This window comes from Malaclemys terrapin, chromosome 9 (genome assembly GCF_027887155.1).
Source record: "Malaclemys terrapin pileata isolate rMalTer1 chromosome 9, rMalTer1.hap1, whole genome shotgun sequence".
NCBI lineage: Eukaryota > Metazoa > Chordata > Testudines > Emydidae > Malaclemys > Malaclemys terrapin.
The window spans coordinates 80,989,880-81,278,237 of record NC_071513.1 but is presented as its reverse complement, the minus strand read 5'-3'; the positions used below and the strand labels follow the sequence as shown (position 1 = coordinate 81,278,237).

At 42.2% G+C, this 288,358-nt stretch overlaps 4 protein-coding genes across 5 annotated transcripts; 3 read left to right on the top strand and 1 right to left on the bottom strand.

Annotated features, from left to right (window-relative positions):
• The first annotated feature begins 24,650 nt into the window (after positions 1-24,650).
• On the top strand, positions 24,651-69,373 carry GPR149 (G protein-coupled receptor 149). The gene is made up of 4 exons (XM_054040612.1): positions 24,651-25,616; positions 26,664-26,856; positions 30,688-31,160; positions 68,441-69,373. The coding sequence occupies exons 1-4, from the start codon at positions 24,651-24,653 to the stop codon at positions 69,011-69,013; spliced, it is 2,205 nt and encodes a 734-aa protein (XP_053896587.1). The 3' UTR covers positions 69,014-69,373.
• A 31,452-nt stretch (positions 69,374-100,825) lies between these two features.
• On the top strand, positions 100,826-133,081 carry DHX36 (DEAH-box helicase 36). Its single transcript, XM_054039585.1, has 25 exons — positions 100,826-101,114; positions 102,793-102,914; positions 105,578-105,770; positions 106,873-106,911; positions 108,246-108,416; positions 109,567-109,646; positions 110,874-110,948; positions 111,135-111,301; positions 111,989-112,070; positions 112,715-112,855; positions 115,044-115,146; positions 117,518-117,605; positions 121,062-121,117; positions 121,561-121,625; positions 122,927-123,070; positions 123,850-123,967; positions 124,834-124,932; positions 126,285-126,458; positions 126,771-126,857; positions 127,715-127,798; positions 127,913-128,012; positions 128,098-128,188; positions 129,711-129,831; positions 131,260-131,412; positions 132,119-133,081. The coding sequence occupies exons 1-25, from the start codon at positions 100,911-100,913 to the stop codon at positions 132,302-132,304; spliced, it is 2,943 nt and encodes a 980-aa protein (XP_053895560.1). The 5' UTR covers positions 100,826-100,910; the 3' UTR covers positions 132,305-133,081.
• A 13,627-nt stretch (positions 133,082-146,708) lies between these two features.
• Positions 146,709-148,991, top strand: LOC128843480 (disintegrin and metalloproteinase domain-containing protein 21-like). Its single transcript, XM_054040346.1, has one exon. The coding sequence runs from the start codon at positions 146,709-146,711 to the stop codon at positions 148,947-148,949; it is 2,241 nt and encodes a 746-aa protein (XP_053896321.1). The 3' UTR covers positions 148,950-148,991.
• Positions 148,992-159,875: 10,884 nt separating this feature from the next.
• ARHGEF26 (Rho guanine nucleotide exchange factor 26) lies at positions 159,876-268,113 on the bottom strand. Of its 2 annotated transcripts, none has more exons than XM_054040036.1 (15): positions 268,031-268,113; positions 266,456-267,590; positions 264,708-264,747; positions 260,948-261,093; positions 250,551-250,607; positions 247,874-248,034; positions 221,359-221,511; positions 220,719-220,848; positions 218,900-218,974; positions 216,484-216,573; positions 198,910-199,064; positions 186,303-186,512; positions 165,586-165,653; positions 164,961-165,065; positions 159,876-163,961 (listed from the first exon to the last, which is right to left on the bottom strand). In XM_054040036.1, exons 1-15 carry the CDS (start codon positions 268,033-268,035, stop codon positions 163,819-163,821), a joined length of 2,673 nt encoding a protein of 890 aa, XP_053896011.1. In that variant the 5' UTR covers positions 268,036-268,113; the 3' UTR covers positions 159,876-163,818. The 2 variants fall into 2 exon arrangements, with proteins under 2 accessions (XP_053896011.1, XP_053896012.1); XM_054040037.1 differs by having other exon boundaries at positions 264,708-264,744.
• Between the last annotated feature and the right edge of the window lie 20,245 nt (positions 268,114-288,358).

Below are 288,358 nucleotides of genomic sequence, written 5' to 3'. Positions count from 1 at the left end.
GACATAGTGCTGTCTACACCTGGAGTTTGGTCTGTATAACTGCATCGCTCAGAGGTATGGAAAATCCACACCCCTGAGCGACGTAGTTATACTCACATAAGTTAGTAGTGTAGACCAGGGGTCAGTCTTCTCTAAAAAGGTTAATTATGACCAGGTATTTGACACAATATTAACAACAAGGGAGAAGCAAAACATGCCACAATATGGAAAGAACAGTTTAAAGAATAAATAGATAAGTTAGATGTGTTGAAGTTAGCCAGGCCTGATTAATTTCATCCTTAAGGAATTACCTGAAGCAATCTTGGAACCATTAGCAATTATCTTTGAGAATTCATGGCAGACAGGGAGGTCCCAGAGGATTGGAGAATGGAAAAAATAGTATCTAGCTTTAGAAAGGGGAACAAAGAAGACCCAGAGAATTATAAACCAGTCAGCCTAACCTGGATAGCTGGAAAGATACAGGAACAAATTATTAAACAATCAATTTGTAAGCATTCTAAAGGATAATAGGGTTATAAAGTAATAGCTAATTTCCTTTTTTGACGGTGTTACAGGCCTAGTATTTAAGTGGGGAGCAGTAGACTTGATATATCGTTATAGGCTTTTGACACAGGCCCACAAAACATTCTCAAAAGCAAACTAGGGAAATATGGTCTAGATAAAATTACTGTAAGGTGGGTGCAAAAGAGGTTGAATGACAGTACTCAAAGAGAAGTTATTAGTGGTTCTCCATCAAACTGGGAGGACATGGGGTCTTTCCTGGATGTAGTATGATTCAGTATTTGACTTCGATAATGGAGTGGAGAGTATGCTTATAAAATTTGCAGATGACACCAAGCTGAGTGGGGTTGCTAGTACTCTGGAAGACAGGATTATAATTCGGAATGACCTTGTCAAATTGGAGAATTGGTCTGAAATCAACCAGGTGAAATTCAATAAAGACAAGTACAAAGTACTAAGGAAAAGTCAAACGCACAACTACAAAATGGGAAATAACTGGCTACGCAGTGATACTCCTGAAAAGGATCGGAGGGTTATAGTGGATCACAAATTGAATATGAGTCGACAACGTGCTGCAGTTGCAAAAAAGGTTTAATATATACGACACTCCTGCTAATGCACTCCAGAGTAAGACACCAAAGGTAAATTTTCCCACTCTCCTCAGCACTAATGAGGCCTCAGATGGAGTATTGGGACCAGTTCTTAAAAAGATGTGGACAAGCTGTGAGAGTGCAAAGGAGAACTACAATAATGATAAATGGTTTAGAAAACCTGACCTATGAGGAAAGGTTTTAAAAAACTGGATAAGTTTAGCCTCGAGAAATGAAGACTGAGGGGGGACCTGATAAGTTTTCCAATTTGTTAAGGGCTGTTATAAAGGAGACAGTGATCAATAGTTCTCCATGTCCACTGAAGGCAGAACAGGAAGTGTAATGGGCATAATCTGCAGCAAGGGAGATTTAAGTTAGATGTTTGGAAAAACTTTATAACTACAAGGATAATTAAGCATTGGAATAGGTTTTCCAGGGAGGTTGTGGAATCTCCATCATTGGAGGTTTTTAAGAAAAGGTTAGATGTGCACCTGGCAAGGATGGTCTAGGTCAGTGATTCTCAAATTGTGGGTCGGGACCCCAAAGTGGGTTACGACCCTGTTTTAATGGGGTCGTTAGGGCTGGTTTAGACTTGCTGCGGCCCAGGGCCAAAGCCCAAGCCCAAACTTCACTGCTCGGGGTCAAAGCCTGAGGGCTTCAGCCCCGGGTGGCAGGGCTCAGGTTACAGGCCCCCTGCCTGGAGCTGGAGCCCTTGAGTTTGGGCTTTGGCCCCCTCGCCCAGGCGATGGGGCCTGGGCTTTGCCCCCCCCCCAACCGGGATGGCGGGGCTCAGGCGGGCTCAGGCTTTGGTCTCCCCTCTTGAGGTTGTGTAGTAATTGTTGTTGTCAGAAGGGAGCCGTGATGCAATGACGTTTGAGAACCCCTGGTCTAGGTTTACTTGGCCCTGCCTCAGCCCAGGGAGCTGGATTAGATGACCCTTCCAGCCCTACATTTCTATAATTTTCAAAAGATGTGCAGTAATTTAAGCTTGCAGTTGTTTGCACAAATATGTTCTCATGAACATGTTTACCATATTGCAGTCAAAGTACCTATTGTATAAGAAAATGAAGGATGTTGTATGCCCAGTTGCATGAGTTTATGAGAACAGCTGCACATGAAAAATATCATTAAGGATATTTTCCTTGTTTTGTTTTATATCAGTTCAAGGAAATAGAGCCTACGCTTGCTTATCTTCTAGTCTCATTGAAGTAACTGAAACTACTTGTGTGACTAAGGTGAAAAGGTTTTAGCCCCAGGAGGTCGCACCGTTTTGTGCTTCAAACTGTACACTGATTAACGCCTTCTAGTTCATTTTCATCCTACAGAAGCTGTACCCTCATCTGCGCTACATAAACAGCCTCTAAGAGGTCTTTTCTGCTTCACAAAAAAAGGAAAGAAGCTAATGAAAGCCCACTTTTACTGAGGCTAAAGAAAATTACATCCAAAAACAATATTGGGCAATGTAACGTTATCTGGCAAATAATGCATTGTAATATATGAAAAAAATGTTCTTTTTAAACTACTGCTTTATTCATATATGCAATATTCTATGCTAATACATAGGATATTAAGATGAACGTTAATTCTGTTCCAGCTTTAAAAATGTCTGAATAATCAGATACCTATTAAACTGGACCTTTTCTTTTAAGCTCTTTGCCGTAGAGATGTCTCTTGTTGTGTAGCACAATAGGGTCCTTATCCTGGTAGCTAGTGTACAACACATTAATAATAAGAAGAACCATGTGTTCTTTTTTCTCCATATACTGAGTTCACTAGAGCTGGATGAAAAATTTTCAATGAACCTTTTTCTGTTTAAAATTAGATGTTTTGTCAAAATTGAAACGTTTTACGGAATTGTCTCAGTTTCAATGAAAATTATGTCAAAAAGGTTTTTTGGTGGGGTGAGAGAAACCTCTAAAGATCCAATAGCCTGGTGATTAGGGAACTCACATGGTATGTAGGAGACCTGAGGTCAAGTTAGGAGCCTATCTTTAGCCCCCCATGGCTTTAAAAATGTTGGGTAGTCACCTGTATTATTTATTAAATATCAGACTCAAGATTTTCTGACTCCAATAATGTACGGTTTGAGTTATTTTGTGACAAATAGTTAAAGTAATCCCATTAATTTCAATGAGGATTTTGTCTGACCCTAGGTGCTTCACTATTTGGGGTTGAGTTTTACATATTTGTGGCAAATTGCTTGGCATTTAGACACAGTGAATAGTTAATAAGGTTAAAGCATAAGAAACTTTCCCAGAGCACAGTGCTGTAGCACTATTAATTAGGAATTTGCCAACATGTTGTGTAGCTAATCCAGATGGAACTGACAAGTCAATATTAAAACCTTATCTTAATGGAAGTACTGTATTGTTAAACATGGTATTCTCCTTAGCTAACTAAAACAATGATTTCCTTCTTTGACAGAGTAACTGATTTGGTGGATAGGGGAAATGCAGTGGATATAATATACCTGGACTTCAGCAAGGCTTTTGACACAGTCCCACATGACTTTCTGATAAGTAAACTGGAGAAATACGGGCTCGGCGGACCTACCATTAAGTGGATACATAATTGGTTAAACAAACGCAAAAAAAGAGTAACTATTAATGGAATATATCGGATTGGAGGGAGGTCTTAAGTGGGGTTCCACAGACATCTGTTCTGGGTTTGGTGTTGTTTAACATCTCTACTAATGACCTGGATGTAGGTATGAGGGCATACTGATCAATTTTGCAGATGACACAAAGCTGGAAGGGGGGTTGCCAATACTTAGGAAGATAGAGCTAAAATTCAGAGGTATCCTGATAAAGTGGAGAACTGGACTTTAGACAACAAAATGAAATTCAACAAAGACAAATGTTAGATGCTACATTTAGGGAAGAAAAAACAAATGCAGAATTACAGTATGGGGGATAACTGGCTTGGTAGCAGCACTGCTGGGAGGGATCTGAGAGTTGTGGTGAATCACATCCTAAACATGAGTCAGCAATGCGATGCTGTTGCAAAAAAAAGCAAATGCAGTTTTAGGTTGCATTAACAGAGGCATAGCATGCAAGTCATGGAAGATGATAGTATGGCTTTATTCAGCGCTGGTTGGGCCTCAGCTGGAGTACTGTGTCCAGTTTTGATCACCAATGTATAGAATGGATATGAAGAAACTGGAAAGGATCCAGAGGCGAGTGACAAAGATGATCAAAGGGATGGAATGCAAGCAATATGAGCAAAAGCTGAAGGAACAGGGTATGTTTAGTTTGAAAAAGAGGAGACTGATCACTTAGTGATCTGAAAGAGTAAGGTATACTTACTAGCAATGAATGCTGCTTAATGAGAAAGCAGTGCCACTGCTTTAATGGGGATGCCTTCAGGTGATGTTTGGACCTTTTATGTGATTCATTCTCATGATCTGTTTGCTCTTCTAACCTATTATATATTCCCTCCCTAACGGATACATACAGAAAGTGTATTAATTGCTTCAGTATTCTTGTACCTGCTCCTTACTGTTAGTTTTACTTATTCCCCATACCATCTACTGTACATATATTGGGCATCCATGGTGAGGCCCCTGACACTAGGCAGACAGCAGACTCAGTCCAGTAATATAATGTCTCTTCAATTCTCCTGAAGAGCAGCATTACTATTTATTAATATTCTATGTATTGTTAATTGGAAAGTTTCATAAGAGGTCTGATGGCCACCCACAGAAGTGACCTGATTAAGAGGATTCTACTGTGTAACTAAAGTCACTTGTGGTTGTTGTCTGTTTGCAAATACAAACCGGCATCAAGTCAAGTGTATAAGTTATGTTGTCTCCTATACATCGATCATGAATACCTTGTTAAATTAGCCTCAAACCTCAATTGAACATACACCTCTACCTCGATATATGCTGTCCTCGGGAACCAAAAAATCTTACCACGTTATAGGTGAAACCGCATTATATTGAACTTGCTTTGATCCACCAGAGTGCGCAGCCCCACTTCTTCCCCCCCCCCCCCCCCGACCCAGAGCACTACTTTACCACGTTATATCTGAATTCGTGTTATATCGGGTCGCGTTATATCGGGGTAGAGGTGTATTTTGAAGTTCATAAAAATTTGGTTAACTTTTTTCCCTCCCCTCTAGACTTCCGTATTCTATTGGAATGAAATATCAGAAGTGCCACAAGGAATGTTATTCTTATGTTGCTCCCAACCTGACATCTCAAAACAAACCCTGTTTTCATAATTCTACCATAATTTTTCAGCCTCAGTATCTAAGTAGAGTTTACTTAAGCTTTATATAAGCACCTGAGCTACCGGCTGACTGTGTGTCCCAATTCTCTGAAAAAGTTTGAGGTTCACCAATCATTGCGTTCAGTGAGCCAAGTCTGCAGGACTCTACTAGGGTCTAATTAATCCTCATTCAAGCAGACTCCTTTTGAAGGCTAACGGAATTTGCTTAAGTATCTCATGATTTGGAGCTATATCTACAAATCAGATATCTGGTCCTTTCCCATCCAGTTACTGGGACTCTAAGCAGTCAAAGGCTGCAAGTCATTATAGACTTTGCAAGGAAGTAACTTTCAGCTGTGATATATTTTTGATCAGAACTTATTAAATGAGAATCTGGACCTACAACTAGAACTGATCCCCTGGTTAGAAAACTCATCTAGAAACTGGATAGTGTGTCACCAAAATAAATGTGCATGAAGAAAACATAATAGATTCATAGATTTTTATGGCCAGAAGAGAATAAAACAGGCCCTAGAATTTCACCAAGTAATTCCTGCATCAACCAATCATTAATGCATTTCATAATAAACTGTAGTGTTGTCTGAGAGAATAAAATAGGGGAATCTCCCAGTCTCAACTACCTCAAAACTTTGTGCTCTAGTACATTTATACCATGCTTTGGAAATACCTTAGAAAGGTATCATTTTAGCTAGATGTGCTTGAGGAAATGTGCAGGAAAACAGGCTGTACAGCAGTACCTGGATCCCTTTTTGTGCTTACTTTGTCAGATTTTCTGGCTGAAGAGTTAATAGATTACAGTACTGACAATTTTCACAATTCTTTTTAATTTTCAGTGTGAGAGACAATTCTGTGCTGGTATATAGCTATATAGTCTTGAAAAATGAGGTCATGTTTTGGCTCACATAATGTGCCTACAGAGAATAACTACTTTTCCAATTAAGACCATGAATCTTTTTAATAAGAAAGAGGAATTCTTTCTTCTTACATTAAACAAACTATAGCTCTTATTAAACCTGGCTGTAATAGTGACTGTAATAAAACTCATAGACCAAGGTTGGCTGGGAACAAGTGTCAGGAAAAATATGTTGTTGTTAAATGATTTTTTTTTCCATTTTGCATTAAGATTAAATGTCTCTGAATTCAGGCCTCATTGCCTGAACAAACAGTTTTCTGTCTTCTCTGAGATCTCAAAATCTACTATCATTGAACAAAGTATTATGGTTGCCCTGTGTTTATTCAGATTTATCACTTGTATTTGTATCATTTCATAAAACTGCTCTACTCAGATTTACGGGGGATTACTTTTTCTGATCTGAAACGTAATAATTTTCTTATGATTAAACTCTGCATTCAGAACTTTTTATTTTTGAAAGATGTAACTTTATTCGGAGTTACCAGATGATTCTATTACAGATAGGCTTACAAATTCTGTTTAACTGACTGTAAAGGAAGTTAGTTCTTGGGAAAATGCTTATTGTTAGTTGTGGTGAATTTGCTTTAGAAGCTGCATATGTCACCAGTAACAGTGTGTTGTGTGTGTCCATCCTACTTTACTAGGTTCTTAAATGACATTTATAACCATTATAGCTGAGTCCCTGAATCTCTTTGACTGAAATAATTTCTTAAGTGCAGAGTTACTGCTTACAGGTTATGCAAGTAAACAAATAAATGGAGTTGTACCAAAACATCGTAGGAGGTATGCTGCTTTTCTTAAAAAGTACAAAGCCATCATATTTTTCTATATTTATACTGAATTTCTGACTGGCTTTCTCTTTGTTTTAGAAAACCTACATTGTTTTGTTAATTTCCATTCTGTGCTTCAAAGTAGTACACATTTTATGTTGATTTTCCAATTGTTTTATTTTGGAAAGAGTTACTTTCAAGGTACATCTAATATTTCCTGTTCTTTGTCCTTTATTATGTTCCTTGTCCAAGCTATATAGATCAATCTAATTTGAATCAAGGGTACTGAGTGGGTGCATGTTGGTGTAAAATTGTTCTTTGTGTTACTGACATTGTTATTCTTGATGGAAACAGAAATGTATTCTTTCTCTTCTACATGTTTGGAAGGATATACAAGAAACTCAAGATATAAAACCATTCTAGGAAAATCAAGTGTTATCTAACCAAAACAAGTGGCTTGATTTTTAAAAGTGCAGGGTATCCAACTGCTACTACTGAAATCAACACTGCTAATAAACTCATTAATTAGAATATTCACAGGAGGTGAATACAATTGCTATTAAACTAGCAAAGGGAATTCCATTTTTTATTTGAGCAAATGTTTATAGAAATGTTTTTTTGTTAGCTGCCCAGCTCTGGTTGATGCTACTGTGTACTCACTTAGACTACATATTATTATTACTATTTAGTATTACTACTATTGTATTACCATGCCACTTAGGAGCACTAGACATGGGCCAGGATCCCACTGTGCTAGGGACTGTATAAACAGAACCAAAAACATAGTCCCTAATTATCTCTGTCCTCTTTAAGGCATCAATTCAGCAAAGCACTCAAGGGTCTTAAGGATGAGCTTAACTTTAGACAGGTGCTTAAGTTCCATTCAAGTCAATTAAGTCCTTTACTGAATAGAGATGGGCTGCTGAATCCACGCCTCACAGTGCTGCTCTCATTGTATATCATCATCATCACTCCCATAACCTCATTGGCCGTTGGGGCACCATCGCTGATGAGCAATCAACTAATTGTCTCCACCCCTGACAATTGTGTGTCAGTGCTTGAGTCTCTGCGAAGTCCATTCCTGTCCACTCTTTTATGTTGTCAATCCATCTCTTCTTCTGTCTACCTCTTCTTCTCTTCCCCTGTACTGTCCCTTGGATGATGATCTTGGATAGGCAAGATGATCTTGATACATGGCCGTACCACTTCAGCTTGCACTTCTTCATGGTCATCAGGAGGTCTTCATATGACCCAGCGCATTGGGTGATGATGTTGCGGACCTCTTCATTAGTGACGTGGTCGAAGTAGGAGATGCCCATGATTTTATGGAAGTATCTCATCTCTACTACCAGTATTTTCCGTTCAAGTTCTGCCATAAGGGTCCATGTCTCGCACGCATACAGAAAAATGGAGATGACCAATGCGTGCAGCAGTTTCAGTTTGGATTCCAGGGAGATGTTCTTATTTCTCCACATTTGCTTTAGCTTTGCCACTGCTGCTGCTATTTGCACAGTTCTTGCCTGAATTTCTGCCTTGGATCCTTCATCAATGATGATTGCCCCCAAATACTTGAACTGTTTCACTGTCTCCAGATCTTGACCATTGACAGTGATATGTGAGCTGATCCCATCACGTTTGTTTGTCATCAGCTTGGTTTTCTCTGCACTGATTTCCATGCCATATTTTGCAGAGGTTTCATCCAATCATTTCACCAGGTCGGCAAGTTCATCTTCGCTGCCTGCCAGGCCGTCAATGTCATCCGCAAACTGAATATTTGAGATTGTTCACCCCCCAATGCTGACTGTGCATATGTGATCTTCTAGGGCATCAGTCATTATGTGCGCCAAGTAGATGTTAAACAGTGTGGGCAAAAGAAGGCCGCCTTGCCGGACTCCAACAGTGGTGCGAAACCACTCTCCTATTGTGCCATTGATGAGAACTGCACTGCTGGCCTTGGCATACAGTTGTTTAAGGTAAGAATAAGCTTACGACCAACATTGTACTTCTTCATGGTTGCCCAGAGAGCTTCATGCCATACTCTGTTAAACGCCTTCTTGAAGTCAATAAATATATGGTAGATGTCCTGCTGGCATTGCAAGTACTTCTCACATAGAACACGAAGGTTGAAAATCTGTTCTGTGACACTTCTTCCAGCATGAAAGCCAGCCTGTTCTTCAGCAATGATATTCTTTGCTTGTGGTTTCAATCTGTTCAATATGACTTTCAGCATCACTTTGCTGGGATGGCTAATTAAGCGTACGGTCCAGTAATTTTGACACAATTGCAGGTTGCCTTTCTTTGGCAGAGTGGTGATTAGTGACTGTGTTCACGTAGAGGGCCACTCACCGGTCTGCCAGATCTTGTTGCAGATCTTGGTGAGCACATCTATTACAATTTCTCCTCCGAATGTCATCAGTTCGGCTGGGATGTTGTCAATACCTGTAGCCTTTCCGTTCTTGAGTGATTTCACAGCTGTCTCCACTTCTTCACGTAGTATTGCAAAGTCATTCTCCTCTGTTGAATCTAAGACACTAGGATCTCCATTTGTCTGGTGGTTGTATAGATCAGAGCAGTAGTGTGTCCATCTATTGATGATGTCCTTTCTTCGGTAAGACTGTTCCCTTCTTTGTCTTGATTGCATTAGCTTTAGTCCATCTTTCCTTTGTCAGATCTCTTACAACCTGGAAGGCTCGTTTGCTATTTTTATTATTGATACACTCTTCAATTTTAGAGCATTGTTTTTCAATCCATATCTCCTTGGCCACCTTCATTCCTTTCTTGATCTTTCTGCCAATTGCTCTGTATTTATAGCTCCCTCAGTGCTGTTCTTGTCTCTCTTAAGTTCTCTTCTGATGTCACACATTTGTAGTATTTCATTTATGACCCATGGTTTTGTCTTCTTATGATGTTTCCCAAGGATGTCTATTGCTGCCTCATTCATTACAGCGTTGCAATTGTTGGTCATTGGTTCTACGTCTTCCTCTAGAGCAAGCAGTGGGACAAATTTTCCATCGATCATTGCTTTGAATGACTCTGCAATGTTTTGGTCTCTGAGTCTTTCTAAGTCAAACTTGGTTCTGGTGAACTTTGGCCTGATGATTTTCTGTAGCCGCAGCCAAAAATTTAGCATCACAAGGTCGTGATCACTTCCAATATCAGCACCAGGGAAGCTCCTTGTTTTAGCTCTGTTAATCCCAGAACGAAATTGGTTTTGCACCATGATGTAGTCGATCTGGCTGTGATGTAGACCATTAGGTGCATGCCATGTTGATTGTCTGGATGCTTTATGTGCTCCTAATGTGTTTGCAAGAACCAGATTGTTACAGTTGGCAAACTCCAAAAGTCTCAATCCTCTCTCATTGGTTACCACATTATAGAAAGGGCCACAATAATCTCACCGATCTGCCTATGTGTCAGTTCCCCCACTTTAGCATTCCAATCTCATTCCAATCATTGTATATACTGAGATGAAATAGCTGCCTTTCTTGTCCTGCTCTATATCAGCATACTGTATTTATTTCAAAAAATGAAATAAAAAGCCACAAATAATCCAGAGTAGATATTATTACATCAAAAATAAACTACATTAAAATAATGTTATTTAGATGGCAAAGTCAAGCAATTGTAAGTTAGGAAATATCAGATGTATGGTTTCTTATGCAGTCTTAATTCTACCCTTTTGTGTGTCCGAGCTGTGCACTGAATGAGGCAGGAGTCCTGTGGAAAGAATAATATGTGATCATGTAATTAGGGACTGTATCATAATACATACACTACACACAAAGGGACAGAATTAAAGTTGCACGGCCAACCATAAACCTCACATTTCCTATCTTTTGAGTGCTTAACTTTGCCCCCTAAATGTTTAATTTTTTATGTAATTTTCTAGGATTTTTAATAAAGGAGAAAGGTGTAAAAAATGTTGCTCTTTGCAAGTGTCACAGTGCACGTATTGTGTATCAGCAGCAGGAGTGGGATCCTGAGTCTGCAGCCCAGCTTGTTACCACTTCAGCTACAGAACTAACTGGTAGTAGAAAAAGGCTGTTTCCCAGATGGGGAATGGACCACTAGGGATGGGTTAGGGTAGGGAGACCTGAGCCCAGCCAGCCTCCTCACTCTTTCCCTATTCCCTGGGAATTGAGGATCTCCAGCTGGATGTGGTGCCCCGAGGGGTGAAGGGGATTTATGGTGGGGAGTTCAGCCTGACTGTCTCCCGTGCACCCAGTAGATGTGGAGGGTGTGGAGAGGGGTGTTCTGCCCAGTGTGATGCCCCCAAAGCAAGGCATGGGCCACTGGAACTGTATGCTGGGTTCAGGGTTGTTGGGGAGCTCAGCCTGGCTGTCTTCTCCCACCCCACCCCGCCTCTACAGCTGCTTGGCTGTAGGGAGGGAGGGCTAGCTCAGTGGTTTGAGCATTGGCCTGCTAAACCCAGGATTGTGAGTTCAGTTCTGGAGGGGGCCATTTAGGGATCTGTGGCAAAATCAGTACATGGTCCTGCTAATGAAGGTAGGGGGCTGGACTCAATGACCTTTCAGGGTCCCTTCCAGTTCTATGAGATAGGTATACCTCCATATATTATTGGGGGGAGGGATAGCTCAGTGATTTGAGCATTGGCTTGCTAAACTAAGTTCTATGAGATAGGTATATCTCCATCTCCATATATATATATATATATAGCTCCCCGGCATTCCCAATACAGTTGTGTTACTGCTGATGCTTTGGGGTAGCATCAGCTCAGCCTTAGAACGTACACGTTCAGCTATTATTTTGGCAGGCTGAGGAATGAAGGAGAGAGGGTGGTTTTAACAATTTATATCCCTGAAAAAGCTGGATGGAATTTCATGAGGCAAAGAAAAGACAGTTCTGTAGTCTGAGGATATTCCCTCTGCTGAATAGCAAAGACCTGTTGCAAACAAAGGATAATGTGAGAGCTTCTCAAAGAAAAAGTTTGAAGACTCTTTTATAATGGAAAGCATTAGGCATTCTAAATATTGGGGTGGCCACTGGCTCCCACTATCTCAAATGTTTGTTTTGCACCCAAACATAACTGTAGAATGGAGTCTCGCATTCATTTCAGTCTGAATACAACAGAAGGGCCTGTCTGCTGCCCACTGCAGAAAAAGACTCGAGTAATAAGGGCCTGATTCTGAGAGATGCTAAGGACCACTGAAGTCAATGGAACTCAGGATGCTCTGCGCTTTGATGGATGTACTCGATGCCTTGAAGGAGGATGTTTGCAAATATTATAAAAAAAAATGTATTGCAAACCTTGAGCAAGTGAGAGCCACTTAGAAAAATGTACAACTGAAAAGTACCATACCAAAAGAGAGTTTTCTCTCACGTGCACACACACGCCGCCTAGTGAGAGATAATAGGGAAGCACACCTGGCTTTTTTGCCAGTTTCAGTGCCACTTCCTTCCAGTGCTTCAGATTTCATGAATACACTTTCCTTTTGACGAAACACATACTTTTAATTAAATCTTTAGACTCATTGCTCTTTTTTTCTTTTTATTCTGCAAGTGGAAAAATTTCATTTACTGTCAGCTACTCTTTTGCTGCCTTTCTAGTTCCAGCCTAGGCATGCTTTACATCAGCAGAGTTAATAGACCCTTTTCCTGTCAATCAAAATTAATTAGTAGCCTTTTCCTTATCAAATATGTTCCATGGACTCTGAAAAATACTTTTCTAAGGCATGCACAAAGGTTCTTTCAGGAAGGTGTTGAGGGATTCTGTTATGTTAGGATGCACAATTTTTAGGGATTTAGAACACAGCTATAAAGATAACCAGCTGGCATACACTTTTTCAGCCCAAAATAATTTTTAACACCCTTTCAAATTAATTTAGGCTAGGGAAGCAAAAATAGAGCTTAAAGAAATTCATTGGGTTTTCTTTTAACTTTAGATTGTCCATTACAGAATCTGTAAAATAAAATCAACCTAACTTTCCATGTCTCCTATTTTATTTTCTGGGTTTATTTTGTTCGTTTCCATTTTTACCTTTTGTTGTTGGCTCTCTCTAATTTTATTTTAAAACTAAAACTGAGCTTATCAGAGTTAGTAAATTTCAGGGGGAAATTTCCGCACACAATTTTGATTTACCCCCCCTTTTTTTCAATGACCTCTACTAAGGATTGATTCTTTTAAACAGTACAAATTGAGTTAGTTTTCAAAATATCAGTGAATCCAGCTAGTGTTGTGTGCAGAATCAGAGGGGCTAAAAGTGCTCACTGGGTGAACTCTCCAATAGATAGTCACAGCAAAGCCAAGAGTCATTTATGCAAGTTGTCCCAAAGAAGTGCCAATAAAATTTTATACCCCTGACCCCCGGTCAGGCCCTGATGCTCTTTCTTTCCCTGAGAAAAATTGTCTTTAATTAGGAGTCAGAGTGATGGAGCCATGCTGCTAGGGATTCCATCACCAAGTCCCTGCCCCTGGAACTCCCACTTAGAATTAATCTGTGCTGGCCTGTTCCACAGGTTGGGAGGGAACAATGGTATGGAAAGTCTCTGTGCCTCTATCCCAGTTTGTCCCCTCCACGTCCACTGAGCCCATATCCAGAGGGCCTGCCATATGTTTGCAGGGAAGAGACAAGTTGCTTCAGAGTTAGCAGTCATCTTCTGCCCTCCATGAATCTTGGTCCAGATCTGCAGGTTTGTGCTATTTTCTGCTCACATGTAGGTGAAATTTTGGCCTTTAACACCAAGGTAATCCCCCACTTTTATGAATGGTATATTAAGTGGTCTTTTATACAAGTAGAACAGGCAGGACCTCATTTTTTAAGATCTTATTGTAGATGCCATGTGCAGTAAGCCTTATAACATACACTTTATCCACCATGAAAGGCCAAATCACCCCGAAGGGATTTAATTTTATGGTCTCTGGAAAAGTAGGTATTCCAAACATGGTACTTAAACCACAAAGTACCCTTCCCCAGGCTTCGCTGCAAATGTATTTATAGTGAATACCAGTTTTCCCTCAGGAAATAGGTCATACCTAGAGGAGGATACTCTAAAATGGGGGTGACCTCATATGAGACTGACATGAGAGTGAAGAGCTCACCTATCATAGCAAAGATACACACATTCCAAACTCTGTGTACACAGAATTTGGTTCCCAGAGTTTTACATCTTTCAAAGTGTCCCTTGATTTTAAATCCACTCGTCGTAGCTGTTGTAAATCCCAGTGTTTAATTCCCATCTGTATTGCTTCAGCCTTCCTTGATAGTTAACAGGAGAAAAGAATGTGAGGGGAAGAAAGTAAAAGAGAAATTAAGTGCCAAAAAAAGGCAGAGGACATTGCAGGGCTATCTGACAGTCAATGAAATCAGCAAAGAGGGTTATATACATAGTTATTTTTAATTTTATTACTAGCAAAGACAGTGCTGCCTTAAAGTTGGTTTTCCTGCTGTTTTCAAACGGGGTCACAGCTAGGTCATTCCAAGGCAGATGACTTTTTCAGTTTTGTTTCCTCACAAAAGAAGTGATTGTTCCTTTCAAATTGTTTGGGTCATTCAGATACCCTCTCACTGCTGCATTCCACTTCATTTTCTATGCTCTGTCAGAATGCAGCACGGTACCTGTGAAGTGCTGATGTCCAGACAAGCCTCCTAGATTGCTCAGCAACTGACGTGATTTTTGTCCTGTACACTGCGCATTTTAAAAAGTCTAATACTCTACGTACTTTTATATTATTATTTGTATTAGCAAAGCAGCTAGGAATCCTAGAGGATCCTATTGTGCTAGGTGCTGAACAAACAGGATAAAAATGGTTCGTGCCCCAAAGATCTTACAATTTAATCATAAGACAAGAAACAAAGATGGATACAAACAAACAAAGGAGGTCAAGGAAACAATGAGACAACCCCATAGACCAAAATAGCTCTGGCCTGTGCTTAGATATGATCTTACCAATCGAGCTGTATAAAATGTTTTGCAGCAAAATTTAAAACATTCATGAGATGCTGCTCCTTGAGTTGGAGGGATTTTTTTTTTTTTTAAAGAGTAGGTAATGTGGCCAGGAGGGCCAGCAGAAGCCATTTGGACTCTGGTTCTTTGAAGCAAAGGTTTTAGTTAAATTGCTCTCTGTGAACTATAAAAATACATTTTTTTGAAAAGAGTCCAGGCTCTGATCCAAGTAATACCAGTGTAGATGGGAGTGAAGCCCATGCAGTTAATTTGATTTACACTGCTATTATGGATATCAGAATAAAGCTCCTTGTCTCAGTGCAGTTTTCCCAATGTTTCCCTCCCAACGCACCAAATTTCTAATTTATTAAACCTTAGCCTGGAGAACCAAGAAATGGGGGATAAGGCAGAGGTGTAGGCTGTCCACAGAGGCCATATTGATGATGCCACATTTTGAGAGCAGGATTTCTTCCATGTGTCAATTCTTGGGAAATGGATGAGTATGCTGCATCCCCCAGGACCCAGGAGTAATAATGAGAAGAAGGATCAGAAAGGTACTGAGGCGTTAATGACCATGAGATAGTTATAATGGGGAGGTGGATATTACATTGTAGGACACAGTTTAGGAATGTAACCAATATAACGGAGTGGAAAGCATTTCATCTGAGTGTGATATGTCAGGACAAAGGCCCCAGCTACCAGGAAGGCAGAGCATTTGCTGTAGCAGCACCATGTGTGCAAGACTGCTACTGCCACAGCCTTTTCTTGATTCCTGTTATCTCCGTGTCATCCCTGTGTGACGCCAGGAGCAGCAGCAAGGGGAGGAATGCATGTGATGGTGTGCGTGCAGGGCCCAGGGTAGAATGATAAGAAGGGCTGGTTGCTTCTCCATAATTACAGCTGCAGCCAACTTGCATTAGAAGCAATCGCTGTGAGGAGGTGCGTGGAGGCACAACCTCTCCAAAGGTTGCCCAGGCCTCCCTTGTCAGCTCTCTGAGCTAGTAGGTGCTCAGCAGCATTGCCCTGACTGCTTAGCCATTCCACCCCGACAACCTCTCGAACCTCCTATCCCTTCCTACTGCCTAGCGTTCTGGCTAATCCCCCGCCCTGAGCCACCAGCTCTGCTCTCATCCCTTTCATGTCACTTATTGGAGGACACACCTCCCTAAACCCAAATGACTTTTTCTCCCCCTACTGCCCACCCAGATTCGATTCCCTCTCCTCCCCTTTCGCAATGGCCGCCCCCAGAATCACCCACATCTCTGCTGCCTCTGCCTGTCATCCCTTCTGTTTATCCTGCTACTGCTGATGTTTCTTGAGGAACACTACTGACCTCTGTGCTTACCTAGCCTAAATTGAATCATACCCATCTCACAGCCATCTTGTTTGACGCCAAGTTGACAAAAGTGCTGGCACTTCCTTTACAGACATTCTCTTTTGCTGATTTGTGAAAGTGCCTGGAAAAGAAAATTCACCGCACAACTGTACTCACAATCACAACACACAGGTGGGCTATTTGTCAAACCAGTGACATTATGGGCCTGGTTCTGACCTCAAGTCAGTTGCAAATAGAAGTATCTATCTATGGGTGAGGTTATGACACTTTTACTCTCAGTGAGTAGAACATTACTCCACAAATGATCCCATTTACTTCAGCAGGACCATGTGTGAAGTTAGCTACTATTCAATGTAAATTAAAGATCCTGCAATCTAACCCAATGTGAGTAAAGGGTTGCTGAATTAAGCTCAATTCTTTAATTTAAACATTTACTCCTGATTTATACTGCTTTAATTACTCTTGATCAGTAGCCACCCTTTATCTAGCAGTCACCTCTTTCTTATGCAATAATACCATGCAAACCACAGAGGGAAAATAATTAAATTGAATAGAACCTGCCTTTGTATTAGAAGTCACCCTTGATTTAAATCTTCAGGGGCAAGTAATTGGATTAAACAGAAGCTGCAGCTTCTAAACATTTTATATATTCTATAGGGATGTCTGTTCCCAACAGACCAAGTATGATAGATATTTTTTTAAAGAAAGCTTAAATACGTACATTTTTAAACCTATTAAACCAATAGCTAGGACCGGTAAGAAATTGCCTATCTCATATTAGTTTGCAAACTAGATTGCAAAGATGTTTATACATAACATGTAACTATAGCCATAGAGAATATATCACCTCTTAAAGTGAAATGCTTTCAATTTTCATAGCATAATGACCCTATTCGTCTTGAGTGACAAAGAGAAACAAAACCGTAAGTCAGTGACAGGACCACTGTAATGACTGAAAAGAAGATGTGTAACTCACCCTAAAAAGTGATGCATTTTTAATAACTTATCTGTTGACTATGTTTTATGAATGACTGGTGAACATTTGATTTTCTTTACATGTGTTCTTGAATTGCTAGATGCTCTGTGCCTGGTAGAAATCCTACGGAGTGTCAAGTGCTGCTGATTCTTTCTTTAAATAGAGGCATTGCTTTGCAGCACTGTTTGAAATCCGGCCATAGATGAGATTTCCATGTTTAATATATTGCCTCTCTGAGACCATTTGTTAACTACAAGAGTTTACACTATTAAAAAAGAGTGTGTATAAATAATGCAGAGAGCACAGACTCCCTAACCTTGGGGGTCTTGTACGTGCTAAACTAGGCATTATCGTTCATATTCTGAGTGAAGATGTAATGCTTTTATATTCCAGGTACGTGTTTATAAATATGAGTTATTGCATATTTTATAATTGGATTAAGCACAATAAGGCTGAAAGCACTGAAAGACAGATGCATGCTGTGTTATCTGTGTTATTCTTTCTATCTTTATATTTGTGTAATTCAGTGGTTCAGCGAACATGAGAAAACAATTTTAAACTGGCCTGCTGATATTCTGCAGTCTAGTCATTGGTTCTGCATATATATGATACTTTATAGGTCTGCACAATATTGCAGTATCTGTTACCAATGAGTACAGAGGACTTGATTCCTGGCGGAGCTCTGATTTTATTACAGTAGTGAGCATCCATTGCTGGAAAGTAGAGTGACCCTCACACCCAAGTTGTTATGCTCCAGGGATTTGTGGCCTTGGTGCATATGATCCTTTTGTTAATTCCAAACCAGCACCTAGTGCTTCCTTCAATAACCAACATCTATCCAACACAGGGCAGCTGCAACATAAGTAACACTTAATAGGCAGATTGGAATTTATAAACTACCAAGTAAAAACAACGAGGAGTCCTTGTGGCACTTTAGAGACTAACAAATGTATTTGGGCATAAGCTTTTGTGGGCTAAAACCCACTTCATCAGATGCATGGAATGGAACATACAGTAGGAAGGTATAGTTTATGAAAAGATGGGAGTTGCCTTACCAAGTGTGTGTGGGGGTCAGTGCTAACAAGCTAATTCAATGTAAGTTGGAAGTAGGCAATTCTCAACAGTTGACAAGAACTTCCAACTTGCATTGAATTGGCTTGTAAGCACTGACCCCGCACTTGGTAAGGCAGCTCCCATCTTTTCATCTGCTGTGTATTTATACCTCCCTACTCTGTGTTCCACTCCATGCATCTGATGAAGTGGGTTCTAGCCCATGGAAAGCTTATGCCCAAATAAATTTGTTAGTCTCTAAAGTGCCACAAGGACTCCTCGTTGTTTTTGCTGATACAGACTAACATGGCTACCACTCTGAAAACTACCAAGTAATATCCCACAAGGTGGCACATGTAGAGGGTAAGTGATAAAGAACTTGCAATTTGGGAGGTTAAGTAATGCATGCTATAAATTAAATAGTAAATGTCTTAAGCAACCTACAGAAACAGCCCTTGCCTGAACGTAGTCTGAATCCACAGCACACCCAGTGACGGCTTAGCAGCGGGTGAATTTGCCTTCTTGCTACTGTGTTTTTGCAACCCAGGAAGATCTTCAGCTAGGGCTTCTCTTTGCCATACTGTGGAACAGAATGTCAGCAGACCCTTCAGAGGTGAGCGAGGACTGGTTGTGCCAGTGCAAGCATAGTGTGACTTCTCTGTCCAGCTTTTTCTTTTGGTGTCTACCATCTAGAAGCTTGTCCTAAAATGGATGCCAAAGAACCATCTTATTGAGCCTGCTTCACACTACTAGGAGCTCTCTAAGCATATGATGCAGTTCCCAAGGGACCTGCACTCTGATACACACAGATGCCACTTGGAAGTTAAGAAAGAGATGTGGGTGGTATGAAGATGTGTACTGTTTGTTTAAAACCATAGAAGGAAGCCAGGAGGTGGAGCAGAAGCTCTACAATGAAGCAGAGAGAGCAAGAGCGCAGTTTTAAGAATAATACTGTTTTTCTTTTTTCAACAAAGTTCCTTCTTCGGTTTTACAAAAAAGTTATTCTTCCTGGGAGTCTTTACCATTGTACCGTTGTTCCACTTTGACATAGTGTCAAAGGTTGACTCATTTTGAACTAACATAAATAAGAGGAAAAGAAAATCCTTCCATACGACTTTCAGTTTGATAAAGCCATGGAATGACCTGAGTGGAAGAAGTGCTTGACTATATTTCAAATTGCAATAAAGCTTACCCCAGAGTGGCGAGGTGCATATCAGCTCATTTAATTTACTGAGAGGTCAGTGAGGCTGAAACAATTTATAAATTGTTTTCTCTTTGCTGAGGAAGGGGATTAAAAAATACCTTCTTAAAGAGTCTAATGAGCGTTTCATTCCAAACAGGAATGGAATACATGAATGGGAGTGCTTTTACCAAAGGGTCCAGATGGCCGGCGATAGTGTGAAGGCCCTCTTTGAACAAACAAGACCGTGTGACTTTGCATTCAGTAAAGAAATCCACATATGAGAGTGTTTGGTAGGTGAGATTTTAAACAAGGAACTCCAAGAAATGGAAGTTGATAGCTGACCAGCTCTGGAACAGCTATCACACCTACTGTAAATGCACATAGTAGAAGAATGATGCAAGAAGTAGCAAAGAAAAATTTCCCAAGAGAAAAAAGGGAAGTGCCATCAAGAAAGCCTCTTAAGAACACTGAGTTCCCTTAGCAGAAATGTGACAAGAGAGAACAGTGCAGATGAAGGATACCCAGCCAGCGGGAGCATGTGCGGAGAATGTAAGTGTAACCCCCATTTCTTTTTATTATTTCATGGTGGTCAGCCAAAAACACTTACTGCTGTAATTACAGCTGCTGGTTCTACTTGCTCTCAGACAAGGTGGCAGTAAAGAGCCTTGAATGGCTGCGAAGTAGTTGCTATTTCAGCACGCTACAGGGAGTGCGGGAAATTGTTAACCATGCTCAGTAGTTGTTTTGAAGCTGGTGTAGAAGCTTCATTAAGGGCAGACTTTCCTGCATGTACACACGTACCCCCAGAAAGAAGCTGGAAGCTCCTGGCCAATCAGTAGTGAGTTATGTCAGGGATACAAAACTGGCAGTCTTGGTGAGCACTGGTCAGATCCAGCCCAGCCCTGCAGGGATAAGCTAGAGCTGCCAGGGGTAACCCAGACTGAATCTGTGGGTTGGATCTCAATGCAGTTGCCTGTAATTTTAAAGAAGTCAGTGAGATTGACACTGGGACTGCACCATAAAGGAGCGATCACAGACTGGATGCCAAATGTCTTCAGCAGCTGCACTACATCATTAAACCAAAGACCGTGTGTGAGCCTAACAGCTACAGTCGGTGTCAATTTTTCTTTCCTTCTTATTTGAAGTGTTGTTTGTGCCCAATATTGGGGATGCTGAAACAACTGGTTATATAGTACAAGCAAATGTTTTATTTAATTGTCAGTGTAATACCCTGGGTGAGCCTACATTAAAGCAGAAGTCAGAAGCCCCATTGTCAGAAATCCCTGTATTTATTTAGTGCCTAGGCCTGGTGTTATATTCTTCATTTTAAAGGAAAATAAATTTCTAGTTAGGGTACATTGTAACTGCTGTGCTGTAACGGAGGTGTATTTTTTTAGTGTTATTCATAAAAAGGAATTTGAAATGATCAACTGTGTGCGCGCATAACTGTCTTGTGATTAAGGCTACGATTTCATTAGAGGTATTTTTAGTAAAAGTCATGGACAGGGTCAGGGGCAATAAAAAAAGAAGTCCTGACCCCTGACCTGTCCATGACTTTTACTAAAAATACCCCTAACTAAATCTTAGGGGCTTGGGGGGGAGGATGCTCCTTCAGATGATGCTGCTCCTGGGGAGGACTCCAGGGCCCCACCGCTGCTGCCGCTCCGGGCCAGGGGACAGCACCCTAGGCCCCTGCCACTGTGGCTCCGGGTTGGGGGGGGGGCAGAGCACTGGGGCACTGCTGCAGCTTTGGGTGGGGGGTAGCACCCTGGCCCCTGCTGCAGCTTTGGGGGGGGGGTAGCACCCTGGCCCCTGCTGCAGCTTTGGGTGGGGGGGGTAGCACCCTGGCCCCTGCTGCAGCTTTGGGGGGGGGGTAGCACCCTGGCCCCTGCTGCAGCTTTGGGGGGGGGGGGCGGCGCACTGGGGCATGGCTGCTGCTGCTGCCCTGCTGCTGCCGCCACCCCCACCACCGCCGCTGCTGCCGCCCCTGCCACTCCTGCCCCTGTTCCTGCCCCGCCGCCGCTGCTCCTCCACCACCCCCGCTGCTGCTCCTCCTGCCGCTCCAGGCGGGGAGGGCGACCAGGGGTCCCGCCGCTGCTGCTCCCAGACCGCTGCTCTGGGGAAGCCTGGGACCAACTGCCTGGGGTCACCTGAGCAGCAGCCGGTGCCCAGCTGCTCAGCTGGCCCTGGGGTCAGCCGCACAGGCCGCTGCAGAAGTCACGGAGGTACCAAAAAGTCATGGAATCCATTACCTCCGTGAAAGACTTGCAGCCTTATTCATGATAAAGACTGGTACTGGATTCCTAAGGAGAGAATGAAAGTGAATCTTGTTATAATTTTCACTTTTAGTATTTGGAGGCTTTCTATAGAAAATCTAGCAGTGGATCCCAGCTGTAGTCTCTTGCAAGGATAGGAATCATGTTCTATGCAAAGACTTTGTCAGCTAGAAGAGTCCTGTAGCACAGAATTGATCAGTAAATTGACCGGTCTGCCCTCTACATAAGTTACAGAAGTATGAAGGATATTGAGAGTGTATCAGCTGAAATAAAAATGATGGCCCATACAAGGGTGGGTGGTGCCTATTTCTCCTCCTGTCTCTTGACAGTAATCCCAGACAGGCTTGGCCTGTTAATCTCAAGGTTTAGAGAGCTGTGGTTGACTTAAAGTAAATTCAGGGTAGAGGCAATTGTGATTTGTAAATACACTTTTAAGGAAATGAGCCCTAGATTTTAGTAGGAGCAGCCCATGTAGGACAGATAAGTTGCAATCCTGTACTATGACAAAAGCAAGGTGTATGGGGCAGATCTAGAGCTGTGCCTGACACAACTTGAAGGCTGTAGAGTGTGGTGTCTTTTAGCCCCTTTTTGCAGCTTTCTGATCCTTGGGGTGCCAGTTCAGTCCTGAGGAGCAGCTTAGGGTATGTCTACATTCCTTATGGTGGCATGTCAAGTACATTCACTGCACTCACCCGCTGGCATGGGTATTAATAGCAGTGTAGATGGAGAGGCACTATTTAGGCAAGTAAAGCCATGCCAGCACCTTACAGTATGTCCCCTACATGTCTCTCTACATGCCCAAGCAGTGCCTCCCACCTATTTTTAGCAGTGTAGTGTCCCGCTCTTCACTGTAGTGCATAGCTGGGGGGAGGGATAGCTCAGTGGTTTGAGCATTGGCCTGCTAAACCCAGGGTTGTGAGTTCCCTCCTTGAGGGGGCCACTTAGGGATCTGGGGCAAAATCAGTACTTGGTCCTGCTAGTGAAGGCAGGGGGCTGGACTCGATGACCTTTCAGGGTCCCTTCCAGTTCTAGGAGATGGGATATCTCCATTAAGGAAAAAAAAAATAGCTACATGTAACCTACATGCCGCTGCTAGTGTGGACAAGGCATTAAAGTAGTCTCAAGGTTGTTCTGAGTTGTTGTAGCCCTCAAGGGGCTGTTCAGTATCTGGGGAATCACTGGACAGCAGTATACCCCTTTCTCCCAGCCATGCCCTCCTATGATGAGCAGATCATCAACTGGCCAGTCAAGTTGTCTTTTCATCTGTTTTGCACTGCTAGAGCAATACAAAGCCTGTAAAACAGGGGCCAGGATCAGGTCCTTGCTGGCATACGTCACAAGTGAAATGAATGTGGAAGTGTCAATCACATTTTAGTGCCAGTCTACAGCAGTCTTAGCCTTAAACAATAATACAATTAAACAAAGACTGTCTGTCGTGCTATGGATACACCCAAAGCCAGTATTTGCAGCACTGTTCCTAATCAGAGTGGAGAGGCAGAGCTCTGCAAAAAGGTTGCATTCCACCTGCCTGCCTGCATAATGCCAGGCTCTTGCCAATACTGTCAATTTATCAGTTTGACCAGCATCACATTTACTACATGTAAAATATCTCATAGACTCATAGACTTTAAGGTCAGAAGGGGCCATTATGATCTTCTAGTCTGACCTCCTGCACAACGCAGGCCACAGAATCTCACCCACCCACTCCTGTAACAAACCCCTAACCTATGTCTGAGCTATTGAAGTCCTCAGCTTGTGATTTAAAGACTTCAAGGTGCAGAGAATCTGTACATATCCAAAGCCACACTATGTGCTGGTTTGCCTGTATTTAATCAAAAGACAGTATTCATTCAGTACTTGATGCTCTTTGTATTTGAATCTTCTTCAATGCAATAAAAGTTTATGTACTCCCCAGACTGATGCTAATCCATAACAAAGCTAGCACACAACTTGCCAATTTGTGCTGCTGATTGCTATCTGTCTGTAACAACCTTTTGTCAATGTTGTCAATGTAGAAATATATATATATATATATATATATATTATAGTTAAACACACATACATACAGTTGGAGTAAGAATAAAAAGGGAAAACAGGATGCACCGTCTGGTTCATCTTTTATAAAAGGCTTTTGCAGCTTTCCCCATCTCCGTGCTCAGAGTACAGAAAATATAGTAAGAATAAAAGCAGCTCTCCAGCTTGTGATGCACAGCTGTGGAGCAGCCCTGGGCTTTCAGGGATGACATTTATGGCTGACATCAGGTCTGAGTATTTGCATTGGATTTTAGTGTCAGCATTGGAGGTGGGGCTTAGCAAGGACTCTGTTTTGTGTTTCTGATCTAGCTAAGAGCCAGCTCTGCCTGGAAAGATACTAATTTCCCCCCTTTCTGCTATCCTGCTTGGATCTGACTCCTCCCTCCTGCAGCTCTGAACAGCGCAGGCTGAATCAAAGAGCCTCTCATTCTCTACTATGTTTCTCCCTGAACCAGTAGGGCTTGAGCATACCTGACATTCTGCCTTCATTTCAACTGAACTCTCGAGTAAGACACATTGTCTGCTATCTGTTAAAAGTGAATGGTATTTTATTCCTGCAAGAGCCCAATTTAATCATCCTCTTGTACTTGGAAGGATTATAAAGAACCAGCTCAAACCCCAAAGTCTGTTTTAAGGAGGAATTGCTTTTTTGTCTGCATCGTGCGCTCTTTGGTACGTGTTAATGTTTCCTTTGACGGAGCCTGCTTTTTGTGTGTGAGTTATCCTGGGTGTAGAGGACACACACACCTGAATGTGTCCTGATCAAGTGTCAAAAAGGAGAGTCTATGAAAACAAAGAAGAAACTTCTGATGTGGAGCAGTTCCGATTCATCTGACGAAAACTTGCGGAGTCAGTGAGAAGGCAAAATAAAATCCCTAACAACCATGTCGGTAACACCTAGTAATTTCCCATTGAATGGGACAAGCCTCTTTACTGAAAATCTTGGCATTATGGATATAACCAATGGACAGAGAACTTTGAATATCTTTCTTTTTTGCTTGACGTTTATAATTACGCTCACTACCCTGCTGGGCAGCATTTATTCACTAGTTTCCTTACTGAAAATTCAAAACAAAACCACACTTTCAATGATTGTGACTTCCTTGTCTGTGGATGATTTGATAAGCGTGGTGCCAGTGACTATCTTTATGCTCATGCAGTGGTCAAGCGAGGCGCTCCCCCAGACTCTGTGCACCACATCAGCGCTGCTTTATTTATTTCAGGGCATTTCTAGCAATCTGAAAGGTACTCTTATAGTTTCTTACAACTTCTACACAATCAACAAAACTGTGATGTGGAGTCAGCGGACCTCCAAACAGCCAGTGAGCATGATATGGGCCATTCTCACTATCTGGATTGTCAGCTTGCTGGTGTGCATTTTGCCTCTCTGTGGTTGGGGCACCTATGTCCCCACCTCTTGGGGTTGCCTCACAGACTGCACCAGTTCCTATGTCCTGTTTTTATTCATTGTCTACTCGCTGTGCTTCTGCCTCCTCACCGTGCTTTCTGTCCCTCTAACTTACCAACTGTTGTGCTCAGATGAGCAACAGCGTCTTTATGTCGATTACCAGGAAATCACCCGAGGCTATTTCACCACTGGGACGCCCCCAGTCTGTAGCACCGCCCTATCCCTTTCTCCGGAGGACCCTGTGGATAAAACCCTGAAGCATTTCCGAAACGCCTGCCCCAGCTCGGAGATAGTATTCAGGCAAAGCCCAGCTGAGAGCTGTGGGCTGGACTCCCATTGCCCAAACAGTGTGCAGAGCAGGAGCTACACTGTGGAGTTTGCTCAGAAACGATTCTCGCTGATTCTTGCGTTGACAAAAGTCATTCTCTGGCTTCCAACAATGGTAAAAAGTCAGACTTCTTTGCATATTTGTAATGATTTATTTACACAGGGTCTGAGTTTATGTGATATTAATTGAAACAGTCATCCAGCAATTATGAGCAGCATAAATCATATCCATAGAAGTCATTTCAAACAGAGCTGTGTTTGTGTATGTATTTATCTGGCTTCCTTCAGGATTGATACAGTCATACAAAACCAGTGCATTTTAAAAATGAAAAGCCAGATTCATCATTGTTTTTCCAGTTTTATATCAGTGTAACTCCACTGAACCCAGCATAGAGCTAGGCTAATGGTAGGGGTGAATCAGGTTTTGTGTTTCAAGCAGTCTGGCAGGCATTAGGCTGACTCTGAGATCTGTGAGTTTTACTAAGGCAGATTTTTTTCCCTCCGTCCTCACAGTCTGAGTCACGCCCTTTGCCAGTCATCTCTGGGTAAGAAACTGAAGCTTGTCTGAGAAGTGATAAAGAATGTTTGTATCTTTGTAATTATTGAAGCATTACTACATTTTGATGCAATGTATGGGAAGGATAAATATAACAAAGGATACCTACAAGTGAGTCCTTTGCTGGGCATGTGAACATGTTGGGAATTGTTCAGTGTCATCCTTGTTTTATGGATGTGTATGGAGTCAGCTTCTTTCCATAAAGAATGAGAATTCTAATGCGCGTGAAGCCCAATCCTGCCTGGCACTGAGTGCCCTCAAACCCCATTGACTTCGGGAGTGGAGGATGCTCAGCACCTCACCGGATTGGCTCAGTTATCCCTAAGAATTGCTTGGAATCTGAGCTGCTTCTTTGGCAGACCTCAGGCATCAATATTTATCATTTCATTTGCAGCATAAGGCATTCTGAGAAATAGAGAGAGAGGGAGAGGGAGTGTATAAGGACATTTGTCTTCTAGCATCTGTCAAAGTCACAAAGCCTAGCGGGAAATCAATGAAAATCTGTGACCTCTATTTTTGTCACATTAACAATGTGATGTTTTTGTTATTCCTGGAAATACAGTATGTGACTGAAGTGATTTAATTTCTTAATGTTCTGCCTTTCAGATACAGATGGCTGTCCAGCACATAGTTGGTTTTCAAAGCCTTTCCTTTGAGACATTCAGTTTTCTGCTGACTTTACTAGCTGCCACGGTCACCCCTGTGTTTGTTTTGTCAGAACGCTGGATCCACCTGCCCTGTGGCTGCATCATTAACTGCAGGAGGAATGCATATGCCATTTCTTCCAAAGAAAGGAAAAGTAAGTGCGGGAGGTTGAAGGATGGGATATTGTCTCACGTGATGTTCCATATGGCAACAGACTGTTAGAGTAAATTTTATAGTAGATTGCATAGAAGGTTGTCTGCAACAGTAACAATAAACTGCACTCCTGTAGCATATTTCATATGAGGATCTGAAAGGTTTTCATGGACATTAATTAAATAAGCCTAACAACATACCTATAAGGTGGCTAGAGAGTATTATTATCCCATTTTACAGTCAGGGAAATTGAGGCACAGAGAAGTTAAGTAACTTGTCCAAGACCACACAGCAAGTCATTGTCAAACCTTTTAACAGAAACTATGGGTTCAAACTCTCTCCTCCTCTAGCCTCTGGACAATACTCCCTCCCTAGAAAAGCACATCTGCCACAATATGACATGTATTAAGAAAATACATTGACTGTGCTAAACACATTTTAAAGCCAGGCAAAAACACCTCTGAATTCTGAGTGACCTCATGCCCCTGAATAACAGGAATTTTGTCAATGAGAGAAAAGGCCCTTCGGATCCTACTGCTCACACATCCATCATGCAGCCACTGAGAGGCCTTCGGTGTTGACAGGACTTCACAGCCACAGCAATGTGGTGCAATTACTTTCACATATAATAATTATAATCGTTTTCTGTATTAGCCATTCAGCAGTGATCCATAGAAAATTTAAATCAGTAGAAAAATTCTCATTGACATCAATTGGTTTTGGATTAAACTCTTGTTACCTATTTATACCGGTGTAACTCCACTGACTTCAGTGGGTTTACTCCTGATTCTCATGGGAGTAAATGAGAGGAGAACAAGGTTTATGATCTTCAGAAAAGCACCTTTTGGCTCAAATCATTTGTTCTCTCTGAATTGGATTCTTCTTTCAAATCCAGACCATGAACTTTTAACCACTATCCCAAAGAGAGTGACTGCAGTTTGTCAAGAAAACTATTCATTCCAGATACAGCTTTGCTCTGAATCTAATCTAATACTTACAGAGGTAAACTTATGATGATGGTAAAGAAACAATTGTATGATGATGTAAATAGTAGGGCTGTCAAGCAATTAAAAAAATAATTGTGATTAATTGCACTGTTAAACAATAATAGAATACTATTTAAATATTTTTGGATGTTTTCTACATTTTCAAATATATTGATTTCAATTACAACACGGAATACAAAGTGTACAGTTATCACTTTTTATTTATTTTTTATTACAAGTATTTGCACTGTAAAAAATCTGAAAGAAATAGTATTTTTCAATTCACCTAATACAAGTACTATAGTGCAATCATTTTATCATGAAAGTTGAACTTACAAATATAGAATTATTACAAAAAAAACTGCATTTAAAAATAAAACAATGTAAAATTTTACAGCCTGCACATGCATTCAGTCCTACTTCTTGCTCAGCCAATCACTCAGACAAACAAGTTTCTTTACATTTGCAGGAGATAATGATGCCTGCTTCTTGTTTATAACGGCACCTGAAAGTGAGAACAGGCACTCGCATGGCACTGTTGTAGCTGGCGTCACAGGATATTTACGTGCCAGATGCACTAAAGATACATATGTCCCTTCATGCTTCAACCACCATTCCAAGAGACATGCATCCATGCTGATGACGGGTTCTGCTTGATAATAAATCAAAGCAGTGTGGACCGACGCATGTTCATTTTCATTATCTGAGTCAGATGCCACCAGCAGAAGGTTGATTTTCTTTTTTGGTGGTTCGGGTTCTGTAGTTTCCGCATCGGAGCATTGCTCTTTTAAGACTTCTGAAAGCATGCTCCACACCTCGTCCCTCTCAGATTTTGGAAGGCACTTCAGATTCTTAAATCTAAATCTCACATTGGTACCTTCTTTGTGTTTTGTCAAATCTGCAGTGAAAGTGTTCTTAAAATGAACAACATGTGCTGGGTCATCATTTGAGACTGCTATATCATGAAATATATGGCAGAATGTGGGTAAAACAGAGCTGGGGACATACAATTCTCGCCCAAGAAGTTCAGTCACAAATTTAATTAACATTTTTTTTTAACGAGCGTCATCAGCATGAAAGCATGTCTTCTGGAATGGTGGCCGAAGCATGAAGGGGCATACAAATGTTTAGCATATCTGGCATGTAAATACTTTGCAATGCTGGCTACAAAAGTGCCATGCAAATGCTTGTTCTCACTTTCTGGTGACATTGTAAATAAGAAGAGGGCAGCATTATCTCCTGTAAATGTAAATGTTTTAGCAATTGGCTGAACAAGAAGTAGGACTGAGTGGACTCGTAGGCTCTGAAGTTTTACATTGTTTTGTTTTTGTGTGCAGTTATCTAAAAATATCTACATTTGTAAGTTGAACTTTCACAACAAAGAGATTGCACGACAGTACTTATATGAGGTGAATTGAAAAATACTATTTCTTTTGTTTATCATTTTTACAGTGTAAATATATGCAATCAAAAATAATATACACTTCGATTTCAATTACAACACAGAATACAGTATATATGAAAATGTAGAAAAACATCCAAAATATTTAATAAATTTCAATTGGTATTCTATTAACAGTGTGATTAATTGCGATTAATTTTTTTAATCGCGATTAATTTTTTTGAATTAATCATGTGAGTTAACTGCGATTAATTGACAGCCCTAGTAAATAGAAATGCTTTGTTTTTAGGATGTTCATGCTAAAGGCTATTCTGGATTTTTAATAGAATAATTGTTGAGTTTGTGATTTCACACTTAATACTATCTTTTGAGAAACAGAATCTGTATGCTGAATAAAGACACTATTTTATAAATGGTCTCTGTACTTTGTGTCTTAAAATGTTCTTAGGTAGATTTGATAGGAAGATGCTTTCATGATTTGATAAGAGACATACCTTTAATTACTGTATCTAGTAATATGAAAATGGGAATGCAGGGTGAAGAAATGGAGGGAATTTATGGTAGAGGAGAGAAGTAATTAAGGGGATGTGTGGCGGTAGAGCACTCTTACCTTAATTCCTGAACAACTATATCATCTAAAATAATTAGCCAGAGTACTGATGTTGGAATATAATTTTACATGTGGAGTATATATATTGTCTCTGTATGAAGGTAAGTTGATTATGGAATTAGTTCATCTACATGATTGTTTTCTAACGTAGAAATGTATTTTTCTTATTTGCCTCTTGGCACTGAAGTACAGTTCTGATTGATTCTCAGAAGTAGAACGTAGGGAGGCTGTGGAATCACTGGAGGTTTTTAAGAACAGGTTATACAAACACCTGTCAGGGATTGTCTAGATAATACTTAGTCCTGTCTCAGTGTGGGGGACCAGACTAGAAAACCTATTGCGGTCCCTTTCAGTCCTACATTTCTATTATTCTAAGTGTATTTTTCTGAAAGCATGCTATGTTATCTTTTTGGGGTTTGGGGAATTTCTCATTAGCTGAAACTGAGATATACTGCAAAATGAGCCATAATTTGCTTCTAGTATAACTTTTATAAGGCTTTGCAAATCCTGTTCTTTAAAAAATGATGGGTGAAACTATTCCTATTTTCTGGCAAACAACCACCTTCAAAACATAGAAATTCTACCATGTTTTGACAAAGGAATAAATAAGCTAATTACCTGTATGTATATAATGCTATGGTGAGTATTTAATTTTTCATAATAAGTCATACATTATGGATACCAAAAAGTCTGTTGTTAAAAGTAACCAACTTGTATTTTAGTTTTAAATTTACAGATAAAATTAGGCGTTTTCTAAAATATATTTTCTAATTGTGTTTCTTGTACGTAACTTTTTTATATTTTAATTATAGAAGCTTTTCTCTTTCTGTTTAGCAAAAAGGAGGGGTTTTGAATTCAACCTATCATTCCAACAAGGTTATGGAATCTACAAGATATCCCACGAAAACCACCACCATGATGACGATGGTGATGATAACTCTATATCATATCACAACCTGATGAACTATGACTGTGAAAACACACAAGAATCTCAGAAAGATAGCAACAAAATCCTTAAATCTGCCAAAATTGAGTTCAGCACCATACCCATAGAGGATAGCTCCATGTTTAAAGATTTCAACCAGGGCAAAAGTATGGAGACTAAACAAGAACTTGGCAAGGACAAAAGCATGGACTGTCTTCTTTCTGACAAACTAGGAGCCTTTAAAAGAGAGGAGGTCAGAAACTTTGACAAATCAACATTTTTTGAAGCGCAGGAAAGAAGGCTGTCTCACGAGGAGAGCCGTAAACCAGAACTCTCAGATTGGGAGTGGTGCAGGAGCAAATCTGAAAGGACTCCTCGTCAGGTAGAGCATGGTTTTGTTCTTCATTCTTTTTTTCTTCTTTTGAAGAGTTTTAAAGAGTTCTTGTATAAAAGCATCTTAAAATACATTTCTGATTTTGTTGAAAAATTCCCTCCACCTCAATTATTTGTAATAAAAATACTAAACAGGTTCTAATTCCAAACATTTAAAACCGTATATATTTTGGCAACCTCTACTCACTTTCCATCTATTTTCTAATTCTGCTCTTGGAATTGTGTCCCATTTGAACCAGTAGTCATGGATTTTCCTTATGTAAAGTGCTACATGTGTCGAGGTGGTACACTATAATAAAAAGTTCATGTGAAGGGTTTTAAATGATTTTAAGTTTACATTGTGACACAATGCTCCTATTAAACAAAAGATCACATTTTCAAAAGCAGTTTTTAAATGTGTGCCAACACTTTTTCATGCCTAAATTTTGGATGGGCAAAAATGTGTAAGCATGAAAAAATGAATATGTAGAAATACTGGAGTGAAGAACATGTGTGCAGAAATGGGTGTGCCTAATTTTAGAAGTTCAAAATACAGTAACTCCTCACTTAGTCATCCCAGTTAACATTGTTTCGTTGTTACGTTGCTGATCAATTAGGGAACATGCTCTTTTAAAGTTGTGCAATGCTCCTTTCTAACGTTGTTTGGCAGCCACCTGCTTTGTCCACTGCTTGCAGGAAGAGCAGCCCATTGCAGCTAGCTGGTGAAGGCTTGGAACCAGGTGGACCGGCAGCCCCCTATCAGTCCCCCTGTCAGCTCCCCGCTCCCCTAAGTTCCCTGTGCAGCAGCTGTCCAGCAGGCTTTCAGTTGCCAGCAGTTCAGCTGTCCCTCCCCCTACTGCCATGTGCTGCTCCTGCCCTCTGCCTTAGAGCTGCTCCCCAAGACTCCTGCTTGCTGTGCGGGGGGAAAGACGGGGGCTAAAGTCAGGGTGTCCCCCTCCCCCTGCTCTTGCACCCCACTTACCCCATCTTCCATAGAGCGGGGGGGGCAGACAGGGCTTAGGATGGAGGGAGCTGGCAGCAGTTGCAGTCTCAGCAAACTGATCTAATTAACAAGGCAGTGTACTTAAGAGTAGAGTCAGCGTACTTAAAGGGGAAATGCGCATCTCTCTCTCACACACATACATGGTGTTTGTCTCTGTCTCTGTCTGCGATGCTGTCTCCCCTCCCTCCATTCCTGCTGCCTTGTAGAGTGTTAGAGTTAACCCTTGAGGGCTCAGCCGAATGCTAGTTCATCATTTAGCAGTGAGGCATTCCCTGGAAAATATCCCACCCTCTGACTCCTCTACCTCAACCAGGCTTCACAATCATCATCGCTGTGTACCAGTATTAAATTGTTTGTTTAAAACTTATACTGTGTGTGTGTATGTTAGGGGGTTAGGTTCCAGGGAAATTTTTTTCACCAGACAATAGACTATATTAATATATAATATATATTATAGTCTTTTGTCTGGTGAAAAAAATTTCCCTGGAACCTAACCCCCTCATTTACATTCATTCTTATGGGGAAATTGGATGTTAAGCGTAACATCATTTCGCTTAAAGTCGCATTTTTCAGGAACATAACTACAACGTTAAGTGAGGAGTTACTGTAGCTATAATATATAGTAGTGATCTTAGTTGATTCACCTCTGATGTGTTAGTTCTCTAGAAAGGGAAACAAAACAAAACATATTTGAAATCTCTAAAATGAGCATTAATACATTCTGCAATTCATAATTAAACAATATATAGATGCTTTAATGTTTTTTACAATGCTTTTGCATGTGTAGCTTTTCCTATGAGACTCTTCTGTGTGTAAAAATGGATGCATTAACCACACAGGGCAAGATTATGGCCCTTGCTGTATGCTTGTACAGGAGAGTAAAGGACATAAAGAACCCTCTTCTTCTCCTGCCCTTGCTACCAGGGCCGGTTCAGGCTTTTTTGCTGCCCCAAGCGGGGAAGGAGGGAGGAAAAAAAAAAAAGCCGCGATTGGCGGCACTTCGGCGGCAGCTTAACTTCGTTCCTCGGCGGCAATTCAGAGGCGGGTCCTTCAGTCCGAGAGGGACTGAGGGACCCACCGCCAAAGACCCGGACATGCCTCCCCTTCCCACTGGCCGCCCCAAGCACCTGCCTCGTTTGCTGGTGCCTGGAGCCAGCCCTGCTTGCTACCCTTATTGAGGAGAACAGCTGCCGTCAGTCTCCTCCCACTCAGGTGGGCAGGAAGTGCGTGGAGCCTTGGATTTCCCTCCCCTAACATGCCAGCCAGTGCATCTGAGCTGGCACAGAGGGGGAAGTAAGCTGTCCCAGGAAAAGGGCTGGCACTTTACTTCCCTCATGGAGCAAGAGAGGAAAGGGACTGAACTGTGACTCTGACACTAGTTCTTATTCAGTGCAGACTGTCAGATGGGAATCTACCTCGTGGTAGGTGTTTTAGCAGAAAACCCAAATGAAATGTGACATCCTTTGGATGACATGCCAGGTATTTATTCATACAACTGAGTGAAATGCAGTTGACTGTGGATTTCAATATGAGTATCAAGATCACCGTTCTTTTTGACCCAGAACATTGCAAGTCTTAGTATGATTATCCCTTTGTTTGCTTTATAACTTGGATAGTTACTAACAATAAGCAGTGCTCAGGAACTGGTTAGTCTTCTAAAGCACTGTGGAATAACTGGTTCAAGATAAACTCCTTATATATGTCATTTTAGTTTAATGATCTACTTATGTGTCCATAAACTGGTCTCTTATTGTCCTATAGATATAGGGCCTGATTCTGCTCTCACATTCAATTTACAATGGTTTAATTTCATTGACTTTAATGCAGTTAATTATGGCTTAGACTAGAGTAACAGGAGCATCAAGGGCATAGGATGTATGTCATGTAAAACTGGGCTGGTCCTGATCCTGCAATCTGGACTGACTCATATGCCTGCAGAGAGTCCCACTGAAGTCATTCTAGTTTCTGCATGGTGGCTGGGATCTGCCCATGTGGATCTGTTTGCATGATTGGGGCCTAGATGCTCCCTCTTCCACATGCCCCAGCACTCATTCGTGTATTCTCCACCAAGCTGATGACATATCAAGAACTGTTGTGACATAAAATGAATACTGATCTCCTTAACCTGGTGACATTTTGCTCTGAGAGCTCCATTCCTAATGCCATTGCACATTCTTGGGTGTTGGGGACATGGGAGTTTTTGCATTGATTTCTGACTATAATTGAGTTCAGTACCTAAAAGAATTACTGTTACTGATGATTACAAAACTGTCATTTGTAACAGTGACTCTGATCATTTGAAATAAGATCCAAAAAAATAAGCACGGGTATAGAACAAACCTACGCCGCATTAATGTCTTGTATATTGTATCAAGGACACAGCAGAACTCAAACAGAAATGGGTACGACTATTTGATTTTCCATAATTAATGTGTTTGTTTTAGGGGGGTGGAAAGGCCTAATAAGAAGTGATGCTGAAGAAAATCATGTTGTGTCTAACAGAAAGGAGAAAATATTGTTAGCTGAGCTCATCTGTTTTGAATGCAAAGATTGTTGGTAATGCAGTCAATGAGCACTTGGATTTTCTGTCTCCTAAAAGTTAATGATTATGAACTGAAGGCCAAATACTGACTTCAGGATACATGCAACCCTCACCAGCTGTATCTATAATGGAACCTGTAGTGAGCAAGAGTCATGCCTCAATCCTGTCTCCCCCATGACTGTTGAGTTTACAGTCCAGAGACTCTTTACATGTTGAGCTGTGGAAAACATTCCAGGACTGGTTTGAGGAGTGATAAAGGGTAATGTGTGTGTTATTGCACAGCCCTATGATCTGCCCATAGCTTAGAATATAGAATATCAGGGTTGGAAGGGACCTCAGGAGATCATCTAGTCCAACCTGCTGCTCAAAGTAGGAGAAATCCCCAGACAGAGTTGGTTTTTTACCCCAGTCCCCTAAATGGCTCCCTCAAGGATTGAACTTACAACCCTGGGTTTAGCAGGCCAATGCTCAAACCACTGAGTTATCCCTCCCCCCATGTTTACATATGCCTTCTCTAGCTCAGAGTGTTCATGCTTCTGCACAGCGATTTTTGGCCTGCCTTAAATAATGCCAATAATGATATTTTAATATGGATGAATGTGTGCCCATTTTCAAGTTAAACCCCAGGGAGGCTCTCTGAGGGGAGCATTGCCTACCCTGTTCTATGTCTGATTATCTAATTACTGCTGTAAATTGGTTCTGAGATGCTTTTAAATATCAGTTTTGCCTACTCACTTTCAGATGTCACCAGGCTCCTTTGGTTAAATCCTGAAGGATGTGATCTGAAGATGAGATGTCCAAAAACAAACAGGGGCACACAGGCAAAAGAATGTAATGCAAACGCTAATACAGAGCTTTCTTCATTATTGAATTACTGGTCAATTTGATCCTTCATTTTATTTGATTGAAACCTCAGGAATCAGGTCACTTGTTTTGTAAATAACAAAATTTCTGACCTTTATTCTGATTGCATTTGACACCAAGGAATGCTTAATTAGTTCATTGGCCATAGGAGAAGCGCCATTTAATCAATAAGGTAGTCTCTTACTGGCTTTTATACAGGATTGTAACACTGAAGAAAAACAAGAATCTCTCTCCTTAAATGATCAAGAAAAATATTACACATAAAAGAGAAGACTAGAATTCTCAAGAAAGATGGTTAAAATTTAAAAAGCTGTGTTACTGCATCAGTGACATTTTAGGACACTACTGGGCTGTGTGAATTATTATAGGTCCACTGCCCTCCAGTGGTCACACATATAAAACAATCAGTTGCCTATCCAAGTGATAGGAAAAAGTGGAAGACTCTGTAAAGTCCTGGAACACATTTCCAGGGGAGGTGATAGGGTTTAATCATCCCACTGCCAGAAAGCAGGAAAAGGAAAAAAGGGTTAATAAGCTTCCTGGGAAGAGAGGAAAAGTACCTGCCACACCCCGCAGGGAATATCTAAACTGCCTAGGTATGGAGGGAGGAGATGACAGCTGGGTCTGATTAAGAAAGTAGGCTTTTGAAAAAGGCAGGATTAGGTCATGGGTGTGGTCATACCTCCCAGGGAGGAATTTGCCTTTCTTATGAGAACCCTGCCTATAGGGGCCAGTGCTCAAGAGTATGGTGGGTGAGACATTGATCTTGGACAGTTTGGGATTCCTGGTCCTATTTGTGTAGCATTCCCTGCAGAATGGGGAATGTGGTGCGAGTTAATTTTTCAAAAGGGTCGGGGTGTAACTGAGAGCCACATTGGGGTCAGGAAGGAATTTCCCCTCAGATCAGATTGGCAGAGACCCTGGGGGTTTTCACCTTCCTCTGCAGTGTGGGGCACGGGTCACTTGCTGGTTTGAACTAGAGTAAATGGTGGATTCTCTGTAACAAGAAGTTTTTAAACCAAGATTTGAGGACTTCGGTAACTCAGCCAGACGTTATGGGTGTATTACAGGAGTATGTGGGTGAAGTTCTGTGGCCTGCGATGTGCAAGAGGTCAGACTAGATAATCATGATAGTCCCTTCTGGCCTTAAAGTCTATGGGTCTGAAAGGCTTTCGTTAGGACCTACAAGTGGATGGGTGTGCCATTGTTTGTTTGAACCCTGAAGTCACTTGAAACCCTGCTGGAGCTGCCACAGTGAGCTCAAGTTAAATCAATAGGGGCAGATATTTGGGGCTGGATGGCTCCTACCTGTTCATAAAATAAAGAGACCAATTGAATATGTTGGATTTAATCTCCCTTTTTTTAAAATGCAAGTGTTTGGTCACTTATAGCCTGCAGTGATGAACAGTTGTGCTCTTAGCAAAAAGTAAATGACTGTTCAGCAGTTTTAATGTATTGGCCTTTGCTCACGTATCCTGTATAATCTAGTTGACAAAGTCAGATTATACTGTAGTAGGTTTATCACTAACTGTGACTGTCCTTGCGGTAGCCTTCAGTCACTTTTTCAACAAGAACTCCTCTACCATGTTCTTTGGCTGTCCTTTCAAATTGCTAGTCTTGTTGTGACTTCTGCTTATAGCTAATGCCATCATCTCTCTGTGAAGCAGCTAGCAGTGACTGCATGTGGCTGGCTTCCTTTGCCCTGAAGACTGTGTTTGTCACTTCTTAGACAGACTACTTCACGACTTGCCATTGCCCAGAATCCCAATTGGTGCTTTACTGACATTTTCCAAATTCTAATACAGTGTGTGGTTGTCAGGCTATCCTGCTTCGAAGGTCAAAAGTTCAAGATGCTAGTTACAGGATCTCTTTGTTTCTGACATTCAACTCTAACTTGCAGATCTCCACAATGCTGACATTTGCCCCATTGGTGAGAAGGGCAAGACACAGACATTCCCACCAGGATTAAAAGTAGAATTAAACTGCTGGGCTCTTGGGCTGACTTGGTAGATGAATTCAACAGCAGAAAGGATTGTACGTGATTATTAATACATGTAGGTTAATTAATGTTTGCAAAGTGCTTTGAAAAAGCAAGGTACAGTATAAGTGCTAAGCAATATTGGGCCAGGTGCTCAGCTAGTATAAATCTGCATAACTTCATTGACTTCAGTGGGGTGGGATCAGCGCTCAGATCTGTAAAGAGGAATTTTAATAACTTAGTACAAAGGACATAAGGTTAAAAGTGAATTTTAAATATTGTTGCAACCAACTAAGTGAACATACATTTTTTTATGTGTTGAATACCCAAATAGCAAAGGATTTAAAAACTAGTTTTAGGCTAACTTTTCAAAAACTAAATATTCGGTATTCTGCGGGTTATATTCGTTGGAGCAATGGACCTGAACCATAAGGATGTGGGCAAGTGTTATCTAGTTGTAAAGGTTTTTTTCAATAGTTGTTTCCAAAGGTTCTGAAAAACAACATTACATGATTTTGAAAGTTCTACAATTATTATTTGGCGAAGGGAAGGGAAACAACTTATTTGAGCATCTGCTGACTGGCTCTGTCGTACCAATTAGTTCCTAGTAAAGTGATGTCTGAGTAATGGTTTTTTGGAGCATTCTAGTGATAAGGTATGGACAGAAAATCCATGGATGTGGTTGGCTTTATTTTCCTCTTACAGAAGGGTAGTTGCAAATTTAAAATTAGAGCGAACAAACTACTAGGAAATGTACTGAAGGGAACCAATCATTTCATATAAATGCTATGTTTGTATATTATATACAATGTTTTAATAATTTGGAGATGTAAATACAGTACATTGTGATTAGGGTGACCAGATCAGAGGAAGAAAATATCGGGACAGGGGGGCGGGGGTAGCCGAGTGCTCCCGGCAGAGAAAAAAAAAAAAAAAAAAAAAAGCCGAGTGCTGACGTGACACAAACAGCTAAAAATCGGGACCCTAATTGTGATCAGCAGAGATCAACACTCATTTAGCTTTATACTGGCTATCTTACATTCAGGAGGTGCATTGCAACTGGTCTTGATGCTTTTGTGCTAGGGAGGAGCATGGTTTGCCATATTGCTTCCTGTATGAGTGTGGAAGGCATCACATTTCCACCATTTAAGTGCACGTTATCAGACAAGACTGCTATCAGTTCTGTCATATAGTTTTCCTTATGGCAGGTCAATGCTGTCAACCAGTTTCAAGGTCTGGATACAAGATGAGTGAAAAGCAACATGGGGGAGAGAGGGAAAGGGGAATACGCTCAGTCACATACCCATGTTACTTAGAGCAAAATAGCTGTAAGTCCACCTTGTTAAATGGCAACTGTCAGGAGCCATTAAAAAAGCACTATTTAAATGCAGCATAGAAATCAAGAATGCACTTCTCTAACCCAACTAACCTCCTTTTTCTGATCTACCTTTTAGGGAGACCATTAACTAATTTACCACCCTCGTTCTCCTTCACCCAACTAGTTCTAGTGATTACATAACTGCTCTTTAACAGCACAGATATAAATGATTACTACAAGGGGCAGGGTATGAAATGTTCTGTTTTCATACCCAGAAACGGGGCCATATGTACAGAATATCCTTCCCCTTTATTTTAAAAAAACAATGGTTTCCTATAATAAAGGTTCAAAACCCTGTGGTCACTCTATTGTAACCTCTAATGTTTTGAGCTATCCCTGCTGATTATGTATTGAAGTACCCTTTATATGAGCTCCCATCAAAATGAACATGGAGTAGATTTGACTGGCTCCCTACACAGACTATTGTCTCACTCTATCTTTGAGAGTTGACCCACATGCTACTGTACCAGTTTGGGGTCTAATACAGGTGTGGGCAAATTCTTTGGCCCGAGGGCCACATCTGGGTGGGAAATTGTATGCAGGGCAATGAATGTAGGGCTGGGGTAGGGGAGAGGGGGTTGGAGTGTGGGAGGGGATGTGGTGTGCAGGAAGGGGCTCAGGGCAAAGGGTTGGGGTGCAGGAGGGGTGCAGCAGGGGGCTCAAGGCAGGGGTTACGGGGATCAGGGCAGGGGGATGGGGTGCGGGATGCAGCAGGGGTTCAGCGAGCAGGCTCTGGCCCGGCACTGCTTACCTTGAGTGGCTCCAGGGTGGCAGCAGCGCAGAGCAGGGCTAAGGCAGGCTCCCTGCCTGCCCTGCCCCCATTCCACTCACGGAAGTGGCCAGCATGTCCGTCAGTAGCTCCTGGGGGTGGGGTGGGGCAGGTGGCTTCGCCGTGCGCTTCGCCGTGCGCTGCCCTCACCTGAGGGTACCACCCCCGAAGCTCCCATTGGCTGCTGTTCCCTGTTCCTGGCCAATGCGAGCTGCGGGGGCAGTGCCTGCAGGCAAGGGCAGTGCATGGAGCCCTCTGCCCCCAAAAGCCATAGTTTGCCCTCCCCTGTTCTAATATATAGTATTCTAGTCAGAGCCTAGTCCAGCTGTTAGACCAAACTCCTCTCTGGTATAACTCATTTTCTCTTCAGTGCAATTACCTCAGGGATTAATTTGATGGGTCCATTTCACCAGTGCATTGCAACAGCTTTATATTGCTGTAACTCCACTTACTTCTCTTTGTCACAGCTATGTTTGCTGCATACATTTTCTATGCCATTTTGTGTAAGGATTATTCTTCTTTGAGCAACATTCACAGAATTATAGAATCAACATAATGCCACTAGAACTATGGGTTGAGCTTCAAGAATTCTCTTTATTGCATGTGTAGGCTATTAGCTTTTTGGGCCCTAACCTGTGATATTTTTTACGAGCAGTTATGACACAAATAGTCCTAGTGAAGTCAAGTAGTCAGTGCTAGTATTTGTGTAAGATTGCAGGTGTGGGCCCCTTACTACTTGCTGGGTGCAAGGAAGCAAGTCTGAGAGAGCAGGGAATGAAAATGTCTGACAACACGAAAAGCTTCTTCTTCCACTTCTAAGCCTTTCAGAACAGATAGTTTCAGCTAGAAGTAAACTCATCATTGTTTTTTTTATAAAAAATATAATATGCTCCCATTTTCCAGTCAAAGCCACTCTTCCTCTTTATGGGGAAGTTCAGGTATATTGGGAATTAGATTTGCAGGCTGCCTGAATTATTGTGAATTTTTGTTACTTTAAATCTAATCATGAAGGTTGAGATTTCAAAGCTATCCATGGGATGTAGATGCACAGTTCCTATTGAAACAGATGGGAGTTGGCCACCTAAATCCGTGGGCAGCTTTGAAAATCTCAGTGGGATTGTGTTTTCTCTGATAGATAGTTCTTTAAAAACAATATGTACAAATGTTCCCCATAGTGTTATTTTGATCATGTCCGTGTTTGTTTGTGCAAACGTTCGGGGAACGGCTGTTTTCCTTCCAAATACTTGGATACAAATGTGACAAGGCTATTCACTATTTGTTACTCATCACTCATTATTTTCTTGCTTTGAAAGTTTCCCTTGACCAATCAGGGAGCAGAACAATATCATATTAAAAGAGCCTATATTGTCTGTAACTTAGTCACGATTAAGAAGCAGACCAGGTCTAGCTCTGTATTGGAATTTATAAATGCAATAAATCACAATGGTTACTTTAAAAATAAAATTTGGAAATTAAGGTAGGAAGCAGTAGTGTTCCTATTTACTTGCCATTTTGTTTAGTAACTGCTTGATAAAGTTTGTGAAACCATGAAATGTCAGAGTCATTGGGAGGCAGAATACAAAGTCCGGCAAACACGAGGTCAGCTCCTCAGCTGGTGTAAATGGAGCTATTAACAAGACTTCCCCACTCAGTGTGGCAGCCTTGATAGCTATAGGCTGAGAATGAAGTAGTCAGTTATGCTTCTGCCAGGCAAAATACAGGTGTTGGAAAGTTAAGGATCTCCAGCTTTACAAAAATGTAAGATATAGGACACAAACATTTAGAGTTGGAGATCCAGATCCAAGTAGCTGTGATGGGAATGGAGAAAGAGCTTTAGCCTCAGCCTGGAGGTGGGGATTTCTGAAGCTGTAGTGGCTATAATGTGCCCTCTCGCAAAGGGAGGCTGAGAGGAGCTATGTAATGGCAGATACTTTGGAACCTCTGCATTGCCATAATCCCAGTCTCACCCATATCCTGCATGTTGGCAATTAGGGAGCCACCACGGTTCTCAGTTCCATACTGCACAGGAGATGTGAGCCTACTGCATTTCCTTGCCCCCGACTTGCATATCAGAACTGAACCACTTTTGGAGCTATGGAGGAGGAGCAGCAGAATTTGTCCCTAAGATGCACATCATCAAAATAATCTTAAAATACCTTCATATTTTCAATAAATTAGGGTAAAATAGACTTAGGGCAGCAAGCTTCTCCTGCTGTGGAGCACCTAAACCCTGCAGGAATGCAGTCTTTTAGGAGCTATAGACAGCATCTGCTCCTATCCTTTTACTGTATTGTGTCTGTTTAGCATGTGGACATCTGCAACAGGATAGTCTCATCTGTTTGTAAAGGATCCAGCACCCTGTTGGTCTCATATAAATAACAGTAATAGAATATTCACTTGCTCCTTTTTGGTCAAATCAGCGCCAGGTGGCATAGCTGGTCCCCTGAGAGGCAAGCAGAGGAGGACTCAAAATTAAATCTACTGCTGGCTCAGGCTCAGAGACCTGTGGACATTCTACTCACAGATTTCCCTGTCAGGAAATTTAACCACAAATTACCTTTTTAAAAATTAATTTTCTATTCAGTCACAATAGAGAAAAATAGAACAATTTCCTTGGCCATTCTTCTGGTTTCTTTAAACGCCATATTTATACAGAAGTCCATTTCTGGAACCACCCTACTCTGAGTGGCCTATTGACCTCAGTGGGACTACTGTGGAGCAAGGAACTATACAGGATGAGTGAGGGGATCCGAATGTGGCTCACTGTGGTTCAGAAATGAGTGGACGTTATCAGCATGGTAAACTAAATGCTGAACTGATTAATGAGAACATGCATATCTTGTAACACTAGTTCATATTTTATCTATCTTTAGATTGGCATGTGCTCCTATTTGTCACTTCTCATCTATTTATATACTCCAACACCTCTCTATCCTCTTCTCCCTTCCTCCTCAAGTTCCTTCCTTGCTCCGTCACTTTCTAATAGATTTGCCTGACTATCTTGTTGCCCCAAGAGCTATGTTTCTGCCTCTATTTTAACTGTGGTAAAATATTAACACAAAAATAAAGCTTCTGTAATTTTTTTTCTGCAGAGCAAGCAAAGTCTCTGCTGAAAAGATGTGGGTAGAGTCAGAATTAACAGATGCAGTGTTTTGTACTAAATCACAGTGTAGATGAATCAAAGCTATCGAGGGATATCTTGCTTCTCCCATTAATGTTAATGGAAGTCAAGTGGCTAAATCCACACACAGTACATTGAAAATGTACCCCTTTCTGTCTTCTAAAACTGTCTAGTACATTTTCTTCCAGGTCTGTTCCAACACAATGTGTGTTCAAAGCTCATGCTGGTGGTTATATGCAGTATTCGCTAAGTCACCAGGTAACTCCAGTCTCATACATTCTAAAATCCTCCTTTTGGACAGGAAAATAATTCATTTTATGAGACACAGTGTACCTTTCCCTCATCATCAAACTTACAGATGTTGAGAAAGGTGTTCTGCACTGCCAGATTTTCTGTCTAAAAACCCTGTAGGGAAAGGGCACTGAGATGGGAGCCAAGAGTTCTGATCTCACCTCAGTTCACTTCAGGCACAGCTGGGATTAGCACCTGGGTCTCTGATGTGACAGAACCGAGTTTTAACCATTCAGCTACACTGCATCTCAGAATGAATGTGCAAAATCTATGGCCTTGGATATCCTGTCTGTAGTCATTGTGCTACTCATTAGACACACTCCCTCTCAAAGACAGACGTAAAACCTGGGATTCCTGATCTTCAGTAGACTATTATTGTCTAGCAAATCGTTTTGTAATCCACTAGTCAAGTTTGTGTTGAGTCCCTCTCTACAGAGTGGTCCACCTAGGGGATAACAATTGCTCCTTTAGCTTAGCTAGTAAAGGTCTGTGCTGGAGATCTCAGAATATGGAGTTCAAACTCAGCTGATAACCCATGTGAGGGAATTCTTATATCTGCACCTGATGAAATTTGTCTTTCTAGTTTTTTTAAAAAGCTAATTCAAACAGTGAGAAGGCATCCTTAAAATGGATTTTATAGTTGCACACCATTATCTATCATTGCGTATGGTACAGATGTTAAGGACATTTCAGTCCTTTTGTCACATTTTGTGTCATACAGGTTTGAAGGCTGAGAGTTAGACTGTCTGACCTTGTTCTAAAAACACTGGGGGAAAGAAGAGAGGGGAAGCAAAACTTAAAAATAAATAGTGCTAAAAAGTAAAACTGGCTCAAGGGAACAAATGCATTAATCCAGTAGCTGAGGATATGTACCGTACTTTGGGGTAGTGGCAAGGGTATGAAGGTCAGAGATTTCCAGGGATGTTGGAACAATTTGCATAATGGGGTACTGAGAGCCACTGAATCAAACTGTAAACCCTGTATATGATGGACACCACTTCAAGGCAGGGAGTGCGGCAGCACCCCTAGTTCCAGCACCTATGGAGATTTCTGATCTGCTTAGGTACTCTGAACAACGCAAACTTTTTCAAAATTAGAAAAACTATTTTACTGAAGTTGGTGAATAATGATAGCCTGCCAAAAATCAACTAAGGACCAAATTTTGCAGTTCTTGGCTAGGCAAAACTCCCATGTTATGTAATAGTAATTTTGTCTCAGTAAAGGATTTGTCCTAAAGCTTTTACAATTAGAACTGTCATTGCTTACTTTATGCTTGGTCAGAGTTTGGGAAAAATTCTAGTACTACTTCATGTGGACATAACTTGTAAAGAGACTGAACATTCTTCAGGGTACTCTACTGCTCCCCAAGGTAGATAATTCAGGAAGAGGAGTGGGGTAGGGTCTCAGACTGTGTGGAATACTCACTTACCTGAAGTAATTCAAGAAAATAGGAAAGGCATGAATAATCCTCTTTTACAGCTGCCTCCTCACCTTGCTTTCTGACTCACTCTTCATTATCCAGCGATGCGCGTGTAAGGATGCCCATTTTAATTTGTATCTTAGAAAGCAGCATTGTCCTTTTTTTGTTGTTTTAAGACCCTTAAAGAAAAACAATTTAAAGGGCACCAATCATTTTCATTTAATATTTTCAAGAAATAGGTTTCAAGAGACTGTATGTTGGACCCCTAGACAGCATGTTGGAGCCTTGGATATGTAGGAGTCTGTTGCCTGATTGTCTTCTCACTTTTTAATGTAATGAATCAAAAATAACTCCACTGATGTCAATGAGAGGTACTCCACTAGAAAACTGGTGTCATAGGGTAATGAGGCCCTCTGTCTTATATACCCACACACTAGCTCCTGTAGATGGGTATTGGAAAAGAGAAGCGCTCAAAACAAAAAAGGCTTAGGGCTTGTCTATACTTACGCGCTGGTTCGGCGGCAGGCAATCGAACTTCTGGGTTTGATTTATCGCGTCTAATCTGGACGCGATAAATCGAACTCAGAAGTGCTCCCCGTCGACTCCGGTAATCCTGCTCGCCGCGAGGAGTACGCGGAGTCGACGGGGGAGCCTGCCTGCCGGGTGTGGACCGCGGTAAGTTCGAACTAAGGTACATCGACTTCAGCTACGTTATTCACGTAGCTGAAGTTGCGTACCTTAGTTCGATTTGGGGGTTTAGTGTAGACCAAGCCTTAGAAAAATTATATTTGTCACTTGCTAACTTCTCAGCTGCAATTAGAAGAAATATCTTTAACATTTTATGAAACCTTGTAGTTTATTTTTTCTCTTAGAAAGCATGGTGGGTTGAACAGTTGGTGCCTATGTGATAATGTATCACTTTTGCCTCCAGCTAGGTGCCTTTAGTCGGCAGAAATCTGTCAGAACCCCTGAGAATCTAATATATTACTTTATAGGCTTTACTGATTTTTCTCTTGACTTGATATCTCATGTACTGGCTGCCTGAAGCAAACTCTTTCAAGAGGCTCTTACATATATAGGTCTCATTTATGTGCACTGCAAATAGAAGGAATGAAAGGATTTGTAGTTTCTTTTGGTTAGCTAGACTGAATGTTATATCGGCTCACCTGTTTACAGTCGAAGATGTTTTACACTGACTCATGGTGATAAATACAGAATTAGATAGTGATCTATGCATAGAATCGCACAGAGGTACTGGAACAATTTTTATAGTGGGGGTGCTGAGAGCCATTGAACCAAACTGTAAATCTTGTGTATAATGGAAACTACTTCAAGCCAGGGGGTGCAGCAGCACCTCTAGTTCCAGCATCTATGGAATCATAGGACTGGAAGGGACCTCTAGAGGTCATCTAATCCAGTCCCCTGCACTCATGGCAGGTCTAGGTATTATCTAGACCCAGTGGCGTAGCCAGGTTCTGAGAGCAGGGGGAGCAAACATTAAAAAGGCGCCCCCGCTTGGCTCCTCTGGCCACGCCCGCTTGGCTCCTCCTCCGGCCGCGCCATGCCCCCTCCCCCCCATGGCTCCTCCAGCCACACCGCCCCCCATGGCTCCTCCAGCTGCGCTGCGGGCTGCCATGCTGCGCCCACCCCCTTGCTCCTCCGGCCACGCCGCAACACCCCCACGGCCCTCCTCCCCATGGCTCCTCCGGCCGTGCTGTGGGCTGCCATGCTGCGTCCCCCCTCGCTCCTCCGGCCATGCCGCCCCCCCCATAGCTCCTCCAGCCGTGCCGTGCCGCCCCCGCGGGCCCCCCCCATGGCTCCTCCGGCCGTGCTGGCCCCCCCTTGCCTGCAGAGCCCAGTGCTGGTAGAACGAGACACAAACAGCTCCTGCTCCCAATTCCCTACTTTGGGTGATTTCGGGTGAGCATGCTCTCTCTGCCAGCCCAACAGGCCAAGCTTCAGAGCAGAGCGTGGGCCCTGCCCCCTGGCGCCATGGTAACCCTTAACTAAGGCACCGCTTTTGTAAAATGTGCTGAGGGGAAGCGGCTGCTTCCTCTGCACCCCCCTAGCTACGCTACTGTCTAGACCATCTCCGACGGGTGTTTGTCTAACCTGCTCTTAAAAATCTACAGCGGTGGAGATTCCACAACCGCCCTAGGCAATTTATTCCAGTGCTTAACTACCATGACACTTAGGAAGTTTTTCCTAATGTCCAACCTAAACTGCCCTTGCTGCAATTTAAGCCTATTGCTTCTTGTCCTATCCTCAGAGGTTAAAGAGAACAATTTTTCTCCCTCCTTCTTGTAACAGCCTGTTGTTATGTCCCCCCTCAGTCTTCTCTTCTCCAAACTAAACAAACCCAATTTTTTTCAATCTTCTCTCATAGGTCATGTTTTCTAGACCTTTAATTATTTTTGTTGCTCTTCTCTGGACTTTCTCCAGTTTGTCCACATCTTTCCTGAAATGTGGCACCTAGAACTGGACACAATACTCCAGCTGCGGTCTCGTGTATCTCTCATCCTGTCACATGCACATCTCATTAGATTGTCAATAAGGGTGCGACAAATGTGAATCCCTGCAGAGAAGCCAGAGATGTGAATGGACATGGAGACAGAGCTAGCGTATTCCTAGGCAATATTTACATTAGACTCTCTCTATTTCCCCCCTCAGGCTTCTCAGTGTTGCTACTGCCAGTGCAATTCAAATGGTGGGCGCCCCAGTGTAGACTGCACGTCAGTGTCATAACTGCCCTGTCCTAAGTCTGCTCTGAATATGGTCATTAAATCACCAACAGCCACTGGTAGTTTTTTTACAGGAAAGTTCCCTTCATTGATAGAATCCATGGAATTGCACTAGTGGTAGTAACAGTGAAAAATGTGAGTGGGCTGGGAAATGGAGTGTAGCCAAAGCTCTAGAGAAACTATCCAGGTCAGGGCTCAGTCACATTGGCACAATAGTGTGAGGAAGCCTGCCTTGCATTGTGGCTGCTTATTCTGTAGTTCTTTGGTGAGTAAATAAGTGTTCAGAGCTGTCACTCAAGAAGCATCTTTTTATGAACACTAAACTCCCACAAAAAAGCACAGAAAAGCATAAGAATACCAAGATATCATCAAAATCAAGATAGGCATTTCATCCTTCCGCAGCTGTATTTGAAGAAGTATATTTGTATACATGAGAGCGAATCTTGCTCCAAGCCACTACTGGTATCAGAGAGCCTGTTCTGGGTAAACAGACAATACCATGAACAAGATCGATATCACTCTGATGAAATGACCTAGGCTCCTCCTACACTATGGGTATGTCTATACTTCGAGCCGGGGGTGTGATTCCCAGCTCAAGGAGACATACTCAGGCTAGATCTCATCTAGCTAACGCACTAAAAACTAGAGAATAGCTGTGGCAACAGGAGCGCTGGGAGAGGCTACCCGCTCCAAGTACTTACCTATGATCTCAGATGGGTACACTCAGAGCAGTCTCACACTAATGATTTTACACACTCTTTATCTGGGTGTGATAAATGGTTTATTATATGATTTACCATAAATACATAACAGCATTATGAAAGCAGATGCCCAAAAGAAGTGAAAAATGATCAAATTCTCAATTGCTCACCTGAAAAAAATTATGCATGTAGATCAAAATGAGCAGTCCTGTGTTCCCAGTTATTTTCCACCATAACTGTAGCATGTAAAACAGGTGTTCAAACTGAAAGTAAATGTCTGGCAGAAACAGACCTTACACAAAGTCCTGCTGGGCGAGTCTGTTTCTTTACTAACTGGGTTCTATGCTGATGTCATGCACATGATTTTGCATCCTGAACCATCAGGGTGTTCAGCCAGCAGAAGACCTATTTAAATGTAATCTATGTGAGCTACAAAGATCCTTTTTTGTAGCACCATATTGATCGTTTATAATAATGTTAGCATAAGCAGTGTGTAGTGATAGAGCAGAGCATCTTGTATTCTGCAGGACATCAGCAGTTCTAAAATGTAAAGAAACTGAGGCCCAGGATGAATGGCTCTCCTAAAATTTCACAGCAGGAAAAAAACATGTAGCCATTTGAATAATATGAAGATGGGCAAGTAATGGTATCTTGCTTAGTTGAAGAGAATGAAAGAACACTGTTACTGAGTGATGTTTCTTTATCTTCAGTTAAAACTTTCTGTATACAAAATATATCTAAATATAAGACTGAATAAACATGGTCTTGTATTTTATATAAATCTTTAATTAAAGTGTAGACATGAAGAATGCTGTTGATGAATTGCAAGAGTCATCTGAAAATACTAGGCCTGATTCACTAATATCTATTTAGCACATAGCTGCTTTAGACCTGGTTTAACTGGACCCTGGAGAACTCCCTCTGTGTATAGGGATCCAGTTGTGCAGCATCTATGCTGTACTTCCACGTGGTTGGTGGTTTAGGGAGTATGGCTAGGGCATTCCTGAGCTTGACTGCTCCAGGGGTGCTGTAGTAGCTGTTGGCAGCTAGTGTACATTACAGCAGTGGCTCTCAACCTTTTCAGACTACTGTACCCCTTTCAGGAGTCTGATTTGTCTTGTGTACCCATTTCATCTCACTTAAAAACTACTTGTGTATAAAATCAGACATAAAAATACAAAAGTGTCACAGCACATTACTGAACAATTGCTGACTTTCTCATTTTTACCATATAATTATAAAATAAATCAACTGGAATAGAAATATTGTATTTCCATTTCAGAGTATAGTATCTAGAGCAGTATGAACAAGTCATTGTCTGTATGAAATTTTAGTTTGTACTGACTTCGCTAGTGCTTTTTATGTAGCCTGTTGTAAAACAAGGCAAATATCTAGATGAGTTGATGGACTCCCTGGGAAGACCTTTGCATACCCCCAGGGGTACACATACCATGGTTGAGAGCCACTGCATTACAGTACCCTTTGTCTTATTCTGGTTTCTACTAGGGAGCAGGCAGGAATCCAGATAATGTCAGGGTTAGGAGAGAGACAAAGGCTCTGAAATGTATTTTGCACTTCCCAGGTATGCTTCCCCAACGCAGGGCATGGCTAAATACCCCCACGTAGCGCTATCTAATTGCTGACTATTAAGGAGCGCTGGCTGCTGAGCTCATTCCCTTCTCTTGCAGACAACAGACTACAAAAAGCACAAACTTACATTTGTATAGCTCTTATTTTGAACAAAAACAAGGAGTCCTTGTGGCACCTTAGAGACTAACCAATGTATTTGGGCATAAGCTTTCATGGGCAAGAACCCACTTCATCAGATGCATGAAGTGAAAAATACAGGAGCAGGTATAAATACAAGAAAGGATGGGGGGTGCTTTTTCAAGTCTGAGGTCAGTCTATTAAGATAAATCAGTTAATAACAGGATACCAAGGGAGGAAAAATAACTATTGAAGTGGTAAGAGAGTGGCCCATTATAGACAGTTGACAAGAAGATGTGAGTAACAGCAAGGAGAAATTAGTATTGGGGAAATTAGGTTTAGGTTTTGTAATGACCCAACCACTCCCAGTCTTTATTCAGGCCTAATCTGATGGTATCCAGTTTGCAAATTAATTCCAGTTCTGCAGCTTCACGTTGGACTTTGTTTTTGAAGTTTTTTGTTGAAGAATTGCCACTTTTAGGTCTGTTATTGAGTGACCAGAGAGACTGAAGTGTTCTCCTACTGGTTTTTGCTGATACAGACTAACACGGCTACCACTCTGAAACCTGTCACCATGCAAGGCACTTATTTTGAACAGTGTCTGTTGTCCTTTTTATATGAATTTGCTTCCAAGTACAGATCTGGACAGATTGCCATTGTCCTACCCAATTATTGGTTTCCAAGTCACTTGGGGTGACCTCATCTCTTCCTTTAACTACCAGCCTCTAAATTTACTGCAGTCAGCCTTCCAAAGGCCAAATTACTGCAGTAATAAATGTTACTGCAGTTAATTTTTATTTTAGGGGATTTGAAGACTGTCTATTTTAAAGTAAACAGAAAAACCATTGTCCATGAAAAGCAACAATGAAGGCATCAGTGGAAACATTCTAAAAATATAGTTCAGCTATAGTCTGCATTCCTTTAAAGTTATTAGGCACACAAACCACTTCGAGCAGAGGTGGGCAAACTATGGCCCACAGGCCACATCTGGCCCGTGGGACCCTCCTGCCTAGCTCCTGGCCCAGGAGGCTAGCCCCCGGCCCCTCCCTTGCTGTTCCCCCTTCCCCGCAGCCTCAGCTCACTGCACCTCTGGCGCAATGCTCTGGGCGGCGGGGCTGCGAGCTCCTGGGGCAGCGTAGCTGCAGAGCCCGGCCTGATCCGGTCTCTGTGCTGTGTGGTGGCGTGGCTGGCTCCAGACAGGCGGCGTGGCTGTAGCGCCACCAGCCACTGGTGCTCCAGGCAGCGTGGTAAGGGGGTAGGGTGGATAGAGGGCAGGGGAGTTCAGGGGTGGTGGTCAGGGGACGGGGGTGTGGATAGGGGTCAGGGCAGGGAACAGGAGGGTTGAATGGGGGTAGGGGTCCCGTGGGAGCAGTCAGGAAGGAGGGGGTTGGATGGGGCGGCAGGGGGGCAGTCAGGGGCGGGGTTTCTGGGGGTAGTCAGGGGACAGGGAACGGGGGAGGTTATGGATGGGGCAGGAGTCCCGGGGGGGCCATCAAGGGGCGAGAAGCAGGGGGGATTGGATAGGGGGCGGGGGCCACACTTCGCCTGGCTGTTTGGGGAGGCACAGCCTCCCCTTACCGGCCCTCCATACAACTTCAGAAACCTGATGCAGCCCTCAGGCCAAAAAGTTTGCCCGCCCCTGTCTTAGAGGTTTATTCAGTTTTAATGTTATTTTGCCACTAGGGGAAGCAGACAGGGCACTGGCCTAGGGGATCAGGGTTCTATTGCTGGCTTTGCTGCTGGGTGACCTTGGGTGTGTCGCTTCGCCTTTGTGTGCCTCCGTTTTTCCATCTGTAAAATGGGAATAAGACTGATCTCCTTTATAAAGTATTCTGACATCTAGGAAGGAAAAGCACTACATAGCTTTTATTATTAAGGAGTATACTCTTTGGGTTTTGCTATGGACTTCAATGGGGCAAGGATTTCACCCTCTGTGTTTGTTTATAACTAGCTTTTTGTTGCAAACCTCTTTTTAGCCCTCTGACAGGGTACAGTACAGGGGTTAGCAACCTGCAGCACACGTGCCAAAGACGGCACCTGAGCCAATTTTTGATGGCACACTGTTGCCTGCCGGGGTCCCAGCCCCCCCACCCACCGATTTCTCCTGCAGGAGCAGGAGGCAGAAGCTTGGTCATGCCGGCAGCCAAGCTCCCCCCTCCGCCGCTTCTTCCCCCAGCATGGTGCATTCCTACCCCTCCCCCTTCCCCTCCCTCTCCCTGCTGCTGATCAGCTGATCGCCCTTGCAAGGGGGAGGGGGAGCAGAGCCGAGCCGAGCCACAGCGTGCTTGCTGCTCTGGGGAGGAAGCAGAAAAGAGGTGGGGATGGGGTCCTGGGGAAAGGGGTGGGAACGGGGCATATCCCCTCCAGCCCCCTGCCGTGAGCACCCCTATGAGCCGAGCACCCCAGCCCTCTGCCCTGACCCCTGAACCCCCCACACACATGCGCCCTGACCCCTGCACCCCTTCACACACCTCCAGCCCTCTGCCCTGACCCCTGCACCCCCTCACACACCTCCAGCCCCCGTTCTGACTCCTGCACCCCCACACATACCCAACCCCCCCACACCCCATGCCCTGACTCTTGCACCCCCCCACACATTCCCACCCCCACCCTGAGCACCAAACGGGAACTCCTGCACACACCCCCCATTCTCACCTGCACCCCCGGTCTGGGGTCCCTGCCCTAACCCCTGCACGCCCCCCCACACACAGCCCTCTGCCCTGAACCCCCCCCCCACACACACAGCCCTCTGCCCTGACCTCTGCACACACACACACACACACATCTAGCCCTCTGCCTTGACCCCTGCACCCCCTCACACACCTCCAGCCCCCATTCTGACTCCTGCACACACACCCCACACCCAGTCTCCCCCCACACCCCATGCCCTGACTCTTGCACCCCCCCACATCCCCACCCCCACTCTGAGCACCAAACGGGAGCTCCTGCACCCACCCCCCACATTCCCACCTGCACCTCCGTTCTGGGGTCCCGGCTGCCGGCCCTTTGCCAGCCGGGGTCCCGCAGGCCCCGCGCAGCCCGCTGCCAAACTAGGTGAATGGAACCCCAGGCTGGCAGAGGGCTGAGTGGGCCGGCAGCATAAGATCAGCATTTTAATTTAATTTTAAATTAAGCTTCTTAAACATTTTGAAAACCTTGTTTACTTTACATACAACAATAGTTTAGTTATATAATATAGACTTATAGAGAGAGACCTTTTAAAAAACATTAAAATGTATTACCGGCACACAAAACCTTAAGTTAAAGTGAATAAGTGAAGACTCGGCACACCACTTCTGAAAGGTTGACCCCTGGGATAGTACCTGTCTAGGTCCCAAGAGGGGCAAGGGTGACAGGGTCAGAAAGCCCTGGCGCTCCAGACCAACAAAGCAAGGGTTAACCAGCAGAACTAGGAAACAACTGTATACAAGGAGGTACAAGTCAACAACAGCTGTTGAAAGTGAGGAAGCAATTTAGGATGACAGGCCAAGCCGAGCTCTATTTCTCACAAGGTTACTGCTTCTATGGACTTGTCTACACAGGGTTACTCAGAAAATTAATCCGAATAAATTAAGGGTGTGAATTTAAAGTGGATTACTTAAATTGCATTAAGTGTCTGTGTGGTTGTTCTTATTCGGAATTAAAGTGGCATTAAATTCAATTAAGCCTAATTTACTTCCACAGTTAAAAGATGTTGAGTTTCTTGTAGCATGCCTCAGATCTTTTCTTGAAGGAGAAGGAACACCAAAGAAGTGTTCCTAACAAGTGTGCTTCCAAGTCTGGCTTTATTTTTTGTTTTGAGGAATAAAGGCTCTCTACAAGGCTGTTTTCTAGCATCTTGCTATTCCCAAGTTACTTAATGCTGGTCATAGGTGAAAATCTTCTTACGTTATTTTGACTGTGGCTGTCTGCAGGCTAGCTACAAACTTTACTCTGTTCGTGTGGCTTTGAAGAGGGAGAGGAAGTGGTCTTGTAGGAAACAAACCCCAGAGGCTATTTAGATATGAGACTAGGGGTATGTCTTCACTACCCGCCGTAATGGCGGGTAGCAATCGATTTATCCGGGATCGATATATCGCGTCTCGTTAAGACGCGATATATCGATCCCCGAACGCGCTCACCGTCAATTCCGGAACTCCACCAGAGCGAGCGGCGGTAGCGCAGTCGACGGGGGAGCCGCGGTCATCAATCCCGCGCCGTCTGGACCCCAGGTAATTCGATCCAAGATACTTCGACTTCAGCTACGCTATTCGCGTAGCTGAAGTTGCGTATCTTGGATCGATTTCCCCCCCCCCTGTGTAGACCAGCCCTAGGATGTCAAAGAACAGGGTAGATCACAAGAAATGGCTCATATGTGGCCTTCTCCAGAGGAGAATGTTGGTTTGTAATGTGATAAAGTATTGATGAGAAACCATTCTAATTTAGCTAAAGTTGGTGGAGTTACTGTAGATTTACATTTGTGTGACTGAGATCTTAGTCTAGTTCTACATGGAACCTGATGAAGCCTCTTCTAAAGAGTCCCTGTTTAGTATCGTCCTAGTCTCATTGCATGATTCTCTAGTCAGAAACAGGTATTCACACTCACGCTGATAAGTAGGCACAGCTATGGTACAGAGCACTCCCACCTCTACAGGTTGAGAATCTTCATACTTGCAGTGCTCCTGCTTTCTGCAGAAATCAGAAACACTGGACTGACAAACTGTGATGTGATCTCTGATCCAGTGTGAAGCAATGTCCCTGGTTCCCCAGTGTTTGCAGTTGTGTGAATAAATATTTATGGTAGCCAGGCCTTATCCCCTCCTATTGTGCGTAGATGTGCAAAGGTCCTCAGAATGAGGATGATGAATACAGACCATAGATGCACAGTACGTAATGAGGATAAAACAATTTCATTCTTAATGCTGAATAATTTTTGCCTTTAATATTTTTAATGTCTTCTTCTGTTTTTAAAGAAATTGCAGTTTCTTGCCCTTATGGTTGTCGAGAAAAAGCTTGAAAACATGAACCTAAAGAATCCAGAATGTATTTTTCTTAATCTCAGATTCTTATGCAAACATCATGATTTGGGGGGAGGGAATAATTCATGATTTTTGGAATGCTTGGGGATGGCAATATAGCTTAGGGTTACCATATTTCAACACTGAAAAAAGAGGACACTCCACGGGGGCCTGGCCCTGCCCCAACTCCGCCCCTTCCCCACCCCTGGCCCTGCCCCTTCCCCAAAGCCCCTGCCCCAACTCTGCCCCCTCCTCTGAGCACCCTGCATTCCCCCTCCTCCCTCCCGCTCTGATCTTGGTTGGGGGTTGCTAAGTGCTTCCCTGCTCCCCACTCACCCTGCAGCCCCTGCACCTCCCGCCCCTTCAGCCTCTATGCCCCCGTCTGCCTGCTCCCCCGCTCACCTGGCAGCCTCTGCCTGCTGGGGGCTTCAGACGCTCGGCAGCGCGGGTCCCTGCAGCCCCGGCCGCAGCTTCCTTCCTGCCGCCGAGCACGTTCCCCGGCCTGTCTGTCCCCACCAGAAACAGCTCCCCCGGTGCCAGGTTCCAAGCTGCGCGGAGCAACGGGGCCACAGGAAGGGTCCCCCAGTGGCCGGGGGGTCCCCGCCCGCGAGGGAAGCCCGAGCCCCCCCCGTTCCCCGCCTGAGCATTGTAGCTGGGGCAGCTGGGCTGCGCTGCAGATCCGGCGGATCGTGCTGGGCGGACCCTGGCTTATGCCTCCCTATTTCCCTGGACATGTCCGGCTCTTTGGAAATTCCCCCTGGACGGGGATTTGAGCACCAAAAAGCCGGACATGTCCGGGGAAATCCGGACGTATGGAACTCTAATATAGCTGCAGTCATTTTTGTCTCACTATTTCACTGTGTCGGAAATTACTTGAACTATCGTTCAACCTCTGTTTTGTTGCAAAGCACTTTTTCTCCGCTTTTAGCACAAGGCAGATGCTAACACAAGTATTGTCTGGCTGAAGACATACTCTTGGAGCAGATCTGACTTTATTCTCTGGATAGAGTGTAATAATAATCAGTAAGGACATTCAGAGAATGGAGCTGGATTTTTCCTTTGCCAGTATGTAGTTCCTGCTAACAAATCTTTCCTAAAATGCTTCTTAGTAGGAGTTAAGCATGTGCTTAAATGACTGCACAGGGTACAAGGCAGTGGAGACTCATATCCACTGAGTTCAGGTTCCTCATGTGTGAATAGAATGAGGTCAGTTGTGTTCATACAAAATGTCAAATATGCATAGAAAAGTTTCCCTGATGAAATTAAGGTATACTAATAAATCATCCTCAAACCATGCTTTTTGCCTCATTTTCTAGGCTCCCTCTAGCGAAATAAATACTTCATCTCCTCCCAACCCACATTTCTAAACAAAAATATTTTGCACATGAAGTATAATTCCCACAAGATGCAAAATACATAATTGATTATAGTGAGATCTAGCTGAGGAACACATTAATTGCTTCACTATGAGGTTGCTCAGCAACACCTATTGAAAGCAATGGGAGTTAAAGGCATATGGTACCTTTTGACACTTTGCAGGAGCAAGCCCTATTTCAGCAGGTGGGGATGTTACGACTTCCCTTAACTATGTATTTGCAAGTTACAATCACTTTATTACTCTTTCATGGGTGCATAACCAACATTTCTTGCAAAACTGGATCGAGTCGTTTTTTGCCAGTTTGCAAAGGGAAATGCAGAAGAAGATTCTAAACCTTTTTTTTCCCCACAGAACGCCTTTATTACGGGTCAGATCCATCAGTTTCTACTCAGGCAACATTTCTAGTGAGTTCGGACTGCAGAGAGACTACCGGAGTAGGCTCCATAAATAGAGCTTGATTATAACAAGAATTGCAGTTTACGTGTCTGGATGCATTCAAACAATTTGAGACTCTGGGGTTTATATTGCAGCCCTTTCTCTTGTGAGTAGTGCCATTGCTTTCAGTGACGTTACTCATGCGTCAGGCAGCAGAACTTGCCATTTTACTTTAGCTTCACTGCAAACAAGCTATACGCTGCACATAACCAGCATTCTTTCTATCTTGGCTTCCTTTGGATATGAAATCTTATGGATAAGACACGGCCCTGGACTGTTTCCTGCACTGTGATCTGCTCAGCACAGGAGCAAGAGGAAGCCATCAGAGAGCGAGCTGTGCTTCTGTATTTCTTATGGTGAATCTGAAGCAGTCCTAGACTATTGGTGTTACAGCAGCTCTAACTTACACCAACAGCTTGGCCATGTGCCAGCTGACTATATTGGTAGACCACAGCTGCCCCCCTTTTTCACTCTCTCTGCCATGGCTCCTTGGCCAGGTGGGTGTAGGAGCTGGCTATGCCTCTCTGCACCAGCTGAGAGCTCCACAACATGGGGGAATTCTTAGCTGGCGAGCGAGGCTGATTCAGCCTAAGCAGCACAAAGTAGCCAGAAGAGGAGGGAGACTCTAGCTCACTCTGTATGTGTGAGTGGGGGGAGGGTCATACCTGCCTCATACAGGGAGGAATATTTTCAATTCTTCACAAACATAATAGGCTACAGTGTGAGACTTACATTAACAAAAAAGATTTGCTGCAGTGATTCTGCAGAGATTCCTTTGCTCGGAATGACTGCCACTGAGGTATGAATGATGTATGTGAGGTATGAATACATCTGTTATTTATTCCACTGTAACTTTTTGTTTCTTCTTGTTAAAAAATGAATGTACTGGTATATGTAGTCCTCCAGTGAAAACGATGTCCTAGATTCCAACAGACAAGCTTGCCTACAGCTATCCAGACAGGAATTCATACAGATGAAAAGTCCTGTGGTGAGACGTGATGGAAATGCACACTGTTCACACAGTAAAAATAGAAAATAAAGCGCTTGATTCCACATACACACTGTGTGCAAGGAACTCCTAGGGAAGTTAGTGCAACTTGTGCACATGGAATTGGGTCCCAAATCTTTACTTTTTACTAAATCGCATGTTTCTGGCATGGCATCACAGATGCAGAAATAATATATTTAAACATCCTTTAAAATATTAACAATTTTTTACAGATTGAAGCACTTACATTTTAGTGGAAAACAAACTGGACTGATGTAAGGTGCACTGTACATACTGCTAGTTAAATTGTTCTTTGTGAAGCAAGGACCAGATCCTAGGCCCCATTCTACAGCTCTCGTGAGACACTACGCTGTATGTGTCTGATCCTCAAAGGCCTGAGCATCCTTTGCTCCCATCAGTTACAGTGGGAGTTGAAGGTGATAAGAAGCTCTTGAAAGAGCTACTCATTACCACACAGGACTAGGTCTTCTAAAATGAATTCAAGTGTCCATTTGGCCTGAAGAGTTACAATAAAAAAAGACTGGTAATGGCAGCATTTTGTTAAGAACACATGCAGATCAGAATTCTGTGGCCTACCTCCATGAAACTATAACAACTCATGGTAGAACCAACACAATGTTAGACTTAAAGAATTTGTAAGCAATATTCTAAATCTTACTCTAGCAGATTATGCTACTTTAATGTGTGAATCTAATATGCAGCTAGACTGCCCATATATCATGGATACTAAAAAGCATTTTCACTAGAAAAAGGGAGCTTTTTTTATTTCTAATAGCTGTTCACCGCTATGCAAATGCATAATTCCCTGCTGCATTCAAATGGATGATGCATTAAGTCAAGACATCTTCAAAATTCTGGCTCTCTGAAGATGATCAAGAGAATCAGACTATCAGTAGGCTTCCTGTTCCTTAGTTAAAGAACCTTTATAATTATGCTTTTAAAAGAGGAGATGTAGTATATACTGTGTGGGAGGAGTCTGAATTTTAAATTTATTTTAGAAATCATACTTTTTTTTAAGTGTACTATTGCAATGTAAGGCACAGGAAGGAAGGAATGTTGAAAGAGACAAAGAGATGGAGTCTTCCTCCAAAAACATTTTGGGCTTGTAAAGAGTGCCGTTGTAGATTATTCAAAAAGAGAACAGCGGATCGCTTTCTAATTTAATTGTATTAAGAAAGAATCATATCCCTGCTACAACTGCAGATACCATTGTTTCACTTAGATAACACAGTGAGGGTGGTACATGAACCTGACTAGAATAAATGGGAGTCCATCACTGAATTACTCAGACAGCTTCCTGCTTTTAATGTTTTTAAATTAAAATTGCATTAAAAGATTTATAATCAAAACATAAAATTAGGTTTACAAAGAAATAGAAGGCAAAATTCTGCCTCACAGAATGTACCAGAATCAGGCTTGTTTTGGGACAGAAGTCATACTCCAAATGCTATACTTAATATTGGATTACTTAGAGGTGCTGAAGTAGAAATAGTAGACCCATAATGGACATCTTTAGATAAATAAAATGAACAGCCAGCTCTGAAACGCCACCACTATGTAGACATACAATGACAGGACACACTATTTAATGTTACATACTTGTAGGCAAACAATACCTTATTTTATAAAGATAATCAAGGTTAATAGACTCTAAGGTCACACTTTGTTCTTATTCATACCAGTTTACATCCAAAGTAACTCCACAGAAGTCAATGGAGTTACTCCAAGTTTACATGGGTGTAGACAAGACCTGTATCTGGTCTTCTCTCTTGCAGAATTAACAAAGTTCTTCCTGTTCCAAATCTAATCTCCCTTATATTAAATATAATATGTGAGATACAGTTCCTACTTAAGCTATATCTTTCATGCATGAAATTTGCAACACAAGCAAACCAGCCTAGGTAAGAGATATGAATCCACAATAGACTTTAATCTTTGGCTCACATTGTTCAGTTCATTTTCAGTTACTAACAAGTCTACATGAATGAGTGTCAGATCTTGTTTGCATTACTGAGACCTTAATAGAGAACTAATCATGATGGATTTGATTTAAATCAAATTGATTTAAATCACTAGTCAGAAAGACTCAATTTAATCATGGATTTCTACATAAAAGTGCATTCTTGTTGGTTGCTAAATCCTTAATACATATTCTTCACAACTCAGAGATAGATCTAGGTTTCACATTTAGAAGGTACACACTATACATTTTAAGTGATTTATTTTGAAAACTTTTCAGATTAGTTTTACAGCTATATCAGAAAATGAATGATTGGTTATTTCATTTACCAAAGATAATTGAAGCAGATATTTATGAAGTCATTGGGAGGTAAAATATCTCCAATTCAACAGGTTAATCATTTATATTTGGAGGATTTTCTTGCCATTGTGTATTAGGAGGAGAACATCACCAGACAGACATTTAAATTGTTTTATTTAACTAAAACAACAATGTTATGTATTCTGGATTTTTTTCTTCAACAGCAAACATAGAATATTTTAACAAAACAAGCATAATGAATGAATTTCTGAATTTAGTTAAACATTCAATTTTTTTAAAATCAGGTTTGTTTTTGTTAAAATTGTTTTACTAAAATAGTTAAATGAAATATTAAAAAAAAATTAAATTGACTATGTCAGCCAGGTCAACATGAGAAACTTAAAATATTGGCTTCTGCAGCTAACTTAGTCGTCTTCACCTGCATTTTTCAGTTTGTTCATAATCTGGATAAGAAAAACAAGCTTTCCTGCTTTTTCAGGTCCCAAATGATTTCTCAATTTGGAATGAATTAGTCCAATGGAAGAAAATATTCTTTCTACAGCAGCAGAAGAAGCTACTACTGTTAAAAGTGAGATTATCACTTCAACAGTCTCTGAATCCAAGTGCTTAAGTAACTTCCACCAGTTAACTGGTGTGACTTTCTTTAAAACATCATCAGCAAACATATTTCTTGAATGATTCACCTTTAGCTCTGAAGTTTATTATAGTTGGCATTATGGAGGGAGTGGTAGCAGATGACAGAACAAGAAGTAATGGTCTCAAGTTGCAGTGGGGGAGGTTTAGGTTGGATATTAGGAAAACTTTTTCACTAGGAGGGTGGTGAAGCACTGGAATGGGTTACCTAGGTGGAATCTCCTTCCTTAGAGGTTTTTAAGGTCAGGCTTGACAAAGCCCTGGCTGGGATGATTTAGTTGTGGATTGGTCCTGCTTTGAGCAGGGGGTTGGACTAGATGACCTCCTGAGGTCCCTTCCAACCCTAATAATCTATGATTCTATGATTCTAGATATCCATGTCATAGTCAATTCCTCTTCTTCAGCTGTTAAGGTTTGACCCTGGTACCGAGATTGAGAATATTTGCAAGAAAATGAGCTGGAGATTCCTTTTTTTAATGCTTGTAATTTAACTGTCATTGCATATTTCTCTTTTTAAGATCTCACTCAGTTCCTTCCAAATTTCAACAGCATCAGCAATAAAACTATTTCTCTGCATTTTGTTCAAGGCTACAGACATAGGCTTTATGGTACTCAGCATATGTACAACATTTCTCTTAAGCCCAATATTGAGAACCTTGGCTGTGACAGTGCCATCTATTTTTTCATGATTTTGTTCACAAACTGTCATCAGATTAGGCCAGTTCTTGATATAGTCCTCAAAACAGTCCACTACTGAGTTCCATCGCACGTCTTGTGGGAGAGTTAGCTTGGTTCCTCTCACTTTTTTTCAGAGCAGCTGCTGCAAAGTGGTTGTTATGGAAGTATTTTGCAATTTCAACAACATTAGCCTTTATTTCTGGAACACTGACATCTTTGGCTAGGAGGTGCATCAAATGAGCACTGCAACCGTATGTTACTAGCTTGGCACTCTCTTCTAAATTTCTTCTCATCTTGGATACATTTGCAGCATTGTCTGTGACCAAGCTGCGTACTAGACATTTGAATTCCCCCCCTCCCCCAGTTTGTTATAGCTTTTACTGCTACTTCTTGTAAGTATTCTGCTGTGTGTGCATTTCCTGATGTATCAATTGTTTCTGTAAGGAAGATATTCCCTTCTTCTGTTGTCACACAAGCACATACAATAGGATCATTGTGGACACTGCTCAACCCATCAAGACTCAGCTTAACAATTTCACCCTCTAGATCTTTTGCACACTGCTCAATTTCTCTTTCATACACTTTATCCAGCAATTTGCCTGTGACATCTGTTCTGTTGGGTGGACTGTATCCTGGTCTTAATGATTGAACCATGTTAATGAAGTGTGGGTTCTCAATCATATGGAAAGGAGAGTTTGTTGCATAAACAAACAGAGCAATTTTTTTCATTAATGACCTCTTTTTGTAATCTGCTGGTTCTTATCACAAACTTATCAATGGTTGTTTCTGGATGGTGGAGATTTTTTTTTCTTTTTGCTACAGGTGATATACTGTGACTATGTGACATACATGATGTGACTGAAACACTATCATTGGCAGATAACTCTGAAACTATAGAAAATGATGGTGATCTTGAAGGTGGATAATCTTCAGAATCCAGTATGTTGAGAATGGATTCTCCTAAACAAAATAAGTCAATGCAGTTATTTAATTATTATTACCATACTGCTCATTTAGTATTACTCATTGCATTCACTGACACTCAGTACTACTTTAAAGGTGAAGTTGTAAAAGGAAAATTTATCTATTTCAGCTATTTATTTTTTATCACTAGTGCATCTAAAATGATAGTACCATAAAGTAACAACTATATTTTTTGCTCAAACATGAGAATTGAAAAATTGTCCAGAAGGAAGATAGGCAGTCCTTAAGAAAGAAGTATGAAATAAAAAAGTTTACCAACCTGCAGGCCCGGTGCAAGGAAGTTTCGCGCCCTAGGCGAAACTTCCACCTTATGCCCCCCCCCCAGCCCTGCGGCAGCTCCCCACCCCAGCTCACCTCTGCTCCGCCTCCTCCCGAGCACGCCGCCCCCGCTCTAATTCTCCTCCCCTCCCAGGCTTGCGGCACCAAACAGCTGATTGGCCCTGCAAGCCTGGGAGGCGGGAGAAGTGGAGCGGCAACCGCGCACTCGGTGAAGGGGCGTGGGAACGCTGTAAAAAAAATTGAGGGCACCGCTTTTTGGCACCCCCAAATCTTGGCACCCTAGGCAACCGCCTAGTTTGCCTAAATGGTAGCACTGGCCCTGCCAACCTGAAGATCCTGCATGTTCAGACATGTTCCTTTCATCATTGTCAGTGCAGCTTCCTCCTGAGAAGGAACACTTCTCATGATGTTGTTTCATGTGGGCAACCAGGCCTTGCATTTCTTTGTTGCACTGTTTGCATTTTGCACGCATGCCTGTCTTACCCACAGGTAGAGGAACTTCATTAAAATATTCCCAAACTGAGTGTCTTTTACGGCCTGCTGCCATTATAGGTTTTCCCTTCTACTGAGAGAATGCTATGGTAGGTCTCAAATCAATGAAGGCTACACTCAGAAAGACCTCAAGACTTCTGGAATATGCTGCTCAAACAGTTTCACTCCCTTCTCACATTTCTCTCCAGACTTCTCCTTGCCCAGATCTATTCCGCCACCAACAATCTTCTATTCATTAAATTTTTTGAAATTTTGCACTTTTAGAGAGAGGTAAGGGATTGACTCTGTGTACACAAATTTGCAGAGGGACAATAGGGTTGAGGTCTCTTATTTCTCACCTCTATATATGATTTATTTATTTATTTAAAACATTTTTGCTGTTAACAAGTATGTTATCTCTGGAGACACATATCCACAGTTTGAGAACTGCAAAACTAAGCATCTCTGATGGTATCTTCTAGACTGAACACTGAGTCCCATTGGGTAGATAGAAAGATTAACCTAAATAATCTATACAGAAACCCCTAGAACTCCATAAGATTGGGTCCCTAATCCATGAACTGTTGGAACTCATTTACAAAACTTTTCTTAAACATGACTATATTGTCTCATACTATAGAATTAGAATCCCTATTCCATGGTGAGATATCTTTGAGCTATAATATATCTTAATTAAAACTGTATTTAGATAGGTTTTTTTCCTCAAAGCATTTTATCAAAATCTGATTTAAATTAAAAAAATCCAATCTTTAAAAAAAAAAAATGTTAAATAATTGATTTTTATCCACGCTGGGACTAATGGCCTTGTGCTAACTCAGTAGGTTAATAGGGTACTAGATTCCGCAAGTGTTCAAAGAAGGTCAGTTGCTTAGAGAGCTTTCATCATCTCTGGCTAGTCAGGAGGCTGCAACCACTCCAGGGGACCACTCAGTTCTCCTTCATGGCCCTGTCACTTCCAGGCAAGACTACAGTAATACATTCTAATTAAAGCTACACTTGCTGACTGAGTTTCACTAGTGTAGAGTGCAGAAGCACTACTCTTTAATGTGCTCAGCCAGTATGAACATGGAATATCAATACCCAAATCTCTGTCCTGGCTCTCATTTCATCTCCTAGTGCAATAACAGGTGTTGCTTTTATATGTATATATAGAGGGGGAGAGAGAGCCCAGAATGCTCTGGGATGCAGTTAGTAACCAGAGCTGGTTGAGGATTTTTCTATGTTCTGTTGAAAAAAATGACAATTTGTCAAAACTGAAACTTCATGAGAAAGAGTCAGTTTTGAAAAAATTGTGAAAAAAGTTTTGAAACTGTCAAAACATCCCACTTCAACATTTCAAAATAAACTCTGGATTTTGGTTCACAGTGGCTTTTCATTTTGAAATTTGAGTGAATTAGAGAGTGAATTAAAGTCAACATCAAAATTAAACATTTCAAAATTATCAAAATGAAATATTTTCAATTGACCAAAACCCAATTTATTTTAAAGTTTTTTTTCACTTCACAATATTTTTTGAGATTTCAATATTTCATCCCAATTTGGGAAAGGGAAAAGAGTTTGAAATCTCAAAAATGTTCCTGGGACAGGAGAATCATTTTCTCCCCATCTCTTTTAGCAAACACCATGGGACAATATAAGGCCTATTAACTTTATTTAGTATTAGGCTGATCTGGGTTTCTGTCATAATATTTTGCATTTTTTAACATGTTTGTTTAATTAACATTTCCTCTGTTAAGGCATGCAGGGGATAGATTACTGGCCATTTAAGTGGCAATTTGTGAGTTTATGCTTTAAATTCTGTGTCTGCTACAGTTATAATGGCTCCGAAGATTAATCATGTTTATTGGCCATTAATACACAGCTAAATTATGATGTAACTATTGAAATTATATAGTTCACTGAACACTGGGAAAAGTATAAATTTGGCATGAACATATGGATGTTGATCTCTTACTCAAAAATAAACTATGCAGAAAGAGCAGCGAGAACTATGGCAGCAGCAACTACTCATTCTGTTCAAGAAAGAATTCACCCTGATGGCCTCGGATATACTCTGTCTTTTAGACATCCAATTTTACAAATCTGTAATATCTTAAACAAGAATCTAACCTTGCAATTAATAGGTGCTAGAATGTTCAGTCCTTATTGATCTTGTTTTTTCATACACTCCAGATGTCCTTCACAACCTGAGTGTGTTTTTTAGAAAGTACTCCAGACTCTGAACCAGATTAGCTGCCAGAAATGCAGACACTAATGGACCCTTGAATAGAGAACTTCAAATGGTGCAGACTAGGCGCCTGCACAGCACAAAGAAAGCAGCTAGAGCCAGGGCTGAGAATTGAGTCCTAGGTCTTATCACTTATTTGGAAATGAATTTCTGAACTACTTCACTCTCTGGCCCACTATCCTCCAGTGCTGCAAGGCACACCATTCCTGCCCTCCGTCTGAATTCCCTTTTACCCTGTGAATTGAATCGGGCTTTCACACATTTATACACAGAACTAAAAGTTGGACCCAGACACAGAACATCAGCTGCGTTAATGTAAACTGGGGCGATTCTTGACAAATTCTTTCTCTGACAAATCTGTAAAGAAGGCAAATGTTGTTTTTATTTCCTTCCAGCAGGGCAGGCCGATTTCTGGCAGGGCAAATCAACTTCTTTTCAGGCTAGTTGCTTTATCCAAGCACCGGAATAGGCCTGAGTCTAATAAGAGTCTCTTGCACAATAGGATCCCATTTTTCTTTGCAAGTGCAGCCTTTTTGTATCTGTGTTAAGGATTCATACAACTTGATTAGCAGCATGGCAGCCCAGTAAAACTCCTGACTTATTCTACCAGGTTCCATCACAAGATCTTTTCCTTAATAACCCGCAAATAATTGCTTTCCTTGCCCTCTCAAGAGCAAATTTACCTTTCATATCAGTGGGCTAAACTGCTTTGATACTAAAGATTTGCTCAGCTTGACTGTGAAAGGAGATGAAAATCATGGCCAGTCAAAATGGAGGAATCCTCTTTCAGTTCCCAAGTAATCCCAATACACATCCCTGCTTCCAGTTATTTTACCTGGTTCCCTTCTAGTAGTTAGTTAGCCATTAGAGAGAATATGGCCCCTCTACTAGCATGAGCTGAGAGAGTGTCCCTTTGACTCAAGCAGTGAAGGCCTGTGTTTTTTGGAACTGAGGAACTAGGGTTCTACTCTGAGCTCTCCAAAGTGTAGGATTTATCCAATATTAATGTCTGCCAGCTGTATGTGGCTTCATCACAAATCAGGGGGAAATTTTGCTGACCTTAGATACTTTCCATCCCGCCCCTTTTTAAAGCCCTCCCTTGGGAAGGGTTAGAGGGCAAATAGGTGCTGCTCCCACTCTGCCTGCCTTATAAACTTGTACCATGTCTTCACAAATTTGCTGATGTCTCTCCTTTTCTGTCCATTTTTTTGTCCATTTTTTCTCTCCAATCCTGGTTTTCTGTGGATTTTTCCCTCCTTGTCATCCTTTTTCTTTCTGTTTATTGCCAGACCCCTTTTGGCTGATTCTTCTCCTCTCCCTTCCTCCTCTGGTTACTTCATTCTCCAGTTTACCAGAAAGCTAAGACTACTGCGTTGGAGCAGCAGATGGGGAAGGGGTCCAGAGAAGAGTAACTGGGGCTGGTGGTTGTTCCCTGAACCTTCAGCCCTGTATACAGCAGCTAGGGGGACCAGATGTCCCAATATTATAGGAACAGTCCCAATATTTGGGGCTTTTTCTTATATAGGCACCTATTACCTCCAACCCCCTGTCCCGAGTTTTCACACTTGCTGTCTGGTACCCTAACAGCAACTGTTCCCGTAGCCAGCTATGTTGGGCCCATAACATGAGCAGGGAGGAAATCTGGGTGACTCTCAAAGAGCTACCTGAGGCCTTACCTGCAGAGGTGGCAGACACTTAAGGTCTGTCTGCAATGCAACTGGAAGGTGTAATTTCCAGCACAAGTAGAAATACCTGTACTGGTTCTGACTGAGCTAGCATGCTAAAAATAGAAGGCATAGCCATTATAGCGAGAGGGACTAGCCTCCCCGAGTACGATCCCATCCTGGACCTGAGGTACATACTCAAGGTGACTAGTTCCTCCCACTGCTCGCGCCACCAGGGTTATACTTCTGTTTTTAGGGTGCTAGCTCAATCAAAGCTGAGGCAGGTACATCTGCTTGGGCTGGAAATTATACCTTCCCGCTCCAATGTAGTTGTACTAAGTGTCTGGAGGTGTGGATTTGGGCGCTGCAGCTTTCCAGAGTCACCGTGATTTTCTCCTCTGCCCTGCATTCCTCCTCTTAACTATTCTGGCATCTCCTCCCAGGGTGGCCCACTGCAAAATTGGCAAGTATTCGTCTGCCTTGGGCAAAGCTCCTCCTGCCTTGGAATAATGCTAATTAGAGATGCTGACCACTGCCCCTCTAGGGACCAAGGCCCAAACTGTAGCAGATCTGCTGGGGAGCAGGAGGTAGAGAAGCCCTGCAGGGGCAACTCTCCAATCCCTGTGTGCCAGGTAGCTCAGCCATTTGTAGTTTTGCGAGGACTGCAGTTACTATTGTAACAGCTGCCAGCATAGCCAATGCCAGGGATTGAACTGGAGACCTCCAGAGTTAAAAGACTGAGTCTTCACAGTTTGAGCTAAAGACCCAAGCTCTGTAGCAAGGGGCTGTAATCGATAATCCTCCTCTGTGGATCAGGCACTGAGGGGGGACACAACATATTCAGACTAACCGCAGGGGGTTATGCTACTACAGTCCATATAGAAGTGCTCAATTTCTTCTGGTCCTTTTCACGCAGATTCTTTCAATGACTCTCTTTGTAATGCCTGTACCTTTACTAACATGTTTTTTGGGAGGAATGTAACTTTTGGAGAGACTTTTCTCCGTATAAACTCAAATGCAAATGCTAAGAATTCCTAGCTGCAGCATTACACAAGGTAGTTCAGGACTGCAATGGAGTTCACTTTCCAATGGTTTTAACATCGTGACTGTTCCTCTGTTGCGGGGGGGATTGCAACCCTTTAAAATCCTGACTTGCTCTGGGAGCAGAACAATGCTTGCTACTGTATAACCACGTTGAAGCATGGTAGTTGCTAGCAGGGTTGTAACACCATTTCTCTGTAACCAAGTTAGTTCTGTAATAAATCTGTGCCATAGAGTGCCAGTTGGCCTAGTTTATCTAGCACCCTTCTCACCATTCCCTCTCCTTCCCGTCCTGCCAACTGTGCTCAAATATGTTCATAGCACAGTCCTGATCCCCATGTGGACCAGGCTTTGATTACATTTAAATCCTATAGAAATCTTGTAATGAAGTCCCTTTGTGTCCATGCCTATAACTGAGTCATAGTCACTCTTATTATAATAACCTTGCCTTTTATATTAAAATGCATCATAAAGAGCCTTGCTCACTGAAAACAATAGGTGCTTTAAACCCTTTTAAAAAAATAATACTGTTGATTTAAATACCAGGCTTCTAATGTTCCTAGAGAAAATGTACAGTAATGAAAGCAAGCTAATAAACTAGGCATAATTGGCTTGTTTATAATGGATTCTGACTTCGGAAATGAACATTAAATAATGGCAATTCTGTTTCTTTCCAGCGCTCAGGTGGGGCCTTAGCTATTCCTTTATGTGCATTTCAAGGGACTGTATCTCTCCATGCACCCACGGGAAAAACACTCTCTTTATCTACCTACGAGGTAAGCACTGAAGGGCAAAAAATAACACCCACATCAAAGAAAATTGAAGTGTATCGATCAAAGAGTGTTGGTCATGAGCCAAACCCTGAGGATTCTCCGACTACATTTGCAGACACAAATGTTAAAATTCATTTAGAAGTTCTTGAAATTTGCGACAATGAAGAGGCCATGGATACTGTATCAATCATCAGTAATATCAGCCAGTCCTCTACCCAGGTCAGATCCCCGTCCTTGCGTTATTCACGGAAAGAAAACAGGTTTGTTTCATGCGATTTAGGAGAAACTGCTTCCTACTCTCTCTTTATACCATCAAACAATCCTGACAGCGATATTAACATATCAATTCCAGATACTGTAGAAGCTCATAGGCGGAATAGTAAAAAGCAGCATATGGAGAGAGATGGTTATCAGGAAGAAATACAATTGTTAAATAAAGCATACAGAAAAAGGGAAGAAGATGGCAAAAGCAATTAAAAGACACTTAGAGTAGAAAATCTGATTTGACTGACACTCCTCCTCTGATTCAATTGATCTATCAAACACAATGACTTTTCTCTTCTGTAACATGTAGTTTTATTTTGTTTGGCTATACCAGTGGTTCTCAACATGCGATCCATGGGCCGCTTGCAGCCAAATCAACACACAGTTGCGGCACATGTGACATCCTCAGGGCCATACAGGTGCATTGTGTGGATGCGGCCCACATAACGAGGAGCTGCGTACATGGCCCACAATGGTAATTAGGTTGAGAACCATTGGACTATACCAATAAGAGGATTTTTAAAAATGTATGGATGGGAAAACATCAAATAGTTAATTGCTTTTATAATATTGATTAGAGAATTGCAACACTGGTGGTGGTTGTGTTTTAGCTTTTGTTTTTTGTTACTATAATTTCTAAAATCTTTTCTGAATAGAAGCTTAGAAGCTGCTTTGGTTGCTTGTTGGCACTGGGCAATCTACCCATGGAAACCTGTGAAAACTGAATGATCAAACCATTCCCATCCAAGGAAAGATTAACTTATTTTGGCCTTCTGTCACAATTCTGCTATGACTGATGTCTTGTGCCTGAAGTATTTATCAGAAAAAAATAGCTAAAGCCAGAAGATGAATACAGGATTTGGTTAAATACAGGATAAAAGAGGCTTAAGTGCTTTAAGTTTCCACTGTTATGTACACAATTCCTATGTACCACATAAGTAACTAACCATTATAATATCAACTTTGAATCTGGGTAGCTGAAATGTAAGCATGCACATTCTGTAAATATGGTAACATGTATTTCAACAAAGTTCTAATTGCTCAACATTCCTTTGTACATGTGTATCAATGTTCAGTTTACTTATCCCGTGGAATCTAAGGAACCCGCTTCCTGCTCCCACCTTCTCTTCCCAGGTAAGGAAAAGAAGCTTTCCAACCTTACAGGATGTCCATACTTGATCCACAAAAGGGTCATGTTGGCAACATGCCAGGAACAACACCATCATGCTTAATTTGCATAAAATGCAGCTGCTTTCATCTTTAAAGGTTATCAAGGCCAGAGTCATCCTCATGCAAGCAGTAGCATAGAAAGTGTAGGTGAGGTGCACTCCACCTCTTCAGAGGCTGCCAGGGATGGTGCAACCCAAGGTACAACCCTGAGAGTGACCCTAACTTTATTGCAATAGCCTATACATGCCATTGCAGTGTCTCACTATGGCTGAGGTGCAGGTCTGTCCCAGCCACACATCCTCCTTCAAGGGATCTGTTATCTCTCTCTTCCACCGCCTGCCTGAGAATACCCCCAGGGCTATGGGAGGAAGGAGCCTGCTGCCGAGAGCCAGAAGGGAGGGATTACACTTGTTCTTTGACCCCTTTGTATCAGTCTAGCAAAAGGACTGTAGCAAAATGATGCATCGAGCCCTTTTCTTCCAACTATTTGTCAGGCATTTGAGTTAAATAGGGATGAACAAAATTAAGAGTTTTAAACAAAAATCCATTCCTTCTCAATCAGCTTTCATTTTCATGGTATATGTGATGCCCTAATCCCTTGTAGAGCTATAATGATCCCACGTTTTCCAGGAGAGAAGTCTAGAAAAGGCCTGAATTTCTAAAGGATGGGGAGAAATAAGCAGAAACCCTTTCAGACCTTCTTTAGAGACCACAAAGAAGCAAAACAAAACACGGGCTGACTTTATTTTTCTTTGCAGTTGATCCTCAATATGGAGGTGTGAACACAAATTACCTGGTTCCCCTCTCAATTCCATCGAAATCACTGGGGTTACACTGGTGTAAATCTGAGGAGAATGAGGCCCAAAGACTGGAGGTTGCTAAGATGGAGATGGATCATGCTGTGCTAGGAGTTGTGGTTTCATGTGCCACCCTTCTACACTGAAATTGAGGGTGGTAACACTATAGCTGCTTCTGCATTTCAGATTTAATTAGAAACTATATCATTAAGAAAAATCTATTCTAAGATCTATTCCATAAAAAGATATTTAACTATATTTTTTCAACATATCGTAAATAGGCCCCCTGCTATTTCTGAAGTTACTGCTTTCTGCTGTCTTCTACAGAAAGCAGGTAGAAGGCAGTGTAGGAGCAAAGCTTGATCTGATAAGCCCTTCTCAGTTGAATTCCAGTCTAAAGCACCAGATCAAAGGATTGTAAACATCTTGCTAGATACAAGTCTTTTGGCCCAGCAAGAAGACTTGGCACTCTTTAAAACTGGAAAGCTTGGCTCAAAAATGAGGTGGCAACTTTTCTCACAGCCGTGTTCAGCGCAGGAAAAAAATCCCAACTAAGTTTAAGCAAGTGCTTTCCTCAGAGCAGCGATATATTAATCTATGGGCCACATTACCCCAAACCCAGGACAACAGGAAATGAAGGGTGAAATCTAGTAGCCAAGATTGAAAAGCAATACACAGATGGAGTCCTCTTAAAGTGGCTCCACTTTCCTTTTGCTTTGACTTGTTGGTATGTTTTGCTATTGCCCACTGGATGCCATCTGATTTACATGTTCCTGGATATATTTTAAAGTTTTGTTTATTTGCTAAATTCAGCACCGATACCCTAGGTAGCACCCCGATTGAGGCAACATACCTATGGGGGAGTGGGCTAGAGGGGTAACATTTTTCCCCGAGGGCATCAAAAAGGATTAATCCATCATTGCCTTGGAGTCTTCTTTGTTGATTGGTTGGTTTTCACCACCTCCTCCACCCCTCCCCAAGAGAGATTAGTATTGTGTGTAGGAAGAATATTAACTGATGGTGTGTTAACATCTGATTGTATTTAGGAGGGATTAAAATGCAATCTAGATGCAGCCCTCAACTTGACCTAACTGTAAAGTACTGTCTTACTGGTCTATAATAAATATGTTTTCTTTAATGATGATTCTGTAAAATAATCTGCTAATGTATTAAATGTCTATTTTATGTTTTGTTTTAAAACAGTTGCTACAATTAAACATTTGAAACAGTGTGAACACCCATGTCTTAATTATTCAACAGATACGAGCCATTTGCAAAGTGCTCCAGAAAACGTGCTTCATTTTCTCCTGGTTCATCTATTAGGACCGGTCTACACTACAAAGTTAGGTTGCTGTAAGCGGCCTTGCATAGATCTCGTTGTGCATGTGTCTACACTTAATTTGTCTGCCACTGATATAGGTTCCCTGTTACAGTGACACAGTAACATCACCTCCCTGAGCAGCACTGAGCCATGGTTGATGTAGTGAGGTTGACACAGTATAAGTGCAGACACTGTGTTACTTATGTCGACCCTAAAAGTCTCCAGCAGCTGCCCTACGATGCCCAACACTGACCGCTCTGGTCACAGTTGTGAACTCCACTGCTCAGAAGGTCACAGACACGGAAAGTTCCTCCCTCTCCTTTAAAGCCCTGTGAATTTTTGAAATGCCTTTTCTGATTCTCCAGCCTGGCAAGCACACATAGCCGATCTCCATTGTTCTGTGCAACTGTCCAGCTGACCACATGCTCCAAATGCTCTCTGGGCTCTGGCTTGGAGCAGACAGGAGCTATTGGATCTTCTGGGCCTGTGGAGAGAAGCAGCTGTGCAGGCACAGCGACAGACTAGCTGTAGAAATGTGGACATCTATGAGCAGATGGCACAGGGGGGGCAGGAGAAGGGGTACGACTAGGACCAGCAGCAGTGCCGCATGAAAGCAAAGGAACTGCAACAAGCATAGCAGAAGCCAAGGAAGTGAACAGTTAATCCAGTGGCAAGCTGCAGACCTGCCGCTTTTTACAAAGAGCTGCATGCCAGACTTGGCATAGGCCCCACCACCACCCCACAGACCACCATGGATATCTCTGAGAAGCCCAAGTCACAGGCCCCTGGCATGAGCAGTGAGGATGAGGTGGAGGAGTAAGAGGAGGAGGATAGAAGACATATGACTGGGAGGTCCCGCTATGCTGTGAACCAGGACCTGTTTGAGACTTTACTGCAGTCTAGTCAGTCCTGACAGTCAAGCATGGGTGAGCCTGATGCAGGAGAAGGAACCTCAGGTAATTGTGTAATGGTGTTTCCCATTACAATGATGTATGTACTGATGGTACCCCATCTCTCCCAACTCAACAGGACACAGCTGACTTTTCATTAATTTACTCATATTAGAAAAGGTAGCAGTACAATGAGAGGTGGAGTTATCTACTTTTCATGCCTCTGTAGAGTTAGGCAGGGGAGGTCATGTAGAGCATTTTGTTTATGTGCACAGAATTGTCCCTGGAATCCTCCTGAGAGATCGCAATGAGCCTTTCATTACTCTGCAATCCTCTCCCTCGGGTTTTTAGGGATGGCAACCAAATTTCTTCCTCTGTGGTAGGACACTTTCCCATGCCAGTCAGCGATAACTTCAGGTGACATCATTGCAATAAATGGGCTAACAGCACATGGGTCCGGATGGCTTTGGAATGTGAGCAGCAGCTGTGCTCTCTGTTCTTTTGTTACCCTCTGGAGTGAGAGATCAGCTAAAATCACCACCGCCTGTGGAAAACAGTGCCAGGATTCAGTGCCATTTCATGCAACTGAGCAATTCCCTTGTCATTACCCCAGCTGGAACACTCACCGTGGCTGGTTCTGTGTGTGGCGCTGTGCACAAGCACTCTGAAGCAGAAGTGTCAATAGGCATGTCTTGTTTATGCTTTAGGGGAGCAAGGGAAGAGAGTTCTGAATCTTAACTTTTGCTTTCCATTGGGTCTATACCATCAGTGGTACCTCTGTGTTTTATCTGCAGCCGCTTCCATTGCAGCCTGGGGTGGTACCCCTCTACACTGCGGAATGCCTGAGCTGAGGGGAAGGAGGGAGGAAAGAGAAAGAAGAAGACTGGGGGTGACATGTTCAATGACACTGTGCAAGCCAGTGCTGCATCAGACTGTGAGAAATGGGTCTGGAGGGTGAACACTGCAGACAGCCTGGAGAGGGAAAGAGGGGACAGGAGAGAGCCCCAGGAGTCCCAGGAGAAAAAGGGGAGGGAGATGCACCAGGGCATAAGGGGGCTTCTCCGGCAGCAAATATAGATGCCGCAGATACTTGTGGACCTGCAGATTCTACAATCATGGACTCGCCTCCCTTGGCAATCCATAGAGAACTCCAGCATAGCATCTCCCTACATCCCACCCAACATTCCACATGGCATCAGGGGCCGCATCCCTTCCCCTGCCACATCACAGGGGACATTAAGGACAACCACAGCTTCACATACACTGACCTGGGAAAGCCACAGTTACAGTATGAGTAGGTAAAAATGTTCTTTCTCCTTGTAAATTTCTGTTTCATTAATTTATTAAATTTTTAATGTATTTGCTTTTAAATTACAGTGCTTTTTCTTTGCACTGGTTTTATTATGAATAAAATTCTATTATTTGGAAAATAATTCATCTTTAGTAGTTTACAACATATGCTGCAGAGTGCTTAGCAGTTGTGAAAACACCCGCTTGTTATTGTACAATGTGACAACTCATAGGATCAGTGAACAAAGAGTGTAGTAATCATAAATGTACAGCAAGCATACAAAATTAATAGATGCATTGACAGTATTATATTCATAGATGTACATCAAGCACCAAGTTCCTAACTGGCCCCAAAACAACAGGGTCAGGTAGAGCACAGACCACAACGATGCAGTACTGTCGCTCACTGTCAAAATGCTCTTTCAAAGTCTCCCTGAGCTCCAAGTTGAGCTCTTCTAATAGCACTTGTGTCTGGCTGTTCAATCTCAGACAGCCATTCCCACTCCACCCCAGCAGCAACTTTTCCCCATTTGCTTCAAATATATTACGCAGGACACAGCAGTCAGCTATAACCATTAGAATGGAGTTTTTTTCAGTGAGATTCAATCTTGTGAGTAAACCATGATAGCGTCCCTTCTATCAACCAAAAGCACATTCAACTGTCATTCTGCACCTGCTGAACCAGTAGCTGAATCTTTCCTTGGGGATGTCAAGGTGGTCGGTGTACAGGTCCATGAGCAGGGAAGCAAGGAGTAGGCAAGTATTAGAGGGGTAGCTGTGTTAGTCTGGATCTGATGTAGATATGTGGGCAGAGTTGGCATTGAGGTTTGTTGCATGGATTGGTTCCTGAGTTAGAGTTACTATGGTGCAGTGTGTGGTTGCTGGTGACCCTGACTTGGTTCCCCATATGTCCCACAGCAATCTGTCCTCCAAGAAATGATCACATTACTCACTGAGTCAGTTCTTCTTATGGCTCTGCAAATACCAGAGGATCATGCAATCTGTGCTTGCAATGCTTATTACAATAGTAGAGAGCGCTGCAGGCACCATGCTTCTGTCAGGGATGGCGGACAGCGAAGAGGGCTTCTCAGGTTCATGGGATTTTGAAAAAAAGCATGAAAATTATGGGATATAGATGACATAATAGGATAGAAACCGTTGGATGCTGGGAAGTTGACCACCTTGCTCCCAGTCACTCCAGTATGACTCATTTCTGCCTCACCACGTAGTACCAAAACTTCCCAAAAGACAGTGTGCTGGACGGTGCTGCGTTTCACAATGGGATATCTACCATGGTGGACCACACTTGTGCATTGACACAAGCACTCCTAGGAAGTATGCACAGCACTGATGTCAGGAGCCAAATATACATTCACCCAAGGTATATATACTAACTGTGGTGGCTTTCTGCCGATGTCACGTGAATCGACCAAAGATTATAGCATAGACATGGCCTAGTAAACACTGTAAACTGGGCTCACTTATCACTTCTAAAAACCTATTTGGATTTAATTTTTTAAAAACCTCTTGTAATAACTAGTAAAAAATATATTCATATCCCTTTCCCCTTTGAATTTTTTTTTCCGGCTGACCTTTCGTGCTTGTTTCAACAACAGCTTGACATTTGTGGGCAGAGGGATGGTTGTCAAAGTGACCTTTTGAAGGTGACTTCAAAGAGAAGAGCTCCGTCTCTGTACAGAAGCCCAATAAGTTGAAACAGAAAAAAAAATCCCATGGAAAATATGACGTGTGTCTAGCACCTGAGCATCTGTTTGTAACTTTAACTATTGAATAATGCAAAGCACATTGCATTGGAAGCTGAGGAAAGAATATGCAGGCAATTTCTGATAAACAGTATAGCTATTGGGCCAGGTTCTTCTCCAACAACACCAGCCTAAAACGGAAGTAGCTGTAAGTTAACAGCAAAGGTAAAGTTGATGCATGTAAGACCAGAACCAGGTCCTGTAAGACCTAGCTCAGAGGAATATGTTTGGGTTTTTTAAAGCTATCAATCATAATGATGTAAGGTATTTTTACAATTTCACATTAATTTCCTGTAAATTGGTAATGAAATGATAACTGCAAATATTTTATGTTTATAGGTTTTGGGTTAATGGGTGACTTCTAGAACTGGAGTACATTAGAACTTCCCAATATTTATCAATATAATGAAATCAAAGATGAGGGTACATGTTTATGTATTGTTTCACTGCCATAATGTATTTTATGGCATTAGACAACTTTCGCAGGAAGACTAAATTTTGCTTTCTCAGATTGAAACGAAAGCTTTTCATATGAATTACAGCACCTATGTATAACTCTTGTAGATTTTGAGAAAATCTAATAAGGATTTCAAATCCTTATAGGGATAATCCTTATACACATAATCTTTATTCACAGAAGTAGTCCCACTGACTACTTGCATTGCTACTTGAATTAGTAAGGATTACTCATTGTAATTGTACAGTTAGGCCGTTTATTGTCATACCTCCTCATTTTCAATAGCATCTGCGCTAGCATCTTCATTGTACTATAGTACAACCTCAGAGTTACTAACACCAGAGTTCCAAACTGACCAGTGAACCACACACCTCATTTAGAACTGGAAGTACACCATCAGGCAGCAGCAGAGATTAAAAAAAGCAAACACAGTACAGTACTGTGTTAAACATAAAGTACTAAAAAAAGGGGAAATTAAAAAAAAAAGATTTGACAAGGCAAGGAAACTGTTTCTGTGCTTGTCTCATTTAAATTAAGATGATTAAAAGCAGCATTTTCTTCTGCATAGTAAAGTTTCAAAGCTGTATTAAGTCAATGTTCAGTTGTAAACTTTTGAAAGAACAACTATAACATTTTGTTCAGAGTTATTAATATTTCAAAGTTACAAACAACCTCCATTCCTAAGATGTTCATAACTCTGAGGTTCTACTATACAGACTTGTATGTAAAATTATGTCTTTTCACATTATAATGGTTAAGTATTTTTTCATTACAAATGCCACTTTATTTGATGGGGCTCTTCCTCTCACTTTCAACTACTGAAAGGAATGTATTATCTTTCATCTTTTTAGAATATGCTACTGTGCAAGAATCCATCCAGTAATGGTTCATTATTTTACATCAAGATAATGTGCTATTGAATTGAACACAAAATTAATATGAACAGCAACCAAAAAAAGGGGCTGGAAAAAGCATGGCAATTTTTCAACTCACTAAGGTTATACTAAGAAATGTCTAATTTTATTCAGATTATAAATGCCACTTATGTGTATGTGTTATAATAATTGTAACCACACTGAAAATCTTTGCATTTTTATTTCATTACTTTTTTAAAAAATGTGCATTATCCTACTTTTTAAAAAACCTGATTGAAATGTAGCAATTTTCTGTATGAAGCCTTCAGTCTTGCATAATTTCCAGTATGGGCTTAATTCCCATTGATTTCAAGCATGCACTTAGATGCTTTGCTGAAGTGGGGCCTATATTCATCTAAAATGTCAGCTAATAATAAAAAATATCTGCCATTCATGTAATAGAAGAATTCAGTGGAGAATCTAGGCCAGTGAATCTGTGGCAGACCAAAGAATATAAACTAGGATTCCTAGGGTTACCATACGTCCAGATTTTCCCGGACATGTCCGGCTTTTTGGGCCTCAAATCCCCGTCCGGGAGGAAATCCCCAAAAGCCGGACATGTCCGGGAAAATAGGGAGGGAGGGGCCGGCGGTGCTCGGCTGGGGGCTGGAGCCGCTGGGGTCGGTGGTGCTCGGCCGGGGGCCGGGGCAGGGTCAGCGGTGCTGGGCTGGGGGCCGGCGCCCCAGGGCCCGAGCTGAGCCGGGCGGGAGACGCCGGGGCCGGAGCCTCTTGGCCTGGGCAGGCCGGCCACCGGACGGAGCCACTCGGCCGGGGGGGCCAGACTGGGCCACGCCCCCCCGCCCCAGCCCCAGCCCCAGCCCCAGCTTGCCTGCTGCCTGCCTGCTTCAGGCTTCCCACAAATCAAATGTTCGCAGGAAGCAGGGCACGGGGAGGGGCGGGGGGGCGAAGCATTCAGGGCAGGGGGTGGGGCGGGGCCTGGAAGGGGCGGGGCGGGGCTGGGGTGGGGTTGGGGCAGGGCCAGGGCCCCGTGGAGTGTCCTCTTTTTGGACACTTAAAATATGGTAACCCTAGGATTCCCAAATCCACTCCCCTAACCACTAGACCTCACCCTTCCTGGCAGTGGTGGATTAATAATTTTGCCGCCCCTAGGCCGGGAAATAATTGCCGCCCTGGCCCCGCCCCAACTCCGCCCTTTTCCTGCCCCCATTCCAACCCCCTCCCCAAAGTCCCCGCCCAAACTCCGCCCCCTCCCTTCCCCTATTGGATCCCTTCCCCAAATCCCCGCCCCCGGCCCCACCTCTTCCCCCTGTGCATGGCGTTCCCCCTCCTCGCCCCTCCCTCCCTGCCCCCAAGTGCTGGGAGGGGAGAGAAACAGGACGCTGTGGCGCACTTACAGAGGAGGCGGAGGTGAGCTGGAGCAGGGGGGCAGGGCGCGGAGGGGAGCTTCCGCCCCTGAAAATTTGCCGCAATAATACAGCGCTGCCTCCTGGGTAGTTCATGCTTTGGTAACTTTAGGGTATGTCTACAACGCAAATGAAGATGGGATTGTAGCACTAGTAGGCATGCCCATGCTAGCTTTAAACTAGCTAGCACAGGTAATAGTAGTGCTGTAGATGCAGCAGCACAAAATTCAGAGTGAGCTAGCCACTCCAGAGAAGCCCACTAGGGAGCCTGGGTAAATACTGAGATTGCTAGCTCATGCTGAAGTCTGTGCTGCCACGTACACACTGCTATTATTACCTGCCTTAGTTAAATTAAAGTTAGTGCAGGTATGCCTACCCGTGCTATGATCACACCTTCGCTGGCAGTGTAAACTTACCCTTAGATACATACAAATTATCACTGAAACACGTTTGATTAATTGAAATTACAAAAGCTACAAAGGACCTTAAGTGGTAGAGAATTTTCTGGTCTTAAGTACTGTCTGTGGAGGTGGAATAAATTAGCGCAAAATAAGAGCTAAGTGGTCTAGGAGCATAAAGGCTGAATAGCAGTACCATGCTGATGGAGTGGTATTACAAGTGATCTTATTATAACCAGGACTGGGATATTGCCACTGCAACGCTCAGAAATGCCCACGTTCTCTTAGTGCATGTTGAAACAGACATGAAACCACTAGACAGATTTTTGTGCTAACAATACTGATTGATTCCAAATGACCCAGGGTATAATCATGTAGAGATACTGGACCAAAGGGAGCAACTCCAGTGAAGTTGCATGACCATTCTTCCTGCAAGGTGGTGATGAAATCTGAAAAATTGGATTTTTTAAAATTATTTGCTGTGACTCTTCCCTCGCATCTGCTTACATGGAGAGGTTGAGTATCATATTTGCCTGGCTTGTAAATATAAATCTATGTGGTATTTATTCATATAAATGAATTCAGCTACTAATCAATATTTTCTGTGTTTTGAGCATAATGAAGTTTGGTTCTATTTTGTGGACATCCTGATTTGTCATTGTGGTATCTATTTTAGAAACAGATGGGGAGATAAGGTAAGTCCGTCTAACCTGGTGGTGTACCCATTCAGCTCCATACAGTCAACATATTCATTGTAAAGAGTCAAAAAATCACCCTTTCATGGATTTAGTTGTATTAATGAAAAGTAAATTCAAACTAAGATGACATAAACCCCAACCTTGACCTCCTATCCTGGCCTGGCTACACCTAGGTTTCCTCCCTTTAGACCCTGTTTGTCCCAGCTCTTCACCTCTTTCCAAGAGGGTTAGGTTGTCCTCTCTTAGGGCATGTCTATGCTACAACGGCACTGCTATGAGTCTGCAGCTGTGCTGCTGTAGTGCTGTGGTGTAGACACTTTCCACGTTGACAGAAAGGGTTTTCCCATTAATGTAGTTAATTCTTCTCTCCGAGAAGTGGTGGCTAGGTCGATGGAAGAATTATTCTGTCACCCTAGCCCTATCTACACCAGACGTCAAACTACAGCACTCAGGGTGCAAAATTTTTCACAGCCCCAAGCTTGAAGCTAGGTTAATCTAATTTTTAAGTATAGACCAGGCCTTATATTCACTGAGAAGTCTAATGAGTCTTTGAGCCAGCAGTAATTAATTGCGCCTTGGAGGTTGCCAACAATTGTTGAAAAACATCGGAGAAATAGAAGACTCCCCTTATTCAAGCCTTATTTATAGGGTTATGATTAAAAAAAATTGGCATCAGTACCTGAGAACATCTCTGGCTGACATCATAACAGGCCAGATGAATACTTGCATGTGAAAAACAATCTAGTTTTGTTTGCCTCCCATAAACAGAATTATTTTTTTCTTAAAAATCAAAGGTGGTTTCTCTGTTCCTTTTCCTTCAAAAACTGGAACCCGTGACTTCTGATTTAAGCAGGTCCTGAGGACCTTTCCTTGAATGATGTGAAAGAAATATAAAAACAAAAACAAATAGGTTTCCAAAGGCTTAAACATGCACATAGAAGTTAATGCAAGATGTGGCTATAATTCAAGCAGCATTTGAGAAACATATTGTTGCCCTTTTTCAACTTGAGCAACTAGTCAAGGTTTGGGGCCTTGAGGATGTTCCAGTTAGAAGTAGAAATTGGTGATAGTCAGGTATTTCCTTGATGCAGTTTTGTTTATTTACAAAGAATGTACCAAGTCCTGTGTCTCTGAATGCAGCAGGACCCAAGAACAAAAGAAGCAATTTCTTCACTTACAGTCGAAAGTCTCTTCAGCCAAGAGGCCCAAATAGGGCTGCCAACTTTCAAATTTCTTAAAACCAGACACTACAGCCCCCAACCCCTGGGCTGCTCACTCCCCCCTGCGCCCCGTCGCTTGCCCGCTGCCCCTCCCCCCGTTGCTTGATTGCTCCCCTCGCCCCCGGGACTCACCTGCCGCCTGCAGAGCTGGGAGCTAACATGGAGCCTGCCTGCCCACGAGATGCAGGTAGGAGGTGGACTCCGACTGAGAAGGGGATGGCATGGGTTGATGACACCCACCCCCAGGCAGGGGGCAGGCTGGCAATGGCATTTCCAGGCAGCGACCCCCGTTTCAGCACCCCTGCAGGCAGTAACCGGACTTTTGGTGTCCAGTCAGTTCTGACCAGACACCCTTCAGATCCCCTTTTGACAGAACTGTCCAGTCAAAAACCGGGCACCTGGCAAACCCAAAAGCTTTTCCCAGGGTCACACTGTGCTTACAGGCTCCAGCTTGGCTTTTTCTTGTCTCTTTTCTTCTGCCTCTCTCTGTTCTTGTCTGTGACCTCAATATCTGCTTGTTTTCTCACACTCCGACACACAGTTACCCAACTTAATACTCAGCCCAAAAGCTCCTGGGCAGGTACACATACACCTTTTTGTCTTAAGTGAGGCTCATATTTACGGTTAAGTTAACTGGAGGGTGAGTTCACACCTATTGACCTCAATGGGGTTTTAACCCAACCCATAACCCAACCTCAGCTCTTACTAGTATACTGAACTGAACATTGCTACAGGGACAAACAATTTAAGCACTGAACGGTGGTAAGTGCTACAAATGTCCATCGAATTATGATAAATCATTTCCTTTTAGCCCCTCACTGGTTTCAGACTGTTGTAGGGCACTTCTCCTGCAGGCTATGTCAATTGATTTAAATCACTGGCTTCTAAATTAGAGATACACTAATTGTTTTGGTTTATAGTCATCAAAAGGCTTAAATCCAGACCAAAAAAATCACTTTCACGTCCATCAGCTTACATTAGTTTTAAGAGGATGAGGGTTGGGAAGCAAGGTCAATATTAAAAGGGCATGAAAATTCCTACTTGATACTGTAGCTACCCGAGGGTATCTCCACTGCCTAAGGTCTCAGATTAGCTAAATAGCTGTTGAAAGGTCAGAGTCGCACTGTATTAGAAGAAGCAAGAGAACTTCCTCTTTGTCATAGGGTTGGTACTGCAAACTGTCCCACTGCACAAACAAGCTGGAGAAGATGGGGTACACAGATCCTTTTCTCTTTCTCATCCCTTCTTTCTCTTCCTCTTAGGGGAATGCAGCTGTGGAATTCTCTCTCACTCAACACATAACCATGTTGGTGGCGTGTTTCACAAATAAGCCCTAAACTTTTTAAAATTCCTTTTAAGAATTCTCAGTGTTTATTTTGTGTGATTTTGTTTGGCTATTTTCTGCATGTCTATTTAGTGTGACTTTTTTTTTTTAATTGGCAATCTATCTTTATTCCCTCCAGAATCTGTGGCCAGTTGGGGATTGTGGTGGGGCGATTACCCCACACCTAGAGAGACTGGGCTGCGGCAGGCCTAGGCGCCTGCGTAGACGCGCGGCCAATCAGGAGAGGGCTTACTGGGAGCCAATAAGAAGGCAGATTGGAGCCAGCCAATCAGGGCCCGGCTTAGCCATATAAAAGGCTGCCCAGAGCAGGAGCAGTCAGTCTGTCCCAGGCCTTCAGAGGGGAAGGTCTGTCTCCAGAGCTGGGAGGCCAGCACCACGGACAGCGCAGTGCAGGCCAGCCTGAGAGAGTGGGAGAAGGCCCTACTCCATAGCCTGCTAGGCGGCAGGCCTGGGAGGAGGAGGCCGAGCGTAGTGAAGGGCTGTTGGGGAAGCGGTCCAGAGGGATAGTCAGAGGAGGAAGGAAAAGGAGGACAGTGAGACTGTCACACGAGGGCCTCTGGACCGGGACTCAGAGTAGTGGGTGGGCCTGAGTCCCCCCCCCCCTTTTTCCCCCTTTGTTTGCTGTGCTACCCCACGCACAGCCACGGGCCGCAGGGAGCGGCCGGTCAGAACCACACCAGATCCTAGACGGTGAGGATCGGACTTGAAGGTGTGGGGCTGTTGTTTACCCCCCACCCCGGAAGGGGGTGTGATTGGACAAAGGAACACTGTCGGAGGGCAGTGCTCCGGAAGAGGACGCCGACGTCGGGAGCAACGCCAGTCCGTGCACCCCACAGAGGCGAGACGACAGGCGGAACGCCACCCAAAGAGGGCGCTCTACTGACGCAAAACTAATTCCCCGAAGCGGCCAGGAGGAGGCGCCACAGCGGTGAGCTACCGACCCTGTCACACGTGGTGGAGAATGCGGGCATAGCGGTCCGCCCCTGATACGAGGGGCCAGCGCCAAGACTGTGGACTATTGCCCAGAGCAGTGTCTTGCGCAGACAGACGGTCGACCCAGATTGTGGGTACAGACCCGGACCCACCAAAGGGGTCCAGAGTGAGGGGATTGAACCGGGAGTAACCCGCTGAACCCCAACATGGAGGCTGAGAAGTTATTAAAATGGCTGCTAGAGAAGCAGCAGGAGCAGTCGGCCCAGCAGCAGATGCAAATGCTGCAGCAAATGACCACTCAGCAGCAGCTGCTGATGACTCAGCACCAAGAGAATCAGCAGCAGCTCCTCCGAGAGTTGGCCACCCAGCAGCGGGTGCAGCAGGAACATTTGGTGCAACAGATGGCCGCACTGTTACGGCCGGCAGGAGGCACCCCTGCCGCCCCCATGGGAACCGGACTGGGGGATACCCCAGGGGCCCTACCAATACGCCTCACCAAGATGGGGCCCGAGGATGACCCGGAGGCCTATCTGGTCACATTTGAACGGGTGGCGACTGCTGCCCGGTGGCCCTCAGAACATTGGGCCACGTTACTAGCCCCTTATTTGACGGGGCAGGCTCAGGCCGCATATCGGAGCCTCGACCCCCGGGAAGCACTCGAGTACGCCCGAGTCAAGGCGGCCATCCTAGACCATACCGGCATTAGCCCAGAGACCTACCGACAGCGTCTCCATAAAGAACAATATCCTCCGGGGGCCCGACCCCGCGCCGTGGCCCAACGCATCCGGGACCACTGCTGGAGATGGTTGGACCCAGAGGGCCTGACGGGACCCCAGGTGGCGGAGCTGGTAGCCTTAGAGCAGTTCACCCAGATCCTACCCCCGGGAGGGAGGGCCTGGGTGCGACGGCATCGACCGGCCACCCTCTCCGCAGCAGTGGCCTTAATGGAGGACTACTTATCCGCCGAGGGGGCAGAGGCACCACCCCGAGCAGCCGAGAGCCTTGGTCGCAAGGGCGGCGCAGAGAAGGGGAACCCTCGTGGGACGGGAGCCTCTGGACCACTGGCAGGCAACAGCCATCGGCACCCGAGACCTCCCAACCCTGAACCCCGACCCAAGTTATTGCAGGTGGCGACTCGAAAGGAGCAACAGCCCCCGGAGCGAACAGGCCCCCCCGGAGGAGGCCCAAGCCCGGCCGAAACCCGAGAGAGGTGCTGGGGCTGCGGTCAAGAGGGACATTTCCGGCGAGATTGCCCTTTTATGCACTGCAGCTACGGGCAGGCCTGGATGGCCGGACAACGGGCACGGCAGAAAGGGGTAAGAAAATTGATAGTCCCGGTCCAGGTTGAAGGGAACCCCACCAATGCCCTTGTAGATTCGGGGTGTAGTCAGACCCTCATACGAGAGGGGCTGGTCCCGAACCTCAATCTTTCGGGGCCCCCGATCTACCTGCAGTGTGTGCATGGAGACATCCGCCAGTATCCCACAACCTGGGTCAAGATGGGAGTAGGCGGCCGAGAGGAGGGTCTCCGAGTAGGAGTGGCCCCTAGGCTGGCCTACCCGGTGGTGTTGGGACGAGATTGGCCCGGCTTCGGAGAGGTCCTCCTAAGATATCAGCCACCCAAGCCCCGACCAGACAGGACTATAGCACCGGGAACGGGGCTGCTTGGGAGCAGGCTAAGGGATGACCCCGGCGAGGGGACCTCCTCGACGGCGGAGACCCCTGCGAGTTGTCCGGGAGACAGACCCCGTTCGGTGGAGGACGCCCGGGTAGAGTTAGAGCGCGACGGGGACTTCTTACGTGAGCAACGGGAAGACCCAACCCTAAGCCGAGCCTGGGAACAAGCCACCAACCCTGCTGTTGAGGGGGACGGGACAGTACGGACTCCGCAGGGCCCCCGCTTTGAGGTATGGCAGGACCGCCTGTACCGAATAGCGCAGGAACCCCAGACCCGAGAGACGTTCCGCCAGCTGTTGGTCCCCCGGAGACTGCGAGCCGGCCTCCTCCACTTAGCCCACGCAAACCCTTGGGCCGGACACCTGGGACGTGAGAAGACCCTACAGAGGGTGGCCCGCCGGTTTTTCTGGCCAGGCATCCACCGGGAAGTGGCAGACTTTTGCACCTTGTGCCCAGAATGCCAGCGAGCCGGACCGAAAGGGGTAGCTCCTGCACCCCTGGTACCCATGCCAGTCGTGGGGGTACCCTTTGAACGGATCGGGATGGACCTCGTCGGCCCCCTTGAGCGAAGCAAGACAGGGAACCGCTTTATACTAGTAGTTGTGGACTACGCAACACGCTACCCCGAAGCCGTTCCCCTAAAGACAGCGACAGCACCGACCATTGCGGGTGAACTGGTAAAGATTTTCGCCCAGGTGGGGATACCCGGTGAAATATTGACGGACCAGGGCACCAATGTGTCCTCCAAGTTAATAGCCGAGCTATGTCGCCTCCTCCATATCCGGACCCTCCGGACCTCGGTGTACCACCCGCAGACCGATGGCTTGGTAGAGCGGTTCAATGGTACACTAAAAGCCATGTTGCAGAAGTTTGTGGAGGAGGACCCCTCACATTGGGACACCTTGTTGCCGGCCCTGTTGTTTGCAATAAGAGAGGTACCACAGGCCTCGACGGGGTTCTCGCCCTTCGAGCTCCTATACGGCAGGCAGCCCAGAGGAATACTGGACCTCCTGAAAGAGGAGTGGGAAACACAGGAAACACGGGTCCTTGGGACCACACAATACGTGCTACAGCTCCGGGAGCGACTCCAAACGTTAGGGGCCTCGCCCGTGAAAAACTGGAACGGGCCCAGGCAGGTCAGGAGCGCCTCTATAATCGAAGGGCTAGAGGGAGGAAGTTCGCCCCAGGCAATAGGGTGTTGCTGTTGCTGCCCTCTTCCGAGTCGAAGCTCCTGGACAAATGGCAGGGTCCCTACGAAGTGATCCGACGAGTGGGACCAGTCGATTACGAGGTCAGACTACCTGGTCGACGCAAAGAGACCCGTATTTACCATATTAATCTCCTAAAGGCCTGGAAGACCCGGGAAGCCATGTTCATCGGCCCGTCCACCCCAGAGTCGGAACTTGGACCCCTAGCAGGAGATCTTCCCGACCCCGGACCGGCTGTGGTGGGGTCAGGCCTCGACCCCAGACAGAGAGGACAACTGCAACAGATGGTGGAGAAGTTCTCAGATGTATTATCGGCCCGCCCAGGCCAGACGACCCTAATGAGTCATCATATTGCCACAGACCCTGGGAAGAGAGTGACGGACAACCATCGACCGTTACCCAAGAAAATGTGGGACACCGTCCGGCGGGAGGTGGAGACGATGTTGGAGATGGGAGTGGTAGAAGAATCGACGAGCGAGTGGCGAAGCCCTATCGTCTTAGTACCGAAACCAGATGGGGCGACCCGGTTTTGCATCGACTTCAGAAAGGTCAACGCTATCTCTCGTTTTGATGCCTATCCAATGCCGAGAGTGGATGAACTGTTAGAGCGCCTCGGAGGAGCCAAGTACCTGTCAACTTTAGATTTGACTAAAGGATATTGGCAGATCCCACTGATGCCAAACTCCCGAGCAAAGACGGCCTTCCCTACGCCTTTCGGCTTCTTCCAGTTTGTAACCATGCCGTTCGGCTTGCACAGAGCAGCAGCCACGTTTCAACGCCTGATGAACAAGGTCCTCCAGCCCCACGACCAATACGCGGCAGCGTACATAGATGATATCGTGGTTTATAGCCTTGACTGGGAGAGCCATTTACACCACCTGGCAGCAGTGCTACAAGCCCTCAGAGCGGCCGGCCTAACAGCTAACCCGGCGAAATGTCACTTAGGCCAAGAAGAAGTGACCTACCTGGGATACACGGTAGGAGGGGGGAAACTAACACCCCTGATTAGCAAGTTACAAGCCCTCAGAGATGTACCCACCCCCACGACGAAGAAACAAGTGCGCCAGTTCTTGGGATTAGCTGGGTACTATCGTCGTTTTGTACCAGACTTCGCATCCATAGCCGCCCCCTGTCAGACCTAACGAAGAACTCCCAGCCTCGACAGGTACAGTGGACTACACAATGCGAGCGAGCCTTTAACACACTCAAGGAACGGCTCACTCAAGAACCAGTACTACGACACCCCGACTTCACAAAAGAGTTTATACTCCAAACAGATGCTTCGGAAGTCGGCCTGGGCGCAGTACTCTCCCAGGAAGTAGACGGGGAGGAACATCCTGTACTGTATTTAAGTCGGAAGCTGTTCCCCCGAGAAAGACACTTCTCAACAATAGAGAAAGAGGCCTTGGCGGTACGGTGGGCTATCGACGCCCTCCGTTACTATCTGCTAGGGAATAGTTTTAAATTAATCACAGATCACGCCCCTTTGCGATGGATCCACAGCATGAAAGACACGAATGCTAGAATTATGCGGTGGTACCTTGCCCTCCAGCCTTACGACTTCCAGGTGCTACACCGACCGGGTAAGGCTCATACTAACGCCGATTTCTTCTCCAGGCTAGGGGAGGAGGGCGAAGAATCGGGTCAAGGAGGGGGATCCTTAGCGCAGGGGGTGGTCTGCAAGGGGGCAGTTAAGCTCCCATCCAACTGCCGAGGCCCTGAACAGTTAGCCCTGACGGCAGAGGATCCGTCACGCTTGTACGGGGTGTGTCTCAAATGCACAGAGGGTGCGAGAGGAGGGAACATACCCCAGCCTAGGCAGACGGCCGTGGGAGGAGAACCCTTGCGGGAAGCCCTGGTGGAGGACCAGCCCACACTCCTGGAACCGCCGAGGACTGCGACTTCTCCAGGTCGAGAGGGAGCCTCACTGTGGGAGGGACCAGCCGAGGTGGTGAACCACGAGACCCGTGGAGAATCAGGAGACCCGTGGGACACTCCAGCAGCGGAACAGATAGGAGGCAGCTTAAGGGAAGAGACGGACTGGTACGTCGGACCCGGTAAGCCTCAGCGTGTTTCGGTGGGACCCCCCCGCTGAGACGGTGGATAAGCCGGGTTGCCCGTTGGCAAAGACTAATTTCCGGGACTTTGGGGCCAGTAGGCCATAAGGCCCAGTGACAAGGGCTAAGTTTCTAGACTTTGAGCCGGTAAGCCGAGCCACTGCGGGACAAAGGTTGCTTTCCGTGCTCTAGGCCATTAGGCCGGTTAGGATACACCCCCCCCCCCCGGGAGGGTTCTTAAGGGGGAGGGTGTGTGGTGGGGCGATTACCCCACACCTAGAGAGACTGGGCTGCGGCAGGCCTAGGCGCCTGCGTAGACGTGCGGCCAATCAGGAGAGGGCTTACTGGGAGCCAATAAGAAGGCAGATTGGAGCCAGCCAATCAGGGCCCGGCTTAGCCATATAAAAGGCTGCCCAGAGCAGGCGCAGTCAGTCTGTCCCAGGCCTTCAGAGGGGAAGGTCTGTCTCCAGAGCTGGGAGGCCAGCACCACGGACAGCGCAGTGCAGGCCAGCCTGAGAGAGTGGGAGAAGGCCCTACTCCATAGCCTGCTAGGTGGCAGGCCTGGGAGGAGGAGGCCGAGCGTAGTGAAGGGCTGTTGGGGAAGCGGTCCAGAGGGATAGTCAGAGGAGGAAGGAGAAGGAGGACAGTGAGACTGTCACACGAGGGCCTCTGGACCGGGACTCAGAGTAGTGGGCGGGCCTGAGTCTCCCCCCCACCTTTTCCCCCCTTTGTTTGCTGTGCTACCCCACGCACAGCCACGGGCCGCAGGGAGCGGCCGGTCAGAACCACACCAGATCCTAGACGGTGAGGATCGGACTTGAAGGTGTGGGGCTGTTGTTTACCCCCCCCCCCCCCCCGGAAGGGGGTGTGATTGGACAAAGGGACACTGTCGGAGGGCAGTGCTCCGGAAGAGGACGCCGACGTCGGGAGCAACGCCAGTCCGTGCACCCCACAGAGGCGAGACGACAGGCGGAACGCCACCCAAAGAGGGCGCTCTACTGACGCAAAACTAATTCCCCGAAGCGGCCAGGAGGAGGCGCCACAGCGGTGAGCTACCGACCCTGTCACAGGGATTCTTTCAGAAATTCGGTGTATTCATCATAAATTTCCTGTAAGGTGATATGTGCCTCCTAAATAATGCTGAGCCCCCTTGGCTCCCATTGATTTCAGTGGGAATAGAGGACATTTAACACTCACAGGCTTAATAGATTGAATTTGTATTGAAACACACAAAAGCCTCACACATGGGCACTTAACAACTATTACATATTCATGCTATAGAACATATTTGCATTTGGCAAACTCATTTGTCCCTCTCAGAACGGGAGATAGGGACACCGTCTCATCCCCCTGATAATGATGAACTTGCTCCCTTGTAAAAAGTTGCCAAATTACCAGCAATCTCAGTATCTCCAAAGAATGATTTGATACTACACTGATTTTTGTGTATCTAGGTGAAAAAACAAAATGGCCAATAGGTAAGTGGGAAATTACTTAGTACAATTTGCAAAGCATGATGATACTCCACATTATGGACATCACAGTGCTATATTATTTTTGGCACAGTTTCAGCTTTGGGAAAAATTCTATTAGTGCTTGATTGTGTTTGAATATGCTTCCTTCTAGGCACCACTTAGAAAATTTCCCTCCCATTAATTATAAGCAAAAAGCTTTGTTGTTTTTAGAGCCAATCTTATGATCCTACATTGGAAGAACATGTACAGATTTAAAACCAATCTTTTTTCTAATTTCCTCCTCTTATTAAATCTCCAAATGTAGTGTTCATGAGAGACACCAGATTGGCAGTGCTGGAAACTAGAGTCCAGTGTCTATCAACTGAACAGGTACAGTATGGACTAGACCTGTGTAATCTATGCCAAGATGGACCTAAACTGTATAGCATGTCCCCTGTTTCCATAGCACCTCAGTTCTGAATTCTACAGAAAACTGGACCTTCTGTCTCAGATTCTTTAGTCTGGGCACTGTACATGTGATGCAGCACCAGAGTGTGGAAAGTTGGGAAAGGGGCTTTGTGTATCTTTGCATTCCCACCAGGGAAAGCACGGCAGTCAGGCTGGTCACGCAGATTCGGCGGCATGCCTGCGGGAGGTCCGCCGGTGCCGCGCCTTCAGCGTCCTTGCTGCCGAATTGCTGCCGAAACCGCGGGACCGGTGGACCTCCCGCAGGCATGCCACCGAAGGCAGCCTGACTGCTGCCCTCACAGCGACCGGCAGGCTGCCCCCCGTGGCTTGCTGCCTCAGGCATATGCTTGCTGCACTGGTGCCTGGAACCGCCCGATTCCTACAGTCTTGAGGAAAGACTGCTCCAATTAGTTGGACTTTTAAATAATGTGCTCTCACTTCCATTCCTTCATAATTATCATCTTTCTTCTATCTGTAAAGAACACCTCCGTGTTCCACTATTTTAAAAATTAAGAGCACTTTCTCAAACACAGGCAGGTAATGATGTACACTGACAAAGGAAATAGAGAGAAGAAAAGCAGGAGGCTGACATTCAAATATGCATTAAAACAGGATGTGATCAATTTTAATCCAACATTGCTCACAAGAGATAGAGCTATACTGTATTGCTAATGTTACTGCTACTCATTTACATGAGCCGAATGTTTGTAAAATAAAAATGCCCTAGAAAGAATAATGTCTGGATGTGAATCCAGGGCATATGAAGTGTGCTATGCTAAAATATTTTAAATTATTTAACACAGAGAAAACACAGCACACTGAATTAGGTCATGATTCATTTTTATGGAGCTTCAACAACCACCTGCTGCGTTATTTGGTTTCTTCTGCCATCTTTAATTTTATAAAGTTACAGCCAGATGACTTACTAAAAAAGCAGTATGAAGCTAAAAATTGATGACTGTGCCAAATTTAAACAAAGGTAAATGAAGCATCTTCACAGTGGTTTGTAGCAAAATTTAATATTTATTTACTTATTTTGATCTCTCAAACAAAAATGTCCAAAGTTCTAGGCACCCTGCAAGCTCCTAAAATGACATTTTACAAAAAAATCATACAGTAATGCACCTCACTCAGCTTTGGCACTTAACAAAATCCAGCTGTACTAAAACAACCATTCTATCTCAGCTCCTACCCTGTTCTCTATATCCATGAGCCTCTCTCAAGCCCCAGAAAACAAAGGAATCTTGCAACATGCTGTGACATCTTGCTTGGGGTACCCAGAACTGTGAGCCACTGTGTTACCACCCACCCCACCCCCAGTCTCACCAGATGAGAGGTTTGCTGCTGCTAAGCTATGTGTCAGCTCCCCGACACACTAGCTCATCTGATTTGCCAGAAAACTCTTCAGGATTCTGCCAGTCCAAACCTTGCCTTCCAGGTAACAATCATAGACTCATAGACTTTAAGGACCACCTCGATCATCCAATCCGACCTCCCGCACAACGCAGGCCATAGAATCTCGCCCACCCACTCCCGTAACAAACCCCTAACCTATGCCTGAGTTATTGAAGTCCTCAAATCGTGGTTTAAAGACCTCAAGGTGCAGAGAATCCCAATTCCTGAGTTCTCCAGAGATGTCTGCCTGCAGTGTCCAGTCCCTTCAACTGGACACTTGCAGATGTTATTAAGTTTGTTGCCTTTAAAGAGACAGAGCACACACCAGCCTGTTAGGTTAGCTGAAGACTCTCCCATTTCACTGTAATACACAGCCCTGTGATGGTTTTGTAAAGAAACAAGAATAAGTTTATTAACAAAGAAGAGAGGTTTAAGTGATAATAAGGAAGAATAAAAGAAACTGGTGTGGTTACAAGTAAAACAAAACAAAATATGCTTTCTAGTGACTAAAACTTAATTTCAGCAAGTTTTTATTTTTGTCTTAGCAGGTTTCTCACATATATGCAGTTTCCAGCTACTCTTGCCTCCCAGGCCAAGATGATCCAACTTTCAGAGAGCACTGAACCCTAAGTTTGGGACCAGCGTGTTACCAGTTTGCATACGATCCCTTATAAGACATCTTTAAGATACACATTATGACAATAGTGTGTTGGGGAAATGAGTGCGTCAGACCAGATATGAGTAACAGTATGGTGTGCCCTCTGCCAGTTGGTACTGAGTGGCTCCTAGAGAGACATGTGCCCCAACAGTCAACATATCTGAGCTTTTTCAGACCAAGACGGGGAGTGAATTCCAAAGCTGAGGACCCCTGCCTGCAGATGCCTCCTGTGACGGGTTGGATAACAGAAACCCCCTTGGGAGCTGCCACCCAATGTGCAAAGACTACCCCTGCTCCTGTTTTCCCTGCCAGCTCAGGACTCCAGCACCCTGTCTTGCTGAGCCAGACACTCCTGTTTGGCTCCAGACACAGATCCAGGGTCTGAATCACTTGTCCCAAAGCTGCAAGTTTACCTGAAAACAGCTCACAGTAGTGTGCTTGTCTTTAGCACTCAGATGCCCAACTCCCAATGGGGTCTAAACCCAGATAAATCCATTTTACCCTGCATAAAGCTTATGCAGGGCAAACTCATAAATTGTTCGCCCTCTATAACACTGATAGAGAGATATGCACAGTTGTTTGCCCCCCCAGGTATTAATACATACTCTGAGTGAATTACTAAATAGAAAGTGATTTTATTAAATACAGACAGTAGGATTTAAGTGATTCAAAGTAGTAACAGACAGAACAAAGTAAGTCACCAAGCAAAATAAAATAAAATGCGCAAATCTATGCCTAATCAAACTAAATACAGATAATCTCACCCTCCGAGATGCATCAGTAAGTTTTTCTCAGACTGGACATCTTCCAGACCTGGGCACAATTCTTTCCCCTGGTACAGCTCTTGTTGCAGCTCAGGTGGTAGCTAGGGGATTCTTCATGATGGCTCCTCTCCCTCTCTGTTCTCTTCCCCCCTTTATATATCTTTTGCATAAGGCGGGAACTCTGTCTCTCTGGGTTTCCACCCCCCCTCACTGGAAAAGCACCAGGTTAAAGATGGATTCCAGTTCAGGTGACATGATCACATGTCACTGCAAGACTTCATTACTCACTTGCCAGCACACACATATACAGGAAGACTTTCAGGTAAATACAGCCATCTGCAGACAATGGGAGTCATCAAGATTCCAAACCATCATTAATGGTCCACACTTTACACAATTACAATAGGCCCTCAGAGTTACATTTTATATTTCTAGTTTTAGATACAAGAGTGGTACATTTATACAAATCAGATGATCATACTCAGTAGATTATAAGCTTTGTAATGATACCTTACAAGAGACCTTTTGCATGAAGCATATCCCAGTTACGTTACATTTACTTATTACCGTATTTTCTCTAAAACTATCTCAGTTACATTATATTGACTTATTATCAAGTTTTTATAAAACCATATAGACTGCACAACGTCACACCTCCCTTATATACTAAGGGATCCAGTTTGAGCATATTGCTTGAAGTCAGCTCTCACAGGATAGCATGGGAAACGGAAAGTGATTTCTCATATAGACATGTCTCAGGCCATTTTGGGCTCTGTATTTTGTACAGTTCCCAGCACAATAGGGTCCTGGTCCATTTCTACGTCTCCTGGGTGCTATGGTAATACAAATGATAACACCTTACTTTCTACTTGGAAACCAGAGAACTCATGACAGGTATTTATGGCATCAAGAACTCCCAGTAGGACACTCCACTTACCAAGTGAGCTTCTGAATAGTCTTACGATGTAGCTAGTGACCAGACAGCAAGTGTGAAAAATTGGGACACGGAGTGGGGAGTAATAGGAGGCTATATAAGAAAAAGACCCCAAAATCGGGACTGTCTCTATAAAATCAGGACATCTGGTCACCCTAGATGTAGCTCCATGGGGAGCTCATAGCAGTAATTTAATCTTCAAGTGACAGAAATATGGATGATGGTAGCAAGAGCAGCATCTGGCAGAAGAAGAAAAAAGAAAAGAAGGGTGGAGGAGCCTGAAATCTTCTGGCTAAGTACAGATGAAAGAAAATCTGTCCTGGCCACAGATGCTACTTGGTCATCTAAAAGCATCTGCTGGTCTAACCTGACCCCCAACCTCTGACTACTGGATGGCTTAAAAAGGATGAATATCAGATGTCCAGATATGAATGAATATATTCAGCTACTATGCATGCTCCCAGGTTTTCAGTCCTTACATGCCCCCTGTTGCTGTACAAAAACAAACAAAAAATCCTGCTTGACACTGTCCTAATGGGTAGACTTCACCCTGTACCCCACTTCTTAGCTTATGGTGGATTTTGAGAGGTGAGAAGTATAGGCTTGAAGTTGTACATCCTCTCCTGTATGATGTCTTTTAGGGTGACTGGCTGGTCCCTCCCCAAATACAGTCTTCAGAGGCAGGGTCAGCAAAGACACCCTTCTCCCTACTCCTACAAATCTGTGTTAAAATCTGAGGGAGCTGGCTGCCTCCAGTTCTGTAGTAGGGCAGGAAAAGCTATTGCTACTATTGCCCACATGCCTAGGACTCCACAGAAAGCAATTGCATGCAGTAACTAGGGAAACCTCATGAACTGTACTAAGCCTGCATGGTCTACAGTGATGATTTTGAGCACTCCCACTGCCCTTGTAAAGACTCCCTTTTATTTAATGAAGGGCTATATGAATATAAGAACTCTGGATATAGAGATCTCAAACCCAGTGCTCCAATAGTTCTTAAACCGTGAGTTGAGCAGCACTTATAGATTGTGTCCAGAGTTGTTTCCATCACAATGTAAAAAGAGAGTGAGAGAGATGGATTCCATTATGCATTCCTCTGTCTCAAACAAAGGGCTGTGGGTGGGTTAATCATGTAGTCAAGCAGCTACCCCCATTATGTATGTGTGTTTATTTTCATCTTGTCTCAAGAGTACTGTTTTACTATTATTTTATGTAACCAAGTGCTGGAATTGTAAGATTAGGTCGGGGTAAACCATAGCATTGGGGCTTGGGAGGGAAATTAGTCCACGAGAACAGATCTGTTTTAAGAGGTGGTTGTTAACATGAAACAAATTTGAGAACTAGTGCACTGGATAGTTGGTATTTTGGAGAATCAGACTTCAAAGCATATGCTGTGAAGAGTGGTAGATTGACAACAAAGCAGATAAGGCAAAGAATGCTGTAGAGCAGGGGTCTCAAAGTCCCGGCCCGCAGGCAATCTGCAGCCCAAGAACCTCCCCAATGTGGCCCGCGGGGCTCCAGCAATTTTGGGGCCGGGTCTCTCCCTTGGCCCCGCCTGCTGCCCCCAGACACTCCCCCCACACACACACATCTCCCGGGAGATTTAAAATGGCCCGGGGCCCCGCCCAGCACTGGCAGCACAGCAGAGCTGAGTGACTTCATGTGCGCTCGCTCCACATGGCTACTGGCCCTTCCCTATGGCCCCGGGGAGGCGATGTGCCTCTATGTGCTGCCCCGCCCCGAGTGCCCCTGTGGCCAATGGGAAGCTGCAGGGGCGGTGCCTGGGGGCAGCAGCTCACGGAGGCCCCCTGACCCACCCCACCTTGGAGCCCCAGGAAAGCACCGCACCCTCCCTCCTCCCTCCCAGAGCCTGCACGCCCTCCCCACACACTCCCTCCTGTCCCAAAACTCCCTCCCAGAGCCTGCACCCTCTCCCCACACACCCCAGCCCCCAAACTCCCTTCCAGAATCTGCACCCCTCCCCCTCCTCCATCCCAGAGCCTGCAACCCCACCCCCTCCCCCTGTGCCCCAGCCCAGACCCCCTCCCCCACTCAAACTCCCTCCCAGAGCCCAACCTCTCACCCCTTCTGCACCCAAACTCCCTTCCAGAGCCTGCACTCCCATCCCCTACCCCAGACCTCCTCCCCCACCCAAACTCCCTCCCAGAGCCTTAGGCAGGTGGACGGCAGAGTTTGGGGGGGCGGAGTGTGGGGGGGCAGGTTCTGGACGGCATGAGTGACATTATTGGCCCGCTGGGAGGATTTGAGGACTGGCACTAGCCCTAAGGTAAACTGAGTTTGAGACCCCTGCTGCAGAGAAATGAGAGTCAAGAGCCATTTATAGCATCACAATGTTACTCAAGGCAACAAAAGGAGCATTAATTAACAGTGAAAGACTAATAACCTAAAAGGATGAATTTAACCCTTCAAAGAGCTTGGACAAAATTTACTACATAAGGCAGCAATCAACACAGAACATCCAGAAGTAGTACTAGTTTAAACGTAGATAGAATATAAAAATCCCAATAATGGAAACAGGGAATCACATTGGATACTGCTGCTTCCCCCTAGTCATAATATCTACAGCCTCAAGAAGGGAAGCATAAATAAAATCTTCAGTTGAAACTACAGGGCACATTTTTAAGTTGATACCAATGTGAGTAGTTACATTCTATTTAGAGATGACACTGAGGTTAATACCCATACTCTCGTAAAAAATAATACTGAATCTTTTCAGACCATGGAACATGGATTGTCTTTCACGAAAGTTGGCACCTCTGACAGCACAGCACCCTTTAGGACTATTCTGGGACATTGGTTGTGTCTGGTCTTAGAAGGAAGTGTGTCACCTACAATGAACAAAAACCACTTGACAGGAATGGGTGGGTGTTTTTAAATGTTTGGAAATCTTTAAGTTGACTTCAGCTGTTAGAACAGAACATTTCTAAAACACAGACTGCCAGAAATTCATATGAAAAGTAAAAGGCAAATACCTCATCCAGAGCTGTAAGCCTGGATTTCAGCCGAGTTGGCCAAGTTGTTTGACTAAAACTGTCTGAATAAATCCCTCAGATAACCATTCTGCTTCCATCAGCCTAGTTCATTTAACAGCAAGGCTAACCAGCCAGAATTTCTGCTTTTGCTGTTTTCCCTGACAATTTTCTCCTTGCCTAATTAAAGCATTTTCTCAATTTCCTTCTGCTTTAGGGATTAGGATGCTTATTCTCCCTACCAACAATTGCTAAATAGTGTATGGTGGCTCCCAGTGCAATAGAGGATCAGTTATGATAACCCAATGAACTAGAATAGATGTATATTGTTTTCTGCCCAGATAAATCTCTCAAGCCACTGTACTAAATCTATTAGGGCTGTCCTACATTTTCAGGACATTACAACAGCCCTGAAACCTATCTGGGGATGATGCAAATGATGATGCAACATTACAACATATACATCACAATAGTGTAATGTGATAACTTTGTCTTAGTGGACAATCCCCAAGAATAGTGGCAATACTTGATCTAGCTTCCAGTACATAATCCCCACCAATCTGTTGTGCTCCTGGAGTTAGTGCAGGGATTCTCAAACTAGGGGTCGGGACCCCTCAGGGTGTTGTGAGGTTATTACCTGGGGGGTCGCGAGCTGTCAGCCTCCACCCCAAACCCCGCTTTGTCTCCAGCATTTATAATGGTGTTAAATATATTTAAAAGTGTTTTTAATTTATTACAGGGACGCACTCAGAGGCTTGCTATGTGACTTTGTGCAGACTTTGACTCCCTCAGGGAACAATGGGCAGGATCCCCTGGGAGAATAACATGAAGGGCTAAGGGGTCCAGGAGAGCTGGCTGTATTTTAAAGAATCCTTATTGCGGTTGCAGGAACAAACCATCCCAATGTGTAGAAAGAATAGTAAATATGGCAGGCGACCAGCTTGGCTAAATAGTGAAATCCTTGCTGATCTTAAACGCAAAAAAGAAGCTTACAAGAAGTGGAAGATTGGACAAATGACCAGGGAAGAGTATAAAAATATTGCTCAGGCATGCAGGAGTGAAATCAGGAAGGCCAAATCACACTTAGAATTGCAGCTAGCAAGAGATGTTAAGAGTAACAAGAAGGGTTTCTTCAGGTATGTTAGCAACAAGAAGAAAGTCAAGGAAAGTGTGGGCCCCTTACTGAATTAGGGAGGCAACCTAGTGACAGAGGATGTGGAAAAAGCTAATGTACTCAATGATTTTTTTGCCTCTGTCTTCACGAACAAGGTCAGCTCCCAGACTGCTGCACTGGGCAGCACAGTATGGGGAGGAGGTGACCAGCCCTCTGTGGAGAAAGAAGTGGTTTGGGACCATTTAGAAAAACTGGACGTGCACAAGTCCATGGGGCCGGATGCGCTGCATCCGAGGGTGATAAAGGAGTTGGCGGATGAGACTGCAGAGCCATTGGCCATTATTTTTGAAACCTCATGGCAATCGGGGGAGGTCCCGGATGACTGGAAAAAGGCTAATGTAGTGCCCATCTTTAAAAAAGAGAAGAAGGAGGATCCGGGGAACTACAGGCCAGTCAGCCTCACCTCAGTCCCTGGAAAAATCATGGAGCAGGTCCTCAAGGAATCAATTATGAAACACTTAGAGGAGAGGAAAGTGATCAGGAACAGTCAGCATGGATTCACCAAGGGGAAGTCATGCCTGACTAACCTAATTGCCTTCTATGATGAGATAACTGGCTCTGTGGATGAGGGGAAAGCAGTGGATGTGTTATTCCTTGACTTTAGCAAAGCTTTTGATATGGTCTCCCACAGTATTCTTGCCGCCAAGTTAAAGAAGTATGGGCTGGATGAATAGACTGTAAGGTGGATAGAAAGCTGGCTAGCTCGACAGGCTCAACGGGTAGTGATCAATGGCTCCATGTCTAGTTGGCAGCCGGTTTCAAGCGGAGTGCCCCAAGGGTCGGTCCTGGGGCCGGTTTTGTTTAATATCTTTATTAATGATCTGGAGGATGGTGTGGACTGCACTCTCAGTAAGTTTGCAGATGACACTAAACTGAGAGGCGTGGTAGATACACTGGAGGGTAGGCATTGGATACAGAGGGACGTAGACAAATTAGAGGATTGGGCCAAAAAAACCTGATGAGGTTCAACAAGGACAAGTGCAGAGTCCTGCACTTAGGACAGAAGAATCCTATGCACTGCTACAGATTAAGGACCGAATGGCTAGATAGCAGTTCTGCAGAAAAGGACCTAGGGGGGTCACAGTGGACGAGAAGCTGGATATGAGTCAACAGTGTGCCCTTGTTGCCAAGAAGGCTAACGGCATTTTGGGCTGTATAAGTAGGGGCATTGCCAGCAGATCGAGGAACGTGATCGTTCCCCTTTATTCGACATTGGTGAGGCCTCATCTGGAGTACTGGGTCCAGTTTTGGGCCCCACACTACAAGGATGTGGAAAAATTGGAAAGAGTCCAGCAGAGGGCAACAAAAATTATTAGGGGTCTGGAGCACATGACTTATGAGGAGAGGCTGAGAGAACTGGGATTGTTTAGTCTCCAGAAGAGAAGAATGAGGGGGGATTTGATAGCTGCTTTCAACTACCTGAAAGGGGGTTCCAAAGAGGATGGAGCTCGGCTGTTCTCAGTGGTGGCAGATGACAGAACAGGGAGCAATAGTCTCAAGTTGCAGTGGGGAAGGTCTAAGTTGGATATTAGGAAATACTATTTCACTAGGAGGGTGGTGAAGCGCTGGAATGCATTACCTAGGGAGGTGGTGGAATTTCCTTCTTTGGAGGTTTTTAAGGCCTGGCTTGACAAAGCCCTGGCTGGGATGATTTAGTTGGGAATTGGTCCTGCTTTGAGCAGGGGGTTCGACTAGATGACCTCCTGAGGTCCCTTCCAACCCTGATATTCTATGATTCCATGAAAGGGGTCACCAGTACAAAAGCTTGAGAACTACTGATAGTGGCTCCTTAACTCAAGGCACTTACTTGACAGCGCAGCACATGGCTTCTACTCTGTAGCAAGGTGCCCTGGGTGCTGCAGGACTGTAGTGAAAATTTTTCAGTGTCTATGTAACATGAACAGACCCAGGTTGGTGGCAGGCGGGGTCAAACCTGGGGCCTGTGAGGCTTAATGCATGAGCCAAAAGCCACATGGCTGTTAGCTAGGGCTGTAGCAGACTCATTAATCTTTCAGTGGTCTTGGTGACATTAGAGGGGACAGAACACCACACCCAGGAGGTGTGTGCGTTACATCTACAGGTATGTTTTTACATGGAGCTTTTATTTAAGTGTGACATAACTAGTAAAAGGAGTGTAGTAACCGGGAAACGTCCCAGCGCCGGGACGTTTTACACTGCATTTTACACTGTTCCCATATTTCTGGCTGGTAAGGTTGGACACTGTTGTTGTCTGTAGGTTTCCAGTTAACAGAGCGGGTTGACATGGATTCTAGGCTTCCTTTCTCAAAGGGAGAAAAGTTCTGAGTCAGGGGTTGGGTCCTGCCGCTTTACTAGCCCTGTACAGAGCCAGCCCAGCCTAGGAAAAGGGCCTGTGAGCTCACAGTGAGACAGCCACGACGCTTCACAGGCAGGAGGGAGGGAAAGGGTGAGTTAGCAAAGCCCCCCGCGCGCAGGCGGGGTTACGAGGCCGCTGCTCTAACCCCTGGGACACGCTGGCCCAGCTCAGGGCCCCGAACTCGCGACCGCACCCGCCGCAGCGCTGCCCGCTAGGCTTGAACAAGCAGCGCGCGCCGCCCACTCCCGCGTGGGGGGAGCGCGACGATGCCTGTCAGAGCGAAACGCCGGCGCCCTAGGAGGCGTTGGGAGGCGGAACGGAAGTGAGGAAGGGGAAAGAGCCGGTCGACTTCCGGTTCCGCTAGGCGCTGCTGCCGGCTTCTTGCAGGTGCTCCGCTGCCTGTCCAGCCCCCGTGCGACGACCTGAGCGGAGGAGGATGAGCTTCGAGCACCGCAGGGACTGGAGCCGCGGCGGGGGAGGGGGCCCCCGGCCTTCCTCCTCCTCCGCGGGGGGACACGAAGGCCGAGGGGGCAGCGGAGGGGGCCGGGGGCGGCACCCGAGTCACCTCAAGGGCCGCGACATCGGGCTGTGGTACGCGCGGAAGCAGAGCCAGAAAAGCAAAGAGCCCGACAGGCAGCAGGTAACGGCCGCGGCGCGCATCGGGCGCCTCTTGCCCCCCCACCCCGCCCCCAAGTCCTGCTCGCTCCTTTCCTCCTCCTGGGCCCGGCGCTCAGCCGCCGCTGCTCCCCGGCTCTTCTCCCTCTGCCCCGCGTCCTTCCCCGCTTGACGGGCCGCCAGCCCCTGGCGCGGTCCCCCGGCGCTGGGACGTTTCCCGGGCAGCGAGTGGGTGCAGCCCGGGTTCTGCTGCGCTGGACCTTGGGCCCATTGTCAGCTACCGTTGTGTGGTCTGTCGCTCTCTCCATGCACGTACACACCCCCAACTTATTTGTGACCCCCCCCCCCGGGGGGAGGGGGCACATGATGGTCTCAGCCACGGAGCCGCATAAATACTGCAGTCAAACCCGCCCCCAGTACCAGACTACATCCATAAAGAAAGCACTTGATCTTTGCGCTATCTAGGGTGCAGGACAGTAGACAGCTAGTAGGCTGTGCCGCTTGAGCCGGGGTCAGGCCTGGGAATTTCAGCCAAGTTTGCGAGAAACAAAACTTTGCTCTGAAGACAAGTGTCATGAAATGTTGGGGCACACAGAGCAGACAAGTTAGTTTTTAAGGTTTTGCTCCCCCCCCCCAAAAAAAAACCACCCCACCCAACCTGCCGTACTACAGTAATCTGTAGAGAACATAACCTACTTTAAAGATGATATTCTGTATTGAGTTTGCTGAGTATTGAAACTGGCTCCAGGCTGTGTCTTATCCCTCTTTCAGCTATCCTCCCCCAGATAATTATGCAAAACTCCAGAAAACTGTAAAGGAATTACCCCTGTGTCTGAAAAGCTAAATGGTTAAAAACAGGTAGCATGGAAGAACACTATTCATGCTTGTGTGCTTTACTCATCCCTGTTTCTAAAACTCCCCTATGGAAAAGGTTGCTCTTGCACTTTTTGCTTCTCTAGCAGCAACATAAAGAGCTGTAGTGGGAAAACTGAGGATTCTCAGGGGTTGTTTTTTTTCTGCTATGGGAAGTAGTATATGCAACAGCACAGGTATTTCGAATAACACTTCTCTGTAGTATATGTACACATCCAGAGGTGCAGAAAAGATAGGAGGCAGGGAATGTAGAGGAAGAGATTGTCTTTAAAAAACAATGAAAAATTTATTATTCTGGTTTTGTAATTAATAGCTAAACATTGAAAAGACCTAAATACATCAAAACTTGTCTTAACCTGCTAAAATGGTCTGAGAGAGTCTCGTTGGTGGCTGTTAACAGGTTACACTGTAAGTAGGGGGGGTTAGGATGTCAAAGTGACTAAAAAGATTAGCATTCTAGAGGTGAGCATGATATATCTCAGTTTCTTAAAGTTGGGTTCTCCTTATATCTGTAATGCAAAGAATATTACCACTTAAAAATCCTCCTTACAAATAATAATTTGTGCATGACTTTGACTGTAAGTATATAGATAAGTCAAAATCTGTGTGGTTGCTAAAATGTCTTGTGTGGCATGATGGAAAAGACCCACTCACCTCTACATTGTGGATAAACAAGTTTAATTTAGTAGTCCCATACATTGTACTACTGTTACGATTGCAGGAAAATGAAAAACATTTTTGTAGTTGAACCAAGCATGCAACTAAATGTTGAACATGACTATATGCTCTTAAACACTGGTGGAAAAGCTGTTTTTCTTTCCTCAAATTAGAGAGCTGTGGTACGTATGGATGAACACAGGGAAGAACAGATTGTACAGTTGCTGAATACTGTCCAGACTAGAAATGAAAAAGAACAAGAATCTGTGTCATGGTGGTCCGGTGAGGAAGAAGGGTAAAAAATCAATTACTTATGCTATCTGTTTCTCTCTTGGAAAATGGTGGCAAAAGATTTCAGTAGAAACTGCTAAAGTTAAAAGTGGTGTCATTGTCATATGGATTAGATTAAATAAATAAAATGTTATAAATGCTGATTTTTTTTATGTAGTAACTCGTAGAGAAAATAATTAGTATGACCATTGCTTTCAAACAATTTTCTAGGTTATGCTTGAGTTCTGGGTTTGAAATTTTTACCCACAATGAAGACTAAATGTGCTAACCATAAGTCAATAGGCAAGAACCTTCATTTTTGGTTTTTATTTTGTTTACCTGGGCATTTATAAGTGTTTTTTTACAAAAATTAAATGGTTGAAAATTGGTACAAAAAATCAAATCAGTTTTCTCAATAAATATCGGGGTTAGTATTGGGGAGGGATAGGATGACAGGAAGAAGCAACTAATAGTGGAGAAGATAAGAATATTGAAAGTAAAAGCAGTGTAATGCTGTGGATTATTTAATGAACTGAACATCAAAAGGATGTACACCCATGTCTCTGTGTGTATCTTCCAACAACGGCCTTACTTAGTCTCACATTTACACGTGGACTAATTTACTATAATATAAATACATCTACCTAATGTAATGGATTGGATTTTCTTAATGTAACCAGTATTTTCATGTACTTGCAAATTCAGGTGAAAATCAATAAAAAACTGAATAATAGCTTTTGTAAAATGTGGGGAAATTTTGGTTAAAAAAAGAAAATCTAAGAGCCATACTAATATTGGGGGTAGGAGGTGGAGGAAGAGGGGGGTATCTTCACCCAGTGAGTTCCACAGATTTACCTCTTTTCATTCCCAGCTGCTGGGAGGGAGGGGGCAGGATGCTGGACTTCCAAGGATGCTTGTGAACTCCATTTTTTGATACAGTTTCTCTCTGTTCTTATGCTAGCAAACTTTATAGTTGTAATTCACCATCAGTGGCAACAACTGTAGAAGCTATAGTGATATTTATTCCTACTCAGTTTAGATGTAGTAAGAATTTCTGACTCTTTACACTGCAGCTTGGATCTTTTAAGAGTGCATAATTAAGTCCCTGAAGCCAGATTTTTAAGTGTGTTTATGTGCTAAAGCTACTTTTGAAATCAATGAGTTAGGTATCTAACTACCTTTGGCCTGGCATACTCTTAAAACATCAAAATTAATCTTGAGTATCAGACTCTGGCTAGTAAGTATCTGATAAATGTTGAAGCTCCCCTTGCTGTTGGTAGGAAAGAGTGCTCTCTTTCCCACCCCAAAGACTGTTGGGGGAATGGCTTTGGTGCTGAAACTCTGCCTCTGGCATTTGGAGTGAAGAGTACTATCCTACTCTATTCTTCCCTGGCCTCCATTTTTGGTGTGTGTGTGGGGAGGGAGGTTCTCCTTGTGAATAGGTTCAACCTCAGTTAATGTTTTCCAAGCCGAAGTGAAATAGGCACACTTCTTGACAATTTCATTTCTACCCACAATAGCGGTAATGCAACTAACCACCAGAATCTTGTTAATTTCACTCTGCCGCAAGAAAAAAGTTATGGTCCTAATCTTCCAGTCATATCCAATTATGAGATGGGATAATGAGAATAGCAAAGGCAGTAGTTCTGTCTGCAGACTCAGACACCATTACATTGGTTTACAGTCCGTATTCTCTGCTACATAAGTAGGAGAAACCTCTTTTTAGATACAGGCTTAAAGAGACACAATGTAATAATCCTATGTTGTAAACAAAAAGTCTTATACTTTTATTGGGATAAAATAGACACCATCTGCTTAGCAATAACTCTTCTATCTGAATTTTTTACCTGCTACTGTGATAAATTTCATGTATTTTACAGCAATTTGTATCTAGTTTTCCACAGCTTGTATGGATCTTTCACATAGCAATGGGGATAAATATTTTTAAAAGCAGGAAAAAGTAATTTGTAAAGCTATAAAAATTGTCAGAGTGCTGGCAAGCTTAGTACCTGAAATGAATTTTAAATAACTTAAAAAAAAAAGACTATCTCGCAAATTGACAGTCTTCTTAACACCAAATATTATTAAAATTGAGAGCTTTAAAAACTCCTATTTACTTGTCACTATACTCCTATACCTTTTTGCATTTTTCTCAGCTTGAATAACGAAACTCAAAAAAACTTTGTTTAGTCAGTTTCACTTGTAGATGGCTTGTATGGCAGTGATTGGGTTTCAAACACTGTAGTGGAATAGTTTGTTAAACTGTTTGAAAAAATATATAATTTTAATTATGGTAATACTGTATTTCTATTGGTACATGTAAAAACAACTTTACTAAATTATAGTCTAGGACAAATTTAATTTACATGTATCTTAAATTTTGCAGAAATTGATAACATCCCCATGCTCACCTCTGCTGAGTGGACTTTTTCAAACTATGCCTGAGTTGATATGTTCAAGTATATTTTTGGTGAAAAGTGCAAGACAGTTAAGACACATTGCCTTCCCCCACAAAGGCCAACTAAGCTTGTAGCCTTCTTTTTTTCAAAAAGAGATGGACTAGGAATCTATCAAAGGGAGCCCTGTTTTGTTCTTGTTTCAATAGCCAAGCATATATTGCATTATCTCCTCTTAGAAAAATTTTAATGTGGAAATTGCATTATAACCAAATCTTTGTTTCTGATATAGTCAAGAGGTACCTGTAGAGAAACCAACCTTGGCGAAGACTTCTGTAAAGCGCAGACCAATTTTGGAGAAAACATTCCTAGATCGAGATTCAGAATATCTCTTTCAAGAAAATGAGCCGGATATTGATTTGAATGAGAAATTTAGAGAAGAGTTAAGAAAGAAGAAATTTGATCCTAGATACATTGAAATGCAGGTACTAGATAATGGTTAACTAGAAGACACAACTGATGCTAATGTTTTTATTTATAATAGTTTTTTATTTTTGTAAGCAAAAACTAGTTACTTTTGATACCCTCGTTAATGGAAAAGTGTCATTATGAAAATCTGGTGTTACTTATTTGAAAATACTTTTTTTTGACAGTGTCATGATGTTATTTTATGCAATTTATCAGCTGTCCATCATTTCAATAAACATTTGTACATGGCAATTAGCAATAGTAAAACATTTGGAAAATATTAAAAATCCTGTGAATACTTCTGAACATAAACATGAACACCTCTACCTCGATATAACGCGACCCGATATAACACAGATTCGGATATAACGCGGTAAAGCAGTACTCGGGGGGGAGGGGAGGGCTGCGCACTCCGGTGGATCAAAGCAAGTTCAATATAATGCGGTTTCACCTATAACCCGGTAAGATTTTTTTTTGGCTCCCGAGGACAGCATTATATTGGGGTAGAGGTGTATTTTGTGTAATAATTTTCATGTAAATTTCATCCTAAAATGCTAAAATTTAAATGCAAGGTAGTGGACAGCATATGATATGATTATTTTTAAGTGAATGAATTAGATAATTCATCCATAAAACCAGTAATCCACCTTTAGACCAGTTTATGGTGTAGAAATCCTGCTGGTTGCTCTGGTGGTGGTAAAAGGACAAGGCAATGTTGATATGGACGTATTAGTTGTTTTTGTCACAGTTTATCATAAGGTGGTGCTGTTCTGCTTTCAAGGTCTTATGTAGGAGGATGGACTCATATAAGCTGATTTCAATTATTCCTCTCTAGCCAAATCCAGAAGTTCATAATATGACTCTAAGTCTCCAATCTTGCAAACGCTTACACACACACGTAAATATGTGAATAGTCTCACTGGTCTACATATGAACTTAGAGTTAATCATGCACGTAAGTGTTTGCAGGACCTAGGTCTAAGCATGTACAACTTGTTATATTAGTAAGTTATCTTTTTTCAGGTTAAATTTTTGTTGATCATAGACAAAACTGATTGTATTTTTACCTCCAAAGCATAAGTGTATTTTAAAAATGAATATAACTTTGTTTTTTCCCCAGAGATTCCGAGAGAAACTTCCTTCATATGGGATAAGAAGGGTAAATGTATTTATTTTTACTTTGAAATCCAGTGCACCTCTGCTATTTTGCTATAAACATAGGAAAATAAGGGTTTGTAATTCAGACTAAAAATATAATTTTTGGACCCAGATATATAACAGAAGGTCTCTGTTTTGAAATATCTTTAAAGGAAATGTTATAAAGAATCTTACCACCTTCTAAAGACGTCAGAACGTGGGAGGCTTCATAATTACAGCTAATTTCTTTCTAGAAAAGATTTCGGGCACATAGACATGCAATGTAGGGAAGCTCACTCTGCTTATGTTGAACCATGCAGTTTTACAGCTAGACAGCAGTCTCCATGGAAACCAGACATGAGCACCAAGTATATTTAAAATACTATATAGCTTTTTTCATCCTTCACTTTGCAGATTTAACTTTTAAAATGTTGCATGCTATTTGAAACATTTTATTTACTGTATTATATCTTAAATTGCCAGATGTGGCTGTTTTTATTGCTGGTCATGATATGTTTGTATAAGTTATGATTGAACATTGATTAAATTTGTCTTTATTCCGTTTTAGTCTCTAAATCACACTCTTGTGGCTGCATGCTGTTTTATGCTACCTATGCACAATCAGTGAATTAACGACCAGTTTAGCCAAAGGGGGTTATTTTCATCTTAGTTTAAATAACGTGTATATTACATATCAGGGTGAAAGTACTCCATAAGCTTTGGTTTGTAGGTTTGTTAGTTGTCTCTTTAAAAAAAGGACAAAAACCTAAAACAAATAGTTTCATTGCTCTTCAAATTCCAGTAACCTTTTTGTGGGATTTTAAACATTCCCTTGCTGTGATTGCAGCACAAACACTGAAACATTGTGCTAAAATATGTGAGATGGAAAGTGCTGCTGAATACAAACAAGAAACAGACCAGTTTCTCTTCAGTGACTGAGCTGACCGAAATGCAAAAGCCAAACAAACCGAAAAAATGAGAAGTTAAGCTTTAATTTTCAATTATTTAGGGCTAGCTATATTTTCAAAGGGGTTTCAAACTCTGTTTGTTCATAAACCAAAGTGTTTGTGCAGGATTGTTAATTATGCAACCCTATTTTCATAAATGATAGTATTCATTCTGTCCACACAAGTAATTTGTGCATGGCCTTAGTCATATATTTAAAGTGCATTGCACACTTTGAGACTCTGGCCCTAAACTGTTAATAAAATGGGTATTTAAGTGTGTCCCTTTAAAGTACTGTGGCTTGTTCTTTTAAACTGAATTCAAAAGAATAGGGAATTATAGAAGGCCTTCTACAGTTTAAAAAGACTATTTGTCAACATAACATTACATTTTCTTTTCCTTTTAAAATAGGAACTAGTAACTGTGATAAATAATAATCAGGTGACTGTGATCAGTGGTGAGACTGGTTGTGGAAAGACTACACAAGTTACTCAATTCATTCTGGATGACTATATAGAGAGAGGGAAAGGATCTGCTTGCAGGATTGTATGTACCCAACCTAGGAGGATCAGTGCTATCTCAGTAAGTGCAGTGCTGAAAAACTGAATTGTTTCTTTGAATGTTAATTTTCCTTTTGCAATAGAGAAATTGTGGGACAAATTATTTACTACTTGTATTGCACTACTGCCCAAAGTTCCTAATCAGAACCAGGCCTCATTTTGTTAGGCTCTGTACAAGCATATAGGATGTGTCATTCCCCCAAAGAGTTTACAATTTTTAATTCCCAATTCTGTGAACACTTGCACCCATCATTAATGTATTTGAGTAGTTGTATTGAAGCCTATGGGCTAGCAAGTATGTGTCTGCAGGATTGGAGTTCAGTGTTGCTCTTTTGAAGTAAACAGCATTGAAGCTGAACTCTTTGGCAGGTCTGTGCAACCTGCAAGGGTAGTGTAAGCTCTGGGTGAATTTCCCTATAGACCTTTGTGGGTCTTATTAGTTGGGTTTCCTGCTCAGCACTCTTACCTAATATGGGCATAGTAAGGGTAAAGGAAAACATGAAAGGGTCTGTACTTGGGCTCTGGCTTTTTGGATACCTTATGTCTTGCTGTTCTTGAGCTGCCCAGAAAGTGTTTTCCCATCACTTTACTGGGTAAAGCAGCACAGCTTCAAAAACTAGTTTCTTCTACGCTTTCAGCCTCATTTCTCAATACTGTGTGATAGTCACAGAATAATAATAATAGTCACAGAATAATGGTTGAACTTTAATGTTACTTAACAATTGCTAAACAATTCGATCTAAGACTATTGATAAAGAAAATTAGAGGTGAGCATTTCTCAGCTTGGTTGATCTCGTGAAGTTTGACCGCTAGAATGTACAAAATACATAGTTTCTATTAAGTAGAAATATGAGGTGCAGGGTTGTAAGGAGTTCCACTACCCAGGAAGAGTTGCATGTCATGCTGTTAAGTTATAATAGGGAGGACTGAAATACCTTTAGTTCCATCGTATATAAAACTGCTCCACTGTCTTTTGAAATATATTTTGGGTTCTACACCAGTTCCTGGATTGTGGCAAAAGAGTGCTATATCCATCAGCGGAGGGTATTAAAGGTAGTTTTAGTGTTGTTATAAACTGACATGTAACCTCTTCATGGTTGATAATTCCTACTGAAGATAAGCTGCCTTTTGTTTTTTTTAATAAACATGATGCTATTTGGTTTGATTTTAAGGTGGCAGAGAGAGTTGCAGCTGAAAGGGCAGAAGTGTGTGGTAATGGCAAGAGTACAGGATACCAGATTCGTCTCCAGAGGTAATTGATAGGTTTTTTTGGTGTTTGTATGCTGACTTGAATATACACTGACAAATAGGAAAATTTGAAATACTATTTTAAACATAGAGGGAACATACTTAACTGCTTTCACCCAGAGGAGATTCCTGAGTAATTTTCCAGTACATGGTTGGGAGGAAAACTAAGTACGTACTTGAAAGCTTGACTACAATGGTTGAATTTTAATGTTACTTAAATTGGTGAGAAGCCAATTTTTGTAGTATATTCTACTTTCCTGTCATGGTGAGCAAGTTTACATCTGTAATTCTGTTAATTTAAAGGGGATAAACAAAATGAACACCATGTGGTGGAAGAATTACAAATAGCACAGGATAAACAGGTTATCAATTCGCACATTTTAAACTAAACTGTTAAAAGTTGAGATAAGAGGTGCCGGTTGAGGCAGAGAAAGAACAAAACAATGTTATGGTTCAAAGACTTAAAAATATCTTGTGTACTAATCCCGGTTACACTGGAAACCATTTGAATGGTCAAATTGCAAATCACAGTTTGTGCAGTTTCCAATCTGGAAACAGCCTTATTACAACAGACATATAGAAGGGAGTGTTAAAAGTTAAAAATGTCAGTAGCTTTAGGACCTGATCCTGTAAACACTTATGCATGTGCTTAACTTAACATCATGTAAGGTTAAGCATGTTGCGTCTGTGTTTGCAGGCTTAGGGTTTTAGTGTAGGTACTGATGTATCTGGAATAATCCTTAAATGAAAAACTGATCTAAAAAGCTAAAAATAGAGAATATGGCCCTAGTGTTAATCTGATATTCCAGTTTTGTTTTTGTGCACAGGTGTTTTTATTCAGGATGTAAAATTATTCATGGAGTGAAATTATATTCTCATGTATAAACACTGTTTAACAGAGAACAATATTTTGCCTTGTTTTTAGTCTAACGACATTTTGGGATGAGTAGAGAAAAGCTAATCCTGAAACGGTGACAAATAATGGCTGTAAAGCCTGGTACTGTCAGATTGCAAATGATCCATTCCTCCTCATAGGCATACTATGGCCTAGCCCTGACTTAATCCCCTCTTGCACTAATTTAGTTCTAAATGAACAGGCCTAGAGAATACGGTGAATGATGTAGATTGTCATTATAGACACTTGAAAGTGCATTCTGCTTTGGAGCTTTTAAAGTACTTTGTAAAATATTAGAAAAGAGAATTCAGAAATTCTTAATGCATCTCTTTTCAGTCGGTTACCAAGGAAACAAGGTTCCATTTTGTACTGTACAACAGGAATCGTCCTACAGTGGCTCCAGTCAGACAAGTAAGTAGTTGTATTCACTAGTTTCTTTTTAAATATAAATATCAGAGTTTTAGTGAGCTAGCTTTTTAATGGTTCTTTGTTTTGTTTCCATTCTTTAGCACTTGTCTTTTTTTTTTTTTTTTTTTTTTTTAATGCCTTGCTTCTGCTAAACATAAATGTTATCAACTTTGCATTCTTTTATTTTAGGCAATTGTCCAGTGTTAGTCATGTTATTCTTGATGAAATCCATGAAAGAAATCTTCAATCAGATGTCTTAATGACTGTTATTAAAGATCTTCTAAATGTTCGACCAGACCTGAAAGTAATACTGATGAGTGCTACTTTGAATGCTGAGAAATTTTCAGAATATTTTGGTGGGTGATATGCTTGTATCGTAATATTGATAAGATATGTAACATACTTAATATTTGCTATATGTATTTTGGACATGTACTGTTTAATAATGCAGTTTTAAAAAAGAAAAGTGTGGGTTTGACTTAAATCAAAAATAATGATTATTTCAGTGTTAGCTGTAGCTGTCACCTGTTAAGAGGTCTCAAAGTAGGGTGCAATCTTCAAGGTTCCTTGATTTATCCTATCATGGTTATATGTTGCTGCTTTTGTTTTCCTCCATGAGATGTCTTTCAGAACAGTAGAGGTTAATACACACTATAAGTTGCCAAACAGAGGTTGACATTATCTTTAATTTTTAAAACTCTCATTTAGCACCCTTGAGACCGTGAGTGAGTGGATTGGCAGTGCAGATCTTCCTATGATATGCCAGCCAGTGTACAAGTGGTTCATCTGCCTTGGGTTTCAGTCACATTGATTAGAACATAGGGAAGCATGCATTGCTGTTGCCTGTGCTGGTCTATTTAGTGAATTTCTGGGGGTGTTAACTTGATACTTTTCACAAGCATTAAGTGTACATGAAAATCAAACTTAATAGGTATGCAGTTAAGTAGAAAGGAATTGTTTTGACATTTTTTCTAACTATTTTTGATATAGAATAGTGTTTATTTGTTTTCTAAGAATTAATAAGTTACACTCTTCCTCAATAGACAATTGTCCCATGATCCATATACCTGGATTCACTTTCCCTGTTGTGGAATATCTTTTGGAAGACGTAATTGAAAAGTTAAGGTCAGTCTATTTCTGAAAGTAAAGATCCACGTAACTGTATTGGATGCTACTAGGCACATACATAGAATGATCATTTTTGCTCAGCCTAGCAGGCTGGATTTTCCACAGTAGCAAGTCACATCTCACCATGAACAAACTGATGTGTATTTCAGTCTTGTTTCAAATGATAACTGACATTTCTGAACTGATGGCAGACATATTGTTTAAAAAAAGCTTTTTCTGTGTTTTCACAGATGGCATCATATTTTTAGCAAGATGCTATCAGTAGTCAAAATAAAATTCTCAACTTTAAGTCCTTTGTTTTTTTTTTTTTCCCCCTCCTGAACTAGGTCAGTTATTCATGTTAAAATGCTTGATTATCTTTGCATTTTCAGGTAGCTAGATTGAGCTAAATAACTTACAAGAAAATTCAATAATTCTTTCTCCCTATTTTTATGCTTTGTAGAAATGGAGCCCACTTTGTAGATAAGGCTTCTTCAGCTATTTTTCTTTAAAGCATAATATTACAAGTTACAACTAAAATCTTGCATGTTATTGTCAGTGGGTTGAATCACCAATGTATTTGTTAACCTTTAAGAAGTTTTTTTTTTAATTTTTAAATTAAAATAAAATATTAAATGACCATAATAAATGTGTACTTTTAGATATACTCCAGAAGATACAGATTACAGACCACGGCGGAAGAAGGGCTTTATGCAAGGACAGATAAGCAGACCAGAAAAGGAAGAGAAGGAAGAAATCTATAGAGAACGATGGCCAGATTATCTAAGGCAGCTGCGAGGAAGGTAGGTCTTATTTGTTCACTTCTATGCTGTCAGGTATTACCCATTATCAATGTACTTCTACAGCTGAGAACTATGAGATTATAATATGCAATTAATTAATTTTTAGAACATGATTACCAGTTACATAGAGATGGCTATAACATTGTGAGTAGTGCAGTTCAATGCTAAGTGTAAGTGTGTCATGATGACATACTAGCACAGTATCACACATGCTTGGTTAAACTAAAAGTTGCAAACTCCAAGTCTGACGTAGGGGAAGAAGTCGCAATCAGCCATTTGCTATTGGCATGCACATGTATAGTCCACAATTCTTTCTATTCATCAAACTGTTTATACTCTGATTCCTAATTCTTTCCCTGATGGCTTTCGTACTTGCTCTGTCTTTCCCTTTGTAGTAGATATTGCTAGTAGTCTGGCCTCATAATCAACAAAACAGAAGAGTAAACATTCCACAACTTTTTTAAAAAATATTTTTGACCTCCTTTTCTTCCGACCTCTAAACAAATAAATTGGATTAAAAATAACATAAACCAAACCTTTGTTATACTTACCATTTTAACTGTTATTCTTTGATTTTCAGTCCTTTCCCTTTGGTTGCTTACACTGCTTTGCTCTCCTGGACATTACAGTGGTTATTTCAAGAGGCATGAATAATCCATCCTAGAAGTCCCTTTTTTATGAATGGATAACCCAGCCAATCCTTCTCCCAGGACTGCACGAATTACATCTTTCTCTCTTCCCTACCTCACTAACCATTTAGTCCATTCTGAGGCCATACTCCAAAACTGAATTATAGATATGTGGCTCAATGGTTTGCCTACACTTGAACACACAACTACAAAGATTCTACTCATAAATGACCACTTGGAAGCCTAAATTCCATTTACAAGCTTTGCAAATGGACCTCTTTTTGAAAACATGCCCCTCTATAGGAGATTTTGTTTGAGCAAAATGCATTGGTCAGCTATGGTAAGAAAACCAAACTGTAGCAGCATTAATATCCCAGGCAGTTAAGCCTTCTTACCCACAGGCTTTTGAGGAGTAGTTTCCTGCAGGAGGGGGAAGGGAAATAGGGTGACTGGGGAGAAAGTTATCTTAACCCCTTCAGGTCTCACCTATTTTTCCTTCAATAAGGGTCATGACAGGGATAAGGAAGGAAGATCTCCCTTTCAGGAACCCAGTAAACACCTTTTTTGCCCCACTTCTCAGAGCTTTACAGCATTCAAGCAGTGGATAAATTATTTTAAAGAAAGTTGTGCAACATGAAGGGCGGCTCTAGCTTTTTTGCCACCCCGAACACGGCAGGCAGGCTCCCTTCGGCAGCATGTCTGCAGGAGGTCTGCCAGTCCCGCAGATTCGGCGCCATGCCTGCGGGAGGTCCGCCGGTCCCACAGCTTCGGCGTACCTGCCGCTGAATCTGTGGGACCGGCGGACCTCCCACAGGCATGCCACTGAAGGCTGCCTGATTGCCATCCTCGCAGGGACCGGCAGGGCGCCGCCCGCAGCTTGCTGCCCCAGGCACGCGCTTGGAGCGCTGGTGCCTGGAGCCACCGCTGGCAATATGTTCCTCACCACTTTCTCCTCTCAGGCTTCTCTTCCTTCCCCTCTTTGCTGGAACTTCAATGATTTTTAATGATGACACATTTATAATGCATTCCAAGGTATTCACTGATTGGATAACTGCTGGCTTGAAGAGTTAAGTCCCTGAGGCAGTTAATTAGTTTGAATGGCGAAGCATGAAATATTCAGCTGCAGCAATTTTGTTTAAGCTAAATTAATTATTTGGTTTATTTGGACATGTTATATTCAGAAACTTGACACTTCACCTTACTTATCAATGGAACTCAAAACATTTTGTATATGTTAAGTACTTGGGCTAAATATTATGTAGTCTTACTTTGCACTAATTTGATGTATGCCATAGTGTGACCTAACTGTCTCAAATTATTTAGAGCAAAGTATCATTGTCCTAAAGCTCTCACATTATTCCAGACTCTAAATCTAGGGAAAATGTGGTATAGATCTATGCAAGTCTAGTGTATAAACAAGACTTACTATATCATACAAGAATACTGCATTTTCTTTGCTGTCAAATTGCAATAGCCTTGTAATAGAAACACTTGAAATGAGTGAATGTTTGTTTGTTTTTTCTTAAAGACTTGTCATTATGTACACACATTATCTATAGGTATTCAGCAGGTACTATAGATGCATTAGAAATGATGGATGATGACAAGATTGATCTTGACCTTATAGCAGCACTTATCAGATACATTGTCCTAGAAGAAGAGGTGAGTTTCTGTATGATTTGCATAACGTATTTAAATAAGTTAATTTTCTTTCTAGCTAAATCACTTGACTCATGCTGTCTAACAGTTTTCACAAAGCTTGATTGTAATTATAGATTTGAATTATTATGCTGAAACCAAAAATCTGCCACTAACAATCAATCCTATAAATGTTCTCAGGTCATATTGAGTAGCAAACTGTTTTTCCTCCCACTAGGAGCTACGTATCTAAAGAACAAAAGCCTTATATGGGCTTGTACATGTTCCCATTGGATTTATATTCTTTACAAAATCACTCACTCAAATAAAATATTTAAGTTAAGATTCTTCTCTGCTAACAGTAGTGTTACAATAGAAATATTAGGTGTGATCTATTTTAACAGCCATGGGAAAAGGATACAATGTTAGAACATGACACCACATTTCAGGAAATTCTGCATTGTGGTCAGCAGTCACTAAAAATGTCAAAACATAGATGGAAATTATTTGGGATTACATCACTAAATTGAGGCTGAGATTTTTCAAAACCACCTGTAGGCTTTAGGTGCATAATTTTCATTTAAGGCCCTGATTCAGGAATGCACTTAAGCACATGCCTTGTTGAATCAACAAGATTTAAGCATGTGCTTAAAGTAAGCATGTGCATAAGTGCCTTTGAATAGGGGCCATTGACAAGAGTTTGCATTTAAATCTTCATAGCAGCTTTGAAAATCTTACCCTAAAAATTCATGCTTCTCTTAGTGATAACTACTGAACCATATTACGTAGCTCTTATTACCTAGACAGGGAGCATTGTTTAGTGAATAAAGCACAGAGCTCTCCTACTAGTTCTGACACTGACGCAACTTGTTTTTTCTCATCTGTTAAGTGGGGGTAATAGTTTAATTGGATATTAAGGCTTAATAAATGATTTGTGAAGTGTTTTGCAGTCTTTTGATGGAAGGTAGCATAAAATTTAAATGAATTTATTGCCAGTTGGTATCTTTAAATTCATTGTTGCACTCAGTGTATGTCAAAATCAACATCAGTAGTGTAGTAATCAAAGAATGTAGTGAAGAATTTAATTGTGCAAAAATCACTTTAAAAACACTGCCTGGAAACTTCATGAACATAAAAGTAAATCACCAGCCTTCCACCTTCTTGCTTTTTGTTGACAAATGGGTAGAAAAATTAACTGTACTGTTTTGAGTTGTAATTTACTTCTTTACAGTATCATGTGCTGGGCAGATAGACTTTAAATTATTTCAGCTGGGTAAACAGATACATTAAAAAATGTTGATGCAGTGAAGCCTGTGAATTATTATAACTTAATGGTGTCATAATAGTTCAGATGTTTACTACACATACAACTAGGAGGCTCTTGTCCCGGCTGTTTTAAGGCTGTTAACTTGTAAACTATAAACTTAGTATTAATATTTAATACAGCATTTGTATTTTTTTAGTTCGTCCTGGATTTACATTAGCCCATTACACCTCTGTATGTGCCTAATTACACATCTAACACAATCAGTTATATTTTGTTTGCTTAAAAATTAATGGACTTAAATTCTTACTATTGCTTACCTCCTCAGCATCATGCTTTTGCTGCTGCTAGAGGCAGTATACCAGACTAGATTGCCATTGGGTCTGATTGAGTGTGGTAATCCTTGTTTTTTCTTTAATTAATCATATTTAGAATTCAAGTTTAATTCTCCTGGTTTTTATTTGAGAAAGTATGTCATGGAATATGCAGGCATACATTAGAGATTAAAATCCCTAATGAAATTCTGAGAAAAAGATATTTCAATTACTTATATACATTGTCAAAAAGGTTCTACACTTGAGACAGTGTAACAAATATCAAGCACTGTAATGTGAGTTAATTATCGGAAGAAATAAGTGGACCATGGAATAATTCTGCCTTCTTTGGACAAGCAGCACATTTGTTGACTGTTACCTGACAATCCCTTTAAAATAAGGTATCAAACAAATATTTATAAATATCAGATTTCATATGTTACAAATAATTAAAACCTGAGAGTAAAACCTTTTTGCTGTTTGTGCTGCTTGCTTTGCATTCTTTTGTTTGGAAAATTAAAATAAACTTGTTTATAGTTCTCTTATTTAGTTGCACTGTCAGTTTCTCAAACTAGTGCAAAGCTACAATATTTTGGATTGCAAACACTACAGAAGAACGTTTTTAAATCAGATTTCCATTGGAATCTTTTTAAAATCCAGATAAAATTTATACAGTCACTCCTGTTTAAAAACAAGTTCATAAAATTTTGTGGAATATTTGATTCAGTAGTGTCTCAAGTTAAATGTCATCCATCCAAGATACTACTCAACATTTGTATGTTTGTGTAATTTAATCTTTTTTTCCATTCATATATAGGATGGTGCAATACTGGTGTTTCTCCCAGGCTGGGACAATATTAGCACTTTACATGACCTCTTGATGTCACAAGTCATGTTTAAGTCAGGTAAAAAATAATTATGAGAACAGTATTTTATTCTTCGTGACCATTTCCTTAGCAACTTCTCTGGTTCATCAGCTTCCCCCACCTTTGTTGGCATCCCTCTATTCTTTTCCTAGCTCCCTCCTCTCTGTGCTTATCATTATATATACGATATCTTTGCACTTTTGTATTGTCGTTCATCCAAAGATCTTGCCAGTGACACTTATTCCCATGGTTGAGTTTCCATCTCCACGTTGATGACTCTAAACCCACATCTCCCTCCTTCTGTCCATTCTCATACACAGAACTCTCCTGGATGGTCCATCTCTATCCAAATATGAACTTTCCTTTCTTCCTTCCCCTTTGCTGTTGACAACTCCTTTAAAACTTGTTTCTCCTAGGAAGCTTTATTATATTCCCATCCCCAGTGATGCCTTTATTTCCCTCCTGACACTGAACTGTTTGCCCTGTGCTTTAGATACCAATGGTTTGGGAAGTGTTGCTTCTTCAAATCGTTCTTCTGTCTATGATACAAGATGAATTGTTGAAGGAAACTGACAGTATGTTTATACTGCAGTTAAAAACCTGTGGCTGACTTGTGTCAGCTGACTTGGACTAAGGGGCTGTTTAGTTGCGGTATAGATGTTCAGATGGGAGCCTGGGCTCTGGGACCTTCCCATCTCACAGAGACCAAGCTCTAGGACCCTGTGAGATGAGTGTTCCAGAGCCCGGACTCCAACCCAAGTTGGAAGGTCTATACCTCAGTTAAACAGCCCCTTAGCCCGAGTCAGCTGACACAAGCCAGCCAGCATGGGCCAGCCATGGTTTTTTAATTGCAGTGTAGACATAGCCTAAGTATTGAAGTGGACTGGTATATTAATAGGCTTAGAAGGATGAGATTTTATCTATACTTTATCTATAAACATTGATTTCATGTTGTCAAGTATCAGGGGGTAGCCGTGTTAGTCTGTATCTACAAAAACAACAAAGAGTCTGGTGGCACCTTAAAGACTAACAGATTTATTTGGGCATAAGCTTTCGTGAGTAAAAACCTCACTTCTTCGGATGCATAGCTATGCATCCGAAGAAGTGAGGTTTTTACTCACGAAAGCTTATGCCCAAATAAATCTGTTAGTCTTTAAGGTGCCACCAGACTCTGCTATGCATCCGAAGAAGTGAGGTTTTTACTCACGAAAGCTTATGCCCAAATAAATCTGTTAGTCTTTAAGGTGCCACCAGACTCTTTGTTGTTGTTGTTATTGATTTCATGGTACATCCACAAACCAACTAAAAAATATTTTCATCGATGACAAATGAAATTGACAAATAGGCAAAGTAAGAAAAATGCTGCTTGAGGACTTATTAGAGTTTGATTTAAGGATATTTAATTTGTATATTTTGATGTGATGTTGACAATTTGATTTTTAATAGTTATAAAGCTTTAACTTTTTTGAGTCTCATCTACTCATTAAATAGTTGTCTGAACCCCTATTGTTTGCCCCCCAATAATTCCTGCATCTGTGAAAAATTTCAATTTCTAGAAATTGAAAATATACTTTAAAACATTGATATTATCCATTGAAATTAAAAAAAAAATTAAAATTGAATTTAGCCATGCCTATATATAAAGTATTCACTTCTGGACTTGTAAGTTATCACAAGAGTATGGGTGTACAAACTACCATTATATAAAAACACACATATGGAGTATATCTGTTTCTGCTGCTTATTCCTACCTCAAGTGATAATACCAAAGATGGTAATTTCCACAGCAACAAATTGTTGCTACATCTGATACTAGATATAGATAAAACAATAAAGATAGATGATCTCTTAAACACCACTCTTGGTATATTGCAAATGCTTTCAATCAAGTATCTGCAGAATTGATGCTAAATGATTTTTTGTTTTTTGCATATTTAGAAGCTCTCAAGTTGTGCTAACCAGTCTCGAATATAATACAGCAAGTTCTGTTCCACAGATCTTACCAGTTTCCTTTTTATTCAAAATCTTAAAATTACCCTAAAGATACAGATGTTACAGCACAGATATGCTTAGAGAGCCACAATAAATAGATGCTATGATTTTTAGAATTAAACCAAAGACAATGGTTTAAAATTTTTTCCTATGGCTGACTCCCGCCGTTCTCTTCTTTTTGCTGACTTTGCTGTTGACTAACCAGAAGGCCATTGGCTCATATATTCAATGCTGACAATCAGTCAGCTTCCTGCTAAGCACTTCATCTGTCATTAACCAGCCAGTACTGCATTGCCAGCAGAAGCCACCTATGTTCTCTGTAGTATTGCTTATATGTTAATGTGGAACCTGAACAAAGCATGTGATAGAATATGGATTGAAGATGCAACTGATCACATAATTCAGCTCATTAGAAATGTGTGTTAAATTCTAAAAACTCCATGGAAACTGGTAATTTTTCCATAAGGTATCAGTTAAATTAAACTGCAGTATTTCATATGACTTTTTTAATCCCCAAATCAAATGGCCTAACACAAAGGTACAATTTTGTCACAATTGCAAAAGCCTGCAGCACTTAAGAAAAAGATCTTAAAATGAAAGTGTTACATCTGTATCTCAACAGAATGCTCTGTATTCAAGGTTAACACTTGAGCAGAATTTTTAAGGCTGCTGCCCTTAATGTAGTGTATATAGAACAGGCTTCCCCCTCCTGTTTTCAGAATCTTAGTCCCTTCACAGTAACTGAGTGGTCATTTAATCATAGAAATGTAGAACTGGAAGGGACTTCGAAAGGTCATCAAGTCCAGTCCTCTGCCTTCACAGCAGGACCAAGTACTGTCCCTCACAGATTATTTTGTCCCAGATCCCTAAATGGCCCCCTCAAGGATTGAACTCTCAACCCTGGGTTTAGCAGGCCAATGCTCAAACCACGGAGCTATCCCTCCCTCCATTTGAATCAAAATGTTTCTTGAACTGATGGTACATGAATCTGACTTGTACTACATCCAAAATGGAAAACTGTTCATAGAAAGAAGTGAATTCTTTATCAAGAGAAACTGCATGATTGCCATGTAGTTATGCTTGTCAAAAACCTCAGCATTATTTTAGCTAAACCTTATTTTAATATGCTGCTGTTTGGCCCACGAACGTGTGTGGTTTTTTTCCCTTTAATTGTAGATGCTCATATCCTGAACAACCTAACACAGATATGACTTGTTCAGACAGGGACAGAATTCTGTATTTAGTAAGTTTTTCATACTCTTTCTCCAATGAAAATTTAGACTAATGCAGTTTAGCTGGATGTGGTGTGGTCAAAAGAAGTGTTAGGTATATTGATGATGTATTACCAAAGTACTGGAAAGTGCATTTATGCCAGCTTGAAGAAAGGTGACTAGGAATGAGAAACACCTCCTTTTTTATCCTTTGTGTCCAGATGATTTAGTTTTGTTGTACAGCATTGAATTTTCCATGGCATACCATTATGTTCACTGTTTTAACTTTCAGATAGGTTCATTATTATACCTCTGCATTCACTGATGCCTACTGTTAACCAGACGCAGGTATGTTTAATTACTTACAATATTCTTAACTTTTATTGTGTGTTAAACTATAGTAAACATTGGTAAATTATAATAAATGTCTCTTGTTTTAAGAGAAATCTTCTAAACACCTAGATTTTGCGGATAAAATTGGTTTGGGTTTTTTTTTTTTTTCTCAAATATAGCCTGTGCATAATTTGAAATAAAGCTAAGTGAATGTTAAATTTCTCTTTGGCTTGTAGTAAATAGTCCATTTGTATTTTTATAGTGCTTATCTATCCAGATGGCACTGCTGCAGGTACCTTCGAACATGGTGTTGATTATGGCATTATTTAGCACATACACTTGTCCTCATATCTGTTTTGTAACTGTTCAGACCTGCAAAACACTCAAAATGATGTTGTGCTTTGATTGGTTTTGATAAATAGTCTGTTTTACTTCTGTTAATTATGTATCTTTTTCAGGTTTTCAAAAAGACCCCACCTGGAGTACGGAAAATTGTAATTGCTACCAACATTGCAGAGACTAGGTAAAACATATTTTTGTTTCTATGTAGGTAGCCACATTTTCGTCAAACACAATTTTTGCAAAATAAATGCTAAATCATAACATTAAAGTAAAATTGAAAACTGTTATATATTTCTAATAAAATGCATTTGGTTATTCATAAATAGGTGGTACAGTAAATTAGGAATTTTTCTTTATAAATATTCTAGACTAGATTGATTAAATCTTCAGACCTTTTTATTGGAAGCTGATTGGTCTGTGGAATGGTCATAAAGTGACTCAGTGAACAGATCTGTTGTATTATTAATCTGAGCTACTTACTATTCCTGACAAGCTTTTTACCCCTTTATTTAAATCCTGTTACCACTGCAGGGCCTGGTTAGGCTCTTTTTCGCATTGCTTATCAACATGACGGTCGACTACATTCCACTACAGAACATTGATAGTCCATGATTAAGAAAATACACAACTTGACTGTAAGATCCCATGTTGAGTTTGCAGAGCTGACAGTTAAACCACCTTTTCACTTGTAAACTGAGAAAATATAGAAGTTAGACAATAAACATGAGCTTCCATGATGCCATCATTAGACGCTTGAAGCTTTTTAAGTATTGGTCAAACTTTTCATATAAATTAAGCTAATGTACAGTAGCCCCTTTTTTACCATGCTTACATTTTCTAAAGTTCTGTCCATTGCCTTCTATAGTTATTTAAAACTAGAGGACCCTTCTGTAAATCTTCCATACTTTCTTATAACATGTAATGTAAACTATGCCAGATAGTTCCAGCTATGAGTCCTGCTGAAGCATGGAGATCATCTACAGGGGCTCATGTAAGTGCCAATTTCAGTTCATGGCAAAGCTTTAGAAATTCTTTTAGCATATGGCATGGTTTTGGAGAATTAAACTTACTGTTTTTGGTATATGAAATGTGTTTTTAAAAAAACACTCAAATCTTCCACTTATCTGCCCCTTTTAGAATGATTCTGTGGTAATGTGACCTCTACTAGTGAGTGATACCAAGTATTATCACAATATTACACTTGCTGGTGTGCTTCAGCAGAGCGGGAGGTGGTTAGCCTTACTTCAGAGAAATGTGAAATGAATGTTTATAAAATGTGTGCAGCATTGTCCCTCTCTTTTTTTGATGTGCAGCAAGTAAGTTTCATTTGTTGTATTTGCAGAGCACTTAAAATTACACCAATGAAGTTTGTAAATATAATGCATCATCTAATACTGCAAGTAGATAAAGTATATCCTGCACTCTGTAGACTAACTTTTCTATGCATACTGTAAAGATAAGAAAACCACTTCTTTTTGACAGCATTACCATCGATGATGTGGTATACGTTATAGATGGAGGAAAAATAAAAGAAACTCACTTTGATACGCAGAACAACATTAGCACAATGGCAGCAGAGTGGGTCAGTAAAGCTAATGCCAAACAAAGGAAAGGTCGAGCAGGAAGGTAAGAGAAATGACTATCGATATTAGAAAATTTCTATGGCAATAAACTCTAAAAGGGAAACAAATTTGTTCACCTTGGAAGTTGAGAACTTTTAATGTCTAATAAATTACAGTAGTGTATCTTAAGACACTTTCTATTCTGTTTTTCAGTTTCCATTATAAAGCATAAGCCTATGACTCTCTCATTCTTTTACTGATGGAATGACTTTGGCATAGTTCTGGGAATGACTTCTTATTTAACTTGATTGGCTTTTAAAAAATTCAGTACTCCTACTAGAAATATTCAAACTCCATGGTGTTAGTAGTCTTATGTTACCTCTTCATCTTTACACTTTGGGAGAATATTGAAGCAAAAATTTGTCTGTAAACTTAAAAACTGCTTTCCTTGTCGAACACTACATGGAGCACTTGTTGTCTAGCTTATAGACCTTGTCTGTGCTCTCCCTCCAACCTTTTCACTGCTCCTTCATAAAATGTTGCCGCTGTTGGTTTGTTGTTCTCTAGTTCTCCTGCTGTCTGAAACATTCCTCTTGTATCCTTCTGTCTTACTGGCTCTTCATTGTATTTCAAAACTCTGAAATTGCTTTTTTTGAATACACGCTTTAACTTGTATACCTTTATTTTAAGACCTTGAAGTGTTTTGGGATATACTATGAATTTTGGAAATTTTTGATTTTGGGGGGGAATATACTATTAATTTTGAGTGTTTGGGAGAAGCTGTCAATGTAGTTGTAAGTATTGTTGAAAGACAAAATATTTCTTACACATTTTGAATATTAGAGTCCAGCCGGGTCACTGTTATCATCTATATAATGGTCTACGTGCCAGCCTATTGGATGATTATCAATTACCGGAAATCCTAAGGACACCTTTGGAAGAACTTTGTTTACAAATCAAGGTAATTATCTAATTAGGGTTAGTTGTTCTAATATATTAGAAACTTTCCATGCTGATAAGAGAGTGAAGGGTTTGGCATTAGGTACTATGCTCAAAAACTTACTCTGAGCCTGAGGTTGTTCCTAAGCATAACATGATGTAACAGATTACAACTGATGTTTCGACAAACTATTTGACAGACCGCACTTTTAAGTATATTTGTACTAAAGTCTCCTAAATACCTGGTTTAATATTAAATAAAAGACAAACTCTATTAAAGTAAATCTGAATTATGCAGTTTCCCTGAATTCATATGCCCACAAGCCAGAGAATTTTTTTCTTCCTATTCACCAGCAGGTCATAAGACATGGCACCCTAAAGATGGGTGTCACCTAACTTACTAAAAACAATTAAAACGGACTGAGTTCACTGGCTTGCCGCTTTGTGTCATTACTTTTATTGAGTTTGTTTCTTTAGTAGTTTTGACACGGCAATTCTCAGGGAAATTGGCTGAACTATTTGCTATCACTCACACATCCTCAAATGTAAAGTCATGGAGATAATTTAAGCAAAAATGATGAAGTTCGTGACTTGTAACAATTGTTGCCACAAGTGCTGGTCGTGTACCTCAGATGAGGAGTGTATCCTTAAACAAAACTTGTGACTGCAATAATACCTTTTCATTTTTATCTGATTGTAGGAAAATAAAAGAACACTTGATAAATCTGAGTACTAACCTAGTGAAATTCAAACTTAAAAAGTTCTGATGTATCAGTAACTTTGCAAATTAGGGAGTAGCTTCTCAGAGGTCTGCAAATGTGTACTGAATTAATGGTAACACAAAACTCAGAATTATATCTGTCAGAACTTGCATCTCTTTTATTTCAGATTCTAAGGCTTGGTGGAATTGCTTATTTTCTGAGTAGGCTAATGGATCCACCATCTCGTGAAGCTGTGATGTTGTCCATAAATCATCTAATGGAACTGGTAAACTAATACTTAAACATATGCTAGAACATGTTATGTTCAGGTTCAGTGTGTTGACTTATCGAACTACAGAAGTCACTCTAAGATCAGTACTGAGTAATGTTGCTGAGTTACCTTATTATAAGATAATTTAGACATTGCTCATTATATGCATTTTTGCTATTGGAGCCTCTCAGCTTCTAGTGGGTCTCTATGCATCCAAGCTATACTTTACTGCACTGGAGCCACTATACTTTCTCTCATGCCTTAAGAGGTATGCAGTGTCTGGTACTAACCAGTGTCCTGCCTTCCAGGGTGCTGTGTGACTGAGGAACAAAGGGGAAATAATTTTAATTTTATTTTAAATATTGAAAATGTTTACTGTGCCAGATTTAAGTCACTCTTCAGGAACTTGACTTTCTAAATTATTCACATTTATGCAATCTTTTCTTGAGGTTTCCCAGCTGAGCTTTAATTCCCCTGTCTCTACTGCTTGAAAAGTGTGCCCATCTGCTTATGACTGTGTCTACCTAAGACTTCCCAGACTAGCCAGATCAATGAAGTGTTTGAGATTTTTCCATGGAAAATAAAAGTAATTCGAAAGAAGAATCTAATTGTGAACAGCCACTTGAATGGCAATAGGATCACAGGCATAAGTGGGGACTGAGGCCAATAAGCAAAGTAAGATTGACACGTCAAAGTGACTTTTCTATCCGTTGTCAAGTGTAGCTTTGCTTTTCAGATGATGGGGTTTAGTGACACACTTGTGCTGATGATTTTTCAGTTGGTACTTTCTGTTACCTGCAAATATCAATTGAAGCAGCCTGTTCAGTTGCAGTGCAGCAGCATTGGGAAGGATCCACAACCTTATTCGCAGGTTGGAGGGATTCTGAACAAGTTTAAGTAGAAGGAAAAACTCGGCAGCATAGCTGGTAGTGCCGTGGGAAGAGAAAATTAGTAGCAAAAGGAGGGGTGAACAGAAAGGGGAAAAGATGTAGGAATGGTAACATGGAGTAAAAAAAAAAAAAAACAGGAGGGCACTGAGAAAAGAGCACTTTAAAGTGTCTTCAAATCTGTTGTTGACTCTTTTCCATCTAGGGTAGTGCCTTCAATACATTCAAGAAGTACTTTGTCCAATAAACTTTTCAAAGCCTAAATAAAAGGATGATTGTTGTTAAAGTAGCATTCTTAAAGACATTCTAGCACTCCATGTTCTGTATTGAATAATACATAAATTAAACTAAAAAAAATTCAAGATTGATTGCTTCTTCGGCTGTCATGTTTTCCCCTTCTCCACTAGGCACATTGCCCGTCTTCAAAAAATTCTTCTTCTACCCCCAAATTCAAGAAGTGTGTGTTTCTTTTTCTAACAGAATGCTTTGGATAGACAAGAAGAACTGACTCCATTGGGTGTCCACTTGGCACGATTGCCAGTTGAGCCACATATTGGAAAAATGATCCTCTTTGGAGCTTTATTCTGTTGCTTAGATCCGGTACTCACAATTGCAGCCAGCCTCAGCTTCAAGGACCCCTTTGTGATTCCACTGGTAAAGTATCTAAAAAGAGAATTGCAAATAAAATGAACAAATTCTTTATATTTTAAAACTTGGCAGGATATTAGTAAGAGGCAGCATAAATACTTTAGCTTAAAAACTTCAATCTAAATTTAAGTTTTCCATAAGTGTGGCCCACCAATCTGTCACAATAGAGTGCTGCTGTTAGCTATTGGAGGTCGCTTTAATTTGCATGCATAGAGTACCGCTATGTTTATCCTTACTTTAAAAAAAGGAAATTGGGAGAATAATAGCTTGCCAGAGTCATGGATGTGTGGTATGCTCTAATTTATTTTTTATTTAAAGGGCAAAGAGAAAGTAGCAGATGCAAGAAGAAAAGAATTATCAAAGAATACTAAAAGTGACCATCTAACTATTGTGAATGCTTTTGCAGTAAGTCTGTTTTAAGTTCAGTTGGCTTAGCCTTTGAAGTTGTGCTTTCAGTTTAACTGAAGAACTCTTGAAACAAAACACTTGATTCAAAATCAAATCTCATCCCCGTACACTCACAAAGCATTTCTATATGGTCTCTTCACACAATCGTGTTTGCCCTGCTTGTGTTTCAGAACCTTGTTTCTGAGATGATAGTAGTACTAATAACCTAATTCCCTGTTGGTAGCATTAGGGAGGGGTGGGGAGAAAGGGTAACTTCATAGATATGTTGCAGATGTCTAAATATCTATTAAATATAAAATGCTTTGTATTGAATATATGGATATCAAACCTTTTCTTTTTAGTTTTAATTACTTCCACTCATCCTCCCTTAAAAATCAGCGAAGTCCATAATTTTTCTCTCGGGAGACTGACTGCACCAGTCTTGAGGAGATTCTTTCTTTAGCTTTTCCCATGTGTCAATGAGAACTAAGGAAATACTTCACTTAAAAGTCCTGCTGCACTATTAGCTCCAGGCTTCTGCTATTATCATCAAGAACTGTTGTTAGCAGTGAGTGGAGTTCTAAAGCAAAGGTTAGAGCTCAGTCCTAATTTTTAACGAATAAATATCCAATGCACAACTAGACTGATAAAACAAAAAATGAATCAAAATGTCATTTTACTTTTTCTATATACTATCTATTACCTTCACCTGGCAGATTATTTGCATTACATGAAAATCAAACATAAAAGGGTGCACTTCTGATCCCTTGGGGAAAAGTATAGCTATACATTTTGCCCTTTTCAGTTTTTTACATATAGATATTAGTAAATATGTGCCCTTTTGAACTGTAGTTGAAAGTAGTTTCTATTTTCAGGGCTGGGAAGAGGTCCGGCGACGTGGTTTCAGAAGTGAAAAGGATTATTGCTGGGAGTATTTTCTCTCTTCAAATACACTTCAGGTAATTATCTTAGTAGTGTGGTGTGGCAGGAAATGTTTACTTGTGGGGAAAAAAATGTTTGACAGAGCATCATTCTCAAGAAGAGTTATGTTGTACCGTGATATTGTACCCTAGATGCTGCTTAACATGAAAGGACAGTTTGCTGAACATCTCCTTGCGGCTGGGTTTGTGAGTAGTAAAAACCCCCGAGATCCCAAATCTAATACCAACTCAGGTAAACAGTGGAAAAAGACAGAGGATATTTGATAGACTAATTCATGGTTTGTAGAATGCATTATTTACTTTGTTGTCTTCTACAGATAATGAGAAGTTACTCAAAGCAGTTATCTGTGCTGGTTTATATCCAAAAGTTGCGAAGATCCGTAAAAGCTTTAGTAAAAAGAGAAAAATGTAAGGCTTTAATCTCATGTTTGTATTAAAATTCTTTGCTGCATAGGTAGTTTTTAGGTGTTAACCAGTATCTTTGAAGTACTTGGATGCAATCTTCTGTGTAACTAATCATAGATGTGGATTCATTTATGTGAACTATGCAGTTAATTAAATCAGCAATACTTACAGTTGGAGACCTGCAAATACATCATTGAAATGATGACCTGACAATGTTGCATAAACATGTAATGTCACAAATATGGAAACAGCATGACTCAGTTTTTTCTCTGCAATTACACTTGAGACATTACATCCTCTCCCTTCCTCTTCAGTGGTTGGAAAGAAAGAGACCCCAGCAGTACTAGTCCACTTGCTTACCTCTTCCTACTATCTACATTTTTCTCATATTAATAGCATGGGTAGTGCACCTTTGACCAACATTCCAGGTGCTGAAGACCCAGTTCTTGTTGACACTCAGCCTGAACAGTACCTAGTCTGCTTGATCAAGTGCTGGAGATCAGCTTTAGTAACTGAGTCCCCCACCTTACCATTTTTCAAAGTCAGAACTAAAGGTAAACCAATCCTAAGATCGTTTTCTGGAGCTTCCTCATTCAACTCACTAGAATGGTGCAGCACTGCATTTCTGCCACCAGGTTAAGCTAGTGTAAATGAGCAGCACTGGCCCAGTTGCAGGATTCTACTGCTGCCTGAAACAGTTGTTTTGTTCTACAGACCACTTTACAAGAGGTTCTCCTATTGACTGCCTCTTTCCAACACCCCAGTGCCCACTTTGTAAAACACTCCCTTCTGTGGGCCAGTAGCAAGCAAGGCTTTATGAACCACATTTGGAGAATCACTGCCCTGAAGTAAGTGTACTCAATTCTGGAACTCTACGATAATGAGTTCCAGAAGGAAGAAAATAACTATGCAATGTGCATATTGAAGTTGTTTTTTCCTCCTCTTGTTCCCTTGGGGGCTCAGTTAATTTCAGAAAGAGGATTTGATTTCCTATAGGCTATCCATGCAGTACCCTTTTACTTGATTATTGGGCTAATTATTGCTGTAAATATTTTGTTCTATATTCCTACATTTTCTGAATCCCCCTACTTGTTATAGAGAGAGCTTACATAGGCCGGTGACTTGCATGTTTTCCAATAAATTTTTGGCAATTTGCATTGTACGCCAACCTTTCTAAGTAAACTCATAAGTGCTCCCTTTAGAGAGAAGGTGACAATGTCATGAATGTTTCCCTTTTTGAAAGAAATAAAGGTTAGATATAAATGCCTAAAAACTGGGTGCCATATTCTGGCTTCACTAACAAGGGACAGCTTAACCTCTAATGTGCATTTTTAACGAGGTACAGCTTTATGGGAAAAGGTAAAAACTGTTTTTGAATGTTACTTATTTTCAGAAGTTTAGAACAATGTAGTGCAGAATTTGATGAAAAGACTATCAATTTTTTGATAAAATACTGATGTACCTTTTCAGAATCTGTGAATATCTATTTACTTCTAACTGGTGAAAAATCTTTTTTTTTATAAAGGGTGAAAGTTTGCACCAAGACAGATGGAACAGTTAACATTCATCCTAAATCTGTTAACGTGGAAGAGACAGAATTCCATTATAACTGGCTTGTGTATCACTTGAAGATGAGAACTAGCAGTGTAAGTGAACACTTTTACTACTTTCTGAATCTGTATGTTAATATATTTTTGAAACTAAAATAAGTAAACTTTTTAAAACATAAAGCGGCATTTTGCATTTGGTACAACTTAATATTTGACATAATAAAGTGGACAGGTAACTTTTGTTAAAATCAAGCCAATATTGCCTTTCATAAATGTATATAACTAGCTCATTAATTGCAACTACTTAGTATCTTGACTATGAAAACATTCTTAAAAAAATAGTATCTTATGTTTTCAAGCAGAAGTGCGTTACCCTCTGCTGTGATGCCAACTCTTAAATCTTTTCATATTGAAACACTATCTTAAATATTTTAATCGGCACTCCAGAAAGCCTTATTAGCTGCAATTACTACCTGTCATGTACTTGCACAAGTAAACCCCCTGAATCTTCAGGAAGCTTGGTAGCTAACGTGAATCCATAGGTGGCGGTTGGCTTGACTGCTGGAAACCTCATACTGCTGACCATCTCTGCTCTTAGTACTTTCCTCTGTGCCCATCTGTCTCCTCTCAATGCCTCCAAAACTCAGCTCCCGAGATGCCTTTTCCTGCTGGTGTGACAAATCACCTCCTGCTCTTTAGCTTCCCTCCAATTTCTAACTTTCCAACCCCTACTACACCTTTCCCACAACTCCTTCTGCACTCCTTCATGTTCCCTTTACTCTGCCCATATTTCTGTTTTTGACAGCCCCCTTGGCTCTCTTTCCCCACATTAGAATTTTTGCCTCTGATGCCATCCCATTCTTCTGGAACAGTCTTAAACTTAATATTTGTCAATCTCTCTCCGTTTGCTTCTTGAGGATTGAGAGAAATTTCGAAGGGCCTGCCTTTGCCAATGTAGAATTCTGCCTGTAATATGCCAACTTTTATTTTATTTTTTTTTTGTACTCTTCTGAACTTACATGCCTGCAGATTGTCAGTTCCCTGGGGTAGAGACCTGGGTTCAGCACTTTGCATCTGTAATGTAGTGCATTGTGTACTGATACCTTTGGATAAGTCTAATGGTAAAACAGCTGCTTCTAATAAGATTGTTCTTTCACTTGATACCATTAAGTGCATCTGGAAAGGAAAGTTTTTTTGCTCTAATTGGGACTCCCGTGCAACTACCTTAACTAAGAGGATAAGTAATTTGTTTGACTTCAACAAAACTTTGTGCTAAGGGAAATTTGTTAGCATTCATGAACACGTTCATTCTTCACATTAATCAAAAAATATGATTATATAATAACAGTGTTTGAACTACTCATTCACTACAGGATTGAAATTAAGTTGATTTATTGATTCTGAAATAACTTTAAACAAATCATTTTAGGTAATGTTTTTTATTTTTATTAAGCATCTAGTAATGTCATTTTGGATGTATTAATATGCTTTTTAGTGTTATTGAATACTTTTGACTTGTTACAGATTTACCTGTATGATTGTACAGAGGTCTCTCCATACTGTCTTTTGTTCTTTGGAGGAGATATTTCCATCCAGAAGGATAAAGATCAGGATACCATTGCAGTGGATGAATGGATTGTCTTTGAGTCTCCAGCAAGGATAGGAAATCTAGTTAAGGTGAATTGTTTTTACTCAGTATTTCAGTCCTAATGTTGGAGATTACTTGTAACTATAGAAAAAGAAAAATCACAATTTATTAAGTTGATTGAATTCTTAACCTTGAAAATAGTGGGAATTAATGGAAATATTTGCCTTTTACTGGCCAGTAGAACAAGATACTCAGAGATGCACATATATTTATACTACTTTAAAGAGGACATAGCTCAGAAACATCACCTTGTAGTCAATTATGAAGAACAAACCTGCCAATTACTTACAATTGTTCTATGCAGTTTTGTTGTAGCCATGTGGGTCCCAGGATATTAGAGGGAGAGAAGGTGGGTAAGGTAATATTTTTCATTGGACCAGCTTCTGTTGATGAAAGAGAGACAAGCTTTTGAGCTTACACAGAGCTCTTCTTTAGGTCAATTCTTCCCGAAGAAGAACCTGAACATATCGACAGAAGTTGATCCAATAAAAGATATTATCTCACTCACCTTGTCTCTTTGCTTACTTTAAAAGCAGCTTTTGATCTTTTAAGTGACAGTGTTGAAATTAGTTGGATATTATGGCTGTCATGAGGGGTATGATGGCTATTTATAGCAGGATGAAAGATACTTGTACACCTAGGGTCCACATGATTTTTAATAACTTGCATAGTAGTGTTAAACTATAATTTTCTAGCTTGTGTCTATTTTTATTCCAACAAATTTTCTTATTACAGGATTTAAGAGGAGAATTGGATGATCTTCTACAAGAAAAAATTGAAAACCCACACCCTGTGGACTGGAATGACACTAAATCCAGGGACACTGCAGTGCTGACAGCCATTATAGACCTAATCACAACACAAGAGAATGAAAGTCCCAGAAACTATGCCTCTCGATTTCAGAATGAACGTTACAGTTGACACTATTATGTTGGTGTTTGAGAAGATGACACTTTCACTTGTTTCCTTTTATTTTATAGCTTTTTGTCTAACTAGATAAAAGACTTTTTAGGGCAACTCAGTAATTCCACTCATACTGAAGAGCAGTTAATTTCAGTAGTTTATAATGGCTGTAGGTGCATGGCATCCAATGTTGAATGTAGCTTTTTAAATATGACAGTGCAATGCTGTCGGTGTCCATTAGTGTATGTGGTTTATTTTGTCCTGTCTATACTTGGCTTCTTTATAACTGTAACTCTTTCAAGGAAAAGGTGTGTAAAATTCAAAATATTGTGTTATATTGTACTAATTCGTCAGATGTTCCTGCTGTCCATGGAAAATATCACATTAAGGTTTTTTGGGGGAAAGTAATCAGGTCTAGTTGAAAGGGGTTCAAACCAAGCAGCATCTTTCTTTCAAAACTTTCAACTGAAAGTAACTATTTCATATTTAAATATAAACTACCTCCAATTTCTAGACAAAGCAGCTGTTAAAGTGTACAGTGGTAAGAATCAAAATAATCTTCAGAACACTTTTCTCCCTCCTTCATCCCAATTATTCCATCACTCTTGCTTTTCCCTTTGTACCCAGTGATCAGTATTGACTGAAATGTCAGAATAAGGCAGTGACTTATGGTAGATAAAAATCATGGCAGGAATAAACTGTGCCAGATTAGTTACGTTCTAAATTTTCCTTTAGAAAATGGAGTAAATGTAAGGCATACATAATGTTGCATTAAATGCTTTTTTGCTAAAGCTACACTTGTTATATTACTAGTTCTGTTTCATGTTTGAATGCAATATGCTATTTGGAATTCCTTTTGTGAATCCTCCCTTAAGTGATGACACACTTGCCTTCTTTAGGATTTAGCGCGTCCTCACATGTTGGGTTAGGGAATTCCCAGCCTTACCTTGAAGAAAATTGACCTAAAACAGTGTATCAGTCTTTAGTCTCAGTTCATTTTTAAAAAATGCAAATCCTACACAACATATCCTTACCTAGTGGGATGTAAGGATTTGCATTAACTCTAACATGACAGATAAACATGTCTAGCTTTTTGTATTGTTGCCATCATGAAACAAATCTAACTTATTGGAAACTGTACTCTTTCCACTTACACTATATACAAAAATTGCTCATATTAAACTTTGGGTGCCCTGACATCCATATAAAAATATGCATTACAACAACTAGCTCGCCATAGTAGATACACAAGGAAGACTTTAAAAAGGCGGGAAGAGGGGGCAAGAGTGTCCGCACTCACTACTCAATCTCACAAATCACCCCTCTGGAGTACTCCCTGAAGGTTGATAAACTGGGCCTACAGACCAGTGGAAGGAGGGAACTGCAGAGAATGCCCTGCCAGCTTCCCTCCTCTCATATCACTGGTGCTCAACCTCAAGTGCCTCTCCCTGCAGGCTTGTGCTGATGATTAAAATTTCAAGGAGAGATGAGGGAGTTTGACGTTCTGTACTTACTGATCCATTAGAAAAATGCAACACTAGGAAAATAAGTTACAGATCCAGATAAAACAAGTATATATGTTCCCAGCCCACGTATCCACTAAATCCTACTTTTAAGAGTATCAAGAGCTGCTCTGCTTTGGGAAACACATGGAATACATGGTGGATTCTTCTGGCCACTGGTTTTATTTCATCCCACATGCACAGTGGCATTTGGTTTCCAGGTCAGTGGTCCTTACATTTAGAAAAAAATTCTTTAGCTCCTGGCCAGCTGGAAACTTATTTGAAAGCTAGTGCATTCATTGCGAGATTCAAAGAACAGCATGGTATTCTTCGGATTGTATTCCTGGACTATAAATAGAGGAAGAGCGTCAGTCTCCAGCCCCATGAACTGTACAATGTGTAAATTCAGTGTTTATGAACAAAATGCACAAAACCTATTTTCCCCGCATTTACTACTTTCTCTGTATTCTACTCAAGTTGCATCCAATGTCACTTGCTGAATGTCACATTCTGCAAGTACTCCTAGGCTGGTCCACTAGTATTGCTAAGAATGTAAGATGAAACTGTTTCAAAACTCAAGTCTGAGTTTTGCTTTTTGTTTAAAAAAAACAAACAAAATCCCTACTTTGAAGGTTTGCTTGTAGCACTATTCTTATATCTGAATGACTGTTTTCCCATGCATTTGATTTACGTTAAAATTGCCTTTTCATTTACTTGGTCAGATGTACATTTTAATGTATGGTACAGTGAATCAGCTATTCACTGAGAGAGTACACACTAATATATACCACAAACACTTTAAAATCCTGAAGTTGCTTGATGAATTTCTGAATCTAACTCTTTCCCACATTGTTTGGGGGCATGAACAAATCTCAGCCATCCCTACCTACCCTGAGTTGTGTTTTGCTAGGACTAGCTGGAAAACACAAATTCTGTTTCACAAAAAAATTCAAGGTTTGTTGGAAACGTTGTTTTCTTTCTCTTGGAACAAAAATGAGAACTTTAAAAAAAAAAAAATTGTGAAAATCACAAGAGACCCCAGTAACTAGGGCACTCGCCTAAGCTGTGAGAGACATAGGCAGAACATGGATTTGAACCTAACTCAGAGGAGGGATATGAAGCTGGGTGTTTCACATCTCACATGAGTATCCTACCCACTCAGCTATGGGCTATTCTGCAGCCTCTCTCTCTGGTTTTCACCAGAATTTCCACCCTAGACCTGAGAATTTTCTCTGATGTGAGTTCTTCCAAAACTGACACTTTTCCACAAAATTTCTGTTTTGACTAATCAGTGTTTTTTGACTTTTTTTTGGTCAAAATTTCCAACCAGTGCTACACTTTGCATGTCCTCTATGTTGTTAAGTCTCATATGGTTTCCCTTGAAGTACTGTTCAGTGGAGGGATTCTTTCAACTGGACCCATTCACATGTTCCACCAGCTGCCCAATGCTATGGCAGACCTCTGGTTTTATTCTTAACACATGCTAGATATTTCTGTCTTTTCTAGATAACTTTGGAGATCAGTTATTGAACTTTCTGGTGAATCTCAGCATTTGTTATAAATTCATTCCTTTTCATATTTACTATCTTCTTCAAGGAATTAAACATCTGTCCATGCCTTTGGTGTATTTCCAGTTTTCACATCCATATGTTAAAGTAGAAATAAAATTTGAGTTGATTTGTACTTTTGTCTTTAAATTGGAGATTTTTGATGACCTAATCTTGTGAATTCAGCTGCCATCTAGCCAAGTTGTGACATTCTTTTCTTCTGGATATCCCCATGGACTTGCATGTTACTGCCAAGGTGTACGAATTGCTTTCCTTTGCCTTCTAACTTACTGTTTGAGTTGACAGTTACTGAAATTCTCATTAATTTTCTTTTTCATAATTTCATATTTCGCAATACTGGAGAGTGTTTTGGTATTTGCTTGTATGTTGGTTGACCTGTCACTTAGAGCTATGTTGTCACCAAAATCCAAATCTCCTAGTCTACTGTTAAGTTATGTGATGCCTATGTTGTATCTGTCTATTCTATTTCTGATAATAAAGTCAATGGTAATACCAAACAGGACAGTGCATCCTTGATTGACACCAGTGTGTATGTTAAACCATGTGCTTAAGTCTGCATTTGCTTTAACTGCAAGCTGCATCTGGATTTTTTAAAAAAGCCTTAATGATGAGTCTTTTTATTGGCATACCATAACACTTCAAGATGTTGCAAAGTGAATCACAATGGAGGCTGTAAAATGTTTTCTTAAACTGTACGATGAATGGGTTTTGCCACTCGATGTGCTCTTCAGTGATTATTCTTAAAATGAAAATCTGGTCAGCCCATGACCTTCCAGGTCAAAATCTAGCTTGCTCTTCCCTCAGCTATCCCTCAACTGCTTTCTTTATCCTATTTAAGATGATGCGGAAGACTTTGCCGATCACTAAAAATGAATGTAATACCTCACCAGTTATTGCAGTTACTTAAGTCACCTTTCTTTGGTATTCTGACTTTAAAGCTATTTTTCAATTGTTCTGGAAGCTTTTTCCAGTTGTATACTGTGAAAAGTTCAATGATTTTTATCCGTAGTCTCATCACAAGCTTTCACTTCCTTGGTGATTTGGTCTTCACCTGCAGCTGTTGTCCCAGGTTTTAACTTTTATTGCATCTTCCATTTGTTTGTGATGTGAGATGTTACAGTGTCTGGTTCTAGGTGTTAACATTCTTTCAGTCAACAGTTTCTTACAGTGTTCTGTTTAGCACCTCTGAAAAGTGCACTGCCCATCATTCTTTGTTCTTTTTCTGTTCAGGTCTTTCCTTGTTTATCCCTAACCAGGTCCTCCAGCTGGTAGAAACTTATTGGTTGATAAACTGTTCTTCTGCCACCTCATTCAGCAACTGCTTCAGCTTCTTTGGCAATATTAGCCACATACTTCCTTTTATCTCTTCTCAGACTTCTTTGCCCTTTGTTTTTATACAGCTTTTGCTGCTGATTTTGTGAGGAGATGATAAAAGAGCTAATGGAAGGGCTAGAACTTTTTAAAATTGAAACAAGACTCCTTTTGTCTGTTTAGGTTGTTCACCCGGAGAGCAGGGACAGGGCTGAAACTATGCTGTAAGAACTTGCACCAGGTATGAAAAATCATCCAGTCATACGTAGAAACTACTCATTTGAAACCCCAAATATGTAGGTAGATCAGGAAATGTCTAGGAAGATGTGATTAGGTTTATCTTTTATTTCTGTAAGGCTTGTGGACTCCTCTGTGCTAACCCCCAAATGCTTTTGTTTTTCTTGTAACCATTAACCTCAAGAAAACCATTCTTAATGTTAATTTATTATATTTGCTGTTTTAAAATCTAGCAATAGCCTAAATTCCAGAGACCGGCAAAGTGCTTGGAAGTGGAACTAAAGCGCTTAGAGCTGTAAAAGGCTAAGCTGCATCAATCAGGTAGCCCTAACAGTCCTTCTCCAAGTACAGCTCCCCATTCCAAGAAATTCCCCACATACAAGGTAGGCGATGATAGAGGCCTTCTTAGAAAATTTTGAAAGGCCCTGCCTTGGGTACAACATCCCTACAAACCAGGATATGGTGGAGCTGAGGCCACAACTCAGTGGACCCTTAGCAGAGGTGGCAGCTGAAATGCCTAAAAAACACATGAACCAGAACACATTTTTTAAACAAAAAAACAGAATTGGGCATGCTCAAGTATTAGCCCCATCCTATCAGCAGTTCAGAGCCCTAAGGTGGAAACCAGATGTGGCATTTTCCAGACATGCCTACCACACTGTAAAAAATTGGGATGCCTGGATATCTGGAGCAAATGTTAAGTGGCTGAAAGATCTGTCTCTCCTAATACAAATGGAGCAGTTCTTAGAGGGTGTTCCTGAGGAAATAGAAAGGTACTTCCTAGATAGGAAGCCCAAAACTGTAATCAAAGTGGGGAAGATTAGAGCCAAATGGGTGGAGGTGGCGGAGAAGAAAGCCAGTAGCAGTTGGTGTGGATACCAGAAGGGGCAACCTGAGATGACACCCCACCATTAGAGTCAACCCAAGGCCCCATCTCGCAAGGAGGAGCCCTCCACACAGCCAGGGAAACCCCAGATGCCCTCTCATCTCCCCACCCCACTCTCCAACCACCCACCTTGCCCCAGCCCACAGTCAGCTGGCCGATGCTTCAAATGTAAGGAGTTGGGGCATGTGAAGGCGAACTGCCCCAAGACCACCAGCAGACTGCAACTCATCACCCCAGAGTCCCACCAAGAGCCTTCTGGCCCAGATGCCTTGCAAATACCCTGAGAGTGAAGGGAATCTGAGTGTGGGCGGGAGGAAGATTACTGTGTGGAGAGACACTGGAGCACAGGTGTCAGCTATCCACCAATCCCTGGTGGACCCCAAATTCACTGACCCAGAGGCCCAAGTGACAATGGAACCTTTTAACTTGCCTACAGCCAAGTTGCCTGTCCAGTACAAGGGCTGGTCAGGAATATGGACTTTTGCAGTCTACGACGATTATCCTATTCCCATGCTGCTGGAAGAAGACTTAGCCAACCATGTGAGGCTAACAAAAAGGGTGGGGATGGTCACCTGCAGCCAGGCTAAACAGGCCTCCACACCTAATTCCATTCCTGAGCCTCCTACAGGGACCCAGCCAGAGGTGGTGGAACCAAACCCCAGACCAAAGTCTATGGCAGCAGTTGTAGATCAAGTTCCTGGGATCCAGCCAGAACCAGCCCAAGGATTGGAACTGGCAGAGCAGTCAGCACCAGAGCCCGTGCTTGCAACCCCACCAGAGTCAGCGGAGCCATCACCAAAGGGCACCACAGAGCCTGCACCTGCAACAGCAGCTAAACCGGCGCGAGAAGCTCAACTGGAGCCTGAAATACAACCTAGTGCACCAGCGGAAAGTGGTTCGTAATCGATGGAGACAACCCCATCACCTGCATCGGATCAAGCCCAAGTCCACAACCCAGTGAGGAACTAATGTCTGCAGCATCAAGTGAGCAGTTCCAGGCAGAGCAGGAAGTGGATGAAAGCATCAAGGGAGCTTGGATGGTGGCATGGAGCAACCCACCGCCTCTCAACTCTTCCAATATGTCCAAGTTTGTTGTAGAAGGAGGACTCTTATACAAGGAAACCCTTTCTGGTGGGCACAACGAGGACTGGCATCCTCAGAGACAGTTGGTAGTTCCAACTAAGTATAGGGAAAAGCTCTTGAGCTTAGCCCATGATCACCCTAGTGGCTATGCTGGGGTAAACAGGACCAAAGACCATTTGGGGAAGTCATTTCACTGGGAAGGAATGGGCAAGGACGTTTCTACCTATGTCTGGTTTTGTGAGGTGTGCCAGAGAGTGGGAAAGCTCCAAAACCAGGTCAAAGCCCCTCTCCAGCCACTCTTCATAATTGAGGTTCCATTTCAGCATGTAGCTGTGGATATTCTGGGTCCTTTCCCTAAAAAGACACCCACAGGAAAGCAGTACATACTGACCTTCATGGATTTTGCCACCCGATGGCCTGAAACAGTAGCCGGAAACAATAGCTCTAAGCAACACCAGGGCTAAAAGCGTGAGTCAGGCATTGGCAGACATTTTTGCCAGGGTAGGTTGGCCCGCCGACATCCTTACGGATTCGGGAACTAACTTTCTGGCAGGGACCATGAAACATCTTTGGGAAGCTCATGGGGTGAACCACTTGGTTGCCACCCCTTACCACCATCAAACAAATGGCCTAGTGGAGAAGTTTAATGGGACTTTGGGGGCCATGACACGTAAATTAATGAATGAGGACTCCATTGATTGGAACCTAGTGTTGCAGCAGTTGCTCTTTGCCTACAGGGCTGTACCACGTCCTAGTTTGGGGTTTTCACCCTTTGAACTTGTTTATGGCCACAAAGTTAATTCTCTAAAGCCCATTTATTCCCAAAAAATCAAGGTTCTCCAGTTTACAGCCCAGGAGAGAGATGACGCTGAGTGGCCTGAAGGAGTCTACTATGAAGGAAAAAGCAACAGTGGTGTAGAAGAGGTGAGCCTTTCCATAACTCTTGGGCATAAGCAGTGACAGCAAATCCAGGAGCTATGCACCAGCTTCGCGCCAATGTTTTCAGCCACCCCAGGATGGACACCCTACCAGATGGCTCCTCAAGCCAAAACCGCAATAGAAAGGGAGATCAAGGACATGTTACAGATGGGTGTAATCCGCCCCTCTGAGAGGGCATGGGCCTTTTCAGTGGTTCTGGTTCCTAAACCCAATGGGGAAATCCGCTTTTGCATGGACTACCGTAAGCTAAATGCTGTAACTCACCCAGAAAACTATCCAATGCCATGCACAGATGAGCTATTGGAGAAACTGAGACGTGCCCAGTTCATCTCCACCTTAGACTTAACTAAGGGGTACTGGCAAATGCTGCTAGGTGACCCAGCCAAGGAAAGGTCAGCCTTCATCACATAAAGCTGTATGAATTTAATGTGCTCCCTTTCAGACTGTGAAATGTACCCGCCACCTTCCAGAGACTGGTAGACAACCTTCTGGCTGGATTTGGGGAATTTGCAGTTGCCTACCTTGATGATGTGGCTATATTCTCAGATTCATGGGCAGAACACCTGAAAAACCTCCAAGCTGTCTTCCAGTGCATAAGGGAGGCAGGATTAACCGTTAAGGCCAAAAAATATCAAATAGGCCTAAACAGGGTAACGTATCTTGGATACCAGGTGGGTCAAGAAACTATCAACCCCCTACAGGCTAAAAAGTAAATGCTATCCAAAATTGGCCTGTCCTTAAGTCAAAAAAGCAAGTCCAATTCTTGGGCTTGGCCAGGTATTACCGACAATTTGTACCACACTACAGCCAAATTGCCACCCCACTGACAGACCTAACCAGGAAAAAAACAGCCAAATGCAGTTCAGGGGTCTGAGAAGTGTCAAAAAGCCTTTAACCAGCTTAAGGCAGCCCTTACGTCTGACCCTGTACTAAGGGCCCCAGACTTCGACCAACCGTTCGTCGTAACCACAGATGCGTCCGAGCATGGTGTACAAGCAATTTTAATGCAGGAAGGACCAAATCAACAATTCCATGCTGTCGTGTTTCTCAGCAAAAAATTTTCTGAGAGGGAAAGCCACTGGGTCAGTCTCAGAAAAAGAATGTTACGCCATTGTGTATGATCTGGAGAAGCTACGCCCATACATTTGGGGACGGCATTTCCACCTGCAAACTGACCATGCTGCACTGAAGTGGACTTCTTTGGTGGACTTCTTCAAGACTTTGATTTTGAAATACAACACATTTCAAGACTTTGGTTTTGAAATACAACTCTAACAAAGTGGTTGATGCACTCTTCTGGGAAGGTTTCCAAGAATCAGCCGGGTAAAAATGTCCCTGTATTCTAAGTCATTGTAGTCATTGAAATGTGAAAAATACTGTTTAGTTCTTCATGTAATTAGTAGTAAAATTAGAGGTGCATGTATCTTATTAACTCTGTTTCCTAAATCTCCAGGAAGAAATCAGCACCATCTGTGATTTGGGGGGGCGTGTGATAAATGAAAGGGGTGGGGAGAGCTCCCTTTTATGGACACCCAGCCAGTTAGTTAGCTATAAAATCCCTTTTAGTAGCTGTTCTCTACTTGCTTTACCTGTAAAGGGTTAAAAAGTCCATAGGTAAAAGGAAGGGAGTGAGCACCTGACCAAAAGAGACAACGGAAGGACTAGAACTTTTTTAAAATGGAAACAAGACTCCTTTTATCTGTTTGGGTTGTTCACCCGGAGAGCAGGGACAGGGCTGAAACTATGCTGTAAGAACTTGCGCCAGGTATGAAAAATCATCCAGTCATACGTAGAAACTACTTATTTGAAACCCCAAATATGTAAGTAGATCAGGAAATGTCTAGGAAGACGTGATTAGGTTTATCTCTTTTATTTCTGTAAGGCTTGTGGACTCCTCTGTGCTAACCCCCAAATGCTTTTGTTTTGCTTGTAACCATTAACCTCAAGAAAACCATTCTTGATGCTTAATTTATTATATTTGCTCTCTTAAAATCTAGCAATAGCCTAAATTCCAGATGTATTTTTTCTTTTTGTTTTTAATAAAATTTACCTCTTTTGTGTGTCCTAAGAGGTTTGTGTACATGTTGTTGAATTAGCTGGTGGTAACAGCTGATTTCCTTTGTTTTTCTTTCTCAGCCCTTCCCTGGGAGGGGGAGGAGGGTGAAAGGGCTTGAGGGTACTCCATAGGAAGGAATTCCCAAGTGTGCCTTCCTGAGTCCCCAAAAGGTGTTTTTTTGCACTTGGGTGGTGGCAGCATCGACCCATCCAAAGTCAGAGAAAAGCTGTAACCTTGAGAGTTTAATACCAGCCTGGAGTGGCCAGTATTAATTTTTTAGAATCCTTGCAGGCCCCCACCTTCTGCACTCAAAGTGCCAGAATGGGGAATCAGCCTTGACACCAGTCTTTAACTTTTCTTATTTTGGGAACCAAGGCCAGTCTTGCCCATTCCTTTTTCTCTGTTATCCCCAACCTTGGCACTGAAGTTCCCCAATACTAAGCAGATGTCATGATTGAGAATATTGCCAGAGTTCATAGGCAAATGCAGAATGGATCTCAACGTTGTTTTCATCATTGGTGTGTAACATTGTAGAATTGTGATTTTCATACATTGTGTTTGAAACCTAGCTTGGAGCAGTTGGCTCTGAGTCTATAAGCAATTTGTCTGGTTTGGAAGTCATTTAGTGCTAGACTCTTTGAGTGGTAGTCATCTTGCCTCCCCAAATATATTATGGCTTTATTTTAATTTTTGAATTGCTTTTTCTCAGGTCTTGGCCATTGACATTCACTTGCTCATAGGATTTTAAGATTATATATGTCTTATTTCTTTCTTCAGCTGCACGTCTTTTCTTGTGATAGCCATTGTTCTAATATTCCAGAAACCTACTTCCATAGATTTTTACCTTTACTAATGAACTTCTTAATCTGGGCTTCCTGATGACTTTCACTAAGGCTTGTCATTCCTGCGGAGCCAGACTTCATTATTTTGGCATGCTGTTTGATGAATGGCTACCTTGTTGAGTTTCATTAACTTAAACATATTTATTACTATGTATTAGCTCACACATGGTAACACCACACCTTAAAATCTAAAGGCCACACTACAGACCTACTGAGTAAAAAGGTGCAATTTTCACCATCACTTATCAGAGTAGTTCCACTTTAAAGCATTTGAAACATTTTCAGAATATCTCTGTAGCTAAGCTGCGCTAAGTCTGTTTTTATTTGCTAGATTCATGGTTTCATTCAGTAGGAGGCTCATTATATGAGTACAATGTAAGAACATGGAAAATAACCTAAACAAAAAGTACTGTATAAGAGTGAGCCATTATAATTGTTATAAACTGCTAGACTCTAACTGCTAGACTACACAATTCATGGTCCTGAATCAGTTTAAAAATTGTTTTTGATGGTATTTTTTAAAAATACCTCAGTGACTAATCCCATGCTTCTGAAGATAGCAGACACTAGTGATGGAGGAAGGCGATGCAGACTTTTCCTTCCTGCAATGCCTTTCAGGGTTCTTTACCATTGAGCTCAACCTACAATTCTTCCTATGTGTTATCTAACTCCATTTTATCCTTGCTACTTCTGTGTGTGACGTTGCACTCCATATGATTTTACGAAAATATGCTGATGAGTGTAAATATAATGTAACTGGAATATGCTTCATGCAAATGGTCTCTTGTAAGTTTTCATTACAAAGCTTATAATCTACTGAATGTGGTCATCCTATTTGTATAAATGTATCATTCTTGTATCACCTGGTACTGGAATCCATCTTAAACCTGGTGCTTTTCCATTTAGACGGAGGGGTGGGGACCCAGAGAGACAAAAGATTCCTGCCTTGTGCCAAAACTATATAAGGGGGTGGAACAGAACAAAGGAAGTTCCAGTCATGAGAAATTTCCCTACTTACCACCTGAGCTGGAGCTAACAGGAACCGTACCAGGGGAAGGGATTGGGCCCAGACTAGGAAGGAGTCTAGTCTGTGAAAGAAGCTTATTGGAACATCTCTGAGAGTAAGATTTTATCTGTAAGCAGTTTTTTATGTATTAGGCTTATGTATGTTTTGTTTTATTTTGCTTGGTAACTTACTTTGGTCTGTCTGTTATTACTTGGAACCACTTAAATCCTACTTGTTATACTTAATAAAATCACTTTTTTTTATTAATTAACCCTGAGTGAGTAATACCGGATAGAGCAAACAGCTGAGCACTTCTCTCTATCAGTGTTATAGAAGACGGACAATTTATGAGTTTACCCTGTATAAGCTTAATACAGAGTAAAACGGATTCATTTGGGGTTTGGATCCCATTAGGAGCTGGGCGTCTGGGTACTAAAGACAAAAGCACTTGCTAAGCCATTTTCAGTTAAGTCGGCAGCTTTGGGGATATGGTTCAGACCTGTGTCTGTGTTTGCAGCAGGCTAGCGTGTCTGGCTCAACAAGGCAGGATTCTGAAGTCTCAAGTTGCCAGGGAAAACGGGCTCAGACGTAGTCTTAGCACATCAGGTGACAGTCCCAAGGGGTCTCTGTGACTGAACCCATCACACTGTTTTGTTGTTGTTGTTGTTTTTTACTTGCTCCCATTCTCAGCAATGTGTTTTCCTTGACGATGCCCTATGTTCTTGGAACAGACTCATTTCCTATCTGCCAACATTCCTCCTTCAAATCCTTCCTTAAAACACTTTTTTCACTGTGCCCAGCTCAACTGTGTCCCGCTCAATGGAGCCGTCCACCACGGGAACCGAGACAAGCATTGCAGGAAGTGCGGCTACTCCAACGAGACCCTGGCACACGTCCTATGCAGCTGCAAACCCCACTCCAGAGCCTGGCAGCTGCGCCACAATGCCATCCAGAACCGCCTGGTGAAAGCCATCGCGCCACACCTGGGGGAGATCTCCGTGAACTGCACCATCCCCGGTACTGACAGCTACGACCTGACATGGTCGTCACCGACGAGGCCCAGAAAAAGATCATCCTCGTTGACGTCACTGTCTCCTTTGGGAACAGGACCCCAGCATTTCGCGAAGCCCGAGCTCATAAGATGGAAAAGTACGCCCCCTGGCTGACACCCTGAGAGCGAAGGGCTACGAGGTGCAGATGGACGCCCTAACTGTCAGAGCCCTGGGCGTCTGGGACCCCTGCAACGAGCATGTGCTGCGGACCTGCGGGCTCAGTCGACGCTACGCACGGCTCATGAGGCGCCTCATGGTCTCAGACGCCATCCGATGGTCCAGGGACATCTACATCGAGCATATCACCGGACACCGACAGTACCAGGAGGCGTGAGCCAGAGTGACTTCGTTCTCCCACTACGAGAAAGGGACCAAGTGACCTTCTCCGTTGTATCGTATGAACTGGAACCATAAACTCCCTGAACATTAAATCTCACCAAATGAGGGTCAATCCATCCTCCTCATCATATCCACTCATTATACTCCACACCTGAATATAGCCACTCTATGACGTTCATACCCTCATATCTCAATGCCTGTACTTTGACCCATCAACCTTTTATCCCCAAGTGGGGATATTGCAGATTATGTATTCCTTATGCCACTTTATCTTAAACCAAACTTTGCACCCTCGATAATCTGTACGTTATTCCCTGATAACCAGAAATTTCTATGCTCAAATTCTGTTAACTTTTTTTAACATCTTCTTAATAAAATTTTTAAATCTTTGTGGTCATCCCTGGTCCTGTTTTGATCCATGTTCCCTGTACTCTGAGTTTGATATTCACCTTCACAGAGTTTACAGTCTCAGGTTTTTAGGTGTTTTTCAAAGTGCTATGGACCCCTAAATCACTTGGTCAGTAACCCACATCCTATGCAAGGTGAACGTATGACAGATTTTTCTGTGAACATGAAAGCGATAAATTTATCCATGAGTGTGAGTGAAAAACCATAAGTAATCTATGTGCAACATATAGTAACTTGCAATAGCACTGTACATATCAGCCAATGTGAGTGCAAACAAAACTCCAGTGATTGTGAAAACGTCTTGTGTGATGTGATGGACGAGACATGCTCACCTCTAGTGTGTATGTCAAACCTCCACATTACAATACTACCACCCCTGTAGTACTGTCTATGATTTGTAAGCTTAAATACTCTGGCTTTGCACAAAAGACTCCTAGAGGCTATAACAGTGAGAGAGCGTTAGTTCTAGGAAACAAGGTGTATGTTGCAGTTGACAATCTCACACTGACTGTACCATGAAACAGGGATACTCATCTTCAGCTGCATGAAGGCGGGTCTGTCAGCACAATGGGAGGCAGTTCAGGACCTTCCATCTCCAGGAGCTGGGCTTTAGGGGCTCAATCCGCTGCGAGACCGGCGCGAGAGAGAGGCTGGAAGAGGGTCAGTAAAAAAAAAAAATCCGAACAGCCCTAAGGCAGCTCCAGAGGGCGCGAGCTGCGTTGTTTTACCGCCTTCGCCCTGGCCGTTCTGAATGCCCCGCACGCGGCGCACCTAAACCCCAGCTGGCCTGAGCGCCCGCGGGAGCCCAACTGGCTCCCGCCACGGGGCGAGGAAACGGGCGTTACGCTGCGTGCCCCGCACACACACTCCCGCGGCAGCCCAGGGGAAAGGCGCTGGGGCGGGCGGGATTAACAACGGGCGCTCGGTGACCGTTACGGCCCCTTCCCCTTCCCGCAGCCAGGACGGGGCAGCTCTGGCCTGAGCGGGGCGCGGGCTGGCTGCGGTGGGAGGCCGAGAGCCCCCCGCTCCCCGCGGCGCCTGGAGCCGGCTGGAGGGGCGGGGGTAGCGGTGCCCTACGCCCCGGTGCTGGGAACCAGCAGCCGCCGCCCGCGCTCGCAGGAGCTTCGGGAGGAAGCGGTTGAAGGAGCCGCCCTCGCTTCTTTCCCGCCTCTTTCCCCGCGTGGGGCCGGGTCATGGCGGCAGCAGGGCCGCTGTGGGCGGGCTTTTCCATGCCGCTGCTGCTGGGGTCCCTCCTGCCCAGCGCGGGCCGTGGTGGGACCACAGGGCTTCCCCGCTACCAGGTGACGGTGCCTCGGCGGCTGGCGCCTCCTGCGGGCCGGGAGGCCGAAGGGCAGGTGTCCTACCAGCTGCAGGTGGGTGGGAGGCTTCTGGTTGCTCACCTGCAGCAGAAGGGCCTGTTCCTGGCCGGCCACCTCCCTGTGTTTACCTACGAGCGGGGTGAGCTGGTGACCAGCCAGCCCTTCATCCCAAGCCACTGCTACTATGAGGGCTACGTGGAGGGTGCCCCAGAGTCACTGGTGGTGCTCAGCACCTGCTCTGGGGGGCTGCGGGGACTGCTGCGCCTCGAGGGGACGAGCTACGGGATCGAGCCCATCAAGGCCTCCCCCACCTGCCAGCACCTCCTCTATCGGCTGGGAGAAGTGGGGGGCACGCCTGCCTCATGTGGGGTGACCACTGAGGAGCTGCAACACCAAGGAACCAAGATCCAGGACGCGGGGCCCACTGTGGCAGCCAGACATCACGGATGGACACATGCCACATATATTGAGTTCTGTGTGGTGGTGGAGAAAGAGCAGTTCATCCTTTATAGAAGGAATGAAAGCCTCCTGACTAACCAGGTCCTCGAAGTGATCAATATGGTGGACTCCTTTTATCGTGCTCTGGGGGCTCATGTCATCCTGGTTGGACTAGAGATCTGGACAGAAAACAACCTCATCACATTACCCGATACTATAGGCAATGCTCTTACTGAATTTAACCGTTGGAGGAATGATGTGCTCTATCGTCGCCTGCAGCATGATGCTGGACAGCTATTTATGGCTAAAATATACAGAGGGCGTGCTGGGAGGGCATATGTAGGAGGCATCTGCCTTGTGACCGATGCAGCATCCATTGTCACGTGGCGTTTTGCTTCTGTGCCATTTTTTTCAGTCACTGTTGCACATGAGTTGGGTCATAATCTTGGCATGTATCATGACCATGATAAATGTCATTGTAACAGAACTGTTGGCTGCATCATGGCTGCTGTGCATGTAACTACCGATCAATTCAGTGACTGCAGTCGTGAAGTATATTTTAATCTCCTCCGTGATGGCGCTGGATTCTGCCTATATAACATCCCAGCGCCCAGCAGAATATTTAGGAGGAAGCACTGTGGTAACAAGGTTGTGGAAGGGGAAGAGGAATGTGATTGTGGCTCAGAACTGGAATGCAAAAAAGACTTGTGTTGTCAGTCCACATGCAAACTGAAACCAGGTATGGTTTGTGCTTTTGGAAAGTGCTGTAAAAAGTGTCAAATTCTTGCTGAAGGAAAACTATGCAGACCAGCTGTTGATGAGTGTGACCTTCCTGAGTATTGCAATGGGACTTCAAAGTGGTGCCATGATGATGTGTATGTACAAGATGGAACTCCATGCAGTGACAGGGGCTACTGTTATCGGGGAAGCTGCCATAACCACAATAAACAATGTGCAGATATCTTTGGAATAGGGGCACAAAAAGCCCCTCTAAGTTGCTTCAGTAACCTGAACACGCGAGGTGACCGGTTTGGCAATTGTGGTGGTGGTGAAACTGGAGCAAATTACAAAAAATGTAAAATCAGTGATGTCTTGTGTGGAAGGATTCAGTGTAAAAATGTAAAAAAAATACCTCCTTTGAAGGAACATAGTACTGTTGTACAAACGCCCATGGGTCATATCTGGTGTTGGGGTACAGACCATCATGCTGGGACTGATGTAATTGATACTGGGGCAGTGAAAGATGGCACGATTTGTGGTAATGGAAAAATTTGCCTTAGTAGGACATGTACAAGTGTGTTGCATTTGAATTTAGATTGTGACGCTAAGAAAAAATGCAACAGTAGGGGAGTATGCACCAATACTAAAAATTGCCACTGTAACTATGGGTGGGCCCCTCCAGACTGTAAATTCCGAGGATATGGAGGAAGCATTGACAGTGGACCTGTTCCAGTGTCTAAGCCTATGGTAAGTATGTGGAGCAGCAGTTTGGGTAATGTTATCTGGATAATAATTGGCATCAGTTTTGTTCCTGTCATTGTTGCAGTACTTAGAAAAACTGTATGGATGAAAGCGTTTAGAAGGCTAAATGTCACACAGAGAAAACAAACTGCTGCTGCTTCTGCTGCTGATAGGCAGAGCCACTATAAGAATGGCAGCATTAGTTCAAAAAAGTAAGACACAACATTTTTTCTAGAAGGGCAACAGATGTTTTGCAGGTCAAAGGATCAGAGTTTGTTACCAAAGCAGTCATTGAAAGAATCTGCATCTGAGTCTATGCTGAGGTAGTGATGGATTGGCATTGCCTGATCCCAAATATAATGTAACAATGTACTATGGTTAAATAATCAAAAATGTAGCATTTTGGGTGTGAGAGAGTGTCTCTCTTTTTTTAAAAAACATGTAAATAAAAATTGGTTTTTATTTTTTTTTAAATAGGAAAGTAATGGAAAACATTTTGCATTCCTCAGAAAGAGATCTTGTGAGTGATGATATTTCCCCAAATGCCCAGCCATTTGGTCACTGTATAAGTTGATGCTGTAGTAATATTCTACAATGTAGTGTTTTATAGAGCTACAGTGAAGACATATTAGAGCTGCACACAGAAAATGGGCAGTTTCTCTTCCGGCCAGCTTCCTAGTTGTCTTGTGCACCTAGTGGAGTTTGGGTCATCCTTCATCTCGGAGATGCTGATGTAATTTGGGGGTCTCTGAGATTTTGTAGAGCCATAGATTCCATTGTAAATCATTAATTCTCTTTGGAAAGTTGTAGAATGTACTGGTGCCTAAAAGAGAAAACAGGATTCCTTTAAGAAGGGGGAATAGAGCTGTTGAAAACCAACTAATGAAGAAAGAAGAGCACCCCTATGAAAATACCTCCGTGCCAATTATCAGCAATCAAGCTTGCCTTCTTTCACCCTGATCGCACTCTATGACGTGCCCCAAAACTAGCAGCATACCCTTCCTCTACTCTGGTGACTTGTAACTTCCAGTTGTTGTGAATAATTTAAAATTACAATATTTTCAATAAATAGTTTAAATAAGCTTTTTCTTGTACTCACATTGGTGCATAGACATTTAAAATCTGGTTTTAATATGACAAATTACTCAAAAAATTGTATCTGCATTAGGGCTGTCGATTAATCGCAGTTAACTCACGTGATTAACTCAAAAAAATAAACTGTGATGAAAAAAAATTAATCACGCTGTTAAACAATAGAATTCCAATTGAAAATTATTAAATATTTTTGCATGTTTTTCTACATTTTCAAATATATTGATTTCTATTAGCACAGAATACAAAGTATACAGTGCTCACTTTATATTATTTTTGATAAACAAAAGAAAGAGTATTTTTCCATTCACCTCATACAAGTACTGTAGTGCAATCTCTATCGTAAAAGTGTAACTGACAAATGTAGATTTTTTCTGTTACATAATTGCACTCAAAAACAAAACAATGTAAAACTTTAGAGCCTACAAGTCCACTCAGTCCTACTTCTTGTTCAACCAATCGCTAAGACAAACAAGTTTGTTTACATTTAAGGGAGCTACTGTTGTCTGCTTCTTATTTACAATGTCACCTGAAAGTGAGAAAGTGCATGGCACTTTTGTAGCTGACTTTGCAAGGTATTTACATGCCAGATATGCTAAACAGTCGTATGCCCCTTCCTGCTTCAACCACCATTCTGGAGGATATGCTTCCATGCTGATGATGCTCATTAAAAAAATAATGCATTAATTAAGTTCGTGACTGAACTCCTTGGGGGAGAATTTTATGTCGCCTGTTCTGTTTTACCCGCATTCTGCCATATACTTCATGTTATAGCAGTCTCGGATGATGACCCAGCACATGTTCGTTTTAAGAACACTTTCACAGCAGATTTGACAAAACGCAAAGAAGGTATCAAGTGAGATTTCTAAACATAGCTACAGCACTTGACTCAAGGTTTAAGAATCTGAAGTGCCTTCCAAAATCTGAGAGGGATGCGGTGCGGAGCGTGCTTTCAGAAATCTTAAAAGAGCAACAGTCCGACGCGGAAACTACAGAATCCGAACCAGCAAAAAAGAAAATCAACTTTCTGCTGATGGCATCTGACTCTCTTGATGAAAATGAACATGTGTCGGTCCGCTCTGCTTTGGATCGTTATCGAGCAGAACCCATCAGCATGGACATACATCCTCTGGAGTGGCGATTGAACCATGAAGAGGCATATGAATCTTTAGTGCATCTGGCATGTAAATATCTTGCAATGCTGGTTACAACAGTGCCATGCAAACGCCTGTTCTCACTTTCAGGTGACATTGTAAACAAAAAGCGGGCAGCATTACCTCCTGCAAATGTAACCAAACTTGTTTGTCTGAGCGATTGGCTGAAGAAGAAGTAGGACTGAGTGGACCTGTAGACGCTAAAGTTTTACATTGTTTTATTTTTGAATGCAGTTATTTTTTTGCACATAAGTCTACATTTGTAAGTTCAACTTTCATGATAAAGAGATTGCACTACAGTACTTGTATTAGGTGAATTAAAATATACTATTTCTTTTGTTTTTTTAAAGTGCAAATATTTGTAATAAAAATAAATATAAAGTGAATACTGTACACTTGGTATTCTGTGTTGTAATTGAAAGCAATATATTTGAAAATGTAGAAAACCAAAATATTTAAATAAATGGTATACTATTATTGTTTAACAGTGAGATTAATCATGATTAATTTTTTTAATTGCACAATCGTGATTAATATGTTTATATTTGCATGGCCGCCCACAGCTCCCACTGAAATTATGAAAGATAACTTGTTTACCTACGTTTTACTCAAAAATGCCTTCTACCTCTTATTCTATAGAAAATGTGCCCTGTCTGCTTGGGGAACTAGTAGGTGTTTACAGCCTTTAAATACTTGTAGATGGTTATTATGTCACCCAGAGTTGTCATTTAGCCACAATATACATACGCAGTTCGTTTAGTTTCATCTTCCTCTTCTAACTCAAACTTTCCAAGGACTAGAACTGTCCAAGGACCTTAGAAGTAGATCTGGAAGTGAGTATCTTAAAGTGCTGCAAATCTTGTTTAAATGCACAGTATTAACTATATGGAAAATATTTGAAGGAGTACTGCTAAATAGCTGTAGGTGAGCAATAGGAATGGGCTTCAGCATCTTGCCATGTTTCCCAGTGGATGTAGCATATGATCTCATGTTGACCAGTGTGTATCACTGTTTGACTAACTGCCATCTTCTGGCTAAAAGGCACAGGCTTCACCTAGCTCTGTCTGTTGTGTGAGGCTGCAGTCTGCGCATTGAAAAATTAAAGGCTCTCTCATTACAGAGGCCAGGGGTGAAATTGTGTGCTGTGCCTCTTGGCCTATGGCTACACTTAAGCACGTCAGCATAGCCACTCTCTGCAGCAATGGGAGGGATTCTCCTGTCACTGTAGTTAATCCAAAGAGGCAGGAGCTAGGTTGCTGGAAGAACATAGCACTGTCTACACTGAAGGTTAGGTCAAATTAACTACATTGCTCAGGAGTGTGGATTTTTCATATCCCCTATGCAACCTAGCTAGGTTGACTTGGCCTTAGAAGCAAAGCACAGAATTCACAAGTGTAGGGGGACAGGTGCCTAAAATCTATCTTTGTATCCCTCCAATGTTGAGCTGCTCCTGCTCCTAGCCCTGGAAGTCAGTCTAAGGCCTGGTCTACCCTGAGTGGGGGATCGACGTAAGGTACGAAATTTCAGCTACGAGCATAGCATAGCTGAAGTCGACGTATCTTAGTTCATAGATTCTAGGACTGGAAGGGACCTTGAGAGGACATTGAATCCAGTCCCCTGCCCTCATGGCAGGACCAAATACTGTCTAGACCATCCCTGATAGACATTTATCTAACCTACTTTTAAATATCAGTTTGACTTACCTCGCATCCTCCTGGCATGGGTTCAATTGCTGCGGCTCCCCCGTCGACTTTGCTTCCGCCTCTCGCCGTGCTGGAGTTCAGCAGTGGACAGGAGAGCGATCAGGGATCGATTTATCACGGCTACACTACATGTGATAAGTCCATCCCCGATAGATTGATTGCTACCCGCCGGGTAGTGTAGACATACCCTAAGTTACAGCAGCCAGTCAAATAGCCTCCACAGTGCCATAGCCCTGCTCATTGCACAGCCTTGTAGCCCTTGCAGGAGGGTCCTCAGAGGACAGCCTTCTGGCTGTTGTTTGCAGTGCCAGCATCAGTGAAATCTTTTCTCAACTGGCTCCAGGTTTCATGCTGCTCCAGCCCTTTTATGCAGCATATAGGAGCTGGAGCAGGGGTGAAAAATCTCATCCCTCCTGAAGATCAAAATATAATGTCTCAATTGTAAATTTTTAATAATATGTTCAAATAATATTGCTGTTTCTCATGAGTGGGCTGTAAATGCTCCTATATGTGGCTCATTTCCATGTAGGTCTCCATTCTATTTTTACAAACATAAAGCCTATTCATTCTTCATTAATAATGTCTGTCTAAATTAGCTCAATAGAAGCAAAGCAAGAAATTCGAAAAGCTAGACTCCTGAATAGACATGGTCGAATTCCCATCTTTTTTATTTATTTATTTAAAAGAGCAACAAAAATGATTAGTGATCTGGGTAAATTTATTATGAGGAGTGACTGGAAAGGCTAGAACTATTTAGCTTAGCTAGGAGACACATAAAAAGGGATATGATAGACGCAAATAATAAATGGCACTGAGCGTAAGTCAGGCACTCCTATTTATTCGCTCGTAAAACAAGACCAAGGCAACATTTTAATAAAATTAGGAGGCATCCACATTGTAAAATGAACTACAGGAAAATCACCCCACCTCACTCTCACTTTTGCCCTCTCCCCTTTCTTTTTTTTTTTTTTTTTTTGGGTCACAACACATTCTGTAAATACCAAACTCATTGCCACAAGCTATAATTGGATTTAGTGGGATTCTAAAATGCTGAGGCATTTCAATTGATAATTATATCTACAATTATATAATACTGTAATATCCTCTAGGGTGATAAACCTTCAGCATGTGAAACAAACATTAATCGTCTGGGAATCAAGGAAAAAACTTCCCCTATGGGCCGAGTCATCCATAAAGGACAGTTACCTGTTCCGTAACTGGTGTTCTTCGAGATGTATTGCTCATGTCTATTCCACAGTAGGTGTGCGTGCTCGCCACATGCATCGGTGCTGGAAGTTTTTCCCCTAGCAGTACCTGTAGGGGGAGTGCCGCTGCAACCCCCTGGAGTGGCACCTCTATAGCATGCTCCCCCACCCTCAGTTCCTTCTTGCCAGACCAACTCCGACAGAGGGGAAGGAGGGCGGGATGTGGAATAGACATGAGCAACACATCTTGAAGAATGCCAGTTAGGGAACACGTAACTGTCCTTTCTTCTTCAAGTGCTTGCGCATGTGTATTCCACAGTAGATGATTGCAAGCTATGTCTGATGGAGGTGGGTAGGAGTTCACAGATTCCCTGGCTGAAGCACAGCTCTACTGAAACCAGCGTCAGCCCTGGCATGTGAGACAATCACATAGTGCGAGGTGAACGTGTGCACTGAGGACCAGGTAGCGGTTCTACAAATGTCCTGGGAGGGACATGGGCCACAAAGGCAGCCGACGAGGCCTGAGCCCTAGTCGAGTGCGCCTTCACAATAGGTGGTGTGGGAACCCTTGCCAGGTCGTAGCATGTGTGGATGCACAATGTAATCCACCGGGAAAGTCTCTGGGTGGAGATAGCGCTCGTCTGAAGCAACAAATAGTTGCAAAGACCTGCGGAACGGCTTAGGCCGATCCAGATAAAAAGCCAGTGCCCTGCACACATTGAACATATGGAGGTGGCATTCCTCGCTAGATGCATGAGGTTTGGGGCAGAGGACAGGTAGGAAGATGTCCTGGCCCATGTGAAAGGCGGAGACCACCTTAGGAAGGAATGCAGGGTGTGGGCGGAGCTGTACCTTGTCCTTGTGGAAGACTGTGGGGGTTGGGGGTGTCGCAGGTCAAGGCCCTGAGCACCGAAACCCGCCGCGCTGACGTGATAGCCATGAGGAAGGCTACCTTCCATGAAAGGTGAGACCATGAACATGTGGCTAGGGGCTCAAATGGGGGCCCCAGGAGGCGGGGGATAATACCAAATTTAGATCCCACTGAGGAACGGGGCGGGTCTAGCGTATGGAAAGGAATGGTCTAGCCCTTTGAGGAAAAGCCCGGTCATGGTATGGGAGAAAATCGAGCAGCCCTGGACCGGCAGATGGAACGCTGATATAGCCACCAGGTGCACCCTGATAGAGGAGTGCGTCAGGTCCTGAGTCCTAAGGTGAAGGAGGTCCTCAAGGATAAGCTGGAGCGGGGCAGACATTGGGGAAGTATCCCGCTCACCTGCCCACCTGGAGAACCTGGACCGCTTCGCCAGGTAGGCTCGGTGGGTGGATGGCTTCCTACTTTCTAGGAGGATACGTCTGAACACCTTCTCTCCTCTGCATCTAGCCATTGAGCAGCCACGCTGTCAAGTGGAGGGTGTGCAGGTTGGGGTGGAGGAGGCAGCCCCGGCCCTGGGATAGTGTGTGTGGGGGGGCTGTCTGGGGCTCCGCTCCAGGCTTCCACAGGAGGGAGGGGTTGGTCCCAGGCCTCCAGAGGGAATGGGGGGGGGAGGGGAGCTGGCCACTTCCTGTGGGAAGTGGAGTGACCTGGACCCAGCCTGCTCCACTCCCCTGGCTCCCAGCCACGCTGCCGGCGCGTGCAGGGGGACGGTTCCCCCCTGCCCTCAAGCCTGGGAGCCAGGGGAGCGGAGCAGACTGGGGCCGGGTCACTCTACTTCCCACAGAAAGTAGCCAGCCCCCCGTTCCCCCAAGGAAGCCTGGGGCCGGCCCCCCGTTTGCCCCCCAAGGGGCCTGGGCCCCAGCCTGTTCTGTTCCCCTGGCTCCCAAGCTTGGGGGGAGGAGGGAGAGGAGAGGAGAGGGGGGAACTGCTCCCCCAGCACTTGCCAGCGGTGCGGCTGAGAGCCAGGGGAACGGACCAGGCTGCGACCGAGTTGCTCCACTTACCATGCGGTGAGTGCAGGGTTGCGCCTGGCTACAGTCTTCAGGGGAGGGCCCCCCCCTGCAGCAGCCCGCCCCCCCCTCCTCCACCCGGGAGCCCCCCCTTGTGGCAGCTCCCAGCCCTGCAGCAGCTCCATGCCCCCCCCTCCGCCTGGGGAGCCCCCCCGCGGCTGCTCCCAGCCCTGCGGCAGCTCCCCGCCCCCCTCCACCCGGGAAGCCCCCCCTGTGGCAGCTCCCGCCCCGCAGCACCCCCCTGCGGCAGCTCCCCGCCCCAGCTCACCTCCGCTCCACCTTCTCCCCTGAGCACGCTGGCGCCGCTCCACTTCTCCCGCCTCCCAGGCTTGCTGCGCCAATCAGCTGTTTGGCGCGGCAAGCCTGGGAGGGGAGGAGAATTAGAGCGGGGCGGCGTGCTCAGGGGAGAAGGTGGAGCGGAGGTGAGCTGGGGCGGGGAGTGGTTCCCCTGCATGCCCCCCCCCCGTTATTTGCTGCGGGCAGCCCTCCCCATGCCCCCCTGCCCCAGCTCACCTCCACTCCCCTGCTTCCCCTGAGCGCGCTTTTTGGCGCCCCCAACCACTTGGCGCCCTAGGCAGCCGTCTAGTTCGCCTAGTGGTTGCACTGGCCCTGCCGATGTGAGTCTAGCCTCTCTCCCTGCTTTCTCTTGGTGCCGCTGAGGATGGAGACTTTCTCTGTTTCTTAGACGGAGAGCGGTGCCAGGCACGGGAAGGTGCCGGGGGATCACTGCGCACCGAAGACGAGGTGCCCGGTGCCAAATCCGCTTGGTGCACCGGGGTTGGGGCCAGTGCCAACTCCATGAGAAGAGCCCAAAGTCTAATGTCTCTTTCTTTTTTAGTTCTAGGTTTAAAGGACCTGCAGATCTTACAGTGGTCACTAATATGGGATTCACCCAAGCAGCGGAGACAGTCAGCGTGCGGGTCACTTCTGGGCATCGAACGCCTGCAAGAGTTGCATAATTTAAACCTGGGGCCCAGGGCGTGCCCCGGCCTAAATGCTAACTATCTGAACTGAAACTTGTTGAACTAACGGGTACCACTAACAACGAATGACAAGTTCTGGGACGAGCTGCAGCAAAGCTGGAGCAGTAGTTGCGACAAACCCTCACTGGTGGCAAGAAGGAACTGAGGGTGGGGGGAGCACGCAGCTCCCCTTATAGCGCTATAGAGGCGCCACTCCAGGGGTTGTAGTGGCGCTCCCCCTACGGGTACTGCTAGGGGAAAAATTTCCGGCCTGGGTGCACCTGGCAAGCATGCACACCTCCTGTGGCATACACATGAGCAAGCGCTCAAAGAAAAACTGTCTAGTGTAGGGTTTCTTCCTATGAAGCAGCTGCTACTGGCCCCTGTCAGAGACCTGGTACTGGACTAGATGGGCCACTGATGTCTTCTGCTATGGCAACAGTTATGTTTCTAAATGAACCCTCAAATTAGCTTGCATTAAGAGAATGTTTTTTCAAAAATCTGTTAATAGTATGCTAATGGCAGTGGATAGGGAATAAAGAGGTGATACTCAGGGTGTCAAGAAAGGAGTGAATGGAGGGAGTGAGTGTGTGTGTGTGGTCAATGAGACTGCGTATCAGGGCAGTGGGGTCACAGATGACTATTTTGGCAGCGGGGGGGCGTTAAGTGAATGTCTGAAGGTAGTGGAGGCATGCAGGGGGTCAATGATGTTGAATATCAAGGCAGTGGGGATAACATTGGAAAGTAAGCCTGGAAAGTAGTAGGGGGTAACCACTGCTAATTTTGGAAGTAGTCAGGGTCTTGGAGGGGTTCAGAAAAGATTGTCTGCAGGTAGTGGGTTAATGAGGCGGATTACCCAGTTAGTGGAGTCACATGTGGGAGCTACACTGGGGGAAGTCAGGGTCATGCAGAAGTCGCTGCTGATCAGTTTGGATGCAGATGGGGTCACCGAGAGGTCAATAAGGGTGTATTTCTAGGTAGTGGGGTCATACAGCCATCAATGAGACTGAAGGGCAATAAATATATGCCATGCTCTTTAGGCACCAAGAACTCGGCTGAAGCATTAGCGGGCTTTGGTCAGTGTGTAGATGGAGTCAAGACATCCTGAAGAAAGAGTATTTCTCCCATTCTCCTATCATTGGTGGGTGAGGATTGTCTCATGGTCACTGTAACTATTCAGCTTTCTTGCTGTCCTCTTAAAGGTATTTGGCTTGGCTATCCGTAACAATTTTGGCTTAGTTCCTCTTAAATTGGAGAATGAACGTCACCGAGGGCAAAGAGGCCAACAACTGTAGGAGGTCAAGGGTTGTAGTTTTGCTCAGGAAAGGCTACGAAACAGATTAATTGGTCCCAATTTTTACTACCCTTTACTTTTTCCCTCCTGTTGCACAACCTTATTGTTTGGGGATTTGCCCTTCTTCTCTTACAGAGAGGTGGTACTCTGCTGTGAAGATTTGTTTACTGAAGTTGTCTATGGGGGGAGAAAGGATGTTTTTAGGGGGCTGTAGGAAGGTTTGCAGGACATGACATTTGTTATGTAATTCCCAATGGTTGGTATTTAATATTGTGCACATCACCGCAGCATCCACAACAATGCTGAGGTCTGGTACTTCTTGTATCATTATTTCTAGCTCCCCTTGTTCGGCTTGTTGGTCACCATCTTGAGTCTTCCCAGAACTGGCGCCTTATTTCTTTGCAGCAGCACATTTGGTTGCTTCTTCTTTCTGGAATTCAGGCAAGTATCTATGTTTATTCCTCAGTAGGGGTATTTGCTTTTACAATCTGTGAACCTTCAGGACAATGACCAAAATCTCCAAGGTAACATCTAACTGGCATAATTTGAAATTATTCTCCCCTGCTGAGAATATCTATTATGAGACTTACTTGGCCCTAGGTCAAGGTATAGGCAACAAAGGTAGAAGGTTATCTGCACATTTCTTGTTTTCTGGCAGTTATTGGATAGAGTCTTTGTTATATTTTCACCTGTGGCAAACGAGTATTGTGCACGTTCAGAAGATTGTGAAAATGTGAGGCCCTCATCCTACGATAGGATCCACATGAATACCATTTGAGGCCTAAATCTGTATCATGTGACCGGATAACTGATGACATCCTATCCCAACAAACTGCTGCAGGAATGCTCTCACTGCATTTACAAATGACAGCTATGGCAAGTCCCGATCTCTTGAAATAATTTCACAAAAGTTGAATGTAGGCAATTGTGCCAACGCATGCATTAACTTATTCCCCAGTTCTACTTATTAGGGATCTTAGACACTGGTCTCCTGAATTTCCCATATCTCTGCTTCCATAAATTTTCATTTCACAGGGAAGTTTTAAATATCTATTTTTGGAAAAAAATTAATCCGTTCTTTTAAGAAAATTAGCTGTAAAATTTTACAGAGCAAAAATAGTTAATTTTCTATTTAAGTAATAAAGATTGTACTTAAGGGCTTTATTCTGCTCTTGCTTGCACACCAAAAAAAGTGGGTAAGGGAGAGAAATCAGGCCTTTCATTTATCATACAGTTGTGCATCTGGCATATTAGCACTGGGAGTAGGGTGACCAGATGCTAACTTTAAAATATCGGGACCACCGCAAGGGGGGTGCCTTTTTAATTGTTACATTCATCCATCTGGGTCTTTGGTGGCAATTCGGCGGAGGGTCCTTCAGTCGCTGACAGTCTTCGGCGGCATTTCGGCAGAGGGTAATAAGTCTTGCCGCCAAAGACAGAAGCACCCACCACCGAAATGCCGCCAAAGACTGTCAGCGACTGAGGGACCCACCGGATGGGTGAGTGTAACAAACAAACAAAAATAAAAAACCGCCAGAAAAAATATCAGGACAAATGGTGTCTTGACAGTACTTTGGTCGGGACGCGGGACAAACTGCTCAAAATCGGAACATCTGGTCACCCTAACTGGGAGAGAGAAGTATCAGGACTTCCATCGACATTCCAAGAAACTTTCTACTTCTATAACTCTCACAACCATTCAAAAAAAATCCCATGAGACATTTAAAAGTAATTAGCTTTGTTATCATGCTTTATAGCTTCAAAGCATTAGAAAAAACATGGAGGAGGGTCACCACGCCACAATTAACCTTCTATAGGCAGGTATGTGCAAGACTCATCAAATCTACAGATGTCCCAAGAGCTACAGGGAAATTCGATGGTTCTTGGGACATCCAAGCAGGCAAAGGTACCTCTGAACAGTACCCAGCCTCTTCCAATGCTATCCAGTGCAATCACCTGCAGACACAATGCTGTGGTTTGTAGAAGCATGATCCTACAGAGAGTAGTTATCCCCTGGCCCTCCCACCATGACATGCCTCTCCCTTAAGTTCAGGGAGTCCAAATCCCATGGATCTGGGGTAGAGGGAGAAGTATGCCATGGAGCTATTGCTCTCCGCTATTTATGGCTCCTAGACTTTCATCCATCTTAGCAGCGAGGTGCATGAGGTCCAATTAAATTATGGCTCTGTCTTAAACAAGAAAGACAAAGGTTAAAAAGATCAGAACTAATTTCAGCAAAAAGCTTTTTTTAGTAAAGTTTTTAAAAAGCATTTTATTGATTGTTGTCCTATAAAGTCACTGATGTCTAATTCCTGCAGAATTGTATCTGATAAAAGGAGAAATGGAAACATTTATAAAATGTTTATAAAAACATTTGGAAAAACTAGATGTGAAAAATATATACAATGTATTAAAAACCTGAATAAAATTAATATCTGGATTTATACATTCAGTTACTGTGTTAAACATCTGGCTGTATACAGTAGGTTTTTTTAAATTATTTGTTAAAAAATTAGCAGTACTTTTGCCTATGTTAAATAACATTTTGTTCAATTTACAAAATTACAATATGCTCATTACTGTTTCATCTGTCCACTTATAAATTAATTCACAAGGGTACATAACCACGTGTCAAATTTCCAAGGTTGGGCATCTTCAAATTACTTTATACAAAACTATTGCTTTTCTAATATATTTTTAAGTGTAGTTGTTTCAGGGATACCTTAAGAACATTACATTCATTTACAAATCTTCAACATATTACAGTATATTACAGCATGCAGCCCCTCCAAAAAATGGAGTGAAAATATTACAAGCAGAAAGCCTTTCTACTATAAGTTTTTACCTCATTTTTTGTGCTAACGTTTATTCAACCCTGCCGAGTGATCAGCTGTGTCTTAAAAAGGATTAACATATTTATAATACATACAGTGTGCAAACCACAACACCTAGTTTCAGAAAAGATGTTTTGAAAATTATTTCCTGTTTACAAGTGCATTTTGGTCAAACAACATTAAATGGTTGTTTCTCCTATGAAATTCCGAGGCTAAGCTGAAGATGCAAAATTTGGCAGTGATGCTTGGAGTACAATCATGACAGGTACTCTCTAAGGCAAAGGAGAACGTGTTCAGCAACACCAATGTGAGCTTCTACTAGTCCCTCTCCCACCATCATGTGCACAACAGGTCAGGTCACAACTGGGAATGGGAGGGCAAAGTTGACAAAACATCATATTACTCTATATTCCCTGCAAATCCTCCCTCCTCATCTTCTCCAGTATGAACTGTATGACCAAGAGTTTAAGTCAATACTAGTGCTGCTCTTTTATACATTTTTCCCTTCCTGTATCTGTAGTAATTAACATGTAACAAGGTCTGAAGGTGAAGGTATCCTGGAGTTCTGGTTCATATACCTCTTTCCCGCTCCTTCCTCAACAAAAAACAGGAAATGAATTTTACCACCTCTGCTACAGAAGTGGAAAAATGTTAAAAAGCACTCCACTCTCCCTGCAAAACCTTGAACTGAAGCAACAACACATCTTGAGATCCTAGTTAAAAGATATAGGCAAAACTGGAATTGAAATGAAATGATTAATAGAATATTTTCCCGAGATCAACATTCTCATGCATTTTCAAAATAAACCAAGAATTCAGCATTATAATCCTTACCCTGTGGGAGTGGAGGTTAAGACACAAACTGGTAAAATTCAGATCTTAAAATACCTCTGCAAAAGTGTTCAAATGCAACTGTGTAACTGAGCATTTTTTTGTAGCCACAACTTACAGCATAAGTTTTAAAAATGTGTCTGTAAATGTATAAAAGTGCAAACTGCTCAAAAAGATACTGTAATGCTACCATAATGGACAATAGTGGGAGCCAAATCCTATGTCTCAGCTTGTGTTTAGCTTCCACAGACACCAAATGAGCATGTGCATGTATGTGCTCCAGAGCACAGAAAATTAGTTTATTCTGTGCATAACAGGGCTCAGGGAAGGCAAGAGAAACGGCACAAGAGAAGGTGTCGGAATCAGCTGGCATGGGGCTCCAGTGAAATACTGTGTGGAATTGGATAAGCTTGAAGAGAATTCTAACACTGTAAGTCAGGCAATCTGATTTTCTAGCAGGGACACAGAGGAGCAGAGCAGAGCACAGAGCTGCTTATACTTATGGAGAATATTTTTTTTACAAAGAACAAGTTGAAACAAGCTAAGGTATCTGACGGGCAGGTACTCAGGATGGCTAGCCCGTCCTGTTGCTCATGCTACCAGGGCTATGTTCTGATTTTACTGTTCTAACTCAATGGCAATAGCCTGAGTAAGTCTCCTTGAGCTGGGAATTACATCCCCAGCTAAAAGGGTAGACATACCGTAAGGTTGGTCTGTTCTGGGAATGGAGGCTGGAGCCTCGGAGCCCAAGCTTACTTTCCCACACTACAAAAGTTGACTGCATACTTCTTGATTTGAAAACCCTTCCCGGCACTCTGAACACTGAAGCAACACTGGAAGGAAACAAAATCTGAGCTGCTTGAATAGATGAAACATCATCATCATCATCATCGAAAAAGACCAACAGAAAACCATTCTGGATTTCCCCTCTCAGTCCCTGGAGAACACATTAGCTTTGCTAGCTGGGACAGAGTTACTTTAATCACTGCTTTTCAAATGACAGCATTTAAAAAAAAAATAATGTGTGTGAAATAAGAAGCCATCATTGGGGAGGAGAAAGCCCAAGGAGCTAAGGTTTTAAAGGATGAACACAAGAGGTAATCTAACGTTATGAAAACCCTTAATTAAACAGACATATAGATAGATGTAGACAGAGAGCCACAAGGAGAAAGATGAGAAGACCCAACAGAATAACTTAGAGAATTTTTCACTTGACCAGAGCTCAAAGAGCCTCTTATATTACAAAAGTAGAAAGCTGTGCACTCTTAACTTAATGGAACATCTTTTTACTTGGTATATGTCTTCTCTGGTCTTACTGGGGAGGGACCACCTTATACAGTGCGTGCTCACGGGTTCCATTTTAGGCCATATGAGGGGCTAGAGAGCTGCTATTTATCCCCACACATATCACCATCTTGTGCTAGCAATACAGCACTGAAACTTTCCCTTGAGGAGTGGGAAATCCCCAAATATTAGTTTGTTGTTGCTGCTGCTTGCTTGCAGGGCAACATGTTTGTGGGTGGCTGGTGGTCGGCCTTGCCAGAGGAAGCTAAGGTGTTTTTAAATGACTGAAAAAACAAACAAGAAAAAAAAAGTGTGTTTGTGTGGTTGGACGGGTGTGGGTGAGGAAACAGCACATAAAGGTAAAGGGAGTGGCGCAGCTAAAGACAAAGGGAGGTGAAGTCAAAGATACGTGGAGCTGCTCTCCAAAGCCTACCACTCAATCCCAGTTAGGATTCAGTGCAGATAAGACCTTGATTCAGTTAGCTCTCTCACACTGTAAAACAAGGAAGAGGGGACTATCTAAAGATGTCACCTGCATTTTGTTATGGGAACTTTAGAATTGTAATTTACTTTTTAGGGGCTTTTAACTTAAAGTAGCCTGGATACACAGTGAGTGGCTGACTCCCTCCCCCCCCGCCTTTCCTCGTATCACTGATTTTACAAATCTCTGATTCACAGCTCCCACGCTACAGCTATAGTGGGACAATAAGCACAAAATCAAGCCACCACTGAGGGCCCTTAGTGCAAATCCTGAAGCAAAGAAAAAATAGATTTTAGGGACTCTATACATTTGTTTCAAGTCCAAGCAAACGTCCCATCCGTTCCATGTTCTTGTCAATTGTGGCTTGACATGTGATTTCCTTGGCACACTCCATTGGAAACCAGCCTCTCTCACCATCCCGCAATCGTTCACCTTCATACCAACCTGCAAGGGAGAATGGGGAGTCAAAAATAAATACATGTGTAAGATACTGTGTGTGGCATGTTTATAGAGAGACTCCTGTACACACAGTTTGTCATTGCATCTGTAATATGGCTATGTTTACAATGAGTAAAATATCAGGTATAGACAGACCATGTTATTTGGAAACATTGTGCATGCAGATTAGGAATAATAAAAATAAAGCAGTAAAGATACAGTATATTTGAAAACCACAGACCGTCTTTGGATCTCAGGAATATAAACTAACAAGTCAGCAGGAGGTTTTTCCTTTGTTTTTTACTCTTTGTAAGTGAGAGTAAACAACTGGGTTAGAGCTAAGGGTTGCCTTCTGCAAGGTGCTGAGCACTCTCAAGTCCCACTGAAGCTATTGTGAGTTGACTGTACTCAGCAACTTTGCAGAACATGCTCAGCATTGTTATTAACATTTTTATTGTGGTAGCAATAACCAGGTTGGGCCCCAACGTGACTGACATTTACATAACAAATGACAGTCCCTGCCTCACATGCTGCAAGACTACCCCTTAGAGAGTAACAATGTTCTGAAGCACAGCACAAGATGTAAATACCTAGAATGTGTGGAGTATTCAGACAAATCAACAAGTACATTGCTCACAAAGCAATGATGACTCTTGAAAGCCAGATTTTTAAAGAGGCCTTAACCTAGTTTCTTATTGATGGGCACATGGCTCCTGGAAAAAAAAAAATCATACCCACATTGCTGCACCTGCAATTAATTATCTATGCAAATCCTCTAAGTTGGATGGAAATTTACTTGAATGTGGCCACAATGCCTGCATAAAGAGTGGCTGTCCTTCAAGAACCTGGGCCTAATCCTATGGCTTTCTGTAGCGTTTCTTCCAGGCTGACACCCCATTTCATTGTGGAGCTGATACTAGATGGAAACTTGAATTCTCTAGGACTCTGTTTCCCAGCTTGACTAATCTATCTTGGTGGTAGCTAACCGCAAAACTGTTTACTCACCATCATTCACTTTTTGATAAACCAGAACCACATCAGCAACCTGAAGGGATAGTTCATCTGACTGCTTTGCAGAATAAGTTCTGACAATCTCTACCTGTGTCAATGCTAAGGAAGAAATAGGATATATTGAATCACATGATGTGTATAAGCAACTGAATACCTTTATATTTTAGCAACATACACAAAAAAGTCATTTTAACATCCCATTTTAGAATGTGCCAAAACAAAACAACCCAAGTAAGCTCAGTAATGGAGCACATTAAACATGCTGGCTTCCCCCTGGGGAGCTACACACAAACATGAATTTGGGTCAGACATAAAATCAGCTTGCATTCTCAACCTAGTCACTAATAGGCTGATACAACTGGCCAAACCAGTTTTAATGAATGCAAGTAAAATAACTCCTTGTACCACAAAAACCCTGAAAAAACTTCCTCAGAAAAGCTCTTGATAAACAGCATCCACAGAAGGTCAACAACATCGCAAAGGAAATCTGGATAATTTGTTTTTTGGAAGGAAACACATTTATTCTTACAGTCTACATTTATTCAAGCTATCCACTGAGGGGCAGTAGATTTCTGTTTTCACGTTAAGTCTCTGAAAAGTCTTCTTGTCTCTCACTTACTTGTCCTGTCTGCATTCCGTCTGTCACTGTTCTGTCCAAGTGCAGTAATCCAGCGAGCTCTTTCACTCCTGCAAACAATAGAGACAAATTCAGTTTCCAAGACACCTGGCCCTTAGAGTGCTAGAGATCACACCTTTTTCAGGACCCTAGATTTAAAACTTTCCTCTTTCTCCTGGGAAGAAACCATTTTACTTTTTTTTTTTTTTTTGGTCAAGAGCTTTCTTAAACATAGCAAGATATGTTTTCCTGTAAACACTTCATGATTCAAGTAAAGTGAAACATATTAAGTGACCAACAATAATGGATTGCTTAGCAGAGGTGGTATTCCAATAAAGGAGGAATAGAATAGTATTCTATACATTTGGGAATTGTCTTAAGAAGGTTGCCTAAAAAGTGTGGTCTCTTGTGCATATTTTCATTGTTTTAATTAAGCATCATTAAAATAAGCTTTGTCCTAGTATCTGCAACGAATGGCCTTAATATTAATTACTAGTCTAACACAGACCACTGAAATTTAAATAAAAATAACATTTTAAATGTGTATTTATTAGCAGCCTTCTCTACAAAAAATATGCAGATTATCTGGCAGATTTAATGGGCACAGCACACCATTCATATGTAATGTAAGCAGACAAAAATCTTCTGTTTCCCTGTAACTAATAATTGGCTGGATGTATATTTGGAAAGGAAAGCAAGTCCCTTACAAAAATCAAACTGTGCTCTGAAAGGGCCAAGTTCTGTCACTGATGTGTTCACTTGGGGAGTCAGAGATGTGTCACAAACATCCATGAGCAGAACTGTGCCGTAAAAGAATCATTTGAACTTAACCTTGAATAACTAGATAATCAGGTAAATAATTGATTTCAGCTGGAATATCTCAATATTTGTGAAGAGACGGGCAGAGGAATAATTAGATTCTAAGTATCACACAGTTCTCCCAAAGGAATAAATTGCTGACAGAACAATTTTTGAGGGGACTTACGGGGGGTGGGGGGTGGGATGGGGGTAAAAGAGAGATAAGGAGATGAAGGAAAATGGTAAGAGATTATGTAAATCAACAGCTGAGCCATAATAATTAAATCCAAATGGATTTGGGTTTTGACAAATTAAGATCTGAATTTGACGCATCATGCCTTGGTACAATACAAAAATGTGAGCATTTCAGTTAAACTAATTCTTTTGTCTTGTTAAAGGGATTCTCACACACTCAGATGGTTTAGGCAGCAGGAGAAATGCCACTCACCTGCCTCAATGGGTGGGGGAACTTGATGGGGCCAGTAGTGAAAGGGGAGTCCCAGCAGCTAGCAAGGGAGACCCTTGCTGAGGAACACCAGGTAGCTCCTCCCGCCACGAGTCTCTGGCAGTCATTGGCCAGCTGCGGGGGGAAGGAGTCTCTGGCAGTCACTGGGCCAGCATTCCCTAGCTCCCAGGATGGGGGCCATGTGGAGCCTCTTTTGGCTCTGTTCCAGCAGGCCATCCTACCCATCTGACAGAATCCAGCCTGACAGAAGCTGCAGGTATAGCGGATCACCTGTTTGGGGGTCAGTAAGGAATTTTTTCTCCCATAGGCCAATTGGCAGAGGACCAGGAAGGTTTTTTAGCCTTATTCACAGCACCTCCTAGCCAGGAACATGCATGGAACGTAACTGAGGTACTTGGGAGTTGAGTTGTTATGTGTTGCAACTTGCAGCCAGTTACCAGTGTGGTTAAGAGAATAAAATGAACGGTTCGTAAAAGACATGGGATTTTGGTGATGGGCCTTGGGCTCACAGGATAGGGGGAGACCTTGTGGCCTTTGCAGGCCAAGGTCCTCACCCTACAGCACCCTCTGTTCTCCTCATGTGGGTTGGGGAGGAGGAGATGCTAGTACTCAGAGAGAGCGGAGTCCAAGGGTGTATTCTGAGGAGAGCCTACCCCAAGTTACGGGTTATATGGTAAAGAGCCATGTAACTTCCACACTGGAACCAATTAAATGTCTGGTATACGAGAGTATGGGTGATGGCAGGTAGCGCCCCTCTCCTGTGCTAAAGTTTAATAAAAGTTGCAGCCGGTTATTTCATTCTACGTATGTGTCTGTCCTCATTTTGCCACTGTGCCTGCATCAATGAATTTCAGTAAAAGGTTAGAGTGCTTTTAAAATCTGAAATCAAAATTACTTTAAAAAAACAGTTACTGTACATGTAAAAGATCAAAAGCTTTTATATCCCATGTTTCAGATGAACAATATATGTGCATGAAATTGGCAACATGCTTAGAGGTTTATCAACTAATACAATATTTCAGTGTATCAAAAACTGTTTTCACTGGAATAGGAAATCAAGAGAACTGAAAAACAGAAGCGTTAGGGCAGTTTGAAAAGGTCACCAGAAAAGAGAATGTCATCTTGAAATTTTCCCTCGCTCCCCTCCAGTCTTTTGAAATGCTGCTGCTAAAAACATCATCTGCCATTTTGACCATGTCACCTCCCTCTTTGAAACCCTTTCCCTGGCATCCCCTCAACCTCCCATGTCAAATTCAGAGTAGAGATGGCAATGAACCATAACCCTGGATGTGAACTTTGAGGTGTTTGGAACCTAAGCCTTACAGTTGGTTCTCCTTTCTATTGTAAGTAAAAATCCTTTAAGCAAACCAAACTGTGGGGTTTAAAAATCCCAAATATGAACCAGAGCCCCAAGACTCAGTTCTGATTTGGGCTCCCATCTCCTTCAAAGCTCTGTACAACTCTGTCACTGCCTCCATTTTGGCTATCATGTGCTCAAGATCCCCATCTTGCTGCCTGTACTCCTCCCAAACTTCTCATTTGAGCTGCCCAATCTATCATGCCATATTCTAGGCTTGGCTCTTCCCTCCACATGTGCAAATTCCTCCTTAGAATACATTTGTCCCACAAGTCCTTTCCATTGTACCCTCCTAACAGGATGCTGGCTTGACAATAAAAGTCTAATGATATTGTGCTCTCTCTCTTATAAAGCATTGGTTATACTGCCTTTGGGGCACAGTGTTGTTTAGGTTACCTTACTTGAAGAAAACTATGATTAAATTAAGGACACAACAGGGTAAGGCAACAAAGAGGTTAATTGGAATAAGGAGTTGTACTTAGATTGATAAAATTAGGATTATTTAGTTTTGAGAGAGGATGCTTCAAGGGTGACATGATTTAGCTGAAGGTTATTACCTCCTGATTATTAATTAATCCTGATTATTGGTGGTTGCTGAGCACACCAGAACTAGGGGATAAAGGTTTAAATTGAGCGAGGGAACATATGTTGAAATAATTTGAGGTATTAATTTACAGAATGATAAATAGTTGGAATGGACTTCCAACTTAATATACATGACCAAAAATTAGATATTATATGAATAATATTTTAATACTGTAATAAAATAAAATACTGTTTAATACTGTAACTTTAATAAAAAAAACATTAAATTCAGCAAGTTAATGGGATATTAGTAGGGCTGGTTGAACATTTTCTGATGAAATATTGGATTTTTGCCTAAATATTTAGTGAAAAGTGTCAGCTGAAAACTAAACAATTTCAGTTAGGAAATGCTTCCATGGTGCCTTGTAGGAATTATAGTTTCTGTATCTCATTCTCCTCTATGGGCTAGGTTCCATGGCCAAACTCCACCTCTCATGATGCACCATGGAAATGGAACTCCCATGAGGCACAACAATGGCTCGACAAGAGGGGAGGAGGTACCTCAAGGGAGATGGAGACTGTTCCATACAGAATAGGAGTTTGAGGCACCTGAACTACAACTCCCATGCGGCACGGTGGCAGCATTTCAGATCCAAGTTTTTAGTTTTCAGATGAAAGTTTGGGGGCTTGATTTCCCCCCCCCCCCCAAAAGTAGAAATTTTCCATGCCCCCCCTGCTCCCTGCCACCCCAGTTTTCCAGCCAACTCTAGATAGTTATTTTGTGTTTAGAAAAATGCACTTGTTGGCTGGAAGGAAATTTTCATGGATCTTTCTTTTCCCACATAGGCTTCGGGCCATTTTGCATGGGAACGTTTTTATTGTCCTCTGGACTATAGAAAGTAAAAACACAATTTTAACATTTTAAAAAGTTATTGCATTACAAATACTCCTCCCTTTCCCACTGAACATTTCCATACATGAGTGGCCCACAGCTTGCTTACATCCTCCATAGACAAGGTAATCATCAAGTGCTGATCACATAGTGATGACTAAAGCAAAAATGAGAGAAAGATCCACTAGCTTCAAGAAGATTAGCACTCTGTCTGTATCTATGAATACTGTGTTTCATCGTTTGTAATTCTGTACTCTAGGCCTGGTTCCCCACTAACTTGCGTAGTCATTTACAGCTGTGCAGAGGAGTGTAAAACTCTATCATTCTGATTTGGTAGCATTTTACACCCACTTTGCAAAGGTGTGAACAACAATACAAGGTATAGGACATTGGAAAAAATAAGTTTTCTCTATCTCAGGCTCTGTGTAAACACTAAAGGTATGATTTAAAATCAGTTTAGTTAAATTGATGCAAAAAGCTTTGTGGACACTCTTACATCAACATAATTCTAGAGTATGTTGATACAGCTTAAATTAATTAGAAGCAAGTTTATGCTAAATTGAAATACACCACTCTAAAATTAATAAAAGTTATTAAGTTATTAAGTAAGTATTCAGTGTACTTTGAACTGGTTTAATTTAAATCTGGTTTTAAAAAATGAAAAACATACTGTTTACAGATTCATATTTTCCATTTTTATAACTGTGTTGTAGACATTTTTAATAGGAAAACAATTATCTTCATGGCACCATCTATCATTTCTCTCCGGCAGGTCAGAGAAATAACAGACGGTAATTGACTGTGCTCTAATTTAAAGGTTAGCTTCTTTCTAATCTCTCAGTTCATTGCATTGTACACAGAAAGAACAAAACATACAATGATTGGTGCATATATCATCTAGACAAGAAAATGTTTATAAACTTATTCCAACTATAAAAACAAAGAGTAAATATGATTTTGAACAATGTGCAAAAGCTGAAATGCATTCTCTTCTGGAACTTTCAAATAAGGTGTCATGAGTCAGATTAGTCTTGTGTGGAAGCCAGTGTGGTGACCAGGTGAGATGCCAGTGCCACTGATGTTTTTTCTAATTCTAAGTGACAATTTAATTTAAATAATTGTAGTCTGTGGCAGGAGCCTTACAGCTATCCCAAGAAGAATGTGTAAGAGATTAACTTAAATAATGCACATTAAAAAGCACATTAAGATTTTTTGACAAATGGCTCTTTATAGATATTGTTTCCCTTTTTTGACCCAAGTGGCTAGTCACAGTTTGGGGCCCTCTGGATGTTCCAGTTGGGAGGAGAAATTGGTGATAGTCAGCTATGCCTTTGATGCAGTTTTATTTATTTACAAAGAATGTGCAAAGCTCTGTCTCTCTGAACACAGAAGGACTCAAATAGCAGGAAACAGCTTCTTTCTCTCACAGCACCAAGCACACTCTTTTCAGCTTTCTTACAGGGACCTGTTTTCAGGCGCTCTCTCTCTCTATATTTCTGTCTCTTTTGCTTTCCTACACTCAGACCCTCACCCAAAATAATACTCAGCAAAAGCTCCTGGTCAGTTCACACACTATTTTTGTTTTAGGTGAAGGCTTATGCTTAGAGCTGTTTTAACTGAAAGGTAAGTTCACACCTACCAATCTCAATGGGGTTTTAACTCAACCCATAACAAGTTTTCATCCAGCTCATAACAGCAGTTGCCCCACCACCTCAGCTTCACCCACAGTCCCAATGTGGCCTAAAATGATGATACCCAACAACCAATCCCAAACAGAATGAAAAGAAATAATTTAACATATTAAAAATGATACTAGGTTAACTATTTGCATATGTACAGAGTTTTTCTGTCAAGATGTTTTTACATTAGTAATCCCCAAAAATGTTATGTGCACCCAAATTTCTCTCCCTAGATTTCTTTTAATAAGCAGCTGAAAAATGCCTATTGTTTCCATGAAATTTGCTGGCTATGGTAGGCCCAGATAATTTTGTTAGAATGGGGAATCCACCTCTAACAACTTTCCCAGCTACATTCTCAGATTCAGGGGGCAGCCAAGCTCAAATTCTGTCCCCCTGATATCTTCTCAAGTGGTCCTTATGGATAATTTGGGGTTTAGTCCTGGGACCTAACTGTGTCCTAAACCCTCACAAGACATGGAGTATGCTGGCCCCAGGCCATTTGGTGCAGTTCTTCCAATGTAGCCAGTTTAACTCCCATAGTCCTACTGAACCTTTCCACCATCACGTCAGATATGGGTGCGCTGCGCAGGTGCAAGTTTTGTGGATGCCTAGACTCTCACAAGCCTGCTGAAACACTTGGATTCAAAATTTCTCCCTTGATCTGTTTCAGAGTAGCAGCCGTGTTAGTCTGTATCCGCAAAAAGAACAGGAGTACTTGTGGCACCTTAGAGACTAACAAATTTATTAGAGCATAAGCTTTTGTGGGCTACAGCCCACTTCTATGCATCCGAAGAAGTGGGCTGTAGCCCACGAAAGCTTATGCTCTAATAAATTTGTTAGTCTCTAAGGTGCCACAAGTACTCCTGTTCCCTTGATCTGTGTATAACTCACCTGGGATCCCAAATCTGGTGATGAATTCATTCACTAGGACCCCTGCTACTGTCACAGCCCCTTGATTTCCTATTGGATAAGCCTCGGGCTATTTTGTGAAGCAGCCATAGCTACCAGCAAGTACTGATTGCCGGCCTCTCTCTCAGACAAGGGCCCAAGAACAACAGTGGCAATGTGTTCCATTGATGCCCCCACAAAATATTGCTGTAAAGGGGCTCTCCCAGTTTTAGGGGACCCCTTTTTTTGCAATGCAAGCATCACATTTCTTGCACCAATTTCTACATCCTGCCCACATTTTACCCAATACCAATTCTCCCTTCCCCTGACTAAGGTTTTTTGCACCCTCAAAATATCCAGCAGTTTTAAGATCATGACAATCTCAGAATCTCCTTTTTCAAAGTGTCCGGTACAACTAGCTGGTACCTGTATCCCTCACCTGGTGATTTCTCCCATCTCCTATACCAGGTGTAGCCAAACCATGGTTTGTGAGCCACATGTGGCTCTTTTAAAGTGCAGCTTGCAGAACCCCAAGCCTCCCCCAATTCTCCACCTACCAGACTGGGGAGGAGGAGCTCGGGACCTCTGCCTTGCAGTGAGGTGGTGGGGGAGGGGCTTCTGCCCAGCAGGAAGGGGGGTCTTGGGGCTTCAGCAGGAACAGGGCTGAAGCCCCAAGCAAAATGGCCAGACATAATCAAACTGTGGCTAAGAAATTAAGTGCATCCTCGAATTAACAACAATGCATTCCATTTAGAAACGCAGCGCTCTCTACACCTATAAGCATCTCTAACCCATTCAGTTTGGCCTGCTTAGTGCAGATATTGTCCTTCTTTGCTTTCTCCACTTTTAGCATCCAGTCTTAAAAGAGAGTGTAGACTGCTATCAAATTCCTGTCTGGATTCTTCTTCTCACCAAACTTTGTGGGATTGGTATTTGTTTTTTTACTAGTTCCATATAACAAAGTAATTCTGTAATTGTCAAGAACACAAATTAGTAAAATAGTAAAGTTTTACTACCCCTCCCACCCCCAAACAACTAAAAAAAAAAAAGCACACATTTTTCCCCACGAAGCATGTCATTCCAGAACAAGTTTGACTCATCCTCTGATTACGTAATGAGGTCTTTAAAGAATCATTAATGATCTATAGCTTCTTTCAGGGTTATTCTAAACTTTGAAAGCAAATCTAAAAGAGTAAAACTTTCCGAGCACAAATATGCCCAGAGCATTGTGTGGTTAATGTTTTAATGTGTTCCCTCCCATCTTTACTGTCCACTGAGACAGATAAAATCTTTCACTTTTGTGGAGGGCAGCTTGGATGCTAAAGGCATCTCAGAGATGGCCTCTCACAGGGATTTGTACCAGAGAGAACAAGACACTACTTGTTGCTGTTGTCTAAAGCAGAACATTCCCTGAAACAGCTCCAATAGAACAAGGACCACCTCTATCACTGCTTCCCCACGGCTATGCAAAGTTCTTCCAACACAGCAACTACTGTTTAACAGAATGCTGTATCCTACTTCCGTATCTTCCAAGTGTTGTGGTAAATAATACTCTACAAATCAGTCACAAGAGAACAAGAATTACATCCTATCATTTTTTTGTTATTCCTAATCTGTTACATTTTAAATTAGGACTGTGATTTGCCACAGCTGCGGATTGTACTATAGTCTGTGTCTAGACCTAATTTTATAAAATGCTAAGATGCTAAAATATTAACCAAGTCAAGACTGATATTCTACTACAATAATGAGGGAAAAGGTTCAGAAGGAATTAAGGATGCAGAGGAATTGTTTATGTCACTGTGGTCAGTGTTATTTACAATTTCGGGACTCATTTTGAAAGGGGGCCTTTAATTGCAACCTTTATAAAACCAGAAATTTTTCCTGCTTTTCTGCTCATTTTTGGTTGCTTGATTACCCAACATGCACAGGCAAATATGAAATTTCACAAACAGGTGTGCCTGCAGTATTTATGAATGCAGTTAGGGAGCGTATGAAAATGTGGCCCTTGACATTTAATTTGCCTTTGAAAAATTATTTCCTTAGAGATTTTAAAACATGAATTGGTTATCTCAGAGACTGGAGCTATTAGTGCTCCAACCTATTTGGATGAATAGACATTCATGCTTTCAAATAAATGCATATTATTTACCCTTCCAGTATACTATATGCTCTTATTCTCTGGACATATGCTAGGAATTATAGCCACCACCACTTTATGCTATTCTTCATCAGAGAATGTAAAAGCACTTTACAAATATTAAGCTGCACAAGGCAGGAAATATCATACCAGTTCTTCAGATGGGTAAACTTAAGCAAGAAGATGTTAAGTCAGCAAGCCAGGAATAGAATCCAGGTCTCTGGAGTCCCAGTCCTCAGTGTCAACACTTAAACCAGTGTTGTCAAGTGGATGGGAATCAGAGTAGTCCACATTACCTCTCAGTTTGAAAAACAAACAAAAAGCAATAAAACTTAGTGTCTGGTCATGTGCTTTAGTCACTTCAGAAAGAGACCAGGTAGGTGAGCTAATTACCTCACCACCTTGTGTCTCTAATATCCTGTGACTGACACAGCTACAATTACAGTCACTTTCTGAAATGCAATACCCCAGCTCTTTTATTAGTTTCCTTTAGAATATCTGAAACAATTAGACCATGGTACTGACATAACACTTAAAAATTTTGGTAGCATTTCCGTGCATTTAAACTCAAAACTGTATTTAATGTGCTATGAAAATGGCCAAAATGACCTAAGGTTTTTTTTTTTTTTTTTTTTTGGGGGGTGGGGGAGGGGAGGGCATCCTCCCAAATGGAGATTTAAGTTGCAGCTCTGACTGAATTGTTAAGGCCATCTTTCAAGGAACAAGAGACTTCACAAAAGAAGTCACTTCTTCCCACTATCAATATGTGCACAGGAGGGTGAAAGTGCAGTGACAGGAGTAGAGGCCTGGATTGGTGGGATACACAGTGAACCCTACACTTCCCTCCTCATTCTCAGACATTTTTAGACCTAATTTTTCTGACCTAAATCCCCTCCCTACAGTGCTTACTTGTTTTCTTCTTCTTTCATGATTGAAAGAGCTTTGGTTATCCAAATTATTACTGCATGAGCTGTGAAAAGCCATGAACTGGCCTTGTGTAGAAGTATTAGCATACAACCCTTTTTCTTTTTTAAATCTGCACAAAATCAAATTGTTAAAAATACCCAGTGCCACTAGGCTAATTCAATTTAAAGAGACAGTGAAACAAACCAAGGTTTTATATTTTTGATTAGAAAACTCAATTTACATTTTTGGCACAACTGGACACTGGAAAATGCCTATGTTCCTAGCATGCAATAAGCCATAAGTGGTAGAATGGAGTATGGGGCCATAGCCCTTCCCCGCAACTTGTATATGTATTTCTCTCTGTCCTGTACTTTGGAGAAGACATGCTTTGGGAACATCCCTAATAATTGTGTTCTGCTGCCAATGTAAACAGTCAACTCTTTTAGTGCTCCAGATGTCTCCTTGCTTTGTCTACATGGTAGAGCCAGCCCTGCGGGATACAAACCTAATGGCTTAAAGGCAAATATCCTTGTAATTTTGATGCCTTTATAAGGTCTAAATCAAATAAAAATTATAACAAAGAACATAAATGGGGAAATATAGCAGGGATGGGAAGATTCAACAGTGCACACCACTTAGAAACACAGTACATAGAAACAAGTAAATAATCAGCATAGCACAAGTTGATAATCATTTGCTCTGCCTCTTCTTAAAACACATTAGTCCTATCAATCTAATTAATCTTTTAAACCTAACAGTCAGTAGCTGCAAATTATAACTCACAACTACTTCTTTTAGTATCTGCAATACAGTTCCCAAATGTGACAATGCTGCCCGTGGAAGCCAGCTGAGGTCACTCAATTAGGGTGAACTGCACACAAAATGGGGCAGACAAAACCCCAAATGCTGGTGGATATTCCAATACTTAGTTTACCAAGCCAGCACACAACAGCTTCTATAGTATCTCACTTGTTACTCAGAAGTCCAAACAACACAGTTCCCTTAAAGTACCCAGCCTCAGGCCTCTGTCCAGACACACACGTCAGATATGATGATGATTACTGAAAATCTTATCTCATCATATAAAAGAAAAGGTTCCAATCCCAAAGGATCAGCCACACACCTAGGTCCAATTATAACTTAGATCTTATCCCAAATACACGCTTATAGCCAATTCTTATTAACTAAGCTAAAATTTATTAAAAAAAGAAAAGAGAGTGAGTGTTGGTTAAAAGATTAATATACATACAGATTTGAATTCAATTCTTGAGGTTCAGATACATAGCAGAGCTTGTAGTTGCCAAAAGTCCTTTTTAGATATAGTTCATAGGTTATAGTCCAATGTCCATATTCAGGGTGACTCCAGTCAGTGACTGGGGATCTCAATTCTTATGGCTTAAGGTTTCCCCCTCTTGAAACCCAAAGCAGATCTGAGATGGAGGATTGTGTCCCAGGGGGTTTTATACATTTCCAGCAGCCTTTTGGCCTGAGAAAACAATAGGCTTAACTCTCCTTCTCCCAAACATCCTTGCAATTAGCACAGGGTAATTTATCCATTAAACAGTTCAGATACAGGTTATCACAACCTTCAAAGAGACATATAGACAATAATACTATCTCACTCGAGTGTCTTCCTAAATGTAATATTCCTTTTTTGATCTTTGAATCAAAGCTATAATAATAGACAAGACTTGTTTGCTTACCTCACAAGACCTGAGCAAACATCTACCCTTCTACCTCTAACAATGCAGACTTGCATTTCAAAGCTCTATTCATTTACATATCTTCCTAACCAGTCTCTAAAGTTTGGCTATAGGTCAGGTCAGTCTGTGAGTTAACTAACTCTTTCTGGCCCTGTCATCTTTCAATGAGATATTATATTACACTCATAACGTCACACCAAATTAGACTGATTATATGGCTTTTTCCTCAAATTGTGTGAAGATAAATCAGTATGGGTGAATGGCAATTAATATGATTGTGTCCTTCCCTGCAGCCTTCCCCCACAGATTTTTGCTTTGAATTTTCTCATTGATATAAGGAATTACCCTAATAAAAAGACTGTCAATTTACTTCCTGATGTTGATTAAATCATTAACAACAGGCAGGAAAGGAGGCAGAAAAGTTAAAGAAAAAATGTGTTCATCAAATTGTCTCAAGGATTGGTTACTTGGATGGCTTATTACTGATTGCATTCACCATGCCTCCCTTTGTTGTTAGAGGAAACGTTCTATAAGGATTTTCAATTACTACTGGGGGTGGGGGGGAATCACCTTTTCTTCCTAGACAAATCACAAAATTAAAACTAAATAATTTACTGCATGTTGATCAAGAATGCTGATAATTCTTGAGACACACAAGGTGGATGAGGTAATATTTTTTATTGGACCAGCTTCTGCTGGTGAAAGAGACAAGCCTTCGAGCTCCACAGAGCTCTTCTTCAGTGCTGTGTGTGGAGCTTGAAGAGTTGTGTCGTTCACCAACAGAAGTTGGTTCAATAAAAGATATTCCCTCACCTACCTGGTCTCTGTCATATCCTGGTAGGGCCAGGGTTAGGCCGATTCTCCCGACTCCCCGGAATCGGGCCCCACGGGTAAGAGGGCCCCGCGCCTTAGGCTCATCCGGTGGCAGTCCGCTCTGGCGGCATTTTGGCGGCGGCCAGGGTGTGTGTGTGTCCACTCCGGGGTCTTTGGCGGCATTTCGGTGGCTGGGGTCCTTCAGTGCCGCGGAAGACACAGAGCGGACCCCCAGCCGTCGAAGTGCCGCCGAAGACCCGGACCGCGGAATCGGGCCCCACAGGTCCTAAAGCTGGCCCTGTATTCTGGGACCAACATGGCCACAACAATGCAAACAACTAATAATTCTTAGCATTCAGCAGACTTATCCCAGTTGAAAAATAGCTCAGATTCACTTGTCTACTTTGAAGAATATATTGTGTTGTAATTTCTGTTGTCAACGTCAGCTGCAAGCATTCGTGTTTCATCTTGATGAATACACACAAAAGGGTTGTTCAGGTGGGTTTTTTGGCTTGCATATTCCTCTTGGAGAGAGTAGACCTAGACTGCCTTTGACTTCAATGGGCTTTGGATCAGGCCTCTAATCCAGGCACATTTGTGCCCTGTACTGCAACCTGCAATACGTACAGCTAATAACTGGGAGGAATTGTATTAATTGTAACTTTCCAAAATGCATGTAAAACTACATGAAGTGCTTTTACATTTACAATTTTAATCAATTTTGTTATGTCATAACAAAAAATAAAACATTCACAAGATAACAAAGCTTGACAGTCATTTTATATTTAAGTATCAACTTTAATCTATGAGCACCCCAAACTGGGTTGAAAACTTTACTAGATACATGTACAAATGACTTTGCCTACCACTGTATTACAGTGACACAGGTGAAACAAAGCATTTGTGAAAGAGAGCAATCACTTAACAGCAATCATCAATAGTAGATAATGCCAAGGACAGGAAGTGAGAATAGAATATATTCCAATGAAAGGTGATTTTAAGTAGAAAAATTACTCAAGGTGGAATTTGACCAGGGTTAATACACTTACTGCTGCAAAAAGTGCTAGGATATTTTTAATGACCACAAGTGGCCAGGGCAGATACTGCAGACAGATAGATGGATATGACAACTGAGTATATATGAACTTTGAAATTTCTCTCCCCCGTGAACACAATCTGAACAAAAACAGAAAATCTGGATTTTCCCTATTGTATTATATGCTGAAAAGCATCTGTTTACATTTCTTACTGAAGAAGTCACAAGTAATTAGCCAATAAATTAAGATGAATAAATATTTGCAGTTTGCAATGGATTGCTGGATGGATTCTGTAAGTACTCAAACATTATGTAAGTTGTGTAAATCGGCATGCCTCCATAGGTTTCAATGGAGTTACACTGACTTACATAAGCTAAGGATCTGGCCCTCTGACTGGAAATTCCCTTGTGTCTGGGAAATACCAAATGAGTTTTCCATTTATAAATGCCCTACTCCAATGTTTCTCAAGAGCCGGTCCCTGAGATCTCCCTGACACAGTTTAGGAAGGCAGCAAGCCTGTCCCTAGTATCAAAAAGGTTGAGAAACACTTCTAGTCAATCCCTCAGAGTCTCCTGGCAGGAAAAGCACAATACAAAGACCTGCATAAGCCACCCCTCCCCCACAGTGATTCTTCTCCATTTTAGAAGCAAGCACAGCTGCTGCCAAACTGTTCAATCACCTCAGGCAATTGTTTTAGGCCTTGAGGCATGATAACCAGTGTATTCCTGGAGTTACTGCACACCTCGGCTTCCCATCGCACTCCTTAAACCACCCAAGACAAACAGGCTTTGTCCCTACACTGGGATTGGGAGCAAGCTTCCCAGCTAGGGTAGACAGACTCATGCTAGCTCCAGCCCCAACTGCAACATCCACATGGCTATTATTAGTATGCTAACTTGAGCCCTGCTAGCACGAGTCTGTCTACCAGGACTGGCTCACTCCCAGCTGCCGGCAAGACATACCCATATTGTACCTCACCCTTCTCTCCACCACAAGACGTACTGCCTGGCATATTTTTTTGTTGCTTATAGAACACAGACTGCAAAGTCATATTTAAATATTCAGTGGGGGCTCTTGATATGGGTATAAAATTACTGACATCAAATCAGAATGCTCCATTTGTGACCAGGTTCTATTTCAGAACATACTAGTTTGATATGCAAATGTGTTTTGATTATGGCATTTTTTCCTCCTCTTCTAACTCTATTCCTGCTCTCTTACTGCATCAGAGTCTGAAGTAACTTCTGCTAGTAACGGTATTGAGTACCTGTCTTCATAACTAGAGCTATGCCATTGTTTCAGTGACTGGGGAGTTGATAATCTTCGTGGCACAGCCATTTTGATTTCTTGGCACCAAGATCTCATACAAACACTGTGGTACCTCACAACAGATGCTCCAGTTTTTTCAGTACCCAGGATTCTACCTCATTCACTCCCTTGTCCCCCTAGCACACAAGATCAATGAAGAAGGAGTTAAGAGCAAGTAACCACTGCATCACTGATGGTGGTACATCCCTGCAGTGGCGGGTTAGCCACTGGGCCAACGGGGCCCATGTCAACTAGGGCACCCCCCCTCCTGCCGGGGATCGGGACCGGAGCATGGGGGCTTGCCCTGCTCCACCTGGCACTCCTGCCAGGGCATGTGGTCAGGGAGCAGGGCTTGCCACCCAGCATTCCTGCCCCGCGTCCCGACCCCATTTCCCCGGCAGGAGTGGGGGTGGGAAGGGGCCTCCACTTGCTCTGACCCAAAGCCCCACAAACCCCTAATCCACCTCTGCATCCCTGACTCTTAGGACTGAATGTGTTTTCCCAGCACTAGGTAAAGTTTTAGTCTGGGCTGGAAATCAGCTACAAAATATTACTACTATTTGTCATATATTTATTCTCTTAAAAACTATATCCATGAACTACAGGCTGTTAAAAAAGCTCTATTTATTCTGAGTTTATGGCTCGTGATCTAACACAGCTCCTTCCTGAAACACCTCCTCATGTGAGACATCAGAACACCTACATGAACTGTTGGGGGACTCAGGCTTGGCTTCAAGGACTTAGCACACCTCTAACATATTTCAGAATCAACACAACAAATATGATCACATGCATTATTAAGGCTGTTCACGAAACTGAAGTATAATTAGTGAATAAACATCCACAAAGGAGTTTGTTTACACTGACTCAGTGAAATGAGTATGCTGTATGGTTTAGTCATAAAATGCAGGGATATACAATTACTCAATCCTTTCATGACAGGACTATATAAGACAAAAGCTGCCTACTTTGGATATATGGTTTTTAAAAGTCTTTCTCTATAAAAATGAGTTAATGATAGTAGATTAACCTATAGCAAACAGGAGTGGAAGTTTTTGACAATGCAAAAAAATATTTCATATACATAAGTGTTTTACAGAACATATAAGAAAATTGTTTTAAGTGGTGTGATTCACCCACATCTCACTATGAAAACTGACTCCTATCAGCTGGGTTTAGCACCTTGGACTGTGCCCCTGAAGTCCATAACGTAACTCACTCATATCCACTGCGATAATTAAACACCACCATTACCACCTCACCATTATATGGCAGTTTTCACCCACCTAAAAGTAGACACATCTCGAAGTGTCTTACTAAGGTGGGAAAGGGTTATATGCACTTCACAGATGGTAAACTCTGACACAAAGGGGCAACTGACCCAAGATCACATTACAAAGTCAGAAGCAGAGCAAAAAACAAAACTCGGGTCTCGTGACTGCCAATCTTGGGTTCTATCCTGTGGACCATGGTGCCTCCATGAATCTATGACCACACTAAGGATTTTGGAGAAGGCCAGCAAGATGGTTCTTTGGGTCTCCTCTAACTCAAACTTAACTCATTTCTTAAAGTAGGGGAATGATTTATGAGCAACCACTGCCCTTCTCTGCTGCAGGATAAATGGAGCCCAGCTCCATCTATATAGCTGCCAACACGTAACCATTTTTCAAGGGATAAATCTGAAAATAAAACAGGGATTTGATGGCTGGTAGGCCCTGCCCCCATTAGCCAGAAGGCTGTGCATAAATTCAAGTGAATTCTGTTTTCATCTCCAACCCAATTTTTAATCCAGAATGGGCAGTAATATCCATATTAACATAAGTGCACAAAATATCCATCACATATCTTTCCCCAAAGCATGGAGATTGATGTCTGCCAATGAAGTATAATTTTATTTATGCTTCTTTCTTGAATACACTAACTTCCCCATTTGTGTGTCATTTGACACTTATCTTCTTCTCCCTTTCGCCTCACTCACTCCATCCATCTCCATATTTTATTTTTTCCTCTTTTTAATATCCCCTTTTCTCTAATTTAATTCTATTTCATATTCATCCACCTTCTGTCTTTAAACTGTCCAGGAAACCCTGAAGACCTGTGACAAAACATCATTCATGAACAATATTCAGATTGTGCCTAGATTTTACCTAAAGGCTTGTATACATTTAGTTCACAGCAGGCTGGGGTGCAACTCTACCCCATACTAGCTTGCCTCATACTAACTTTCTACGTGGAGCTTACTTTAATTTTCTCCCACTGCAAAGTGGGGTTGATCAAAGCACACTAACAAATTGTTAGTGCACATTCGTAGGGTCCACATGGACAGTTAGTGCATGGCAGACTAGTGCAGAGTAGATTCACACCTCAGCTTGTGGCAAAAAATGTTCATGTACACAAGCCCTTAGATCAGTGGTTCTCAAACTTTTGTATTGGTGACCCCTTTCACACAGTAAGCCTGTCAGTGTGACCCCCCCTTATAAATTAAAAACATTTGTTTATATTTAACACTTTTATAAATGCTGGAGGTAAAGCGGGGGCTTGGAGGTGGAGGCTGAGAGCTCGCAACCCCCACGTAATAACCTCACAACCCTCTGAGGGGTCGCAACCCCCAGTTTGAGAGCCCCTGCTTTAGATAGATGAAATATTTAACAGCCAACATTTGTATCCTCAGAATGACTTTACTGCTAAGATATGTACGTCTTTTTTTATTTGCTAAATTCACTGACTGACAGAGGCCAACTCACCACAGTCTACATCAGCAACAGTGTGGTGGGTTTGAGGTATGCTAGTTTAAAATTAATTTCACTGTTAGATCCTGTTTTGTGGCCAGAGAGGTTTGGCAAAAATCACTTATAACTTTTGAACAATGAGTTTGACATAAAGTAACCTCCTATACTTAACTGCTGGGCTGTCATCACTAGAAGAATGCATGACCCATGGTTTAAAACATAGTGGTATTTTTTGTTTCAATATTTATTTGACTCTTTCATGCTTCTGAAAGAAGAGACAGTGAGGTGTTGCATTTATCCAGAGGAAGACAGAGCTATTACCCCTCATTAGCGTTTTCCCTTAATGTTCAAATCTTAGCCCTCCCCTAAGAGCAGGAGTAACAAACCATTCTGTCCTCAATCGCTCTTGAGCAAGTCTGATCGATGTGCTCAGCTGGAGAAATGGCAACTGTTCAAAGACTGATAAGATCAGGTAAATCGGGGTTGTGATATTGAGGAAGAGACAGTAAAAATTAGTTTTAAGAGGCCAAACACCCTGCATAAAATTGTTTGCATGTACAATGGCCACCATCACCTAGCTAGATTTAGTTAATCTCCATTTAATACAGTATATACGTTTTGGCATCATTTAAAAGGACATAAAGCTGCAGTCAGTGGAAAATTACCTGGGTAAGTTTGATGTTGAAAGTTGCAGGACTGAAAATAAGGAAAATACTTCTCCCTTTGAACTGTCATGAAAACTTTTTGTAAGTGATATTTCACCTGAGCCTTCGATGACCATTCTGAAAGATTCTGCTTTGGTAAAGCAGCCAGATGCAGTGACTTATATACACAGGGCCTTACACACTCTACAATTCCTTGTTCACTGAATTTAACACCTGCAGAATTCCATGTTCTGGCCATGAAATCTATCCTTTGGATGCAGCCAGGTACCTGACATTTTGTTCTTTTTGCCCTGCTGGGATCTGTCTGCAGCTTCCTCTTTCTGTGCTGCTCTCACCACAAGGGGAAGTGCATAAGTTGCACATTCTCCTGCCCTGGGCCCACAGAAGGAGACAGAAAGCAGGACAACAATTCTCCTGGCTTGTCAGAACTGCCCTTGCCTATTTTTAAAAGGGTGCGCTCTGGTGCGGGTGACAGTCTTGGGCTGAGCTGTGGGTGCTGAGCAGAGCTCACTCCCACCAGAGATGCGAAACATGTGACTGGGAGATCTGAACAGGGCTGCAGGGAGAGTGGAGATAGTCAGGGACCAGCTGTGAAGCATGTAAGGCTGATTAAGGCAATCTGGGGCCCTTGGCACACTATGATAAAGGGCCCCCCCTGTGGCTTCACTCTCAAGACCCTGCTCCCTCATTTGAAGTGACAATGGCAAGAAGCCTGCTCTCAGAGAGCTTTAACCAGCTTACACATGTGGATACTGTCTCCACAGGGACCCTAGGCATCTAGCCTTATTGGGAAAACCTCTCCCTCTTTTACAGGGGTTCCATAGATGTTATTGCACTTCCAAATAGGACTCAACAATGTATGGGGGGGGGGGGGAGGGAGGGAAATCAACACATTAAGCTCAATTAACTTTCCTGTGGAACTGAAGAGTGCTTGCCATAGAATTTGGATCCAGTGCACCACAGAGTACATTGAGGCCCAGCTGATATACCCACAGCCAGATTTTCATATATAGCCTCCTGAGCTGCAAGTACAGAACAGCAGTTGCAGTCCTGGGCTTCAGTGCAGTACCCAATAGTTGGCCAATTGAACCGAGTGTGTATAATAGCACACTGGGGTGTTGAGAGCTGGGACACTCTTCTGGATTAGAAAGATTTGGTGCAATTTAGAGGGAATTTGGCTATCAGAATGATCCACTGATATTGAGCAGAGAATCAGCTGGGCTTATTGAGTATATTGAAGGCTGCAGCTGGTTTGTGTGTAGACGCTGGGGAAAAAGTCTGTGGCGAAGAAGAAGGAAAGAGGGCAATGGAAAGGAGTGTGCATTGTCCAAAGAAAGGTCCTGCCATAAGTCAGTTCCCTTTTCCCAGTTACCAAACCCTTCAAACATACACATACCAGAGGCAAACAGCCCTAATCACACACCTTTCCAGCTGCTAAACCATACCACCGAAAGTAGTCATCCTATACTCTAGTCGGAGATCTCCACAGAATCTAACAGCCTGCAATTAATTATGCTAGTGCAAAACTGCAGATAGCTACATATTACCATTATCTCAAGTATGGAGACGTTTGCAACAAAGTTCTCTTATGCTGGTGCAGAAATTGTCTCTAATGCACTCCACAGATTTTTGTAATGTACAGATGTCACGTAATATCCCAGGCTAACATTCGTATTGCTCTTTAAATATGGGCTCTATCTTGAGATGGGTTAACATTATATAATTAGTAAATTTGCATACACATTCAGCGCACAGGAGCATCTATATAATTTCTTTGTCTTGTTTTAGTTTACCCTGGCTCCAGTCAAGTTACTGATCTGACTAGTGAGACATAATTATGTGAGCTTAATCAGTTCAAAGAACAGATATTCTGATTGGAAAAAGATTAAAAAAAAAAACTACCTGTACAGAACCTGGCGTGGAATTCATTTGATACATATGAGAGAAATATACAAATTTCCCCAGGAAGCAAATTCAAGTGCCACTATAACAGCTCCCTTAACTGTTATGGGTAGAATTTTGCGTATTCTTTGTTTCTATGCCATTTTGCTCCAACCCATTATAAAATTATAATAAATAGTGAATCCAACACTTAAAAACCATAAGCAAATCACATACTGTACATACTTTTAAAATCTTATATGAGTCAATAATATGCAGCTTACTTCTACTGTAAGATGAACAAGTTAAGTTATTATATTTGACCAGTACATTGTCTAGTAGAGTGGGTCTGGAATTGAAAATGCTGTTTCACTGAAACCAAAATTTTTGGTGGGAAAGGGTCAGTTTCATCAGAGTCAGAAAGCAACAGCTGAATCCTGTAATAGTTGATAGCCCAGTGGTTAGGGCACTCAGCTAGGATGTGGTAAAAGCAGGTTCAAGTTCCTGATTCAGACTATTGGCTATTCTGGTGTGGGTCTCTTTCAGTCTGTTTTGCTTTTTTTTTTTTTTCCTCCACAAAAAAACCTCAATGTAGAATGGGAAATTTTTTGAAATCACAAAATTTGTCACAGGATGGGAAAACAGCTTCTGGCCCAGCCCTACTGCCCAGTGCAGGAAGTGTAACGGCTTACAGTGTCCTGAGATATCTGGGTTTGACAGCAGTTCCATTTTGTTTTGTTACTTTGACCACTCCAGTTGAGGCCTGTTATCAAGATGCTGTATGGGGACTCTATTATGTTTTTTTAGACTTGCTGAACAAACAACAGAGTAGAATGAAAGGACTCTATGCTCCAGCACCCTAGCTAAAAGAAAAATGCCTCGAATGGGAGGAGAGGGAAGGAGAGTTGGAGAAGTTTTTAGTTATCTACTTACTGAGTCTCAGTCCCCAGTAGCATCTCCACCTTCTCTCCTGCGTGGTTGCTAAGGACAGTTAATCTGAAGAGGTGACTTGTAGAGCTCTGCCGAGAGTACAGCATAGTGGAACTGTTCTTTACGGGTGAGGAATTCAGCTCCTCACTGTCACATTGTTCAACCAACAGCTGGTCCCTCAAGGAATAATCTGTGACATTGTAGCTCTCCTCACTGCAAAACAAGGAAAAAAAACCTAACACTTTTGCTCAGAGTAAACATGTCCAGAAGCAAATTCAGGAGTAGCACCCATTTCCCAGGCTTTTCCACGGCACATAATTATTTTGACACTTTCAGCCCTTTAGCAACATTTCCCCCCCCCCCCCCCAAATTTACAAAGCATCTGCTTGTCAAAGATGCAAAAGAAATTAATCTTTGCGCTTTAAGGCACTTCAGTGAGCAGCACAGTTTACACGGCTTTGACACTCCGTGGGTGATGTAAGCTTAACTTACTCCATAGCAAATGGAAAATAATGTCTTCTGGTTTATTTTCTGTAACTCTTAAGCAATACCTGACATCCAAAAGCAACTCTTTGTTTTAGAATATGCTTTACTAGAAGTTGCACACTTTGTTGCTTCTGTAGGCTAAGCACACTACACACACCAGGGGCTCTTTGCATACCCCCCTCCCCAAGCTCTCTGTATGACACCCTACCATCTACTTCTATTTCAGGGACCCCTTGCAACCTCCACCCTCATGCCAAGGACCCTGTGCACCTCCCCTTCCCCCACACCAGGGGTCTCTGTCCCCCTCATCGCCCATACAATTGTCCCTGATGCTTCCCCCCACTGCAGATCTCTGGGTGCCCCTTCATAGCCCTCTTTCCCGCCACACCAGGGTCCCCCATTGTTCCATCACCAGGGGTTCTGTATGCCACACCCAGTCCCCACTCAGTATGCACCCCAGGTCCCCGACAGCAGGGCTCTCCATTCTCTCCCACTGTCACAAGTTTTGTTTCTGTGTTCACCCCCCATTTCTCCCATGGCTGCGTCCTCCATTCTCCCCTAACCATGCCAGGGGCTCTCTGAGCGTTCCCATTCCCTTCTCCCCCCATTGTTTTTTCTCTCTCCCCTTTTCTGGCTCAGAAAGAAGTCCTTCAGTGTGTCAATTTTTTTTTTTAACTGTATTAGGAGGCTGAGTAAAACTAAGCGGAGCTGGAGGGTATTATGCTGGAAGATGTTAATTGTTGCCATCTTTGATCTACAGACAATTACAAAGGTGGCTGAAGCTCTGTGTGTGCTAACCAGATACCTGGGGCACTGTATGCCCCTCATTAGGGTTGTTTTTCTCTTCTTCATATTTTCACTAAAATAGGGTTCTGCTCAATGATTCCTAGGGCATTCCCTGAAATTTTGGACTTGATCAGATGCAGCATTCAAAAGTTATCACATTACAAAAACAAATAGAGAAATGCCACTGAACCCATTAAACAGAATATACTTTCCCCACTTCCATTTTCCAGTTTCCAAAAGTACAAACTCCTACATTTATAATGGATTGTGCAATATAAATAAACCTGTATTTAAAAAGGAGATGGCGGAAATGCTTTCTAGCTAAGCTTCTTGTTAATCTGCATTGTGATACAGAATGGCCTGGGAGCAGTGGTAGAGTGCTAGAGGGGAAATATATAAGCCCAAGGCTAATTAAGGCAGGGTTCCCTGGAGACTAGGGAGAGTGGCTATAGGTTAATTGGAGCACCTGCAATCAATTAAGGCCCTGTCAGGAACCTAATAAAACCCCCTGCTTCAGGTAGTCAGGGAGAAGGAGAGAGGACTGGGGCTTGGAGATGTGTTGTGAGACCTGAAAGATCAGAGAACTGAAATAAAGGAGACCCTGCCCCAGCAGGGGAGGGAGACTCCTGCCCCCAGAATCTAAGGATCGAAGGTACCCACCCAAGGGGAAAGAGGGTAAAAACCCACAGGGGTTGAGAGGGGCTAGGGCTCAGAGTGAGGAGCAAACTCAGACCCCTCCCCTGCTTCCCTTCTTTACCACCTCCCCGGGCCACTAGTGGGGCCCTTGGTGCCCCAAGAGCAGGGGCAAGGGGTAGCATCCTAGCCCTGCCAAGAAAAGCGCAGGACCCACCATACTAACATTGGCCATCTTGTTACAGCATGTACAGGAGCTGGACCACAATCTATTTTTACAATGTTTCAAAACTTGCTATATGACCATAATGCCATTATGGCTTCAAGCAAATGGCTGATGACTGCTATCACCTATTCTTCTCACCTCGTACTGGCCTTGCTGAAATATAGTATAGTAATGTATATCTTTTAGACACGATCTTTTTTCCAATATGAGATAAATAAAAACATACTATTTATTCTAGTGAATACAAAAAACAAGACCAGTGGGTGTACTCGATAACTGCACTAAAAGTATTCAAAGACACACTGACAAGAGGTAGAGCTCAAAAGCTCCACTTTACCTTACAATGCTTATTATGAGGTGGCTTTGGGGAAGAAGGTGGGCAAGGATGTGTCATCTGAATTCTATAAATATATATATTTTAAGATACCACTTTTCTATTTTTTTAAGTGATACTTAAATACAATGTGTGTACCTCCCTGCAGGTTCTGAAAAAAGCTGCTAACTGACAAACACTCTTTACACCGCTAAGCACATTCCTGACAAAAATAATCAGAGGATTCTGGGCAAAAGAACTAATAAGCTATGGCTGCCTACAAATAAATACACCACAGCTGTCCGCTAACCACACACATTGGGCAATAGACATTTGGAAACAGAAGAACTCAGGACCTCTTTTCAGTCAGGTAAGGATAGGTTGCACTAGTTCAGACAGTGGTGGTGGGGGGAGGTATAGAGGGGAAAACACACACGAGAAGATGCGGTATTCCATATAGTAGTGCGTGGTGGAGCATGTGCGTGCACACACATGCAAGCTGTTCATTACAAACCAAGGAAGAAAACAAAATGAAGCACCGTTAGCATCTGAAGTACACTCTGAATGATATTCCAGAATTAATTGGACATGCAATAGCACTTCTATATATAATTTCTCAATTACTTTTGTTTAGGGTTACTAAAATGGGAAAAAATGGATACCATGAAGAAATACAATTTTAAAAAATCTGTTACCCAAGCACCAAGACTTTTAAAAACTTACACTCTTTCTCCCTAAACAACTTAGTCATTCATCTTCCTAAATCTGAACTACCCTAGCTAATCAAGAATCTCTCTTTGCCGTGTCTTCAGCTGTTGGGTAAGAGAATGCCTGGTCAGGTCATCTTGTTACTTGACGTTTCTGTGTGCTGTCAGTAAACAGTTACTTCAACCCCTCCCAGGCTCCCATCCATTAACATTTATCTGACAACAGGTGCCTGAACTGTGGAGTCTCCAGCCATCTTCAGAAACATGCCTAAGCACTCCACACTGTGAATCCAAGCAGGTTTCTTTTATATTTGTTGTTTTAGCCAACTTATTCATATCCAATTAGTGTAAAGAAATGCTAGAAAAGCCTTTCAAGGAGAAGTTCATCTTAATTACATTTCCAGTTCTTTAAATTGTTTACCTGCGTTCAGCTACCAAAACATGATTCAAGGAGCATTCGAAAGAATTTGCACTACTTACTTTGGAAACGGAATTGCTCAGCTAAAAAAAAAAAAAAAAAAAAAAACACAAATTGAAAGCCTTTTTGCCTTGCAGTGGATATTTCCCACAATGGTCTTACAAATGATTGTAAATTCACCAGCTGTTCATCAAGATGAGTTACTTTTAAAAGGCAGCTGATAATTACCTATCAGTTTCAGTAAGCCTACTCTGGATTGTAAACTGTGACAAGACCCCCACTACTAAAACCAGGCAGGGTCATTTCTCAGATTTATTGTCCCTCAAGGGCTTGATCAAACTAAGAAAAATCCAAAATCTGGTAATCTTCTGTACAGCAGCACAGAAAAAAAATGATCCCATGGTCAACATATTTCTCAATTGTTTCTGGTTGTGCAGTAAGAAATTCTCCTTTTAGTTCAAACCAGTAGTATTGATAGTTATACTCAGGGCCGACGAGGAGGGGGGAAGCCGGTACAATTACCGGGGCCCGGCTTCTCTTCCCCCCCCCCCCCCGTCGCCTTACCGGGGCCCAGCTTCCCCCCCTCGTCAGCCCCGTTTAGCCGGTCCGCCCTTGCTGGGGGGCCCGAAAACTTTTTTTCACCAGGGCCCAAACCCGCTCTCGGCGGCCCTGGTTATACTAACTATGCTGGTATGGACGACTAATCCATGAATTAACCAGTCACCAATATGTGAACCAATTAGATACTAACCATCTAGCCATGAGATGTGAATAGCAGACAATAATAATTCTAGGTTTCACAGTAACTGTTCTGTTTAATTTCAGAATATTTGCTTTATTCAACTCTCCTTAAACAGATAATCCAACTGAACCATCACTCTTTCAGAGACTCTCTCTCTCTCTCTCTCCAGTAAATCAAAATCCACACTACAGCTTAGTCAAGTCATGACTTCACTTATGGCCTATAGGGTACAATATGAGTTGCACGGCTCCACTGAGGTACAGTCTATTTTGTAGATCTTTCCTTATTGTCTGCAGTAGAGAGATACCACTATCCACTTCTGTTAATAGCTGACGTCTGTAAAACAAACTGACTCAGGATAATAGGTGGAAATATACACCACTCTCTGAACTCCAAACACTGATTTTATAACTTTGTGAAAGCAAATTTCTAAGAGATTTAGGGATTGAACAAAGGTCTGTTTGCATTATGTTCTGGTGCCTCCGAATAGTGTGTTTTGCCCCTATTCATGTTGGCAGATATACATCAATTCACAAGCATGTGCACTGTCCAATAGAAGATGGCAGACCGAAGTCATTCATTGCCTGAAAATACTGAATACAAGCCCTGACAAAAGCCACATAACTATTTAGCACTAAAAAGATTAAACAGCAACTCAATCAACATCCCATTTCAGATTATCTAATATCTATGTTAATCTTTTTGAGAAGACAGTAACGTTGATCTGCTTATTTCCAAGTAGTTCTTTCAAGCTTTCTTCTCTAAGCAGTAAATCACACAAAACAGACAAAGTACAGCCCCAAGCTATAAGATTTTACATCGCACACTATTAATCATTATTGTACAACCATGAAAGATAAAATCAGCACCCAGTCAAACCAGAACATATGGCATATGCTTCTTCACTACACAACTAGAGATCCCCCCCCTTTTCTGATTATTATTATTATTAAAGTAACTTCTGTGCTCAGCAGAATAAAAATTGCAGAGAAGTAGTTTAAGATTAATTTCAACTTCTGGAAAGCCACTTGTAATATGTCATTGACTAACAGCTCTGCTTTCCTTCTTTCTGCTTTTTGAATTCGACCAAAACATCCAATTTAGACACTGGCAAGGTTCAGAAGGTGTCAAACTGCACAAAATCTCACTGCAAACTCGAAATGTTTAAAAATACTTATTCCCTGTCCAAACAAAGTTTCAGTGAATTAAGTGAGTGTTTTGTTGTAGGACTATGCCAATTATTTTAATATAATTAAATAAAAAAACTGATATCTTCTAGATAAGGTTCCTCTAAGCAGTGGCAGGACACCGTGCCCTAAATCATACATTACCACTGTACAAATCAAAGTAAGCAGTACTATATAATAGAGGTAGGCAAGCCAACAAAGGCATCAACCTGGTTCTGGCTTATCTCTGTGTCCATGGAATACTATAAGCCAAAGAAATGCCAACCCAGGGAGTATGTTCTTGCAAGGATAAGGGCCTTATATAGCACTCCATGTGTTTTCTTATGAATAATTGTTTTGGACAGATTCCATCACTTGGCATGGGCTTTAACTTGTAGAAATATGTGAGACTCGGAGCTGCAGCACATTCATTTGTTGTAACTAGCCAGATCTATAATCTGAACCAGCAGTTCTCAAACTGTGGGTCGGGACCCCAAAGTGGGTCTCAACCCCATTTTAATGGGGTTGCCATGGCTGGTGTTAGACTTGCTGGGGCCTGGGGCTGAAGCCGTAGCCTGAGCCCCACTGCCCGGGGCTGAAGCCCAAGGGAAATGGTTGCTGGTGAGTGCTAAGCACCCACTAATTTTTTTTCCTGTGGTGCCTAGGCGATAAATATGTCCCAAGACCTCCCAGAAGTCTCCAGTAAAATCATGGGGGATTGGGAGGTGAGACTTGACAATCCTGGTAGTTCTAAGGTAAAAGTAGTTGTTGTTGTGGCATTGAGTGCACTGGGTAAGGTACACTACATGTTGGGATAGGCAAGTGTGGGATCCAGGGATCTTGAAAGGTATGTTGTGTGGACTATTGATCCTTGTTGCAGTGGAGATATATCTGCAGGTTTTGCATCTGCTGTTCTGGCAGGGTCTGGTGCTGCTTTGAGAGTTGGTGTGTCCTGGTCAGCGGGGAGCTTGCTTATGATGATGAGCTTGGAGAGATTGTGGGGGGAAGGGGTTATTTGAAGGTCAGAAGTGGGGGTTCAGAAAAGAACTTTCCTGAATTAAATGCCCCAACAACTATGGTGCTGACCAGAGCCGCCGTGACTCAGTGCTTTACATTCCGTGATCCAGTACTGGGTACCCACAGTTTGAAAACCACTGGAATAAAAGACATTACTTCACCCTCCTGGCCTCTCCAGTATCCTGAGACCAACACTGCTACAAATACACAAGTGAAAAAAGCTAGAAAATTTACAGTAAATAAACCCAAATTATTCTTTCACGCTTTCAAATGGGTCTTTTTAAACCAATAAAATGCAAGTACAAATGAATCCGTTATTTTAGCTTATTACCATTAAGAATACCTGCCAGTTCCACACTGAAATCTTAAGTATTTCATTACAAAAGTTGCTTCCTTTTGTTTGTGTTGAGGTATCTACTTGCCTCTTTAATTAGGAAACTGAGGTTTTTCCTTTTTTTGGCATCTGGTGCACAAACCCAGTTTTGCAAGCAGCTGTGAACAGGTAACATTCCAAAGTATTATTTAACCTTTGGGTGGTTTCCAATTTATGAAGTCCAGCTGCATTCCATTGCTAAGATCATCTCAGGAGTTGACAAGCCATGCAGCCATTAAACAGACATGATTTTAGTGGTATCTTTAGGGGATGACAGAAAGTGAGCTGAAAACATTTAATAACTCTATATCCTCACTAAAATAGAGGTCTCCTTGCAGTTTGAGAGAAACCTTTTAATAATCTTCAATATTGCCGTTTGAGGGGTCTTTTTTGAATGGGTGAATAAAGAACGTCTGCTTCAACTATAGTTAAACATGGCATGAACTCCCTACTTCCTGAGTAGAAAGGGAGGACTATAGCACGCCAGCTCAAATGCAGCCACTCCACATTGAAAGCTGGAATCCCTAACCAGACCTTCTTGACCCCTGGACTGTATGCATAGGAGCTAAGTGATCCAGGTAGGTTCAAGAGGGAGCTCTGTTCTACCCTTAGCAGAATGCTGCTAGCGCCTACACTTCCAGGCTTTAGTGAGAAGTTATAAGGATGCTCCTGCAGACGGTTCATTTTCTGAGCTCTCTGACTGGTTGAGAAAATGTAGGTTATAGAAACACTGTGATAAATGGCAACATATGAATAGTTCTCGAAACCTAGCAATTCCGTAACAGTGCCTCAGGTCAAGTTCAGAATGGGTATGTTTTATACACACAATTGTAGCAGGGGGAGAGGGGATGGCCCTGAAGTTCAACCTGGGAGGAACACATAAAAGAAAGATTAATGTTACCTAGCAAAAATATTTAGATTTCTATTGAGGTACCTTTATTTTAAAGCAGCACTGTCTATATCTCAGGTGTCACATGTACATCTTTTTATAGGTAGATTTAGCCTGCTTGAGGTATTTATGTGAAACCACATAAAATATTTGGTTTCTGTAGAATTGAATCTAATTTAAAAAAAACTGCTTGCTCTCATAGTTGTGAAGAAAACCTTCAAGATGTGACCCAAGTACAGCCAATAAAGTGCTGTCTACCTGATACAAAAAGCCTGAAATAATGACTCAAGAGACAAAGGGTGTGAATTCCTCTGCCCCCTAGGATGCTTAAATTTGAAGGGTCATTACTGGACTTTAATGTCAATGTGAACCATTTCATTAGCAATCATGTTAGTAGATGGAATGGGGATGAGCGTGAAGTACAGGGGACTAGAATTTGGTGTTGCTACAGGAAGGAAAACGCAGAGGAAGAACAAGAAAATTCAGGGGTCAGCAAACTTGGCTCCTGAGCCATCAGGATAAGCCGCTGGTGGGCCGAGATGGTTTGTTTACCTCGAGTGTCTGCAGGCACGGAGGTAAACCTAAGTAAACAAAAAGTGTCCTGGCGTGCCAGCTGGGCCGGGACAGCAACTGGTGGGGAGAAGCTGGGAGTCAGGGGAGTAACCCCTGTGACCACCCCTATGACCCCACCCCTAACCTGGGACCCCCACACTCTCCCCATCCCATCCCTTCCCACCTTATCTGTGGAGGGCCAGGGGAGGATGTCTCTGGCCGGGCTGTAGCTGCTCTGACAGGCTGGGCAGCATGGCTGCAGCCTGCTCCAGCAGGCCAGACCGGGCGGCGCGGCCACAGCATGTTCCAGCGAGCTGGGCCTGGTGGCTCGGCTGCAGCGTGCTCCAGCGGGCTGGGCCTGGTGGCAAGGCCGCACCGAGCTCCGGCGGGCTGGGTGGCATGGCCACAGTCTGCTCTGGAGGGCGGGGCCGAGCGGCACAGCTGCAGCCTGCCAGCCCCGGAGCTGCAGCTGCTTTGGAGGCTGGGGGGAGAGCAGCGTGGCCAGAAGCAGAGAGACTTTGGCCCTGCCTCTTCCCTTCTGGCTCTGCTGCCTCTCCTTGCTCCCTCTGTTGGGGGGAGGGGCTGTGTCCCACCTCTCCTCCTTCCCCGTTCATAAGCCAACCCCATTCTCTGGTGCTTCTCTTTTTTACTAAAAAAATTTGCCTTATGAACAAGTATATACAGTAAGTTGCCAACTGTCAATTCCCCCCAGGCCGGAGAGATGCGGAAGATAATGACTCAGTTGAGGTACAAACAGTGGAGCTCAGGCCTCACACACTTTTGGTTGAAGGAATAGTGAAGAGTGGAGCAGTGGAAGAGCCACTCAAGCAGGTTCCCTCACCGAGCTTGTGGATTTATCATTAGAAATCCATTTGGTGTTAATGCTCTATGGCCCAACGGAACCATGCTGCCGTCAAGCCAGCTGCACAAAAGCACAGCATCTCACTGGGTGTCTCCTGTGATCTGCTAGCTTCAAGGGCCAGAGCCCCAGGCTGTTCTGCAGCAGACACTGCAGTGCCCTAACCCCTCACACAACAAGCATGCTGAAGCAACTCTGAGTTTCCTGCTTCTTTGTGATACACAGAAGAGTAAATGGGGCCCTAAGCAATCCTCAAAAGTGCATTTAATATACTTATGCATGATTGGGGTGCACAGCAGCATGATGTTTAAAGCATAAGCCTCTAAAATATTTCAGAGTTGCATGGGATTTGGCCATATGATGCCCAATAAAGTGAGGGGAATTGGGTTGCTAAATCCCATTCAGCTATTTGAGAACATAAAGGCTGTTAAGTCTTGCCATTACAAATGCAGGATGAACCCAAACTAGGGGCTGTGGAGGGATCTGACTAGGAAAGCACTGCAGGAATGAAAGCATAAAACCCTATGTGGAGCATGCCTAAGTGTTCAGTTTCTTGACCTTTATCTTATAGCTAAATCTCACTGAACAAATGCTTTTCTGGGGTGCTTGCTTACTGTAATACACAAAGGCAGTTCTTTTAATGATGCTTCTGGTATGTAAAACATTTGTAACTTGAAGTCTTTGTATCAAGATTTGAGGACTTCAGTAACTCAGCCAGAGGTTAGGAGTCTATTACAGGAGAGGGTGGGTAAGAGTCTGGGGCCTGCGCTGTGCAGGTCAGACTAGATGATCATGATGGCCCCTTTTGGCCTTAAAGTCTGAGTCTAAGTGCAAGTACTGCTCTACATGCAGAACATTGTTGGACCAACACTGCTTGTCAGTTATCTGTGGGACCACTTTGACATATACCATCAATCCCGGCCTTTAAAGAATTTGGACGTAATCACTCCTCATTGTGCTAACTGAGCTCTACAAATATGGTTAACGACTTGGCCAGGGCAAGTGAAAACAAGCTTCAGGATACAGAGCGAAAACTCATTTTGCACAATTTCAAGCAGCTGAATGATTAGGACTTATAATGCAGGGGTGAGCAGAGTGATTTTTATGGCAGCTGTGAAAAATGCATGTGAAACCCAAATGTGCAAATATAAATACATAGTGTTTTAAACCTGAATATCACCTTCAAAATATCCATAGTTACATCTTAAACTAGAGGACGTGTACCAATGGTGTTAGTACAGTCATTAAATTATTTAATGTTCTAACTTGTGTAGAAGCCAGTTCAAGTTTAACTTTGAAAAACTGCATGGAATGGATTTTTTTTGCACAGCTAAGGGGCAATGGATCATATAAAATGTAATTAGTAAGTTTGTCTGCATTTGTGCAGCACATATTTTGTGATCAGAATGACTGTGGTAGGATCACAGGAATCAATACTTTTCAACTTTATATGTTTACTTAGAAAGATCTTGGTACAGTGAATATATAAACTCCATCATTAAGATCAAGTTTTATTTACTGTAACTCATAGGGTCCACTGGGATATCACAGACTCCAACAGCTGGAAGATGTTATAAATCAAAAGCACCAGTGTTTGGAGAGAATACATTATTACAAAAAATTATCTGGGAAGCTGGGCAACCAAGCTATCGCACAGGAAACCAATAAACAATGTAACAACAGAGATAATACACTTTTTCATTGTTTTCTAACTCAGAAGTTTACTTAGCTACCAGCACAATAAAATATTAACGCTAGTCCCCTGAGAACAGAAAGAAACATGATGTTTAAAGATGCGTGGTACAAATCTGTGATGTGCTGCCAATGTTTCAAAAAGGGTTTCCATAAAAATGTTCCCGGTAGCCCAGAAGTGGGCAAACTTTTTGGCCCGAGGGCCATATCTGGGTGGGGAAATTGCATTCAGGGCCATGAATGTAGGGCTGGGGCAGGGGGTTGGGGTGCGGGAGGGAGTGTAGGGGGGCTTGAGGGGGTGTAGTGTGCAGGAAGGGGCTCAAGGCAAGGGGTTGGAGCAGAGGAGGGGTATGGAGTGCAGCAGGGAGCTCAGGACAGGGGGTTGGGGTGCAGCAGAGGGTTGGGGGGCAGGGTGCAGGAGGGGGCCGGGCTCTGGTGCCGCTTACCTGGAGCGGCTCTGGGGTGGCAGCGGTGCATACCAGAGCCAGGAAGCAGCCGGCACCATGACCCTGAGGCCCCTGGAGGAGCGGGGGGCGCGGCCCTCGCCTGTGGGTACCTCCCCCAAAGCTCCCATTGGCCATGGTTTCCTGCCCTCTGCCCCTGCCAGGGGCCACAGGGACATGGTACCAGCTCCTTCCAGGAGTAGCACGTGGCACCACGGGGGTGGCAATTCCGCGGGCCGGATCTGGCCCATGGGACGTAGTTTGCCCACCCCTGCTGTAGCCTGTGATAAACCTTGTGTCCCAGTGGCGTGTGTACCGCAGTGAACAGGCTAGGGAGAAATCTATTCGCTTGAACATAACCAAGAACTAAGGCAGCAAACAAATCATGCTGCACTTTGCTGGAAGTGTTATGCATTTTTCAGAAACAAAATGTGAAACTACAACAGAACTATAGTATAGTGCTCAATTGTACTGTTTGAAGCACAGAAATCTTTTTTAAAATACCTGATATTTGGTGTAACTGGTCAACCCGAAAGCAAAACATTTGCTCTTCAAAACTATTTTTTAGTAACCACAGAGCAAATAATCTCTGTCAGGAATGATACAGCAGCATCTGCAGAGGGCATGAACTCCATCAAAAGCAGAGGAATGACCGTAACGTTCCCTTCAATTTGGTGGTGGAATTTTAACGGGGTGCTCCCAGCAGCCTCCTCTATCACATCACTGATACAGATTCTCCATGAAAGAATAGTATGGAGAGACATTCCTGCTCCACATATTTATTTATCTTGCTAAAATGTATACCTTTGCTGAGTCACTATGATTGGATTGGATTTTCATTTCTGTTTGACCCCCAACCAATGCAATTCTGAGTATGGTCTGATGGAGAAATAGAAGAGACTCAAAAATTCCTCCTTAATTCATTCATTCATTCTTTGTACAGGCACAGCATACCAAAATGTATGATCACAAAACTGTTGATGTTTTGGCAGCACTTAACGCATTTTTAGTCAACATTTCCACTTACACGAGGTTTTGTTTTTGTACTGCAAGCATATTATGCATAACCACTTCTTCTCATATCTTCCTCAAACATGAAAACGGTTGCTAAAGGAATAATCTAAAAATGCCTTGGGAACAATAAATTATACTTGAGGTAAATATTGAATAAACTTAGCCGTTGTGAAGCCAGGAAGTTTACATTCTCATTTCCCAAGGGTGACTCATGCAACATTCGAGACAATTGTGGCTTGTGTGTGATTCAAGGAATTAGACACACATGCAGTTTTATTGTATTGAAGCTCTTACCTCTTCTTCTTTGTGATAATGAGGACATCATTGAAGAGGAAGAAGTATACTTGCTGCTTACTGGTCCTTTTAGAGAAGAGTCCAGTGTCTTCCACATATGCTGTTAATTCACCCCTTTTCACTAACCACCGGGAAGAGGAGACCAGTGGAAATGGCTACAAAATAAGAAAACATTTTAATCATAAGTCACAAGCCTTCTGTGAGACAAAGGAGTATCAGGATCACTTGAAAAAATGCATGACTAAACTCAAAACAAAGAAATGAGTATAGGTGTCAAATAGAGACTTCAAGATTCAAAGTAATGTACAATACAGGAGATGCTTGCTAATAGTGGATGCTTTAGAAGTACTGGCTACCTTCACACTGTATCTGCTAAAATCAATTGAAGAATAAACAGAATGTGGAATTGAGCACGCTGTGAAATGGGAGCTAACAACATATTTCTACCTAATGCAGAACTAAGTGAATCTCTTAAGAAGAGCAGAAATAAAATGGTGTTTAAATATTCCCAGACCACAGTCTCTCAAAGCAGAATTAAAGTTACAAACAGAAAATTTACCAGATTAGCAGTTACTAAAATACAAGAGGTCTGAAAGTCAGTAAAGTCAGAGCAAAGGTTAAAACAAAAGCAAATGCTGTATCTGAAAGTCAGCAAAACCCGTAGCTATCAACACCTAAACATCAGAAAAAGAACAGTTACTTTCCCTGCTACAGGTTTCAGAGTGGCAGCCGTGTTAGTCTGTATCTGCAAAAAGAACAAGAGTACTTGTGGCACCTTAGAGACTAACAAATTTGAGCATAAGCTTTCGTGGGCTACAGCCCACTTCATCAGATGCATAGAATGAAACATATAGTAAGAAGATATACATACATACAGAGAACATGAAAAAGTGGAAGTAGCCATACCAACTGTAAGAGGCTAATTAATTAAGATGAGCTATTATCAGCAGGAGGAAAAAACACTTTTGTAGTGATAATCAAGATGGCCCATTTTAGACAGTTGACAAGAAGGTTACTACAGTAATTGTGGCTCTTGGAGATGATGTCAGGTATAGATCTTACAGTAGTGCACATGTACTCCATGGTGCACGAGATCTTTTGAACAGCAGTCCACTGGAGACGCATATGCATCCTGTGCCTCCTCATGCTCCTCCATGAGAGCAAAAAGGGCGGAGCAGCTATGAATTTCCCTTAGTTCCCCCACGGTTGCTGAGGACTCTGAAAAGCAGGGATGGAGGGTGGGCCGTGGGATCCAAACTGACTGTATCTTATAGCTATTGTAGAGTAAGTAACCCTTCTTTCTTCTCAAATGTGTGTCCGTATGGATCCCTTTGTAGTTGACAGGCAAACAGCATCCTCTAAATGGTGGGGATGAGGTGTTTCAGCAACATTAGTGAAATAACGATTGCAGCACCGCTCCCATGAACTTGGCATCTGACCTGGCTGCCATTTCAAGAATGTAATCTTTAATGAAGGTAAGTGAGTTGCTCCATGTTGCTGCCTTGCAGATCTCAAATATCAGCATGTTTCTGAAGCTGGATCAAGACACTGCCCGTGCCCTGGTGGAGTGCACCTTGATATTTGGAGGCACAGGACCATCGGCTATCTGATAGCAGGCAGAAATAACTGGGAGGATGACATTGAGGTGCCAGGTGGGGTTGGGTCTCTAACGGGAGGGTAGTATGCAGAAGGGCTTTGAAGAAAATGGACACTGTTTGATATGAGAAGACTGAGCACAACTGTACCAGAATGTGACATGCCAATGTTAATACAAGGTGGACCTTGAGAGTTAAATGCTAAGCCAGACTGAAGCTCAGCATGTAGTCTAGGACTCTCTATCTCAGGGTCTATACTCACTTAGATTGCATCAGGTTGCCCATATGGAAAATCTTTTCCATTTAGAGGAGTAGGATTTCCTAGTAATGACTTCCTGCTCTGTATGAGAATTTCCTGAATTTATATAGAGTAGTGTCTGTCTGTAGCCAACACCCAAACCATCAAGTGCAATGATTGTGGGTTGGGGTGCAATACCTAACCATGATTCTGAGATATGACTGAACAGGCTGGGAGATATATGGGAGGCCCACTTCAAATATCCAGCTGGTCTGACAGACAGAACTGCCTTGGCCAGGGAGAAAGCTGTCTAGACAAACATGGGAGTCTGATAAATTTCAGCCTTGGACACTGGAAAGCATGTTTTATTATTTTGTGTGTTACCATACCGGTCTCTTTTTCTCTTGCTTAGTATCACTTAAATCTATTTTCTTTACTATAAACCATCTCAGTGGTGTTATACTGAAGTATAGCTGAGGACTCGCACTTAACTAACAGGCTAGTGTGTGCACGGTCTCTGTGGAGGCAGCAACTTAAAAATTTCTGGGAGTGTCCAGTGACAGGGACTGGACACTGCAGAGACACATCTCTGGAGAACTCTGGAACTGAGGTCCACTGACTGCTACCTGCAAGGCAACGTTAAGTCTAGCAGAGTCTCAAGAAGTTAGCTGATGAGGCAGGGAGCTGACAGATTAAAGCTCCAGCAAAGCTCTTTCTTGTGAGGCAAGCAGGTAACACAGTGGCTTACAGTTCTGGGTGCCCTGAGGAGAGCGTCACACCAGGTTGTTGCTGGTTCCTGGCATATGCCAAGGTAACAGGATTACCCCCTAAGGATGACACCATGCCCACAGCCTGATGGCTTCTTGGCAGAAAGGGGATAAATGAATGCCTGTTTATAACAGTGTACTGAGGAGGGGTTGTTTGTGAAGGTCTCCCCTGGGGAGAACAGACAGAAATCCTACACAGGCTAATCTTGTGGCCCTGAGCTCCAGGATGTTTACAGAGTTTCAAATCATCCTGGGACCAGGTTCCCTGCATCTGCAGATGGTTCAACCTGTCCCGGAGGTGTCTGTGAGGAGTGTCATGTCAAGGCAGGGTCACAGCATTCTTGGGCTGCAGCCATGAATTTAGCTACCACAGGACCTGAGGTGGACCTGTGGCTCTTGTTCAAGTGGTACCTAGATAGTGAGTGCTCTGCCATAGAATTAGGGACTGCAGATGAAGCCTGGCAATTGGAATCACATATGTGCATGCTGACAAGTGGCCTACTAGTCCTAAGCAAGCATGCACCATTGTCATCAGATCAGATTTTATAGAATCTGTCACTGAAGAGACCAGAACCTGTCCTCTGGTTGGTAGGCTCTTGCCAACTGAAAGTCTTTCATAGCCCCTAGGAACTCTATCATCTGTGAATTTCTCACAGTTCACTAGGAGGCCTAGCTGAGGAAACATGAAGAGGCCATACCCTAGGGCTGTTGCAGTCTCCTGCTGAGACCTGCCTCTGACCAGCCAGTCTTCTAGGTAATGATACATGTGAATGCCCTGTCTTAAAAACATGCTGCTGCCACTGCCAGGCATTTTGTGAACACTCTTGATGGCATGGAGAGTCCAAAGGGCAATACCCTGTACTGGTAATGGTTGGACCCTATTATGAATCTTAGGTATGTCCTGTGGGCTGCCTGGATAGCTATATGGAAGTACACAACCTGCAAGTCAAGAAACATAAAACCATTCTTGAGCCTGAAGAGATGGGAAGATGGAAGCAAGTGTAACCATCCTGAACCTGAGGCTGCGCATGTATATGTTGAGTCTGTGTGGGTCTAAGATGGGATGAAGATCCCCTTTCTTTTTGGGGCCAGGAAATGCCATGAGTAGAAAGAAGCCTCTTCCCCCCCTCTGGCTCTGTTGTAGTTCCTGAAAGCCCTATTAAATTTGCTAACAAGCCACAGGAGCAGGGTACATCACTGAGGAGGAGGAGGAGGAAGATGGTGTTTCCTGCTTCATCTGGGCTTCTCTTTGGGAAGCTAATCGGGCTGTTTAGCACAGCATAGTGGCTTCCTCTGTCTCATCGGGGTCTGGTAACTGTATGGTTTGCAATAAGGGGCTGGGGTATAGATCCCTATGGGGTGCAAGGTGGCCTCTGTGTCCTTTAAGGAACGTAGTGTGTTATTTGTGTGCTCACTGAATAACTCCATCTCTTCAAAGGGCAGGTTTATTGTAACTTGCACTTCCCTGGGAATGCCAATGCTTGAAACCATGAATCTCACCACATTGTCACTACTGTGGCGATGGAGCTAGCCAGTGTTTGAAACATCCATTGCAACTTGGAGGGCGTTTTAGCCACTTACTGGCCCTCATTGACGATATCCTTGAATACACTTCCCTGCTCTCAGGTGGGAGCTTGGATAGAAAGGCTGTTACTTCATCCCAATTCAGGAAATTATTATTTGGCCAGAAGGATCTGATAATTTGCACCTGTAGCTGAAAGGAGGCAGAGGAGTAGGATTTCTTCCCAAACAGGTTGAACTTTGTTGAGTCCTTGTCCTTTGGGATGCTTTTGCCAGATGTGGATTTCTCTTGCACTACTGAGATGACAAAGGGGTGGGTGTACAAGTACTCAAACTTTTTTTTTTTTTTTTTAAAGGGATTGAATACCATTTTCCCACCCTTTCTGCAGCAGATGGTATAATGGCAGGTGTTTGCCACAAGGCCTCTTGAGGGTCAAGAAGTGCCCCATTTGTTGGAAGGGTGATCCTGGGTGGGCCTGACGTTGCTAGTACATCAGGTATCAGGTTTATCAGACCCATAAGGAATGATTAAGAGGGCCAACAGCGGAGTGAGAAAATATTTTTCAAGCATGTGAAAGGTTTTCCAGAAAGCACAAGGAGGCACAGGATGCATACATGGCCCCAGTGGCCACAGCTGTTCAAAAGACTCCAACCTTGCTCGCATGAGGCGCACATGCACCTACACTGGGATCTGTACTGACATCATCTCAAAGACTAACATGGAAATACTTGGGCTAAGTCCCAACATCTATATTAAAGAGGTTTCTGGCTAGGATTTTTTTTCCCCTTTGATAATGAAAATGTCTGATGTATATTTCTATTTCTCCTATACATGACTTAAAAGTATTCATTTTCTTGGTTCCCTACCCGCCCCCGCCAAGAATAGTTATGAAAATTGTTATAATTCTAGTTACTTGCGTATATGCTTGTAAACTGTGCATAAAAACAAAATATATGCATACAGTTTAATGACCCTTATATGAACCAACAGGGATTCTAGGACTATAATGTACTCTATAGATGGTTGCAGCAGGAAATCAGCCCCCACCAATTCAACACCCAGCCAGGAGAATATGAGACCACCTTCTGGGACAAGGGGAATATGGAGAGCGTCACTGCTGCAGAGTTTATACACTGTATAAACAAAAAGAAGAACAGGAGTACTTGTGGCACCTTAGAGACTAACAAATTTATTAGAGCATAAGCTTTCGTGGACTACAGCCCACTTCTTCGGATGCAGTGGCTGTAGTCCACGAAAGCTTATGTTCTAATAAATTTGTTAGTCTCTAAGGTGCCACAAGTACTCCTGTTCTTCTTTTTGCGGATACAGACTAACACGGCTGTTACTCTGAAACTGTATAAACAGTGTATGGAGGGCCGGTTAGGAGAGGCTGTACCAAACAGCCAGGCATGGCCAGCCCCCTGCCCCACCCACCCCTGCTTCTCGCCCCCTGACGGCCCCCCCGGGACTCCTGCCCCATCCAACCCCCCCATTCCGTCCCCTGACAGCCCCTGCCCCATCCACCCCTCCCTGTCCCCTGACCGCCCCCAGACCTCCAGCCACTGACTGTCCCCCGCTGCCCCATCCAACCACCCCTCTCCTTCCTGACTGCTCCCCCAGGACCCCTGCTCCCATTAAACCCCTTTTCCCAGCCCTCTGACCGCCCTGACCCCATCTACACCCCCGCTCCCTGACCACCACCCCAAACTCCCCTTCCCTCTACCCAACCTCCCCTCCCTCTGCTCCCTGTTCCTTTACCACTCTGCCTGGAGCACCAGTGGCTAGCGGTGCTACAGCCGCGCCACCCAGAGCACCAGAACAGGCAGCCGTGCTGCCCGGCTGGAGCCAGCCCCGCCACCGCACAGCACAGAGCACTGGGTCAGGCTGCAGCTCTGCAGCTGCGCTGCCCGGCAAGAGTTTGCAGCCCCAGCACCCAGAGCATTGCACCGGCGGTGCAGTGAGCTGAGACTGCGGGGGAGGCAAGACAGCGGGGGAAGGGCCGGGGGCTAGCCTCCTGGGCCAGGAGCTCAGGGGCCAGGCAGGAGGGTCCCACAGGCCAGATGTGGCCCGTGGGCCGTAGTCTGCCCACCTCTGGTCTAAACTCTCATTGACTTCAACAGGGCCAGGATTTCACTCCGTGTCTTCTGGAGCTTATAAAAATCAGTGAGCACACCAGCCTCAGCTGCTCTTTATGAGACACAGATAATCTCTGAAGACCTAGTGAGAGATACTGGGGCTGGGACCAGGGAAACCCACTGGTTCAGGGCAGACTGTGGCACTTATCAATCCTGCCTGTTCATGGTCTCTCTCTCTCTAGTCCTAGATGCCAAAGAGTGCCTGAGCATGGTGAATGTGTCTGCTCCTGCATAACTTTAAAGCCCCATGTGAGTCACAGCTAAGTATCCTGAGGTGAGTGCTCATGCAGTCGACCAGAGACCCTGGGAGACTGGTTAAATTCTGGTAAAGTTACAGGTGGGTTGAGGGGATGTCAAAACTGAGTTTATAATGGAAAGCCAATCAAATTTTAACCACAAGGGAATACACTCTTTCACGAATATCCTTGTGTTTGATGATCACATGAACCAGAACAGGAGGAAAGGAAATCTGAGATATCTTTAAACCCCCATTACTGTGGCAGAATCCTAATACTGCTAACCATTTCCCATAGTCAATTATGAAATTTTGACTCTCACTGTCACTGTTCCATCACCACCAGTGACTGATTTTTCAGCTACTGAATTTCTCTGCACCTGAATTTAAACTTTCTTTGTTGCTGCTGAAACCCATTACCTGGCTTGTCATGTTTGACTAATGAAGACAACTGCTTTCTTTCGTCTCTAGAACATCCTTTTACATGCTCGTAAAATATTTCTCCATGCAGCTGTCAGCCCTCGTAATCATTCCTTATAGGTCTTATTTTTCTGGCTTTTAAGTATTTTAGCTACCCTTTCCTGAACTGTCTCCAGTTTGTCAGTATTTGTACTGTAATATGTCCAAAAGGAAACACAGTATTTCAGCTGTGATCTCACTGGTGCAAGAATTAAAGGGTGAGAATAAATACATCCATAGTTTTAGAGGCAACAGCTTTCTTCTTGCATACAAAATATATTACTGCATATGCCTTTTTAATGACAGTAAAATAATAAAATTGTTTACAAAGTGCCCTTCCTGCCTATGTGATACAACATATAAAAGCCAATATAAAATACAGTAGATGTTGGGCCAGAATCTTGCTCCCCTCCCATGCCAGCTGCTTTTCACTTACCAAAACTTGCAAGTTCTTGTTCATGAGAACTTACCTTTTAAGTGTCCACAATTTTCTATTATCCATTAATTTAATCTCTTTTCTACTATTTTTTCCAAGTCATAAATATACTAAATATTGTTATGCCCTCCTTTAATCTATATATGACACCACACAGATGCTACTGTCCAAGCAGATAATGAACCAAACCCCAATTGTTCTCAGTGGACCAGAGCATGCAGACAAACTGGTTTCAGAGCACTGTAATTTCATTTATTTAAATTGAGATTATTCCAATTTACACCCATGCAACAGAACAGAAATAGGTACTGTGTTTGGTTTTCTAACCAGATTTGTAACCAATTTACAATAATTCTAACAAACCTGCATTTCTCAATTTTTCCTATAAAAATATCATATAATTCCCTTTATCAGTAGCTAGCTCACCTTGTCACTGTCACCTCATTGTCACCTTCTTCAAACTCACATCCTATGCAAGGTCTAATTCAGCAGTTCTAAAACTTTTGTACCGGTGACCTCTTTCAGACAGCAAGCTTCTGAGTGTGACCCCCAACTCCATTAATTAAAAACACTTTTTTATATTTAACACTATTATAAATGCTGGCGGCAAAGCGGGGTTTGGGGTGGAGGCTGACAGTTCGCGACCCCCCCATGTAATAACCTCAACTCTCTGAGGGGTCATGACCCCCAGTTTGAGAACCCCTGGTCTAATTAGTTCTCCTAAGAAATGCCTCAGCACTGCAGGAAGTATTGAGTTTCATTATTATGAAATCAAAGTAATAAGTTTCCACACAGTTTCATAGCAATATTTGGCTTGAAATTTTGGTTCCGTTTGAACCAGAAACTCAACCCACTCAGCCAAAACTCAGGGATCACGAAATCATGTGAATCAAACCTAATATTACTAAGACAAATACCTCTTCCCATCTTTCTCCACCAAGTTACCAAGACTCCAATTTCTGTTGGAAGTTGGTCCAATTAAATATATTAACTCACCCATTTTCTCTCTTTAATATCCTGGGACTGACACAGATACAACTAGATTAATATGCCAATATCATGTTTTCATAACCATGCAAACACAGCGCTTGAGTTTCAACAACTGTCTTTGACAGCAGCAGTCACAAAATGCGTGCTGGTCCAAATAATTAAATTCTTATTTCTGTTTGCAGGAAAAAAGCTTCTCACTTCCCCAATACGGTACACGAAATCTCAAACTGAATGACATTGAATAAATATCCTCTAATCTCAACTAAAAATTAAATCTTCTGGACAGGCAAACAGCTGAATAAGTACATAAAAAGGGAAGAGGAGGTTACTCACCCTGTGCAGTAACTGACGTTCTTCGAGATGAGTGTCCCTGTGGGTGCTCCACTGTAGGTGCTGGTGCGTCCCTGCGCCTTCGCCCGGAGATTTTTACAGCAGTACTCATAGCGGCCACGCATGCTCAGAAGCTGCCCCCCCGGTGTGCCTCTAGGTTAATAGTACGCATGCGTGGCCGGTCTCCTCAGTTCCTTCTCTACCACGGAGGCCCCCAACTCCGAAGTAGAGGGGAGGAGGGTGGGTAGTGGAGCACCCACAGGGACACTCATCTCGAAGAACGTCAGTTACTGCACAGGGTGAGTAACCTCCTCTTCTTCTTCGAGAGATGTCCCTGTGGGTGCTCCACTGTAGGTGACTTAAAAGCTGTGTATCTTAAGGAGGTAGGGACTTCGGATCTGGCAGGAACGCCGTTGAAAGTACCGCTCTGCCCAAGCGTATGTCAGAGAGAGGGCCTTGAGTAAGGGCATAATGTTTAACAAAAGTGTGGTCCGAGGACCAGGTGGCTGCTTTACAAATGTCAGCCAAGGGAACTTTGCGTAAGAACGCGACTGAGGCAGCCAGAGATCTAGTGGAGTGTGTTCTAATGCCGTCTGGAGGTGTAATCTCTTTCAAGTGATAGCACAGTCGGATACACTGGGAGATCCAGTTCGAGAGTCTCTGGGTGGAAATAGGCGTGCCTTTAGAGCGGTCAGCGATAGAGACAAAAAGTCTGGAGGAAGCTCTAAAAGGTTTGGTTCTATCCAAATAAAATGACAAGGCTCTGCGTACATCTAGTGTATGCATGGAGGTTTCAAAGGAGTTCGCATGTGGTTTCGGAAAAAAAGTCGGTAGGTGTATGGGTTCATTAATATGGAATGACGAGTGGACCTTCGGAAGAAATTTGGGATGTAATCTGAGGGTAACCTTGTCTTTAAAAAATATCGTATACGGTGGGTGTGCCATGAGAGCTGCTATTTCTCCTGCCCGTCTAGCAGAAGTAATTGCCACCAGAAACGCTGTTTTCATCGAGAGGTGTAAGAGGGAGCACGTGGCTAGGGGTTCAAAAGGTTGTTGAGTTAGGGCAGATAGTACCAGATGAAGGTCCCACGGGGTGGTCGGTGGTTTAATGTCTGGATATAAGGTTTGTAGACCCTTGAGGAAACGCTTCGTAGTAGCGTGAGCAAAGACAGACGTATCATCAATTCTGTCGTGGAAAGTCGTAATAGCAGCTAAATGGACCCTGATGGAGCTGAAGGAAAGGCCAGATTGCTTAAGGCCCAAGAGATAGTCCAATATAAATGAAAGAGGTACCGAGGTAGGACAAAGATGTTGAGCAGAACACCAATGTGTGAACCGTTTCCACTTTTGAAGATAGGTCTTGCGAGTAGATAGCGTTCTACTATGTAGGAGTACCTCCTGAACTTGTTTGGAGCAATCTAATTCGCGTTGGGAGAACCACGTAGGAACCAGGCCTTGAGGTGAAGGATGGGCAGGTTGGGGTGGAGAAAACGGCCGTGCTGTTGAGATAGAAGGTTCGGAATAAGCGGCAGGGAGATTGGTGGTTGGATTGACATTCTGGTGAGGAAGGGAAACCATGGTTGTCTGGGCCACGATGGGGCAATGAGGATCACCTTGGCTCGATCCGTTCGGATTTTTATCAGGACCCTGTTGAGAACTGGTATCGGGGGAAACGCATAAAATAGGTTTTGGTGCCATGAGATCATGAATGCGTCCCCCAGGGAATGTTTGCCCAGTCCTGCTCTGGAGCAGAAATTGAGACATTTCTTGTTTTTTGCAGTTGCAAACAAGTCTACGGTTGGGTAACCCCAGGTGTTGAATACATCGTGAATGGTTTTCTCGTCTATCTCCCACTCGTGGTCCCATGGGAAGCGTCTGCTCAGTTCGTCTGCTGTGGTGTTCATGATTCCGGGAAGATAGGCTGCTGATACCCGGATGTTGTTCGCAATACACCAATTCCAGAGCTTCATAGCCTCTGTGCACAGCGAATGGGAACGAGCTCCGCCCTGCCTGTTCACGTAAAACATGCATGCAATGTTGTCCGTCATTATGCGTACGTGATGATGTTTGATTAGTGGCAGGAAGTGACGGCACGCGTTGCGAATGGCTCGAAGTTCTAGAATATTTATGTGCAGGGAGGTCTCGGTTGGTGACCATAGTCCCTGCACTGTGTGATGAGACATATGTGCACTCCACCCTGTCATAGATGCATCGGTGGTCAGAATGCGTGATGGAGCCTGTTGAAGAAACGGGACTCCAGAACAGAGGTTGGAGTGGACGGTCCACCAATGTAGCGAATCTTTGACTGGAGTAGGCAGGGAGAGAGTCTTGTTTAAAGAATGCATATTCGGTTTGTAAACCGTTGCCAGCCACGCTTGGAAGCACCTCATGTGTAGGCGTGCATTCTGGACGACAAAAGTGCACGAGGCCATGTGACCTAGTAGTTGCAGGCAGTCTCAGGCAGTTACCTGAGGGCTGTTGCGAATAATTGTGGCCAGTTGGTGTATGGAATTGAAGCGATCGGGTGGGAGCGATGCTAGCCCCGTCCGAGAGTCGAGATCTGCGCCTATGAACTGCAGGTGCTGGGTGGGGCGTAATGTGGATTTGTCTCTGTTTATTTGTAGGCCGAGAGAAAGAAAGCACTCGACTGTGAGCCGTGTGAACCAGAGCGCCTCGTCGAATGTTGAAGCTTTGAGGAGGCAATCGTCGAGGTAAGGGAATATTACTACCCCTTGTCTCCTGAGGTGAGCAGTGACTACAGCTAGAAGTTTGGAAAAAGCACGGGGGGCTGTAGATAGTCCGAAGGGGAGTACCCTGTATTGGAAATGTGTGGAACCAAGGGTAAATCGGAGGAAACGTCTGTGGGCCGGATGTATAGTGACGTGGAAATAGGCATCTTGTAGGTCGAGGGCAGAAAACCAGGCGCCCTGCTCCAGCGCTGGGATTATGGTAGTGAGGGTCACCATCTTGAACTTTTGCTTTTTGATGAATCTGTTGAGCCGCCTGAGATCGAGGATTGGTCGCCATCCCCCATTTTTCTTCTCCGTTAAGAAATAATGGGAGTAAAAACCCTTCCCTCTGTGTCGCTCTGGCACGATTTCTACTGCTCCCAGATGAAGGAGATGTTGCACTTTTTGGAGGAGTAGCTGCTCGTGAGAAGGGTCCCTGAAGAGGGACGGGGAGGGTGGGTGGGTGGGAGGTAAGGAGAGGAAGGGGATGACGTATCCAATTGTAACTACCTCTAAGACCCACTTGTCGGAGGTAATCGTCCTCCATTGTTGGAAAAAAGGTCGTAGGCGGTGTCCAAAGATTGGTGTGCCGGCTGAAGTGAGGGCGTTGCTTTCTAAACCCTCGACCAAGTCTTCAAATCTGCCTATTAGCTGGTGGGGGTTGAGGCGCCCCTGTAGAGTTTGGGCGACGTCGCTGGAATCTTGGTCGTGGACGTTGCGGCTGTTGCTGTTCCTGCGGTCTATGGGAAGGTTGTGTAAATGCGGGATAACGTGGCCGGTGGTATGGTTGGTATCGATATTGTCGTCTTCTTGCCGTAGGTGCCTGGAGACCTAGAGACCGGAGGGTTGTTCTGGAGTCTTTCATTGAATGAAGCACTTCATTCGTGTTAGAAGCAAAGAGTTTGTCACCGTCGAAGGGAAGATCTTCAATTGTGTTCTGAACTTCGCGAGGAAAAAAGGAAGAGGAGAGCCATGAGCCCCGTCGCATGACTATCGCTGTAGCGGTAGATCTTGCTGCTGTGTTGGCTACATCGAGGGCTGCTTGGAGAGCGGTGCGTGAAATGGCTTGGCCCTCAGAAACCATAGCTCTGAACTGTTGCTTTCTTTGTTCTGGAATGTCATCAATAAAGTCCATTAACTTATTATAGTTTTTATGGTCGTATTTTGCCAGGACTGCAGTATAATTAGCTATACAAAATTGGAGGGTGGAGGATGCATAGACCTTGCGACCAAACAGGTCCAGTCGTTTGCTATCCTTGTTAGGTGGGGCAGAACGAGAATACTGTTGTCTAGCCCTCTGGTTCGCAGCGTCTACTACCAATGAGTTTGGTGCTGGGTGGGTAAAAAGGAATTCAGAGTCCTTTGGAGAAATAAAATACTTCTTGTCCGCTTGCTTGCAGGTAGGTAGGCTTGTCGCTGGAGTCTGCCAAATGGACTTAGCGGGTTCTAAAAGGGCTGCGTTAATTGGAAGTGCCACTCTGGAGGAAGAAGGGGGCTGTAGGATGTTCGTTAGCTCATGCTGTTGTTCGGGAACCACGTCCAGGTTAATGTTCAGGTCACTAGCAACTCTCTTAAAGAGGTCCTGGAATTTTGTATATTCATCAGAGGGAGTGGGAGGAAGGGGAAGTAATGCTTCCTCAGGTGCTAACTCCGGGTCTGTTGGACCAGGAGAAGGGCTAGGTTTATCCTGGGAACGTGGCTGTGTTGCCAGGCGTCTCGTGTCACTAGCATATGCATTAGGGGACGGCGCTGGATCAGTGTTGCGCCTGGTCGAGTGGCCACGGGGCATGTGTTCCCGAGGGTATGATGCCCATGGTGTCCAGTATTGCCATGGTGGCGGGTAGGGCATAGGTGGTGCCATCCAGGGGTTCATCCCCCAAGGGGCAGGGTCCTGAGAGTGGGATGAGGTAGTATTTCCATAACCCTTATTGCTCTGGGTCCGGGGCTGGGAGTCATGATATGGGGAAAAAACTCCCTGTGAATCTGCTTCCTCCTCACTGGAGGAAAACTGCTCAGATCCTGACTCAGGCATTGAAAAAGAATATGCATTCATGAGCGGAGACTGCAAGGTAGGTGATACTAGAAGATCAGCTGTCTGGGTAAAATGAGTGAATGCAGCTCCTGCGGGAGATGAAAGCTGAGCCGATAGAGGCTGCTGCACAAGAGCATTCCTGCGATCGGGGCTTCTGGCTGTGATCTGTGTGTCAGAATGCCCCGCAGGCGTCGGTGCCGCGGTCGGTGCCGGGCGAGAAATGTCGGGCTGCCTCGGGTGAGGCGTGCTGTGGAATGTCGGCACCGTCTCATTCGCGGTGCCGAACGGTGCCGTAACTGAGGCAGGCAACTGGAAGCCTGATGCCTCGGCACCGGAGCTTCTCGGCGGCGCTGAAGCCTCAGGCGGCTTTTGCGCTGTTCCGGAGGAGCCTGGCTCATGGAAATTGCTGAGGCGAGGGAGCACAGGCAGAGAGATCGTGGATCTGCCTGGAGAGACTTTATGCCTCATAGTCTTGCTCGGTGAGGAAAGGTGCCCCTTCTTCATAGACTTCTTGAGCTTTTTTGAGGGGGGGGGCTGTGTCGGGTAGCGGAGCCGGCTTCAATGCCTGGGTCTGAAACTGACCCGATAGATTTTTGAAGCAGGAGCAGTTTGAGTTTAAGCTCCCTGTCTTTCCGTGCCCTGGAGCTGAGTTTAGAGCAGTGGGCACATTTTTGGGGAATGTGAGCTTCCCCCAAACATTTTATGCACTTTGAATGTCCGTCCGACAACGGGATAGCTTCCTTGCAGGTAGCGCAGCATTTGAAACCTGTGGAGCCCGGCATAGCCGCGGCTGACAGAAATTTTTTTTTTTTTTTTTTTTTTTAAACAGATGAACTGGGTAAGTAACTATACTAACAGAAAAAAAAAAAAACTGACAAGAACTGGTTACTAAAAGGTAAGAGTGAAGGATTTGCTAATGAGTCTGCTGAGCTCCGTCTCAGGCCGGGGACGGTTGAGAAGGAACTGAGGAGACCGGCCACGCATGCGTACTATTAACCTAGAGGCACACCGGGGGGGCAGCTTCTGAGCATGCGTGGCCGCTATGAGTACTGCTGTAAAAATCTCCGGGCGAAGGCGCAGGGACGCACCAGCACCTACAGTGGAGCACCCACAGGGACATCTCTCGAAGAAGAACTAAACCATTTTTGGAGTGGCTTTGGTTATTCAAGCTTCATGAACCAAGTTAGATTGAATGAAACATTGTAACAATTCTAAGAATGTTATATGGGGGCTGTGACAAAGCTCCTTCTCTATCTTGTTGGGTCCTGCGCTTATTGGCGGATTTTCTTGCCTCAGAGATTCACCATGTGGGTTGGGGAACAGCCCAGAGACCTTCCCCTCTGGTAGAACCCACAGTCCAGGTCAGTTGGGAGGTTTGGGGGGAACCCAGTCCCGCCATCTACTCCAGGTTCCAGCCCAGGGCCCTGTGGACTGCAGCTGTTTAGAGTGCCTCCTGGAACAGCTGCACGACAGCTACAACTCCCTGGGCTACTTCCCCATGGCCTCCTCACAACACCTTCTTTAGTCTTACCACAGGACCTTCCTCCTGATGTCTGTTAACGCTTATACTCCTCAGTCTTCCAGCAGCACGTCCTCTCACTCCCAGCTCCTTACACACACACACACACCCCTCATTAACTGGAGCCTTTTTATACCAGATGCCCTGATTAGCCAGTCTGTCCTAATTGATTCTAGCAGCTTCTTAATTGGCTCCAGGTGTCCTAATTAGCCTGCCTGCCTTAACTGATTCCAGCAAGTTCCTGCTTGTTCTGGAACTACCCGTGTTACCTTACCCAGGGAAAAGGGATCTACTTAATCTGTGACTAATATATCTGCCTTCTATCACTCTTCTGTAGCCATCTGGCCTGACCCTGTCACAGGGCCTAGAGATTATTTTATAGCTTAAACTATGTGCATTTCTAAGAATGACAGTCCCAAGATATTCAATTCTTTTATACCTAAAAAGGGTTTAACTTTTATTTGCTATCAACTCAACATACCTCAAAATTTCTCTTTATGATAAATTCAGCATATGGTTTCCTAACTGGTTATATTCCAGAGAACACGTGCTTTGACTTTTTAAAATATTTTTTTCTAACTGTCAAAAATATGCAATGTTGAATGCAGAATGTCTTCTTCCTATATACAACAAACAGGCTCAGCATAATAAAGTGTATTGAAACTATGCCAAGAAAAATCAGCCTTTTACAATCCAACTGGCAAACTCTCAAACCACAGATAAATTCTAAACCACCAAGGAGTCATGTTTAAGACATGCAGAGTGGTACTCTAGCAAAAAAGCTAAAGAATAAAAGTAGCCTTTATTCCCATGAAACTGATGAGAGGGGGAAGTTGCAGTATACATTCTAGAAGAGGGTACACAGTAAGAGATTGATCCTTCTGCCTAAATCAAGAACAACAGATTATGGACATCTTTTGTGGTGAAAATAAAGAATATAAGCCATTTTCAAGGGCATTTTGAGAGCCTTTGGGAAATAATGTCATCCCATGGGTATGATATTCTACTTACAAAATTTTGTTTGAAATGAACATTTTTTGAGGTACAAAAAAGATTTTTTTCCTATATCTTTGATACTTTGAAAATGCCACCAAAAACTTTTTAAAATCACATTTGACTCTTGTTGGACAGGCCACTGATAAAGGAAACAAACAACACAACCTGTAACTTTGGTTGTACTCAAAAGAAAAGATTTGGAAAATATCAGTATCATATGGCAGCCCTTTTAATAAGTACTAAATTCTAATCATTTTAATGAGTTTAACACAATACGTCAACAGACAAAATGGCTGTGAATTTAATAAAGTCTGATATTTGTTTTTCCAGCTAAACAATATGTATTTTACCACTTTTAAAAAATGTTTTAGTTAAATTATTAAGGCAGGAGTAGGCAATCTATGGCACGTGTGCTGAAGGCGGCATATGAGCTGATTTTCAGTGGCACTCACACTGCCTGGGTCCTGGCCACCGGTCTGGGGGCTCTGCATTTTAATTTAATTTTAAATAAAGCTTCTTAAACATTTTAAAAACCTTATTTACTTTACATACAACAATAGTTTAGTTATATATTATAGAAAGGGTATGTCTTCACTACCCGCCGTATCGGTGGGTAGCAATCGATTTATCCGGGATCGATATCGCGTCTCATTAAGACGCGATAAATCGATCCCCGAACGCGCTCACCGTCGACTCTGGAACTCCACCAGAGTGAGCAGCAGTAGCGCAGTCGACGGGGGAGCCGCGGCCGTTGATCCCGCGCCGTGTGGACCCCAGGTAATTCGATCCAAGATACTTGAACTTCAGCTACGCTATTCGCGTAGCTGAAGTTGCGTATCTTGGATAGATCCCCGCCCCTAGTGTAGACCAGCCCAAAGAGACCTTCTACAAACATTAAAATGTATTACTGGCACACACAACCTTAAATTAGAGTGAATAAATGAAGACTCGGCACACCACTTTTGAAAGGTTGCCGACCCCTGTATTAAGGTCTTTTAAAAATGCACTGTACTTCTCATATAGTATCTTAGTTTATTGAAAATATCCAAGAGCTGACAAACCCAGAAGAAGTGGGGAGAGAAAGAAAGAGACAGAGAAACAGACCAATGAACAGTTCTATGTATCATCTGTGTTTAAACACTTCTACAGAACTTCATGAGTTAAGGAGATGAGGTGAAATCCTAGCTCCCCTGAAGTCAATGGGAATTTTGTCATTAACTTCAACAGGGGGGCAAGATTTCACTGACAATGAGACGCCTTCTCTCTGAATAGCCTAGTTTTTATGTGCAATTCAGGTGAGTAGTGTTAACTTGTGTAATTACTTTTTGTTTAAAGCTCTAGCTGCTTGATGTTAGTAACTGAGATATGGTTAGCAGTGGCATCTGTCTCTCTTTAAGCATTCACGGCCTCAGCTGCTCTCAGGAGACAAACTTTTAGTCCTTTGTTGAAAGGTCAGTTCAACATCATGGCTTCTGCAATCCCCAGGTAATTTGCTTCATTTTCTCTGGCTGTGAATCTGTTAGTCTTAAAACTTAAGGAAAGGCAAAAGTTCTGCACATGCTAAATGAGTTCATGAATGGAAATATCATACCTTGATTCTAAATTCCAGCTGGTTGTTAATTGTGTACATCATTTCTGTCCTTTCCATTTTTCGAGCCCCTTCATTGCATAAACGGACCAACTAGAAAGAAAAAGGAAAAAAGTGTTCCTGCTTTAATGTATTTAGATATTGCATTACTAGCTTTTCCTTTATATGGCAACTTTTCTGTGGAAATGCATACCACTGAAGAAGCAAGAAAATCAAAGAAATGGATATTTTTATAATAAACCACAAAGAGGATTGATTATTCCACATAGAGTAGTACATGTGGCACAAAGTATCTAACTCAAAAGGATTGCAGATCGTCAGTCCAAAAACTTAATGGGCACCTTGAGAGAACATAAACTATAACTTTGGCAAGTAAGTGAGTTGTGTAGTTGTGACCCAATGTTATATGCTGCTCTTACAACTGCAGACATGCAAATTGTTTACTGAAGGAAGATACCAAGGCAAACGTTATGATGCTCTTTTGGCAAGCTAAGGAAGGCAGTATTTCACAAAACTATTCACTCGTGCTTTAGAATGCGATTTGAAAATGTGTTATATTCCTCTAGAGACCCCCAAAAAAAAAAGGAAGACCAGGCATCTAGATATGTTAAATTGAAAAAATTAAACACACTCCTTAACCCCGTCCATGGGCTCCCCAAAAATCAATGGGCCCCTTCTTGTTTTTCACTTCCTGGAAGGGGGGAGAGAGATGTCTGAGCAACAGCATACTCCATTGATTCACTTAGTTCCCCAGATCCTTCCAGTACCACAGCAATTCAATGAAAAGTATAGCTAATGTACTGAATACTAACACCATGACCCCTGCTAATCCCTGCCAGTGTTGAGTGGTGGAGAGTAGGCTGAAAGTAGGAACACAAATCAATTGAGTCTGTCTGGATAGCCTTCTCTAGGCTAACTTGCAGCAATCAAAAGTCTAGAAAGGACAAATGAGCCTTCCAGCTTTTCTAATAGGAAAAAAAGCTCACCTTTTATTTTGCTATAATTGTTGTTGGGGAGATAGGAAGCAGCATGTTAGTAAGTTAGGCTGTTCGATTTTTAGTGGATTTTATATAGGAGACAAATTAAACTAGGCAATGAATTCAGTGCAACAGCTGAGTAATTTGAAGAAGATGGGGACAAAGCCCTTATACACTAAGCTCTAGGATATCCTTCCCTGAGGAAAAAAAACAAACTGTAAAACATTTGTTCTACAGGAGGATTTTTATGAGTCAGGGATAAAAGTCATGCTTATCGGGTATAGTTAAGCAGCATCCGGAGAAAGGGGTATGAACAATATCAGTCAGGCAAATTCTCCTCCCCCTTCTCCTTTTCAGTCTGAATACTCTGTACACCACAAGAATTTCCCACAATAAAATTCAAGTGTGTTGGCAGCAGTATTGTGTTACTGCAGCAGTTCAGAATTTTTTCTGAGAAACAGAATGATTTAAATGTGAAGCTGATCTGTCAGTGACTGTTCCTGAATAAAGCAATTTGGCATTTTCATCCTTCATTACTCTTCCACTTTAAGAGAAAAATTGTCAATTTCCATGCATAAATAATTTAAATGAGCCAGGAATGTTCAGAGCCTAAGGCAGTGTCTAGCCCTAAATACAAGGAACCTTATTTCCAATAGGGGGATGCCCAATCCATCAAATTTAATGACATTCAATTGCGTGCCGCAGGATCTCAAATTCTAAGATCTCAGAGGCTAGTCCCTAGATTTCCATTTCAAACCGTCTTTCGTTTAATTTAAAAAAAGCTTTCGAGGCCAACAGTGATTGTACAGATTTTCTTTTCATTGTGACTTTGGAAGTTGTCATGAATGCCAAATTCTGAAACCTCGTTATCAGCTTTAAAAGAAACGTATTGGAGGTTATTGTAGAATTAATTATGGGCAATATTTATGCTTTATGTATTAGTGGGTTGTTCCTCTATTGTTGTGTGTATTCAATACTTGTTCCATGCTGAAGAGGGATTTTCAACACAGCTCTTATTGACTGGAATGGTTTAATTTCACTTAAAAAAAAAATCCTTAAATGTTCTTAGGAGCTCCAGTTTTCTAACTCTAAAAAATCCATGGCAGTTTCCAGGCTTTGGGTGTTGTACCTCTATCCCTTTTTTTGGACAATGACAGGGGAATAGAACCAAGTTGTCCAATTTCATTATGAAATGCATGATCAAGACAAATAATGAAGGAGGCAAATAATATATCAAATAAGTGTTTATAATATATAATAGCCACTTATTTGAGATATATATATATATAAAAAATAAGGGGCCAAAGCCATTTGGAAAAACAAAAGCGAGCATGTCTCAGATTGGTATATTGAATTGGCCAAAGCACACTGCACAACTGAAGAAGAAAAGAGGCTAAATAGAAGCAGGTCGGCTGTGTAGGATTTGCTTTTTAAAAACATACCTTGCTCACTTCTTTTAAGGCTCGTTTGCAGATCTCATATTTTGGTGACTCTCTAGGGGTTTTCTGACAGATGGTCTGAAATAAAAGTCAATCAATTCAGAGAACTGAAAACTGTATATTGTTACATCTAAATCAGATGAATACAGAATTACAATACAATTAATTAAATTAAACATGGATGGGCAACATGGAAGCATATTTTCCTACCAACCAGAGCTCCTCGGTGCACATGGAGTGTGTATCTACTGATGTGCTCTTTAGGGAGTGCAGCATGCCGATATCAATCTATGGTCTGATGCAGGGGGAGGGAGTAAGCCACGGACCTGCCTGCTCAGAGCACCATGTCCTCCCAAAGGCTCTGGAGAGAGCAGTCCCTGTGCTCCCTTTCAATTGTCTCTGGTCCTTATGAAGACCATGGAAAGTGGGGAGGGAGGGAAGCTCTTTGCACTCTTTACTCCTACTGTATACGGGTTAAACATAAACCGGTCACTAATGTTCAAAGCACTGTGGAACTTTTGCTGAAAGTTGGCTAACCATGTGAGTTGGTCATGAAAATGAAAAGTTCGGCCAAAATAAACATCTTGTATCAATATGTTCCTAATAATGAAGGGGCTAAATTATGTTCTTCAGGTGAAATTATGTTTTCACAGTCTGAATGTAAGAGAATCATTCTTTTTATATTTCAGTTTAAGTGAAACAATGAAAACTTACTATAAAGAAAACATTTCAACAAAGTTCAGAAAATTATCTCTGAGAAAAAACTTTTGTAATTTTCCATCCTGTTCAGCTGTTAGATGCTTTCATTTCTGAAGAGGTATCCTGAATTTAAAGAGTTAGTTTGGATGTTTTGGGGTTTTTTTTAAACAAACACAGGGATTTATTGAACAATGGAGTATGGCCCATGGGGCCAGAATGTGTAAACTAGTAACTGTAGATATATAAAGGACTATTACTTAATCAACCACTGTGAAGTATTGAACACATCCCCACAGTTATTGCAGTATTCATAATTATAGATGTGACTGACCTGCATAGGTCCTGAGCTGGGTCCTACTAAAGCCAGAATTCGAGTGTGGATTTTAATCCAGACCATTGGCAGCAGTGCAGATCACATTTCAGTCCTGGCATCCAAACCAAAATGCCAGAGACCTCATAGTATGTATGTTTCTATCAGATTTTGACCTCCGCTTCTTAGCACTCTCCCTTGCTGTAGGCTCTGCCAATCCCTGCTGCTGCCTGTTGGAAGGGAGAACCCCACACATCCCACCATAACAGGCTGTTACTAGCTATGGATGTAAATGATGTTTCCCTGTAGTGGCTGCCCCATTGAGGGCACAGGAGCGATTACTAAAATAGTTAGCGAAGGATCAGATTGTGACCCCCCCTTAATTTTCATAGTGCCAAAAGGACTATTCCTGTGAGAAAAGTCTGGCCCTAAAGGGGGAGTCCTTTAGTCAGCATGGCAGAAAGCCTATGTTTTGAACTGAAGGACCAGGTTCTAGGCCCAATTCTGTATGTGTGCAACTTCTATGGTAGTTGTGTCTTGACTCTGACTTCGTCATACAGTTTCATTAGAGACTGGTGCCCAATTGTTTGACTTGAACTTCTGCACAATTCCTTGGTCACTGCAAGTGCAAATAAATGCCACCACCCACTTCACAATTTCCTCTTTGTTGTTGACAGACCAGTTTATACAGCCATGGCCCCAATCTAAACCAGGTGAGATGGGAATGGTCCAATAACTTAAAAAAAAAAAAAAGAAAGGTTGCTTAATTTCCAAGGACACAGAATACACAGAAAAAAAATAATCTGTTCTCACATCCATCAGCAATGGAAGGCGTGTAACCCTCTGCATTGGAAGAATGAGGAAAGAGATCATAGGTAAATTCCTGCAGTCTTCATGGGACTCAATCCGTGACAGCACTTCCTTGAAGGCTGGATTTGTAGTTCTGAAGAAAAAAAAAAAAAAAAAAACACTTTTTTTAAAAGGTTGCTTTAATTTAGAAATGTGAATTTCTCTTTTCAAATAGCATTGATGTCAGTAAATCACAGGAAGGGCAATCTGAGGGAATCTCATCCTTTTAGTGTTCAACAGTTATATTTAGAAATATTATACAAATATAACTGATATTTAGAGACATCAGTACAGTGTGCGCATGCACACAAACTATGCAATGAACGATACAAAAGGAAAAGTATAAAAGCATTGCTATAAAGAAACTAGTAAAACTATGCTGGTCCATGAAGACAATTTAGCACGACTGCAAATAGGACTGGACTCTACAGCCAAGTATATTTTCACCCTCAATTACATCAATGGAATTAAACATGTGCTTTAAAATAAGCATGTTCTTAATGGATATGCTGAATTGGAGCCTAGATATTATGCTTCAAGAAATCCTGATTGCTACCGTTAAGGGGATGATTTAAAAACATGCATTTTAAGCATCATTTCTTACAATAGTTTCTGGAGTGTTCGCTGTTGGTAGACTTCATTAGTACAATATTTCACGTATGGATCAAATGTTGATGCAGTATGCTTTTCAACAATATCACTAATATCCTCTATGAAGATGTTGTTCTGATGCCTTGCTTCAAGTTCTTTAAAGAACCTGCAAAGGAAGAGAAGTAATTACCAATTTCACTAAATATAATTCATAATGGTTTGTCTCTTGTAGCATTTCAAACTTCACTTGACAGGATATTGGATCATTTCACAAAATTTTTAACCACAAACAAACAAGGGGCAATATAGGGACAATCTGAGAAATTTGGGGACTCTGTAGGGGAGGAAAAGATTAACTGATATGAGACCCTCATCCCATCGGCTCAACTGTCCATGTATTTCTTACACAATATATGTAAAGGAAATGTGGCGTAACCTGTCAGACTTCAGCAGAAGCAATGCTGACCAAGTTATTTTTTCCACAAACAGTCAAAACAGAAAGAGTACTACTAATAGGATGCAGCGGTACTTTTCAGCATATGGCTGAAAAGGAAGTGAAACTACTTGAAACACAACATATGCGATTCTACGAGTACTGAATCTTTTTTCCTTGTAGTAATGGACGTGCAATAGCATAGCTGCAACAATAACTGGAAAACTTCACACCAACTTGAATGACAACTACAAAACTAAAATGAAAATTAAATTAAATTAAATTGCCGGTTGATGTGCTGAATGATCTGGTAAGCAAGCAGAGTTCCTACCCTGCTCCAAATAGAGCACAGATTACCTGCTCTATACCATTCAGCATACCATTAAAGCCAAACCCAGAAAGGAGATACTGAAGTCTAAAACTTAGGTTGACCTAAGCTATGGTCGCTCAGGGGTATGAAAAATTCACCAGAGACACAGTTAAACCAACCCAAGCCCTGGCATAGATACTGCAGAGTTGACAGAAGAATTCTTCCATCAACTTAGCCACCACCTCTTGAGGGAGGGAGGGGATTTACTAGAGTAAAACCCCATCTGTCACTGTAGCAAGTGTCTACACTACAGTACTGTAGTTACTGACAAAGCTGCTGTGACAAATGAAGGGGGGTGGAGGTAGCTCCCTTTTATAGGCTCCCAGCCAGCCAGTAGCTATAAAATCCCTCTTAGTAGCTGTTCTCTAATTGCTCTACCTGTAAAGAGTTAAAAAGTCTCACTGCTATGCACAGGGCAGCAGCTATGCTGTAAGGTCCTTGGACCAGGTATGAAAAATCATCAGTATCATACTTCGAAACTACTCATTTAAAACCCCAGATATGTAAGTAGGAAAATGTCTAGGAAGACCAAATTGGGTTAATCCCTTTTATTTCGTTATGGCTTGTGGATTCCTCTGTGCTAACCCCAGGTGCTTTTGTTTTGCTTGTAACCTTTAAGCTGGACCTCAACAAAACTATTCCTGGTGTTTAATTCTTTTAGTGGCTCTTAAAATGTAGCAATAGCCTGAGTTCCCAGATATATATATATATATATATAAAATATTTTTTTAAATAAAATGTACCTTTTTTTTTTTTTATTAAGAACAGAACTGGATTTGTGTGTCTTAAGAGGTTTGTGCACGTTGTTTAATTAGCTGGTGGCAACAGCTGATTTCCTTTCCCCCCCTCCTTTCTCAGTTCTTCCCCAAAGGGTGTGTGTGTGTGAAAGGGCTTGAGGGTACTCCACAGAAAGGAATTCCCAAGTGCACCTTCCTGGGTTCTCAAAGGGGTTCTGCACTTCGGTGGTGGCAGCATCTACCAATCCAAGGTCAGAGAAAAGCTGTAACCATGAGAGTTTAATACAAGCCTGGAGTGGCATGTATTAATTTTTAGAATCCTTGTGGGCCCCCACCTTATGCACTCGAAGTGCCACAGTGGGGAATTAGCCTTGACAGCTCCTGAAGGATATGGTTATACAAATATATTCAGTGTTGAATCCCTTGCAAGTTTTTCTCTATTTTTCTCTTTCCTGGCTGTAATGACCTGTCTCCAATTCGAAGAGGCATAATCTCACTGGAAAGCCTCTAACCCCTGCCCCTCTAATTTCAAAGGATGAGATAATGCACATTGTCATTGATTTATATTATATTAAGTACTGACCACGTGATTTGGAGAAGAGAAGAACACCAGTCTGCAGTTCTATCTCGTACTATATATGGTGACTTATTCAACTGGTGGTGAACTGGTGGTTTGCCAAAAGAGTCTCTGGAGGCCTTCAGAATTCTATTAATCAAGCAGGGCAAGTTTTCAAGTTGTGTCATCTATTATGTTATGAACTACAACCTTCAGCTTTATAGTACAGACCAACCTAGGTGCTGTCATGATCCATGGATATCGAACCCAGGTCCGCAGGGTTTACAGGAGTGGCTAAGCTCCAACCCTGCGCCTGCCAGCTTGCTGACAACTGCTTATCTGGGACCCATGAAACCCAGCCCCAGTTCCAGGCTCCACCCGAGGTCCTACTGGTGGAGTCCCAGAGCAGCCAGCTGGTCCAGCAGGAACAGGAAGCTGTCTAAACAACTGGGCTCCACCCTGCTCCACACATTGACTTCCTGGTATCTTGAGCTGGGTCGACTCTTGGCATCTGACTCGTGGTTCTGATCTCAAGTTTGTCTCCTGCTTCTGATCTCCCAATATCCTGACCCAGCTGACTCTTGACTCCTATCTTGTGACTGTGACTCTACAACCTGACTGACAGCTGCAGGCAGTGACTAGAAACCATTTCCACCATTTTTTCAGTTGGCAGAAACTCTTAGCATATTGCTGATTAATTTTATACAGGAATGATGAACTATGGCATTTCTTCCCATTTAATATTTTGGCATGCTGAAAAGATCATAGAATCATAGAAGATCAGGATTGGAAGAGACCTCAGGAGATCATCTAGTACAACCCCCTGCTCAAAGCTGGAGCAAACCCAACTAAATCATCCCAGCCAGGGCTTTGTCAAGCTGGGCCTTAAAAACCTCCAAGGATGGAGATTCCACCACCTCCCTAGGTAACCCATTCCAGTGCTTCACCACCCTCCTAGTGAAATAGTGTTTCCTAATATCCAACCTAGACCTCCCCCACTGCAACTTGAGACCATTGCTCCTTGTTCTGTCATCTGCCACTGCTGAGAACAGCCGAGCTCCATCCTCTTTGGACCCCCCCTCCCCTTCAGGTAGTTGAAGGCTGCTAGATGTTTGAATATATGAACTAGAACATTATCCTAACGTTTTAAAAATTAAATCATATTTTTTTTGCATCAAGTGCTCAGTCCATAATCCTTTCAGGGAACAGTAAAAATCTAGGTAGGAATGTTTTAGAAGAGAAGGGAAATAACTTATTTAAAAACAAAAAACCAACCCACAACCTATCTAGAGCAGCAGGCTATTCTTATATAGAGTGCTATGAATCAAGATTTGGATCAACAGGTTCCCTTTGTGCATCCAGCTTACTATAATTTACCAGTAAACCAGCTTACTTCAATAAATCCTTTTACTTTATAGGTTAGAGGAGATTTGGAGATTAAAAATTAGTTCTGATCAATCATAAGAGCTGCTCAACACAAACTGTGTCTGGCCTTTTAATACCAGAAGACTTAAAGTGTTGCTGTTTCCTTTAAATCTAAGAAATTTTTCTGATTATTTTAAATGGGTTCAAAGTTTAAAGTCAGACAAGACCTTGAAAGAGGGTTCTTTCGCCATATCTTTGGTAGTTAAAATAAATATCCAATCTGTAATTCTTTTTTAAGGGCTATATAAACTAATTTAGAAAATGCATCTTGATTGATTTCTTAGATCAAGGAACAATAGACCTAGCTTTAGTCAATCCTACCTCCCCATTGAGAAAGGAAGAATCTCTCCAAATGCTTGTTGCTTTAATTTGGCAGCTCTTGTTAAGAGTCTTTCTATGTTTTACGCTGATCACTAACCTTCAGTTAAGCATTACACAGGAACAGCGCCTTGATATTTGTGCTGGCAGTTTGCTCATGCTATGTTTTCCTGCTAATATGAACAGTTTTAACCCTTGATTTACCATCACAAATGCCTTAAAAGCCATACAGTTAATTGATATAATTCATATGAGCTAGCTACTGTAGGGGCCAAATCATGCCCTAATTATACAAACAAAATTTTCACAGACTTCAGTGGGAGTTTTGTACAAAGCAAACAGGAGTTAGCTCAAGGTAAAAGCTCTAAGCTCCCTAGAAGGAATCAACACCTTAAAATCAACCCTTTCATTTTGGCAAACATTTCCTCTCAAATTCACCACAAAAGAGTTACTGAACAAGATTGACAAATTTGAAGACACTTGGCAGTTGGGTATGCATTTACGTGGACACTTAAGCCCTTTAACCAGGATAATTTAGGACTGGATCTGTCTCCCATTAGAACACACGAAAGTAAATCGCATTCCTTCACAAGTGGTCAGTTTGTACTTCTATTTCTCCATGTGCTATTGATTAAAGGAGTCTCTAAGTAGGGGGGTAGACAATCAGTACTTAATTTCCTTATCCTATGTGCACTACTTAGTATGAAAACTAAAACTACAGCAACAGAATATGACTAGGAAGTCTCTAGTTATATCTGGGTTCTAGACTGCTTGTTCCATTTCCTTTGCTGTTGTAAGTTAGGGCTCCATTCTTAGAAATGCTGAGCATTGTTGCCAGGTGCTAGGCCTTCAATTCCCAACCAAAATCACTGGCAAGTGGGGGTTCTCTGCACTTCACATGAGTGCTCTTCACCTTGTAGGATCGAGCACTTTAAAGATCCTTTTCTATCCTCATGTTACTTAATGTCCTCTAGTTCTTAAATTCATAAAAAGCCATGAGAAACAGGCTTATTCTGTATGGATTCAGATGAAGATGTGTGGATCTTCTGCTGTCTCAGCCTTTTCTTCACTGGTTGTCTAGCTAAGTACAAACATTATTTGCTCTCCTCTGCTCCCTGCCCCCAAAGAAAAATTTCAAACTGTCCATTAAAATTATTTCCCTTACGTCTTTCTCCACCCCAGGGTCTTATTATTTAAATTACAGCATATTTATTAAAAAGAAGAACAGGAGTACTTGTGGCACCTTAGACACTAACAAATTTATTAGAGCATAAGCTTTCGTGGACTGTAGTCCACGAAAGCTTATGCTCTAATAAATTTGTTAGTCTCTAAGGTGCCACAAGTACTCCTGTTCTTCTTTTTGCGGATACAGACTAACACGGCTGTTACTCTGAAACCTAGCATATTTATTGTTTCGCACCGGGGACTTCGATGTGCATCACGTTCTAACATGCTAATTTCTTCTACAATGTAATAGTTTGGTGGGCTTTTTAAAAATCCTTCCACCAATTTCTGTGATCAATGGGTCAGATCCTCAGCTGGTGTAAGTGAGCATACCTTATTGACTTTGATGGAGCCATACTGATTCATACTAGCTGAGATCTGGCCTTAAAAAAAAAAAAAAAAGAAAAAAAAAAAATCCCAAGTCAATCTTATCACTAGAAAGGTTTTAAATCAGGGCTGTCAAGCTGTCTCTTGATGTTTCAACCTCTGTTCCAGAGGACATGTGTCCATGCTGATGACAGGTTCTGCTCAATAACAATCCAAAACAGGGCTGACTGACTCATTTTCATGATCTGAGTCAGATGCCACCAGCACAAGGTTGGTTTTCTTTTTTGGTGGTTCAGATTCTGTAGTTTCCGCATCAGAGTGTTGCTCTTTTAAGACTTCTGAAAGCATGCTCCACACCTCGTCCCTCTCAGATTTTGGAAGGCACTTCAGATTCTTAAATCATGGGTCAAGTGCTGTAGCTATCTTTAGAAATTTCCCATTGGTATCTTTGCGTTTTGTCAAATTTGCAGTGAAAGTGTTCTTAAAACGAACAACATGTGCTGGGTCATCATCCAAGACTGCTATAAAATGAACTATATGGCAGAATGTGAGTAAAACAGAGCAGGAGACATACAATTCTCCCCCAAGGAGTTCAGTAACAATTTAATTAACGCACTATTTTTTTTAACAAACATCATCAATATGGAAGCATGTCCTCTAGAACGATGTCCGAAGCACAAAGAGGTATATGAGTCTTTAGCGCATCTGGCATGTAAATATCTTGCGACGCCGGCTACAACTAGGGTGACCAGACTTCCCAATTTTATCGGGACTGTCCCAATATTTACTTGTTTGTCCTGCGTCCCGACCGAACATCGGTCGGGACGCAAATTGTCCCGATATTTTGCGCACCAGCGCACAGGGGGATCGTGCCCCCCGCCCCGCCCCAACTCCACCCCTTCCCTCCTCCATTGGGTCCCTCCCCAAATCCCCACCCTGGCCCCGCCACTTCCCCAAGCACACCGCATTCCTCCTCCTCACCCCTCCCTCCCAGGCTTGCGCTAATCAGCTGTATGGCGGCGCAAGTGCTGAAGGAGGGGGGAGAAGCAGGATGTGGCAGCCAGCTCAGGGGAGGCGGAGCAGAGGTGAGCTGGTGTGGGGCGGGGGGCGGGACATGGAGCTGCCTGTAGGTGCTCAGCCCTCACCAATTTTTCCTATGCTCCGGCTTTTCTTTCTTTTCTTTTTTTTCCCCTCCGCCACTGGCTCTTGGGGTTTTTTTTTTTTTTCTCCACCGCCGGCTCTTGGGTTTTTTTTTTTCCCCCTCCCCTCTTCTGGCACCCCCCTCTCCCCCCACGCGTCCCGATATTTCACATCTCTCATCTGGTCACCTTAGCTACAACAGTGCCATGTGAACTCCTGTTCTCACTTTCAGGTGATGTTGTAAACAAGAAGCAGGCAGCATTATCTTCTGCAAATGAAAATAAACTTGTTTGTCTGAGCGATTGGCTGAACAAGAAGTAGGACTGATTGGACTTGTAGGCGGTAAAGTTTTACATTGTTTTGTTTTTGAGTGCAGCGATGTAACAAAAAATACATTTGTAAATTGCACTTTCATGATAACCTACAGTACCTGTATGAGGTGAATTGAAAATTACTATTTCTTTTATCATTTTTACAGTGCAAATATTTGTAATAAATATAAAGTGAGCTCTGTACACTTTGTATTCTGTGTAACTGAAAGACATATTTGAAAATGTAGAAAAACATTCAAAAATATTTAATACATTTCTATTGGTATTCTATTGTTTAACCATGAGATTATTCGCGATTAATTTTTTTGAGTTAACTGCGATTAATCGACAGCCCTATTTTAAATATTTATTTTTAAGCTAGAGAATACAGATATTAGAGGCTTGATGTCAGTTTCTCATCTCAGTTATGCTGGTGTAACTGCAGCATAAGTATTGCAGTCAATAGGATTACTCCAGATTTGCACAAGCATAACTGAGATCATTATCTGCTCCTTTGTCTTCTCAAGAGGCATTTAACTGAGATCATTATCTGCTCCTTTGTCTTCTCAAGAGGCATTTAACATATTCCAACTATTATCTAAGCATGGTGCAATGAAAGCTAGAGTTATATCATGCATTATTATTATTATTATTATTATTTACTGCCATACCTATTCAGCACTTCACATGTTTCAAAAGACTTCACAGGAATTTAGAGAATTTATTTGTAAAGTATTAGCCCCACTTTACAGATCTGGAAAATGAGACAAGTGATTTGCCAACGGGAACATAGCAAATCTTTTGCAGAGACAGGACAAGAATGCGTGTCTTCATAAGTCTTGGTCTCGTACTCACTCCACTAGTCCATTCTGCCTCATGCAATCAAAGCATTTACTCTTTGCTCACAGAAAGTCTCTCATTCTAAATGCAAAGTGTTAAATAAATAATATATATAGCACGGAAATCTTTAGAAGCTACTCTGTTGCTGCTATAAGGACAATAAGTTCCTTTTCTCCAGCTCAATGGTAATATAATAAGAAGGAATGCAATCAGAAACCCAACAACAACAGTAACTTGGCCATTAATAGTGTACAGTGCAGTTGCTTTAACTAACACAAAAGGTTTGCCAAAGTGCAGGATTAAAAAAAGAAAAACAAGACTTTAAAGGAAGTAACTGTTTTGCATTAGTTAAGGCCAAACAGATTTCTGTGAAGAAAGGCTACATTACTTTTTGTGCAGGGCCAATCCATGCTGCACGACATCCCTCTTAAAGGGGTGTGTGTGTGTGTGTGTGGGGATCCTAGGGTCAAGTACAGCCAAAGGAAAAACTGATGGCTCCTTCGAAGCTCTAGTGCCTGTGCTTCTGAACTGCCACCAGAGAGATAGAGTCACCATGTATATGGAGATCAGTGTGGTCTGGTGACCAGATCCATGGCCTGTTCCATGGCACAGGGAACCCTGTCCCTCACTGAATGTTTGGGGGAACTGGAGGAAGAGGGGGAGGAATAGGAAGGGAAAGATGGGGCTACTTCTGTATCTAAGCACTCAGCTTGTATCCATTTTATCGTCAGACTTTGTAAAGTCATTTACACTGATGAGAACAATGTGTTTCTGAAAATGCCTAACAAGTTGACCAACCAAACCTGGGACTTCATTATTTCCCTAATGAATAAGTAAGAGCATCTCTCTGAGAAATGTTCAGTTAGACAAAGTAGTGACTGTTAACTGTAGTTTTGCAGGCAATCTATGTTTAGAGCAGAGGTTCTCAACCTTTTTCTTCCTGAGGTCCCCCCAACATGCTATAAAAACTCCACTGCCCACCTGTGCCACAATAACTGGTTTTCTGCATATAAAAGCCAGAGCCAGCATTAGGGGGTAGCAACCAGGGCAATTACCTGGGCCCCATGCCACAGGGCTCCCCCATGAAGCTACATTGTTCAGGCTTCAGCCCCGGGTGGAAGGGCTCAGGGACCTGGGCTTCAGCCCCATGCAGTGGGGCCCTGGGCATCAGTCAGTCTAATGCTGGCCCTGCTTGGAAGCCCCCCTGAAACCTGCTCGAGGCCCCCTAGGGGGCCCCGAACCCTTGGTTGAGAACCACTGGTTTAAAGAACTCTGCTACTCCACCAGGAATAGAAAAGCTCTGAATCAATGTAGAGTTATTGCTTCAAAACCCTCACACTAGATTCCAGCATCTTTAAAAATTACATCCAGAGAAGTACAGATAACATTTATTTCTGAAAGATTTATTTTCCTCATGCTGTAACCAAAAGGTCAGAGGAAGAACACTGCACATTTTAGAGTGTTTTGTAGATTTTTATAACTTCATTTTAGTATACATACAGGAAATGGAGTAGAGCACAGCACACGTCTATTTTACATGACTTCATCTGGTTTATTATTTACCTTGGGCACATTTTAATACTACTACTTCTTTCCCCTCCTTGCTACATTATGGTTGCCAACCTTCGAGACTGTCCTGGAGTCTCCAGGAATTAAAGATTAATCTTTAATTAAAGATGTCATGTGATGAAAGCTCCAGGAATAAGTCCATCCAAAACTGGCAATCCTATGCTACCTAAATGCAGTTGTCAGAGGCTGCACCCACAAATGACAAATTATTTTTGTCTTCATGGTCTGTTGCTAACATTGTCTTAAACTTCTGAGTTTAAAGGCACACTTCCCTGCTACACACTTTGCTGTAACAATTCATGAAATTTGGCATTTAACCTCTGTACCTTAAAAACAGCTCACTCACTGGATTGACCTTGTGCCTGTTTACCTATATTTACCACAGTATTTACAATGATAGAAAATAGAAGCACAAAAGCTGGGAAGAAAAAAAACAAAGAAATTATAAGCAGAAAGGCCACTGTTATCCCAGAGGAATGAACAGGATAAACTACAGACTATTTCAGGATTCCTGGACGTGAGAGGTCATTAACCAGCTATTTCAACTTGCTGCTTTGCCAAACCACTTATATTCATCAGCAGGTGACTCTCCCAGAATGGACCAAAGGAAAAAAAAAAAATCTATGATTTTTTAAAAATTTAATTTAAATAAGTTTATTTTAAAAAAAATTAAACCTATTTAAAACTAAATTTGAAAGTGACAATCTACATTAAGGCCTAAACTTTTTATAATTTATTAAAATCACAAATAAAAATAATAATATTCAAGCAACACACATCTGCTGCCAAGTTTTAAATAGTCAAACTACTGAACTGTTGGAAGTCACTGGAGAAAACACATGGAACCAGAGTTGGTTGACCAACTTTTGATAGCGGTAGCGATTTCTGAAGGTGCAAAGAGATTATTTTCTTCATTTCAATTTATTCAACTAGTTCAGTTCAATGACTAGTTCATTCAGAATTAAAAAAACAGAAAAGCCTGTTTTCCTTTGCTAGTCTATGAATAAAAACTACTACCAATATCTACTAGTTCTAAAATCTTGAAGGACACTGTGACCAGAAACAGTCAGTTGAATTCACTACAGATAATACTTCCTTTGTTTCATAAATTAGTTTTAAATGCAAAATGTGTTTTGGTAAATTTTTCTTATGTATCCAGCACCACTTAAAATAGTTTTAATTTAAAATAAAATAAATGCTATTTTGTGCATTTTAACTAAATTTCAATTTCCATCCAAATAGGGCTTGGCACAAATAGCAAGTAAAACTTCGTCATCATCATCAGGAAAAACAGTAAGCTACATATCTGGTTGTATAAATGTGTATAAACACAGTGTATCTTCCTGGTTAGCAAAGAGCAGCACCAAATATAGGGTAAAGCTATATTTAGTTGCAAATCAAATGTTATAATTGTTACCAACCAATTATTTTTTTTTAAAAAGGGAAAAATAACTAAAAAAGTACAAAAGCAAAACATGATTAGGACTGATTATTTAAATCAATTCACCCTGGACTCTCCTGATCTTAATTATAGCCTCAGTAAGTCGAAACCACAGTCTAACCACCTCAACTGAAATAGTCTTGCTTCATGAAGTCACATTTGCAATGTAGTTGTTTAAAAAAAAAAAAAAAATCCATAACATTCCCACCCTTTACACAGTGACTTTTGGTAGACACAATCTTTAAAATACATAAAAATTATCCACACTGGGTTCAAATGTATTCCTGTTAATTGAATGCCTGGTATTAGAGCAGTGAAAAAAACATTTAAAGTATGCACAGCTTTGAGGCTACAGGGATTTTGCCAGCCAGCCTCTGAGAGCCTTTCCTGGAATGTCAACATCCCAAATTCTTTCAGAGCATGCTAACTTAATTGCAGTTGATGTCATAAATTTAGGCCACTTTCCATACATGTACATGAGAGCTTGATGCGCTGTGCACTAGTCAGGTATGCATTGGTTTATCTAGGAGCGTACATTATGAGGCAGCACAGAATCAGGTTAGTTTCTATAGAAGCTCCCATAAGGTAGCGCTCTCAGGGCCCCATCGTACAAATACTTGGGGATGACTTTAGTGGAACTAGTTAGGAATAAGCACTAACCTCATTATTAAATGTGTAAAAAAGGTGTACGATTATGTAATTAAAACACTATCACAATGCATATACAACATGCTCGGCCAACCTTAATTCTCACATTTCCTAATTTTTGAGTATTTGACTTTGCAACTAATCTTTTTTTACAGTAGTTTTTGTGGATGAATTATACATAGGATCAAATCTTATCTCACCTACACAAACTCTTACATAAATACATTCAAGGGCTGTTTTAATTTCACCATTTCAAGCTATTTTAGATTTTTACAGTAACAAAACCAAAAACTAGTACATGGCATAATATCATAGTAATTAGCAACTTTTAAAATGTTCTCTTACCAAAAAATATCTGATTATTGCTTATAAACAACGTGAGTGGTATATTTATTTCTAAACGAAAAGTGGCAATGAATGGAAGGGAAGAATAGTACTTTTAATCTAGAGCTACAATGGTATTGGGCAGGAGGGGAAGAAATGCTAACAATAATGTTTTGTATCAAATTTAATTTTGGTACAAAACCACAGCATGAACTGGTCTTAACTGCATAATGTTAACTGAGCAATAAAGACTTGTTGTTTATTTTGTCAGTGTATGCTCGTACGAGTCAGTCACAGAATTCTGCTTGTCATCCACATTGCCAGAAATGTAGCTCAACAGCCTTGCTTTGAAAATTGTTTTGAGCACCATTTAGGGATAATATAGTAGGTCTCCCTGAAAACTGAATGTGTGCACACACACACCCCTTTTTACAAGAATATAAACTATGTTTTCTAAGTTCTAATACTCAAGGACTGATGCTGGCAAAATCCCATTTCTTGCAAAACATAGGATCACCGATTCAGATTTTTGAACAACTTACTTGGAAAGATGTAAAATACATGTTATATACATTTATTATTTACATACAATACTTTTATATAGTTTTTCCCCACAAATGTATAACTGGAGATAATAATTCCTCTTATATGAATACTGTGAAAGCTTCCTAAAGAAAGATTAAACCAACTGTGCTGCAATAGGTACTTTTCACACTCAGATTTGGTTTCCATGAGGAGAAATAGGATGCTTCATCTGTGCAAATCTTTTCAGAAAAAGTATGGCAATAGATAGAACACATAATGATGTTTCGCAGTACTGGCACTTTCCTTGAGATGACCTCATGGTTTCTGCCACTTGGAAGTTATATCAAATTCAAACTGAACACCACCTTTATATCACCTCACCCCATCATACATGAATGACGTATGCAAAGACAGAGAACCATAGACAGAATAAGTAGCAGATGGTTTTATCAATTACACAACTGAACTGTACTGTTTACCCAATTTAACGTGTAAGCTGCTTGGGAAAAGGATGTCTTCCCCTATGCTTTGAGCATACCTTTGGCATTCAATAATAATAAACAAACTTTAATAAATTAAATATGGAGGATACTGATGACAACAATGTTCCTTTGAAGAATGTTTGTGGCATTTATTAATGTTGCAATATTTATAAACCAATTCCTTCTCCCCTCTTGCTGAATGAACTTGTATGCTCTCTATGCATTCCTGGGTATCACTGGTAAAATGCCAGCTTCTTAGCAAGCAGCAATGTTATGAGATTAAATCACTGTTAGTGTGACGAAGGAAACATGAAGTTTGTTTCAACTATACTGAACTTTAAAAGGGGCCTGAATGGTTGTGGAAGAGAAACTGATTCGGAGTAGACTTCACCAGTGTCAGAAATATTTGGGTTCAGAAAATTACACACACAGGTGTCTGACGCAGTGGCTTCTCCAGGGTTTTTCCTGTACTGATTATCTGGCTTCATGCTGTCTTATATGCAACACAATTACATGTTATCCTTCCTACATAGAAGGATGGATACAGAGGGTAAGAACCTCCCCAATAAACAAATCTTATTGACCACTAATTGATTTCTTTCTGAGTTCTTCATAGCATCCCTAACTGGCATGTAATAACCGATTTTTCCTTCCCAATCAAATGTCAACAGTTTCCCCCCAGGAATTCTTTAGAGCTTAGATGTATATCTATAATCAAGCTGGGGTATTTCTCCTCGTGAAGCCATTTTTTAAATAAAGTAACTCATTTCACATATCCCATGCTCCCATGAAAACATAATTAATACCTTTGTGGAGGGAATTAAAAAAGCCAGCATGAACCTTTACTTGAGCCTCAGGTAGAAGCTGTCAATCGTAAATCTCACATTTGGATTTAATATAAAGCAGAAGAGCTTGTAGCTTTAATTTTGACCACATTAGCCCCCTTGGCACTTAGAAGCATGAATTCCCAAATACCAAGAACTAATGAAAAATATATTGGCTGCAAAATTTTCACTGCCAGTGCCAATTTTCTGAGAGAGCACTACCAACTCACTGAAAAAAAAATATCTGCCTTTGAAGCTAGAAAAAAGCATAAGATTATTTTTTAGACAGCACTACATAACTTCACATGTTAATGTGGACGTGACATTCACATTGTATTTGGGATTCATCAAGGCTTGTGCCAGAAAAACACAAGTGGTACTTATGATGTTTAAGATCTTAATGCATTTCGTCATTGTAGAAGAACTGCTATTTCCTCGATGCAACAAAAATATGATAACAGCTGCCTAAAATTGCTCAATCTTGTATAACATGTAAGATTAAGCATTTTCATCCAGTACAGCCACAGGTATTTATTATATATAAAAAATAAAAAAAAAAAAAACTTGAAAGAAGCCCCCACCCTAAGTTATGCTTCACATTTTACAGCTCTGTAACAAAGCACACTGTATTACTGCACTTAGAATACTGATTAGAACAAAGTCTGCCCATCATTCTAATGTTAGATACTCAGTTTCATGCCATCACAGATGCTATGGCACCCACTATTTAAATCTCAGCATCTTCATGCAAGCAAACCATTCCCTATTCTGTGTACAAAACACACATGATTTTTTCCCTTTTGGTATTAAAATGTAGTGGGACCCATATTTCAGGTATCAGATAGCACAACGCATTTTTCTGATCAAATCATTAAGAAACCATTTCCTTTTCCACCCCTGCTAAAAATTATAGGAAACATACAATAGCTGGCTTTTCTTAGATGAAAAAGGGAGAAATATACACTATAGAAGTACCAAAATCATGCATAAGGTTACTTAGGCAGTATGCATAGTACCAAACTTTTTCCGTCTATCTGGAATGGTCTATTATTGCTTGCAATGCTTATATTTAATTTCCTTTAGGTTTTATGTAATTCAGGCTTCTCAGTCACTCCAAATATCAGCTTATCATTAAAAACATACTTGAGTTCTAGCTTGAAAAGTGCAGAATGCCAGTTACAACCTTAAATTATTTTAGATTATGAATATTTTTTTTATAAGTTGTAATTACCCATCTGCTTTTCCAAAGCAGACCACAATCTAGATTTCACTGTATAGCTGCCCTGATACTGACATATCACCATCAGAGTAGCTAAAAAAATCCAGTGGAGGGGGAACATGGTAAAGCCCAGCTCTTTCTTGGATATAAAGCAGTATAAAATAAAAGAATCCAAAAATAACTGCAGGCCCCAAATAGCACCAATGAAGATAGCACTAGAAAAACACTCTAGAACAGGGGTCGGCAACCTTTCAGAAGTGGTGTGCCGAGTCTTCATTTATTCACTCTAATTTAAGATTTAGCGTGCCAGGAATACATTTTAATGTTTTTAGAAGATCTCTTTCTATAAATCTATAATATATAACTAAACTATTGCTTTTTTGAAATAAACAATTTAAAAACCTTATTTAAGAAGCTCCATTTAAAATTAAACTAAAATGCAGAGCTCCTCGGACCGGTGGCCAGGACCCGGGCAGTGTGAGTACCACAGAAAATCAGCTTGCGTGCTGCCTTTGGCACGCATGCCATAGGTTGCCTACCCCTGCTCTAGAAACTAAAACTTTTAATCAAAAGTTCACATTCCCTTTAATGCGTACAACATACCCCAATATTCTCTTTACAACATCATTTAACAATTTTTAAAACTAATAAAAGTATTAAGAAAAATACAATAGAAATCGGGAAGAAATAGGACTGTAATTTTAACATTTACAATTCTGTAAAAACATTCACGTTCAAGAAGTATTTACAATTATTGTATTATGCCAGAATCACAGCTCTTAGCAGGACAGTGGGCAGAAAAGGCTGACTTAAAAGAGAAGTGCATCTATCTTTGTTTGGAAAGGGCCTAGCACATTACAGGCACTACCACAATCAAAATAGTGGATAGTAATACACTTTTTTTTTTTTAAACCCTGCCAGCTCCAAGGACTACACAATCCACCTTTTCATTCTGTAGTCAAACAAATTAACGAAAGTCTGTCACCTTAATTTTCACCAGTACAGTCTTAACAGTTAACAGTTAAGTCCATGGACTTTAATTATTTATAGTGTGCTGGCAAAAATCCAAAACAATCAAAACATCCATGGCAACCCTGTTAATATATACTGTTCCAGTGACATTCTTAAGATAGTGATGAAGTGTTCATAGCATCCAGTTCAATGCAGTGTATTCTAGAGAGACAAACCATGATTCATTTAATAGCCACTGATCCCCATAGACCACTTTGTGCCATTGGAAATGTAAATTTTCAGGTTAAGTCATATAGACATCACATAACAGGCATCTTCATTTCAAAGACTTTCCCATACTCAACAATGTTAAGCTTTTTTATTTTTAGGTATAGCAGTAGCATGTTTCTAGGTGTCTGAAAAATCATCTGAATACTCATATATGGCAGAAAGAAACGCTGCTTAGCTGTGACAAACACAAAGTTGTGCTGTATTTTTGAAACATGCCGACAATACGCAGATGCAACAAGGCTATGTTCACATTATACCATGCCACGAGAGTTACAGAAATGAACATACCAAAAGGACAAGTATAGAGGGAAGGAGAGGAACAATCACAGGACGTGTTTTCCTCTCTCTGACACCAAAATATGATAGATATCTTCTGTAACTCCTGGAGTTCCAAGAACCTATTAAGAAGTATCAGTGATTTTCACATCAAAACTCAGCATTGAGAAATTCTGACTCCCTTGCCACGTGCATGAGAAGTAACCAAACGTGTTGCTATTTACAAAAAGGGTTATGACAGCAAAAAAATCTGATCCATGCACAAGCATAAACTAACCAAACTTATTGGTGCTAAACTTATTTGTTGATACATAAGTACAAAGAAATATGAGACGAATACAACCGATCTTTTTAGAGGGCTGACATACAGAGGTGTGCACGTGTGTTTTCTCATTAAGGGAGCTGTTGCAAAAAAAAAAAAAAGGCAGATTGGTAATTTACTGACATTATCAAAGATAAAAAGTTAGGTAATAAAGAATCAGGCAAGATAAGGACTATTAATTCACTAGGGAAAAACAGAAGACTACTTGAACTGAGTGTGAGCCCTTCTAAACATACTTGATCCTAGAGGCAAAAGAAAACTGGGACATATAGAAGTCCTAGGCAACAGATCTGACAGAAGAGTGTAGAATAAATCTACAATTATAAAAGGGAAGACTCCAAAGGGAGCTCCTATGGTGAAACTCTTCTCATAAATATGTGGTGCAATGAGGTACATGCCATCTGTGTTGTATTTCTATAGGGAAGACATACTGATAGAATACAATTCTCCACAGCCATAAATCTTTCAGAAAGGAGCACAAATGGAAGGAATTCATTTGTCAGAATACTCTTAATAGAAGAAAACAGCACACAAAGAATACTGACAATCAAAGCAGGAGTGAAGAAGCTTCTATAGATGGGTTGCTAGGTAATCAGATACATTTCACTAATGCTCTGTTTTAGGTTTATCACATAATTGAGGCCAATTTATCTGAATGGGGAAAGAGCCAGAGGTAAAATACACAGAGGTATTAACATTGGCTAGATTAAACTAAGAAAAGCTGCAAAGATTATGTTTGCAGTTAAAAAAAGAGGGGGGCATTGAACAACCCTTACCTTGGCAAGCACATCAGACATACTGTTAGGCCTCAGTGATCACATACTTCAAAACTCATACATGCATTATGATGGAGCAGTTAAGATTACATGTGCATTAACTTTGCTATTTCTTGACTTTGGGGCACTTAAAGGCTCTTGTGAAAACAATTTTCTATGGAATATACACGTTACTACTTTTACACTGTGTTAGATTTGCTACTGATCCAGTTTAAGAGAGACAAGATGTATGGACTAACTACTGAAAAAGCAGAATATAGAAACATTATTACAGGAGAGACCAAATAAAGGGCTTTTATGGGAAACACCTATCAAAACAGTAACAACAAATGTTTTCTCTAGCCACTTGTGTGTCTCCTAAATGTCTCTAAAGAGCACCAGTTGCCTCGATTTTACATTAACCGTCTATCATTGCCCTAAATGCCACGTAGAAAATCATTCTTAGGAAGTGAAAGTGTATTTTGTGCTGAATGGTTGATATAGTTATTGATACTGCAAATGCTAAAATTCATGTGCTGGCATCTACAGAAATCCATGGACCATAGCTAGGAAATGGACACCGATACTCTGGAACTTGCTGCTCTAGAGCAGTAGTTTTCAAACTGGGGTACGCAAACTCATCAGGGGGTACGCAAGAAAAAAAATCTTGCAATGGCGGACAAGGCATTTTATTTAGTAGGCTTGGCAATTTAATCATAGCTATATTATGACCCTATCTCAGATTGGGGTACACAGTAGACTACATTATTTGGAAAGGAGTACGCAGCCTAAAAAAAGTTGAAAACCACTCCTCTAGAGTAAAGTCTCTGGGCTCCTTGGAATCTGGTGACAGCCACAAAAGGTGCAAAATGCAGGATACAAGGGGACTCTGGGAAAGGCAAGGATTGCAAAGGGGAGATGCAGCTGTCCCCTGCAATGCTGAGCCAAACTCTGCTGCAGATCTCTGCACAGTTTTACTCTGTGTTTGGCCCAAATCTCCTACTCGGGAGTAATAGGGTACCGTCAACAAATCAACACACGGCTTGGGTCCACTGGCCACCAGCACTGCTGGTGCAATAGACTACAAGTAGTAAAACAACTCATGAGTTGTAATAGTAACAGCCATGAATCAGCTGAGTAGATGCTTCTCACACCTTGTTTCCAGATTACATGGGAGGGTTTTGTCCCTCCCATCCCTGTTTGTCTACCCTCTTTCTCAAAGCCCATTCACTCAGACCTAGTGCTGAGGAATTAGATTTTCCGTTACAGATTAACCCACTGTGTCCAATGTGAAAAATCCAAGTTCAAATCTTTAAACATAAATTGGTAACGCTAATACTTTGGTTTTTACCTATCAGCATACTTCCAACTTGATTTAGAAGGAACACCTTGATGGGTGAGAGAGTAGCTCATTCTCCATGTGCATTCAGTTCAACACTTGGCCGGTTTCTGCAGAAATGGCTAAAAGAGATGACAACTGGGATACAGACACCCGTCCACTATAAATTGGACTGAGACAACCAACTCATTTCAGGCCACTGTAGAGTTAGCAGATGGTAATGACTGTTAGTCACTGTTGTCTTAGATTGCACTCAAACTGGTGATCTAGAATTTGTGAAAAATTCTTTCATTACCATTCACCTGAGCCATCCAATGCCTAATAACGATTTTTAAAATGTTCTACTATACATTAATATATTACACAGAACCAGTGGGTGTTTTGGTCTCACAAAGAAAACTAAACTCCGAACAATTCAAAATTGAAGCACCACTTCTAAAGATAAAAAAGGATTAAATCCAGCGTGTCAGTATGTACCATCTCAACAGTATGAGAATGAGAGAACATAACAGGAATGAATATTCACCAGCAGGAAGAGTGTTATATGGCAAATCACTGAAAGCAAAAAGTGCACAATATCAAGATATGGGCAAGTAGAGATACATTAGTCTGATTTATAAAACAGTACTATGGAAACAAGTGGCTTTTCCAACACAGGTATGTCTTACATGCAATATAAATACATACATATATAAAAACATAAGAATGGCCGTACTCCGAGTCAGACCAACGGTTAGTCTTTTGACAGAAGCCAGTTCCAGATGCTTCAGGAAACATAAGCTCCCAATATGTGCTAGGTTCCTCACAAGCCACACACCTATGAAATCATTAGGCATTGCATAGTCTAAGCAACTTTGTGAATCAATGTGTTTTCTATTTCCTTGTCTTTCTTCCCTATAAACGCTAACCTTTTGATATTCTATATGCTTCTCAGCATTTGTTGGACTAATGGAAGAAAAGGGAACCCCACAGTAAAACTCCCAACAGTCTTGTAAATGTGTTGTTTAGGGAAGTCAGATAAACTGTTTTCAAAGATGCTTAAATAACTTCCTTTTGACTTTTCCTTTCCAAGACAGATTCTTGGGAAACTGACCCTTTTTGCTCAATGCATCGAGATTCAAGCTCTTTATTTGACTAGCAAAACTGATTTACTCTCAGGCTACACAAACTTTTACTTCAGAGTAAATCAGCCTATTACATCCCCATTAGCTTCTCTCCCAAGATAGTCCACCTCTCACTGAATTTTGATAAAATTCATGTGATTTTAAACATACTGTATATGCTTTGTGAATAGACATATTTATGAAACTTTAGCTTTTCGAAGTAATCTTGCAAAATACTTTATAGCTAAATATATGACTGTGCATATTGTACCCTACACAAGTTATTAAAATCAACCCTTCTTTTTTGAGGAGAGAAATGTCAATAAGCTTTCAAATGCAGAGACAGACTTTGCTGTCTGTTTTCTACCTGTTACAAAGAGAGCTTTGTTCAATTAGGAATGGTCTTGTCATTTATTAGAAGCTTATCTTGACATTTCTGGGGAGCTTTTCCACTGAACATGCTCAATGTCAAGATACCAGATATAAACTCCATGCGATCTTCATTAAAGGTAGTATTTTTGCCAGTGCGTTTGTTTTTCAGTAGCTACCTTCCTGTCTCAGAAGCCAACAAATTGCAGATATTATCCTAATATGAAATTTGAGACTTTTTTTTCTTAAAGGAAGTTTGGTTAGAATACACCATGTAAAATAGGACAGCTGTATGAAATTACTACATTTTCATAACTGGAGAATGTTTTTACACCACCTTTGAGGCTTTTGAAAAGGAGGTCAAACAGTTTTGATGTACTAAGAGAAAGGTTTTAGTTGCAAATTCTTTTCCATCGGCTTGTTTGCATAGATGAAGCTGCAGAAAGCCAGTATTTCAAAGCACCTTGCTCACTATGGTTTAACAGAATCTCATAATTTGGGAAATAAAATACACTTTAAGTTCTAAGAAAGGAATAATTAATTCATTTTTAACTCCAAACTACAAAAAAAGTTCTTGAGCCACTAACTAGATTTTCCAGACAAGTAGAAATAAATAATTTTAGGCCAGTTTATTTTCCATTGTTCCCCCCCGCCCCAGTTACTTTGAAGACAATTATTTAAAAGAATTAGAAAGATTCCACTAAAAACTTTAGTTTTCCTTCTACTACTTTAAAATTCGCATTTAAAATGGTTTAAGTGAATTTAGTTATAAGAAAAGCTGATGTTTAACACTGGATCCCAGTGTACACTTGATCACTGATATGCCAGTATGCTGTGCCCTACAGGAATGGTCCATAGGGAAAGGAAAGTTTCTAACTAAATCGTTGCTATGTATTAAGCTAACAAAAACAGGGGCCAATTACTACCTATTGCAAGTGTGTTTTTGTAACATGAACACCCGTCCATTAAGAACTAGACAGAGATAACCAACGCATATTATTCTACCAAACAACCATCAGACAATATTGGTTTTCAGAATTGTCAACCTGGGGTCTTGCAGATCAGTTACCTAGAGATGAAAAATTCCATTATCAGCCATAAATGGTGGGCCATTTTTTCATTTGCAAGGCCCTTACTAATAAAACTACTAATTCACTAGAAGCCAGTATTATTTAACGAGGCTAAAACAATCAGTCACAAATGTGAGCGCACCCTAAGCCGTTAGACTAAAAGACTTACCTAGACAGGCTCTGGGTTCTAATTCAGACTAAAACATTCAATCTTTGTGGGCCAGATTTTCACATCCTTAGTCAGGATGCTTCTTACTCCTGTTGGCTCCATTGGGACTACTTGTGAAGTAAGGATATCAGAATCTAACCCTACCCAGCTTGGGACAAGAAACTTTTAAACGTACTTGTGCCATTTACCACAAATTGAGTAAAACTAAGACATCACTAGAAAAGAGATGCTATATCTGTGTTGTGCTTTATGGGGAAATTAATCCAAATATTGAAGTGTACAGACACATTCTAATCAAATAGTTATTAAGCTATGGCAACAGCATGCTTTCTCAAATCATTTTGTCCACTCATCTTATATTTAAGCCAAAATCCAGATTGTGCTTGATGTATACATTAGCCACTTCCAGTTTCAAACTTTGAGAAATAAAATCATACTACAGCACAACCTTGGGGGATATGAAACTATACTACCACACTTAAAATTCACTGGGATACTTGAAATAAATGGGAAAGCAGGAAGTGAGGTCAAGGGGGCTAGGACCCTGCAGAAGTTATAAGATCCACTAGGGTGAGTGGGGAGAGTCTCTCCCCCATATGACCTACAAACTCTGCAGCCTTAAATGCTGAAGAAATTCAAGCCATAGCAATTTCTACATACAAAATGAAGGACAGAAGAAGAGGGAAAAGGTAGCAAATGCAAACATGGGAGGACGATCTGAGGTTGAGGTGCTAGCCTGAGATTCGGGAAACCTGGGTTCAGTTCCCAGCTCTGCCATAGCCTTCCTGTATGACCTTGGGCAAGGCACGTAGTGCCTCTGTGTCTCAGTTTCCCATCTGTAAAATAGGAGTACTAATCCCTATCTCAGACCGGTGTTGTAAGGATCAATACATTAAAGACTGCAAGGTGAGAGGGGCCTTTTTGTGTGAATCCTTCCTCCAGTTTGCTGACTTTCACATTAGAAACCAGGGAGAGAAAAGTCAGCAAAAGCTTTAATTTCTTTTACTTATTTGGGACATAGCAATTCAGGCCTGTCAGCCAGTGTAGTACCCACTCACCAGACTGTGGACAATGCACAAACTATAGTAATACAACCCCATAGAAATTAATTGGATTGAGAATTACATATATACCTACAAGTGTAGCATATGCATACACATGCCATGAAAAAATTACATGCTGACATTTTTAGAGTACAAGAAAATGAGCGGAAAAAAAAGTCTCAATATAAATACAAATAAAAGTTAGAACAGCTGGCTAAAAAAGAAACAAAATTAGATTTCACAATGTTAGCAACCATTTAAAGATCTGCAAACCTATCGTTTTTATATGAGCTCTGCTTATCATGCACTTCTTTCTCTCTCTGGTAACGGTCTATCCAAGAACATTCCTTTCCAAAGACAATGCAGCTTTCTGTAGACAGGTGCTATGGCATACACAGACACTGTTCAAGAACAGTAGGGTGACTATGCACTTTACCAAAAAGATAACCCCATGAAATGGAATGTTGTACAATGAGCATTCAACAGAAGGTAAACAGTGACTCACTGATTGCAAGAGCCAGTATTTGAGGACAACTATTAAACTGTTGCTGAATTTAGGACAGTTCAATAGACTCTCATTAAAATTAGTTTAAAAATCCTCAGAGCCTAGATTCGCTGTTTTATTTTCCAATTTTTGGCTATAAACTGTTTAATAATAAAAACAAATGTGTTTTAAATCCAACAGGTAATTTTAAGAGTACATTAACTTATATTTTCAATTTCCCCCCATTTCTGGGCATCTATCACCACCTGCCTAATTAGAATGTGTTAAAACAGTGTTTCATGTTCTCCTGAATTTGAAGTGAACTGCTAAGCAATATGTTTTTGCATACTTCCTTGGAAATAGCAGACAATTCTTCACCTGTCCAGAACTGGAAGTTGTAATGGATGTAGACAAGACACTTGTAGTTGTACTGGATAGCACAGACCACTGTACCCCAGAGATGCAGTGTTCTAACATATTTAGACGTATTTATATACTCCTCCCCTCTAGCTACTGTATGTCAGTTTCCCAAATTGATTAATAACAACTGGCATTTAATTAAGAATACGTTCCATTAAATCTAAATAATTGTCAAGACGCACTTCTGACCAGTTCCATTCAAGCATTTTCTCATCTAGTCACTACAGCCACAAAAGCAAACAATTCTCTGCTGTTTATTTTACAAGTACTATGGTGAGGAAAGCATTAGAAAAAGCTAACAAGAACAAAGGTATCTCTCAGAATAAAAGCCTGTTCAAGATACAGCCTAAGTCCTCCAAATATTATGGTAGGACCCTGACGATGCAAGCTCAACAATCCCAAGAAGCTGCACGTCAAGAATATACAGAAAATACAATCCATATCATGGGACTGCTTCACTAAAGGAGTCGCTCTCTAATATAGATTTTTTTTAAAAGTTAGATTTTCAGACTGGTAAAATCCAAGCTATGGAATTTCGGGTGACAGTCACGAAACATGGTTCCTCTGGCTTGAAAGCAGAGGGCTCAATCTTCAAGAGCTACACTTTGTGCATATTGAAAGAGGTGCCAGAAATGACATTATGCCACTTGCCCATCTCCACCCAAAGGTCCATTGCACTGGCTTTCACCAGCCCCCAAGGGGCCATTATTCCAGGTAAAGATTGCTATAGTAGCACAAAGGAGGCAGGATCTGTTTCAGTTTCTCTTTCAATTAAAGCAAGTAGCAACCAGATTTGCTGGTTTGAATAACAAAGTCCATTTAACCCAATGGAAAAGTTGTCTGAATCCTGAAAAAATATTGGAAATAGGCTTCTGGATGTTGTCAAAAGCCATTTTTTTTTTACTATCAGTTTTTTTAGTTACCCACCTGATGCTTGTTTCCACTGATAGTTTCACTCTGGACAGCATCCCAAATGTTTAATGTATTAAAGAAAAAAAATGGCACTAACAAGATGCAATTACACACAAGATTATCTTCTTACTACTGTAATTCACAACTTCTTTCCCCCTTCTTCACTCTCCATTACTGTCATCCCTTCTATCCTATTTCAGATTAAAAACTCCATGAGGCTTGGAATTATTTTAGTTGTCTGTAACGCACCATGCACACCTATGATATTGTCTGTAACAACTAAACTCTACTTTAAAAAAGGAAGGAATATGGTCAGATTATTTCTGCAAAAAGGTTTCCTGTTAGAAGAGACTTCAAGAATTGAAAATGACATTTGATATCCCACAAATGAAGAATCCAAGTGCTTGATTCTGCAAACTTTATACACTGCAAATAGTTCAGTGAAGTCAGTGGGGAAACCATATGAAACAAATCTCAAAAGGACAGCAGGTAGGAATAGTATTCAAAAATCTTCTTCTATTCCCTTCAAATGCTTTGACCTTCCAGGGATAGAAAGAGGTCTTTTTTCCCTTATCACTTCATACCAGTATAATATCAGGCAGTGATGAGTTGTAAAACCCAAGTTATAACTCTGAGCTTCTACAATGGAAGATTAAGGGCATAATCCTGAGAGGTGCTAAGTATCTTCAACTCCCACTAAAGTTAACAGGAGCTGAAGGCACTCAGCATCTTATAGGTTTGGGCCCTAAATGGGAGTTTAATTGTTATTTAAAGCAGTATCTTTCTTCTTATACTGTTCATTCTATCACAGTACTTTGCTCTTTAGTATCATGTTATTTCCTTCAAATTTATTGAAAAAATAAATACAAAATAAAGTTTTAAAACTAATATTCAGTATTTGCATTTAATGTTAATTTCCAGAAAGCTGTAGCTGGATAGAAAAATATTTATAATATAGCTGGACATTGATTTGGTAAAAAGAATTAGACAGAAAGAGTCAAAACTCCAAAAACTTGTCTGGATGAAAACCAGATTTGAGGATATGGTGCTTGTACAGAAATAAAAAAAAAGTGAAAAGAGTGATAGAAATTCTACACTTTATTCAGAAGAGCCTACTTGATTTCAGAGCTTTAGGTACAAAAGGAAAGAGTAATTATATTGAATTTCAAGTTGTAAAATGAGGCTAATTTACCTGTAGCATACTGATTTTCAAATTCTGACCCACAATACATGCCCCCAAACCATGTAAACAATGCAAAAAAGAAAATGTATTGTTTCATAGAAAAAAGAAAGAGATAGCTATGCATTCATTTCCAACTCCATAGTGCACTGTTTTGTCATCAATCTTCTTGGCAACCTCAAAAGACAAAGGGACTAATTTGGTACTGATTTCATTTCATTCCAGGCAGGACTGGGATTAATGAGGACAAATTTTGGACCAAGAACTAAAGAATGAACAAACAAACAATCTCCCTCCTCCTCCACCCAAACACACATATTTGTATGTGTTCTATATAAGCAAGATAAACATGGAAGTCATTTCTGCAGCACCTCTTCAATTCACGGAAAAAGAATCTTTGAAATATTTTTCTGCTGTTTTGGTTTGATTTAATTACACTCATGATATTTCTTATTTCACATTTCTAAGTACTTCAAAAGTTTTATCTCCTTTTTAAAAAACAAGAATGTTTATTTAATGCCTTAAAATATTCAAGAAGATTAACCCCCATTTTGACATCTTCCCAAAATGATTTCCATTAAGTTTTAATGTATTGTTTAGTAGCTCATTTTTCCTCTTGGCACAGAGTTATAGTAAGGCAACAATAAATCTGTTGCTAATAACTGGTGACATACCATAACTCGACAACACCTATTATGGAATCCATCTTCTCAAACGTATTTTGTTGTTTTTAAACAATGAAAAACTTCATTTCCTTGTCAATCATTAAAAAGGTAACTGAAGTACCACAATTTTAGGCTTTAGTTATTGTATTTTACTTATTCTGAACTGCTGCAAAATGTATTTTACTATTTTAAAATATGACGGGACCATCTATCATCTGAATGCATGTGTCTTTTTTTTCTTTTTAAAGCATAAAATGTCAACCTTTTGTATTTGTCATTGGAGACCATTTGGTTTTAATGAAAAATAGATTTGTTTTTTTCTTGCTATTATTACAAAAATCAAGTAAAGATGCTCCCTACTAAAGTAATGAAATATAGTGCACATAGTAATTTATTTCTGCTGGTAACAACCACTCTCAGAATTTCATGAAAATAAAAAAGGGTTTTGTCCTTTACAATCACTTACTTTTTGCTCGCTTCACAGACATCAGCAATATTGGAGAAAAGATGGTGGTTTTCTGTTTTGGTCATTGTTAAACTCAGTTCTTTGGAATTTTTAAACATCCGGATCAGAATCTCCAAGCTCAGCAAGTATGAATGTTCAGATGATATTACTTCAAATATAGCCTGCACGGTAGGAAAAACAGACTTACAATCAACTGTTTTGTTTTGGATGAGTTATGGTATAAATTACAAGAGAAGAATTTATCATCCAGACTAAGTTTGCCAATACAAGTTTACATTTTGTGACTACTCTTACTTTTAGATGTAAAATGGAGTACTGCCAAAAAAAGAAAGATAAGATGCAGCCTTTTCAAATCTGACTAATAGACAAAGGGTATGTCTATACTGCAAGGCTAGCCTTACCATGAGGCCGCCTCAGGTGCCAGACTGTGGGGGGATGTCCCCTCCCCACGGCTGGCCATTCTCCGTTCTCTCCACAAGATACCTGTATAGCCAGCAGACTCAGAACAAAAAGGGATGTGACCAGGAACGTTTCAGGAGCCATATAACAGCTGCATTAAACAGCATGATCCTTGTAAAAGTGCATGTCTTAGTACAGGGAGATGTATAAAGTTAATGACACTTAAAACAACATTATATCCCAGACTGATGTATCCCTCCACCCCAGAGGTCTACAGAACATAGCCAGATGCTAGCCGGCCTATGGCAGCTGGTCAGCTATACTTATATGGCTGATGTAGGGGGCAATGGGTGTCTGAATACAGCATTCTGGCCATTTTCCTTTGCTCACCACATGTATTTCTAACTTCACCCTGGCTACATTGCGTTTCCTCCAGCTGCACTCACCAGGACAGGATTCGCCTAAAGAGAGCTGCAGAGTTCCATGACTAATTTGTTCTGATCTGTGCATTTTTGTACATAGGGGAACACACGAGCCTAGCCTTCGCTGTATTATTGAGGAGCGTCTTTGTTTCTGATTTTTATGAGAGCCCTCATTGACTTCGTCCAGTTTGAGAATTGCAAGGCCATACTAGTGTGTTTGAAAGTCAGAACTAAAGCCAATTTGCTATTAATATCTGCTATGTGATGACTGCAAGTGCAAACAAGTTTTGGTATAATACCACTTTATACCCAAAACACTTAGCATGACAGACAGAACAAATCAAGATAATCTTAGGCTCACATATGCAGTAATAACAGTAAACAGAAATGGAGAGAGAAAGATTGAGATCATATTTACCAATTACTACTTTATAGTCAACTTAGGAGATTTTCTATGAAAAAAAGTCTGATAGACTTGATTTGCATTGCATCAGCATGAGCAGATGTCTGTATCACAATAGACAATGAGTGCTTCATGAAAATATTAACAAACAGGCATGAACTGCAGTTTTATGTAGTTTGCAGAAGTACATGAATTCAAGATTAAAACGATGATAGTTTGAAGGGAAGTGAATGTATTAAAAAGTATTACTATTTAGAGCATCATAATTATAGAAGTATTTCCTTTGGACACAATATACACAAAGACTTAGCATATTAACTTTAATCACAGTTATAGGTGGTGCCTCAGTTTAAAATCTTGTTCCTGTTAAACCCCACCCAACTGTAGCAAACAAATAAATTTTTCCAAAGTTTCCATATTGATGGTGTGTTACAGAAATTTACCTAACAAATAGGCTTTTAAGTTTAAACTATACACACAATGAGAATGGTGTACAAACACCAACTGCAGGCATAGCTGCATCCTATGATTACTTCTTTTCCGTTCCTGTAAAAGCTGCCTCTACTGAAACACTAGCACTAAAACACAAAACCTGAGGCTTGCAAGCCATCTTTTGGCTAAATCTAAAGGCTCTAAACCTGAAAGGAACAAAGGACTTGCTCTCTCTGAGGAAGTATATGTAGATCTGACTTCAGGGAAGCTGGAGTGATGGCTCCTGAGGAATTCAAAGGGATGAAAAGGAGGCCCCTCTCCCAGGCCCATAAGCGAAAAAAAAAAAAAAAACAGAGGGTGTAGCACAAGTGTCCACTAAGATGACAACAGGCAGAAGGAGAATCTCTGGCTTGTTCAGTGACGTGTCATGTCTCTTGGGATTCTCCTCATCCATAAATAATTAAATACATCAAAATCCGACAGAGAGCAGACAAGAAATCCAAGGGGACGGAGGAGTTGCAGAGAAGGAGACGGTTATAAATCTTGTGTACACAATCTAGAGATAATGGCCTATATTCTCTGCTAGAGGGTGGAAGGGATAACACACAAGGCGCTAGCTGCAGCTCTGATTCTGGAGCTCGTTCCATGCTTGCCCCAGCATAGTGCAGAGGAGCTGCCTGGCTATGACCTCTAGGGAATCATCCATGAGCTAGAGTTCACTGGCGTACAGCCTGCCTCAACCACACCACCAAGAGCGCACGGGGGTCATCCCAGCTACCAAGCTGGAGACTCACATGCTAGGGAGATCCAGTTGGTTTCACTGTCCCTTGGTGATGACAAAGGAGGGAGTGAGGGAGAAAATCCAGCTCAGTTTATAGGGCAGCAGAGAATGGAACTAGGATGCAACTAGAATTGTCCCCCTTATGGACAGGTACATAAAGGAAGTGCACAAAATATCAAATCAGGCATGCTGTATATTACTAAATAATCAACAATTAAAAATTTATTACTTAAAGAATACCTCTTGCCTCTTTCTTTCCTCCTGACTGATCGTCTGAGACAGTCCATTCTTTTTCACCTGAAAGACAAATTTTAATATTTAATATCCTTATGGAAAACAGTTTCTTTTACATTATACAATATCCAAGTAAACAACGATTCAAGTTTTGTGCTAAAAATTAAATTGCAGATTTTGCACACACATGTATTTGAGCATGAAGATGTTTATTTTTAAAATTAAATTACTTAACTTACATACACACAAAACATACCTGAATGCAATTTCTGAGGCCTACTTGAAAATTTGTCCCTAAATATTTTCTCTCTCACTCCAGGACCTTTTTAGAGAGATTGTTCATTGACTAAAATTTGATGCTGGAGGAGCCCTATACATATCATATGGTAAAGAACCCAACATCACAAATTCACTTGAAGTGGACATTAAATTTATAATTTCGCCTGGTCTCACCTTTCCCACTCCTCCCCACCCTGCTCCCCAGTCACTCAGTCTCAACTCCTGCCTATCCCCTCTAATTCTGTCTCCCAGCCCCAGCCTCCCCCACTACATTCTACCCTTCACAGCCCCATCACAACTCTTTTAAGCTCTGCACCATCCATTCTCCCTCCTCCCTTCAGTCTCTTTCATTGCCCACAAGTCTAATCTAAAGTTAAATCATCATCATCAACTTTTTCTTTCTCTATCTCCCCCTCTGAAATTATATGTAGAAAAGACATAGGGGGGAAATGACATACAAGGTGCTGAAAGTCAAAGAGGAAGGTGGAATATCATTGGAATGGGGATGATATAACAAACAGTGATGTGCTTTTGTGCTGCATATATGCAATTTGGGTTCGTTATTTTAATAAGATCATGCATATTTGAATATGCAAACTGGGATATTTCATATCTGCAGTTTGCGTGCAAATTTCCAGGCTTTAGCATGAACCCACCTCTGAAAAATCAAGCCACATCTAATTAGATGTCTAAATACAGACTAAGAAACCTGACTTTAGTCAGCAAAGTTTGAAAACGTGGGCCTATATGAATGTCTAATTTTTTTCACAAGTAAAACATTTCAATAACCCCTTTTAAAAAACAAACAAAACAAATCCAATTTAAACCTGGTGTTTATCAATAAAAACATCAACCTTCCATATTAAGGCATCATAGACAGTCTCACCAATCGTGCTACTATGAGCTAAACTTTGGGAATCATTAGAACAGGGGTTCTCAAACTTCACTGCACCGTGACCCCCTTCTGACAACAAATATTACTACATGACCCCACAGTTTGAGAACCGCTGCATTAGAAGAAACTGAAAATGCAGGACACTATGTGAGAGTGCAGAATATTGAATGTTTATTTTTATGATCTAATAGTAAACAATTCCTTGCTATTAGTTAACCCAAGCTGAAATCAGATTACTAAGTTAATAGATCATTTTCCCCCAGTTCTCGCGATGCAGGAAATATCTAAACAGAGACAGAAATATACACACAAATGGTATTGCTTGCTATAAACCTGGGTAAATATGCACCTAAATGGGTCTCTGTTTCTTCTATTACTTCCTTGATAATGGGTCATAGTATTTACTTCACCACAGAGGCAGCCTATGGAATTTCGAAAGTATTCTAGACTTACTGCCAATAGCTACATTCAGCCAGTGACTCAACTTGTTTTCATATGTACGCATGCTGGCCATAAAGTTCAGAGAGTAAACTTGTTCCTAAGAGATCTTTGGTACAAATTATCTAAAAAATGAAGGACCGAAAAAAAAATTAATCAGATTTTATTCAAAATCCTGAGAAATAATAATGAATCAATTTCAGATATAGGTAAGATAATGAACTCAATTTAGAAAACGAAATGGAAAATTAATCTTTTCAGTTCCTCTGCAATGAAAGTGTAAATTTAAAATGGGGGAAAAACCCTTGAGATTGGATTAGGTGAGACTGGACTGGAAGTCACAGTGAGTTTCAGTCCCAGTTCTGGCACTGACTCCTTGCCTGTGCATACAAATTATTTCACCTTTCTCTGTGTCTCAGTTCCTCTGTCTGCAACGTGGGCATAATGATACTCTTCCTCCCAAAGGAAGAGAGCTGGTTAATGAATTTGGAACTAAATGCTTCTCTGGGCCAGGATCCATATACAGAGACGAGGAATCTCAGGAGAGACTGGACAAGGTTGGGTTTTTTTGCACATTGCTATCTCAGGGAGTGGAAGAAGTAAGCAGAGAGTCTGAAAGTATTACTATGTGTGGACAACACTCTGCCACTGTCTTCTGGAGAAAGACACGGAGGAAGGCTGGAATATGGAAGAAAGGAAACCAAATTTCTGTAGGAGGACTACTGTGACGATAATGGGGTGGGGGGGGGCAGATGCAATTCTGAGGGACAAAGGGAAAACCAGGTCTGATCATATGTCCAGATTTTGTGGGGCTCATAATGACTGTGGTTTGGAGCAAGGGATCAGATATTGGGAGGGAAACACTACTGGGACCAGACAAGAATTAGGTGTATAAATAGCGTGGGATGAGGTTGGAGAGGAGGGTGTTATTCCAATGCTCTGAAGTGTAAATTCCTCCAGCCTCAAGACTTGAACTTATAACCTTCTTCCATAAACTGTACTGACCCCCAATGCCAACACGTAGCTAGTGGCAAGCCAAAATGTGTATATCCTTTTATCCAACTGGGACCTCCTCTTTCCCTGCTAGGCATGCTCCCTGTCAGCCATCTGCACTTGGGACTCATGGCTGGGTCCTGGGGCTGGCAAGGAAGGTCAGTTACCAGAGTGCACTCCAAACACACCCACAGTTTCCTGTACCTCCACAGAAACAATCTGCTCTTAGTATTTGTAAAAGTCTGTGAAGATGAAAAGTGTTTTATAAGTGTTTGTTATTATAAAGGGCTGTAGCTGAATGTTTCCCTCAACAAGCAGCTGGGGATCAGCTGTGAACAGGAGAGCGCGCTATGCCTTACTAGTGAAATGGAATGTGTATGCTTTTTATTTTAATTAGCAACCATAAAGTGAATAAAACGAATCACTAGGAAAGGTTGGGCCACTTTTCTTTTTTTTCTTTTTTGATGCTGTTGAATATTTGCTAAAAATGTGCAGAGGCGGGAAGTACCTATGAACGTTTACAAGAGATCTCTATAATTCAGGGGTTCTCCAACTGGGGGTCGGGATCCCTCAGGGGGTCGCAAGGTTATTACATGGGGGGTCGCGAGCTGTCAACCTCCACCTCAAACCCCGCTTTCCCTCCAGCATTTATAATGGTGTTAAATATATAAAAAAATATTTTTAATTTATAAGGGGGGTTGCACTCAGAGGCTTGCTCTGTGAAAGGGGTCACCAGTGCAAAAGTTTTAGAGCCACTACTATAATTCCTGTTAATACAAGTGACTAAGTTTCCAGTGATGGTGCTATAGCATTTTCTGCATTAATTTTTCAAAATTTGCAGTTTTGTGTTATAATTAATTTGCTAAATGTGTATATGAACACAAAGATAATTCCTCTTGTTGGCAAGTGGTTCAGTCCTGTGCACACGGAAGTCAATGGCAGAACTTCTCTGAATTCAGTGGGAGCAGGGCAGGGACCAAAATGAGTGCAGAACTACTTTCTGTGCTCTCAGAAGCACAATACAATTTCCACTTTGCAGTGAGGCAGGGATGCTTTGGCAACAATAGGCTGAAAGCGATGGGACCACTGAGACGCTAACTAGCGATCCAATTGGCTAGCAGTCTCATGGGTTGGCATACCCATACAATTGTCTAGCTCACATTCTAGCACCATTTCAGTTTCTGCTTCACTGCATCTGCTGGAGAAGGTGTTTTAGGCTGCGCACTAGTCTGGGAGCAGGACTTCCCCAGGTCATAGCCAGTTAAGAAACACAGGAATAGCCACACTGGATCAGATCTGAGATCCATCTAGTCTACTGTCTTATCTCTAACAGAAGCCAGTATCAAATGCATCATAGGAAGGTATAAGAACCCTGTAGTAAGTAAATGTGGGATGTCTACCTCATCCTGTTCTCCTAGTAGTTAAAGGTTGGCTCAAACCCTGAAGCATGAGGTTTAATATCTCTTCCACATTTTTATCTTGAAAACAGATCTGGATATTCTTTATATCCATATAAATTAATCTTGTTATGTTTTTGGCCTCAATGATTTCCTGTAGCAAGCCAAAATGTGTATTTCCTTTTATCAATTTTAAATTAGCTACCTTTTAATTTCATTGAATGTCTCCTTATTCTGATATAATGAAACAGGGAAATCGGAAGTTCCTGATCTACCTTCTTTATATCATTCATTATTTTATATACTTGTATCACGTCTCCTCTCATTAGTCTGCTTTCTAGAGTAATGAATCAGTTTTTTCAATCTCTTTTTTCCATGTCCCTGATCATTTCTTGTTGCCCTTCTCTGAACCTCTCTAATTCTGCAATATCTTTTTCTGCAAAATCTAGCTTATGGGTAGAAAGAGCGAGCAGAGTGATTAACAGTAAAAGGGCTGTAGCCTTAGGCAAAATAGTTAAGTGATCAAATAACTGAATGAGGAAAATATTGGAAAGTGAGAAGTGAGAAACAAACCTTTTTAATACACTCCATTAGCTGTAATTTTCTTTTTTATTATCTATATAACAACAGCACCTACAATGGGCTGAAATGGCACTATCCAAAAGAATAGCGAAAGACAAACCTATCTACAAAGAACTCAGAATCTAAAATGACAAACGACAAATGAAGACTTGGGGCAGGGGAAGAGAGATAATATCAAGCGCTTTCTCAAACTGACCTTCTACTTCACTGTTAGTTAGATGATGTCTTATAGCCATCATCATGATAGAAGTGGGTCTTGAAAAGGAATCTGAACAAGACAGATTTAAATGCCATGACATTTCAGAGCTTTAAAATAATCTTCAAAGCTCAATGTTACTTTCACATGCATATGTGCAGCAAGAAGATGGGAACACTAAAATCACTAATTATACTGTCCAGGAAGATTTTGCTTATAACTCCTAAGTAACGGACTCATTACCTTCAGTTTCATATTTGTTCTAATGAAAAGGCTGGCCTCAGCCCAAGCCTGCATAGCTGGTTTAGCCAAGTTCTTCATGTCTAAAGTTACCTTTTCAGAAATGCCAGATTCATTTTATTCTTCACCTTTTTATATGTTTATAGCTCAGATAATCTATTACACCCACTTTATTTCCCTGCCCTCATTATAGGTTGTGAAATTTACTAGTTTGACATGATTTACTGGACAACCTCGCATTTAGTTCTTTAATACATCACTGCACCATCTAGCTTTGCCACAGAACTGAAAATATATGCTCTTTGAGACCCAGTGTGTGTCATCTCACAGGAGCTATGCTTGGTTTTCAAATACCCAGTACTACCCTCCCTCCTTTGCCCCACTCTCCCCCCCCCCCCCACTTATGAAATCACGTCAAGAAGGGAAAGCAAACAACCTGGTACAAGGTCTGCTGTGCTGGGGGTGAAGGATGAAACAGGTTACGTAAGGTGACCATTAATAACTACAAACATGGCATTTCAGCTTTAATTTAAATCAAACTTTTTTTATGCTATATCTGGTGCCACTACAAATTACCAATAAATGTTCAAAAGCAGTTATTTTGTAATAGGCTATACTCAATAATAGGTATCCAATAATGAAAAATAATACTTTAAAGAAGCTGGCTCACAGAACTAGAGAGAGAGAGAGAGAGAGAGACGAGGCTTGATATCACACTAGCATCATGAATGTAACAAAGAAATAGGTGAACTTTTGCCTCCAGCCGCCTAATTATTTAGGCAAATGAAAAGATATAGACATTTGTCTTTTGTTGCACAATATTCATTTGTTGGAAGAGATAATACTGTAACTAAAATTACTTTAAATTCTCAATTTGCTAAAGAAAAATATGAACTTGTGTTGCTGGAGTTTTCTTTAAGTACTAACAAAACTTTTATTGCATTGACTGCATTTTAAATTGATCCAGACAGAAAAATTGTTACATTGCTAGTTAATGAAATCTGTGTGATAAGTCAGTCGAACTTCTAAGTACTTAAACAAGGTACTCTGATAATCACAAAGGCATCTATATAGCCGTCCATAGTACAAAACTAATGAAGACTTTAACCCATTATAACTAATGCACATAAGGGTAGAACTACTCCTATTACAGTACCTGGAACTGCAAAGGAGCCAACATCAGTAAGACAGCTGTTACGAAATTTACAGCCTAAGTAGGATTTTATTGAATCTTAACAGCTAGTGCTTCAGGGTGTGAACAGCCAGCAGTTCAAGTTGTCAAGGCACACAACTGGACCTTTTAACATGTGGCCTCTTTATTTTACATCCAAACTAATCCTTTTTGACTCCATATATAGAAAAGATGTTGTTATAGCTTAAGAATGCAATGAACAAAAAACTTTCCCACTCCATAGACATCATCCAAAAACCACAAAAAGCAGCATTTAGAGGATTAAATTTGGTACAAAATCGTGGCACTTCTTACTTTTTCTTATTATCACCAGACATAAAAGTTGGAAAATCCTGAAGTTACCAATTCAGCATTATTGTTCCTTTTTTCCCCCCATATAAACACCTCCACGGGGTTGCTGGTAATATCGTGGTGCTGACTTAAAGAGCTGGATCTTAGTTGGTTTCCTGTCACTTCTGAGGAAGAAGTACTGTGCATGCTGAATGAAAGACTGCAATAAGGATGGGTGTCCACTACCCTTCCTTGTCTACGCACAGAATTTGCACTGGTTTCACTTACAACAGTTTAAAAATCATTTAAATCAGTGCCAAAACACTTATTTATAATGGCTTATTTCAGTTTAACTTAAATCTTTGCTTAAAATATGCTAAAATTTGTTTCAAGCCAAGTTTGTATCAGTTTAAGAGTGGCCACACATCCTTCTGCACTGATTTAACTAAACTGATATTAAAATAACACCTGTAGTTAAACTGATGCAACTTTGCTTGTCTGTAACTCTCTAGCTATGCCCAGAAATCAACCATGTGAGAGTGGCGAGGGGAAGATCAGAGAAACTGTCCCTTTTCTGTATACATTTTGGAGTTACTCCTGGGAAATGAAGGGGAGTCAAAGAAATAAACCACCTGCCAAACAAAGTGAAAATGATACTGATTACTACTGGTAACTGTAGCAAAAAACAGGCTCTTACATAAGTAACAAACCTCTACCACGTGAAGTCAAGAGTTTTTCCTGCAGCCAATTCACCATATTCCTACAAAAAAACAAACAGAAGGCTCCTCCAATAGCATGAGCCTTTTCTTTTTTACCAGTATAAGAAAATTTAGAATGCTCTCATTGCTTTGACAGACACAGCATACGTTGCTGACACTGCAAACTCAGCCTCATCCTTTTGATAGGATCATAAAAAGGAAACTCTTCAATACTCCTCCATGGAGTTTCTTCCGACCCAGTGTACATATGAAAGTACTGGTAAATTTTAAAAATAATGTTCTCAATGTCAACGTTCATTTTTTCTGCTGCATGGTGGACACAGTTGTTCAAAATGTGTGCTGGGCAACCCACACCAATTAATGTTCTCTTCTGCAACAGCTTCTTTAAGTTTGCAAACACATTCTTTCCATCTTCATCACACTGGAGTCCTCCAAACATTGTATTGCAGTTGTCACCTGTAAATGCAATACACTTCTCGAACAAACCATTTTTTTTCCAAGTGTTCCTTTTATGTAATGAGCAATCATGTCGGCAGTCTCATTAGGTATGTTCTGGACCTCAATCTGCCATTCTTCCAGTCGAAATACTGAATAATTACTGGAAATATTTTCACTTAACCGTGATTGCTTCCATCTGTAGCAACTCCACAGTAAACTATGTCATTTTCTTCAAACGTTTTCAGATCATCATCAACAGAATGCGGTGCGGGCACAGAGATAACAATTGCTTCTGTCTTGGTTCTAGCAGTAACAGCATCCTCTGATTTGCTGCCTGATTTTACAAAATAATCTGTCAATTTTGTTGATGAGCTCTCTTCTCGAACTGCTTTTTTGTGCTTGTCTGAGTCCACGTGAGTTTGTAAATCATTAGTGCCTTTATTTTTCACAGAGAACGTAAAAACCAGGTCTACATACCAAGCACTCAGCTTCCCATTCTTCTCTAACACTTCAAAAACACGGTAATTTTGTCTTTAGTTCTCCAGTGAATTTACACTTTCGTTTTGGCATTGTGTTTGGGGGTAGTAAAATAAAATATCAAATAAGGAGCTCTTGAGGAAACACTACCATGCATGGTACGAACTCAGAAAAGACACTGAAATTGTCGACATTGCACTATCACCACTATGGAAAAATGATCATACCAGTCTGGAACCATAGGGCTAGGTGCCAACTTTCCCTGGCCTTGGTGGGTGCTCGCGTGCCCCCGGCCCTGCCCCACCGCCTCCCCTTCCCCGCCCCCATTCCAACCCCTTCCCTAAAGTCCCCGCCCCAACTCTGCCCTCTCCCTGCCCCATTGGACCCTTCCCAAATCCTGGCCCTGACCCCACCTCCTCCCCTGAGTGCACCACGTTCCCCCTCTGCCCCCCCAGCCACGCGAAACAGCTGTTTTGCAGCACAAGCGCTGGGAGCTAGGGGGAAAAAATGGGCATTCTCTCGAGTTATCAACATGCACTCTCTTTCTTGAATGATCAACTCTTCTTTGGGGAAAAATAATAATGGAAAAATCCCAGACGTTTTTAGATATTTAAAAATTCCTCCCGGATGGCGATTTAAGAACCAAAAAGCTGGGCATGTCCGGGAAAATATGGATGTATGATAACCCTAATGTTGACTAAAGGCATCCAGGCAAACCTCTAGATTTATGAAAAGTCTCACAGGAACTAAAGAGCTTTATTGCGGTCACCAGAAAAGCCTAGGATCACATGCAAAAAACCATGTGTAACTGAGCACCCAATTTGCATGTGCAGTTACCACAATGGTATGCACCTAGATTGTATATGCAAGTATTTGCATGTGAGGACATCTGGTTAAATTCCTAACTGTCCAGTTGTATCTGGAACTGTGTGCATTTGTGAACTATTAAACACATGGCCTTTCTAAATTTGAAAGTCAGGGGCTATCTGTCCATGCAAAGGACAAGAGCTCTCGGGTTAAAGTGAGCTTCTCAACCCACTTTCTAGGACAGTGAGTGTCAAGGGGAGTAAATCTCCAGTCCTCCATGGTCTTCTTGTAAAATGCAAGGGTTGTGTGAAAGAAAGGGAAAGGAAAGAAAAAGAATTCAGTCACAGTGTATGGTCCTGATCTAAAGATTGTCCATAGCCCTCCCATGCACAGAATAAAAGTGCAAACACACAGAACTCAGTTTAATCTAAAGATAGGGCCATGTCCACCCCACTAGAATCAGAACCAGTTTTTCCAGCAAGTCTGGGTATTTTGAACATGATGCTTCAAACTAGGGTAAACTGCACCAATGTAAATTCTATCTATTCTAGTGGGCTACCATGTTGTGGCTACACCAGTGCTAAAATCCTGGTATAGACAATGCCTGAGGAGTAATCATTGTGTCCTACAGGAAGTGATTGCAAGATCAGGCCCTTAAGATGGCAAATGTGCAATTGTTATCTGGATTGTGAGCATTCAGCACATCCTTTAATTTGCATTTTTTAAAATTATGTAAGTTTGCAAGTCATTTGTAAGAATGTAAAGCTGAATTTCAATACACTATCCTTTGTTTTACACACATACATTTTTAAAAATCCTTGATTTTGACTGTAGTGTTGGTGTAGCCAGGTTGGTCCAAGAATATCAGAGAGGTGAGGTAATCTCTTTTATCCAACCAACTTCTGTTGATGGAAAAAAACAAGCTTTTGAGCCTACCCTGCGCTATTCTTTTTCACCAACAGAAGTTGGTCCAATAAAAGATATTACCCCACCCACCTTGCCTCTCTGTTTATTTTGATTGACAATAAATACCAAACAATGTCCAGTCAAGGTTAATCCAGAGCAATCATTTCCACTGGTACCGAATGATTCTTTTCATGTCATCCACTTTATTTAATTTTTCCTTATGTTTTTTTTGTATAGATACTTAATTTATCTTAACACTTCACAGATACTGGCTTTTGTCTTTTTCAGCACAGACATTTCCAATAGGCCTTACTAAATCATCTTGAAGAGTAGAGGGATTTGCGCATGTAAGATCGGAGTAAAGCAGAGTTAGGACTTCAGGATTTGGCCCCATATCTGTAACACTTGGGGCAATTACAACTCCAAGTATTAATAAAATGTCCACAAACACTTTACATTTGAGAAGGGGCTGAAAGTCAAACTTCAAGCAGAAAATGCCACTGGCAGATAAAATCCTTGCTTATATACATTCTTGCATAATATATTTTTGGCTATGTAACCATTGAATACTCACCACTGATAGCTGACTCCATGTTGATCTCAGAGGCTTATATTGAATAACTATCCTTTCCTCTGATTTTTGTTCTTTGGACTCAGAATCTTCATCAGAATCTATGTCCAGAGCTTTTTCTTTGTAGTTCTGATACAAAACTGCAGTTTCTAAAATACATAAGAAAGGGGCATTAATTGCCAGAAAGTTATGCCATTTGTTTTCAAAAGAGTTATAAGTAGCATTTAAACAATGAAATAAAGCAAATTGTAGATGTGCTCACAAATTGCATGCACAAAGACAAAGATAGTGTCTTATTTAAGATGGACAGTGTCACAGTAACAATGGATCACTGTGCCACTATTAAAAAGATGCCTTCTGACTACATTAAAGAACAGATGTGTCCTTTGTTGAGGAAAAGAGCTTTATTTCCCCCCCATTTGTTGTGCAATGTGTCATAACTAGCTAAAGATTTAAAAAACAAAAAAACATATCAGAACAGTAAGGTCAATAATCCAGGTGTCTGATTATCTCATGCACATTTTAAAAGGTATTGAACCTATTACCAATGGCAATTTTTACACTGTTAGCCTTAAAAAATTATCTTCATATTTCACTGTGGAAGGAGGAAAAATCATCCCAAATTTTGACTTCAGAACTTTAAAATCAGGACTGACCAGGACAGAGCCTATGGGGCACACCCAAACATCATCTCCCGAGATGTGCTAAATGTGGGGCCTGCACACTTCCATGTGCATTCCGATTCCTCTTCTATGTGCTTCAATGCTACCAGTATTAATGCAACAAAACCACATGGGAAGGAGGACAAACATGGAGACCACCTTCTTCTAGTGCTCACACTCTTTTGCCATATATATATATTAAGCACAAGCACATGGGGAAAGAGGGAACTCAAAATACAGGAACTAAGCTACAAAGAAAAGAAATGTTTTATAGGAGAAAGGCTGACAATACTTTAAAAATGGGGCAGGTGTTTTGGACAACCTATTATTTGTAGGGAGGAAAGTGAAAGAGATTGACTGAGTCTTTAAGAATCCGCTAAATTCTTTTGTCAAACTGTTTGGTCAGATTTGCTTTAGCTGCTGTGTCCATTAGCGCTTCTGCTGAAGGGTTGTACATAAGCGTTAGAGTTTATAAGGTGTGTACATACATCATATAATCATAAACACATAGTATAACTGCATATGGTGCTGTGTAACAGGGGAACTCTGCCAAAAAAACCAAACAAGACCTTGCCCAAAAAGTTTACAATCCAAAGAATTATAGTAAGGATATAGCGTGGGCCAAAATCATTATAGCCAGCATGCTCCAAAGAATATGTGATATTTTTATAAACTTTTCAAGGATGGAAGCTTGGCTTACAATAACTGAACTTTGAATGCCATTATAGGGAGTAAGGAGTGATCAACAGAGACAAAGGGAGCAGTCAGAAGAAAACCCTTGACATAGAATCAGGAGAGAGTAAGGAGGTATCATAGAAAATGAAGGCAGGGCATATTTGTGGACTGCTTCAAAAGCAAAGAGTTGCTTAAACACTGCATGAGACCTGAGAAACTAAGGGCATGTCTACACTTACCTCCGGAGCGATCGATCCAGCAGGGGTTGATTTATCACGTCTAGTGAAGACACGATAAATGGACGGCTGAGTGCTCTCTCGTGGACTCCAGTACTCCACTGGAGCGAGAAGCACAGGTGGAGTTGACAGGGGAGCGTCAGCAGTCGACCTACCTCAGTGAAGACACTGCGGTAAGTAGATCTAAGTATGTCAACTTTAGCTACGTTATTCACGTAGCTGAAGTTACATAACTTAGATCGATCCTCCCCCCCCCCAAGTGTAACCAGGGGTAAGAAAAGAATAGGAGACAAAGCAGTGGGAAAGGAAGATGATCATAGCAACTAGGTTTTGAATGGACTTGGGGAGAAATCAAAGATGAACAAGCAGAGAGAGTGCCAATTACCATAGTCAGGAGAGATTACAAGAGTATGGACTAATGTTTGGTTGTAAAATAGAGAGGAGGGAACACAGCCAATTCAGCAAAAATCAGGGTCAAAGGCAGAGAAGAGTGGAAACAAAAATGACCAAGACTACAAGCTTACAGGTCAAAGCGAGAAAGAAAGGATTATGTTAGACTGCAGGGATAATTTTCCTAAGCATTGGTGAGTGCTGGCTTATTCCTAAACCCCAGAAAATGGCACCTTGCCCCCGATTCTGCAACCTGATCCACATAGGTTAATCCTGACACTTGCAATTAAATTGATTTAAATCAGGAAGACTCGATTTAATCATGGTTTTCTACATAAAAGTGCATTCTTGTTGGTTGTTATAACCTTAATACATATTCTTCACAACTCAGAGATAGATGTAGGTTTCATTTTTAGAAGGTACACACTATATATTTTTAAACAGTGATTTATTTTAAAAACTTTTCAGATTAGTTTTACAGCTATATCAGAAAATGAATGATTGTTTGGTTATTCCAAAAGGTAAATGAAGCAGATATTTATGACATCACTGGGAGGTGAATTATCTCCAATTCAACAGGTTAATCATTTATATTTGGAGGATTTTCTTGCCATGGTGTATTAGGAGGAGAACATCACCAGACAGACGTTTAAATTGTTTTATATAACTAGAACAACAACGTTAAGTATTCTGGATTTTTTTCTTCAACAGTAAACATATAATATTTTAACAAAACAAGCATATGTCCCTCGCTTCTCACATTTATCTCCAAACTTCTTCTCCTTATCCAGATCTATTCTGCCACCAACAATCTTCTATTCATTGAACTTTTTGAAACTTTGCACTTTTAGAGAGAGATAAGGAATTGACTCTCTGTACACAAATTTGCAGAGGGACAATAGAGTTGAGGTTTGTTATTTCTCACCTCTATATATTATTTATTTATTTGAAAACATTTTTGCTGTTAACAAGCAAAACTGGAGACACAAATCCACCCTTTGAGAACTGCAAAACTAAGCATCTCTGATGGGATCTTCTAGACTGAGCACTGAGTCCGACTGGGTAGATAGAAAGATTAACCTAAATAATCTATACAGAAGCCTGTGGAACCCCATAGGATTGGATCCCTAATTGATGAACTTTGGAACTCATTTACAAAACTTTTCTTAAACATTACATGAATATATTGTCTCATACTATAGAATTAGAATTTATAATCCCTATTCCATGATGAGATATCTTCGAGCTATAATGTATCTTTAGATAGTTTTTTCCTCAAAAAGCATTTTATCAAAAAAATCTGATTTAAATAAAAAAATCCATTTTTTAAACTTTTTTTAAATAAAAATCATTGAGTTTTATCCACCCTGTTGGAATCTATGTAAGAGATCTGACCACTGAAATCAGCTTGCAGGAATTGGCTTTATTTTATGCAAATCCCACAGTGTTTTTATAAGAGCTGAAGCTTAAACAATATACACAAATACATATAAATAGTTCCTTTTTATATTCAAGTGTAAGGTATTTGTTTACCTGCCTTTCTCTATTCTTTAAGCAATTCTACAAACAGAATTTAATGGAAGTTGTATTATTATTAAAAGTATTTCCAGTTGATAGTTAACTGAAATCTAAAATTTTGAATTAACATGCTTTTCTTTGATAAAATCTACAGTATTTTGACATATTGTTCTCTTGAAGTCAGCTTCTCTTGAGATTTATTTGGTCATTTGAAAGCTTAGATTTTTATCAGAACATGCATTCAAATAATAAAAACCAGTTTCAACAAAATCCAGTGCTTACCTTCCCCATCAAATGTCCCTTGTACTTTCAGTGCTTTCTTCTAGGATGTTTTTTTAAGGAAAAGAAACATGAAAATAAGAACACAAAGCCACTGACTTTAACAAATGTTATGCTATTTTATTTAATATTATCTAAGGCATTGAGTTTATAAACTCAAGGCCTAGTTTATAAACTTTTGACAATTAGCAAATTATTCACACAACTATTGTTTCACTACAGATGTGTCATTAAAGTTGCTATGGACTTTCTTCTAATGGCTTACTCATTCATCACGTTGCATTTTTCCTACAAACTGAATAAAAAGACCTTAAAAACTATTTCATTCTGTAGCATTACAAGAGTTCAATAAACTCGCATTTCATTGGTTCAGATATCCTATCAAGTATACATTGTTCTTGTTAGAGTGACTAGCTTTCCTTCTCTTCACGCTACAAAAAATTGACATAAAGCACCATGAAGCTATTTCTGGGACCATAACAAGCCCTCTGAAATAAAACAAACTTATTGGTAAACTACATTTTAGATCTTTATGTGCTTCAATACTACTAGTTTAACTGGTCCAAAAAAATTACCCCAAAATGAAACAAAATTACCCCTAGCAACAACAATAAAAAGTCATCTCTGTATAAAGACAGGGCAATATAATGTCATCCTATTTTAAGCAGAACTCCTCAGTGCTTTCATTGGGGGAGGTCTGCAGGAAAAAATCTAATGGAATGATATGGCCTACAATCTGATCTACTGAAGCTGCTTGTTTGTGTAATTTATGTGAAAGCTCCCAACCCCAAGCCCCTAAATTTTTAGTTTGCCTGAGAACTGTCAAGCACTTAATAATTATTCTACTAGTTACAGCTATTATGCCTTGCCTGGAGTGCTTTACCGCACAATTTCAAGTCACCCTGCAGAGCTTTTTAAATCTACCAATTTATTAAAAGCACTCAGTGTTTGAAGGGTAGAATGCAAATGAAATATAACAAAAAAAAGACAACGATATAACACTTTTTCAAGCTATAAAAGGTTTTTACAATTTTTTTAGCAAGGCTTTGTGGCATAATTATAATATAATAAATTTAGCCGGAGAAAATGTAATAAAACTATTACTCAAAAAGGATTAAATCTGGAGGACTGAAATAAGACATTCTGCTTTTAGGATACACCTGAGGTTGTTTCAAGATACTTTAAAAGGACTCTGTCAATTTAAAAAGTTCACTTCTACCTGAATTTTTTTTAAAAACATACTCTTACAAGTAACAGGTGAGCGTACTATAATTGAAAGAGATGGGGGGCCGGGGGTTAGTTGGACTACTTTTTTGCCACTGTATTTACTTTCTGCATTAGGCAGCACTTTGTGAAGTTAGTTTCATTGTCGCCCCTATTCAAACATATACAGGGGTGTGATAAACATTTTTAAATACAAGTAAATATGAATGCAAAAAAAACCAAACTAAATCAGTAGGGGGATTCAGTGACAAATGTAGAATATGAAATTACCTTTAACTCATGTTTTAAAATGGCTAGATTTCAAATTAATGGTGTTCTTTAAGAGTACTGTTTTCATTACAGTAAAATTAAGGAAATGTTAAGTGACCATTGATACCTGTCAAAGACCACAGAGACGTTTGTAATAGTAAATAATGAACTCAGAAACAAACACATTAATGGAAAATACTTAGACTGCTAATCACTACCTTTAAAGTGGCCAGCACCATTCAAAATAAAGCATAAGTTTCATCTACCCGTTTACTCACCTTTATTCTTCCTAAACTAGAAAATTTCTCCTTGTCCTCCACAACAGCTTTGAGTATTGGCTGGGACATTCTATTTTTTTTCTTAAAATTTGTAGAACTGTCAGAGTCAATGCCACTCACTACTGCTCTTCGATAGGAAGTAGACCTCAATCCTCTTCTCAATGCCCCTGGGCTATCCAGGTCACCTTCTGTCTCTTCATCACCATCAGCTACCAAAGGCATATTAAGCATCTCCAACATGCTACGGACCTTGAGGACCCTTTTGTTTGTCTCCACATTTTGGTTGCTGGTTTTGTTTGTCACTTTTATCTCAGAAGCTAAACTCCTAGGAATGATCTGTTGTTTCCCCACTTTGAGCGCAGCAGGACTATTTGTACTCAGAACTATTAACTGTTTTTCTGGGAGCTGGTTCTGATTAGATGTCAGTCTGTGGAGAGTTAAGTTTTGCTGTGAGGGAGCCGTCTGGGAAACCAATGAGGGCCCCACAAGTGCCTTTTCTGGGTTTTTAGAAAGCTGGTTGGATTGTAACTGCAAAACAGCCATTCTGTTGTTATTCAGTGAAGGCATATTTCCAGGTAAGGACCCAGGAGTTGGCATAAAAGCAGTCTGTTCATGTTCTGGGATAAGTGCTGATTGACTGGAAATCAACACTGGATGAAGCAGTGTGTCATCTGCTGATGTTACTGTACCACCAAAACTTATCAAGTTATCTGAAACCAATTTCAGGACCTGAGATGCCTGGTCAGAAGAAAGTTGGGGGGATACAGCTTTATACTCTGGAGACCCTATTTTTCCATTTGGCACAGATCCCATGTTGGATTTAAAAGAGGAGGGGCTCCTTTGGACTAATCTGTTGACTGGAGAAGTAACTATTGTTTCAGCAGGCTGAGTCACAGTGAATGTAGCCCTGTCTTCCACAGGGAAATCTGTAAAGAGGACCCCATTGGGGCTCTGGTAAGATTGGGGTCTAGGTTTGCTCTTGGTGTGTAGCTGAGGGGTTGATCTCCTCCACCACCGTGGCGTTATGTTGTTATTAGAAAAATCCACTTCACTTTCCCCATCCATAGCAAATTCCTTAGGGTCACCACTAGTGCAAGAAGGAAGCAACAAATCCTGCAAAGGCTCAGTCCCCGCACTACGAAGAAACAGCAGTAAGCACAACTTTGTCATTTCACACACAGCCCCAACAGTACTTACAAAAGGGGGTTTCTGGTAATGCCACTTACACCCCCGCCCCACCGCTGCGGTGACAGCACGGCGTTGGAAGTTGGAGAGAGTTTTCAGAGTGGTGGGGGAGAGACCCGAGAGTGCCCCCCCCCCAGCAGCTAGAGCTACAGCTGCTTCCCCCCGCCAGGAGCCGAACTTTACAGCCGAACTCGGCTGGTGCAACCCCAACCCCGCCGCCAACGCGCCCCACCTGCTGGGAGCCCCACGGCCGGGGGGAGGCAGCACCGAACGAGCCACCCCCAGGGCTGCGAGGCGCGACGCGGGCCCCTGCGCCTGCCCCACAGCTGCCCCCGCCAAGCCCGGACCCAGGCGGAATAATTCTCCCCAGAGCGGCTGCTAGGGACTCACCGCATCGCCGCGAGCGGCCGCAGGCGGGAAAGCGCCTCTCGCCCGGGGGGGCCGGCCGGCCCGCCGCTCCCGTCCCCACCTGCCGCTCGCTGCCCGCCTCTGCCAGGGACTGGGGTGCACGGGCAGCGCCAGCCCCCGCCCCCGCCGCGCTCCGCTTCAGTGGGATCCCCACCCACCCACGCAGCCTTCAACCTGAGCCGCCCCCGCCCGCCGGGAGCCAAGCGCCTCCCCTGCAGCCCCGCGGAGCAGGCAGGAGAGAGGCCGCCTCCCTGCGGACACCCAGCGGCCGGCTGGCCGCGCTCGCACCGCCCTCCCCGCGCCTGGGGAGTCACGGCTCCAGCGCCACCCCCCTCCTCCGCTTGGGGCAGCGAGTCCCCGGCCCCGCTGTTTCGGGGGATAGAGTAGCTGCGAAGCCCAGGCCCCCAGAGGTCGTGGGAAGGTTCAAGACTCCTCGACTGGCCCCGGGCTGTGCCCAGTCCCCCAACCCCGGGCCTTTTGGAAAAGTCTGAGCCAGGCGGGCTTTGTCTCGAGCCAGCGCTGCTGGCAGTTGTACCTTTGAGTTTGTAGCCGGGCAGCCCTTGGCCATAAACAGCATGGTCTAGGGTGACCAGACGTCCCAATTTTATAGGGACAGTTCCAAAATTTGGGGCTTTGTCTTATATAGGTGCTTATTACCCCCTCCCCTCCATCCTGATTTTTCACACTTGCTGTCTGGTCACGCTTGTGTGGTCCAACCCACTAACAACATGTAAACTGCAGGGGTGGAGAGCCATTGCTGCAGTTAACACATTATGGCCAAATTGTTTCATAGGCCACCAGGCAAAGAACACATTAGGCCCTGTGACTGGGGGAGTACTCCTCGTGCATACACCGCACTGCTGCATCAGGCCACATCTGCTCTACACTATAAATTTCCACTAATATAACTACATTGCTCAGAGGTGTGAAAAATCCACACCCCTGAACAACACAGTTATACTGACCTTGTGCCTGTCGTAGATAATGCTAAGTTAACAGTGAGGCTTGTCCAGTCAACATAGCTACTGCCTCTCGCAGAAGTGGATTAATTACACGAACCACAGCAGCTCTGCCACTGGTGGAATAGCCTCTTCCCTGAAATGCTACAGCAGCACCAATGCAGGTACAGCATTTAAGTGTAGACCTGCCCTAAGTCTAGACAGGAATAGGGGCCTCCATTAGCACCCAGCTACCCTTTCAGAAGGTTTCTGAACTTTGTATACACAATGGTGGGTTGGGTACGGAAACCAAGCAAAACTCATTTCAGGTGGACTTCGGGGAATTCATTTAAACCTGAAAAATAAGGGATTGCAAACCCAGACCTTGACCAAGCTTATGCATGGAGTACTCTCATCGTGCCTGCACGAGTATGCACGTTGAATTCACTACTGCTGTCCATAAAGTTAAGGGTTTGTATAAGTGCTTGTAGAATTAAGGATTAAATCTGAAAGAGAAAGTCATACCATTGAAGAACCACCACCCACTTCAGATCATCCAGGTTAGAACTCAAAGTTGTACATGTGTGACCAAAGGGATGTTTTGAATGGAGTTGGAAATTTCAGTGGCCCTATACACCCCAGTCGGACATTTCATTTTCTTATTAAATGTAATACTAATCCAATCAAAAGTGGCAGTGACAAAAAGTTATTACTAGCTGAATGAGTCGAGTTTTGAGGCCTACGCCTGATTCCCAATAGATAAGTATCTGTATCACATAGACCAGCACCCTTGTACATAGCACTAACTTACAGTTCTGTAGTGTCCTAATATTCCAAGAGGCCATAGTCTGAATGTACATTGTCAATGCAGTACCATCTCACCCTGAAAGGCAATTCCTCCCTTGTTCAGGGTTGAGACAAACTAAGGGCCATGGCCTTTCAGTACAAATGTGTACATAAACAGGAGACTGCAGTCTCCAGGAATGACAATCTGGCACTTTCCAAGAGAACCACAAATACATTTTAACACTATGCATATTAAAAATACTTAATGTAGTATTTAAAAAACCAATCACAAAAGCCAGGATTTTGTAACAAAATTGCTGGACAGCAGTACCATCTCAAGTTGTGTCTTCCTGTGTATATTTAGCGATTTGTGGGGGAGGCCAGTGGCAATACTGAAGTTGGCCAAAGGTTTGCGTAAACAAACACTTTCTTCCAGCCAACTTGCTCTTTCTTCTAGAGAGGGAATCAGAGTTGGCTAGCTCAGATTCTTTTGCCGCACGCCAAATGAAACTTAGAACAAATCTGGGAAAAGGGTAGAACTTTTTGGTAAGAAAATAGGAAATACACAGCAATTCTATTGGCAGTTAATTCTTATGAATTATGTAAGCTTGAAAAATTGTGGTTGTAATGATTTTGCAACTTTTATATGGCTTTGGAACATAATGTATCTTTTCAAGGGAAATAAAAACAAACTAGGTAGTGGGGAGGGGGAATCAAAGCTCCTGTTTCACACACATTCCTCATTGACTATAAAACATTCCTCTCCTATGTACCATACTATGATACCATGATTCAACACTCACTCATATAATGCAGGCTTAAACTCAAGGACATTGAAAGTTGCACCTAAGATAAATCTTGCTCACTTATTTTAGAAGAGACAGTTGTGCCCTTATTCTCTGGGATCTGTACTATTTGTCCAGCTAGTAGGGTCAGACTCCCCCATGGATGGATGCTCTCTTAGGGCTGGACTGGCACCTTGCAATCCACTTTGAGTAAAGGACAACGTATAGTTGTGGAGCACCATGCTCAAAGGAGGGAAGTAAGCTGCTCTAGCCCTTTTCCAGCTGCAGTTTACTTCCACTCAGTGAGGTTCGCTGTGCTGTGTCAGTGCAGGAGAGGGTAGAATCAAGGTTCTTCCTCTTTCCCTCACTCCTGCCCATGTATCTGAACAGGAAAGGAAGTAGCATCTCAGTAGCAGTGATTCTCCTCCCTATGCATAGGCAGCAGATGCAGGTTGTTTCCTGTGTAAAGAGCGATGCTGAAGCAGGTTAAGTTGGAAAAGTGAAACTTTATTAATCCCTTTAACCTGTTCTGTCAACGTAGCAGAGTTGCTTCCAGCTTAACTTTCTGGACTTCCCTGTTTCTCTGGTGTCCTATCAGTAATAGTCCCTCCAGGGGCCCTCTAACTCCAGTGCCACTGATCGTGCTACATCTTCCCTATTTTACAAACATTTTAATTAGGGTTACCATACGTCCGGTTTTTCCCGGACATGTCCGGCTTTTCGGCAATCAAACCCCTGTCCGGGGAGAATTGCCAAAAAGCCGAACATGTCCGGGAAAATGCCGGCCGGGCACTTCCCCTCCCGCGGCGGCTCTGGTCCTCCCCTGACTCTTCGGCTCTGTTTAAGAGCCGAGCGCTACGGGCTTCAGGCAGCCCCCATGCCTCCAGACCCTGCGCCGCCGGAGCCCGGAAGGGGAAGTGCCCAGCCGGCGGCTGGGGTCCGGAGGCAAGGGGGCTGCCTGAAGCCCAAGCGCTACTGGCTTCACGGTTTGCCGGGCAGCCTCCAGACCCTGCGCCCCCGGCTGGGCACTTCCCCTCCCGGGCTCCAGCTGCGCTGGGGAAGCGCCGGCCGGGGGCGCAGGGTCTGGGGGCTGCCCGGCAAACCGTGAAGCCGGTAGCGCTCGGGCAGCCCTTTTCGCGTGGCTGGGAGTGGGAGGGAGGAGGGGGCGGAGTTAGGGCGGGGTTGGGGCGGGGCAGGGAAATGTGCGGGGCCAGGGCCTGTGGAGGGTCCTCTTTTTTTATTTGCTAAATATGGTAACCCTATATTAATATAAACATTAAAAACAAGTAATTGATGCCCAGATCCCTACCATGTGTCCTTTGGCAAAAGGTTGCTAGCACATAGCAGAGACCTTAAGATAATTTAGTGTCCTCAACAGGTGACCACACCAGGAGTGTCCTATCTCAGAGTATGTCTAGACTGCAATTAAAAATCCATGGCTGGTGCCTCACAGTCTAGCAACCATTTCTCTGTGGAGTCTCCTTCCCTGTGGGGTTGGTCTCAAGATGGCTTTGTTTCTCTGTTCTGTGATTATCTCTGTAGGCTCCCTCTGGGTGTTGTATCTCCTGGCTCATAAGTGCTTCCTATTCCTTCAGATCACTTGTCTCTCTTGTGTAGTCACCTCATATGGCCTGGGTGCCACTGAACCCCTCATGATTCCTTTAGTTCACTCCATCTGATGTCTCTCTAAAGGTTGGATCCTCCCAGGAGTGCCTCTCTCCAAGGCTGGTAGGTCGTTGGCTGACCTGTCGTACTCTAGTGTGTGCTTTTTCTAACTGCTGCTCATCTCCTCTTGGTAGTGTCCCCATCCCTCTAGCTGCAGCAGATCTCCCCTTATTGGAGACATGGTTTTGGTCCTTCCTTGCTATCAGTACCTGTGCGGGACTGTTTTGGCACCCGACATAAGGTATTCCTGTGTGCCAAAAATGCTAACAAGGGGTCTGAACCAGAAGAAACAGCCTTGTGTAATGCTGTTTTCACAACTGATTGCACATGACCATTACTCTGTGGGTATTCTGGGGAGGAGATGTGGTGATCCAACTCCCATTTGTGTGCATATTCCTTAAATTCTTTCAAGGCAAATTGGGGGCTGTTGTTGGTGACTACAGTGTCTGGAATACCCTATCTTGCAAAGTGGGCCTTCAGTTTGACAATCACTGACTTGCTTCTTATATCAGGCAGGATAGTGGCCTCCCAATTTTGAATCATATTCCACTGTAATACAATACTCCTTTTCCTTTTAAGTTAATAAGTCCTTTCCCACTGGTCTGGTGGGCAGCTCATGTGGTAACAATCATACAACTGGCAGTTTCCATACCTTCTATCAAGGAGTAGAGTTGTGTATTTATTACCAGGTAGTAAACACAGTTGTCAATGTGTGAGGCATGTATTTTTTTTTTGGGGGGGGGGGGGGGTGACATCCTTTCATAATGATGTAAGACAGCTCCATGTCTTGAAAATATGATTCCGTCCTGCACACACAACTCATCTTTAATTTGAAAATGTGGTTCTGCTCCTACTGGTAGTTGGCTTTTGTCTTCTGGCCACTCTTCTAGTATTGTTCTCTTGGCTGCCTGTAGTTGGATGTTCTTTTTCTGTAACCTCTTTGATTTCTATCAGCTTTGCTGTTGAAACTGAGAGAGAGAGAGGCATGTTAACGGAGTCAGTGTCCTGATCTCCTTCCTGCAACTCGCTGATGCTAGATATATATGGCCTGGATTCTAACACCAGTAATTGCCCTGAACAATGTCTGCTCTTTATCTGGTAGCACTGCAGGCACCTCTACATGTTACAATCTTTTTGGAGCACTAAGGAGGGACTTTGCCATGATTAGGGCAGTTGTCCCCAAACTCTGAGGCATGCCCCCCCCAGGGGCACAGAGGAACATCCGGGGGGCACATGAGCATGGGTCAGCCCCTTAGAACGGGGAGGGACTGCCACCCTGCCCTGCTGTGCCCCCAGTTCTGCTCCAGCCTCAGCCACAGCTCCTTTCCCAGCCACAGCTCCCTGCGGCAGCCCCACCCTGCCCCACTGTTGGATCACACGGCTCCCTGTCCCCCACCATCCCCAGAATGTGGCTCCCCCAATCTCATCCTGCTCCACTCATCCTGCCACTGCCTGCCCCAGCTCCCAGGGCGGGTGTGCAACACCCAAGAGGGAGGCACAATTGAAAAAGTTTGGGGACCACTGCTCTAGGGGTTTGTGGTCTGATCACACTATTAATGGATGGCCATTGGTGTACTGATAGAATCACTCCACTCCAAATACCACAGTCCAAAGGTCTTTTTGTATTTGGGCATATCCCTGTTCAGCCTGTGACAGGGCTCTGTGGACATAAGCAACCGGCTGCTCCTGCAAAAAAGAGCTACACCCAGTCCTGTCTCCAATGTAGCACACTGGAGTGTTAGTGGCTTTCCTGGCTGGTAGTGCTTTAGTACTTTACATTATCAGTTTCAATGTGTTAGATGCTTGCTGCTGGGGACCTGCTCAGTCCCACTCAACATCCTGCCTTATGAGTTAACATACGGATTCTGCTACTACAGCCAGGTGTGGACAGAACTTGGATAGAAAATGTATCATTCCAAAGAGGCACGGTAACAATTTCACATTCACTGAAGCTGGCATGCCTCGGACTCCTTGATCTTGTTGGAATCTGTTCAATCCCTCAGTTGTGAGCAGATATCCGAAGTATGTCACCTCATGCTATCTGAGTTGATAGCTGGGTTGAGTTTTATGTTCTTGTCCCTGCGTCATTGTAGAAAAGCTTATAGTTTTCTGGCATGGTCTCGTTCAGCTTCTGTATCATTACTCCCTTCACCTACAATGAGGATATCACCTGCAATTATTTTCACTCCAGGAAGTCCTTCCAATGCTTGGGTGAATCTCCTCTGGACCACCTCTAGTGCTGGGCCTATGTCCATCAGCATGAGCAGCCATCTGTTGTGACCAAATAGCATTGCAAAAGTTATCAGCATGCTGGAGTCTTTATCCAGGCTTATGTGCCAAAACCCATTCCTCACATCACAGACCATGAAGATTTTGGCTTTGGGAAGTTCAGGTAAGATGTCATCAGTTGTATGTGGATATAGTGGCATCTTTTCAATTCTCATTTCAGTGGTTTTATCTCTATACAGATGTGTAATCTGCCTGGTGACTTCTTTGTCACCACCATGTTGCTTACCAAGGTTATACTGGCCTCTACAGGTGCTATGATATCCCTGCTCTGTTGACTTTTGTGCTCCTAGTGTACTTGATTATGTAGTACCCCTTGAATTTTCCTTTGTGATAAGCACACAGGTTCCATTGTCGGGTCTACTTCAAATCACAGATTTCCTTTGAGTCACCAGTTGTCTCTGGAAAACATCCTGTAAGAGGTCAGACTCACCCCTGCAGCACCTCCTGCTGGTCATCTGGGGAATCAGCTCAATCCAGCCTCTGGAGCACCCTCTGCAGGCCGGTGATCCGCCTTGTCCTCTGCTGACTCCCGTGTCCCTTCCAGGACCCCGGTGCCCCTTACTCTGGGTGCTGCCCCCTGGCGGTACCCACACACACTGGGTCTCCCCTCCTAGGGGAACCCCCACCCACTAACCCCACCTCACCTCACCTCAATACTAGGCCACTGCCAGTCACCAACTAGTCCCCACTCCCTGGGGCAGACTGCAGTATAGACCACTCATCACTGGCAAGGGGGGTTTGGACCTGCTGCCTTGGCCTAGCCCTGGGCTTCCCTCTGCAACCCCCAGTACCTGTTGGCCTTATGCTAGGCCACAGCCTGGGGCTTTCCAGGCTGGAGCTCCCCTGCTCCACTCAGGTACCCTACCTCTAGATCCCTGCAGCCAGGCCCTTCTCTCTCTAAAGGCAGAGAGAGACTAGCTTGAGCTCTTGGCTCCCTGCCTTTATAGGGCCAGCTGAGTCTGTTTGGGGCGTGGCCCCAGCTGCAGCCACTTCCCCCAATCAGCTCAGCCTTCACACTGCCTGCTCCCTGGGCTATCTCAGGCCCTTCCAGGCAGGAGCAGGTGTCCACCCTGCTACACATCCCCATATGCTTTCAAAATTGTCTCCATTATCTATGGACTCATGGAGAGAGTCATGAAGTTATCACCACCATCTGATGTGCCATCCCCCTCTTGTACAAGTCTGAATGAATCTTTCAGAGATCATCCTCTGCTCTTGCATACACTGCTAAAATATTTGAACTTGCCACATTCCAGGCAATGCTATCCTAGTGTGGGGCACTTCTCCTTTACCTGTTTGTGCTGTCTCCCACAGGAAATGCATCTCACTATGGGTATGGAACCCTGACCACTTGCTCTCCTTTGCAGTTGTCTCACTGCATGTACTTCTGGGAGTGTGGTGCCTCCTCGGGCTTACATCCTCTCTCAAGGCTTCCACTGCACACCCCATGTCTAATGCAGCGGTGGGCAAACTACGGCCCAGGGGCCGGATCCGGCCCTCCAGATGTTTTAATCCGGCCCTCGAGCTCCCACCAGGAAGTGGGGTCTGGGGCTTGCCTCGCTCCGGTGCTCCAACGGGGGAGCGGGGTTGGGGTCTTGCCCCACTCCACATGGCTCCCGGAAGCAGCACACATCCCCACTCTGGCTCCTACACGTAGGGACAGCCAGAGGGCTCCGCACGCTGCCCCCACCCCAAGCACCACCCCCACAGCTCCCATTGGCTGCGGTTCCTGCCAATGGGAGCTGCAGGGGCGGCACCTGCGCACAGGGCAGCGCTCAGAGCCATGCCTCCGCATAGGAGCCAGAAGGGGGACATGCCGCTGTTTCTGGGAGCTGCTTGAGGTAAACGCCGCCCGGAGCCTGCCCCCCAACCCCCTCCTGTGCCCCAACCTCTGCCCCAGCCCTAATCCCCCTCCCGCCCTCTGAACCCCTCGGTCCCAGCCTGGAGCACCCTCCTGCACCCCCAACTCTTCATCCCCCAGCCCCACCACAGATCCCGCACCACCAGCCGGAGCCCTCATGCCCTCCTGCACCCCAACCCCCAATTTTGTGAGCATTCATGGCCCACCATACAATTTCCATACCCAGATGTGGCCCTCAGCCAAAAAGTTTGCCCACCCCTGGTCTAATGTAAGATTGCCTTTCTGGAGTAGCCACTCCTGTAAATGGTGATCCCAAGTGCTACAGACTATCCCATCCTAAATTAGGGAGTCTGTCAAACCCCAAACCCCAACTCCCCAAAATTGCATATAGCAGCCACTGTTTGTAAGGCAGTAACATAGAGGTCTATCCCCTCCCTTTTGGAATCATCTCTAGAGAAAAACCTGTGTCACTTCACAGGACCATAAAGTCTGGCAAGTCAAGTGTAAAAGTATAATTAGACAGGCCAAAAAAGAATTTGAAGAGCAAAGAGCCAAACACTCAAAAACTAACAGCAAAACATGTTTTCAGTACATCAGAAGCAGGAAGCCTGTCAAACAATCAGTGGGGCCACTCAACAGCTAAGGTGCTAAAGAAGCACTCAAGGAAGATAAGGCCATTGCAGAGAAGCTAAATGAATTCTTTGTATCAGTCTTCACTGCAGAGGATGTAAGGCAGGTTCCCATACCTGAGCCATTCTTTTTAGGTGACAAATCTGAGGAATGGTCTCAGATTGAGGTGTCAATAGAGGTGGTTTTGGAACAAACTGATAAATTAAATAATAAGAAGTCACCAGGACCAAATGGTATTCACCCAAGAGTTCTGAAGGCACTCAAATATGAAATTGCAGAACTACCAACTGTCCAATCTAACTTATTTAAATCAGCTTCTGTACCAAATGACTGGAGGATAGCTAATCTGACACCAATTTTTTAAAAAAGGCTCCAGAGGTGATCTTGGCAATTATAGACCAGTAAGCCTAACTTCAGTATCAGGTAAATTGGTTGAAACTATAGTAAAGAACAGAACAATCAGACACATAGATGAACACGATTTGTTGGGAAAGAGTCAACATGACTTTTGTAAAGGGAAATCATGCCCCACCAATCTATTAGAATTCTTTGAGGGGGTCAACAAAACATGTGGACAAAGGTGATCCAGTGGATATAGTGTACTTGGACTTTCAGAAAGCTTTTGACAAGGTCCCTCACCAAAGGCTCTTAGGCAAAATAAGCAATCATGGGATATGAAGAAAGGTTCTCTGATGGATCTGTAACTGGTTAACAGACACAAAACAAAGGGCAGGAATATATGGTCAGTTTTCAGCATTGAGAGAGGTAAATAGTGGTATCACTCTGGGATCTGTACTGGGACCAGTACTGTTCAACATATTCATAAATGATCTGGAGAAAGAGTAAGCAGTGAGGTGGCAAACAAGTTTACTCAAGATAGAAGACTTACAAAGGGATCTCACAACACTGGGTGACTGGGCAACAAAATGGCAGATTAAATTCAGCATTGATAAATGCAAAGTAATGCACATTGGAAGACATAATCCCAATTATACATACAAAATGATGGGGTCAGGGGTCAAAATTAGCTGTTATAACTCAAGAAAGAGATCTTGGAGTCATTGAGGATAGTTTTCTGAAAACATCCATTCACTGTGCAGCAGCAGTCAAAAAGTTAACAATGTTAGGAACCATTAGGAAAGGAATAGACAATAAAACAGAAAATATCATAATGCCACTTTATAAATCCATGGTATGCACACTCTTTGAATACTGCATACAATTCTGGTCATCCCATCTCAAAAAAGATATATTAGAATTGGAAAAGGTACAGAGAAGGGCAACAAAAGTGATAAAAGGTATGGAAGCAATCTGTAGAGGAGAGATTAAAAAGACTGGGACTTTTCAGCTTGGAAAAGAGACAACTAAGAGAAAATATGATAGAGCTCTATAAAATTGTGACTGGTGTGGAAAAAGTGAATAAGGAAGTGTTATTTACCACTTCACATAATACAAGAGCCAGCAATCACCCAATGAAATTAATAGGCAGCAGGCTAACAAAAGGAAGTACTTCTTTACACAACACAGTCATTGCCAGGAGATACTTTGAAGACCAAAACTATAAGAGTTCAAAAAAGAACTATATAAATTCCTGGAGGATAGGTCCATCAATGGCTATTAGCCAGGATCATAAGGAATGCAATCCCATATTCTAAGTGTCCCTAGCCACTGATTGCCAGAAACTAGGAGTGGACCATGAAGGATGGATCACTTGATGACTGCCTCTTCTTTTCATCCCCTCTGATGCACCTGGCAGTGGCCACTGCTAGAAGACAGGATACTAGGCTATATGGACCATTGGTCTGACCCAGTATGGCTGTTTTTATGTAGAGTAAAATAATAATTTTACTTACCCGTTGTTGTTGGCCTCCTGCATGGCTAGGTCTCTGGAGAGCTCAAACTCCATCTTCCACTGTGTCTATCACTGGGCAAGGTTTGTGTCTACAAAATCCAGGGCTCCGAGGGAGGAGTTAGACTGAGATCCAAGGTTCATGCGGTCAGCTGCTACACTTCAGAGAACTCACAGCACCAATACTTTCGTTTGCAAAGAGTGATGCTGAATTTAGGTTAAGTTGAACAAGTGGAAATTTATTAAGTTCTTTGGACTGCTCTGTCCATGTGGCTGAGTTGGTTCCAGCCTGACTCCCCAGTGGTAGCGTTCCGTTTCCCTGGTGGCCTGTCTATAACAATCCCACCAGGGAGCATGGGCCCTCTGACTCCAGTTCCGCTGGTCATGATACACAGGTAGCCTTCACAGCTGAGTAAAGAGGTGCCTTATACCCAATTTTCTCCCCTGTGCAGACATGTAACGGAGTTCACAACTGAGCAGTGTGTTTCAATCAGATGCACTGAGACGATAGACTGTTCAATAAGATTTGGTCAAGGAGTTATAAATTAGCATTTATCACTAGCTAGAAAAAACAAAGCATGACTAACATGACAGAAATTCAAAATATACTGTACAGAAAACAAATTAGTAAAGCTAACTATTAAGATGTTCATGCTATTAGAAAATTATGTATAGCAGAGGACTTCTCTCTGTCTTACATATTCATATTGTAATAGTCCTGGTAGTATTTAGGTACTCTAAATCCACCTTTTCCTTCTAGACTCAAAACAATTAAAATCTGTTTCATTTTAACTGAAATTTAAAATTAATGAAAAAACAAGAGAAAAGTGACATTTCAGAATACTTAACATAAGCAAGTTTCAGAATAAGTAACTAATTTTTTTAGGTTCAGTATTAATTGTTCACATCAGGGGACATATGCTAAAAGGCCATCAGAATATATTTAGGGTACAGAAACCCCAAACAGGAACACTGATTTGGTATCTCCTCAGACTCCTTCACTTCCATAAGTCTGAGGAGATACCAAATCAGATCTGAACTTCATAGCTCAACTTCTACCTCAGTATAATGGACCTGAACAGGAACACAGGAGCACAAATCTCTTGAATTGTGAGGAAGTTTGAATTCAGATCTTCACTGTTTGGCTCAGGACCCTCTCCGGACTGGAGCTTCATTTACAAAAACAGAAAACCCACCACAACTGGGAATGTGTGGTGCATGCCTACTATCTGTTGCTGTTAATCTTGGCCTGGGCTGTCAAGTCTTCTGCCACCTAGGGTTACCATATTTAAAAAATAAAAAAAGAGGACACTCCATGGGGCCCTGGCCCCGCCCCTTTCCCACCCCCGGCCCTGCCCCAACTCCACCCCTTCCCCGCCCCAATTCCGCCCCTTCCCCGCCCACTCCCCAAAGTCCCCGCCCTAACTCTCCCTCCTCCCTCCCAGCCACGCGAAAAGGGCTGCCCAAGTGCTACTGGCTTCATGGTTTGCCGGGCAGCCCCCAGACCCTGCGTCCCCGGCTGGCGCTTCCCCAGCACAGCTGGAGCCCTGGAGGGGAAGCGCCCAGCCGGGGGCGCAGGGTCTGGAGGCTGCCCGGCAAACCCGTGAAGCCGGTAGCGCTCGGGCTTCGGGCAGCCCCTGCGCCCCCGGCCGGGCACTTTCCCTCCCGGGCTCCAGCTGCTCTGCTCCTCCCCGGACTCTTCGGCTCTGTTTAAGAGCCAAGCTGCCCGAGCCAGCGCTACCGGATTCGGGCAGCCCCCTTGCCTCCGGACCCTGTGCCGCCGGAGCAGAGCAGCTGGAGCCCAGGAAGGGAAGTGCCCGGCTGGCAGCTCGGGGTCCGGAGGCACGGGGGCTGCCCAAAGCCGGTAGCGCTGGCTCGGGCAGCTTGGCTCTTAAACAGAGCCGAAGAGTCAGGGGAGGATCAGAGCAGCTCGAGCCTGGGAAGGGAAGTGTCCGGCCGGGGGCGCAGGGTCTGGAGGCTGCCCGGCAAACCATGAAGCCGGTAGCGCTTGGGCTTCGGGCAGCCCCTATGCCTCCAGACCCTGCGCCCCCAGCTGGGCACTTCCCCTCCCAGGCTCCAGCTGCTGTGCTCCTCCCTTGACTCTTCAGCTCTGTTTAAGAGCCAAGCTGCCCAAGCGCTCCGGCTTCAGGCAGCCCCCTTACCTCCGGACCCCAGCCGCCAGCCGGGCACTTCTCCTCCCCGGCTCCAGCTGCTCTGCTCCTCCCCTGACTCAGACTTCCACTCTGTTTAAGAGCCAAGCTGCCCGAGCCAGCGCTACCAGCTTCGGGCAGCCCCCTTGCCTCCGGACCCCAGCCGCCGGAGCAGAGCAGCTGGAGCCCGGGAAGGGAAGTGCCCGGCCGGCGGCTTGGGGTCCGGAGGCACGGGGGCTGCCCTAAGCCGGTAGCGCTGGCTCGGGCAGCTTGGCTCTTAAACAGAGCCGAAAAGTCAGGGGAGGAGCAGAGCAGCTGGAGCCGGGGAGGAGAAGTGCCCGGCCGGCGGCTGGGGTCCGGAGGCAAGGGGGCTGCCCGAAGCGGGTAGCGCTGGCTCGGGCAGCTTGGCTCTTAAACAGAGTGGAAGTCTGAGTCAGGGGAGGAGCAGAGCAGCCGCGGGAGAGGAAGTGCCCGGCCGGTATTTTTCCCGGACATGTTTGGCTTTTTGGCAATTCCCCCGGACGGGGGTTTGATTGCCGAAAAGCCGGACATGTCCGGGAAAAACCGGACGTATGGTAACCCTACTGCCACCCAAATTAGTTTTTGAAATATTGAGGTCATTTCTATCTGAAACAGAGTTTAAGGAAACAGCTGAAGTAGCTGAAGCCAACAAGTGCTTTGTTATACTTAACCCAGATTTCCTTGCACCTGGCCGAGAGGGCACTGTGCTTTCAGTACCTGCAAGATGTGAACTTGATTTTGCCCCAGATTTTAACTTAAAAACAATAATACAAAAAAGCTTTGAACTTGAGCCTACAGCCAATCTTTTCTACAATATGCAATAGTAATACAATAGAGGAAATGCTTTGCAAAGTGGAGATCTGCCACCTAGCAACCTTTGGAAGTGTTTTCTTCAGTAGCCTGAGACCCACTACACAGACTTTAAAGAAGAAAGCTTGGGAAGTTAGAGGGAGGGTTGCAAGACTACTCTCTGCATCTGTGACACAGACAATTGTTGAATGAGTGATCAGGACTTCGTTCTCAGGGAAAAAACATGCAGATTAAGAGACCTGTTTAAGTCAGACTCTGCTGTTGACAGGGATAAGGGAAGTTCAATTTGGGGAAAAATGTGTTTACATTAAAAAAGGAAGGATCCTGTTTCGTAGCGGCTTTGGACTCTGCAGATGACATTTCTGTGATGATGGTCATATTTGTTCTGAGATGGGGATTTACTTGATGCAAAATTATTATAGGAGATTTGATTACTTTGAGAGTGAGAACAACTAAGATAAGGACAGATTTTATGGCAAAGTGGATTACAAAAACCTCTGGACTCCCCACAAATATTCACAGGATTATGGAATCAGTAGGACGAAAACCTGCATATAACCACCTGAGTGTTTCCTCAAACAGGCCCTGATTCAGCCAGGTACTTAAGCACGTGCCTAACTTTAATCATGTGAGTCAACTCACTGAAGTCAATGGGATGATTCATGTGCTTAAAGATAGGCACCTGCTTAACCAGCTGGCTGAACAGGTACTTAGGAAATACATCAGAAGTGGCAGAATAATTTGAAATCTAGCAAAACTCTCTTCACAAAAAACCCTCAGATTATTGCTAGAAATCATGCAGGTTTCCTTTCTTCACGGGTTATCAAGCAAAACTGCAACTTCCCAGACAAGAGTCAAATTTCTACTCAATGCCATATTTCTGACCACAGAGAGGATTACAAATAGATATGATACAGATGACCGTAAGTTAATTGCCTTACATTTACTTGAAGTTATGTTATTCAACTGAAGAAAAAAAAATCAAAAAGAACATATTAAAAGTTCTCTAATATTAAAAAGGTAAATAAGATTTGTCCTAAGCCTTCTTAAAGGGTGGGTCTAGGTCTCTGAAACAGAATGTAAATAAAATCATTAATTAAAAAAAACAAAACAGAAAAATATTGGGGAAAAACAAAGCAACATATGGGGAAGAGCCAAGCACATGTACAAAGACAGATAAAGCCTAAACAAATTAAACATGTACTCCACAAATAGAGTGACCAGACAGCAAATGTGAAAAATTGGGATGGGGGTGGGGGGTAATAGGAGCCTATATAAGAAAAAAAACAAAAATCAGGACTGTCCCTATAAAATCGGGACATCTGGTCACCCTATCCACAAACAATGCAGGGAACATAAAATCTGACTAAAAATAAAATGAAACAAACCAGGAAAAATTTCAAATGAATAAAAAATGTATATGTCTCAACAATGAGACAGAACTCCACACAGTCATATGAGAAAAACACATGCTTCTCTCTCAGAAACAAGCGGGGGTGGGGGGGAATGCCACAGCCATAAGTGAGGGAAAACATAATATATTAACTTCAACCAGAGATTTCTATCTTTACTAACTGCAGAATACAAGGGGGAAAACACATCCCAAAATTTAAAAAAGGAACAGTTCAATTGTCAGTTATTGTTTCATAGCACGTGAATGTATATTAATATTATGTAGCCAGGATTTCTTTTTGAATGATCTTTAGAAAGTTTCTTTTGTATACTTTTCATCTGTTTCACCATCAAATCTAACTCATCATACAACATCATTAAGAGGTTTGGTATTGCTCCAGGCACATTACTGAAATAATCAGCATTCCTAAATCTACCATAATTAATAATTGCAGTACCACTTTTACAAGATTGTCTGATTACATAGTTCTTTCATTATGTTGTAACTAATAATTGTGTTTCTATAGCAACCCTCTTTCCTCCACATACTGCATTTTAGACACTGTACAACATAATACAAAATTATACAAAAAACATATTAAGAATATAAACACAAAAATAAATGTGGTCTTCAAATGTTTAATGAGGAAAGAAATAGATATAGTGCAAATAAAGGCTGTTATAAAACAACTTAAAAGGGGAAAAGCTTTAAGGTGTTTTTCTAAAAGCGACAAAGAATGAAATGAAATAAAGTTCAAGGGAGAGTGAGTTACACACCATACAGGGCTGGATTTACATCTTACACACCCCCTAGGCATGGCATCTTCAGCATCCTCCCCCCCCCCTACAGCTGACCTTCATGTTTTCCGTAAAAAATGAAACTTTTAACTTTTAGGCGCCCCTAGGCATATGCCAACTGTGCCTAATTGGAAATCTGATTCTGACACCATAGGGCCCATCACAGCAAAAGTGCAGTTGCCTGACAAGTTCAGATGTGAAGATGGAAACCTGATATAGCTTATGATGTGTGAACTCAGATACCCATCAGTAAAATGCTCAGTGAGATGGTCTCAAAGGGAACTAAGGCCAACTCTGTTAAGGGCTTTAAAAAGCACAAGTGCCAATTTAAAGTTCCATCCACCTTTTCTGGCCAATGTAAAAGAGTAGGACTGGCAATGGGCTTGATCCTGCAAGATGCTGAGCAGTTGAGCCCTGATTCAGCAAAGCACTTTTTAATTTTTAGCATATGAGTAGTCCTCACTGACTTCAATGAGACTACCCATAAAAAGAACCAATGGTTGGAAGTTAAAGCCAGACAAATTCAAATTAGAAATAAGGCACACATTTTTAACAGTGCAGGAGGTTAAGTGTTGGAACAAACTACCAAGGGAAGCAGTGGATTCTCCATCTCTTGATGTCTTCAGATCAAGACTGGATGCCTTTCTGCAAGATATTCTTTAGTCAAACTCAAATGTTTGAGCTCAATGCTGGGGTAACTGAGCGAAATTCTATGGCCTGTGACAGACATGAGATCAGACTGGATGAGCCAATAGTCCCATCTGGCCTGGAAATCTGTGATCCATGAATCTACTCATGTGCTTAAAGTTAAATGTATGTTTAAGTGCTTTGCTGGATTGAGGCCATCGTGCTTCAGCACCTTGCAGGATCAGCCCAGTGGGACTGTGATAACTCAAACCAGTGAGCTGTTGTGCCACTGCTCTCTGAACACGCTGAAAGTGATGGAGCAGCCCCACTTAGAGCCCTACAAGAGGGAGTTAAAATAGCTGAAATACATGGTCACAGGGGCATACATTTGCTTTTTGTGAGATCATCACTGAAGAAGTAACCACACAAATTCCTGATCTCGATAGTATGATTTACAGACAGCATAGCATCAGGGATTCAAATACATTGAAATATTATTTGATATTGTCAGTGAGCTTTGTAACAATTATGATTGGATGATCCTGTATTAACTGAAAAGCCATTTGATTATTTGTAAATGGAAAACCTAGCTGAAAAAAATCAGACAGTTTAAAACACTGCATTGACTTATCCAAAGGAGACTGAGAAATACTTTGGATCTAATGTTAATAATGGAGTCACTTTAAGGAATCAAAACTACCATATGGTATTGTTCTTTGGCACCATCTTGAGAGTCAAAAATTAAATAAAATAATATTGTCAAGGGAAGCTTCAAAAAGATTAACATGCTGGGAGAAGTGGAGCCAGGGACAGCTATGTCTTCCAGCCATGGGCACTGATGTCAGGTTAGAAGGCAATAGGAGCTGAGGGTGCTCACCACCATATTGGACCGATCTCAAACTGTGGTAGTGGCCAGAAAAGTGAGTGCATAAAATTGCCACCTTGTTACTTGTCTTATCGGCTGCTCATGTGCCTTCTGAGTCATACCATAAGCATATGCCTACTTTACTATTCAAAGCAATTTCTACTACTCTTTGTGATCTTCAGTGATCACTTAGGGTACATGTATACTGCAAATAAAGGTGCAATTGTAGTGTGGGTAAGCATAACTGTGATAGCTTAAATCTAGCTAGTATGGGTAATGATAGCAGTGAAGTCAAGGTAGCACAGACTGTGGTGCAAGCTAGCAATCTGAATATATAATCAGGGTCCCCAGTGGCCTTGTACTGGGGGCAGCTAACCCACCTTGAAGCCTGTGCCACTATGTCTTCATTGCTATGGTTACCTGCACTAGATTAGAACTAACCTGGGTATGCCTACCCACACTACAGTTACGCCACCCCTTCATTTGTGATGTAGTCATACCTTCAGTGCTTCAGGTGCTCTGCCTGGGATCCTCAAACCTTAAAAGTCATAGTCCCCCAAACCACACACTCAGGTCTTCAGAGCTTGCTTAGCTTTGGAAGAACAAGCTGTGTTTACCTAACCCATCCATCTATCCATTTCTAATATATCCACAGGATCAGATTCTCAGCTGGTTCAAATTGATGTAGCTCAGTTGAAGTCAGTAGAGCTACATTAATTTACACCAATTGAGAATATGACCTATATACCTAGTCAATAATATTATCTGTGTTCTGTTTTCCACATTATTAGTCATATGTAGTAGTTGTGAAATGGGCAAAATTTGGCCCTGCATTTTGATTCAAGTTTTTATTGCGGGTGATAATGTATGAAGCAAAAAAGATTCAGCTTGATTTTCAAATGGAGGTTGATCTCGCAGAACTGTTAAATTCTGAGCAAATTTGATTTTTAAAATTACTTTACTAACCACTTTAAAATCAGGTGACCCCCAAAAACGAAATATATTTAGGTAGTTATAAATTCCAGAATCTTTGATGAATATGGCCCCTTAAGAGTATTCAGAATACTTTGGGAACCTATTTGGATACAAAGAAAGATATACATTAAAATTGGCAGAATAACTGGCTGGCATCAGATGTAAGTGATTATTGTTGCATGTAATTTATTTGGTAAATCCTATTGTGTATTATCCACATCTACCAGATGCTCCTAAACAAAATATGCTCTGCCAGATCAATTCTGTATGTACTTGATGCCTAACTTAAACAGCATATGGATGTTGACATGAATTGATAACTTAATTATCCACATTTTTTTTCCTATGGGGAATCTGACGGAGAGTTTCTGATGTGATCGTTTTAATTTTACATGTCTTGAGTTTCTGCAGCTCTTGCATTCTGTGCTATTTATATATGTTCTGTTTGATCTTTAGTTGGATGCACAATATTCACTACCTTGCCCATAGTAATAATAAATAATAATAATAAAACACATTTTAGGGCTACCAACTCTTCTGTCCAAGTGAATATAAGTGAAGCACATTTTCACGTGTCTGCTTCATTGTTATTTAAATGCAAATGGATGATGGATAACATCTCAGAAGAATGGGGCAATAGTAAGAATTCTGAACTAAAGATAGGACCACATTTTTGTGATAATACCTTAGCTTCAATAAACATCTTTATCTAAATCAAATACAAATTTACATGTAGTTACTTATAAGAAGATAATTAAAAAGCAAGAGACAGGACCATGCTTTCTGGCAAAATATCTATGGGACAGTAAAACATACTTTGAAAACTCTTTGAGATTCCAATTCCAGAGTTTTCAAGGAGTCATGAAGTTGGGGGCTATAGCCTCCCCATAGAGTGGACTGGAACGTGGCTCTTCAACCCTGCAAATGTCCTGAGATCTGCAGGGAAATGCTCTGGACATTCAGAGGAATGGGGTATTCTATGGTGTGAGCCCCAGTTCGGCTTCATGGACTCTGGTCCCAGCTGCTGCCTGTGAGCTGCTGGGTGAGGATTGGAGAATGACCACCCCCACAGACTTGGCTTTGAGACCCACAGGCCCTCACAGGTGGGGACAAAATTGCCCTAAGTGGAAATGCCCAAATGCAACCAGTTAATATATTATAATGTTAATAATTGGAATCCATAACTTGTATTTACATTATTCATACATTATTCTTTAAGAAAAATCCTTCTTTTTTTATGACAGAGGCAGGCTGTTGACTTACCTCAGTTCAAGTTTAATGCAATATGCTATCATGTAATTAGCATGAGTGAATGAATAAGATTACTAGTGTCTCACAAAAAACCCACCAAGGGAACAGAGGTGACAGAGGTCATTACAAAGTGAGGCATCCAGGCCACTGGTGCTTTCTTCACTCTGTAGGGAACTCCATTTCTTGCCAATGTCAAGAGCAGACTTTTACTGAAAGATACTCTTGTCAAATTCAATAGCACAGGTGTCCCAAGACAAGCTCAGGGAATTTATAAACATACTGAGCAGAAGAGGAAGGACCTCCTGAGCCTCAATTTTTTAGTTTCTACGTGAAAACAGGTTACGAGATATCTTCTTTGAAGGCTAGTCAGCTCAAATATTACCTTTAAGCCAGGTACATCAAAAGATAAATTTCTTTAAACTTTTCTCTTACATATTGTTCTTTCAGCTGGTTTAAAACTGATCAAGAGAAATTAACAGGCTGTGTAACACTAACTTAAGGTTATTTTAGAATGACTGTACCATACTGAAATAATGAAGAAACTGTGAGAATTTGTATTCTGATCTTTTCAGATGAGTTTGTAAACAATAATTTGCTACACTTGGTTTGTGATTTCAG

What these genes read in the sequence shown, in the direction of transcription:
- GPR149 (XM_054040612.1), top strand. Translation starts at nt 24,651, where the DNA reads ATGTCGGTAACACCTAGTAATTTCCCATTGAATGGGACAAGCCTCTTT. An exon ending in TTCTCTGGCTTCCAACAATG is followed by an intron (nt 25,617 to 26,663) that starts GTAAAAAGTCAG and finishes TCTGCCTTTCAG; the next exon opens with ATACAGATGGCTGTCCAGCA. An exon ending in CTGAAAGGACTCCTCGTCAG is followed by an intron (nt 31,161 to 68,440) that starts GTAGAGCATGGT and finishes GTTTCTTTCCAG; the next exon opens with CGCTCAGGTGGGGCCTTAGC.
- DHX36 (XM_054039585.1), top strand. Translation starts at nt 100,911, where the DNA reads ATGAGCTTCGAGCACCGCAGGGACTGGAGCCGCGGCGGGGGAGGGGGC. An exon ending in AAGAGCCCGACAGGCAGCAG is followed by an intron (nt 101,115 to 102,792) that starts GTAACGGCCGCG and finishes TCCTCAAATTAG; the next exon opens with AGAGCTGTGGTACGTATGGA. An exon ending in TACCAGATTCGTCTCCAGAG is followed by an intron (nt 109,647 to 110,873) that starts GTAATTGATAGG and finishes ATCTCTTTTCAG; the next exon opens with TCGGTTACCAAGGAAACAAG.
- LOC128843480 (XM_054040346.1), top strand. Translation starts at nt 146,709, where the DNA reads ATGGCGGCAGCAGGGCCGCTGTGGGCGGGCTTTTCCATGCCGCTGCTG.
- ARHGEF26 (XM_054040036.1), bottom strand. An exon ending in CTAGTTTAGGAAGAATAAAG is followed by an intron (nt 264,748 to 266,455) that starts GTGAGTAAACGG and finishes AAAACATCCTAG; the next exon opens with AAGAAAGCACTGAAAGTACA. An exon ending in AGGAAAGAAAGAGGCAAGAG is followed by an intron (nt 248,035 to 250,550) that starts GTATTCTTTAAG and finishes CCTACCGTGCAG; the next exon opens with GCTATATTTGAAGTAATATC.